Raw genomic sequence first — 277,644 nt, forward strand, 5'->3', positions numbered from 1 at the left:
GAGTGTCATGCCAGGGATTCCTTCCATTCCTGTCTGTTCTGAGCTCAGTGCTTCTGGCTATTGCCAACTTTGACCAAACCCTTTAATGCTAATGATCCAATGGAGAAAGCCAATTGCACAATTAATGTCACACAGCTTCTGCTGTCTTCAAATAAGCACTTTGCACTGAGGCTTATCTTTCAAAATGATGCTAGCTGCACCAAGAGCCACTTTATCTCATTCCACCTTGCTACCAGTGTCACAGGCAGGAAATGAAAGGATGGCTACATGCTGTACATTCATGCTTCTACACAACAAATTTATTTTACTGACAAACATTGTTTGGTTTACAAAACTAGGTCAATGAAATGTTTTTAAATTAAGAAAATCTGATAGCACAGTGGCAACAAACATTTCTACTCTACTGACTTGTCCCTACTATTGTGCTTTGATCTCGGGTATGTGAGTTGCGCTTTTCAACAGTGCTGAAATGATTTGAGTTCAAGTCCCATTAAAAAGTCAGTGGGGACTTGCACTCCACAGGTGCATTTGAAATCCTCATTCAAGGTGACAGTTGTGAGAACTTTTTGAAGCCTATGAAGGGAATTCAGCTGGGTTGAGCTTAGTGGATCTCAGGTGAATAGAACATCAGGGACATATGGCACATGTATAACTTGTTGGTTTCATATTTGTCAAGATCAGTACAATAGGTGGGTCGTGGAAGTAAACATGTTTTATCAAAAAGCATTTTGTTAAAAACTATTAATGGGTAGTGCAATTTTAGCTATTCAAGCTCTATACACTTGGAGTATGGAACTAATGTGTCTAGATATTCTGTTCTATAGAGGTTCTTATACCATGCTTGTTACTGTAGTATCTGAACACTTTCATTACTGCATTAAGCAAGGTGACTACAAATCTGCAACATGTGATTTGTTCTCTCCTTGCAAGGAGAGAAATATGTATGCAGTACTGTGCTTGTGTTTGCTAGGGTTTTTTTAAATGTACATACTGTAAGTCAGAAGGTGCTGAGGTTCGTGATGGGCCTTAGTTCTGTGGGAATTTATTCCGCAGTCTTAGACCAGCCCTACTGCACAGATGAGCTTTACCCTTCTGGTAGAAAATTCTGTTGTACCAGAGGAGTAGAGCTCTTTACCACTGTCTTTATTGAAGAGCATTAACAATCTTCTAGGAGTGCTGGGCCCAGGCCACTGAGCACCTTGAAGAGAAGGACTGAGACCTTGAACTTAGTATTCTATGGGAAGTCAGTGTAGAGGATGGAGATTAGGTTTGATGTGATTGCAGTAGCCCGTGATGCTGAGGTGACATGCTGCAGAGCTCTGTACTAGCTGGAGTTTCCTAGAGCTGAGGGTTTCATGCTCTGGTGTATTGCATTGCTGCAGTGCAGATAGGCGGTGAAGATAGAGTGGATAACCAAGGGCCCTGCCACTGTCAGGTGGGATGAGCACGTCTCCTAGACAATTTATATGGTTCCTCTCATCTGCCAAGTAGTTAAAAATAGAAATAAAAATGAGTCTCCCATCTTGCCCAGCCTGTAAGAGAGCTTGGTTAGTTTATAAATTGGTGAGTGTTTCTCACTGAGAAGAATTTGGGTGAGGGGCAGGGTTTGCAGGATCTAAATGCAAAATCTTCCTCTGACTTAACATAGCTGATTTCTGTTGTCACTTCCATGGTCTAGGCGTAGCTCCTGAGAATCTTCTGCTTCCAGCACTCATGAGCCTATCATTTACCACTTTTTTTCAGTGAAATTTAGTAATTGGCGGGGGATGGGGGGGATTCTGGTTGCAGAGGGAGTAGCAACCTCTCAGGAAGCCAAGGCTGATACCATGGAGGATTTCAAGGACTGCTTGAACTGAAATCCCTTGCTATGGTGAAGGAGTGCAGAGAGCAGAGTGTAGGGGTGATGTGTTCGGTGACGTGTTGCTGAACAGATGGGCTCCTGTGTTTTGTATCAGTGGGAGCTTTTTTAGGCTCTGTGGCTGCATGTCTAGCCAAAAGTTTTTCTATCAAGCCTGGAGGTTATTGTGGCCAGATGTGTGCAAATGTAATGGGATATAAATCTTCTGGTTGGTCACAAATGGAAGTAGGCATGTTCTGCCCCCATGACTCTTGGAGCACCCAGTAGCATCCCAGGAGCTCTGAGGCGGTGAAATAATTTGAAGGCAGGTGCCCTTGAAAATGGGGGCTGTTAAAGTTTTTCAAAGTGTTTCCCTCCAGCATTGCTTTAGTCTTGCCTGAGTTCAGCTTTGGGCGTCTCCTCTTCGTCCTCATGGTGAGAAAGTTGAGAGGTGATGCAGAGCTGGGTGTTTGCAAGCTGCTTGGCACTTCATCCCAATTCGTCTCACCGATTCTTTCATGACAGGTGTTGAATAATAGGGACCAATGGAATCTTGGGGATTCTGCAGGTGACTGCTCTGGGGATGAAAAATCATATACCCCCTCAGCCTTCTTTTGGTTAGGCTAAACAGCCCAAGCTCTTTGAGTCTCCTTTCATATAACAATTTTTCCGTTCCTCGGATCATCCTAGTAGCCCTTCTCGGAACCTGTTCCAGTTTGAATTCATCCTTCTTAAACATGGGAGACCAGAACTGCACACAGTATTCCAGATGAGGTCTCACCAATGCCTTGTATAATGGTACTAACACCTCCTTATCTCTACTGGAAATACCTCGCCTGATGCATCCCAAGACGGCATTAGCTTTTTTCACCCATATCACATTGGCGGCTCATAGTCATCCTGTGATCAACCAATACTCCGAGGTCCTTCTCCTCTGTTACTTCCAACTGATGCCTCCCCAGCTTATAACAATAGTTCTTGTTGTTAATCCCTAAATGCATGACCTTGCACTTTTCACTATTAAATTTCATCCTATTACTATTACTCCAGTTTACAAGGCCATTCAGATCTTCCTGTATGATATCCTGGTCCTTCTCTGTATTGGCAATACCTCCCAGCTTTTTGTGTCATCTGCAAACTTTATTAGAAGCAGCAAAGAGTTCTGTGGCACCTTATAGACTAACAGACGTTTTGGAGCATGAGCTTTCGTGGGTGAATACCCACTTCGTCGGATGCAACCTCTCGTCGAATGCATCCGACGAAGTGGGTATTCACCTACGAAAGCTCATGCTCCAAAATGTCTGTTAGTCTATAAGGTGCCACAGAACTTAGTCTGGATCTGTAAAAGCAGCAAACACGGCTACCCCTCTGATACTAAACTTTATTAGCACATTCCCACTTTTTGTCAATAATTAATTTGCTTTGTCTCATACCATCTGTGGGGAAGAAAATGTCAAGGATTTATTGTGACTTTATACAGCATTTTGTTGCTTTGTACCTTTCGTTTGAATGTCTAGTTCTGTATATTAAACTTGTTTCGGTATTTTGGGCTTTGGTGTTACGTTTTTTATAAACGTTACTTAGTGTGATGTGTGTTTCATTCCAGTTGACTTTTATATCTCTCACCTCTTTGGCTCTGGTTTTCCTGACAGTACGTTAGCCTCCCCTGCTTGCTGAGAACTGCTTGAATCTAATTCTGGTTGTAACTCTTTGGCAGGAGCAGTGAAGGCAGGCACTCTCTAGAGTCTTCATTTGTTGAGTCAAAACTACAAAGACTCATTAAAATGTAGGTTGTTGCAGCATAGATTGGCATTGGTGGGTCAATAGGTGGTAGTGTCCTATTGAATCAGCGCAGTGCTTTGGCGCTATTGTGCTCCTGAAGGGGCTGTGGTATGAATGAAACATAAAACAGGTGGGTCATTAAAGAGCCCATGGCACTAGGCAAAAAGTAGAGGTGGATGTTAACCCTGGTGTCGTGCCTAACTTCCAGTTTGGATAGTTATTAATTTGTACTGTAGGCACGCCGGTCATGGACCAGACCCCATTCTTCTAGGCGCTGCACAGACGCAGCAAAGAGCAGGCTGCATCAACTTGTAGACTAAGGTCAGAAGGGACCATCATAATCATCTAGTCTGACCTGCACATTGCAAGCCACAGAACCTCACCCACCTACTCCTCTCATAGACCCCTAACCTCTGGCTGAGTTACTGAAGTCCTAAAATGATTTAAAGACTTCAAGTTACAGAGAATCCACCATTTACACTAATTTAAACATGCAAATTACCCATGCCTCATGCTGCAGAGAGAGGCAAAAAAGCCTCCAAGGTCTCTGCTAATCTGACCTGGGGGGGAATTCCTTCCTGACCCCAAATGATGATTAGTTAGACCCACCTGCGCAAGAATTCTCTGTAGTAACTCAGAGCCCTCCCCATCTAGTGTCCCATCACTGTCTGCTGTTGCTTTCCTTTTCAAAAGGGGTGGGCATACTTATCCCGATCTGCATCCCGTCCCCTTTATTGTTGTGGAAAATTGACCACATGGTTGATTTTGGATCAGACAGCCTGAGGCTCCTTCATTGATCAATCAAACATGCATGCATGGGGGAGTCAGCCAAGGCAGCTGAAAACTCCCCCCCCCCCCGTTAAAATGCGAGAGCTTATATAGGATAAAACCACAAAATTACATATACTTCCTTAAAATTTTACATCCATATAAGGAGCAAAGCAAGCCTTTTCTGTTTTGCCCTTTGCGGTTTCTTGCTCTGTCACCTGGCAGCTATTAATCATAAACCGTTACAAAAGGTTAATGCTACTTTTATAATGTCTACAGTTAGTTCTGCTGTTATAGTTTCTACAGTTCTGCTTTCATGATTTCTCTTTACCCTTCATTTTTCTATCTCCTCCCCCGCCCTTTCTGCCGTCAGGCCATACTATACAGACTGCTTAACCAAAGTTTGGGCCCTGACCATTTTCCCCCCCACATTGTCTGATAATGTCGCTAGTTGTCTGGTCATGTTATATTTTTGTGAGAAGACTGAAGCAACGTAGGCACTGAGCAGCTCTGTCTTCGATCATCTTCCATTACCAGCTCACTGCCTTCATTGAGCAGTGGACCCACCGTCCTTGATCTTTCTTTTTTTGTCTGACACATTTGAAGAACCCCTTCCTGTTGTTTGTAACACTTCTTACCAGCTGTAAGTCATTCTTTGAACAGATGAACCCTGAACAGATGTGTTCAGAGCACTATCCACAATTACTCCAAGATCTTTGAGTGATAACAGCCAATCTAGAATCCATCGTGTGTGTGTGTATAGTTGGGCTTATTTTTTACTTTGCACTTACCGATATTAGACTTAATTTTTTGTTTTCTTGTCCAGTCACCCTGTTCAGTGAGATCCCTTTGTAATTCTTTGCAGTCAGCTTTGGATTTTAATACAAAATTACTCAAGATAGTTGTCTGCAAATCTTGCCACCTCAACATTCACCCCCTTTTCCAGATCATATATGAATACGTTGAACACCACCCATCCCAATACAGATATTTGGGGGATGCTCTTTACCTCTCTCCATTCTGAAAACTGACAGTTTATTCCTACCTTTTTCTTTCCTGTCTTCCAACCAGTTACTGATCCATGAGAGGACCTTCCCTCTTATCCTATGGCTGTTTACAAGCCTTTGGTGTGGGATCTTGTCAAAGGCTTTCAGAAAGTCCACATACTATATCCATGGGATCACCGTTGTCCACATGCTTGTTGATACCCTCAAAGAATTCTAACAGAGTGGCGAGGCATGATTTCCCTTTACAAAAGCCATGTTGGCTCCTCCCCAACCCATCATATCCATGTATGTGTCAGATAATGCTGTTAACCAGTTTGCCTTTTGCTGAAGTTAGACTTACCAGCCTGTAATTGCCAGGATTACCTTTGGAGCCAATTTTTAAAATCATTATATTAGCTACACTCCAGTCACTTGGTAGAGAGGCTGATTTAAGTGATAAGTTACCATGCCCCAGTTGGTAGCTACAATTTCACATTTGGGTTCCTTCAGAACTCTTGGGTGAATACCATCTAGTCCTGGTGACGTATTACCATTTAATTTATCAATTTGTCCCCAAACCACCTCTACTGACACCTCAATTTGGGACTGTTCCTCAGATTTGTCACCTAAACCCACCTCCCCTATATCCTCTTAATTGAAGACTGATGCAAAGAATTAATTTAGCTTCTCTGCAACAGCCTTGTCTTCCTTGAATGCTCCTTTAGCCCCTCGGTCATCCAGCTGATTATTTGGCAGGCTTCCTACTTCTGATGTATTTAACTATTTTTTTCCCTTTGCTTGAAAACTGCATGTGCACCTGTTTCCAGATTGCCTCTGTAATTCGACAGCACCAATCCACTATGCTGCCATCAATTGTCATGTAAAAAAAAAATGGCACAGTAAGTGAGTATTTAACCACAAGCAGGGGCGGAGGGATAGCTCAGTGGTTTGAGCATTGGCCTGCTAAACCCAAGGTTGTGAGTTCAATCCTTGAGGGGGCCACCTAGAGATTTGGGGCAAAAATCAGTACTTGGTCCTGCTAGTGAAGGCAGGGGGCTGGACTCAATGACCTTTCAAACTCCCTTCCTGTTCTAGGAGATGGGTATATCTCCAATTATTATTTCTGGTTGTTCTCTCAGAGCTGCAGTGACTAACTGTCCGCTTAATTTGGAGATATAAAAACAACAATCTGCAGCCTACTGGCAATAGAACTTCAAAGTGTTTTCCTCCCCTGCCCTTTCATAAATATAACACAGGGGAGGGATGTTGGATTTATAGCAAGTCTGAAGTCTGTCTATTGCCAGATCAGGTATATGGGGCATAGGTGGTTATGGAGCAAACTCCCACACACAGGCCTACTAAGGCAACTCACCGTACAGCTGGGGCTGCACTTACAAGGCTGCACCAGTGCAGCTGTAGTGTTTTAATGAAGATGCTCTAAGCCAAGGGGAGAGCTACTCCCGCCAGCGTAGTTAATCCACTTTCCCGTGAGGCTATGTTGATGGGAGAAGCTCCCCCACCACCAGAGCACTGTCTACACCTGGGGCTAGGTCAGTATAAGTCCGTTATTCAAGGGGGTGTGGATTTTTCACACCCCTGAGCAATGGAGTTGTTCTGATGTAGCTCTGGAGCGTAGACCAGACCTAACTCTCTGTGATTCATTCAGTCCTTGGCCTCTTTGCTGAAAGTGCCATGGCGCGGCCTGACCAGAGTCAACAGTGGGGGTCGGGGGAGACAGAAGAGAGAGGCTGTTCATCCCATCACCAAACAGCCAGTAGACCTTCTCCCACGACTGTCTCCATAGAAGTTAGCTCTGCGATGCACTCACCTACCGTGACTAGCAACGAAGGAACTTGTCCAGAGTCACACAGCACCTCAGTGGCAGAGCGTACAATGCTGGACTTCCCACTGTCTAAACCCTGCTTTCCTTCCTCTAGACTGGCCCATCTTCTGTAGCCAGGCATATATATTTTAGGCCATCTTACTTCAGCTTTTCCTGGTATGCTGCCAAGCTGCACTAATTTACTTGGGGGAAATTTCCAAAATTGAGATGTTAAAATTGATCTCTTTGAAATGCTGCAACCTCCTTCACTACATGAAGATCATTTTAAAAATGCCCTGAAATAAATCCAAAATGAGGGATTCTCCCTCCAAAGAAATGAGATTTGGACAATCAGCAGTTTTTATTGTAAATTGCACTGCCAGCTTGACCCTTTACAAACCACTCAGGCTGTGCATTATAAGTTTCCTTTAAAAGAAAAAAATGTTGGTGATTCAATTAACTATGGTTTAATCCCTCCAGTCCTGTGATAACATAAGCCTTAAGGCAGAATTTGTCCTGTCACCTTTAATCTTATTGTATTCATTTGCCTATACATCCTTAATCTCCTAGCAATCCATACATGTTAAGATTTCCATAGTTATACATGGGAACAGACGCTCCCTTGTAAAAATCCAACTACATATAATTTTGCTACATCATCTTTAAGGCAAAGAGATTGTATAACTACTAGAGCCACATGAAGGTCAGGGAGACCCAATGCAATATTACACACCTGGAGCTTTACAGATGTAGTCTCACTATAGGGGAACCTCGGGAGTAAATAGCTGAAAAATATTTGACGTTAATATTAATTGAGCTTTACTGCCAATAATCTCAAAGCAAGTATTTATTTGAACAGATGAAATTAGTGAGCAATTTTAATCTTAAACATTTTTTCTTTTGAAGGTGTGTGTGCAAATGTGTTGCTGATGGAGGATGCTAAATTGGTAGCCCTAGAAATGGAAGTGCGCTCTCTACAGAAGTGATACAGCATGAGTAATATGTACAAGATTCCACATATTGCCTGGCTAGCAAAGATACTCAGTGATACCTAGACCTCAGTGGTTCAGGAGCCATTACTTGAAAGAGCCACCATAGTATGAATTCATGAATTCATTTACTAGATATGATTCTCACAGCAAAATGACTGACCAAGTAGTATTATTTTATCAAGTACAATTGGTTAATGACATGGTAAAAGCATTCTGATTGGTTAAGAACTTAGACTGGTTACTAATTAAATCACACTGCGTTTTAATATCGGGTTGCAAAGAACCGCAGGAGGCACAGGAAGGAGCCTCAGTCTGACTAGCGTTGCTGTCTAGCATCTGTGGCCCCATTGAGTCTTTGACCTCCCTTCTGAGTCATGGTGCCGTTTAGGTTGTTGGTTTTTGTGATGTAAACACCTGTCCACTAGGAACTGGACTAAAATATATCGACTTGTACCACAACCAGAGGTGAAACCGGTGCGCCGTACCGGGGTGGATTGGCTTCCCCTGGCGGCTGGAGCCCCGGGCCCTTTAAATGGCCGCCAGAGCCCTGCTGCCAGAGCCCTAGGGAAGCGGCGGCGGGGCTTGGCTGGCTATTTAAAGGGCCCAGGGCCCCTGCTGCAGCTACCGCCCGAGCTCCCGGCTGCCGCTGCTACCCCGGGGCTCCAGCAGTGCGGCTCGGGTGGTGATTTAAAGGGCTCAGGGCTCCCACCGCCATTACCCTCCGGGGCCCTTTAAATGGCCACCTGAGTCCTGCTGCTGGAGCCCTGGGGTAGCGGGAGCGGGGTCTGGCAGTGATTTAAAGGGCCAGGGGCTCCCGGCTGCCGCTACTGCAGCGGCGCCCCGGGCCCTTTAAAGCTCCGTCGGAGGCCGGGGCCCCCTCTGATGGTGATTTAAAGGGCCTGGGGCTGCGCTGCAGTAGCAGCAGCTGGATCCCCGGACCCGTTAAATCACCCCTGGGGCTCCCAGCCGCCTCTGCAGCTGGCAGCTGTGGGGGTGATTTAAAGGGCCCGGGGCTCCCAGCTGCTGCTACCACAGCCCCAGGCCCTTTAAATCCTGATTTAAAGTGCTTGGGGATTTAAAAGCCCCGCCTCTTCCAGTTGAGGCCCCGCCCCCTCCTAAGGACTCTGGAGTAGCAGTAAATCCTTTAAGTTACTTTCACCCCTGACCACAACCACCCAGTACATGGTAACGCTTGCTCTCCACTGACATGGGCTTTGTTTATCTTTCTCAATTAACACATTGGCATTAGTGTTTCTGTCCTGATGTTGCTATTTTTTTGTGGGGGTGGGGGGGTCCAGCTTACATATAGCAGCTTCAGGTACCCAACATAAAATATTTTGGGGTACAAATGCTACCTTAAATGCTATTCTATGCAAATAGATACTGTAGTCAGTGCAGTTTCTCTGGTGGTTTTAGCAAACGTATCACATCACACTACTACCTGTTACCCTGGTCAGATTCGGAATTAGGTAATGTATACAACAATGTACTTTCAAAATGAATCCGATTTTTGAAAGGTGTAAGCAGACAATTTACAATCCGACTCTATCCCTAGATTTCCATACTGGACTGCACCTGGATCCTGGTTTTATAGCACTTCTACTATCACTGGAGTTTGTACATGCAGATTTACACAGAGCCAGCAGCATTCCTTCGACGTCATGTTCTCACGCACCCATGCAGCTCCCTAAAAACACCACTAGAAAAGGACAGGGTCCAGCCAGCACACCAACTGCTGGGTGGAGCCATCGGTTCCGTTCCCAGGAGGGCTGACTCAGGTCTTCGTCGTTCTGGGTCAGAAAAAACGGAGCTCTTTGCAGCTTCCTGTCTCTCGCTTTAGGATGGGACCTAAAATTCAAGGTCTTCTCTGCTCTGTCGTGGCACTTTCCATAAAAGATTTGTTCCAGTGTCCCAGGATTTACCCTGTCCCTACTGCTGTGCAGCCCTGTGTGTGCTCATTGATTGCTGCCCAGCCCTCAGCGCGGGCAGGCAGATGCCTTTCAGGGGGGCTGCGTGGTTAAAAAAACCTGGAGACGCTTCAGGGTGAAGTGTGAAATGTTAATACTGCTAAACTGTCCTGCCCACCGCAGTTTACGTGTGGCTCTTTCCACAGTCATCTTCTTCTCCTGTCTTGTAACCAGAAGAGTTGATGGGTTCTTTCGTACGACTCTAGTAATGTTAAACTGCTGGGTCACAAGGACACTTGCAAGGTGAGGGAAAGAATTACGTTGGTCATGATACTGTACATGTACCTCGGACTGTCCTTTCTGCTCCCCAAAGCGAGCATATCCTAGCACCCCATAGACCTGGGAGGCCAGTGACCAATGTAGGGTTACCTAGAGAGGAAAGTTCTGTTAATACCACACGGCATTAATTCAGGGCTTTAGCCAGCCAGAGATTACAATGCACTTTTAAACGGTGGGTACGATCCCCTTTACAGCGAGGGAAGCTGAAGACTGGGTAAGTGGAGTGACTCAACAAGGCAGTGAGGCAGAATTGGAGTGGGAAATAATCCTACATCTCTCTCTGACTTGTGTGCAGTTGATTAGGCCTCAGCTGTAACAGCCTTTTTACAGCACCTGGCTCTTTTCGGAGGGGGAGACAGGCAGCAGGTGTGATGGGATAAGGATGTAGGAACTGGGAGGAGACTTCCTGAGACCATCTTGTCATTTTTAAAAGCTAGGTAGCATTTCAGCCCAGTCAACCTTGGCCGTGTCCCCTTTTAAGCCTTTCAGCAAATAACATCTATTGCCAAAAATGATCTTATCTGTTTTGTTCCATTATCAGCTGACTCATTGGGTAAGTGCATATTCAACTCCCTGCAATGACAAAAGCGATACTCTCAGAAGGTTGCCCTCAACAAGCAAATCCTATACAGCAACTTTAGCTGGAAATCCGTGAACTCAGCTCTTAAAACGTGACCTACAAAGGATTTTAAAAAACCAAAAAAACCGGTCACGTGTCCTTATTTTTGCATCTTCAGGAGGGAAAGAGAAGTGGAAAGGATTAGGAGTTTGTTTTGTGTTTAAAAATGTTTTTCCTCTGCTTGGTTCTAGAAATCCTAGATTATAACGTAGATAACATGTCAGACTTAGAATACAACTAGAGATATCAAGAATGCCCTCAAATCTTCCTGGGTTATGCTGACTCATTTGATCCCATGGCAGTTCATCCTGGGACCAGCTAGTTGGGCAAGGGCGTGCATGAGAAGTCTTTCCAAAATAATCCCATGCTTCAGAAAGAGAAGTTGGAAATGCAGTTGGTCAGTGGTTTTCAACCTGAGGTCCTCAGACCCCTAGGGGGCTGCAGACCATGTGTAAGGGGTCCATGAAAGGTTGTCATTACCATAAAACAGTGGTTTTCAACCTGTAGTCCACAGACCCCTGAGGGTCTGCAGACTGTCTAAGATTGCCAAAGGGATCCATGCCTCCATTCATAATTTTTCAGAGGTCCACAAATAAAAAAAGGTTGAAAACCACTGCTGTAGGTGTCCCTCCAAGTCACTAGTGACCCAAGGGCTGGTGAGGGAACAAGGAGATGAGATGTAAAAATTGAGCTTTTGGCCAGTGGAGGGAGACTGCAGTTTGGTTTATTCACATCCTACTGACCTAATTGTTCCCCCCCCTAGAGGTGACTGCACTGGTGGTAGATAAAATAATCTATACACACGGCCAAAATCTTCAGACCAATTGGAATGAATTCAAATCAGCAGGGCCGGATGCTGTTCACCTGAGGTACTGAAGGAAGTAACTGAAGAAATCTCAGAGCCACTGACGATAATATTTACAAACTCATGGTCACAGGAGAGGTCCTGGAAGACTGGAGAAGGGCTAACGTAGTGCCTGTCTTTGAAAAGGGGGAAAAGGAGGAGCTGAGGAACCACAGACAAGTCAGCCTGACTCCAATACCTGGGAAGCTATTAGAGCAATGGATAAAACATTCAATTTGCAATACCTGGAGGATGAAGGGGTGATCGCTAGCAGCCAGCATGGATTTACCAAGAACAAATCATGCCAAGCCAGCTTGTTTTCCTTCGTTGACAGGGTAACTGGTTTGGTGGATGGGGAATGCAGTAGGCATAATATACCTGGACTTCAGCAAGGCTTTTGACTCAGTCTCACACACTGGCGCCAACTTTCCTTGGTGCTGGTGGGTGCTTGCACCTCCCGGCCCTGTCCTGACTCCACCCCCTCCCCAAATCCCCGCTACCACTGGGAGGGATGGGGGAGAAGCGGGACTCGGCAGCGCGCTCAGGGGAGGAGGCAGAGGCAGGGTGGAGGTGAGCTGAGGCAGATCGGGGAGCTGATGGTGGATGCAAAGCACCCACCAATTTTTCCCCATGGGTGCTCCAGCCTATGGTCCCACATGACATTCTGATAAATAAGCTGGAGAAATGTGGTCTTGGCAGAACTACCATTGAGTGGACACATCATTGATTGAACAACTGCTAACAAAGAGTAACTATTAATGGAATGAGGTCAGACTGGGGGGAGGTCCCAAGTGGGATTCCCCAGGGATCTGTCCAGTGTTGTTTAACAGCTCTATTGATTACCTGGATGTAGGTATACAGAATACTGATCAAGTTTGCAGGCGACACAAAGCTAGGAGGGATTGCCAATACTTTGGAGGATAGAACTAAAACTCCGAGGGATCTTGATGTGGAGAACTGGGTTATAGACGACAAAATGAAATTCAGTAAAGACAAATGTGAGGTGTTATACTTAGGGAAGAAAAACCAAATACACACATGCAGAATGGGGGCTAACTGGCTGGGCAGCAGCACTGCTGAGAAGGAGCTGGGAGTTGTAGTGGATCCAGGGGCGGCTCCAGGGCCCAGCACGCCAAGCACATGCTTGGGGCGGCACGCCGCAGGGGGCGCTCTGCCAGTTGCTGGGAGGGCGGCAGGCGGCTCCGGTGAACCTCCCGCAGGCTGCGGGAGGTTCACTGGAGCCGCCTGCTGCCCTCCCGGTGACCGGCAGAGCGTCCCCCGCGGCATGCCGCCATGCTTGGGGCGGCAAAGTGTCCAGAGCCGCCCCTGGGTGGATCACAACCTCGACATGGGTCAGCAATGCAAGGCTGTTGCAAAAGAAGCCAATGCAATGTCAGGTTGCATTAACAGAGGCAGAGCCTGCAAGTCACGGGAGGTGATAGTACCGCTCTACTCGGCGCTGGTTAGGCCTCAGCTGGAGACCTGTGTCCGGTTTTGGTCACCAATGTAAAGAAGCTGGAAAGATCCAGAGGCGAGTGACCAAGATAATCACAGGGATGGAACACAAGCCCTGTGAGCAAAGGCTGAAGGAGCTGGGTCTGTTTAGTTTGGAAAAGAGGAGAGTAAAGGGGGATATTAGAGCGGTCTTCAAAGGCTGCCAGAAAAGAGATGGAGAAAAGTTGTTCTCTTGTTATAGAGATCAGGACAAAAGGCAACGGGCTCAAACTCCAGCAGAGCAGATTTAGATTAAATCAGAGGAAAATCTTCCCAACTGTAAGAGCAGTAGGAGAATGGAACAGACGCCTGTCCTGATTTTTCACACTTGCTCTCTGGGTGTGGAGAAAGTAAATAAGGAAGTGTCATTTACCCCCCTCACATAACACAAGAACCAGGAGTCACCCAATGAAATTGATAAGCAGCAGGTTTAAAACAAACAAAAGGAAGTATTTCTTCACCCAGCACACAGCCAATCTGTGGCACTCCTTGCCATCAAGGCTGAAAGTATAACAGAGTTCAAAAAAGAATTAGCTAAGTTCCTGGAGGTTAGGTCCCCCAGTGGCTATTGGCCAAGATGGTCAGAGACGCAGCCCCATGCTCTGGGTGTCCCTAAACCTCTGAGTGTCAGAAGCTGGGACTGGACGACAGGGGATGGGTCACTTGGAATTGCCCTGTTCTGTTCAGTCCCCCTGGGGCACGTGGCATTGGCCACGGTCAGAGACAGGACACTGGGCTGGATGGACCATTGCTCTGACCCAGTCTGGCCGTTCTTATGTTTGTGTGTAAAGTTTTGCTGGGGAAGGGGATGGGAATCTAAAGCAGAGGAAGGACAGTTCAGTAATGAAGACACTAGCTTGGTCCTGGGAGACCTGAGGTCAGTTGCCTGCTCTGCCACAGACGGCCTGTGTGACCTTGAGCAGGCCACTTAGTCTCTCTGTGCCTCAGCTCCCCGCCTGGGAAACGGGGATAAAAGCCCTGCCCTGTGTGGTGAAGAGGAACACATCAGCGAGTGGGAGGTGCTCGGATATGCTGCCCCCCATGGGAGGAATACAGGTAGAAAGCGAGATGAGGAGTTCTGCTGTTTTTAAAAACAATTTCTGTCCCTCTGACATGGCCAGTTTGACGCCAGCCATCATTTCCCTCACTTCACCTGGAGCAAGCGGCACAAGAGAAGAACGGGGAGTATAATGGAGGGGGAGAACGCAGAGGGCTTCCCATGTGATAAGTCAGTGCCAGAGTTTGGTTGCTGCTTTGGTCACCTGACAGAGACAACCCACTGCTTCCTTGAGTAAGGCTGAAGGTAAACTCCAGCAATTCCTAACACCTGCTAATCCCGTTCACCTGCGGTTCTCAATGTGCTTTGTACACACACCATTAATCCCCATGGGAAGTAAATAAGTCTCACAATTGCTGTTTCTGAGGCCACGGAGAGAGGTTTAAGGACACGCTCAGGGTCACACAGCAAATCAGTGGCGAAGCTGGGACTAGATGCCAGTGTTGTGTTCTGACCGCCATACCACAAACGCGCACACTTGTGACGGAAAGGCAGCCTGCATACTGCTCACAAGGCTGTTTCTCATCCAGCCAGCGATTTTAAAGTCTGGGGGAAAAGGCAACTGTCCTGATTTACCACAGCTTTGTGATTGCTCCTTTGTGTTTGTTAGGCGCTGGACAGACGTGGCAACTGGCAGTCTCTGACTGGAAGGACAATAAGGTGTTCTTTGCAAGGTGAACGATGGTGTCCTTGGCCTATCACGTGGCAGAGGTTGCTGCTTTTCATCCCGGTGCATCTGAAGGAGAGGGGAGAATTGAGATTTAGGGCCACTTAGGATTTCAGCATGGCAGCTGCACAGGATAAGGACAGGAGAGGACCCAGCCCTGTATATCTGTTTATAAAAGCAATCGCAACTCCCATTTCCTGCAGCAATGACACATCCTGAGCCAGGGAAGTTAGTCACATTGTAACGCAGGTCTAGGTAACGAATCAACCAAGCTCCCGATCCAAACTCTTGTCCTCCGTGAGCCCTGAGCTTAATTTACACGTGGGAAAAAATCATACACTGCCATGAATCACCCTCCTTTCTCCTGAGGAAATCCAGGCATCGCACTGCACGGCTGAGAGTCACATGGCAGGAGCCTGGGCTAATGATCAGCCTTAGGCAGAAAATCCCAATTTTCACCACCAAATGAGGCCAGCGGAGAAATACAGCATGTGCTCAGGAAGCTGGGGGAAAGTACTGCTGCTTTATGTAACTTCTACTGCTTTTACTGAGCATTAGGAGCTAGCAATGAGCCCCAGGTTCTAATTTGACCTCCCCTTGTCAGCTGGTTATAACTTTCTCCTACACACATTCCGTTGGAACTCAGATTTTCCCTGCCGGCTCCCAGACAAGCGATCCCGTTATTTTGAAAGTTAGCTTCAGCCTTTCCAATAAACCAAAACCAAACTCTTTCAGCCAGAAACGGTGCTTGGTTTGCTTTGTAGATCTCACTGAGATCTAAAAAAATAAGCCATGGTTGATGAAAATTGGTTCAGCAGCTTGAAAGTAATGAGCATTTCTATTGGGACCTTTTGCACATGTGCTTTATCATCTATCAGCTGGTTACATTTTATGAAATGTTCCATTGCTGACAAGCTTGGATCAACTGGCCACTGCACAGGAATAAAAGGTCTAACTCACTTGGCGTGAGCTGTGGTTCGTTACAGCAGATAATGCTGAAATCCCTGTAAACTATGTTGCCGTAAAGCCCTGGAAAAAGATTTGCAAAAACATTTAGGGGTTTTAGGTGCCTTGATTTTTGTGGTAGCCAACCTGAGACACCAGGACTCTCGCCTCGGTGTAGTGGGCAGGAATTAAACACAAGTGAGGGCATGTGCGCCAAGTGGCTCGCGTTGCCGGAAGGAGGGGAAGCTGCCTTGGGTCTGCTCTTGGCTGGAGGATGATGGTGGGGAGCAGGAAGGAAAATTCGGCTCACAGAGGCCAAGACCAGAAGGGACCATTGTGATCATCTCGTGTGGCACAGGCCAGAGAAGGGTCCCAAAGCAATTCCTAGAGCTGATCTCTTACACAAACAGCCCATCTCGATTTAAAAATGGTCAGCGATGGAGAATCCAGCATGGCCCTCCCCTGAAGCCCCGCCCTCCTCCCCCAAGGCCCCGCCCTTGCGCTGCCCTCATCCCCTCCCCCGAGGCCCCGCCCTCCTGCCCCAAGGCCCCGCCCTTGCGCTGCCCTCATCCCCTCCCCCAAGGCCCCGCCCTCCTGCCCCAAGGCCCCGCCCTTGCGCTGCCCTCATCCCCTCCCCCAAGGCCCCGCCCTCCTGCCCCAAGGCCCCGCCCTTGCGCTGCCCTCATCCCCTCCCCCAAGGCCCCGCCCTCCTGCCCCAAGGCCCCGCCCTTGCGCTGCCCTCATCCCCTCCCCCAAGGCCCCGCCCTCCTGCCCCAAGGCCCCGCCCTTGCGCTGCCCTCCTGCCCCAAAGCCCCCTCCCTCTGCCCTCCTCCCCTCCCCCAAGGCCCCGCCCTCCTCCCCCAAAGCCCCCCCTCGCTCTGCCCTCCTCCCCTCCCCCGAGGCCCCGCCCTCCTCCCCCAAGGCCCCGCCCTCCTCCCACAAAGCCCCCCCTCGCTCTGCCCTCCTCCCCCAAAGCCCCGCCCTCGCTCTGCCTTTTCTCTTCCCCTCCCCAGGCCCCCACCATCATTGCTCTCTGCCCTCCCCCAAGCCCCTCCCCCAGCCACCCAATCATCTAATCGGGGGCACCACCAAACAGCGGTGGCTGGTGGGTGCTGAGCACCCCCCTATTTTTTTTTCTGTGGGTGCTCCCAGGAGCCCCCATGGAGCTGGCGCCTGTGCCAGGGGCTGTTTGTGGGTTTGGGGCCAAGCCCAGAGCTGGTGTAGGGACGTAGGCTCCTTTATACCAACTGAGGCTCTGACTGGCGACGTTTCCCTCCTCGGGCAGTGCGGAGAGACGCTGCTGGCTCATCTGCCTAGACAAAGCCACGCCGCCTGCCAGAGCGCGCGGGCCGCTGACATGGCAACGGCCTTTGGAGAGACGTTCGCTCAGGGAGCGCGCGGCCCCGGAGCGTGGGAGCCTGGGGTTGGCACACAAGGGTCCGGGGCAGGGCTGAGTCAGCGCGGGGAACCGAGAGCGAAGGCTCGTCTCACCTGGGCGTGAAGAGCCCTTGGAAACGCAGGCGGGCTAATGACGCAGCACGAGCCTGGCCCTTCCTCCTGCACCGGGCAGCCAAACAATGGAGTTACTCACGCTGCCTCGATACCAGAGAACCTGCCTTTTGTGCTCATGTCATCCCACTTCTCCGGGGCTAAAAGCGCCTGGTTTGGCATTACCGGGGCAATCGCAGAGGTGGAAAGGCTTGTTTGACATCGTTCATTTGCACACATCATTGTCCTCAATGCACTTCCACCTGCCTGCTGATGTCTGACCTGTGGGAGGCCGGACTGCGATGGGGTGGGGGTGGGCACGTGCGATTTGCATGTGAGCTTTGCAGAAACCTTTCTCCACTTTTAACTCCCAGACCTTCGCCCCTGTAGTCACCGGACTGCGGCTGTGTTGAGGAGCGGGTGTTATTCGTTTATCTCTGGTCCGATCCTGCATTGCTTTGCACACTCAAAAATCTACTTAAGTCAATGGGAGTTTGAGGGGTGCAAGGAATGAGGACCTCATGCTTGGTAGCCACCCCGTAAAAACTCCAGGGCTGGAACTACAGCGGCCCAGAGCGTTGGATCTACCAGCCCCCACGCTCAGAGGACAGTGCTAGCTCTGCAGGCCAAGGTGACTCATTTCCAAGGGGCTGTTGGCTCTCGTGCATATTAGGGGTAGGAATTCAAGGGCTGCTCAGACCTGTGCCTGGTGACTCACTGTCCCAGGTGGAGCCTGCTCCCTTCTGCAGTAGGAACCCTGCAGGGTGGCTGCAGCTAGACACATGTCTTGGGCTGCCCCCCTCAGTCGCCCGTTCAAACAGAGACGCTGAATTTGATGACCTGGTTCAGCTCAGTAGCCTCTGCAGCAGCTGGAAATCCGGCCCCAGGGCACGGATGCTTCCGACAGCGTCCAAAAGAAGCAGTGACACTGGCACCATGGAGGAAATCCTGGTGCGCACTCGTCAGCGGCCCTGTCACTCAGGAAACACATTCGTCGCCTGCAAAGCCAAGGGGAAAAGTCAGATTTCCCCAGGATCAAATTCAGTGGGAGCAGGGAGCAAGGTGCCCCCCGAAGCTGATGGTGTGGGACTTCCCTTCCTCTGCAATCAGCCGGGGATGGGCAACCCCTGTGCGCTTTGGCATGGGGGGCTCTCTTTTAGCAAAGCAGGGTGGAGTGGGGTTTAATGGTGCAAAACCCAGCGTTGGTTCTGATGGAGCTGAGCTGCTGGGGAGCCCCTGGGGAGGAAAAGGGGACCCTGGTGTCAGTGCAAATTTCGGGGTCTCTGAAGTGGAGCCAACCTGCTGACACAGAAAAGGTAACAAAATTTTGGGGGAGATTTATATAAAGCCGGGTCTGGGGGAGGGGGAGGCCAGCAGCTTCTGCAGGGCTTTCCACTAGGACAAAGACATCTGCTAAGCAGGTCAGATCTCTGCCTCCAGAAAAGGACAGGACGGCCCTGGCCAATGAACTGGCGCAAGGACAGGGTGGAATCACCAAGAAAAATGATGGAAAAGTAACAAAATGTCCGAGAAGGAAGTTAATAAAACAGGAACGTGGCTAAATCTTATTTTGTTTCTCTCTCACACTCACGCTCCCAATACACGCGCCCCCCCCCGCACCCCTGTAGGGCAGTACTGGAGCCTGGGTTTTCGCTCATCATTATCTCTGCCTCTCCCCGGCAGGCTCTCAGCATCGGGCTGCCCTATCTCTGTGGCAGCTCTCGGAGGTGAATGAGACGTAGCATCTGTCTGGATGCCTTCGATAAATCCAAGCCACTCATTATGGTGGGGAATCCCCCAGTGCCCACCTGAGCAGAGCAGGAATCTGTCACTTCCTGGCTAACTGTCACTTCCCAGCACCGGCTGACGGGTTCGGCTCGGCGAATGTACGTGTCTATTTGCCTTCAGAGCGGTCCCCTGAAGGAGGTTATTAATTCGCTGAATGGAGACAGTGCTGAGGGCTAATCTCTCCCCTTTAATTAGATCATTGTGGAGGGGACTGAGGGCACGGGGCTGTCATCAGTAAGTCAATGTTGGGCATTTCAAGAGGACCGTCTACCCTGGCATCTCACAGCTACTTGACAAAGGATTGAATTAACCCTCCCGATCTCCCTGGGCGGCGCGGGCAGAGATTCTTGGCCTACCTCAATTGTATTGCCCCATCAGCCATGTTTCACAGTAGAGGGAAACTGAGGCACGGACTAGGGACATGACTCATCCAAGCTCACACAGCAGGTCAGGGGTAGAGATGGGAGTAGAACCTCAGTTTCCCAGCCCCGTGTCTTACCCACGACCCCGCAGGGGGTGGGTGTCTGGGATGAGTGCCCTGTGCAGGGTTTTAGCCCCAGCTCCCCGTGCTGATGACATGAATGTGAATAAGAATGTTCTGAGCACTTCTGACGGCTTGGACATTGTGTAATTATGCACCTGTCCTTGTACCATTGAGGCTGTCGGGGTTCCTTCCCCACTCTAAACTCTGGGGTACAGATGTGGGGATCCACATGAAAGACCCCCCTAAGCTTATGTTTACCAGCTTAAGTTAAAAACTTTTCCAAGGCACAAATTCCACCTTGTCCTTGAACAGTACGCTGCCACCACGGAGTGATTTAGACAAAGAATCAGGGAAAGGACCATTTAGAGTCCTATTCCCCCAAACTATTCCCCCAAGCCCTGCACTCCCTTTCCTGGGAAAGGCTTGAGAATAATATCCTCGCCAATTGGTACAGGAGAACACAGACCCAAACCCTTGGATTTTAAGAACAATGAAAAATCAATCAGGTTCTTAAAAGAAGAATTTATTTAAAGATAAAAGAATCATGTATGTAAAATCAGGATGGAAGATAACTTTACAGGGTGACAAAAGATTCAAAACACAGAAGATTTCCCCTCTAGGCAAAACTTTAAAGTTACCAAAAAAACCAACCAACCAACCAAACAAACAAACAAAATAACAACCCAAACCAGGAATAAACCTTCCTTTTAGCACAGGGAAAATTTACAAGCTAAAACAAAAGATACTCTAATGCATTTCCTTGCTATTACTTACTATTTATGTAATATTAGATGTATCATTTCAGTGGGAGCTGGATTACTTGCTTGGTCTCTCCCTTTGTCTCCAGAGAGAACACCCACACAGCACAAAACAAAGCCTCCCCGACCCCAGATCTGAAAGTATCTTCTTTCCCCATTGGTCCTTCTGGTCAGGTGCCAACCAGATTATCTGAGCTTCTTAACCCTTTACAGGCAAGGAGAGATTTTTATGCTACCCTTAGCTGTATGTTTATGACAGAGGGTACAAGCCCCAGGCAGATGGCTTAGGGGTGAGGCTGGGTGGATCGGGGAGTGGGTATCTGTAAAAACACATCTACCTCCTGTATGGCTTGAGAGCTGGGAGCCTTCCCCCTCTAAACCACTGGGTCAAATCCAGCCCAGCTCAGCAGCAGCTGCGCCACAGCTGAACAGCACCAGCTGAAGGCATCTCAGGAGCCTATGGGACCTGAGTAGGTGGGTCCCAGTTCAGATGGCAGTGGGACGGCACACCACCAGTCAGCATGTGTTACGTGTCCCTCTCTGTGCCTGATCCACCGAGGAGAGGGGTCTCGTACAGCTAGAGAGCCTGGCTCTTCGGCTTGAGCGGCAGAGACCTGGGCATAGGTGTCTGGAGGACTCCAATTCGGTCCTAGGTGTTGACCAAGATGGTGGCTGACTTGGAGCCACCTTGCAGAGGGCTCTAGATCGCAGCCTCAGTGGAGAGAGGCCAAGGAAACTGAGCTCACCTGTCCAAGCTCAGGCGCACCATGGGGCTGTGAGGTGGGTTGGTACATGGGAAACTTGCACCGGCTCTACCTGAACACTGGGGAGATAGGACCTCCAGAGACTGGCACTCTTTATGGTCCCTCAGCCGTGCGTGTATTGAGTCAGTTCCTCTGGGCTGCTTCCACGGCCTCCTTGGCGGAGCAGTGGGCATTGTCTGGGGCTCTCTAGGTGGTGTTCCCCCCTCGACACCTTGTTTGGGCCCTGTGTTGTACAACCTCCTCCCCGTTTTCCATCCGTTGTCCCCCATAACTTTCCTCATCAGAGAAGGGTGAGGCCTTTCGCTGTTCTGGTAGCCTCGGGATTTAAACAGGCCCCAATCTATTCTCAATCCCCTGGTGACCTCCCAGCTGGGACTGAATGTGCTGGGCACCATTCCCCATCCACCCCACACATACCCCAGCGTAGCACCATTGCACAGCAGCGTCCGTGACCTCTCAGGCTGACGTGGGTTTGCTGGCAGTTGACTCTGATGTCAATGGGTCTGTGGGTGGGTCGGGAGCTCAGATGGGCCGAGGGAGGCCACAAGTCTCATTCTGATTTGTTTCTTGGGGACAATTGACTTCTTGGGACCTCAGCTGTATTTCCCAGAGATGGTTTGGTTTCTCTCTTAGTAGCCATATAGCATGGCCCTAAATCCATTGTGCACAAAGGCCTTCACACACTTGCCTAGCCCTAGGGTTAGGGATAACTTTCCCCATCCACCCCCACAAACAAGTTTAGAGTCCTTTATATTTCCCTCAATAGGTTTTAATGTCCAGTTTTTAAAGGATTCTTTTGTCTCTGAATCTTTTACGCTGTTTAGCCATGGTGGCATTTTTTTGGTCCCCTTGCTGATTTTATTTGGGGTATACATTTAGTCTGAGCCTCTGTTATGGTGTTTTAAAAATGTTTCCATGCAGTTTGCAGGCATTTCACTCTGGTGACGGCTCCTTTTTTTTCTTCCATTTCACTAGCCTCCTCATTTTTGTGCAGTTCCCCGTTTTGAAGTTAAATGCTGCTGTGGTGGGTTCCTTTGATATCTTCCCTCATTTTCATTCAAAGTGGATGCAGGACTATGAAGGTTGCTGGCTTGACGGCCCTGAATTCCCTATCTAACCCTGCAGCATGTGTGGCTTCCCTCACCCATTGCCCCCATGTTTTCCACGCCTGACTTAGAGGGGCCAGCCACCTGTCCAGGCAAGTTCACTCTCCTTGGCCCGTCTCTGCTGAGACAATGCCAAAGGGACCAGTTAAAGCCACTTGCAATGATGGATTCTGTGACGTCTCTGGGAAACGGGTGGTTTCCCAGCCGCCCATTTCACCCAGACTGCTGCACAGCTGTTAGGTGGGGTTGGTCCCTGGGACAGGTGCAATCATTCATCTTCAAGCTCGTAGAATTGTCACGTGCTGTGCCTTCTAGTGCCAGTCTAGGCCGTTGGTGTGCAGGGGGCGGGGGGACACATCATTTCCTGCAACTTCCCTGGCTGTCTCCCCCGTCCAGGTAGTGATCAGGCCCATACCTGTGGGGTGTGTGTTGGTGTGTGAAATCTGAGGAGCTGTCCAGCCCCGACCGTCACTGCTCAGCTTAATTTTCCCCAGATGCGGCCATTCCAGCAGCAGCTCTCCCATCTGCTCTCCAGAGACGCCGCTCCCACTCCAGCCATGGGCACTGGAACGCGGAGCTCCCCATGGCTGCTTTTTGCATAACTACGCAAGTGGCTCTCTAATTACACGGCCAGCTTAGTTTCAATTGAATGCGGCTGGTTATTTGATCCCGCTAAGCCTCTTATTGTTTGTGTTTACACTGCTGCCACCTGCAATTAAAACTTCTTCCCATCTAAATAAATGGACCAGTTCCCACCTCTGGAATTGGGGCAGCAGGGCTGATCTCCGTGCTGCTGGAGAGGGCCTGGCACAGAAAGCTCGTGGGGCAGGGCATTGCTCTATACAGGAAACAATTATCTGACCTACTTCTCTGGCTCCCGCCACTGATGCCCCCGAGCAAAGCACAATCAGTAATGCATTTAACCCATGACACCTCTGTGAGCCAGGGCTGGGCTGTTGCGCCCATTGTACAGATGGGGAACTGAGGCAGAGAGGGTAAAACACAGAGCATCAGTGGTATTTAGGCTCCTAACTTCCTCTGGAATCAATGGGAGTTAGGAGCCTACGCTGGGCCCTGGGTCACCCAGGAAGGTTGGGGCAGAGCAGAGCAATAAAGCCAGGTGTCAGGACCATGGTCTCAAACCCAGGGCTGCTGGGTCCTCGGGAAGCAGCCTAGGCCACTGTGCCTTGCTGACTGATCCCATCACCAGGGGATTCACAGACATGGGTAGGCCAGCTTCCAGGGTTCTGCCACCTGCTTCCTGATTGGCCAGATGGGCTTGACCCTGATTGGCTGGTGACCACATATATATGTAAACGTCCCGCTTCCTATCTAGCCTTGTCTGAGCAACAAGTTGTTGCTTGCTAGTCGCTACCTGAACCCTGCCTCAGGCCCTGCTGGGCGGTACTTCCTGCGGTGCCCAGCTTCACAGGCTCCCCCAGTGGAAACCCAGCCTGAACTTCCCGCTGGCAATGCAGAAGTGTTGGCAGCCTAGAACCCCCATGGGCCCAGATTCTTACACCGGCTCACACCGCTTCTGTCTGCTTTGGGATTCCTGTCTCTCTCTCACAGCCGGCTGCGGCCAAATCGTCCTGGGAAGCAGCTAGGGAGGTTGTGATGCCTCCTGAGGGTACCCAGGGTTGGGAGGCACCTCACTACCCCCTGCCCTTCATGTGAGGAAGCTTTGTCAGTGGCCGCTATGCATCAGCTCCACTAGCCACTGGCAACACAAGCCCTCCCCTTCAGGCCCCAATGACACTCTAAGGTTAGCGATTTACACACCCCAACCTCCTTGCCCTCTGAGAATCTCCATGGAGTGTTTAGCCCTGGGATGCTGGCAGTATTCACCAATCCGTTGGTTCCAAAGAACCAGTGCACCCCAGCTTACCAATTCCCCCGCAGATCACCAGTCTACTGAACACACAGCACTGAGATATGCTGCTAGTGAAATCACGTACAAAGCATGGAGGTTCAAGTGAGATGCCAGGTAGAAGTATTGGAAGCACACAGTTACATATAGAATCAAATCATAACCCGCATCCTAGAGCCTAGAGTTAATTAACAGGATACTCATCTGTCTAACCAAGTATTGCTCACCCCAAATCCTTGCAGTGCTTTACAGCTGGGCCGGCTGGGACCCTTCTTTCATGAGACATGTGTTCTGTCAGTTTGCCTCTACGTGAAGGATTCAGTGTGCCCCATTGCACTCCAAGATATTCCAGAATAAGCTGATGTCTTTATTTATAGATAGGACACCCCCTGCTCTTTGTTTCTACCTATAGATTTATTCTCTTGTAGATTTTGAGTTGCTTAATTCACACCTGGGTCCATATGCAAATAGGCCTACAATACACAAGTATATACAATATACAAGGAGATAAGTCTTAGTTATTTCCTGCCTGAAAGGAACACTTCTGAGGTATGTCACTGCCTGGTGACCTGCCTTAACTCCAAGATCTTAAGAACATAATTTTTAGCGTAGAGACGTAATTCCTTAATGATTGTCGATACATACATTCCTCAGTGATTATGCTCATGGTGGAGACCTCACGTGCCACACTTGGGTGAACTATTGTGCAGATATTTGATCCAGGGGTCCCTATTAAACCGTACGCATGCCCTGTGACCCCTGCCAATTGGCACCAATGTGTCCCTGGGTCCCAGAGATGTTATACAAAATTATTATCCTGGCATCTGCTTCCCATCCACAGTAACTGCCGGGGGATAGATCGGGGTCTTTCTCGATGGTTGAATCTAAATTCACGATGAGGATCCATTTATTCTCAGAAGCTGCACAGCCAGGAGAGAAGGGTCCCTTTCGCGTATATATCACAACCAAACATAAACAACGGGCGAGCCAACCAATATGGCCAGATTGAATGTCTCCATTCTGATTGGCTGAGCTAGATTTGTTTGAATGGGCACACATAAAGAAATGTCCTGGTTTTAATGAAAAATTCATCCCCCTGCAGATTCCTTGCAATCAGAACCAATGTGTGCGCGTGCGCGTAACCCCGGCCTGCTGGGTGTGGTGCTCTGTCCCCCACTGGTGGCACCGAGACCACTTAGAGATTAATGAGTCGGTACGGGCTTAGCTAAGAGTCACGTGGCTTTTAGCTCATGCAGTAGAGGCTCATGCACTAAGCTTCGGCGATCCCAGGTTCAATCCTGCCTGCCGACGCCCAGGGTCTGTCTGTGTTACACACGCGTGTGCTAATGCCAACGAAAGGACCTCTGTTGCATTACAGCTTAACTAACAGACAGCTCCCTGCTTTCTGCATTTGGCCACGGTAACTCTAGAAAGGGAAAGGAGCCTGAAATGTGTGCGCCTTCGGCCGCCTGGTTCCTGTCGAGAATCATACCAGACTGAGGTAGCTTTGCCTGCTGGGTTTTACTTTTAATGAGCTTCTTTGTTTCTTTTTTTAAACCAACCTTGGCATCGTGTGGTCCCCCCGTGCAATGAACCCTGCTCAGGGCAAGGCCTGTCCCTGCTTTTGAAACAATGCCGAAGCGCATCCGTGCGCAGGCGAACATACGGCAAGGGCTGGAGCAATCAGTCAGTGTTCTTATTTATAGAAGAGCTGATACCATTTTAATCCCATTAATATTTCTCCGGCTGGCATCGCTAATTGCCTTGATAGAGCTTCGCTGCCTCTGCAGTTCGGAGCCGCAACAGTCTCACTGCGCCACCAAAGCGTGATAATTACACACTTCATCTGGCACGCCAGCCGGGGCGAAAACGCGTATCTTGTTGATTGAAATGTTTCAGTGGAGCTGAGTTTAACCTAGATTTCTGGGTGCCTGAAAGGCAAACCGGTCTCGTTCCGTGTGTAAATGGAACAGGAGTGCTTCGTTCTTCACACGTTGAATGACGATTTGCACTTGCTGAATGTTGCAGATTTCAGCAGAGGATCTCGGAGCCCCTCCCCTGCAGACAATCAAAGGCCTGATCCTGCGTGGGGCTGAGCACCCTCACTGCCCATCGCCTCCATTTGATGTTGGGCGTGTCCGAGGGCTGCCCTTTTGGCCGACACACCTGGGCTTGAACCAGGCACCTCCAGCGCTGTAAGCAGCAGCAGCTACAGCTTGAACTAAAGCTCTGTAGCGAGGATCTTACAGCAGGCTCCTCCCCATGTAGATCGGGCCCAGAGAGGGCGTCCCATAAAACACACTCCCCGGTGGTCACAAGTGCTCACTGCCTTACAGGGACAGGTGCAAGCTCCCCGACAGCCCAGTGGGGCAGCTGGGGCAAGGGTTACTTGGGGATTTTCTGTCCAGTGTGTACTGCATGGGACCCCAACCCCTGTCTGTTCTAGTCTATGTGGGGCTTATACCAGGCCTACCACTGTTGTATGTGTGGTTTGGGGCCCTGGGGGCTTTTCTACACAGGAAATTTATACCGGTGGAAGCTACAGGAGGAATTTAAGTCAGTACCTTCCAATGGGGATCACTCCCTGTGTGAACACTCTTATTCTGGTATAAGAATGGCCTTGTTTTAGGCCTGGTCTACACTAGAGAGGTGTTGATGAAAGATATGCAACTTCAGCTACGGGAATACCGTAGCTGAAGTCAATGTATCTTATTCCGACTTACCTCCCGTCCTCACGGCGCAGGATCGACGGCTGCGGCTCCCCCGTCGACTCCACTACTGCCGCTCGCTCCGGTGGAGTTCAGGAGTCGATGGGGAGCGCGTTCGGGGATCGATATATTGCGTCTCGACGAGACACGATATATCGATCCCCGATAAATTGACCAATACCCACCAAGCTGCTATGGCCTGAACTCAGTCTCCTTCCAATAGGCCACTGCATGAAGACACCACAACCACCATTCTTGAAGGATTTATCTGATGGGCCATCAGTGTGCACACAAATCTGTTTGTCTTGTGACCGATGCTGTTGGATGGGCTTTTCTACAATATTCCTTACTGTGGCCAAGTCTGCGTGTCCCTTGGAGCAAGGTACCAAAGGAGGAAGACATTTACTAAAGCAAATAGGTTAATGTGGAGGAATTACTGGGCATACAAATTTCTTCACACAATCTACCTTCCTAGTATCAGGGCCATCCTTTAGGCATGTGCAGTATATGCAGCTGCAAAAATTCAGGGCACCACTGGGACCATAGGCAATGACTTCTCCTCGTGCCGCGGGGGTGCTCAACACCCCCACTCCACTCCAGGCCCCACCCCCACTCCACCTCTTCCCCCAAGCCCCCGCCCCACTTCTTTCCGCCCCTGCTCACTCCTCTCCCTCCCCTCCCGTCACCCTGATAGCCGCTCACCCTTACAGCCACTAAAAAGCTGCAGGACATCGGCCTCCCACTTTTAAAAGTGATGGGGCCATGGCCCTTGGCCCCCCTGTTCCGGCACCCCTGATTGGACAAGCTGGATGGTGAGACTGATCCAATCTGGCAGTTCCTCTCTCCCGTTGTCCTTGACACTGGAGATGCTCTTTATTTCTCTGGGCTCGGACAATGACAATCATTTTTGTTGCTAAGTCCCTGTCAGGTTCTTGGCCCTGCAGTCTCAGTGTTTCAGCCCCTATGGGGGAGAGTGTGTTGTTATATAAATGACTGTTTTCACTGGAATGTTTTAAAAAAACATGTTGCTTTTGGCTTTTATAAAAATGTTTCTTTTCCGAAATGGTGGGAGCTGAATTTGAGTGGATGGTGTCTCTTTAAATTCTCTCCCTTGGACCAGTCTAAGTGGTTTTTAGTAAAAGAGGCTTTTCAACTATATAATCTCTCACCTGACAACGTCTCTTTAATTAAGACGCTCAATTTTTGGCTTGTGAATGTGCAGTGTTTAATGCACAAAGTTGTGATCTCGCTTCTCTTATGTGATAATTATTTCATTGCAAGGTATGTCGTTAATGAAGCTAAATCCATGAAGAGTCCAGTTTAAGCCAGAGGGGTAGCTGGCATGAGGAGTGTGGTATGAAGTAATACCAATTACTAAGTAAGGGCTGAACCTGCAGTTGACTGCACCTGCTCGGGGCCTGCGATTCCAGACCACACGCAGCCCATGTGGTCACAGCAGTGATCAGGTTATGCCGTGTGTGGTCCCCTTCTAACTGGCTAAGATCATTTCCATGGTAGCTGTAACATGCACTTTACCCTGATCGGTTTTAGAGAGCAAATTGATTTTTGCAGTGGAGGAAGGTTACGCAGATGGGCAGGCGATGAACAGCTGTGATTCCCTGCCCAGACCTCCTCCGGGCCTCATTCACTAGCACTGCCTGCAGCAAACAGGCATGTTCCTTCGCAGCCATGGCCAGGTAACGTCTGGGTTCCCCTGTTGCCCAGCCACGCCATAGTGTTTCTTAGGGCGAGAGTCAGCTGCAGGTGAGAGCGGGGGCTGGGTGTGTGTGTGCCCCCATGATACAGGCTGTTTCAGAGTTGGGGGAAAGGGTCTCTCTTGACGCTGCAAGAGAGGGGCCAGTCCTGCCAGGGCTGGTTGTGGTGATGTCAGCCCCTGTCCACAGAGAATTGGGCAGAGACCCACCAAACTCATCACACACAAGGCCAGCCATTCCATTGCCAGCTGAGCAGCGCCTGGGTCATTTCCATTTCCTCCCTCCCACCCCCGTTCCTCTGGGGTCTCTCCGAAGCACATGACACTGCAGCAAACCAAGAATGCTGCTTAATGTCTGCTTGGATGGGAACAGCGATACATAAAATGCCCTTCCCACGCAGGCCTTCTCCAGGAACAGCGAGGTGGCAAAGCAATCCGGTGAAAACAAACTTCCCAGGGATGAGAGCTAATTAGAGCAGCAGATGGCACACAGAGAGAGAGAGAGAGAGAGAGAGAGAGAGAGAGAAAGCAACCCCAGCAGGGGGGTGAGAAGGCAGCATCCAAGGGGTTTGTCTCAAAAGAACCAGGCCTGAAAAGGGTGACATTTTAAATTGATTTGTTCTAGGTAACATTATTAGAACGTGAGAGGCAGTGTGACCTAGTGGGTAGAGCACTGGCCTGGGGTGCAGGAGACCGGGCTCTGTTCCTGGCTTTGACACTTGGCTGCTGCGTGATTGTGGACACGTCACGTCATCTTTTGCCTCAGTTTTCCCCTCTGTAAAATAGGGCTAGTGATCCAGGCCCGTCTTTGTAAAGCGCTTTGAAATCGACTGACGAGAAGCGCCACAGAGCGGTTGCTACGGAACTCGCTCGTGGTGCTATTATACCCCAGCATGCGCCCTGCAGGAGGGATGGGACTGCAAAGCTCCAGGAGCATCCATAAATGATCACACACGGCTGCTAATCTCACCCCCTGCCCCATTTCTCCAAAGCTCGGGGTCAGCAACTCCTTCTTCAGGAGCTTCCTTCCCAAGGTGACTTCCCTCCGTCCGGGGCGCTGTCACAGGCACAGGTGCAGCAGGCATCCCGGGGCAATCTTTTACCCTCCATTCTGATGCACCCTTAGAGATTCTGGGGCAACCCTAAAATCTTTGGGCATTTATACTCCAGGCCCTAAGAGAAAGTTCTGCTCACAGATCTCAGAAGCACTCTCAGAATCATCAGCAATTCTAATGGAGGACAGGTGAGGTCCCAGAGGCCTGGAGAAGGGCAAACATAGTAGTTATCTTTTAAAAAGGGGAAAAAGAGGACCCAGGGAATTATAAATCAGTCAACCTAACTTTGATACCTGGAAAAGTACTGGAACCAATTATTAAACAATCAATTTGTAAGCACCTAGAGGACAATAGGATTATAAAAAATAGGTAACGTGGGTTTGTCAAGAACACGTCCTGTGAAACCAGCCTCATTTCCTCCTCCGACAGGGTTCCTGGGCTAGTGGATACCAGGGAAGCATAAGACGTGGCATTTCTTGATTTTTAATAAGGATTTTGGCACAGTCCCATGTGACATTCTCATAAGCTTGGTTTTGACGCCCTTTTTGTAGTGTCTCATTTTTGATTGGTTAATGTTTGTGTAATCCTGCCCGGCAACTGAGCAAAGGCAGGAAACTCAGACAAAAAGAGCGGGGAAGGGTCGCATGGTCCTAAGTAATCTGCCTGGTAACAGGACAGGATACAAGGGACTGACATAATGTGACAGGAGGCAGCCTGTGTTCCTGTGTTTGGGTTGAGCAGTTCTTCAGGAGAACATCAACCACCTGCCTGCAATCCGCCCGGTGATAGTGACCTGCTCCAGACATCTGCGGGTCCTGATCCCTTGGCGGTGTGGTCCTGGAGGTTCCCCAGACTCTGGTCTTCTAACTGTAACGTTAAGATTATCTGTTCAGTAGCCCATTTATTCTCGTTGGGGTCTAGCTTAATGCCCATTTGTTTGGTAAACCACCAAGCTGCTGTATGTATGTTTTATATCGGTTTATATCTGTATATCTTCTTTGTTAATAAATACTCTTAGTTCACCCTTTAAATATCTTTAAGTATCTTGTTTTACTGCAACTATAGGTGATAGACCCTAATTCAGGGAAATCGAACTTGCTTTGGAAGCAGGGATCCCTAAACTTCTCTCTTAAGTATTCTTCTGGTAACATCAGGATCCTGGAGCACAGTTGCCTATGGGGGTGAAGGAACAAATCCCACCAACAACAAAATAACCCTCTAACTTGTCCTCCTGACTCCATGTGCAGCAGAGATGGTGTGTCTGGGGGTTCAGTCCTTCCTAAGAATGGCCGCGCTGGTCCATCTAGTCCAGTAGCCTGTCTCTGACAGTGACCAGTACCAGAGCTTCAGGGGGAGTGTACAGAACTGGGCAGTTGGAGTCATCCACCCCTGGCTTCCCCTCCTAGCTTCTGGCAGTCAGAGGTTTAGCGTCACCCCACGCCTGATCATCTTGGCTAATAGCCATCCATGGACCTATCCTCTATGAACTCATCTTGTTCTCTTTTTAACCCAGTTATACTTTTGGCCATCACAACATCCCCATGGCAATGAGTTCCAAGGTTAACTGAGTGATGTGTGAAAAAGTACTTCCTCTTGTTTGTATTAACTCTGCTGCCTATTCATTTCATCAGGTGCCCCTTGGCTTTTTGTGTTGTGAGACTGGGTAAATAACACTTCTCTCTTCTTTCTCCACACCATCCATGACTTTATAGAACTCTACCAGATCCTCCGAAATCATCTCTTTTGTAAGCTGAAAAGCCCTAATCTTTCTAGCCTCTCTTTATATCAAAGCCATTCCACACCCATGATCATCTTTGTTGCCCTTCTTTGTACCTTTGCCGTTTGAGATGGGGTGACCAGAGCTGAACACAGTATTCAAGGGGTGGGTGAACCCTGGATTTATATAGTGGCATTAGGATATTTTCTGTCTTATGTTGTATCCTTTTCCTAATAGTTCTTAACATTCTGTTAGCCTTTCTGACTGCTGCTGTTCATTGAGCAGATGTTTTCAGAGAACTCTTCACCGTGACTCCAAGATCTTTTTCTTGAGTGGTAACAGCTAATTCTAAACCCATCATTATATACACGTAGCTGGGGTTATTTTTTCCAATGCGCATCACTTTGCACTTATCGATGTTGAATTTCATCTGCCCTTTTGTTGCCCAGTCACACAGTTTTGTGAGATCCCTCTGTAACTCTTGACAGTCAACTTTGGATTTAACTAGTTTGCATAATTTTGTATCTTCTGCAAACTTGGCCACATCTCTGTTCATTCCCTTTTCCAGATCATTAACGAATATGTTGAACAGCACAGACACTCTCTCTATATATATCTATTTAGTCAGCAAGCTTTGGAAACTTTGCCATCTAATTTCCAGCTAATATTTTTTTTCTTTAAGGGAGTTCAGTGGTTGTGCAGGGGGTGTGGCCAGCCTTGTGGACAGACATCTTCTAACTATCTCACAAAGCAGGTATGCTATACAAAGCTGTAGAACAAGCATTCCCCACCTCACTGCCCCTCCCCAGGTACTGGGCCATTGGCTTGGCCAGGAAAGACCAACCCTTGGAGTAAGAGGGGGGTTTATTCTCCATGGACCCCTTGGACATAGATTTTAAGGCTAGAAGGAACCATTATGACCATGTAATCTGACCTCCTGCATAACACAGGTCAGAGAACCCCACCCAATAATTCCTGCCTCTGTCTATACTTCCTGGCCTCCATCCCCATGGGACTCTTCCAGTCCCAGCTGAGCACGATGACAATTGCTGGTGGAGCTAGATCCTCTCTTGTAGGCAGACATCCAATCCCTGATTGAAAGGCTCCATGTGGTAGACAATCCATTGTCACGCTCTTGGGAATCTGTCAACAAGGGAACCAGCTCAAGTCTATTACGGGAGACATCTGCGCACTGTGAAATGGTCTTAAATCTATCCACCAAGAGAACACAGTAATCCCCTCTCCATCCCTATCTCCTTTGATCCCTGCAGAGAAGCTATAATGATTATTTTGAGACAGCCATTTCCATGGCAAAAAACAGATGCAGTAAATACAGATGTAGCTACAGGATGGAGAAGGAGGATCATCAGGGGGTGGGAAATTACACAGGAGATGAAGGGGAAAAGCCCTCCCCATGGTGCAGGATATTCTGAGCACCAGCGAGGTCAGCAGCAGCTGGAGCAGAGTTAGAAGAAGGCTGAGAACGGGGAGATGGCTGGTGAGCAATGGGAGACATGACATCTCCTTAAAGCAAATGACTGAGGTTAAAGCACCATTTTCAAATGCACTGGCTGGAATAAACTCTAGCCCTGCTGCATAACTGCAGTGCTGACAGGCTTAAACAAGCCCTGCAGTGTTGTCAGTGTCAAAGGAGCGATGGGAACGCTGGGGCAACAGGCTAAGGGAAATGGACACATTGTGGGAATTCAATTTACTGTCTCGTCCCCGAAGTATATTCATGCTATGTGACATTGGTGCCTAAACCTGGCATTAGGGGGCGCTGTTCTTCTGGAGGTGCTGTCATTTGGATGAAATGTACAAGGGAGCTTCTGGCCAGCTGTGGGCATTAAAGAACCTACCATGCATGTTTACAAGGGTGTTGGGTTGTTAGGCTGGGCATCCATGCCAAACTGCATGCTGGGTAATCACATCCCACCTCCCTCCATTCTCCCTGCAGTGGGAGGAGCTGCGGCTATTAAAGGTTGCACAACTGTTTTCATTCCACTCTCCTGCTGTTTTCAGTCGCTCCCAGCTTCTACCTTTTGGGCTGATGTTTTTCAGGCTCCATCTCTGCAGGAAAGTGGCTTGTATTTGGAAAGTTTGGGCAGACAGGGAGGGCTCAGCTCAGCCATCTGGGAACAGGAGGAATCAAATGTTCTAATAGTGCCTAGCTCAGCGGGATGAGGATGGCTGGAGTGTGCTCTGCATCCAGAGGTGTGCTAAGCATTAGACGCAGACAAGTCTTAACAGGGCCCTGCATCAGACACTTTGCTCTCTCGCCTGAGTTCAGACATCAAGCAGCTGAGTCCACATTCCTTTCCCCTCTTAGTGAAAGTGGCTCGGAAAGAACACTGCTCACTCATCCTGCTAAAAGCTACCGTCCCAGCAATTCAGGAGGCAGGAGTGCATTTCAATGGTTCTTATGTAACAGGTAGGATGACCAGACAGCAAATGTGAAAAACCAGGAAGGGGGTGAGGAGCCTATATAAAAAAAAGACCCCAAAATCGGGACCGTCCCTATAAAATCGTGACATCTGGTCACCCTAGTAACAGGTCGCCTATAGGCGTACATTCAGCTCGATCTTTGTAGGCTTCCTGAAGGCTTGCCACAATGTCAATGACTGGTCAATTTAGAACAAAAAGGGGTAATATTTTCTCACACAACCTGTGCAACTCACTGCTGCAGGAGGCATCGGCTCGAAAGTGGTGGCTGGGTTTTGTCAGGGGATGGATAGTCTCACGACCCATAATAACAAGCAGATTAAGAGCCAAATCCTTGCTCACGTGAGTTGTGGCACTGACTGAAAGCATTGGAGAAGGGCTTTTCCACTGTGCAGTCACAATTCCCCACCCCCTAGTCCTGCTGCCCCACCTCCCATCTGGAGTGACAGCCTCTAGGACCAATCTAGTCCAATCAGCGTCTCCCCTGAGTCTGTCACTTAGGGATCAAGTTAATGCCAGCATTCCCCAAATCCCTTCCAAAACAGCCTTTTGATTGCAGCCACTGCCAGGGTACAAAAGGTGTTTCAGGTGCCCAACTCCCATGGGAAGGCCGTGGAAGCTGTGCACCTCCCAATCCTATCTGTGCTTTTGGAAAACTTCCCCTCTGCCATTGTGCCCTGGCTCTGGGTTGGAGCCAGCAGCTTGGAGGCGGAAGGCTCTGTATCTCATTACCAAAGCCCTGGGCCAGCCGTGTGAACAGAGTTTCTCCTAATCCCCATTGTGTTTGCTTCCCTGTGAAGCTGGCTGCTTGATCTAACCTGTTGTTCCAAACAGCTGAAATCCTGTTTGAAGTTGTTCTGTTTCCCTTAAAACAGACCTTTCCCGCCCTCTGCCCCGCCTCCGCTGGCTCCCAAGAAGAAGGGTTTTGTTAGCCCAGGTGGATTTATGCATGTGATTTATTTCGGGGGAGCCGTCCCCCTTTGCCAGGCCCGCGTCTCAGTCTGCATTGTGGGATTGTGTGGGCTAGAACGGGAAATGTCCTTGGTGGAACATCAGGACCCAGCACGTTGTAATCCTGACCCCTTCAAGTCAAGGAGAGTTTTGCCATTGGCTCCAGTGGGCACCTTGAAGTTGGGAGGCTCTGGGACCAGTTACTGGTCAGGAATAGAGTGACTGGGAACCTCCAGCCCAACTCTGCCTTGACACCACACGTGCTTTGGGGCTGGAGGCCAGGCTTGAACCCATGCTGGTTCCGAGGTGAGCCCAAACACAGAAGGGGCCTGTTTTCTGCATCCAGCTCAAGATCGTGGTCGTCTCCCAGGAGCTGATCTCCTGGGATATCTGCTACTCAGGGTGGTGAGAAATCTTTGTGAGACCACAAAACTTGGCCTACCCCTTGATCTAAACATCCCTGGCTCGCTCCACCATCTGCAGTCAGAAGCTCCAGCAGTGGCACGTAGACTCCTAGTCTGGAAGGGAAGCAGGCTACAACTTCCCAGCGGACATGGCTGTCCAGGTAACGGGCTGGTTCGTTGGCCTTGGACTGAGGAGCCCTGAGCCATCAAGAGACATAACCAGGCCCCGTTCTGCCTTAATGAAGATGCGAAAGGCTCACGGTTGTGTGTATCGGAGAAGCAGCACTATACAGAGTGTTCCACAACACGCTCTCCCGAGGGCCAGGCACTCCAGCCTACGATGGCTCGGCTCCTCTCAGCTCAGCTGGTCCCCGGGTATCAGTGTTTTGATTCTTCCATCGGTAACGTGGACAACAGGCCGCTGTGGCAAAGGTCTGCGGAGCAGGACGGGTTCTGTTATGGGGCGAGGTTGAGGGGAGGGCATCTCTGGTGTGGAACTTTGCAAGCACCTGGGATATTTTGTCTGAGAACTTTGGGGATGGGGAAGCCAGTGTTGGCCCTCAACTGGGGGTTCTCATGCTGAGGGTTATGAACAGGCATTGGGGGTAACAATGACCCTGCCCTCTGCACATTGCTAAACGGACGGGCAATCCGAGCTCCATCCTGGCGAAATGTGAGGGAAATCCCAACCTGGAAATGTTGAGAATGAGCCACCTCCTTCCCCACCTGCATCCCACTGATCCACGAGTCCTGTGAATGCGCCACACTCTCCCAATAGCAAATCTTCGCTCTGGGTTGCTACCTATAGGCTGTAGCAATAGAAGACAAGGAGGGCTCCCAAAGTATTTAAAGGGACACTACCCAATTTCTGTACACTGAGCGTTGGCCCTAATTGACAAAGCCTTCAGCAGGCTCCCTTATCGCCCACACGCTTATCACCCACGACCACGGCGCTGCGCGGGGCTGATGGGCCTGGAAGCCTTGGCGTTAGGCTCTCTGGAGGCAGGACCTTCTCAGCAGCAGGGCGCCAGCGAGGGAAACCCTTCCTGGGAGAGACCAGATTGGCTGAGCACAGGCGAGGCCTAGAGTGACCAGATGTCCCGGTTTTATAGGAACAGTCCCAATTTGGGGGTCTTTTTCTTACATAGGCTCCTATTACCAAGGCTGGCTTTCAGCCGATTCCCCCGATTCCCCAGAATTGGGCCCCACGCCTGCACCTAAGAGGGCCCCACGCCTTTTAATTATTTTTTTTTTACTTACCCGGTGGCAGGGTGGGGAGTCCACTCTGGGGCTTTGGCAGCATTTTGGCGGCAGAGGGGGGTCCGCTCCAGGGCTTCGGCAGCATTTCGGTGGCGGGGGAGGGTCCGCTCCGGGGCTTCGGCGGCATTTCAGCAGCAGGGGGTCCTTCGGTGCCACGGAAGACCTGGAGCAGACCCCCTGCCGCCGAAGTGCTGCCGAAGCCCCGGACCGCCACCAGGTATTCAAATCGGGCCCCGCAGTTCATAAAACCGGCCCTGCCTATTACCCCCCACTCCCGTTTTTCACATTTGCTGTCGGGTCAGCCTAGCAAAGCCCTGCCTCGTCAGCAAAGCGTTCCCCCAAGGGGCGTGGAGCGCAGCAGGGTGATCTAATGGAGTGGGAGCTGGAGTGGGTATCAAGAGCCAAGTCTTTGTGCTGTGCCTCTGTTTCCCCTCCCACTCTTTATCTGTCTGAGCTCTCCAGGGCACGGGCTGTCTTGCTATGTGTTTGTACCGCGTTTAGCCCTGCGCTCAATGGGGGCTGCTGAAAGAACATTCTGGGTTGGGCCAACCACCACCCTTCATTTGGAATAAACGCAAGACGCAGCTCAACTCCTTTATGGAACTAGGGAGCTGAAACAGCAGCAGCCTCCACCAAGACAAAGGCACGTGTGGGCGGAGGGGTTTCGCTGGCCATTGTTTTGTGAAGGTTTGTGTGTCTGTAACAGAGGCAGAAAGACCGGAGAAGTAGAGAGAGGAGGAAGCACCAGACACAGCCACAGAAACACTGGTCGTGTGACCCTAAGGAAAAGCTGAAAGAGAGAGAGATTTTGGGTTGTGTGCTGGCTAGAAAGGGGCTTGGGATTGTGAGCAAGTAAACCGACTCCTGCTGTTTGATTCCTCCTGTGCTCAGAGAAACAGGAGTGCATCAAAGAATTACCTGATTCCACCATCAATTTTTCCTTCTAACCGAAATAGCCTGCAACACCCTGAATTTTGGCTAATTTCTTGGGTCAACAAAGAGTAATAACACACACTCATCTGCATCCACCGAGAGAAGAAACCCCTTTGTGACTTGTCATGGGCTTTTTCTGTACCGGTGCTCGGGCACTTAGATTTGGGGGTTGGTCCTGCTTTGAGCAGGGGGTTGGACTAGATACCTCCTGAGGTCCCTTCCAACCCTAATATTCTATGATTCTATATCAACATAATATGTGCCTCCTCTCCCCTCCCCTCCCCAGTGCCAGTCTGTGTTTGCAGGAGAAATCCCCGATTTTCCATCTGTCCTATTTTACTGTTAAAAAGCAGGGTCTGGTTTCACATCTAACAAGCAGGAAAGCTGCTTTCAGGCTCTGTCTGGTCTTCGTGTCTTGACAGGCCAGCAGGAACTTTTATTGCAGCAAACTCACGTCAGGGAGGATGTGGAGGCCGGTGCAGACTTGCCAGCCGAGCTAGGGGGCGCGGTCATGAGGCTTCTGGTGTGGACAGAGGAGATGAAGCTGTGGAGTGGGCAATGAAATAGCCTTGGCTGGTCAAAACTCCTGGTATTTGAACACAGAATGAAAGATGCAAACAGCCTGGCCTTTCAGTAGCTCTACCAACTCCATGGTTCTGCCCCTGCTGGCTACCGGATGGCTAGGTCCTTGCCCCACTGGGACTTCCACCGCCTGGGAGAGCTGAACGGGGAGTTAACCCTTTGTCTCTGGGAAGCACAGGGGTTGATTGACAGGGGGTGGGTCTGCCACTTCCATGTTTCCCCAGTGGAATCAGAACCTGCAGCCGGAGGAGGGTAGGAGTTAAGCAGCTCGGGCCCCGTCCTGCAGGACCCTCTGTGCATGCGTAAGCCTGTAGCCAAACACTTCAGAGTGGAAAGAGCTCCTGGCTCCCTCTGTTGGTGGAAAGGGAAAAGCATGGCTATAGAGCACCTCATTTACATATGTTACATACCCACAATCCACCCGTAGCACTTGGCTCTCACCCTAACAATACCAGACTTAGGTTATGTCTGCACTTACAATTGAACAACAAAAGTTTTGCCATGATAAGTGCCAGTGTAAACAGCATGTTGCCTGCAGGAGCACTCTGCAGCTGAGAATACAAGTGCTGCTCGTTGGGGGTGGAAGTTTTTTGTTGGCAGGAGAAGTAGGACTGGAAGGTACCTTGATGGAGACTGGATGATGATGAGTTCTCCAAGCAAAGGGGTTGGCTTTTGAAATATCCAGATGTCTGGCCCAGTTGGGACTGGGTTTTGTTTGTGTAGGTTTTTATTATTTTCATGTAACAAACTTTCTTCAGCAGTCTTTGCAATCCAAATACAACTGGTTAGTCTAAGGCAGGAGAACCAGAAAGTGAAACTGACCAGTCTAGTGTCACTGCCAGAGTGAGTCCAGGAGGATTTGCACATATCAGTGGCTCTATCTCCATCGCCAGGTGATGATGAATGATGCAGTGGAACAAAGAATTGCAGTCACCTCCTACAATATGGAAGAACAGTTTGGATGATGCATGAGCCTGGAAAAAATAACTGCTAAAGTGAGGGATAAATCCAGGGCTTTGACAGAGAGCAGGTTCTGCACATGGACAGGAGTTAACCATGCCCTCTGTTCTCCTGGGGACCTCCTTGGCACAATCATACTGGGTTGCTGAATTAACCTGCACTGCCTGTGCCCGCCACAGCAGAATGCCAACCTTGGAATATAACCATGAGTTAGTCACGTGATTTATTTTTTCTTTTTGCATGGTCTGACTACTGGCTGCATTGTGGGGGGGAAACTCTCTTATCAAATGAATGAAGATCCTGGCGGTTATGTGTAGACAAATAACAGGCTATAGCAGGGGTCGGCAACCTTTCAGAAGTGCTGTGCCGAGTCTTCATTTACTCACTCTAATTTAAGGTTTCGCGGGCCAGTAATACATTTTAACGTTTTTAGAAGGTCTCTTTCTATAAGTCTATAATATATAACTAAACTATTGTTGTATGTAAAGTAAATAAGGTTTTTAAAATGTTTAAGAAGCTTTATTTAAAATTAAATTAAAATGCAGAGCCCCCTGGACCAGTGGCCAGGACCCGGGCAGTGTGAGTGCCACTGAAAATCAGCTCGCATGCTGCCTTCGGCACCCGTGCCATAGGTTGCCTACCCCTGGGCTGTAGGATGATGAAGAGGCAGCACTGGACTGGGACGCAGGAGGTGTGGGTTTGATTCCTGGCTCTGGCAGGAATGGGAGGTCGAGGATCTGGGCCATAATGCACTGCAAACAGGTGAAAGCAAGGACAGTTGGGGTTAAAGCCTCACCTTGGATGGGGAATTAAAGGGTAAGCCACCATTCCTGGAGCTCAAACCTAGGAGTCTAGTGGGCTGAGGTGGGCCAACCCCCAGGCTCGGAGCAGTCAGCCCCGCTTTCCTGCTAAACGTTCGCAGATTATCTGTATCGAATCCTGCTTCTTGAGGCCTCAGTCCTGCCCTCACTGAAACAAAGGGCAAAACTCTCCTTGACTTGACTGGAGCAGGGTCAGGTCTAAGTGAGAGTGAAGAAACACTTGTTTAAATCCAGGGCTGAGATCTATGTGGCTTTAAACCCGACCTCCTGGAAGATGCTGCTGTTTCCATGGAGATCAACTGCCCTTGGCCTCTTCTGCAGAGCCTTTAAACAAAGGGGAGATTTGCAGAGGGGCTAAGGTTTGGCTTAGAGAGCAGGAGTCTGTAATTACCTCCCCCTGAGTCAAAGACAAACAGTGGGCTCCGGGGGAGAGCCTGGAGGCCCTGACTCTGAGAGTCAGAGGCTGACGACCGCAGGCAGTTGCCTAGAGAGTGGAATCTTGTGGTTTCTGGAGCAAGTGTTGATTTTCATCATTCTACTGACCTGTGGGGCTGGGGACAGAAGGCTGCAGAGCCCCTGCCATGCCATGCCACTGGGCTGCCTCAAGCAATCCATTGTTCTTGGCACTGGCATCTAGGAATCTCAGCTGAGACTGGGGACCTAGAGAGCTAGGCACTGGCCAGACTCCTGGGAAGAGTTAGGTCCTACCGTTAAGAGCTTACAGTCTACGTAAACAAGCCAGAGGCATCATGTCTTGGGGGGTGAGCTCTTCCTGGTGCTCAGAAATGCTGTACACACAAAACTGCGCAGTCTCAGCTGGCTGCTGAAGCAGTTTTGTAATGGACATTGAGTAGGTTCACCACTGCCCTCTACTGGCTAGATTCAGAACTGCTCATCTGTGTGTCACAAGCCCTAGACTGCAAACCCTTTGGCTTCAGAGGGCCTTTTGGAGAAGAGGAAAATGGCTCCAAAGGCTGGGGAACTTACAAAGCTGCTGATTAAACTCATGTGAACAGTTTATTTCAGTGGAATGGCATTGTTACAGCATAGCTTGTCTCCTGCCCTGCCTTTCCTACCTGGTCAGACCTGACCTGTGGTTCCTTTGCTGCACCACTCAGCACTCTGGGTACGAGCCCAACTACATCTTGGTCTCTTCTACAGTGTGACAGTTGGAAAAGTGGCCAGGGGACTAACCCAACAAGGGACTGAGTGCAATTGGCCTCCACTGATGTCACTGTGTGCTCGGCGCCTTGCGGGCTCTGGGATTGGCTCGCCCGTCACTATCTGTGTGGCAGTGTCTTATGAGAATGCTGTTTCCTTTGGAGTCTGTGTCCGAGAGAAGCCGTGGTTTTGTGGAACAAGGATCAAGCATCCTGTGTAACGAACCAGGATGCCCCAGCGCCTGTTATGCAATGTCTGCTGGGCCCCTGCTGTGATTGCAACACACGTTCCTTGAACTTTGCTCATCCAATAAGGTGATTCAGTGGGGGAGCTGAACACCACCTGTCTGACTTGGGAGGCTGCAATCTCTAGTGTGTTTACTTTTGACTTGAACTAGTCACGTGGCTGGGTCACTGTGTAATCTGCAAATGAGGGGGAGAGGTCAGCCACGTGGTAACAGAGGGGAGGAATTGCACAAAACTTCTTCCTCATTAAACTGAATAACCTTGGTGGAAAAGGCATAGCAGCTCCCCCACCTTGCTGGGGATGGGGTCTGCGACCAGCTGAATCGGCACAACTGGTGCAAAAACAAAGGAAATCTGCACACTCCAGGGAAATGACCCAAGTCGGGTTGGACTCCTGCCCCAGCCCTGGAGCCTTCGCCAGGGCTGTTCCCAATTGCCAGGCGGAGGTTCTAATGAGGCACTGTGAATCTGGGCCAAGTGCTAAGCTGCTGCAGTGCAGAAGATGCCTGGCACAGATACCCGTCCGGCTGGCATGAGCCAAGCTGCATCAGGCTACGTGGCGCAATGGGGTTCGAGCCATGGACTGGGAGCTGAGCTAAAGAGAACAGATGTGGAGCCAGAGGCAGAAGCTTCACAGATCAAGGAGAATCCCTGATGGGTCAAAAGGAGGGAGAGCTCAGTGGTTGGAGCATTAGCCTGCTAAACCCAGGGTTGTGAGTTCAATCCTTGAGGGTGCCATTTAGGCAACTGGGGTAAAAAACTGTCTGGGGATTGGTCCTGCATGGAGCAGGGGGTTAGACTAGATACCTCCTGCGGTCCCTTCCCTGAGAGTCTATGATTCTAATGGCCACTCCACACTGAGATCCCCTTCCAGATCCATACTGCCTGGAACGTCCTCCAAGAGCATCTGCTATCCCAAAGCACTGTACAAATTCGATAGGAATGGATTCTCCCATTACTAAAATGCAGCTGCTGCTGGGGTAGAAAATTGCACTCTGCTTTAAACAGCTGCCTAGAACAAATGATGATTACGGTAAAGTCCAAATTTCTGTGCTAACTTCCCCGCTAGCCAGACACAGGCATTCTTAGCCCAGAAAAGTGTCTCATATTGTCAAGATTTAAAAAAAAAAGAAGCATTTCTTATTTCACTGAAGGTGTCCTCGCCTGCGTCGCCTGGTGACATTGCAAATGCAGTGAAATGCAACACTGCTTCTGGTGACTGACATCCCGTCCTAGGATATTCACAGTGAGCCAAGAAACGCCAAGGGAGGATTTCACAGAGGGCAAGAGGAATTTTATAAAAGAAGGGCTACTGCAATTCTGCATCCGCTGCTTCTCCCTCCCCGTGGCCTGGCTAATGGGAATAATCAGCCCAGGAATCTATGCAGTGGCCAGACCTGGCTCGCTGCAATGCTATGTAGCAGGCAGTAAAGAGTATCCCAGCCATTGGAAACAAGAGCATTGATGGGTCAGACATGGAGCACGTTACACCAGCCAGATGGAGAGAAGATTTTATAGGCCAGAAGGGATCATTATGATAATCTATCCTGACCTACTGCATAGCACAGGCCAGAGACTCTCGCCCAGTGATTCCCGCATTGAGACTAACAGCCGTGACTTGGTCATTCCAGTTTGACCCTGTTCGGGTTTGATTCTTATCTGAATCTCTAAGGCCTTGCATCAGCCTGTAGTGTGTAGGTGTCGTACTTCCCGGCTTCCAGTGGAGTGGGAGGGAAGGCAGGTACACTCAGTCTAGCTCAACAGGAAATGCTAATCTGCCCTTGAAATGGAGGGGAATTTCAGGAGCCAGAATGCAGCCACCCAGGAGAATAGGACTAACATCCTCTGAGGCTAACATCCTTACTCTCCTGAAAATTGCTGCCGGCTCTCCAGTGAACACGTGGTTGGAGACCTCAGATCTAGGGCACCTCCAGCAGCAGGGGGTAACCTGGCACCGAGCTCGGGCACCGGCTCAAGAATCCATCTGGGGGACGCTAACCAGTTGCAAGAACCGGTGAAAGAGCAAATCTCGTTTGCGTGAGGCCAAAGGCGCCCGCGCCAGGATCTGAGAACTCGGCGTGATGGAGGCAATGCTGCTGGTTAGACTCGGGGGAATGGACCAGCCTTCCCACGAGGTGGCTGGCATAGAACAGTTGCTTTGCCGGGTCTGGAGGGCAGCAGGATGTGTGACGCCTTCCTGCAGTTGAACAGCCCCATAACAATTGAGCGTTGGTCGGTCTCCCTCACTCGAGGTGATGGCTGGATTCTAGCATCTTGAATACCACAGGTGTTTCCAGTGAAGTCAGCGAGAGCGGTCAGGACTCCATGTCTAGAACCGAACCAGAGAAATAACCAATCTGTCTAGAGTCCAGAAGATGTTTGCTGATTCTAATTGAAACTGCACCAGCAGGCTGGAGAGGCAGAACTGCAATTCTCCTGCATCCACAGCAGCTCCACCTGCAGAATTTTTAAATTTGGGCTTCGGCCAAGCGTGACATCACAAATGCCAACTCTGCCCATCCCCTGAGAGCAGGGCACTGCTGATAGCTGCCTGGTGCTTGCAGGAGATGCAGAAAGCTCCTGCTAAAGAACAGCTGCGGTTGCATTGTTTAGTGTTAGGAAGAGCCCCATGCTGAAGGGCCATCCCAGTGCTCCTGTAATGCACGCATAGTAAATACCCCACAGCAGGGCCGCTCCCAGAGATCTAACTCCCATCACCTGTAAACAATGGGGGACATATCGATAAGGGTCCAGAAAGGAACAGCAGGGTTTTATAAAAGAGAGCAGCCTTTATAGCAGTTGTCAGTTGCCAGCCAAACCTGGCCGTTCCTCCGATAGGATTCACAAGACTGCTAGCTGAGGGGGAAGCAGGCGATCTGAGGCTAGTTAAGCACTGGAACAGGGAGGTTGTGGAATTCCCATCCTTGGAGAACAGGTTCAACAAATGCCTGCAAGGATGGTTTAGGTCTAGGCCAGGCAGTAAGGGCTGGATTAGATGGTCTCTTGAGGGCCCCACATTTCTATGATCCCATGGCATACACTGGATCTGATCGTAGTAAAGCACTACGGGATCTCAGTCGTACAAGTGAGATTAATTCAACTGAACTTGGCTCCGAACATGGTAATCAAACAGAGTCTTTGTTTCTGATCTGTGAGTTGACTTCCAGTGCCTGGAACGAAGGGCGGGATCTAGGTGCAGCAGGGATCTGGGCTGGGTTGGATTTGATTAAATAATTGGGACAAGGAAGTAAACCTAGGAATGAAACTAGCAACTGATATTAAACTGGGAGGAGCTGCAAATGCCACTGAGGACAAAGATAGGCTACTAAGGGCTCCAGAGAGACTGGAAACACAGCCAGGTAATGAAAGCCAGGGCGGGTTCGGGCCCTGGTGAAAAAAATATTCGGGCCCCCCAGCAAGAGCGGACCAGCTAAACAGGGCCAACGAAGCTGGGGAAGCCGGGCCTTGGGCCCCCTTCCGGACTGCCGGGCCCCGGTAATTTGTACCGGCTTCCCCACTCTCTCATCGGCCCTGATGAAAGAAACAAGATTCCCTCTAGAACCATAGAGAAGTAGGACTGGAAGGTGCCTCCCAGGTCATCTCGTCCAACCCCTTTAGGGTAAATGCAAAATAATCTGACATTCAGCTATTTAGCAGGCAGGTAAAGTGGGAAGCAGAGATGCTGAACGAGACCTAGGGGTGGTAGCAGACAGCAAATCGGACACAGGTTTGCAACGTGATATGGCAGCAAGAAGGGACCGATACAACTGGGTCTGGGGGGGAGTCTATGCAGAGGCATTGCAGGATGGGGAATTAATAGACCCATCTCTATGGCTATGGCCACAAGCCCACGGCACCGAGGCGATGTCGACACTAGCATGGAGTGGCCACATGGGAGATCTTACAGCTGCAGCGGGTAAGCGCTCTAGGGTAGGCATGGCCCGAGTCTCGGAGCCCAGCTCAATTGACTCAGGCTTGCAGGGCCAAAAACAGCAGTGCAGAGGAACGTCTCCTCTGCTATTTTATAGCCCTGCAACCTGAGCCCTGCAAGCCCGAGTCAGGTGAGCCGAGCTAGCCGTGGCCATGCTGCAGGGCTTTTAGTGCTTAACCTATATGGCTCTGGTGCAACTGCATCTGGAGTAGGCTGGTCACGGCAGGCCCTCAGTTACCAGAAATGCACAGAGGGAATTCAGAGCAGAGGAACAAAAATGGCTCAGAGGGCTGCGGGACTGGTCTACAGGGGCTGATTGAGAGGGAACAGGAGGTGAATCAATTCAGCGCCTGGCTTTCTAGCTGGAAACTTCCTCTCTATAGTTGCAAGTGAGGACGGGACGGCCACTAAACCTGCAGAAACAGGCACAAATGTGTCAGCCTTGTTCACCAGGAGCTGGATGGGCCGTGCAGTCTGAACCCCCCCTTTCACCCCTCTGCCCAGACACACGCTGGCTGGGGCTTGCGCTGCCGGCACTGGGGGACGTTCTCGGCCTGTGTTATGCAGGAGGCTGGACTAAATGATCATGATGGTTCTTTCCGGCCTTCGATCTCTGGCCTGTACCTGCTCCAGGGATGAATGGAGGGTAGGACACTGTAGTGGGCTCCTTCTCCCCAAATAGTAGAGGAGGGTGAAATGTTTCACCCGAAACACCTTTCGGTGAAAAATGCAGATTCGGTAACACCAAAACGTTCGCCAAGTCAGTCCCTGGGAAGGGAAAATCCAAGTTTTGCTTTGCCAGCTTGAAATGACATTTTATCTTGAAATTCCCTTTACTTTTATTTTTTTTTAAAAATCCCCAAATGGTCATTAAAAAACGCTCTCCGTTTGGGCTGAACGGGTGAGGGGGGAATTCCTGCCACTGCAATAAACCCATTGGCCCAGTCTGGAGGGGAGGGGGTCCTTGGCATGGATGCATTGCACGCCCATGGCCTCATGGTCCTGCCCCATCATCAGCCTCCAGGCAGGGGCACAACCTTCATCCCCCTGGCCTGTCCCCATGGGGACCCCAGCTACTCCAGCGTCTGGGGGAATCCCAGCCCCCTGCGGTCAGAGCTCTGACTGCCCTCCTTGCCCACTCCAGCCCCACCAGGGAGCCCCATAGCCAGAAGAACCTCAGCTTCCCAGCATCAGGGGGCCCCCTCCTCAGTTCCCCAGGGCCAGATTCACGTGTGGGGGTCCCCCTGCCCCACAGCCAGGGGCCCCGGGGCCCAAGGACCCCCAACCTCAATAGCTAGGAACCCTTGGACTCCCAAGCTCCCCATATGTCCCCCACTCCTCCACTGCCAGGAGCCCCTGGGGTCCCACCCCATCAGCCCCCCTGCACCCCACAGCCAGCCCCCCATGGGGCCTCCACCCCCATTCCCAGGTGCCCCTCAGCCCCTCAGAGCCCCACAGCTAGCCCCCTATGGGGCCTCCACCCCCCCCACTGCCAGGAGCCCCTGGGGTCCCACCCCATCAGCCCCCCCGCACCCCACAGCCAGCCCCCCATGGGGCCTCCAGCCCCCCCATTCCCAGGAGCTCCTCAGCCCCGAGCCCCACAGCCAGCCCCCCATGGGGCCTCCCCCCCCCACTGCCTGGAGCCCCTGGGGTCCCACCCCATCAGCCACCCCGAGCCCCACAGCCAGCCCCCCATGGGGCCTCCACCCCCCCATTCCCAGGAGCCCCTCAGCCCCGAGCCCCACAGCCAGCCCCCCATGGCCGGGGGCCCCCGGGGATCCCGGCCGCAGCCCGTGCCCGGCAGCGGCCGCTAGGTGGCGCCGCGGTGCCCGGCTCCGCGGCGCTCGGCAGCGGCTGCTGCTCACTCGGCTCCGGCAGAAGGAACCTGCGCCGGCCCCGCCGCCCGGCCCCGGTGCGCAGCGAGCCCCCGCCAGCCCGAGCCGGGACCGCGGGCAGCGCCACAGGCAAGTGCGGCAGAGCCGGGCCGGGGCGGGGTGTGGGGGAGACTCGGGCGGGTTGGGGGGCAGGGGGTTGGATCTGGGGGTTGGGGACAGGGGGGTGTTGGGGGGCAGGATCGGGGGTGGGGTATGGCCCGGGATCCGGGGAGCTATGGGGGTTGGGGGGCAGGATTAGGGGGTGGGGTGTAGGGGGACCATCTGGAGAGCTATGGGGCCATGGGGGTTGGGGGGCAGGATCGGGGGTGGGGTATGGCCCGGGATCTGGGGAGCTATGGGGGTTGGGGGGCAGGATTAGGGGGTGGGGTGTAGGGGGACGAGCTACAGGGCCATGGGGGGTGGGGGGCAGGATTGAGGGCTGGGAGTATGGGCAAGGATCTGGGAGGCAGGAGTGGGGTATAGGGAAGATCTGTGGGGCTTTGGGCCATGGGGACTGGAGGGCAGCTCAATGGGCAGGGGAAAGATCTGGGGAGCTATGGAGGTCTGTGGGGCAGGATTAGGGGATGGGGTATAGGGGGAGGATCTGGAGGGCCACAGTGTCATGTGGGTTGGGGGGCAAGATCGGAGGTGGGATTATAGGGGGAGGATCCGGGGAGCAGGATTGGAGAGTGGGGGTGTGGGTGAGGATCTGAGAGGCTACAGGACCATGGGGGCTGGGAGACAGGATTGGGGGGCGGGATATAGGGAGAATCTGGGGAACTATGGGGCCACGGGGGTTGGGAGGGCAGGATCAGTGGCCAGGGGAATAGGGGAAGGATCTGGGGAGCTATGGGAGTCTGGGGGGCAGGATTGGAGCATGAGGGTATTCAGGGCAGATCTGTGGGGTTATGGGACAGAGGTAACATCCATCAGGGTCTGGGGGGTAGGATCCGGGAGGCAGAGATATAGGGGAAGGATGGAGGGTATGGGACAGGAATAGGATGGGGGCGGGTATAGCCAGAGGATCCAGGGGTGTACAGGGCAGAGGTAATATCCTGGGAGTGAGAGAGATAAGGGGGTGTCTGGGAGGAATTTGGTGGGCAGGGTTCTGGAAGAGTGGCAAGTTGGGGGCTGTGGGTGGGGCTGGATTAAGGGGAACAGGTGTAATGTGCTGGAGGCCAGGATCTTGGGGGTGCATGATGTGGGAGTGGGTTTAGAGGAGCAGGTTCTGGGGTGCAGGGGGAGTAGGAGACATACTGTAAAGTGTGAGACGCCAGTGTCTGGTCCTGGGGGCATGGTGGGGTGAGGTGCCTGGGGGGTGCTATGGGTCAGGGAGTGTGGTGGATGGGGATGGGCTGGGAAGTGCAGGGGGTATGTATGGGGATGGCCAGGTTTTGGTATCGGTAGCTCAGGAAACATTCAGCGCGTGGGTGAAATCCAATGGGATATTGATGCCTTCTTCGCCTCCCCACCCACATGAGTGTCCTCATGGACGGGGGAGGGGGGTGATTTGGGGAGTCACCTGGATTGAAGACTGGAGCCCCTTAGGGGGGGTGGCTGTGAGGCTCGGGGGGTTCAGATTCATGACAAATTGCAGGCCAGCGACACTTGGGCTGAGGGCTGGAGAGGGATGCGGCTGATGGGATTGTGATGCTGGAATGCAGTTGTTTTTCTCTGCCAGCTGGGCACTTTCCCTTCTCCCCCTTCCCTGAGTGCTGGGCTGCGTGTGATGCAGGGATCTTTCACGTGTGCAGGACAAATTTCCTTCGCTGGCCCCCTCCTCGTCCCCACTGCGCCCTGCGCCTCGGCGGGGCCTTTCCGAACGCGAGCTTGAAAGCAGGGTAACCAGGAGACGCCTCTTCTGCTGCCGACAAAAATAGTCTTGCAAGACAAAGAAACTGTCCAACAAGGATGAGGAGCGCAGGTTCCCCCAGAGGCAGGGAAATTATTATTAACAACGATGCCATTTCTCTGAGCTCGCTGGAAAGTGGCTGCCCTCCCAGACAGGGTCCTTAATGTTGCCCTGAATAAAGGCCCAACTCTTAGTGACTTCGGTAGGTCTTAAACTTGAACCTGGGCTGAAGTGCTTTGCTGAATCCGGGCTGTGGGGTTCTATTGTGGCCACACTTCCCTCTGGTGTGTTACGGCGCCATGTTTAACACAGTGGATCTCTGCTCAGCTTGGCATGGTTGCTCTGGGGATGGCAGAGAACCAGTGTTTGTTGTGGTCCTGAATTTCGGTTTAGTGACTTAGGGGCTTCTCCTGTCTGGAAAACGTGTTTCTAGCCCGTTGGAAATGAGGGATTTGTGTAGCATTGAGGGTTTTTTTTTTTAAAGTCCATTCGAATGGTTCCCTTCCCTTCCCTTCAGGAATGTAATGGGTTCTTGTAGCTGCGAGATTTATTCAGCGATTGTGACAGACTGAATGGTGGGAAAAACAACCAGGAGCCCTTGAAATAATTGCTGTCTAGTCTGTGCTCTGGAGGGGAATAGCTGCTTATAGGTGCATCACCTTACTTCCTATGCATGGAGCATCTGTATCAGCAGCGCAGGTAAGGATCCCAGCACGGGAGCTGGGGTTAAGGTCATTACAAAGCTGGATGGGCTGGGCTGTGTGAGGAGTCGGGAGGGAGAAGCTCTCCCCTGGGTTTCTGGAGTTTACCAGAGAGGCTGAAATTGACGGTTTGATGCAACTTGTGGTGTATCTGCTGTAGCTTAAGGTGCAGGGAAGAACAGTTTCTCACTAGTGCTTTGTAAAGCTGTGTGAGCTGATTGAGTGAAAGCTGCTGTAGAATTCAAACAGCAGTGCTCTGCTGAGAGTCCCCCCAAAGACTTGGTATCCGTTTAAACTATCAGAGAGTGTGTGTTTCTATCCAGCCACCGTGGATAAAATAGTCGAGGGAGAAAGCTGAGTTTGGCTTCCAATCTGCTTTGCTGCCCTTCCTCTTGTGTTGAAAACCCCGTGTAAAATATTAGGGGTGTGTGTGTGTGTGTTTGGCTTGAAGGTAGGGTGCAGCTCGCTGGCTCCTCGTTGCCCTGTTACTTGCTTTGGAAATCTGTGTGATTAGAATTTCTATTTTTGTTACTCTTGCTGCTTTGCGACCCCTCGTCATATTTTACCAGTGCTAGGACTCTGCTGTAACAAGGTCATGGCGAAATCGTCTGCATGTCAATTTTCTGAATACATTCTCTTTCCTCTCTTTTCCCCCCCGTGGACCTCCCAGTCCCAACCCTGCAGCTAACATGAAAATAAAACCTTCAAGCTGAGCATTCAGGCAGCCTTGTAATAAGATGATGCCCAGAACAGAAATCAGCTATTGGACTTAGGCTTTGCTCTAGTTTGTCTCTTAAAAAAGAAAGAGCGAGTGAGAGAAAGGACTTTAGCAGAATTAAAATACCTGATGTGCCTACTGGGACTTCTGGGAGCAAGCAAGACTGTGCTTTTAATGTAGGTCCTATACAAAGCTGTGTATGTGCAAATCACTTTGGATGGGACAAAGTGCTGTGCAGCGCTAGTACTCTTTTATCCAAGGTAGAAGTAATTTGCTTCTAATATTCATCTTGAAAGCTTAGTTAAAGGGGACATCAGCTGAAAGTTAAGCTATGGGGGAAAAATAAACAAGGTTTTAGTCAACTTGAAGCCAATAAAAATGCTTCTAACAACTGTTTTCATTGGCTTTTTTAAAGAAAATGTATCTTTGAATAAATAAAGGGGAGATGATTCAGTCTTGGGGTTAAAGCACTGGATTGAGACAGTTTGGTTCAATTCCCGGCCCTGCCACACACTTCCTGTGGGACCTTTAAAGAGTCACTTGGCCTTTCTGAGCCTCAGTTTCCCATCTGTAAAATGGAGCAAGTACATCCTACCTCACAGTGCTGTTGTGAGGATAAATCCACGCCTGTTTGTGAGGCGCTCTGGTACTGTGGTGATGGGGGGTCGACGTAAGTAGGTTGCCAGTAAGGGTTTTTGAAACCCAAACCTTGTGGCACAAAGAAACCAGAAGTAAAACTGGCATGAAACGCACACGAAACTGACTTGAATGGGCTTTCATTGTTCGAACCCAGTGAAATGCAGCCTGTCACAAAGAGCACGGCTGGGGACAAGCAGAATGGATCTATAAATAGTGGAAAACTCTTGAAGTCTGAGGTATTGCTAACAACTGCAGGGGAACTTGTCAATGTAAATAACTTGTAACGAGTCTCTTTACGTTTGGGGCGCCTTTTTCTTCTCAGGGTAACTCTAAAATTATGCTTCTGCTTCTAACCTGAAAATAAAGCCCTTGCACCACAAAGCCTTAACTGCAGGTCGCATCCAGCAGGTTATGATGCACTGCACGGCTTTGTTTGAAAGAGAAGACAAATGCACGCTGCCGGGAAACTTTGCCTGAACACGGTCAGCCTGGCGTTAGCTCCTGCGTAGATCGGCTGTGGCAATGATCATTTCCCAGCCCCACGCATGGTCTTTCCAAACCTACTTAACATTTGAGGGGTTGGTTGCTTCCTTTCCTTCTGAATTTTATCTCCAACCCCCCGGTGCTGACTTTAAAGGGAGAGCATGCCTCTCTGAGCAGGGTTTGGATGGGCTGCCTTGGTGTGCTGGAAACTGACTCAGTCTGGGGATATTTATGCCCTGTTCCTGGTCTCTAAGGTAATGGGGCCACAGATGAACTTGGTGCGAGTGGGAGCAAATCCGGCTAAGCTCAGTGGGAATTGTGCTCACTGAGGTCACAGCTGGATTGGTCTGTTGTGCTGCACTGCCGTTTGAGTTGGTTACTGGGATTCCCTCTCGCTTGGACAGATGGTCCAGGGTAGCAGAGACGTAGAGTTGCTTGGGGAAATGGACCTACCCCGATGGGTCTGTCTTCACTGCAGAGTTCGCTTGGGCTCTTTTTGGTTGTTGCCTCTCAGCCCTCTCCAGTCCACATGCAAAACTCTCCCCTGAGAGTGGTGATTTAAACCCTGGCTAGCTGCGGGAGCGGGGTTAGAGCCCGGGCTCCACTTTCAGTGGGGCTGGGTATCTGCCCACTTTGCAGCAAGCACACAGGCGAAACCATCCCTGGGCTGCCAGTCCGCCAGGGCCTGCCCACAGTTCCCGCCATGTGCCCAGGACTGGGAGGTCAGACAAGTTCTCCCACGATTTGGTGGGAAGGAATCGGAGCGGCTCATCTCACCGCAGCTCAGAGCACCCTGGGATGTGCCCCCAGCAGTCCTAGCGGTACACACAGGGGAGCGCAGCGCAAGTGGGGACACGGTCACGTGTGCTGGCGTTCTCACGTGGCTTCTTGCAGGCTCAGCTTGGCTGGTTGGCACCTGCGTCTAACTCTGTGCAGCGAAGACATCCCCTGTGTGTACATTGCAAGGGAAAAAACCAGCCAAAGCATTTGAGGGGAAAACTGGGGAGCAGTATGGGGAGAACATCTCTCCTGTGAACGAAAACTCTCATGATAAAAATTGCATTTCTCTGGGTTACCCAGAACCTTGGATTATGAAAACTGAGCTCTGAATCGCCTCTCACACAACGTCTTGAAGCTCGACGATTTCCCCGGGGGTGAGATCCGAATCAAGCCCTCTGCTTTGCCAGTTTCACTTTCAGGTTCTCATACGCCCTAGCACGTCTGTCCTTTTGTCCTTTCTGGTAAAAGGTCCTCCCCCCACCCCTGGCCGTCTGGCGTGTCACTGTGCAGACCTAAGGTAGGAAGGCTCCGCAGATCGCTGGTCGTCCTCAGACCACAGAACTAGCACAGGGCTGCTTTGTTTGGGTTTCTGATTAATAAATAAAAGAGAAGATTCGTGGAAATTGCTTGTACGTGTCCTTTCATGGGAGTGTCTTGCAAAGCTAAACAGCTTCCAGCAAACCCTCCATTGTGCAGCTAACTGATGCAAATTGTCCTGGTGAGGGATAGGGGTTTTTTACCCCAGAGTTGAGAGCCAGGAGCCAGGTAAACTTGGCGTTTGGCTTCCCCTGCTGAATGAATGCGAGCCTGCCTGTCTCTCCCCACAAGTTCTGAAAGAGGGACCACTGCCCACCCACATCCCTGAGTCCTTCAGGATGGCGCTGCTTTCCGGTTGTGTGGCAGGAAATCCCACATGCTCACCGCCTCCGTTCTGAGCTAGCTACCTGCTGCTGCTGCCTCCCAGGGAGAGACAGGGGCCAGTTACCCCGTGCAGGCTGGTGGAGAGACTCCTGGACAGAGGCCTGGTGTATCAATACTGGCTTCTTCCACAGCACCCGGCCCTCCTGCCTCTCCTTGTGCCCCTCTCTGTCAAGCCCAGAGCCCCCTTGAGGTTTGCCCTGAAGGAGTCAAAATCAAATCCCTAACACCAGAGAAGTGAGGGGGCAGAAGTCCAGGGGTGGGAGGAAGGATTTATGTCCCGTACCTGTTTTCTGGGAGCACCAACTGCGTCTCGCGTGTCCCCAGGCTTGTCATCACTTGGTGTGCATTTGCGTTCAAGCCCTGGGCTGAACATCTTCCTCTTTCTAGCGTGTCCCATCAGCTGTTGCTCTGAGGTGTGACTGGCTCTGGAGGGGGGCTACGTTTGCTGGCAGGAAGGAGTCTGTGGGCTCCGTTGTCTGGGGCCGTGGGATGTTGCAAGTTGGTTGTTAGTTATTGGAGTGATGGAGCGAGAGCTGCTGGAAACTGAAGACAGCTGAACAAACAGAACCAGCGGACCCATGCGGCTCTTCTTCCACTCTGTAGCAGTTGGAGAGGAGCTCCAGCCAGAGGGGTCTGAGCATGTCAAATCCTGAAGTGTGGGGGGGAAACAGGGATATACTAGAAGCCAGTTTATAGCCCGGAGTGCACAATATGCTGGCCCCAGCTCCCATTAATGTCCCTGGACAATTCTCAGCCATGGGACTAGGAATACTCCTGGAGCTGCTGAAGGCAGATAACGAGAAGCTCTGGAGATTGGGCTCTGAGTATGACTCTGGACATTTCACTTTCTGAGCCCGATGCATTGGCATGAGATGTTCTTCCTGATTCTAGCAATTCACTAATTTATTCCCTCTCCAGATTAGGGAGCTAACGAGCTAGATCAGCTTTTGGCCTTAAATCTAGCAGATACTTCCGCTCCCTTTTGCCAGACAAATAGCGTCTGTTTGACTAATCACCAGTTTTCCGTAGAGGAGTGGAGATGCTGATCTTTGGGTCTGTGTCACAGTGAGCTGGGTGCCCTTTATGAGCTGACTGACCATTTGGAAAGGAGTGTGTGGGTGTAGGGGAAATCTAACGACTGTCTGGGAGGGCTGAAAATCAGCTGGTGTGAACTGCCAAGACCATGGAGGGAACTGATCTAATGTGATCCCTTCTGACCTTAAACACTGTGAAACTGTAACGAGTGTGCAAGGCACAGATGTAATCAGTTATGATAACCTAATGTAGAGTAACCCTCCCCTTTTAACTTCTGTGACACATACCTAAAACCCAGGAAATTCACTTGAGAACCAAGCTGTCTCCACTACTGATTGATGGCCGGTGGCTAATGTAGTTACTGTCCATAAGCCAAAGACTGGTGCTCTGGGGAGAAAGTGCCAGCAGACCAAGTGTCTCTAAATGGATGAAGAATGCTTGTCTGAAGTTCACCGTTAGTCAGCATCCCATGCTGGAGAAGCCTTGAGACACTAAGGCATTGCCATTACGCAGCCGATGGAGAATGGTTCCTGTGTGGATTTCTACCCTCCAAGAGCTTGTTATTAAAACTGTCTAAAAGTGGAATGGACTTTGATCTAATTCTACTGTCCAAACTGAGTGAGATGCAAAAAGCAAGCAGGACGAAGAGTGGAGAGAGAACGTTACCAAAAACGCGGTTTTATCAGTAATCAGTTTTGCCAAGTGCACGTGTTTTGAAAAGCATGAGTCAGGGCCCAAAAATCAGGAGATTGTCTTGAAAATCATGAGATTTTCAAAGAGCAATCTGGGCTTTATTTGCTTCTGGGTTTTGAACCATTAAAGTTTCACACGTTCATGCTTTTCTCTGCAACTGTGAGGGCTAGAAAAAATATGTTTTTAAAATGAAAGCAGCGATTCTAATGGAATAATGCGACTCCAGCAGCTGGGGATTCAAAAAACATATTGTGAGATTGGTAATAAAACCACAAGAGTGGACAGTGCTGAGTAACAAAGGCAAGGAAGAGTTTTATTGGTCGACAGTGTCCCTTTGTTGTTACCATTTCTGAGTGTGATCCTTCAGCTAGAAATCATACGGATTTACTGCTCCCTTCCTTGGACGCAATACATATTAATCCATCCCTTGGTTCTTGTTGGCTTTTTTAAAATGGGAACGCTGAGAGATCTGTTTTGAAGTACTGAGTGCCTGTGCTGTCATCCATCACTTTGTTTTTCTGCTTCCCAGTAAGTTCACCTCCCTCCCCCTTCTTCTCTCCTGACGTGTGCAGGATCAGAACATGAGACGCTGTTTGCACTCCAGACGTGCCTGTTCTGAGGGGGCAGGTTAAAGGGACACTGCGCAAATACACAACCCAGATTAGATTTTGAATTTGTTCCCCATTCTTAACAATCAAAGAGGGTGTTACATGGGCAACTCCTGGTTTTAAGAACAGGAGCACTTGTGGCACCTTAGAGACTAACAAATTTATCTGAGCATAAGCTTTCGTGAGCTACAGCTCACTTCTTCAGATGCATAGAATGGAACATATAATACGAGTGTATATATACATACAGAGAAGATGCCATACCAGCTCTAAGAGGCTAATTAATTAAGATGACCTATTATCAGCAGGAAAAAAAACGTTTGTAGTGGTAATCAAGGTGGTCAATTACATACAGTTGACGAGAGGTGTAAGGATAGTTATCATAAGGAAATAGATTCGAGTAGTGTAAAGACTCAGCCATTCCCAGTCTCTATTCAAGCCAGAGTTAATGGTATCTAGTTTGCATATTAATTCAAGCTCAGCAGTTTCTCGTTGGACTCTGTTTTTGAAGTCTTTCTGTTGCAAAATTGCCACCTTCAGGTCTGTTACTGAGTGGCCAGAGAGGTTGAAGTGTTATTCCACTGGTTTTTGAGTGTTATGATTCCTGATGTCAGATTTGTGTCCGTTTATTCTTTTGCGTAGAGACTGTCTGGTTTGGCCAATGTACATGGCAGAGGGGCATTGCTGGCACATGATGGCATCTATCACTTGGGTAGATGTGCAGGTGAATGAGCCCCTGATGATGTGGCTGATGTGATTAGGTCCAGTGATGGTGTCACTTGAATAGATATGTGGACAGAGTTGGCAACAGGGTTTATTGCAGGGATAGGTTCCTGGGTTAGTGTTTTTGTTGTGTGGTGTGTGGTTGCTGGTGAATATTTGCTTCAGGTTGGGGGTCTGTCTGTAAGCGAGGACTGGTCTGTCTCCCAAGGTCTGTGACAGTGAGGGATCGTCCTTCAGGATAGGTTGTAGATCCTTGATGATGTGCTGGAGAAGTTTTAGTTGGGGGCTGTAGGTGACAGCTAGTGGCGTTCTGTTACTTTCTTTGTTGAGCCTGTCCTGTAGTAGGTGACTTCTGGGTACTCTTCTGGCTCTGTCAATCTGATTCTTCACTTCCGCAGGTGGGTATTGTAGTTGTAAGAACGCTTGATAGAGATCTTGTAGGTGTTTGTCTCTGTCTGCGGGGTTGGAGCAGATGCGGTTGTATCTTAGAGCTTGGCTGTAGACAATGGATTGAGTGGTGTGTCCTGATTTGAAAGCTTTCAAGCTCCCTGCAGCAGCCAGGTCTTGGCTTGGGTGCTGATTTTGCTCCGTTTGATGCAGTGGACCGCTCTGGCCTGTTCCTGTTGTACCATCTCCCTGATTAAGGAAGGGCTGATGTGTTCCTGGCTCTCTCAGGTCCCTTCTTCCAGGTTTTGTGCAGGGAAGTGGAGAGCAAGGGAGCTGTTTGGAAGGAGTGGGGCTCTGATTTATTGGAAGACGTTCTGCATGTCTCTGTATCTTCTCCTGTTTGGCCATCCCTTCCTGAGGTTTTTTTGCATGGCACATTCCGAGCCATTTTCCAGGTAAGAATGGGGGGAAAGTGTCTTCCCCTCAACCCCAGATGGCTCCTGTTGGTGCTTTAATACGTGATCCACCCGCTCCTCCCAGTCACCCGCTGCCCAGCAACGGTCGGTTGTGGGAGGGTGTGAGTGCACTCGCCTTTCCCTGCCTATCTGACTGCTGCAAGTTTAACACGAGGCTCTGATGGCTTCCAGAGAAAACCAGCACAGCAAAGCTCCCCCTGGCTCTGCACAAGGGAGGTGTCCTGGGCTCATTTAGTAGACTTACTCCCTGGGCGCCGTAGCGGTCCTGGCGTTAGAACTGGGCAGAAAACCATTTTCTTGTCCTGGGAAATTTTTCACTATTTTGAACACTTTTCCTGGCCCGAATTAGTCAAAATCTTGCACCTTTTCACAAACTGCAACACCCTCCCCCGCTCCCGAATATTTTGCATCGGGTCAATGAAAACGTTTTGATTTCGACCTTTTTTTTCTATAACTTATCTCACATTTCCAAACGAAAAGCCGCTTTGAACCGAAAAGGACGTTTCGTTTGGAGAAATGCCCAAACAGGATGCGCCAGCAATTTTGAAGCTCCCCTCCCTGCCCCCCGAACAGGGACGTCACCAGACCAGGCCCTCTCCCATAAAAAAAACCCTTTGTTTTTGACCAATCAGCATTTTCCCGTGAAAAAACATTTCATTGACGAATTCCCAGTGAGCTCACCTGACAGTGCTGGCTCCGTCTGTGCCCATCCCCCAGAGGCCGAGCAAGATCCCTGTACGCTCACTGGCCTAGGACGCTCCCTCCTCCATAGTCAGCAGCAGGCTTCCTTCTCCCTCCTCCCCCCCCTTCCTTAATATAGTTCCCCCAGCTCGTCTCTTAGGCTGGGATGTGCCATTGGATCCTGAAGCCACCATATTCCCCCTCTTTCCTTCCTGCTGCTCTCTCCCAAAAAACAGCCTTTGGGTACCTGCTACATGTTCACCCTGAGATGAGTGAGTTGTGGGCCACACGCTGTCTAGGAAGGCTGCAGTTGTAAGAGGCTAATTATGCAAGCCCCACGCCAGAGCCTGGCAGCTGCGCCACAACGCCGTCCAGGACTGCCTGGTGAAGGCCATCGCCCCGCACCTGGGAAAGATCGCCGTCAACCGCGCCATTCCCGGCACCGACAGCCCGCTGCGCCCGGACATCGTCGTCACGGACGAGGATCGGAAAAAGATCATCCTCGTCGACGTGACGATCCCATTCGAAAACAGGACCCCGGCCTTCCGCGAGGCCCGAGCCCGCAAGCTCGAGAAATACGCCCCCTTGGCGGACACCTTGCGGTCAAAGGGCTACGAGGTCTGCACTGAGGCCCTGATCGTGGGGGCCCTGGGCGCCTGGGACCCTTGCAACGAACGTGTGCTTCGGACCTGTGGGGTGGGCCGTCGCTACGCGCAGCTCATGAGACGCTTAATGGTCTCGGACACTATCCGCTGGTCTGTGACTGGGGCTTCTAGCCGCTAAGATAATGCAGATGACAATATAAGCATGTTACAGGTGTTGGTTTCTCTTACAGAGGTTTATAAGCCGCCTGGAGCAGATGATTAATAGAAGGCCTATAAATGGGTTAATTTTGTATAAACTACTCAGAAGACCGTTCAGGCTGCAATGTCAGGATGTGGCAGGTTTAAGATGGCCCCTATGCAACCCTAATTCAGCCCCCTCTTGGGCACATGCATTAGGTAGAATACTATTCCCTCTCCCCCTTTAGTGGGGATCTGCTCTGGGGACGAGTCAGGGCTGGGTAGCGAAGGAGGCCACCTGTGCAGGATCTGTGCCTCTTTTGCATAAGGCCCCGCGGGTCTAGAACCTGGGTCTGAAGAGCTGCTGGCCAGCTGGCAGCTCCATTGTGCCACCCAGCAGCAGCTATAATCTGCTTACGCTGCACCTTCCGGGATCCGCTGTGGACACAGACCATGGGACGTTCCACCTCAAGGATTTGACAGACAGCAGCCTCCTGGCTCCTGATTGGCTCCCTGCCCTAAGTAAACCCACGGGGCGTTCCATGAAGTGTCCCGCCACCGGCGTGGCTCTGCTGTTGGTGCCATGATTATTCCTGCTCCCAAACTCCTGGCTTTGACCTCAGTTTGATTTGGACTTTGCCTCCTGACCTGAACCCTGAAACCTAACTCAGAGTCTGACCCTTGGTATCTGCCCTGGCCTGGAACCTGACTACGAACTCCTCTGCTACTCCCAGACCCAGCTTTGCCCCTGGTCCTGACCGCCCGTGTTAGGATCCCGATGGTTTGTTGCAGAGGTTAGAAGGTGTGAAATGAATGAAGACGGTCTCTGGGGTAAGGCAGCTGAATGCTGCCCTGGCGAATTGGATTCTTTTCCTGCCTCTGCCACCGAGTTCTTATGTGGTGCCGGGCAAGTCGCAGAAACTCAGCTTTTCCCAGGTGGCCACTAACTGTGTGTTCCTCATTTTCTGGGTGCTCAGCACGAACCACGTGGGGCTGGATTTGCAGAAGTGCTGAGCACTCACAGCCGCAGCGGAGGCAGAAGGAGCTGTCCTTTGAACTCATGTGCTATGACCACGCTAGGGACTCTGGAAAACAATGGCCTTGTTGTCCCAGAGTGGGCACCCAAAATTAGTGGATGCTTGGCCTTAATCTCTGTGCTTCAGTTCCCCATCTTTAACAGAAGGGTAATGATCCCCCCTGCTCTCGGGTGTGGGATGAAGATGAATGCCTATTTGTAAAGCACTCGGATGCCATGGTGAGAGAGCATCAGAAAAACGCCCCAGGAGGAAGTTGTTAATCTTGTACTCAGTGCAGGGTTTAGAAGAGCTGGGCTTAAAACAGGCCTGGGGCCACACACGGAACGAGGAAGATGGAGAAAAAATAGCGACTAACTCTTCAGTTACTGAATGAGGCAGGGTCCTGTCAGGGGGTAATAGTCTGTGCTCATGTAATTAAAGACTGTGTCGTAACGCATGTGCCCAGGGGGCTGAATCAAGCTCAGAACTGGCGGTGTTGAGCTTTGGAATGCCGGAATGTTAAGACAGCGTCAATCTGTTAATTCAGGTTTCTTTGATGATTTTCTAAGTTTTATTTTTAAAAGCCCCAAATTCATCTGGAACCATATTGACCCCCAGCTTGGTCAAGAGCTTTTGATCCACAGCATAGACGTCTGCCGCTTGAGCTAATGGAATAATAATAGCAGTAGTAGGCTGTCATCCTCTCCGCAGAGTCGCTACTAGAGGGGAATGAGACACACACTTTGCCGGTGGGCTTCGCAAATGTTTGCTGACAGCAGAGGAATGGAGAGATTCAGGACTTTGGGTACAATTCTAGGTTTTGGAGGGGGAGTGTGCTCTAGTGGTTACACTTCCACCCCAAACCCTGTCTGTGTCCCCCAGCTCTCTCTCCTCCTACCCACTCTCACCCATCCTGGCTCCTGCTCCCCGTCTTCTAGCTCCTGCAAACCCTTCCTCCCACTTCTTCATCCTCTGCATTTGAATCAGGTGCTTCCTCTGTCTCCTCCTCGTTGCCTGGATGCCAGAAGGGGAAGCATGAGAGTAGACAGTCCCCCTGACCTCCGTTCTCGTGCCCAATGCCACGGTGGCCACCGGCAGCGAGAGGAGCAATTGCAGGGAAAGTCCTGCTCAGCCCCTGCGGCCCTGGGACGGAGCATGCTCAGTTGCTGTGTGGGGATGATGTATGTGCAGTCCAGTTGCACGTAGGAGCCGTGAGGGGCTAGAGCATGCTCAGTGCAGATGGCATCTTGGGAGAATTTAGCTGCCAAACTTTAACAAGTCTGTCCTAGTGTGTGTGAATCGAGAGTCCGCCTGTGGCTTCCCCCTCCCCGGGCTTATAATTTGGCCAGATTTGCATGAATTTTCACAGGGTTGGCAAAAGACACGTCCCTGGCACCAGGGTGACACCTCCCCCCCTGCCAAGTTTCAAGTCCTTGCTCCAAAGCAGAGGCACCAGAGCTTCTCAAGAAAACACGGGGAAGAATTATTTATTTTTTGCATGGGCAAAATATATTTAGCTGCAACTTTCAAAAAATAATTCTGCCTGAGTTGCGGACGTGGGACACAGCCTGGAAGCGACCTCTGGGGTCATCGAGACCCCGCCCATCACAGGGGCACGGGGCATATCAGCCTGAAGGATTTAAGTTTAGGAAAGTTACAAGCAACTGAAAACTGGGTCTTATAGTGCAAAGTGTTGGGCAGCTTTAACCAGAGGTGGCACTGCCAGCTCTGCGTATGATACCCTGAGTCTAAAGTGTGACCAAACTTACGTGAGTGATGCAATGAAAGAAGACGGGACTTTTTGTTTTAGCCGTATTAGCATGGAAGCGTTTTTGAGCACTTGTATGTTGCCGCCTTTGAATGTACTATCTTGTAGTCTCCTGCTATTCTGGTTTGTATTTTGTTAGCGCTTTCATGACTCTTAATACAGAAGAGATGTGTGCATAATTCCAATTTATTTGCTCGCATGTACTGGAGGATAAAGAGCATTCATCTGTTGACACAGGGAGAGCCGTGCGAGATAAGGCAGAAGGCACGGCAGCGTTTCAAGGGAGTATAATTGCATTTGATTAGTGCAGAGAGCTTGGCAGAGCGGATCTTCTGAGACTTCACCCCGGTGCTGATCTTTCAGAGTCAGAGATCAGGGACATGAGGGAACATCAGAGACCCGACTCTGCCAATCTTCACACAGTTCTACAATGTAAGTATAATTCCCTGAAATGCTGGGGCGACTCAGTAACTTGCAGCTCTCACTACAGCTGCTGAGTCTGGCATTCGTTGGGTATGTTAAGGAGGAGCTGAAGGCGCAGAGTGGCACCTCACTGTCCTTCCGCATCTTATGTACTTTTAAAAAAAACGTTTAGCCTGTTTTTCTTAACTTAGAAGATGTTGCTCATAGAAAGTCCCTGAAGAATGGCTTGAGCCGCTATGTAACACAGAGAATAGAAGATGGGACCTCTTTTTTTTTAAATTAATGCTAAAAAGGGGGAGCTGGCTCTGGTTTCAAATAAGCCTCCAAGCTGGGTTGGAGAAGCCCTTAAGCTAATTCTCGGGTGCACATTGGCTGACTTGATATCAGTGGGGATTGGTTGGGGTTGGTCCTGCTTTGAGCAGTGGGTGGGACTAGATGACCTCCTGAGGTCCCTTCCAAGCCTGAGATTCTGTGATTCTATGATTGATTGATTCAGTGCTTCTGGCCTCTGAACGTGGGCAGGTTTGGGTGTTGGAGTTCCACAGTCCAGTGCTGCCCTCCAAGTAAAAAACACTTTTACTGGAAAAATGAAGTGCGCTACGCAAGATAGATGTGAGGTGATTGGTCATCCCTGAACGAGAGCCACATGTGGTGATGTGCTAGGCTCTGGAGCCAATCTGCAAGCCAGGAGCAGATCTGGTGACTCTCAGGACAGGTATATAAGCCTTGCAGGAGACGTAGCAGCTGAGTCTGCCCCATGTCACTTCCTGGCATGGACCTGTCCCTTGCCTGATAGTGGTGACAGACTCCGCATGCCTTTGCCTGCTCCAGCCCTACCTGTGCCTTGTACCGCCTCCACTCTTGACTCCTGGCTCCGGCTCCAACCTCTGGTCCCTGGCCTAGCTGCCACCACACTGACCACTGAGCTGGACTGCTGCTGTAGGGTCGTCTCTAGTTAAGCAATACCACACATAGAATTACCCATGGTTCCAAGTAACTAGGGGTGTGGGGAAGGCCAATGAGTGCTAGATCTACTGGGAATCACCGCCTCTCCAAGGGTAGCCTGGTGATCAAGGCGCTGGAGTGGGATTTAGGAGATTGGGAGTCACTTTCACATGTCACTTAATCCTACACCCCCATTTCCCATCTGTAAATGAGATCATATTCCCGCCTCTGGCTGTTTGGACTGTAAGCAAGGACCATCTCTGAGGTATCTGGGTGCTACTAGAATATTAATTCTGGTCCCGGCGATATGGTGTAGGTCCTCAAATGTGAATCTAACCTAAACAGCAACTCCCAGGGAGGGCAATAACTCACGGACTCTAACATTAGACTGGCTTGCTAACGTAGAGGAATGTTCTACCAACTGCTGATCCCTGCGTTATAGATCTGCCATTTTAAAGTGATCTGTGACCGTTAGCATTTTAGTCCACAGTGATGGAGTTCTGGGGAATGGAAAAGCCGCTTGGGGCAAGTCTTGCTTGCTTTAGAGTTAATGGAAAAATAAGCTGGTTAGCCGTCAGAATGTAATTCACAGCCCCTCATAGGACATCTGTCTTCAGGTATGTATTTTTGTAGTGACTGTCGGAAAGAACAGTACCAAGAGTTCCCATTGTGGGCGGATGCTGTGCATGGGCGGGTTGTGTTTGATTTGAGTCAATGTCACATATGCTAATAACAGTGGTGTGGGAGGCTGTTTTCCAGTGGGGAGCATTCCCTCTGATTGTAGGAGCATGCGTATATACTTAATGAATGAAGCTGCGTAGCTGGCTGGCCTTGCGAGGCTTTACACTCGGCTTGATGGCATTTCTCTGCTTGTAATGCAATAACTTTTGAATGCCACATCCAGTTAATTCCAAAATTTAAGGGAATGTTCCAGGCATCAATGGCCAGAACTCTAATGACTTTTTTTGGAGGGCGGGGGAAGTGAAAGTAGAAAATGGGGGACAGCCGGAGGAGCCCCTGGCATTTGGCTAGCAGAGCTATTGGCTTCTGCCACCTCTGTAATTATTAGTTGATGGCAACCATTAGCACATTCCCACATAACAACCTCTCCTTTTAGCCTTGCCGATACTCCCAATAGAACCTAAAAGTGTTGACACCCTGGAAGAGAACGAAAGAAGAATAATATATAACAAATGGAATAAAGGGGAATTTGATAGTAAGGAATATAAATCAGAAGTTAGGAATTGTAGAACATTGATAAGGGAAGCAAAGGCACACAAGGAGAACTCTATGGCCAGCACAGTTAAGGACAATAAGGAGTTTTTTTGAATATATCAGGAGCAATAAGAATCCTGACAGTGGTATTTGTCCATTACTAGAGGGAAATGGTAGAATTAATAATAATAATGCAGAAAAGGCAGAAATGTTCAATAAATGTTTCTGTTCTGTATTTGGTGAAAAAACAGATGATATGGTCTCATCCTATGGTGATGATAACACTCTTTCCATTCCAATAGTATCTGTGGAGGATGTTAAACAGAAGCCACTAAAGTCAGACATTTTTAAAGCAACAGGTCCAGATAACTGGCATCCAAGAGTTTTTAAAGAGCTGTCAGAGGAGCTTGTTGGACCATTAATGTTGATTTTCAATAAGTCTTGGAGTACTGAGGAAGTTCCAGAAGACTGGGCGAAAGCCAATGTTGCGCTAGTTTTTACAAAGGGTAAACTGCATGACCCCAGGTAGTGCGTGACATGATAAAAAAGCTAGAATGCTGTCAAATCAACAGAATACACATTAAATGGATTTAAAACTGGCTGATTGATAGGTCTCAAAATGTAATTGTAAATGGGGAATTGTCTGCAAGCAGTGGGGTCTCGCAGGGATTGGTTCTTGGTACTACGCTATTTAACATTTTTGTCAATGACCTAGAAGAAAACATGACATCACTAATAAAGTTTGCAAATGACTCACAAATTGGGGGAGTGGTAAATAATGAAGCGGACAGGTCACTGATTCAGAGCGATCTGGATCGCTTGATAAACTGGGCGCAAGCAAACTGTGTATTTTAATCTGACTAAATGAATACATCTAGGAACAAAGAATCTCGGCCATACTTACAGTATGGGGGACTCTAACCTTGGAAGCAGTGACTCTGAAAAAGATATGGGGGTCGTGTTGGAGAATCAGCCGAACACGCGCTCCCAGTGCGACACTGTGGCCAAAAGAACTAACATGACCCTTGGATGCATAAACAGGGGGATCTTGAGTAGGAGTAAAACGGTCATTTTACCTTTATATTTGACACTGGTGCTATTGCTCCTGGAAGACTGTGTCCACTTCTGGTGCCCACAGTTCAAGAAGGGTGTTGAGCAATTGGAGAGGGTTCAGAGAAGAGTTATGAGAATGATTAAAGGATTGGAAAACCCGCCTTATAGTGATAGCTTTAAAGAGCTCAATCTATTTAGCATAACAAAGAGAAGGTTAAGGGTTGACTTGATTAGTCTGTAAGTATCTACATGGGGAACTAATATTTAATAATGGGTTCTTCAGTCCACCAGAGAAAGGTGTAGCACAATCCATTGGCTGGAAGTTGAAGCTAGACAAATTCAGACTGGAAATAAAAGGTACGTTTTTAACGGTGAAAGTGACTAACAATTTACCAAGGGTCGTGGTGGGTTCTCTGTCGCTGGATTTTGAAATAAAGACGGGATGTTTTTTAAAAGCTCTGCTCTAGGGATTATTTTGGGGCAGGTCTCTGGCCTGTGCCATACCGGGAGTCAGGCTAGATGCTCCCACTGGTCTCTTCTGGCCTTGGCATCTAGGAGAATAAGAATGGTGGTGGGAATGGGGCACACAGATCCCCTGGCATGGGACAGAGCGAGAGGGTTGCAGGGAGTCCCTAAAATAGACGGGGGGGGAATGGAGAGATGGTAGGAGCCCAGATGGGCTTCTAATGGAACAGGTGACAAATGTGGGTTCTCTTAAAACTTATTCCATTCCATAGCTCTTAGTGTTCTGAATAAGAAGGCTGGGTCTAGCGGTTTCTGGGCTATCCTTGTCTGGCCTGAGGCAATACTCTTATGATAGTCCCTCGAATCCTCAACCGGATTGGTCTCTGTTCAAGCCAAGGTACAAACATGGCAAATGGCCTTCCCTGTCCTAAAGCGCATACAATCCTAGAGTGACACAGAAAGCGAAGGTCGGTTAAAAACATTCCCATCCAGCTGGTTGTTCCAGCTTAAGTTGTGGTGTGGTGGGAACCAGTCCCAAAACTGAATGCAGGTTTGCTGGGCGAGGTGTAACGAAATACATGAGAAAAATGGAGGGCCCCCTCCCCTTTTGTTGTATAATCATGGAGCAATTTTTAGTTTGATTTCTGACGTCTAAGAACAAAGGAATAGGATTTGATTTCAATTTGGACTCTAAAAAAGCTGCGACATTTGCAATGTGTTGTGTCTCTGGCTTGATACCTTTAACTGCTGATATGGTGGCCTATAATGTGAGGAGAGAAATCTATTCACTGTAATTTGAATGTGTTTTTCTTAACCAGGGCTTGCAGGTTAGCAGGCAAAATATTTTCCGTAGAAGGCAAAATATGTATTCCTAACTATCTGAGAGCTTATGAATGAGAGAGCAGGATTGTGGGAATGTTCACAGTGAATTTCAGCCTACTGGATTTAAGGAAATAAATGTATACCCCAAAAACGGTGGCGTGGGGGATTTCTGTTGTCCTCCATGGCAGGAAGAGATCTCAGCTTTTGACAACAGGTGCTTTGTTTGACATGCTCAGTCGAAAACTCTTGGGAGCACTGAGTATATTGCTGGCACAAAGGCTTGTTTGGAAAAGCTTTTGATCTGTGTAAATGTCTTGGAACTCTTTCAAGCCACACAATTTAATAGCCAACAGCGAGCACAAGGGCAAAAACTAGGAGTGGGAGGAGGTGGGGCAGCCTAAGTGATAACTACAATGCAGTGGAAACGGGGGCTGTTTCTACCCTAAGCTGAAGTCTAGCTTTCAGAGAGCTAGGTAGTAGTTTCATTTAAGATGTTCCTACACCAGTGCAAGAACAGCCTTTCGCGTGCAGGCCCACTCGACGGGATCATAGGCTTTTCCCACATGCAGTCCGGTGATTGGGAGGACAGAAGGAACTCAAATGAGGCTTCCTGGCCCATTGAAATAGATTCTTTTGAGTGTAATAAGGCTTTGGACAGTTGGCAGGTGGGACTGTGGCTTCTTGCATAGAATACTGCTCTTTAAATGTAAAAGGCTCTGCATTGGGCACGGACGTTCCGCTTTGATGCCCACTGGTTTGAATGGACACTAAAAACTTAAAGCCCCAACACAACTTATTCTGATCTGGAGTGATGCAGGAGTGTCTTGACTGGTGGAATAGCACGCAGCCCATGCGGACTGAGGGCTGTGTTATGTCTGAGCCACTCTCTGCATTCCCTTCGTGTGCAAAGCTCAGGACTTTATGAGACGTATGTAGACGAGCTCAGAGTTACGAAACTGTGGTCTCATGGGGTAAACTCTGTTTATGAAAATCAGACACAGCAATGGCCAAAGTGCAGACCGACCTACGACTGTTAATTTTTAAGTGAAGTGAACTGAGATGAATACGAATTGTGTCCTCAACCTGCAGCTAATCTTCCTGATTCTCCCTTACAACTGAGTTCACACCACTCAGCTTCATGTTTTGCATGGCCCATGGGGACTGATTTTACTGTTTCCCCCCTAGGAACAGAGACATTGTCATGGCTGGAACAGATCAATGGCCAACTGTAGCCTTGTGTCTTTTCTATCCCTGTGATCCCTCCAAAAATATAGCCAGGCCGGAAAGGAGAGGGTGGTCTGAACAATGGTGGCAGGAGAACACAGTCAGACACATCTCATGCTTGGGGGCTGGGTGCACAGCCCTGTATCACACTGTACGGGAAACCTGAGCCGCTATCACTCGTTAATATCAATATTCACTGCTTGGATGATAGGGATAAGGGAACAAGATTTAAAAGTTAACGGATGCTTCGTTTTCCAGCAGAGCAGTTAAGCGAGGGTTACATCAGCGTAAGAATCAAGAACAACTCCACCGAAGTGAACAGACACTTGCATCAGCAAGATCAGAATCAGGCCCCAAGGAGCAGTCCAGGCACACTTCCTGCCTGCTGCCCGGGGGCTCTTTCACGCTGTGATTGGGAAACACCTCAAGTGAGCACTGAGAGGACAGCAGCGAAAAGGGTGGGGGGACCACAGCAGCCAACAGCCCAGGCTCTAAGACCTCGCGAGGTGGGACAGTCCCAGACCCCAGGCAGCAGCCCCTGCCGCAGTGTCTACACCACAGTTAAACAGCCCCTCAGCCGGAGTCCCTCGAGCCCTGGTCAGTTGGCATGGGTCAGCCCCGGGTCTCTACCGTAAGGGAATGTCTACACTGCTGCTAAAGTACTCGGTCACAGCTGGTATCCGCGTGCATTCCACAGCGGGGTTCTTGGGAACAGTCCTTTCCCTCTCAACTCCCAGAAGCCTGACACAGGGTTAAGAGCCCTCTGCGAAGACATCAAGAGACCCCACTGTGTGAGCGCCGGATCAGAAGTCAGATAGGATTTCAGCTCCTGTGTATTGTAAGTCTCTCCGGTTTTTTTAAAGGAAGCTTTTAAATTAGAAGTAGAAAAATGTAATTAAGACCAGAAACTAAGCAAGGAGCTTGCCCCAGGAAAAACAGGCTGACAAGAGGCATGAGCTTTGCTTTAGCCAGGAGTCCTATGCTGCCAGCTTAAAAATGTCAGCTTTAAAAAAAACATAGCCAAAACACATGCTGCTGCTGAGTGTGTTTTCAGACACTGAGCTATTGGTTATGGTGTAGCGGCAGCACATGGAAATGTAATCCCTCTGCATAGACCCTGGCCAGGAGATTTTCAAAAGTCTGTTCGACGCTAACTTATTTCCCTGCACTATTTTATCTGGAGAGGCCATAATAAGTAGAAAATTGCTATATTAACATAGCAATGCAATTACACCAGCTAGAGTAAAAGTTAAAGGGGTATCTATTGTCATGCTTCAGGGCACAACCTAGACTTGCAGAGTAGGGTCAGGAAGAAAGTCACCACATATACAGCCACATCATGGTATAGTCCAATTCAGCATTGACTTTTGCAGTGGAACCTTCCCACTTGATGATCCTGCTCTCTGTTGGCAGCAAACTTGGTGTGGCTTTGGCGAAGCTCATTTCACAGCAAAGCATTGCCCTGTTTCTCCAGGAATGCTACAAAACTCCCCCTAAAAAGGGCCCTGTCAAGATAAAAAATCAAATAGGTTCATGCCATTTGTGTATGGGACTTTGTTAACGCCCCTGCGTGTTGGAATGAGAGTTATAATGCCCTTGTTTATCTTGTGCTGGCTGTTGACATCTGGGCTCCCTGTGGTTAGCATGCTGGTTCTGGAGACTGGTTAGTTTTGCTCTCCAGTTCTCACATGTTAGAACAAGCCTCTCTGGGTTCCCAGCTTGGCAGGGGAATGCTGGAATGTAAATAAATTGTGTAGAATCTTTTTTTTTTTCATGCATTACCAGGGGCTTAGTCTCCTGAGAGCTGTGATACTTTGGTCTAATCGTGAACTCTGTGGAGAAAGTGAATCAGGAAGTGTTATTTACCCCTTCCCATAACACAAGAACCAGGAGTCACCCAATGAAATGAATAGGCAGCAGGTTTAAAACAAACAGAAGGCAGTATTTCTTCACACAACGTCCAGTCAGCTGTGGAACTCCTTGCCAGGGGATGATGCGAGGGCCAAAACTAAAATGGGGTTCAGAAAAGAACTAGATAAGTTCCTGGAGGGTAGGTCCATCAATGGCTAATAGCCAGGATGGGCAGGGATGTAACCCCATGCTTTGGGTGTCCCTAAATCTCTGACGGCTAGAAGCTAGGACTGGCCAACAGGGGATCAGACACTCCCCTGTTCATTCCCTCTGAAGCATCTGGTACCAGCTGCTGTTGGAAGACAGGATACTGGGCTAGATGGACCATTGGTCTGACCCCCGCTGGCCATTCTTATGTCTTAATTCTGGTCGTTCGCTTGGTGGCCTGTGATATGCAGGAGGGCAGATGAGATGTTCTGGCGAATCTTTCTGGCCTTAAATTCTGTGGCTCTGGAGAACCTGGGGCAGGCCAGGGAGTGCCCAGGTGGCTTTGGGACTCCCTAATTTTGACCTTCTCCAGGAACCAGCGCAGCCCCCCCAAGTGAATTGGATCCAGCTGCCTTCTGTCCTGACCCCTATGTCAGGTGGGCTGTGTTGGGCTGCTTACGTCGGCCTAGGCTGGGGAAAATCTCCAAGGGGCTGTTCCCCCCGCCGGGCGCCTCTTGGTGAACAGAATTGGATCGATGTTTGGGTGGCAAGGACTGTCTTGCAGGGCCACCCTGCTGCCTTGTCCGGCTTAGACCGTCTGCTTGGGGCTGCGCAGTGCACAATAGCTCGCATTGTTGTCGCATCCTGTAGCTTGTCCCCTCCCGAGCTGCGGCGTGCATGGACGTCGGTGTTAGGACGTAGACTGGCGTGTTCTGTGGCAGACACGTCCTGGCTGAGGCCTGAGAGTGACCCGCAGAGCCGAGATGCATCTGTCCGGTCAGATCATGCAGTTCTGTTTGTTTCTCTCTCCCATCATCCCTTTCTGGGCTGAAGGGGGATCAGTCCAGGTAGGAGCAGAGGTGGGGGCGTCATGCACAGGCTCCGGGAGGAAGTGCCAGGAGCCTGCCAGGGTATCAAACTTCCAAACCCAGGCGAGCTCTGAGGCTGGGACCGAATCTTGCCTTCCCTCCCCGTCGCTGATTTCCCCGGGGAAAGCCATGACCTGTAGAACCTGCAGAACAAACCCAGCTTCCTCTGGGTGTGAAATGCCAGCCAGCCAGTCCCCCCCAGTCCGTGTGGGCACTTCCTCCTCACTGCACTGCGAGACTTGTATTGCCCCGGCTTGAACTCTGCCATGTGACTCTCTGATCCTTTGCTGAGGAACAGGGTCGAGTTTCTCTCCGCCTTCCCCGTGCCAAGGGAAGGCCTCTGAGCACCCAGGTTTGCCAGTCGAACAAGGCCAGGGATGAGTTAATGTCCCCTGTTTGCAAAAAGAAAAGAAAAGAAAGAAATTAAAACTCCAGCAGTTCCTCCTTCTGTATCCACTGGGTAAAAAATTAACCAGCTTTTACAGTTAATTGGATGATTGTCCTTCAAGACAAAAAGCTCCCCATTGATCGCAGGCAAAGGAGTGCTGGGAAGGAGGTGTAATTACTGCTCTGCAAAAACACCGAAAAACTGACTCCATAACCCCTACGGTGGGAAGACGCGCACGCACAGGCCTCCGGGTCGGCCATTAGCTTTTGCTTTGCCCTATCTGGTTACATTTGAGACGGCTGTTTGAGCAGAGTTTGCTTTGTGATAAAGAAAGGCCCAGCAATCTTTGCTGAGGCCGGGCTTGGCCGGCGGTCTGCCAGCTTTCTAGAGGAAGAGATGGCAAGGAAACAAAGTTTAGGGCTTATTTATTTTTGGAAGACAAACTGCCTGCCTGTCTGTAGCCAGGCAAGTGGCATGATTTTTATTGATCTGTTTTTCATCTGGTGCACGGAAGAGAAGTAGCCCAACATTTACCAGCCCAGATGTACAATTTACTTGCATGCCTGTTTTGGGGCGGGCAGCGATCCGCTGGCTCCGGACAAATGATTTCATGTTCTCGCGTCTGCTCGATGCGGCCTGGTCCAAGCGGGGCGCAGGGCTCGCACGTAGGCGTCCCAGGGATCTGGTGCTTGGCAGCCCGAAGCCGGCTTGCATGAAAGCACTTTGGTGTCGCAGCCCCTGGCAGCCTGTGACACACCGTGCGCCCGCATATGCCAGTGCTTGCCACAGTGCTCAGATAAACGCCACCCTGGTGCTCGCCCTTGCTCTGTACGGAACTGGGTGCTGTGTCCTCCATTGCTGGTGCAGCGACTGCCCAGATAGGGGCTGTGCCTGTCCAGCTGGTCCCTCCGGTGAAATTCCCCGCATCCTGCCCACCCTTCAGGGACTGCTTGGAGCAGGGGCCAAGCCCCTCGCTGGCTAGCTGTACGCAGGCCAGAGAACAGTCCTGCTGCACACTTGGTTTGTCCATCGTCCAAAGCAACGAAGAGACACCAGTACAATGAAATGTCCACTGCATGAGCAGAAACTCTGTGCATCCCTCTAGGGTTCCTTGCAGCGTTGTTCTCCATTTGGATCCAGCCCAGCTTTAGCCCCTCCAGAGAAACTCGAGAGAAGGAAACTTAGCAAAGATCCAAACCCACATCTAAGGAAGGAAACTGTTAACGAAGATCCAAACCCAAATCCTAGAAACATAGATTCCAAGGCCCGCAGGGCCCATTGTGATCATGTAATCTGACTGCGTGTACGGCACAGGTCAGAGAACTGCCCCACAACAATTCCGAGAGCAGAGCTTTCAGAGAAACATCCCATCTTGGTTTTAAAAGGATCAGTGACGGAGAATCCACCATGACCCTTGGTAAATTGTTCCAGGGATGAATTATTCTCACCATTAAAAGTGTACGCCCAATTGCCAGTCTCCGGTTATGAGCCAGGGTGTACCAACTGCATGCAGATCTGGTTGCCCCGTCTCAAAAATGTCATATTAGATTTGGAAAAGTTACAGAGAAGGGCAACCAAAATGATCAGGGGGATGGAACAGCTTCCATAGGAGAGATTAAGAAGACGGACTGTTCATCTTAGAAAAAAGATGACAGGTGGCATATGATAGAGGTCTATAAAATCATGACTGGTGTGGAGAAAGTGAATACGGAAGTGTTATTTATTCCTTTCCCATAAAATAAGAACCAGGGATCAACCAATGACATTAATAGGCAGCAGGTTTAAAACAAACACAAGGCAGTATTTCTTCACACAACGCACAGTCAACCTGTCGAACTCCTTGCCACGAGATGTTGTGAAGGCCAAAACTATAACATGGTTAAAAAAAGAACCAGATAAATTCATGGAGGACAGGTCCATCAATGGCTATTAGCCAGGCTGGGCAGGGATGGTGTCCCTAGCCTCTGTTTGCCAGAAGCTGGGAATGGGCGACTGGGGATGGATCACTGGTTGATTCCCTGTTCTGTTCATTCCCTCTGGGGCACCTGGCATTGGCCACTGTCGGCAGACAGGACACTGGGCTGGATGGACCTTTGGTCTGACCCTGGATGGCCGTTCTTATGGAATAGCCCTGCAGGGGGCGCCGACTTACGTACTGGTTGATCGCCATGTATGCTGCTGGCTTTGGCTCAGTAGCCAGGTTCAGAGCTGTGGGTCTCTGGATCACCTTATTCTTGCAGTGATTTGTTTCCAGATGGAGGGTCTCTTACTCCAGCCCCAGGCCCACCTCTTGGTGGTGTATATAGAGCAGAGGGAAATAAGACTTAAATGGGCGTGAGCCGTTCTGAGAATCTGCACGGGAGTTGTGCTGCACAGGCTGCCATACAACAGTTGCCTGGCTTGGGCCAGTAATCAGCTGGGCTGATTTAAAATCAGTGACTTCGAGGGTGGAGGCTCTGTGTACTCGTTTATCGGTCTCCCGCGCCAGCCGGTTCTCCCTTTCCTGTGCTGCACCCAGAACTTGCACCGCTCTGGTGAGCTTTCACAGAATGAGCAAACTTACTGTTGTAAAACCGAAAGGCGGCCATGTCTGGGGGAGAATGCGTGTTTCAGGCAGGCTGGGAAGCGGACTGGGGTCTCTAAATAGATGTGAGAAAGTTACAAGCCATTAATAAGCGGAGCCGAGATGGGAACGGATCCCGCGGGGGCATCTAAGCAAGGCCACTTTCTGTGCATGCCTCGCACATGAAAAACAAGGTTACCCGTTTCTCGGTGGGCTGCGGCGGTTTTAGAAGTGCTTTGTGGGAAAAGGAATCCAGAGGGGAATATTCGGGGGACTTGTTGTTGCAGGAGGGGAACCTTGACAGCTGCATTCGATATCCGCACACAGAGCTAATGAGGAGCTTTTTAACGGCCGCTGGCGTCCAGAGGAATGGGAGGAAGTGGCAGGCCCGAATGTTCTGTCGGCAGCTGCTGCCATGTGGGAATGGATTGCTACGGGAGAGGAGGGCCAGCTCCCCCTTGATCCGCTCGAAGCCCTGACTGCCAGCATCAGAGCCCAGTGGGAGTAGCAAGAGCTCAGCACCTCTCGCAATCTCAGGCCAGAGGCTTTTGACCCCTGCTCCAGCAGAGCACTTTTAAGCACGTGAGTACTCCCGTTGGCTGCTCATCCAGCCATGGGACGTGAAACAAACCACGTGCTCTGCTGGGCTCGGGCTGCAGAGCTGACGAAAATGGCTCCGCTGATGTAATCGCCGTCCCGGCAGCGACACGGGACGGTGGTTTGGTTTTTCCCATATGGCCATGAAAATTAAAACGGCTCCCGCTGTTAGCTCCGCAGAGGAGGACAGTGCTGGGGACGGACGGGGGGCGAGCGGCCGTCTGGCTGGTGGGGGCTTCCTCCTGGGAAGCAGATTGGCCCGTGTGGCGGGGAAGAGACCATCCCATCAGGATGCCTGGGGAACCTGAGCTTGTCACATCTGTCAGCGCTAAACTCTGCTTTTTTGACTAGACTGGTGGAGTGGAGCGGAGCCCAGACGCCAGGCCGGGGGGAGGAAGGAATGCCTGGCCAGTTTTTGCTCTGATTACTGTTAAATAAACACTTGAGTCAACCAATAATTAAAAAATGTCTCGCCACTCTAGAGTAAACGGAGCAGTTAGATTCTTCAGTGTCTTACCCTGCCCTGTCGGGCTGTCGGCTACAACAGGGGCTTCTGGTTCAGTCCTTCATCTTGGTATTGTATTGGAGAACAGGTTCGTTTCCAGTGACCAGCTCTCCTCCTAACGCAGCTGCTGTAACCCCTTCCTGCTTTACGTGGGTGGTTCCCACCAGTGGCTTGATCCTGAGGATTTGTACCCATCACTCTTCTTGCAGGCTCCACTTGGGTGTCTCAAGGTCGTCCGATAAGTGCTAGTCCCAGTAGGGTGTTTGCAGACTCAGGCCGTTTACTCTCTATACCTAGCTCTCCTGAAGGGCTGCGTGCCTTGGGCCTGGGTCTCCATTGCCCCGGCAAAGTGGCCGTGTGGATGATGAGGTAGCGTTTGCCGCTCGCTCTGCGTGGGTGTTTCTGATGAGACAAGGCTCACGGCAGGGGACAGCCTGGCTCAGTACATCCTGCTGAACTGGAAGCCGGAGTCCAGCTTTCTGACAGCTGGGTAGTGAGGCGTGGGATGGTGGATGGGCCGTGTCTCCTGGAGAGACGGGAGGACAAGCTAAGGTGGAGGATAGCGTTAAACTGCTCTGGAGACGCTAAAGTGGCCGTCGCAAAAGAAGTGATGGAAGTTGGGAGTGAATCTACAAGAGAGCGGAGGTTAAAGGATGGTGGGGAGACAGCTACGGGCAGATGCTATGAATTGGGAGGACCAGCAAGGAGTCTCTGGTCGTGCTGGACTCTGCCCAGGGCTTCTGAGCTGGGGGCTGGGACGATGGCAAAGCACCTCTAATCTGGGTACCTCCCTGGCCCCCAACACTTGGTCCTGAGGCATTAGGGGCAGGAAGCACAAATGCCCCTTTCCACGGTCTCCTAGGTGGGAGGGTTGTAGGTATGTTCCCTTGGGAGTGATCAAAACACTTTCATTATAGGTAGGGCTGTGTGAGTTGGGGGTGGGCATTTAAATGAAAAGTGGCCCCCAACCCCCTCTTTTCCAGCTGGGATGGGGGAAGAGTGAAAAAGCGAGTGGGTTTTTTCCCCCAACAAAATCATATTGTCATTTTTTTTTTCCACCAACAAAATTGATTTGACACTTTCGTGGGCCGACAGAATTTCAAACAAAACAAAAACACCTTAGTTTCTTGCAAAATATTTTGTGAAATATTACCCCCCCTCCTTGACCCCCCCCCCAGCTCTGGTGTGCTTCCTCAGAAGCATATTGCATTGGACCCAGAAAGAGACCGGACTCGAGACGCTGAAATAGCTCAGTGATTGTCAGGTGGAGGAGCGCTGCCTGTGATGGAGAGCAGAGATCTCTCTTCTTTGTGTAAGTTTAAAACAAAAAAATCCACACAAAGATTTTGCTCCACACACTTAAAATCCAAACTGCCCCTTTTTGCTCCCAATTGCAGGGGGCAGCCGGTGGCCCAGCGACTCTGATCTCAGAGGCTCCAGTTACTGGAGTTAGGGATGAGCTCCCCCTTTGCACGCTGCGCCGTCATTTCCCTCCTTGCCTCGCATCTCGGTCAGCCAGGCCCCGGCGCGCCTCTCTGTAACGTGGGAGGGGGCTTGGGGGGAAGACGGGCGCTCTCTTCTGTGCTGGGAGGGAGGGGACGGAACAGGCTTCATTAGCAAAATGATGGTGCCACCCCCAAGAAGTGGCTTAATGCGACCCTTTTTGGGGGGGTGGGGGAGTAGCAAAACTGTATAGGAATGTTATACCGAGAGAGAGACTAATGGAGAGAATCCACTTAGTGCTCCCAGGGATTTAAACCACAGCTATGCACAGAGCAGATCCAGCAGAGGCAGGAGAGGGGCTAGCTCCTTCCTTCCTCTCCTATCTCCCCCTACCCCCATTCACACCTGCCCCAGCTCGCGTCTGGATAAACTGCACCTCGTGGGATAATTCAACAGCCTCCGTGGCTCTCGCGGGACTGCCAGGCAAAGGAGAGATGACCGTGGCAGCTCTAATGGCAGGTGTCACCGGGTGGCGCCGTCCTAGTCATCCACGTTCTTAGCATGTGAGCAAATTTTGACTCTCGGGGAGACATGCTGCCGGGTTGAGTTTTGGGAGGTTTCTGCGTAGAGGCAGCCTGGGAGGAGAGGTTGCTATGCAAGCAGGGGAGTTGGCTCTCTGCCTTGGTCTCCGATGCCTCAAGGAGGAACAGGGCGCTGCTGTTGGGCCGAGATTCCTGGAAGAAGGGATGGCTTTGCGTGCTCTTTTGAGCGCCTCTATTCCTGGACTGGTGTGTGTGTAAAACCAAGGAGTTCCCCTTGGAGTGTACCCGGATTCTTTGACTTTAATTTCTCCTCCGCTGGGAAGCTGACCAGCAAGACTCCTGACATCGGCGACTGCTCAGCAGAGATGTTGTAATGGGACGCTGGGCAACACAGCCGTCCTATGGGACTGGCTTTTGATCATGCCTGGAAAATTCATCCCTCCAGCTTCTCTCTCCAGGCCCGCAATCCTGTTTAGCCTTTTAGAATTTGTTTGTTCTCTGTTTCAGATCTGATGAAATATTTGCTCTCGGGAAACCATCTGCAGCAAGCGTGTTTGAACAGTGTTCTGGAGGGCTAGGTAGTTGGTGTGTGTATATATATATATATATAAACAATATGTATATAAACAAAATCTTAAGCAAACAAATCCACATTAGTTGCTTTATCAAGAGGTCGTCTATTCAGAGTTCTTGGCCCATCTCTCCGGTTCTCATTAGTTCCTTTTAAAATTAGCAGGCAGCTTCTGCTGGAATGGCTATTCCTGTGACGGGATTGGAACTAAACAGCTTAGAGGAGATGAGGATTTTGTTCATTAGGGCCCAAATGAGAGGCAGAAACGCAAAAGCGGGCAATAAAGAGACATCGGCTTTTAGGTTTGGTTAATGGTCTTTAAAACCCACCTCCCCAGAGTCTGGCCTGTGCTGTTTTAAAACAGGAACTAGCAGGCCCCCGGGCGATATCAGGGATTTTTGGGTAAATTACAAAGCTCTGGATACGGATCAGCTTTCTCCACTCCATATTCTGACTTCCCCTGCTTGAGACCAGCAAGCGCTTTGAGAAGTAGCTCAAAAGCTTATCCCAGGGCTGCTGCTGCTTCTGCGAACGCCTTCCTGTCCTCCCCTGAAACCGAAGAGAGGAACGAGGGGGGATGGGGGCAGTGGGAGACGCTCCGGGAGGGTGTTTAAAGCTGCTCGGTGCAAGTGCAGAAGCAATGGAATGAAACTGTGCAAAGAATGACTGACTCGTGACCCAGGTGGGCATAGGGAGGCCTTGCCATTGTTCACTGCTGATCAAAACTTGCTGCTGGAAATAGCTTCTTTGCTCATGACTCTTAATCAGGCGCCGCTCTAATGTTTTGGTTTTTGTGCGAGGGGGGGAGAGGGCTTGGTTCCCATTGCTGGGCCCTCCTGGCTTGGAAATGGGCTGGTGTTTGCTAGCACAGATGTGTCTGTAAAGGTGGCGGCGTGGAGCTGGAGGCAGAGCTGGAGCTGTCTGACGTTCGCCCTCTCCGATGCTTTTCCGGTTGTGCTTTACTTGAGCCTGTCTCGCCTCCCGCGTGGAAATGAGAGGCCAGTCCGGGGTCAGGACTTGGCTGAGCCCTGGTCTACACACAGCCCCGGGGTCGAACTAGGGTACGCGAATTCAGCTACGTGAATAACGGAGCTGAATTCGAACTACCCTAGTTCGAATGACTTACCCGTCCCGACGCCGCGGAAGCGAACGCCGCGGCTCCAAGGTCGACTCCGCCAACTCCTCCTGCCGCGGTGGAGTACCGGAGTCGACCGCGGCGCTTCCGGAGTTCGAACTATCGCGTCTAGATCAGACGCGATAGTTCGAACTCCGAGAAGTCTCATTCCCACCCCCACGGCCGAAGAACCATTGCAAATAGTTAATCCTAAATCTGTGCTCCCAATGCGCTGGCCCACGTGAGTGGATCTAAATAGTGGTGAGTTCACTAGGGTCGGGTATTTCCTCCTCCTCTGGCTGTTGAGAGAGATGCTGCATAAGGGCCACCTGACTGCTGGGACAGTCCTAGCCAGGGTCCCCCCTTCTCCAGTGCATGGGAGGCCTGATCCTGTGAAGCGAGCGTGCATGAGCCTGGGTGTTATGGGTACGTGCGGTCTGTCTCGCTGAGCGGCTGCTTCTCCAGCAGTAGCACTGCCAGCTCTGCTGCTCACGCCTGCACCCACACACTCAGTCCAAGGCCTCGCCCACCCTTCGCTTTGTGCTCTGGTATCGGCCAGCCTAGGGTGAGACAAGCTGGTGCGTCCTGGTCGGGTTTCTGCTGCAGCAGCTCGACTAGCACTCGGGACAGAGGGACCAGGGCTGGATGGGCACGAAGGGCGAGTCCGTGCAGGTGCTCTCGTAACAAGGTTGAGGTTGTTGGTGGGGTGAGGAGGGATAGGCCGGCCCCGGTGCTGGACCTGCCTTGGGATGGCTGGTCTCTGAACATGGCCCCGTGTGCATGGAGTCCAGGGCCAGGCGTCCACCCCCCTGGAGAATAGGAGCCCTGCATGAATCGTTCGGCACTGGCTAGTGCTGCCAGGGGTCTTACCCTGGGTGTTTCCACGAATGCCTCCTCCGCCGGCTTATGTCCGAGGCCCCGTGTGAGCAGGGAGCAATGTGCTGGCAGAGAATAGAAAAGGGCCTGGGAAACCCATTCACTCAGTCTTGCTTCCCCCCTGCTTCAAGTCTCCAAAGCCCAGCGGCAGTGGGAAGCCAGGCCAGCTGGCAACGTGCCGCTGTGAAATGCTCTTTGCTGGAAATGTCTCTGCTGCGTTCCCGAGAGCCGATGGCTCCAACCCAGTGCTGGGCTAGAGGCCGGGGCTGCAGGTAACTCCTCAGAGGCGACTGTCCAGGCCGTACCAGGGACTCGTGCCAGCACAGGGGGGTGAAAGACGTTCCTGAGAAAGCAGGGGCGACTAAGGGGCTGGGGATCACAGGGGGCTCTCCCAACCCTCTCTCCCTTTCTGGCCAGGTGGGGGCGCTCTGGGTGGCAGACGAAGGGTTGCACTGTGCGATGCCTGACACCGTGCAGTGCCTGTGAGCCTGGGGAGTAAAGCATGGGACAGTATCCGGTCAGAGCTACAGGGGGGGAACGTCAGGACGCTCCACGGCCCCTCGTCATGCAAAAAGTGCCCTGCAATCTTCCAGGACCACGAGTGTTTGGAGTCTGTTTTGCACCCCCAGCAGGATGGCCCAGCCCGGCGCGTTGATTCGTGGCTCCCTCTCAGAGGGGAGGAAAGCCACCAACTGACCCACCGTCCCCACTGCCTGCCGCGTTCTGGCTTCTCCTGGGAGGTGTCTCTCAAACGCTGCCCGGACCTGTCCCTGCGAAGCTTGGGAGAGCTGCTGAGGTCACAGCCTGTGGTGCTCATTCCGCCTCAGCCGGGCGTGGGGTTAGACTCACCCTCATTTCTCAGCAGCGTGGTGCTCGCAGTGTCTCTGAAGCCCTCGGTGTGGGGTTCTGGGGCCCTTCGGTTCCCCCTGCCCAGTGCCCTGCTGGGAAGAGCTGGCCCCCAGGCCCTGCAGCAGCCGTCGGCACAGCTTCCAGTTCACCCAGTGGGGTCAGTTCAGAGCAGGGTGTCGGGGGACAGCTCTGAGCCCGAACTCAAGCTCTGAGTGGAACAAACATGTTCCCGTGACTCGGCACGTGACGAGCCCACGTGTCTTTTCCGTAGCGCTGACGGGCGGAGCAGGGCTCATGGGCGTCCAGGCTTCCAAAGCTAACAGCGGCTACTGGGGCGGTAACGGGAGCTGATCCTCCAGGCACCTGGGGATGGCTGCGTTGGGCATATTAGCAAGAGTCTGATTTTCAGTCTCTCTCTAAACGGTGGGCACATCGCAGGAATTCTGCCAGAGAGGGAAACCCTGGGGAACAGCAGAGGCTGCAGAGATGACCTGAGAACGCAGGCAGGTGGCTTCCTTGGGAGTGCTTTGCTCGGAGGCATCTGAAATACTCCAGCTCCCTGAAAGGAGCAGTGCAGAGAGACAGTGCCCTGGCAAAGCCCGGGCTCTGCCCCTGGGAAGCCGGGCACTGCAGTGACAGCTCACCTCGCCGGCCATCTCTCGGAAGAGCTTCTTGCTCCTTCTGCATTGGGAGCAAAGGAAGTCAGCCAGGCCCACAGGCACAGGAAGGGAGTGCTGCTGAGTGGTTAGAGCCGGGCACTGAGCTGGGATGGCTGGGTCCATTCCTGGTTCTGGCAGACTCTCCATATAACCTTGTTCAAGGCACTCTAAACTGGGTTGGCCGGCCACCTCGCCGGTGAGTGATGCTTGTGCCATGTTTGTGACGCACCTCGGGCCCCCCGGCTGACGTGTGCTATACACTGGGGCTGCAAAGAAGCCATTAAAGCGAGGGGCCGTTTAAAAGGCTGGGGGCTCCCTGCCTGTGTGGTGCGGGGTCAGTGACAGGACTGGGCTGAGTCTCTCCTGTTTTCTCTCTGACGGTGTCTTTTCCCATCAGTCACGTTGGCCAGAATTTTCAGAAGTGCCCAACTGGGCTTCCAGACGCACCTGGCCGGCGGGGCTCTGAGCTCTCGAAGCTCCAGCCCGTTATGAGGTATTCCCTGGCGTTCTCTTCCTCACCGGCCATGCCCCGGCAGATATTTAAAGACATATTTATATAGTGGAGCCAATTTTCCACTTAACAGGCCCCAGGGGTGAAACCAGAAGCTATTGGTTTATGATGCAGCAGGGAAAACGTAGTGTCATTGCTAGGCACAATCCTAGCCATTCCGCCGATGGAACGAGCTGAGGTTCTGGGGGATCGTCTTGGCCAGAGATAATCAGGGTTAGACGTTGCACCTGTCTATGATGGGAGGGTCGGGAAGGTTGGAACTGGTTGTGTCACAGCTTGTGTGCGAGGACTAATGAGTCACTTAGAACATAACATAAGAGCAGCCACCCTGGGTCAGACCAAAGGTCCATCTAGCCCAGTGTCCTGTCTGCCGACTGGCCAATGCCAGGTGCCCCAGAGGGAATGAACAGAACAGGGAATCATCGTGTGATCCATCCCCTGTCGCCCATTCCCAGCTCCTGGCAAACAGAGGCCAGGGACACCATCCTTCACTCCACATGAGTCTCCGTTAGCACCTTGATCCCACAGTAACTTGCATCGTCCTGTCTTGGTGAAAGAACTTAATTGTCAGACTCTGGGTCAGACCCCAGACCTTGCCCTTTGCTCCTCAGCCAGGAAAGGAACTAACAGCTGGCACGACTGCCCGAGACAGCAAATAGAAGGATGGACGGAAGAGCCCCCTAATCTTCAGTCCCGTGTGGGGTTGGGGGGACCCTGTTATCTCACACTGAGCTTCCTAGAACCAGAGAAGAGTTGGGGACTCAATGAGGTTCATTGGGCACCTCAATATGGCAATTTAGTTTAAGCTGGGAAGTGATCAGACGCTGTGGGTGGGCAGCTGGTGTGCTGAGCCCACTGCCTGTTCTGCTGTGTGCTGACCACTGTCACCTGATTGTTTCCTTCTGCTTCCCCCTGTGGAGCAGGGACTGTCTTTGTACAGCGCCTAGCGCCTTGGCGCCCTGCTCCACAACCACAGTACATACACTGACCGTGGTGATGGCAGCTATTGCACTCCCCGTAAGGCAGCGGTCCCCAAATTGTGGGGCATGCCCCCCAGGGGGTGCTGAGGAACATTCAGGGGGACATGCAGCGAGGGCCGGGCTAGCCCCCATGGAGGGCGCAAGGGAGTGCCACATCCCCAGCCCCGCTCCTCCCCCAGCCCGGCTCCACCCCCAGCCTCGCTCCTCCCCCAACCCTGTTCAGCCGCAGTCCTGCTCGGCCCCAGGCTTGCAGATGGCAGCCCCACTAGGTTTGCTTAGCCTTGAAGAGTCCCAGAGGAATAATTATCTAGCTGGGAACCTCAAGGGCATGTCATATAGGTCAGGCCCTGCTTTATTGCCCTGACCTTTAGTGTGAAACAAGGGGTCGTGTGGTGAAACACCAGCATCGTGCACGTGGGTTGCACAACGTTATGGTGCTGCATCCCACCTCGACCCCTTTCCTTGCACGCTGGGCTGTGTTCCCCGCCCTGGCGGCCGGCTGTGTAAGTTCTTCCAGGCAAGCACGTGTGTTTGTAACGTATCTCGTGCCCTGATCACATCACCCTAGTTACCACTAAACCGGCTGGAGTTGGCTGCTGCAGAAGGTCAGCGAGTTCAGTCTTGTGTGGCTGGATTGTTTTCATCCTCCTGCCTTCGTCGTGCACAGCAGTTCCGGTTTCCCCTTCTCTTGGTGTGCTGGACTCCGGACTTCGGGAGTGTAAACCGATCTCCTGTGGGAGGCCAGGAAGTGGGCTTTTCCCTGCACACCGCACTGCTTAATTGGCTCCCTGCATTATGGTTTTACACCTTCCTCTGAAACACAGGGTGTCGGACACGGCCGGATTAGACGGGTTTGCTGGGCCGGATCAGGTCACTGGCACGTTACGTGCGGTTTGGGCCGGAATTTCCTCCCTATTGGAACGGAATCCAAGACGGATGCTGAATTTCCAGGCAGCGTATTAAGGAGAAGCTGAAATCGAGTGGAATAATGTTGGGAAACCCGCTCACCCTACAAACAGCCCGGCTAAGGTGCCAGGTTGCTCCCGTGTTCTCCCACCGCCCCTTTTTGTTTCTGGTTCTCTCGTTGTGCTCACTGCCTGAAATGTCTTCACCTGAAGGCCCCGTCCGCTCAAGTCTCCCCGCTGTGACTTGCAACTTCAGAGACGCCTTCGCCGGCCCGTCTCAGCACCCGTCTGTAATCTGAAGGCCTAGGACACAGCCGCGTCAAAGCTGAACAGATCTTGTTACGAGACTCCACGTGTTAATTGCAAAGAGGCCTGGCCGCCCCTTACCTTGTCTCTCTCAATTGCAAAAAGAGGCATGAATCCAGCTGTACAGGAAAGGGCTGCCTGTATGAACAGATGCTGCCTCACGAAAGGGGGATGTCGAGCTCCCTCGGGCTGCAGGAGGAGGTAGGGAAATTGAAAACATCTGGATCTTTTCAATCTCTTCCCCACATGGTCAGGTTTGTTCCTGGCTCGCTTTTCTCTGGCCCAGGCTTTGGTTTTGAAATGTACAGTGCAGGGAGCTACAGTCCTGTTGTCTTGGTTGTCCACTTGCATCACGACCAATAAAGCTTTCAGCTGAAGGGGAACGTGCCCTTCTGGTTTCGGGAACACTTGCTGTGTTCTTTGTCCCTGTCTGGAGAGGAGTCTTAGGGCAGGTCTACACTACAGAATTACTTCAGTGTAACTACGCCGCCCCAGGGTGTGAAAAATCCCCTCCCACCCCCCGAGTGACGTAGTTACACCGATCTAAGTGCCGATGTAGCCAGCGCGGACGTCGCTACCGCTTCTCAGTACGATTAATTACACCGACGGGAGCGCCCGTCGACGTAGAGCAGCTTCATTAAAGCGCTACGGCTGCGCCGGTATCAGCGTTTTATGTGTAGATCTGCCCTTCGAGTCTGTCTGCGCTGCAGTGGGGAGGTGCGATTGCGGCACATGTAGACATAATCGAGCTACCATTGAGCCCCGTAAGCTGGCGACTTGGAGAGCCTTCTGGCGGTTCAGAGAGATGCTATGACAGCGGAGCCCTAGCTCTGACTAGACAGAAGGAAAAGTTGCAGAATGAGCCGTGTGGGACGAGCGGCTTCCCCCTCCTGTCTCTCTCCACCGTACCCAGCTTCCTTTGCCACAGCCTGAGGGTTCTCTCTCCTTCTCCCGCACGCCATCTTCCATTCAGCAGGGACCGGCGCAGAGAGATGGGGCCTTCCTGGCCGGTGGGTGCTCTGCCTCTCAGTGGAAAGGGCTGAAGCGTTGTCCTGGGGAGGAGCGGGCGCAGCGCTGGCTGGCCCTTGGGGCTTCTGAGCCAGGCAGTGAGGGAGCTTGGGTCATGCAGCCCTGCAGCTAATTGTCCCCGCAGGAGCCCTAGGAGCTGCAGAGCAGGTGGAGGCGTCTCAGCTCTGCACCTGGCTGGCTTAGGAGCCCCAGCTATGGTCTGGTTCCTCCTGCCCCCGTCCACCTCCAAAGCCGCCATTAGCTGGCCAAACTGGCCGAAAAACTATCCTGCCACGGGTCCCCTTAGCCCCGATGGCCTGAGCTTCCTCTGCCACCAGCCAAATGGGCCCTGCCCGTGGATGCATTTTGTGGGGCATCGCTAGAGTTAGTTGGGTAACACGAAAAGCTCCCCCCACCCCCCGTTCTGTTACTGTGGCCCTCTGCCCTGCTCTGCTGCCGACGCCGAGCGTGCCACGCACTGCAGGGAAGTGCCTGGGCTGGGGGCTAGCACTAGGGTTGTGGATGTGATCTGGTGCGCATGAAGCACGTGTGCTATGTTGAACCAGGCCTGCTTGTTTTCCTAGTGCCGCTGGAAATTGATCCTCTGTGCCGTAAGGGACATGACTGTGGCTCTTCTCCCGTTCTAGAGCAGACAGGGAGCAGGGGAGGCCTCCTGCCTAAACGCACCTTCCATCAGGCTGAACAACCTTAATGCAGCTCTTGCCCGGAAAACCCTCCCCTCCGATCCAATCCAGCCACCTGCCTTCCCAGGCCCCGGCAGGATGCGAGAGCGGAGTGGAAAGTGACTAACCGAGCAGGCAGAGCTGCACCCAGATTAAAGCTCACATCTCTGTCCTCGATTAGTTCTGTGTGTGTGTCTGTCCGCAGCCCTCTCGCCTCTGGAAGTGCCGATCTCTGCATGCAGCGCTGGCGAGCAAATCAGCCGAAATCCAGACACCGCTAGGCCAGCCAACCATGGCGGACCCGTTCTCTGACTTGCTTCTTTCTTAGGCCAAATGCAGCAGGGAGCGATCTTTGCCGAGGTTCTCCAGGAACGGCCTGTTGGGTTTTTTTTTTATCTTTTCATTGGTTTCATTTTCAGAGCCAGCAATTCCCTCCTTTCCCCCTCCCGCTCTGCGGCGTGACTAAGATCAATTGTTTCTCCTACACAGTACTCCTCACGCAGATCAGCTGTGCAAAAAATGGCCTGAAGGCAAAGGAAGGAAAAGTTTAGGCCAGACCTTAACGAAGATAATTCTCAGCCCCCGGAGCCATCCGGCCAGAATGCCTAGGGAAGCTGGCAGAGGCACCGTTGCTGCAGATCAAAGCAATGAGGAACGATGTTGCAAAAGGCAGCTGATCCGAGGGCTGGCAAGCCCCTTCTGCCCTGGCGCACAGCCCGTCACCCCCTCAACTCCCACGGGGCGCTTGGGGTGCGCAGGGAATGTCGGCCCAGATGCGACGCTCCCTTGAGTCTGGAGGGAAAGAGAGCAGCCAGAGTTCCTCCAGCCACCCGGCCATGAAACAAGCTCCACTTTCCTGAAACGTTGCCAGGTGCAGCCTTGGGTCCTGGGTGATAACGAATTTGGTGGCTTCTCCCCACTTCTGTGCACATGCGCCACCTGTCTGATGCAGTGTTGCTGGGTCTGGACTAGCGGGGAGGGGCCGGCGGCTCTGAGTGGAAGTGAATTGTCCTCACCATGCGGGAGTCCCGGGACGGGAATAACACCAGGAATGCTCCGGACCAGGGCTGGGTGGGAAGGTCGCCCAGGACCTCCCTACCTGGCAGGTAACTCAAGCTCCCGTTATGTCTGGTACAACGTACTTAACTCCGCCCGTTGAAAACACAGCTCGCTGCTGGTTTAACTTCCACCGGAGCCAAGTGCGTGCTGCTCCGGCTGATCTCCTGTTAGATGCCTCAACGGAGAGCAGCCTCCCCATTACCCCAGGCACGGAGACGTTCTCGCTGTGAAAGTCAGGCCCCTGCGGCGCGGCCCGACGCTTGTTGTTGCATAAACACGGACGTTTGTGTTGGTACAGCCTGGCCGTAACGAGCAACAGTCTGCAAATATCCGCCCGCGAGCGCCGATGGCTGGGTGGTCTCCAGCACGCACTGGCAGCACGGGGGGCCCGCCAGCGAGCCCAGTGCCAAGTGGTGAGTAAGTGGTGGCAGCTGGCCTCCTCCAAAGGAAAGCCGCTCTGTGCGTGTGGGGGAGAGAGGGAGCCGAGCAGTTCCTGTTCCACGTCCCTCCCAGCAGCCCAGGCTCGAGGCAGTGTCACAGAACCATCCTCCATAGAGCCGTCGGGTCAGCTAGTCTAACCCTGCCAAGACGACGTGGTAGCCCGGCTTCGGGAAGCAGGGAAAAGCCTTCTCGCCTTCCCCGGGCTCCTTGGGGAGTCAGCGGTGGAACGGGGCGGGGGCCCCAGGCTTACAGGCTGGGGGGCAGAGCCCCAGGCTTGCTGCCCGCCATAGGGCTAAAGCCAGAATTCCCGGGTACGACGCGGCGGGTACGTCTGGCCCCTTGGAACAGCGTTGTTACCGTAACCCCCCCCCCGCGCAAAGGCCAAGTGCCTGTGCCCGCAACCACTGCCTGTGCCGACCGGTTGTTTCCCTGTGCTTCCCCTGGCTGTCACTTTTCTCGTACTCAGGTTGTAAGCTGTTTGCGGCAGGGTCAGGCGTTTCAGGGTGTGGCGGATGTGCAGCGCCTAGCACAGCAGGGCCTCGATCCAGGATTGGGTCCCTAGATGCTAGCGTAATAGAGATGATCACGTCACCTTCCCACAGCACAGGGGTTACCAAACGTTTTGCCGGCACAACCCCATTGTAATGAATCATTTCCTGCCCCAGGCAGCATGGAGGGCACCATCATGAAGAGCACCAAGGCGTGCGAGGTCACTCTAGGAGGAGCAAAATGGCATCCCCTGTGCACGAGGGATTGCAGTGATCCCAACAGCTGAGGGCGTGATGTCATTTGGGTCCATGGCCCACTGTCTGGGAACTGCTGCTGTAGCACCAGTCATTGGAGGTTCTTGCAAAGCAGTAAATCTCCCAGTGTGCTGGGCCGTGGGCATTGTCCCTGCTTTACCTCGGCTAATTGACATGCCCAAGGGCAGTTAGTGGCCAAGCTGAGGGTAGATCCCAGGAGTCCGACTCCAAATACCTCCCCTGCTCTGACCACTGAGCCACCCTTCCCAGGCAGGAGTGGCTCTGGTACAGTGACATCATGGCCTGCCATGAAAGGAACCAAGCCTCTCCTGCTTCCCATTCTGAAGCAGATGGATTCCCAGCCAGTAATGGGAACAAACCCCTCCTGTCCCATGAGCCTCCCCTCGAGAAATCTTTCTCCATAACACTTCTTGCAGGGGGTGAAGGTCTCTAACCTACGCCTAAAATCTCTAGAGACTGTGGGGTCTGGCCGTGCTGCCCTGGCGTGCAAGCAAAAGCAGGGTCCGACCGAGAGAGACCCAGGCTGCTGGCAGCGGGGGACAGTAGACGGGGACAGAAGACTGGATGGCTGAGCATTGTACTGGGAGCCAGGAGCACCTGCCCTGCCTCCCATGGCTTTGGGAGATTGCTGAATCTCTCTGCCACCGCTTTTCTAGCTGCGAAACAGGGACAGAACCTCCCACAGGCATGGAGGATTCAGGGCTGAACTGCTCTGAAAGGAGGAAAGCCCTGTGCCCGGGCCAGTGGTGTCCTGATGCCACGGGGCACTAGGCTGCAGGTGCCATCTGCTGGGCCAAACTTAAACCCAAGGTTCTAACCACGTGCAGCCAGGATATAGCTGAGTGGTTCTCAACCAGGGGTCCGAAGCCCCCTGGGGGCCATGAGCAGGTTTCAGGGGGTCCAGCAAGCAGGGCCAGCGTTAGACTCACTGGGCCCAGGGCAGAAAGCCGAAGCCCCCTGCATGGGGCTGAAGCCTGGGGCCCTGAGCCCTGCCACCCGGGGCTGAAGCCGAAGCCTGAGCAACTTAGCTTTGTGGGGGTCCCCGTGGTGTGGGGCCCCGGGCAATTGCCCTGCTTGCTACCCCCTAACACCGGCCCAGGCTTTTATAAACAGAAAACCAGTCATTGAGGCACAGGTGGGCCGTGGAGTTTTTATAGCATGTTGGGGGGAGGAGGGGCTCCGAAAGAAAAAGTTTGAGAACCCCTGTTATATCCCACATGGCTACCCAGGAGGCAGGAGTGGTCTGTCCTTGTGTCCTGCCCAAATTCCACCCGGCCAGTCACTTAGTCTCCTTCGAATTCCTTACCAGAGTCAGCTGGAGGTGGCACTTCTCACTTCCTGTCCTAAAGTCCTGTGCAGTTGACACAGCTGCTGCATTGTCAGTAGTAGGAGGTGTGAATCTCTCTCTCTCTCTCTCTCTCTCTCTCACACATACACACACACACACACACACACGTTTGGATTTTGAAAGGTGCTGGTGAGAGATTAACCTATATACGGCCAGTGCTTTCGAACCCAGTAAGCGGAGAGAAGAATTGCCTGGCCGCGAGCCAGCCTGCCAGGCCTGTGATGTTACAGGGGTAAGTCTAAGGTGCGCTTCCCTCGCTTTGAATCATTGCGTGACCGAGTCCCTGCTGTGGCGGAGGCTCGCAGAGAAGCTAAATGCTAGCTCTGTCTCTCCGGGATCCTTTGGGACGAGTCGGCGGTGCTCAGGGCTCCTACAGAGAAGCTGCCCCGATGAAAGCGTGGAGAGTCTCGCTAACTTACCCGCCGTGCTGGAGAGCACTGAAAAGCTGGCAGGGATCAGAGGCGACGGCTTTTATTGGAGTCTGAACAGCTCGGAAGCTGTGAAATAAAGAGACCGGAGTCTGGCTGCCCGCCTTGGCTGCTGCTCCTCTCCGTGCCCACCCCCCGGGTGTGAAAGAGAACCTGACATGTCTGCGATCGCTCTCTGCCTCGGGCAGTATCTCGGCCTCCCTCTGAGCTCTGCAGCTTCCCCTGAGCGGGTTCAGGGCTGGTCAGTGAGACCAGTAGATGGGAACACGGGGCAGCTGCCGGAGGTGCTAGTCAACAGGCCGCAGCCTTCCCTCGTATTCCTGCAGCGTGGCAGTAGGGGGCGCCGTCTTTCAGGTGAGACTTAACCCCCAGCCCTCCTATCATGGGATTGTCTTCCATGTGGGGCTCGCAGCTGCCACGTCCCCCACCGCCCTCTGCTCCCAATTTAGCTAGTTAGAAGCTTAAAGCCGGAGCAAACTGTCAGACCTGCCAAGTCTCTCTGCCCTCCTGCGTGTCTAAGTGGCTTTGCGCTCCCTTGGGACGGCCGGGTAAGTTTCTGGATGATAAGGAAACCGCAGTGCCGTATCCTTCCTTTCACGCGGCCGGAGCAATGTGGCTGTTCAAGCTGGAGACACTGGGCAGAGCTGACTCCCTTTGGTGTCGCTAGCTGTCTGCCGGCTCTTGCTCCCCGCATGCTTTCAGCCTGGGCAGGGGCACCGGAGGGCCCCGTTTCTTGCCACAATATTCTGAATTGGAAGAAGACCAGCTGCAGCAAAACTCCAAGGGATCGGGAAGCCGGCGCGCCATGCACGCCCTCTGCTTTGGTGTTAGCAGGAATTCACACCGTTCCCTAGACTCGCTAGAAAACGACACAGCACTTGGGGAGGGCGGGAAGATTTTTGCGGATGGTTTCCACCTCTGGCTTACGGTTTAGCAAGTTGCTGCAACTGGTTTGGCTTAACGATTGCAGCATGTTCAGTTAACGACGGCTGCTGTCTGGAAACGGCGCCCCATGTCATGAATCAGAGGCATTGCACCTTTAACTCCATGGTGTGGCTGTGATCACCACTTGCTGTCTTGGAAATGAGCTACAATTGTCAAAGGGGGTTTGCCCTGGTAACCTTGCCTCACCGTGCACAGACGCAGTCGGGCAGGAGCCTGGGACCACCTGGGTTCTCCTCCAGTGACCTCCCCAGAACCTTAGGCAGTAGCTCTGCCTCTAACGAGATATATACTGTAGATAGATAATAAGACAGAAAATGTCATATTGCCTCCATAAAAATCCATGGCGCGCCCAGATCTTGGATACTGTGTGCAGATCTGATCACCCCATCTCAAAAAGGATATATTGGAATTGGAAAAGTTACAGAGAAAGGCAACACATCTGATTAGGGGGATGGAACAGCTTCTGTATGAGGGGAGATTAAAAAGACTGGGACTGTTCAGCTTGGAAAAGAGACAGTTCTGGGGGGATATGATAGAGGTGTATACAATTATGACTGGTGTGGAGAAAGTGAATAAGGAAGTGTCATTTACTCCTTCCCATAACGCACAAAGCAGGCTCGCCCAATAAAACTAACAGGCAGCAGGTTTAAAACAAATAAAAGGAAGTATTTCTTCACACAAGGCACAGTCAACCTGTGGAACTCCCTGCCAGAGGATGTTGTGAAGGCCAAAAATATAATAGGGGTCAAAAAAGAAATAAGTTTCTGGAGGATAAGTCCATGAATGGCTATTAGCCAGGCTGGGCAGAGATGGTGTCCCTAGTCTCTGTTTGCCAGAAGCTGGGAATGGGTGACAGGGGATGGGTCACTTGATGATTCCCTGTTCTGTTCATTCCCTCTGGGGCACCTGGCACTGGGCACTTTTGGCAGACAGGATACTGGGCTAGATGGGCCTTTGGTCTGACCCTGGATGGCCGTTCTTATGGTCTTATGTAATTCTCTTTTGCCCTGTTTGTAATCGGTTATCAGTGTTACCCGTTACCCATCTCCGAGCAGTTAAAAATAGACATCACCCTAACTCTGTCTCTTCCTTCCCTGCCTGTAGAAGCAGTTTGGTTGGTTCCCAGGGTCAGCGGGTGGGTGGCGGATGGAAAACACTTTCAGGGACAGTTAACTCTAAGGGCTTGGCTACACTTACAAATTTGCAGCGCTGCAGCAGGGTGTGAAAACACACCCTCTCCAGCGCTGCAAATTGCGGCGCTGCAAAGCGCCAGTGTGGTCAAAGCCTTATTCCCCACAGGGAGGTGGAGTACGGACAGCGCTGGGAGAGCTTTGACTACACTTAGCGCTTCAAAGCGCTGCCGCGGCAGCGCTACCGCGGCAGCGCTTTGAAGTGCTAAGTGTAGCCACAGCCTAAGAAGCGGGTGAGGTTTTTAGTCAGGGAGATCTCTTGCAAGAGCGAATGAAAGCACTGAAATTGTGCAGTCCCTGGGACTGTTCTGCCTGCTGCCTCCCCACCCCCCCGGCATTGTCATTGTTCCTGTAGCTCAGACCTGTCCTAGGAGATTGTCATGGTAGAGGGTGTGCCGATCTCTCTGGGAACCGGCCCAAATGCATGGAGGGATAGCGAGACCTTGAGCTGGAATCTGTAGTGGGTGAACCTGGCAAATCGGTAAATGCAGTACACTGGAGGAGTGACTCCTCCTAGGTTGCTGTCTGAAGCATGAATCATCTTAGATCTTCTAAAAACCCAGACCCGGGAGCAGGCTTCATGACATCATGCAGCAGGGAGTTCCGCAGGCTACCCGCTCCCTCAAGTGTTTCCTCTTGGATTTTTTTTGGCTTTAATTTGGTCCTAGATTAGCTTGTTCTTTCAGGTGGGGCAGATTAGTACAGCAGGAAAACAAGAACTAGCCGAAACGAGGCTGAAATATTGGCCCTAAATGTTCAGTGCATTCCATAGGACTCTGTGTTGGATGCAGAATGCAAATAGAGACTCTGGTACCACAAGGATGGCTGGAAGTCCCACTTCTTCTTTTTAATTATGTTTATTACCTTGATTATCTAAACTGAAGTGCTCGGATTGCAAGGTACAATAAAACACAAAGGATCCCCTCATCCTAGAATTCATGGCATTGTTAAACGTGAAATGTTTGTGCATCTTGCATAAAAAGGTCTGGGGGAGCAGGGATACATCAGTTTATTCCCATGCCGCCTCTTCCGGAAATGGCTGCTCCCGAGCCTTTCAGACACTGTATTTATGATGCACATTGAATGAGTAACTGAGCTGTTACCCAGCTGCACGGCATCTTCCGATTTCTGTAATACGTGGGCCACCATTTGCCTATGGGAGAATGTAGCGATGTCGATCTTTGTGCGTTTGGATTTAACGAGGATAGCAGGCTTCTGGGGTTTGGTAAGGTGTGATTTCTATTTGAATGTTTTTCCCATAGGCTGTGCATGTTTATTAAATTTAGCAGATTAATACCGTTGAAAGAGGAGAACCTATCGGAACAGACTCCCTAGCCAGAGGGAGTGATGTGCAGTGGCTAGTGCAGGGGACGCTCAGAACTCCTGGGTTTCTATACTTACCCCTGCTACTGACTCATTCTGTGTCTTGGAGTAAATTGTGTCCCCTCTCTTTGCCTCAGTTTCCTCATCTATCAGAAGGGGATAATACGTCTCATAAACAAACTAGGGAAATGCAACCTAGATGGAGCTACTATAAGGTGGGTGCAGAACTGGTTGGAAAACCGCTCCCAGAGAGTAGTTATCAGTGGTTCACAGTCATGCTGGAAGGGCATAACGAGCGGGGTCCCGCAGGGATCAATTCTGGGTCTGGTTCTCTTCAGTGATTTAGATAATGGCATAGAGTACACTTACAAAGTTTGCAGACGATACCAAGCTGAGAGGGGTTGCAAGTGCTTTGGAGGAGAGGAATAAAATTCAAAATGATCTGGAGAAATGGTCTGAAGTAAATAGGATGAAATTCAATCAGGACAAATGCCAAGTGCTCCACTTAGGAAGGAACAATCCGTTGCACACATACAGAATGGGACATGACAGCCTAGGAAGGAGTCCTGCGGAAAGGGATCTGGATAGTGGATCACAAGCTAAATATGAGTCAACAGTGTAACACGTTGCAAAAAAAAGCGAACCTCATTTTGGGATGTATTAACAGGAGTGTTGTAAGCAAGACACAACTAATTCTTCTGCTCTACTCCGTGCTGATTAGGCCTCAGCTGGAGTATTGTGTCCAGTTCTGGGCGCCACATGTCAGGAAAGATGTGGACAAATTGGAGAGAACCCAGAGAAGAGAAACACAAATGATGAAAGGTCTAGAAAACATGACCCATGAGGGAAGATTGAAAGAATTGGGTTGGTTTAGCCTGGAGAAGAGAAGACTGAGAGGGGGCATGAGAACAGTTTTCAAGTACATAAAAGGTTGTTACAAGGAGGAGGGAGAAAAATTGTTCTTAACCTCTTAGTATAGGACAAGAAGCAATGGGCTTAAATTGCAGCAAGGGCGGTTTAGGTTGCACATTAGGAAAAACTTCCTAACTGTCAGGGTAGTTATGCACTGGAATAAATTGCCTAGGGGGGTTGTGGAATCTCCATCATTAGAGATTTTTAAGAGCAGGTTGGACAAACACCTGCCAGGGATGGTCTAGATAATACTTAGTTCTGCCGTGAGTGCAGGGACTGGACTAGATGACCTCTCGAGGTCCCTGCCAGTCCTGTGATTCTATGGTTCCCTGTCTCATGGGGGCTGCTGTGGAGTTCAATGTTTGGGGAAGGGCTTTGAGACCCTCAGATGAAAGGATCAGCATGTTCCGTTCCTCAGCTTCCGCTCTGTATTTCAGGAGCACGATCGTGGTTTGCCGTGAGACACGCAGGAGCCGGTGGGGCGATCTCCAGTGAGCAAAGAGTTTGTGTTGGCAGAGCAACGAGCTCGGTCACCTGGGAAGATGAGAAGACGTATGACCTGTTACCTGTTGGTCCTGTTGGCGACCGCGACAACGGGCTACCCCTCTCGACGATCCGCTGTCGACTTGGACGCGACACCAAGGATGACGATCGCCTATAATGGTAAGGAAGCTCGGTTTTACCCCTGCCCCGGAGAGTTGTAGGTCTTGTGAGAGCAGCCGGACATGATTGGGGCATGGCCGGGCGGATGTGAAGGCCGCCTGGCTATGGGGAGTGGAAGGTCCTGGCAGGGCTGGCGCCAGGGTTTTTGCCACCCCAAGCGGCAAAAAAAAACCCCAAGCCCCCGCGATCGGGATCGGCGGCAGCTCCACGGCACCACTTTTTCCTTCGGCGGCAATTCGGTGGCAGGTCCTTCCCTCCGAGAGGGACCGAGGGACCCGCTGCCGAAGAGCCAGACGTGCCGCCCCTTCCCCTTGGCCGCCCCAAGCACCTGCTTGCTCAGCTAGTGCCTGGAGCCGGCCCTGGGTCCTGGGCAGAGATCCTTAGATCTGTGCTTAGCTCCTGCAGCGAGCACTGTGCAAAGCCCCGGGGTGCACAAGAAATGGGGTCTGGTGAGCTCGCGGTGTGCCCCCTCCTCCTCTCTCCGATGGCTCCCTGGGGATGAGGCTGATGATTCCCCCTCCCCTCTGGTCCCCTTGTGTTTCGGCTGTGAAAGAGGGATGGGAGGGGGAACCGGCTGGGAGAGCCATCAGCCTGCCCTGCCTGCTGTCTGGGAGCTGCTGCCGATTGCTACATGCCAGATTGGAGCTGTCAGCACGACAGCATCTGCATGTCCGATGACATCAGCATCTCCGCTTTCCCAGGCTCCTGAGGCACAAGGACATACGGCCGCAGCTCCTCGAACACGAAGGCTCTTTGGCGAGGCCTGTTGTTCCTGGCTGCCTCCGCTCAGCCCCCGGATGCTAGAGCTTCCCAGAGCAATTGCATTAGACTGACATCCCTACCTGCTTCCTTCCCGGGGGCTGGAAGGGAGGATTTTGTCTCCTCTGCAGAGGGGGCCAGCCTGGGGTCCACACACCATCTCACGTAAACCCCAATTCAGCTCATAAGGTGGTGCGTGAGCCTTGTCCTGGCCCCTCTGCCTAGCGGTGAATTCCGCCTGTGGTGGGCTGGAGGGTGGTCAGATAGGTTGTTCCAGGCCTGCCATGGCATGGCTTTCTTGGCGGGACTGGTTTCTCCGGCCTCCTGCATCATCTTTCCCGGCCCATGGACTGACTCCTGGTTGCACTGTCGGAAAGGAGCGGGAGTCTTGCACTTGTCTTTGATAGACAGAAGGCGGCTTGGCCTTTGCCCTGCGGGCTGGCTTGGTGACATCTCACCTGAGATGCCGCTAAATACTTCTAGACAGTTTGGAAGTGAAGCCAAGGCAAGAGCCTCTACCTCACAGGGATGATGAGAGGGCCGATTAATTAACTAACGGTTGCACAGCATTCGCTTACAGGCTGATGGAGCAAGGAGAATTCAGTTCTCATGGAAAAATAAAACCTTCATGTAACTGCAGCAATTTCTTTGCAACGGCAAAAGTGTTGGTTGAAATATCCCTGCAGAATGCTCAGGAGAAGCCGAGAACTTGGTTAAAAGTTCACATTTGAGATGAGTAGATGTCCCATGAGCGTCATGTGGGCTAGTGGGTTTAGTTCAGGGCTTGGCACCAGGAGGCTGGTCCCAGCTTCTTCACACATCTACTGCTGAGGGCATGACTGCTTTGAAAACCAGAGAGCTCTTTATAAACCCTTAGCCACGAAGCAGTGCGGTGTCATTGTTCCATTTTACATAAGAATGGCTAGACTGGGTCAGACCAAAGGTCCATCCAGCCCAGCACCCTGTCCTCCGACCATGGCCAGTGCCACGTGCCCCAGAGGGAATGAACAGAACAGGGAATCATCACATGATCTATCCCCTGTCGCCCATTCCCAGCTTCTGGCAAACAGAGGCTAGGGACACCATCCCTGCCCAGCCTGGCTAATAGCCATTAATGGACCTGTCCTCCATAAATTTATCTAGTTCTTTTTTGAACCCAGTTATAGTTTTGGCCTCACCACATCCCCTGGCAAGGAGTTCCACAGGTTGACTGGACGTTGTGTGAAGAAATACTGCCTTGTGTTTGTTTTAAATTTGTTGCCTGTTAGTTTTATTGGGTGACCCCTGGTTTGTGTGTTATGTGAAGGGGTAAATAACACTTCCTTATTCACTTTCTCCACACCAGTCATGCTTTATAGACTTCTGTCATATCCTCCCTTAGTCTCTCTTCCAAGCTGAACAGTCACAGTCTTATTAATCTCTCCTAAGACAGAAGCTGTTCCATCCCCCAATTGTTTATGTTGCCCTTCTCTGCACCTTTTCCAATTCTCACATACCTTTGTTGAGAGTGGGCAACAACGTCTGCACGCAGTATCCAAGCTGTGGGCGCATCAGGGATTTATATAGTGGCAATTTGATATTTTCTGTTTTATTATCTATCCCTTTCCTAGTGGTTTCCAACAGTCTGGTCGCTTTTTTGACTGCGGCTGCACATTGAGTGGATGTTTTTATAGAACTATCCACAGTGACTCCACAATCTTTCTTGAGTGGTAACAGCTAATTTAGACCCCATCATCTTGTATGTCTAGTTAGGATTATGTTTTCCAATGTGCATTATTCTGCATTTATCAATGTTGAATTTCATCTGCCATTTTCTTGCTCAGTTTTGTGAGGTCCTTTTGTAACTCTTCCCAGTCAACTTTGGACTTAACTATTTTGAGTAATTTTGTATCGCCTGCAAACTTTGCCTCTCCACCGTTTACCGCTTTTTCCAGATCATGTATGAATATGTCGAACAGTACAGGTCCCAGGACAGATCCCTGTGGGACCCTGCTATTTACCTCTCTCCATTACCTTTGTCTCCTGTCTTTTAACCAGTTACTGATCCATGAGAGGACCTTCCCTGTTATCCCATCACTGCTTACGTTGCTTAAAAGCCTTTGGTGAGGGACCTTGTCAAAAGCGTTCTGAAAGTCCAAGCGCGCTATATCCACCGGATCCCCCTTGTCCACATGCTTGTCGACCCCCTCAAAGAATTCCAGTGAATTGGTGAGGTGTGAGTTCCCTTTACAAAAGCCACGTTGACTCGTCCCCTGCATAGTGTGTTCGTCTGTGTGAGTGAGAATTCTGTTCTTTACTGTAGTTTCAGCCAATGTGCCTGGTACTGAAGTTAGGCTCACTGGCCTGTCATTGCCAGGATCACCTCTGGAGCCTTTTTTAAAAATCGGTGTTACATTAGTTACCCTCCAGTTATCTGATACAGAGGCTGATTTAAGCAATAGGTTACGTACCCCCGTTAGTAGTTCTGCAGTTTCATAGCAGAGTTCCTTCAGAACTCGGGGGTGAATCCCATCTGGTCCCGGTGACAGAAATGTCACAGTAATACCAGTTTGTTCCAAAACCTCCTTTGTTGACACCTCAGTCTGGGACAGTTGTTCAGATTTGTCACCAAAAAAGAAGGGCTCAGGTACGGGAATCTCCCTCCTGTCCTCAGCCGTCAAGACCAATGCAGAGAATTCATTTAGCTTCTCTGCAACGGCTTTATCTTCCCTGAGTGCTTCTTGGGCAGCTGGATTATGCAGTGGGCCTAATGATTGTTTGGCCGGCTTCTTGCTTCAGATGTACTTTAAAAAATGTGCTCGTTGCTCTTCTGTTCTTTTTGGGCCTGCCTGGTTATACGTTTACACTTGACTTGCCAGAGTTTCGGGTCCTTTCTGTTTTCCTCAGTAGGACCTGACTTCCCGTTTTGAAAGGATGTCTTTTGGCCTCTCACCGCCTCTTTTCCTCTCTTTAGCTATGGGGGCGGGTTTTTGGCCCTCTCGCTGTTTTTTGTTTTTCTTCGGGGGAGCCTCTGTTACGGGGGTGGTTTAAAAGTTGCCAAAAGTTTATTGATGAGGAAAATGAGGCACAGAGAGGGGAAAGGAAGGAATAGCCCAAGATGGTATCAGAGCCTAAACCACTACAGACTAAAATCCTTCACCTCTTCCTGCAGGAGGGGAAGTTGCGGGTCGGGGGAGGGCTCCTTTCTGGTGCTGCTTTTAAGAAAAGAAAATCTGAATGCATTATTTCTTAGCAAGGCTTCAGCCAGAGTGGGCTGGGCTCCGCCCTGCAGGAGCACGTTGTTCGCTAGATGATGGCGGGGCGCGAGAACGTGCAGGGGTGAAGAATAATTTCGGTTCATGCTCAGAGGGTATCGGTGGAGCTTTTGAGCAGAGCCTGAACCAGCTCCCTGCCCCTTAGGACATCAGTGCGCTTTGCCTGCCTGGGTTGAACTGCTGCTGGGACAGCTGGCGTGGCTCGGTGGGGAGATAACACTTCACTGCTGCACGCAGAAGAGTCCTTCCTGGCCAAAGCCCAGCACATCCAGGAGAGCTGGTGAAAAGCCCGTGCACCCCAAAGAGTGAGAAACCTGGGGGCTACCTGCAGTCCTACCTTTGAAAAGAAATCCTAGGAAATGAAATGCCAAAAACTTTGCTAAGATGGCCCGGGTAGGGTTGCCGGGTGACTGGAAAGCCCGCTCGAAAAGGGGACCTGACAATGTCCAGTCAGATCCACTGACCAGGCACCCAAAGTCTGGTTACTGGGCAGGAGAGGTGCCCAGTCGTCACCTGCGCCATCCCCTACTCAGCTGGGGCTGCCTCTGACCTGCGTTAGTCAGCTGCAGCTCCCAGCCCCGGCTCTGCGGGCGAGTCCCTGGGGTGGGGGTGAGGGTGGAGGAAAAGCAGCAAGCGATGGGGGGAGGGGGAAGAGGAGTGAATGGGGGGTGGGGCCTTGGGGGAAGAGGTGGGGCAGGGATGGGGCCTCGGGAAAGCAGGGCCTCAGGGAAGAAGCGGGGGAGGGGAGGGGCCTATTGGGAAGGGGCGGGGCAGCCAGGTTCCATAGGTGCTGACTTCCCCTCTGTCCGGTGGGTGCTCGGCCCGCCCCCGCCCCTGTACGGCCCTTGCCCCACCCCATTGCACCCCCTTCCCCAAAGTCCCCGCCCCTCCCCGCCCCCATTCCACCCCCTTCCCCCAATCCCCGCCCCTGCCCTGCCTCTTCTCCGCCTCCTCCCCTGAGCGCATCGCCTCCCCGCTCCTCCCCCCGCATCCTGGAAAGTCCTGCGCGCCGCCAAACAGCTGTTAGGCGGCAGGACACGCTGGGAGGGAGGAGGAGGAGCGGGGACGCGGCGTGATGGGGGAGCTTAGCTGCCGGTGGGTGCAGAGCACCTGCTAATTTTTCCCCCTGGGTGCTGCAGCCCCGGATCACCCACGGAGTCGGCGCCTATGGCAGGTTCTGGCATTCCTGCCTGGAGCGTCCAGTTTTTCAATACTACAAAGTTGGCAACCCGAGGCCCAGGGTCCAACAGCATCCCCGACTCTGGCCCCGCTGCGCACGCTAGCAGGGTGCCTTTGTTCCTCCGCCCGCTGAGGGCACTTCCATGCTGCGACTCCCAGCCTGGGCAGACAGACTCGCACCAGCTCCGCTCCGCTCACAGCAGCCGGGGCGCCCTTGCAGCAGCGGGCGCCGGCTCAGGCTAGCTACCCGAGCTCGGGCTGATGGGAACGTGATTGGAACCCGCTGCCTGTGCCGCAATATCCACGCTGCTGCTTTTTAGCGTACTGGCTCGGGCAGAGCGCATGCGAGGAATCGCAGCATCCGGCTGCCGCGTAGGCATGTCCATAGAGGCCCTGAGCTGACGGGCCTGTGTCTCTTGCCCCTGGCAAGAGAGGCTCATGCTTCGACATGCGGAATCAGCTGGCGACGTTGGAGGAGTGGTAGATACGCTGGAGGGTAGGGATAGGATACAGAGGGACCTAGACAAATTAGAGGACTGGGCCAAAAGAAACCTGATGAGGTTCAACAAGGACAAGTGCAGAGTCCTGCTCTTAGGATGGAAGAATCCCATGCACTGCTACAGGCTGGGGACCGAGTGGCTAAGCAGCAGTTCTGCAGAAAAGGACCTGGGGGTTACAGTGGACGAGAAGCAGGATGAGAGTCAGCAGTGTGCCCTTGTTGCCAAGAAGGCCAACAGCATATTGGGCTGCATTATTAGGAGCATTGCCAGCAGATAGAGGGAAGTGATTATTCCCCTCTATTCGGCACTGGTGAGGCCACACCTGGAGTATTGCATCCAGTTTTGGGCCCCCCAGTACAGAAGGGATGTGGGCAAATTGGAGAGAGTCCAGCGGAGGGCAACGGAAATGATTAGGGAGCTGGGGCACATGACTTATGAGGAGAGGCTGAGGGAACTGGGATTGTTTAGTCTGCAGAAGAGAGTCGGGAGGGGGGATTTGATAGCTGCTTTCAACTATCTGAAGGGGAGTTCCAAAGAGGATGGATCTAGATGGTTCTCAGTGGTGGCAGATGACAGAACAAGGAGTAATGGTCTCAAGTTGCAGTGAGGGAGGTTTAGGTTGGATATTAGGAAAAACTTTTTCACTCAGAGAGTGGTGAAGCACTGGAATGGGTTCCCTAGGGAGGTGGTGGAATCTCCTTCCTTAGAGGTTTTTAAGGTCAGGCTTGACAAAGCCCTGGCTGGGATGATTTATTGAGGATTGGTCCTGCATTGAGCAGGGGGTGGGACTAGATGATCTCCTGAGGTCCCTTCCAACTCTGAGATTCTATGATTCTATGATAATAGTGGTGACCCAAGTTTGTCTGTGTGTTGTTTCTTTCCAGCTAGCTGAGTTTTAGTATGTTCCTCACTAATCTAGTCGAGTTGATTCTCCTCTCCCCTTCCACCCCGCACCCGCCCCACGAGGTTCAGGACCCGCTCCGTGAGCTGGGCTGCTGCTTAACTCTGCAGCCGTGATGTGCCCTGGATCGCCCAGCATGGGTTTGCAAAGGCAGATGGGAACCCGGGGTGGGAGGAGAGAAACGAGCCGGTTTTCCTTTTTCGCTGGAGGATGACTGTCAGCTTGTGCGGGTTCTGCCTGGCGGGTCCCAGACGAGGAAGCGAAGTGGCTGTGGGTGGTTTCTCTAGCGGCTGGGAGAGCGTCCCTCCATGGCACGGAGACAGTGCGGGCGCGTCACACGCATAGATTGGCAATTAATTGTGTTTAAATGGAGCTCTGGAGGCTTTTCAAATAAGCCCAGCACACCAGGTGATTAAAATCCACTTAGCGCAGGCCTGTCAGCCCAGCAGAGCCCGTGTCGTGCTTTCATGATCTGGGCGCAAGCTTGCAGCCGTGGGCAGTGCGTGGGATTCGCCGTGGCTCTTTGGAGCTGTGGGGGGGTGTTCCTGCCTGTGTGTGTTATGTTCACAGGTAGCAATGAGCAGTATAGCCTAGTGGGGAGGGCCCTGGGACTCAGGAGACCTGGGTACTATTCCTGGCTCTGCCATTGGCCTGCTGGGTAATCGCTGGCAAGTCACTGCACCGCTCTGTGCCTCGGTTTCCCCATCTGTGAAACGGGGATAATGCTCCCGACCTCCTTTGTAAAGCGCTTTGAGATCTGAAGAGGAACAGCGCTAGAAGAGCTCGGAATTCTTATTATTCGACAGTCACCTCCATCGCCTAGGCTTTGAGCAGACAGGTGGGTGTGGGCACGAATGGGCGAGCGGATTCTGGGGCGCTCGCCTCGCGTCTGAAAGATTATTCCAGGCGTCCCCGCTCTGTTTGGATCGTTCGTCTCTGTACGTGGTTCTCAATCCACCCCGCCCTCCCAGTGAGGTTTTCCTTTGCTGGGTCAGGCTGCCTTAGGGTGACCAGATGTTCTGATTTTCTAGGGATAGCCCAGATATTTGGGGCTTTTTCTTATATAGGTGCCTATTACCCCCACCCTCTGTCCCGATTTTTCACACTTTCTGTGCGGTCACCCTAGGCTTTCTAGAGATCTCTGTACTGGCCACGAGCCCAGAGCAATTGACAAGATATGGACATTTCCTTCCCAGGGAAGTGTGCGGAGGGCCTGTGTTTTGGGGTCACTTTTTAGTGCAGTCGAGGCCCCACCAGAGTGTACAGACCAGGATCCGGATATTCCTGGAGCCCCTTTGCCAGTTGGCTTTAAGACAAGGGGAGGGGATGTGACTTTCCCACTCAGGATCACACAGCAGCTCAGTAGCAAAGCTGGGATTGGAATGCAGGTCTCGGTCCAGTGGTCTAGCCACTAGGCTACGCTGCCTCTCACAGCACTAGCTTGGCTGGATTTGGCACTCTATGAAATGCAGAGCCCGTGTAGCTCTGGCCACACACCGCCGGCGCGATCAGAATTCCAGGGGGGTTGAACACGGCCCTTCTGCTTGCCCGGTTGGTTTGAATAGGCTTTGCCCTGGGCACAGGAGCCACGCAGGGGTGGGGGAGGAAAGTGATGGTTTGTTCCCACACCATGAGACTGCACCTAGATCTTCCTGCCCCGGCCACTCGCCTCCTCCCCTGCATGCTCTCCCCAGCAGCGAAACAGAGCCGGGAGACAAACGCCAGTAACACTGACACCTCGGTGCTGCGCGCTGACACCTCCTCTCGCTGCACCAGCCGGTGCTGCACGCTCCAGCTGCTTCCGTTCCCATTTTTGAAGGCTTTTTTGTGTGTGTGACCTGAGCGCTGGAGACAAGATGTTAACTTCTAAAATAAAGGACTGGCTTGGTGAACCGCTGAGAATGGAGCCGGTCCAGCCCCTAGATGTGTGTGCGTGTGTGTGTGTGTGTGATTCCTCCCACACACACCGTGTGCGCCTTGCATGCACACACTGGGGGGGGGAGAGAGACTACAGGAGGTGCTAAAATATTCTTCACACTTCTTCAGAACATTCAGCGTTTTAAGATGCAAATCTGCAAACCATGGGTGTGTGCCCCTGTGTCAATCGAAGGCCCGTGAATAGCGGTGCTTGTACAGAACATGTACCTGCAGGATCTAAACAGCTGGAGATCACACGCTCCCCGGAAACTGCTTGTGTTGGGGTGTTTTGATCTCCCTGTCTCTGCCCTCTCTTTCTGACAGCTGCAGGGGCTACACGGAGAGGGGAACAGGGCAGGGCAGGGCTGAAGCCACCTCATCTGACATGATTTGGTTCCATCCCTGGTGATCTTTGGAATCCTAGAACCACTCCCCGAATCAGAGCACAAAAGTGAAATGGCTCCACACAGGCTTGGTGGCGTTTCATGGTGGGATCCTGGCGGGCAGCTTTGTACCGGGGCGGCTCCTTACCCCCATACGGGGACCTGGCTAGATGTTGGAATAGCCCATTACTGTGGATTTGTGCGTTCATGGCCTCTTGGCCACCCAGGCATCTTCAGACCGTCTGGAATCTGCATAATCTCTCTTGAAGCAGAAATCCTGGGGATCGGGGACATGGTCACTGGGGAGGAGAGAAATCCAGACCCGTATTGGTCCCTGTCTGGGGTTTTTCTCCGTAGTGGGTGTGGAGTGAGTACTTCCTTCCACGCCCTCTGGGTGCGGGGAACCCGAGATCTGGGCAGAGGGGGTGGCTCCTGAAGGAGCTGGGTCGTCAGGCAGGAGCACGGGGACCATTCCAGGAGCACTGTGGGTGCGGCCCACGGCCCAGCGAGATGCACCATGCGTTACGAGGGAGCTGAACCTACGCTCTAGGCTTGGGAATGGTGTAACGAGGGCCTTGAAACAATAACAGGTCATCTTGGCGTGGTTCCTCTCATCTCACAACTCTCTCTTTTGGTGCTAGGGCTTCTCTGCTCCGTCTTGTTTGTTCTTCTAAGGTTCCCGGGCATAGGCGCCGACTTATATGGGGCTCTGGGGCTTTAGCCCCATGAATAAATCCCAAGCAGGGGCTCTGCCCCACCAATGTTTTTTCTCCCCTGCTTGGAGCGCCCCCCCGCCGCTGCCGCCGCCGCCGCCAGGGCTGCCCAGAGCCCTTTAAATCCCAGCCGCCGCCGGGAATCAGAGGGCTCTGGGCTGCCTGCTGCGGCGGGAAGCCCAGAGCCCTCTGTTTCCCAGCGGCGGCTGGGATTTAAAAGGCTCTGGGCTCCCCGCGGTTGCAGGCAGCCCAGAGCCCTTTAAATCCCAGCAGCGGCTGAGATTTAAAAGGCTCTGGGCTCCCCGCGGTTGCAGGCAGCCCAGAGCCCTCTGATTCCCGGCGGCGGCTGGGATTTAAAAGGCTCTGGGCTGCCCGCCGCAGCAGACAGCCCAGAGCCCTCTGATTCCCGGCCGCGGCTGGGATTTAAAGGGCTCTGGGCTGCCTGCAACCGCGGGGAGCGCAGAGCCTTTTAAATCCCAGCCGCGGCTGGGATTTAAAGGGCTCTGGGCTGCCTGCAAACGCGGGGAGCCCAGAGCCTTTTAAATCCCAGCCGCAGCCGGGAATCAGAGGGCTCTGGGCTTCCCGCTGCGGCGGGGAGCCCAGAGCCCTTTAAATCCCAGCCGCGGCCGGGAATCAGAGGGCTCTGGGCTGTCTGCTGCGGCGGGCAGCCCAGAGCCTTTTAAATCCCAGCCGCGGCCGGGAATCAGAGGGCTCTGGGCTGCCTGCAACCGCGGGGAGCACAGAGCTTTTAAAATCCCAGCCGCAGCCGGGAATCAGAGGGCTCTGGGCTGCCTGCAACCACGGGGAGCCCAGAGCCTTTTAAATCCGAGCCGCGGCCGGGAATCAGAGGGCTCTGGGCTCCCCGCCGCGGCGGGCAGCCCAGAGCCTTTTAAATCCCAGCCGCGGCCGGGAATCAGTGGGCTCTGGGCTTCCCGCTGCAGCAGGCAGCCCAGAGCCCTCTGATTCCCGGCCGCGGCTGGGATTTAAAGGGCTCTGGGCTGCCTGCAACCGCGGGGAGCGCAGAGCCTTTTAAATCCCAGCCGCGGCTGGGATTTAAAGGGCTCTGGGCTGCCTGCAAACGCGGGGAGCCCAGAGCCTTTTAAATCCCAGCCGCAGCCGGGAATCAGAGGGCTCTGGGCTTCCCGCTGCGGCGGGGAGCCCAGAGCCCTTTAAATCCCAGCCGCAGCCGGGAATCAGAGGGCTCTGGGCTGTCTGCTGCGGCGGGGAGCCCAGAGCCTTTTAAATCCCAGCCGCGGCCGGGAATCAGAGGGCTCTGGGCTGCCTGCAACCGCGGGGAGCACAGAGCTTTTAAAATCCGAGCCGCGGCCGGGAATCAGAGGGCTCTGGGCTGCCTGCAACCACGGGGAGCCCAGAGCCTTTTAAATCCGAGCCGCGGCCGGGAATCAGAGGGCTCTGGGCTCCCCGCCGCGGCGGGCAGCCCAGAGCCTTTTAAATCCCAGCCGCGGCCGGGAATCAGAGGGCTCTGGGCTTCCCGCTGCAGCAGGCAGCCCAGAGCCCTCGGATTCCCGGCCGCGGCTGGGATTTAAAGGGCTCTGGGCTGCCTGCAACCGCGGGGAGCGCAGAGCCTTTTAAATCCCAGCCGCAGCCGGGAATCAGAGGGCTCTGGGCTTCCCGCTGCGGCGGGGAGCCCAGAGCCCTTTAAATCCCAGCCGCAGCCGGGAATCAGAGGGCTCTGGGCTTCCCGCTGCGGTGGGGAGCCCAGAGCCCTTTAAATCCCAGCCGCGGCCGGGAATCAGAGGGCTCTGGGCTGTCTGCTGCGGCGGGCAGCCCAGAGCCTTTTAAATCCCAGCCGCGGCCGGGAATCAGAGGGCTCTGGGCTGCCTGCAACCGCGGGGAGCACAGAGCTTTTAAAATCCCAGCCGCCGCCGGGAATCAGAGGGCTCTGGGCTGCCTGCAACCACGGGGAGCCCAGAGCCTTTTAAATCCGAGCCGCGGCCGGGAATCAGAGGGCTCTGGGCTGCCTGCTGCGGTGGGGAGCCCAGAGCCCTCTGATTCCCGGCCGCAGCTGGGATTTTAAAAGCTCTGTGCTCCCCGCGGGTGCAGGCAGCCCAGAGCCCTTTAAATCCCAGCCGCGGCTGAGATTTAAAGGGCTCTGGGCTCCCCGCCGCAGCGGGCAGCGCAGAGCCCTCTGATTCCCGGCTGCGGCTGGGATTTAAAAGGGTCTCAGCTCCCCCCGGTTGCAGGCAGCCCAGAGCCCTTTAAATCCCTGCCGCGGCTGAGTTTTTAAGGGCTGCGGGCTCCCCGCGGTTGCAGGCAGCCCAGAGCCCTTTAAATCCCAGCAGCGGCTGAGATTTAAAGGGTTCTGGGCTCCCCGCCGCAGCGGGCAGCCCAGAGCCCTCTGATTCCCGGCCCCGGCTGGGATTTAAAAGGCTCTGGGCTCCCTGCGGTTGCAGGCAGCCCAGAGTCCTCTGACTCCCAGCCGGGGCTGGGATTCAAAGGGCTCTGGGATCCCCGCGGCTGCCAGCAGCCCAGAGCCCTTTGAATCCCAGCCTCTGTCCGCTGATTGCCCCTCCCCAGACCCCTGCCCCAACTGCCCCCCAGAACCTCCACCCCCTATCTAAGCACCACTGGTCCTTGTTCCCCAATTACCCCCTCCCGAGACCCCTGCCCCTAACTGCCCCTTGGGACCTCAGCCCCTATCTAAGCCTCCCTTCTCCTTGTCCCCAACTGCCCCCTCCTGAGACCCCACCCAACTTCCCCCCCCAGGACCGCACCCCCTACCTGTCCCCTGATAAACCTCTTAGACTCCCATGCCTATCCAATTGCTGCCTGTCCCCTGACTGCCCCTTCGAACCTCTGCCCCATCCAACTCCCCCTGCTCCTTGTCCCTTGACTGCCCCCCGGAACTCCCTACCTCTTCTCCAACCCCCAAACCGCTTACTGTGCCACTCAGACCAGCGTATCTGGCTCCATGCAGCTCCAGACAGTTGCTGCCATGCTCCCCCATGGAGCCCACAGCCCTCTCCCACCCCCAGCACCTGCCTTCCAGATTTGAACACCTCAAAATTCAGGAGTGCTCAAGCTCGGTTTGGGCAGCTTTTACTTCATTTCTCCCAAATCAGTTTCCCCTGCAAGGTGCCAACTGAAGGTGTTGGAGAACAGAGAGATCGGGTGGCCTCCTAATGCCTGGAAAAGAGACAAAGGCCAGAGGAGGGAGTGTCAGTGCCTGTGCGGACTTCTGGGAAGTGCACGGTGTGGAAGGGGATGCTGTGATGCTTTGGAACATCTCCATACAAAGCCAGTCAGGACTCTGGGGGAGCCTCCTCTCTCGGAGCATACTGTCTCCAGGGCAAGAAGCTTACACCTTCCTGGGTCTGACCTCGGAGCATTCAGCATGCCCTTCCACGTCATGCACTTTCCAAAGTGAGTCTGCCCAGGCTGGTCCTGGGGCAACCAGAGGTCCCTGCACCCCAACTCTGCAGTCAGATGTGACTCTCAGCCAGACAGTAAAACAGAAGGTTTATTAGATGACGGGAACACAGTTTAAACAGAGCTTGTTGGTACAGAAAACAGAACCCCTCTGTCAGGTCCATCTTGGGGGGTGGGGAGCCCAGAACCAAGTTCTGGGTCTCTCCCCATTTCCCCAGCCAGCTCCAAACTGACACTCCCTCCTCTGGCCTCTGTGTCTCTTCCGGACAGGGAGGCCACCTGATCTCTTTGTCCCCAACACCTTCAGTTGGCATCTTGCAGGGGAAACTGAGGCACCCACACAGTATTCAGAGAAAATATTAAGAACATTCCCACTTCATCACAACAGATGCAACAAAATATAATACCGTATATTGAAGTAGGCAAGTGCTGCTTCTGACTTTCCACTTTTAATTGACCCTTGTAATCTTGTGGCGCTGACGCGTTGTAGCTTCATTTTATATCGGCTTACAGGGCGGGAGCGGGGGGGCACCACCATTTTGGGCCCCACCAAAAATTATACAAACCTGCCGCCTATGTTCCCGGGAATCCACCTCTTCTGCCAGGAGGGATCCCCCGGGACTAGTCAGATCTCTGCTCTCCCTGCTTTTCAGTGTCCTTCTCCTTGCAGCTTCCGGATGCTCGTGTGACAGCCACGCGCGCCCGTTGGGAATCTTCCACCGCAGGCCCATGCATGCCCCAGTGCAGTGTCGCTGCTGGACGGGGCCAGCTCTCCCCCGGCACCGCCGACGTTCCTGATGCTTCACTGTTGAAGTGAATTCTGTAACCACACACAGAGCATAGCGCCTCCCCCCAACGGATCCGTGGCTCACACGCGCTGAGTTGAGCAGCAGTGTCCCATCGGGGAGACGGGTGAAGGGAGGCACAGAGATGGGGCGTGACTCGAAGTTCACCAGCGAGTCTGTAAGAGCTGGGACTAGCGCTCCGCTCTGATTCTTAGCCCTGCCTCCCAAGGAGCTGTGTGATAAGCGCATGGCGCCCCCACCTGCCCTCCAGGATCTCCCCACCAAGGCGAGTAGCCCCAGGCAGCTCCCCCCCTCGCTCCTGGCTGGGAGCAGGAAGGCACGAAGCCCCAGAGGGCAGCTGGGCTCCCAGCAGGGAGCCATGCAGAGCAGAGCTCCGGCTCTCAGCCGCCCGCACTGCCCCTCTTCAGTGGGTGGAAGCGCTCCTGGTGTGGACAGAAGGAGGGTAGTGTGGACATGAGCCAGTGAAAGAATTACTGCGGCGTCTGCTAATCGACCTAACATAGCTTGTAGTGTAGACGTGCCCTGGACGCATGAGGAGTTGCAAGAGACGATTCAGAGAGAAGTGGGCGGATAACCCTTCTGCCGCCACGGGAGAAAGGAGAGTTAGTGAGTTACGGGTTGTTGTGATGAGCCAGGAAACCAGGGTCTCCACTGAGTCCCCGGCTTTTGGGACCTGGCAGAGTTATGAATTTAAGGGCTGGTCTGCCCTAGAAAATTCCATCGACCCAGCCGCAGCGCTCAGGGGTGTGAAAATCCACCCCCCTGAGCGAAGCAGTTAAGCCGACCTAAGTCCCCGTGTGGACAGCACTAGGCCAACAGAAGAATTGTTCCGTCGCCCCGGCTCCCTCCTCTCGGGGCGGTGGGTGACCTAGGCTGCTGGGAGAGACCCCCCCCCAACCCCGTTGGCGTAGGGAGCGTTTCTACTCAGCACCGCAGCTGGGCCGCTGTCGCGTTTGAAATGTGGAAGAGGCCTGAGCTCCCCGGCTGGTCTTTAGAAGGTGCTGCGCGGGTTTCCTTTGAGGAGGAGGATGGAGAGGTTGGAGAGAGGGTATGAAAAGTTACAGTCGCCCTCGTTCAGGACTATAAAATCGGGACATCTGGTCACCCTAGCTGAAGCCCCTGTGCTGAGGGTTGACCGTAGCAGTCTCTAAAAACAGCCCCTTGCAGCCCCACAGCTCCCCACCTGGGCTGGCCCCCGTCACCTCTGCTCTCTAGGTTTGCTGGATGGCTCGTTTCAGGCGCGAAGCCCAAGGGGAGGTTGGCAGCTGCAGTCGGAGGGGAAGTGGCTTTCCAGCCCTGTGTTCGGCCAGGAGTCCCCTTGTGACGCAGCTCAGTGTGTTAACAAGCCGTGACCCCATCAGGCAGCCTCCCCTGGGGACCAGGTCTAGATGAACATCTGGACGCCGCGGCTTGTGCTGCAGATGTGACCCACTTTACGTAACGTATCCCGTGTTAAATGCAGAGGGGGTCGATTCATAAATTCTGGTCCGGGAGACGCTGGGATAAATCCAGAGTAAATGAATTGAAGTCAGAATTGAGCGACGCTGCGGTAAATTTGTACCAGATCAGAATCTGGGTTATGGGCGGGAGGGGGCTGCGTGCGCCTCAGGCACTGGAAATACAGCTGCCCTAGCACGGATTCAAGGAAGACTGAGCGAGAGAATGCAACACATGAGGAATAATATTCCTGGACTTCCCTGTAGGGTAGGTCTATACGTGCTTCCCTGGCACAGGCCTCACAGCTGCTTCTGACTTTTCCCATGGCGTTCAGCTGTTCTGCGCAGAAGGCTGGATGGAAAGCAGGGCCCTTTCTATCAATCAGGGACTAGCGCAATCGGAGGTTCTGTAAACAAGAGGCATTGGACCTGCAAGGGATGGCTAGATGGCCAGCAAGGTAGGGCCGGGACAAAGATGAGGGCAGTATGAGGAAAGGTTAAAAAGACGGGGACTGTTCACCTTGGAAAAGAGACAACTAAGGGGGGATATGATAGAGGTCTATATATATCATGACTGGTGTGGAGGAAATGAATAGGGAAGTGTTATTTACCCCTTCCCATAACACAAGAGCCAGGGGTCACCCAATGTATAGGCAGCAGGTTTAAAACAAACAGAAGTACTTTTTCACACAATGCACCGTTAACCTGTGGAACTCATTGCCAGGGGATGTTATGAAGGCCTAAAATGTAGCTTGGTTCAAAAAAGAATTAGAAAGTTCATGGAGGCTAGGTCGGTCCATGGCTATTAGCCACGATGGTCAGGGATGGAATCTTGTGCTCTGGGTGTTCCTACACCTCTGACTGCCAGATGCTGGGATGGGATGAGAGGAGCTAGATCACTCGATAATTTCCGTGCTCTGGTCATTCCTTCTGAAGCGTCTGGCATGGGCCACCATTGGAAGGCAGGATCCTGGGCTAGACGGGCGATTGGTCTGACCCAGGATGGCTGTTCTTGTGAAGATCATAGGGAACAGGGGCCAGATCCTCCGCTGGTGGACATGGTCCCAGCTCCATTGCAGCTGGGCCCTCTTCACCCGCTGTGGTGTCTGAGCCCCTGGGCACTGACTTGGCGCAGGGTCACCACACAGCCCCGCTGTGGTGGTCTGTCCTGCATCTCTGGCTTGTGGGACCAGCAAAGCCGCCCATGATGTATGTTTTGGAGACCCTGCGCCGTCATGGCAGTGCGTTGCCCAGCACTGTAGCCCGTCTGCCACGCCACCCCCAAGTGCATTGCAGCCGTGGTCTGGCCAGGCCAGCTCTGCCTCTCCTCCCCCCCAAGCATCCGTTCACCCGACACTTCGCCCCTCTCTAAGGACCTTGAGGAGGCCATTTAGGGATTTGGGGGTTGGTCCTGCTTTGAGCAGGGGGTGGGACTAGAACCTCCTGAGGTCCCTTCCAACCCTGATATTCTATGATTCTTCCTGATCCGTCTCCCATCTCTAAGGATCGGAGTCTTTCTGACACGTCTCCCCTCTCTAAAGACCTTGGTCTTCCGTACGCCTCTCCCGTCGCTAAGGCCTGACTCTGGAAGAGCCCCCACCTCCCCGAACCCCATGTCAGGCTGCTGCTAGAAGTGCTTTTCTGCTGGCATAATTACGTCTCCATTGGGGATTTTGCCAGCATAGTTATGGGTTGTCACACTCCTGGCCAGCAGAGCTATGCCAGCCTATGCGTGAGTGACCAGCTGCCCGCTGTCCCGTGCAGGGCGGGGCACTGCTCGGCCGTTTGCCAGGACAGTAACGCTCCAAGGCCCCGGTAACCCTTTGGAGGAAGGCTCAGGAAACCTGTCGGCTGGGCCAGGCCAGCTGGGTCTCTTGCCCTTGCAGTGATGAGTGTATTGCCCACCATTGAGGGGAGCGAGCGTCCCTGGGGCTTGGGACATCGCTGTCTGTTTGAGGCCGGGTCAGTCGCTTTCGTGGGGGATCAGAGAGCTGGCTCTAGAGACGGGAACGCTCCCTCTCTGCGAGCGTGGTGGTGAGCCCAGGCCGGGATCCGCTCGCAGCAGCCTGGGTTTCTCTTCCTCCAAAGTGACTGTGCAGGGCAGTACCACCCAGCGCACCTGCGCCCTGGGAGTGGCACAGAGCCCTCCCTTCCCCTGATCAGCCGAGCTCTCTCCTCGGCTGGCTGCAGCAGGGCAGAGATGGGGGGGCAGAGGTGGAACGAGCAGTGAGCCGCCCAGCCGGGGAACGGGGACCCAGCGACAGCCCCTGCACGTGGGAGCCGTGCTTCTCCGCTCACTCGTTTGACTCCATCGGCAACTGCGTCAGAATCAGAGTGTGCCTAGTCCTGCGGGAGCTGCTGCCCCACTGCGCCAGCTCTCTGCGCTGGCATGCAGCCATTACCGAGACCTCGTTTCACTGCAGAAGGCAAAACTGGGTTAGGCTGGAAGCTGCTGGGAAAAGGGTCCTGGCAGATTCCTCCCTCTTCTCCAGTGCTGGAGTGAAAACCTGCCCCGCTTCCCTCCCCTGGGACCAGCACAGCACAGACACACACACCCCGGGCAAGCTTTCCTCCTCCCCCATGTCCTGGCACTGTGCTTTACCCAGCCCCAGGGGACAGGCTGTTGCAGGTAAGAGGGGACGGGAGGCTCCAGGCCTTCTTAGCCATGGCCTCTCTGGGGATCCGTCATGATGGAGCCTTTTGTGCTATGGTCACCCATGGATTAACGGCCGGCTTGCTGAGAGGTCTCCAAATGGCATTATCAGTGGGGCAGCAGCACCCAACAGGGGTGTCCCCAGGGGGGTCCTGTTCTTGGCCCCCCATTACTTAACATTGGTGTTAACGACCTGGAAGGAATCATGAAATCATCACTGGTAACATTTGCAGACGACACAAGAATTGGGAGGCGAAGGTGTGATGAGGAGCACAGGTCCCTGATCCGGCGATCTGGATCTCTTGGGAAACGGGGCACAAGCGGCCAACGTGTTTTGATCTGGCTACAGGTAGACGTATCCGGCGAGGAAGGAAGAACGCCGCCGTGCGCACAGGGCGGGTGGGGCTATCTTGGCAAGCAGCAACTCCTCGATTTGGAGGTCGAGGTGGAGACTCGGGGGAACCTGAGCTCTCAGTGCTGTGGCCGAACATGCACAAACAGGGGGGATCTCGCGCAGGAGCAGAGAGGTTATTTTACCTCTGGATTTGGCCCTGGTGCAACTGCTGCCGGGATCCTGTGTCCAGGTCTGGTGCTCACCGTTCAAGGAAGATGTCGATGAATTGGAGGGGTCAGAGAAAAGCCACAAGACAGATTAAAGGGTTAGAAAACCTGCCTTGTAGCAAGGAGCTCCATCCATGTAGCTTAACAAAGAAAAGTTTAAGAGATGACTTGCTCAGAGTCTGCACGTGGGGAATCAATCTTGAATAACGGGCTCCTCAGCCCAGCAGAGGAAGGCCTAACACCATCCGATGGCTGGAAGCTGCAGCTGGACAAATTCAGACTGGAAATAAGGTGTCAGAGTAATTAACCATTGGAGCAATTTACCAAGAGCCAGGCGGGTTCTCCATGGCTGGCGATTTTCAGATCAGGCCTGGCTGTTTTTAGAACAGGAGAGAGTTTCTAAGAGATCTGCCCTAGGGATTATTCTGGGGTAGGTCTCTGGCCTGGGCTAGACAGGAGGTCAGACGAGATGATCACACTGGTCCCTTCTGTGAATCTGTGGCAGGAGGAAGGGGGGGTGCTGCTGTTGGGGTGGCCCATGGCCAGATGAGCCCGTGGCTTTGGCTCCGTGAGCTCTCTGGCTGCTGGGGTGGTGGCAGGCTGGCTCCTTGCCATCTGCGTGGCTCTCTTCTGTCTCGCTGCCCCGCTCCTGGTCCCCAGCTGGTGCTGCGGGGAGGGGGGGGCTCGGGTGCAAGCCACACGGCTTCCTGCATCGGCACCTGAATTGCACCGGCTGTGTGGATGCTGCCCACGCCGGCCTCCACACGGAGATCCTGCAGTATCCGGTCCTGACCCTACAGCCTGGTAGCTTGTCTCGGTCCTTAGGAGGGGTCTCGGCACATCCCAGGGCACCAAAGTAACCAGCAGGGCTGCAGCTGGGAGGCAGGCAGTGGAGCACAGAAAGGGGCCGTGGTCGGGTTTAGATGGCTCTGGGATATTACCCGGACTGAGCTCCACCCCCAGACCTGTACTTCCCCCAGGCAGCACCTGTCCACTCCCCTCCCTCCGTGTCCATCTTCCCAGCTCCCAAGGCTGTGGGGGTGCGGGAGGAGGTGAAAAACGTTTCAAAAGCTTCCGCTTAAGAAATGAAACTTGGAGGGTCTCACAAAACCTGGGCTCCAGGCAGCTGGCGCCCCAGCACAGGGACGGCCGCTGGGGAATTTATGATACGAGCGATTTCTGCTCTCCACCCCCACGTGCAAACGGCATCTCTCCCGCCCGTTCCCAGGCCTTTGGGCCAGCACATGTATCCTGCTGTCTGATCCCAGAATCTGACACTGCAGGGCCCCGGGCAGGAGGGGCTCGTCCAGCTCGGAGTCCTTGGAGCAGAGCTGGCTGGGCTGTGAGACTGAAGTAACACAAAACGGGCGGGTGTCACAGCTTGGGCGCGGGGTGGGGCGAGAAACCGGTGGTTGGGAGTTCTGGGCTCTGGCCCCCCATGGGCCTGGGCCCCCTTAGCTTGGGGAGAGGGGAGGTCAGTGACGATGGGTCTGGCCAGCGCCCCCTCCTAGCTCGCTTTCATACTGAAAGTCCCCAAATGGGGGGAAGGGGAACCCCCCCGACTCCCACTGCTCTGTCTCCCCCCTCCCCTGTTGCTGAGCAGTAGATCCAGGCAGACACCTGCATGTTGGGACCTGGAAGGAGAGAACCCCCCGCCCTGGTTGGTTTCACACCGGGATAAGTCTTCATCCTCCTCCAGCTCCCCCCCGTCCCTGAGCCCATAACTAGCTGAGAGACGATCTGCGTGGTCCCAGCTTCCAGGCAAATCCAGCCAACCCAACCCAGGCTGCGAGCGCAGGAAGCACGTGCGAAGGTCTCGATCCGGAGCGGCCCCATGGTGCCAGCAGCTGGCGTCCTTCCATCAGGCTGGAGCCTGGATGGTGTCAGGCTGGCCTGGGACGCTCCGCGTTAGAAGAGAATAATCGCTCCAGGTGGACACGGTAATGTGACAGTTTCTAAGGCATCGGCAGCAGGTCCTCCTGCCCTGTTCCTCTGGCCGTAGTCCGGCAGAACTCCTGGAGCTTTAACTGGGAGGCTGCCGAAGAGGAGACTTCTGGCTTTGGGCCGTTGTCACGATCCACTGGGTGGGAAGCTACGTAGAACTGGGTTCCCTCCCCAATCATCCCCTCGGAGCAGAAGCACACTCCGGAGTGCCTTGGCAAGGCAATCAAAAGATGCCCCCAAAAGCAGGGTGAGTGGCTGCCATGTGGGCCTTTGGGTCTCTTCCCTGTGCCACGTAAGCCTGACCTCAGATCCGGCCAGGAACAGTCAGACGCCAGCTTTCCAGGGAAGCAGTGGGGTTTGCAATGTACAGCGCTCCAGGGACCTTTGGGGAGAGAATGCGGTTGCCTGGTGCCGCGTGAGGTCACTGGCTCCGAACACCAGCACAGAACGCACATGCGGCGACTGCTTGCAAGTGCCTGATTTCCCACGTTGCAGCAGATGGCAGCCGGGGTCCTGTCGGTTGGGACGTCACCTGCTTAATTGCAGCTCTTGGCCTAAGTTACCTTCCCTCCCCACGGCCGGAGCCTAGAACGTCTCGTTTGTTTCCTGACCGCTTTGGAGAGTCGCTCTGCTGTTGTGCATTACTGAAGCAGTAACAGCATTTCAAAGGCAGGTGCCTGCCATCTGTTCCCACTCCCCTTGGCTAGGGTTCCAGCACCCTGGAGGTCAAGATCAGATGGTTTGTGCTTTGCTTGGGGTGGGGGGGGGGAGGGTTTCCTTTATTTACTCTGCACAGGCCGGTTTGTTCATAAAAGTTTAACGATGCAAATACCTTGCCTGTGTGGGTTCCAGGTCGTTTGGGCGGGCGATCGTGCACCTCAGTTGTACACACTGTCACAGTGATTGTGTGCGCAGTCGGTCAGGCCAGTCATTTCGGGGACTGGAAGCTCTTTGGGGAAGGGACCGTGTCTACCTCAACGTATGTACAGCATCGTGCACAGTGGGCCCCCGATCCTGAGTGGGGCAGCTGGGCAGGACTGTACGATCGATCTTACGTGTGCAAAATAGTAATACCGGGTGTTCCTAGCAATCTGCAGCAGCAGAGCTCAGCATGCTTTGCAAAGGAGGGTGGTATTATTATCCCGATTTTACAGATGGGGACACTGAGGCAAGGTCACCCAGCAGCCTAGGGACAGCTGAAGAATCCCAAACCCCCTCACAACCATTGCTGGCTTTTCCTGTAGGACGGGGACACACACACGTCTCTGTCTAGCATTATCTGCATTGACACACAGAGAGGTTAAGTGACCCGTCCAAAGCCACACAGTGAGTCCGAGGCAGCGCTGGGGATGGATCCTTGTTCCTTGCTCTGCCGTTTGTTTAGTGTGTGGTTATTAGGGAGCGGGACCCCGTGGTGCTCGGGCGGCCCAGGGCTTTTGGGTAGTTACCTTCTTTCTGCAGGCCCCTCGGGATCGGGCCCAGACGCTGTTCCCACGCGATGGCTCCTCGGGGGCCTGTGTGAGATGAGCGTGGCCCAGTCACCGTGCAGGGAGCGCCCCCGCCCTCGCTGTTGGGCTCGATTGTGCCCCCGGCGAGCAGCCGCAGAGGCTGAGCCCTGCTTTCGCCCCTAGCAACTTACTAACCCCTTGGAAAGCTGCTCCTGGTGTGGGCCTGGGCCCCGGGAGCCCCTCGTCCTTTGTCCCTTCAGTTTCGAATCGCAGCTCCTGTGTGCGGGAGCCCCAGGAACAAGACACAAACCGCTGGGTGCCTGCGGGGAGATGGCGCTGCCGGTGCTTTAAGGAGTGGCTGGAAAGGTTTGGCTCTTTTCCCTACAGCCGCAGTCAGGTTTCCGTGCGTCCTTCCTTTTGTGTCTGGCTCTCTAACTCCTAGACAACGCTATTCCTTGGTGAATTCCAGCCGTGCTCTGTACACAGCCCTCAGGCGGGCTCTCCGGGGACTTATTTCTTCTCCTTCCAGCAGTGGAAGGACACCGGTGTCATAAACGGTGTGATTTGTTGTAGCAGGACCCAGACACTAATGGCTCCTGAATCTAAAGAGGGATTTTAATTAGTGGAGAAAACTTTCCAGCAGGAGACTGAAAGCAATTAGGGCCTTTCGCTTTCCGCAAGACCTTCCCCCTCATTCATTTCTTTTGTCCTCTTGGCTTGTTAGCCGGGCTGTTTAAATAACAATACTTGGTGTGCACATTCAAAGTGCTTTACAAACACTGGCTAATCTTCACCCCTGGGGCTGCTTTCAGGTTCTTCAAATGAAAAGGGGCTTTTTTTGGGTGGAAAAAAAATCCACCTTTTTAAAAACAAAATTGGCAAAAAAAAAAAAATAATAAATGGTGTCACATGTGTATGGCAGTGTTTTGTTTCCCCCAAACCGGGGCTTTGGTCAATGGAAATGGAATGTTTGGGAGAATGTTTTCAGTAATTTGGGGGGCGGGAAGTGGATAAATGTCACCCACAAAACTTAAAATTGGCTCATTCAAACACTTGCAAATGGAGGCAGTTTTTAAGTTGTTCACTGAACGGGTTTCCAGCGGGCTCAGGCCCAGCCCCTTTCCTGGGCTGGGTAAGGACCCCACGGTTCCTCTTCTTAAACCAGGGCAAAGAGAAGGTGACTTGGCAAAGCCCGCAGAGGGAAGCTGTGGCAGAGCCAAGATAAGGAACTGGGCGTTCTCGGCAGTTAGTCCGTCACCACTACACTAAATCCCTTCCTAGGCTATTGGCTTTTGTTTTAATTTTTCCCGCCATGCTGTGAACCTAGTGACCGCACACGTGTGAAATGTCACAGGAAAACATTCACTGCTTTGCCAAGCGGCACGTTCTTCCTGCGTCTCGCTCTGCTGTGAAATGGAACAGATCGGCCCGGCTCGCCACAGCAGGGCGTAGGGATTCCCGAGCCACCGTCTGACTGGAAACGGGCCCCTTTTCGGGCCCACCAGGCCCAATCTCCTGGCTTAAAACCCGCACGATGTTGCAGACTCTAGCTGGATCTGTCTCCAGCTCGTGAGTGGGGAGGTGTCGGGAAAGCCCTGGAAATCGCACTGAGGCCTTGTCCCTGGACCGACGAGGCACCAGTTTAACTAAGAGACACAAACACTCATATTGCTAGCCCAGTGCGACCGCCTGTGTGGCGACCGTTTCAGGCAGGTCAGAGGGGCTTAGCCGAACTCAATCGCCTCCATTGCATCGGGCTGGCTGCCGCGGGACTAATCAGCTTTAAAGTTTGTTAAACCAGTGCCTCATACGGGCCTAGCTTATCCCCTCTCCTGCATAGGAACAGCGATAGCGCTGCCGTTAAAGCACTCCGGGTGTAGTTACACCGGCGGTGACAGCCGTACTGCTCCTGTGGCTGTACACCCGGCCGGCGGTGCAGAGCTCCGTCTCCCTGCGGTGTTTGAGTCACAGCCGCTTCCCCCGCCACGACCCGGCAGCCGGAGGAGGCTTTCCCACTTCTGCTTACGAAATCCCAGCTGGCCTTGGCCCCCCCAAGGGAATCAGCAAGCCGCCAGCCAGCCCCCACTTCCCATCCATCTGCCTGTCTCTCCCTGCCCCTGGGCATGAGCCAGGCTGGCAGCCCTAAGGGGAACTGAACGTACCACAGCCATGGTCATGGGCAGCCCTGCCAGCTGGTGCCTGGATCCCCTCCCCCATGTGGGCACTTGGTGCAAACCAATGTAGGGAGGTCCTGTAATGCACTAAAGCCAGGGGGCAAGGGAGACGCTCTGAGCAGGGACTCACTTGGGCTGGCTGTGGGCCCATCTGCTGCCTCAGTTTCCCTCAAGGCTCCAAAGTCTCCCTAGTCATTTTTCAGGGCTTCCCCTGGCTTACAGCCTGGCCTGCAGCCTGCCGTGCCTTCCCTCCAGCCACACGACTCCTCAGTGGTCCTCCAAGCGGGGGCTTTTTACCCAGCAGGCGCCTGCTCCCTGCATGGCTCTCCCTCTCTCTCTGACCTCAGGCTGTCACTGCATACTGGGACCCACCTCTCCACCGACCCCCACCTCCGGGACAGCCAAGTGCCTGGTACATGCAGCGCTTAGAGAGAGGTGAGAGAGCGGGGTTCCCTGGAGCTGGGGGACCTCATACAGCAGCCTTACAAAGAGCAAGTGCTGAATCAAAGGGACCAGCATGGACAGCTGGTGTGCGGCTTGCGGCCTCCAGAGCTGGCTCCGGGGAAGCAGCCTTGTCCTTCAGCTCCTAATAAATGCAGCCCAGCAGCAGCAATCACATCTGCCTGCGTGTGCCCCGGCGCGGCTGCAGAAGGGCATCGGTTCCTCTGCCCGGACTTCTCCAGACGCTTGGTTTCCTTTTCCCACCCTGTCCGTGGAGATCGGCTGGGGGATCTCTCAGGGTCCCTTCCAGCCCTGCCTTTGTGTGAGTCTGGGAAATGGCTCCCAAAGCCATGCTGCCGCCTGCGCCTCCCGGCGCTAAGCGCTGTCCACAGCTCCTGGTCCGCTTTGCCTGTCTACGGGAGTGACAATTCCGATGCAGTTTAGTTCTGTGCGGCCACCAGACCCCCAGCTCCGTCCGCTTCTGGAGGTGCAAAGGGTTTCCCCGTTGTGCACGGCCAGATCCTGAATCCTTCTCTCCCCTTTGAGATCTCGCAGTAGCACCCAGGAACCTCCGGCACGGGCCTGGGGAAACGTCCGCTCGTCTAGATCTGCGGATGCGAGAAGTGGATTTCCCTGCTAATGCCAGTGAAGTTATCCCCACTCCCGTCTCATGCAGGTGCATTGGAGGTGCAGTTCACCCCTTTGGGGGCTAGTCCCAGAGACCTAGATCCTTCTGGGCTGGAGTGGGACCTAGGCCTTCTTGTAGGGGCACATTTCACCCTAGATGAGCTGAGCCAACTCCCCAGGTGTCCTGTTCTAACACTGCCCTGTGCTTCTCCGCCCACAGAGTTATCCGACGTCCGGCGCTTCCGCGGCCGCGCCCTGAACTACACCACCCTGCTGCTGGAGGACGAGAAGGGGATCCTCTACGTGGGAGCGCGAGGGGCCATATTCTCCTTAAACTCCAGCAACATCGCCGACGGCTCCCAGAGGGAGGTGAGCAGCACCCCGCCCGGGCTTGGCTCCCTTTGCAGAGTTCTGGCTGAGGCTCCTGAATGGCCAGTTTATCGCTTTGGGTGCTGAGCGTCAGGCGTCTGCAGCTGGGCAAAACCGAGCCACTGGTCACTTGAAATCTTGGCCTTGGCTCCTACCTGCTTTTTTTTTTAAATGACAGATAGGGGTCAGATTGGTGTGGGGGGAGGGCAAGGTGGTGGTATTCTTTTAAGCTCCACCCACAAAAATAAACCCCACCCACAAAATAGGCTCCGCCCACGTGTCCCCCCAAAACGAAGCCTGGCTCCCAGGAGAATGTGCGGATCGGTGACCTCCCCTCTGCTTTCTCCCACAAGCAGTGACAGATTTAACCAGGCTGATGTTTGAATTGGAGTCCTGGGTGTCTGAGCTAACCCCTGGCAGAGCTGAAGGAGGCAGTTTTCACCTCTGCCTCAGTGACACTTGTCGTGTTTTCGAGGTTGTCTTCCTAAGGAGGACAGCGAACGAGTTGTGAGTGTGTAATACAAGCTGAGATTCTGGAGGGCAATTAACAGCTCCAGCTGGATGCTCGTTAGGGCTGGGTGAGAGACGGTTTTCTAATCCCAGGAGGATTTTCAACGGTGTGAAAAATGCTCCTGTCCCAAATTGTGGAAAAAAGTCAAAAAATGTTCAAGAACCAAAGATCCACTGTCCGGGTCAGTCCAAACGTAACGTTTTGACCCTTTTCACCTCCCCCGCTCCCCTTTTTAGTGTAAATTTACAGACATTTCTGAACTCAAAGTAATTTTGACCACAATCGGAAACGTTCCGGTTCGCCAGTGTCCGGCCTCTTTGACCAAGGGGGTTCCAAGTCTGGTGTTTCGTTGCTCCTGACCTAGTTTCGTAAACAGTTTCGGTTTCGATAAATGGCTTTTTTTGAGGGGGGGAAAACAGCTGTTCGTCAGAGAGTTCCCAGCCTGGCGGCGCAGGGAACCGGGCGCATACTGGCTGTTTCTGAAGCCTGGACTTAAAGGGCAGAAATGGGCCTGGTTCCCAAACGCCCTGTGTCGCTGCCCAGTTGATTGGGGTGACGATCGTTGCTCACAGCACCTGCCCTCTCTCTGGGGCAGGAACAAGAGCTTTGCATGCTAGTGGACGGCTCGAGGCTGACAGCCCCAGAGGGACGCCCTCTACAGGCGCAGCGGCAGCAGTGGACGCTGCTCCACTCCCACCCACAGGGCCAGGCGGCCGAAGCGGGGGCGTTCCGTGGCAGAGCAGGCAAAATTGACTCTCAGGTCCAAGAGAGAGGGAGGGTGGACGGGGATGCAGCTAAAGCACAGGACTGGGACCCAGGAGATCGAGGTTCGTTTCCCAGCTGTGCCTCAGGATCCCCACGTGACCTCGGGCAAGTCACTTCTGTGCCTCAGTTTCCCATCTGCAAAATGGGGCTAGTAATCCTTCCCTTGTTTGCCGGGCTGTGTCTATGGTAAGCTCTTCAGGACAGGGCAGGGACCTTCTCTTGTTATGTACAGCACCTAGCACCCGGGGGCCCGGATCTCAGCTGGCGCTGCTGTGATTCCAGTCATTAGTGTCAACGACCAGGCTCCGTCATCTCTCAGTTGTCTGCCTTAGCCGAGCTAGTTCTTCGTACCAAGTGAGTTTGCCCCCAGCATCCCCCTCTGCCTGAGCAGGATGCAGTTTGCTGCTCCTGTCCCCACGTGGGGCCGGTCCATCACCTCTCGGCGTATAGGGCCATTTCAGGTACCAGTAGCTGCACTGGAGCCGTGACTTGCAGCCGCTCCTGTGTACTGGGGTTGGTCCATCTGTCCTCCCAGCTGACGCCCCCAAGTGCTGCTCCCTCAGAGTCTCAGCTGCTTTACCTCCTTCCTTCGGGGTGCATGCCAGGCCCCCCGGCAATGCCGGCTGCTGGCCGCTGAGCAAGCCGGGCTGGGGAGAACACCCTTCCCGCAAATTCCTCCCTGGGCCCTGGCACCCAGCACCAAACCCATGGTGTAAAGCCCAGCACGGTCTGGGGTCCCAGGCATTAAGGCGAGAAGGGGCCCCCCGGTAACCTGCTGCAGAGCACAGGCCGTTCTCCCGCACCCAGCAGGGAGCCTAGGAAGGTGGAGTAGGCCAAAGACCAGGCTGTTTGCCCCAGGCAGAGAGTAGGGGGGGATCAGGGGCGGGGTCTCCTCAGCCGTCAGCCCTCCCTTGTGGACTCTGCTGTTCCCCAACCCAAGCGCGGCCGCGTGGAGGAAGCGCTGCAAGTCGCACTGCCTTGCCAGGCTCTCCGCTAGCCCCATTGCCGGCTGGTCATCCTCCCCTGGCGGCTTCTTACGGCTGAGGCGGACGGGGATCGTGGAGCACTGGTTCCCTGTGCAGCGGAAGAGCCCTTTGCCTTCATCTGAGCCGCGCGCGGGCAATGCCTCCAGCCAGCAGCATCCGTGCCCGTCTCGCACAACCCCTTACCCCAAACCCCACGTGGTCAAACACATCTGGCACCCAGCTCCTCCCCAGATGTGACCTTTAACCCCCAGGCCCACTGCCCCCCCATGCCATGCTCCTCGGCTGCCATTGCAAACAGGCTCCATTGAAGTCCATGCAGCCTCCAGCTGCTAGCTCCCCTGCGCTGTCCTACAGCCAGTTCAGTGTCTCCCCAAAGCTGGAGGCCTCACCCCGTCCCTGCTTCTTCTCCGCCCGTCTGTCTCACGCCCTTCGGTCCAGTGTCCCCTTCCTCGCTGCCCCATACGCCAGCACCCTCCCCCAAGCCGTGACCTCTGTAACCCACTCGCGGGTGCTCCTGCTTCTCCCCTCCCCTGCCAGCCCATCCCAAATGCTGCCGCTAAAGTCCTTCCCCCCCCCCCAACGCTGGGACACCCCCCTCCCCGGATCCCCCGGCCACCCCCTCCTGCAGGAACTGGACACCTGCCGAGCGCCCCTGTCTCCCTTCCCTCCAACTCCGCAGCCGCTGCTGGGTGCCTGGGACAACTGGAACCCCCCAGGGTGCTGGCTCGGTGGGATGAACTGGGCTGGCACATCCTATCCCAGCACTCTCTGCCCAGGGTCTCCTGCAGTGCCAGCCCAGACGCTGTCAGAATGGGCATGCAGGACAGGCAGTAGCCGGCAGCTAAGGATACGTGCCCACAGGCAGTTGGGAGATCAGACCGTTGCAGGGTAGAATTAAGGTTTTCCAGCCATGAAGTCCTTCCAGATCCTGTTGTCCTGGGGACACACACGGTCTTTTGTGTCCCGATTTTAAGATCCCCCCGGCTGACGGGCGCGGCGGATGCGATTTCGCAGCCTGACAAATAGGCTGGTGATGAATGTTGTCTCTGTGCCAGCCTCCGCGGAGCTGTTCTCCCCCGCGAGGGGCCAGTCCATCCGGAGGTCTCACTGACAGCAATGCCGTCTCTCTGCCACCCCCGCTGCATGGGCAGGACGGTGTCGCCGGGCGGTGGAGGGGCATTTTTGCTTCCCGTCTCTGTCTCTCTGAGCCTTTCCCATGAGGGACCCCTGGGCTTTTGTCACGACGGCAGCAGCGTCCCAGTTGCACAATGGTTTTATTATGTGTATTACGGTGGCACTGTGTGCCGGGCGCTGCACAGGCAGAGGGACTGTCCCCTGCCTCGGAGAGCTTTGAAGTAGGTAGGACGGAGCCCAGGCAGCAGACAAGAAGGATTGTGACCCCGATTGCATGGAGAGATTAAGTGGGTCTCCCGGGGCAGTGGAGAGAGGGTCTAATGGTGCCAATCGCAGCCCCCCCAGGCCCTACGTCACTCAAAGCTTGAGGGCGGGGGAGAGCAGCTTCAGGCGTTGACGCAAGGATCCTTTGCCAGTGGAGAATTCGGCACAGCGGAGCCCTGCCCTCCCTGTCCCTGTCTGGCCCAGGAGGTGGTGGGTTTGGGTACTACAGCTGCACGTTGGTGGGCAGTGCCCCCTCGTGGGGTGGATTCTCCAGGGCATAAGCTGGTGGTTTAAGCTCCTTCCGGTTCTGTTCAATATCTTCATCATTGATTTAGATAACGGCACAGAGTGTCCATTCGTGCAGTGTGTGGACGATGCCAAGCTGGGAGGGTTGCAAGCGCCTTGGAGGGTAGGATTAAAATTCAAACTGATCTGGACAAACTGGAGAAATGGTCTGAAGTAAATAGGATGGAATTCATTCAGGACAAATGCAAAGTGCTCCACTTAGGACGGAACAATCCGTTGCACACCTACAAAATGGGAAACGACGGCTAGGAAGCAGCACTGCGGAAAGGGATCTGGGGGTCATACTGGATCACAAGCTAAATATGAGTCAACAGTGTAACTGTTGCAAAGGCAAACATCGATCTGGGCTGTGTTAGCAGGAGCGTAAGCAAGACACGAGAAGTAATTGTTCCGCTCAACCCCGCGCTGATTGGGCCTCAGCTGGAGCGTTGTGTCCAGTTCTGGGCACCACATTTCAGGAAGGATGTGGACAAATGGGAGAAAGTTCAGAGAAGAGCAACACAAATGATGAAAGGTCTAGAAAATATGACCCATGAGGGAAGATTGAAAAAACTGGGTTTGTTTAGTCTGGAGAAGAGACGACTGAGAGGGGACATGAGAACAGTTTTTGGGTACATAAAAGGTTGTTATAAGGAGGAGGGAGAAAAATTGTTCTCGTTAACCTCTGAGGACAGGACAAGAAGCAATGGGCTTAAATTGCATCAAGGGCGGTTTAGGTTGGATTTTAAGAAAAGCTTCTCAACTCTCAGGGTGGTTAAGCACTGGAATAAATTGCCTAGGGAGGTTGTGGAATCTCCATCATTGGGGATTTTTAAGAGCAGGTTGAACAAACACCTGCCAGGGATGGTCTAGCTCAGGGGTCAGCAACCTTTCAGCAGTGCTGTGCCAAGTCTTCATTTATTCACTCTCATTTAAGGTTTCGCATGCCAGTCATACATTTTAACGTTTTTAGAAGGTCTCTTTCTATAAGTCTATAATATATAACTAAACTATAGTTGTATGTAAAGTAAATAAAGTTTTTAAAATGTTTAAGAAGCTTCATTTAAAATTAAAATAAAACACAGAGCCCCCCCGGACCAATGGCCAGGACCCAGGCAGCGTGAGTGGCACTGAAAATCAGCTCACGTGCCACCTTTGGCATGCGTGCCATAGGTTGCCTACCCCTGGTCTAGCTAATACGTAGTCCTGTCTCAGGGCAAGGGCCTGGACTAGATGGTCCCTCGAGATCCCGTCCAGTCCTGCGATTCTCTAAGTGGGACCAAGTGAACTTGTCAGTCCGGACTGTCTGCCCCTTTGCTTTGGGCGGGGAACTCAAAGCACTAAATCCCAGTGTGTGAGGGGCATTGTCCAGCTGAGTTGGGTGCTGCTGCGGCTCAGCAGGCCTCTGCCTGGGATTAATAGCAGCCAGTCCAGAAGCGTGGAAAGCAAATGGACCCAGGCGTGGGGCTGTTCCTGTGCCATTAGCGTTTACCAGCCGAGCCGGCTCTTTAGGGGCTTCGGTGACATCTCTCCGGGGCGTCGCGGGGCAGCTGTCGTCTCCACAGCCGGGAGGCGCCGGTGAGTAACGACCCCTTTTCCCTTCGCAGATCCGGTGGGAGGCGTCTCTGGAGAAGCAGATCGACTGCCTCCAGAAGGGCAAGAACAACAAGGTATTTGCGGCCGGGTCTCTGCACCCCACGTGCGGGGTGGGGGGTGGCCTGCGGGCGCGGGAGTCAGGCCCCCGCGTGATGCTCTTTCTTCCTCTCTGCAGACCGAGTGCTTCAACCACGTCCGGCTCGTGCAGAGGCTGAACGACACCCACCTGTACGCCTGCGGCACCTACGCCTTCCACCCGCTGTGCGCGGCCATCGTGAGTGCGGGCACGGGGGCAGGGGGGCAGAATCCACGAGGAGGGAGACCCCGGGCTGGGTGTTGGATGCTCACTCCGTGCTTCCGGCCCCATCACAGGCTTCTGTCGCTCCTCGCTGCTCTCCCTCCTGGCTGGCAGTATCTTCCTGGCAACAGATTGCCACCAGGAGCAGACAGCCCGCATGGTTGATCCATGGACCATTCAGCGGGGGAAGCGGGGCATTGCTAGCCGGCAGGGAGCTTTCCACCCAGCCCTTGTTTGGAAGGGTTACGGGCCTGTCATTTTGTGGCTGGTTGAGTTTTTCTTCTCGGGGGAGCTGGTTGGATTGGTTCAAGGCCCCGACTCGTGGCTATTTTAGAAACGGGAAGATGAGCGGAACCGTTTTCAGGAAACGTAAGGGGGAAAAAAGAAATCCGGGGACATCATTGTCTTTGTTTGAGTGTCTGCAACCCAAATCCCCCAGCCCAGGCCCCGCCGCGTGACAGTCACGAATTAAACGTGGCTTGCAAGGAACGTGGCTGGATCTTGGCCTCCGCCTCAGGCTGCCCCGCCCAGGGTAGGGAGTGAAAAAGTCCATTCTGGGCTTTCTGTTCTTCACTGTAGTCACCTCCGGTCTTTGATACCCAGGAGAGGGCACATTTTAAACCAGTGTGTGGGGTTTCAGCTGCAGATCCCTTCGCTGATGTCAGACGTTGTGGCCACGGGCGTGATAGGGCTCTCAAATATATCAAAATAGGCAGGGCTGGGGGAGGGTTGCCTGACACTTCCCATTATAAGACCCTGTTTTCAGTTGCTTCTGACCGTGCCTGTCCGGTGGCCGCTTGGTCCGTTAGTTAGCTAGTCTACCCGTCTGGTTGGAAGAGCCGAGCCCCGGGAACCTCCAGATTCCACCGTGTTCCCCAGACTGCCGGTAACGATGGCACGTCCTGGTGGGCTGGCTTCCAGCAGTGACAGCACGGCACGCCCTGCGACTTGCAGGGTGGATCTAGCGCGTGGCCTGGGGGATGAGCTAATGGGCGCTGGAGCTCTGCATCCCCAGGCTGCCAGCTCCTGCCCAGCCCGGGTTGGGCAGCGGCTGACGGCCGTAGCCGTTTGGGGGCTCTGTGATTTGCATGGGGGCGGCGGTCTCTGCCCACTTCCCTGGTCGGGCAGTGCCCACATCCCAGGACATTGCTCTGATTGTCTGCCCCTGGAGGGGGGTGCTGCCAGCTCATGGCCTGGGGAACCTCACCCAGCAGCTGCCACTGCTGTCCCTGGTCTGTGGCCCCTGGAGCTGTGGGTGCTGGTTTCATGCCGTCCTGCCCAGCCCAGCAGCTCCTCACCCCCTCGCTCCCCTCTCTCTGCAGGATGCCGACAGGTTCGCGCTGCCGCCCCACTTGGAGGAGGGCAAGGAGAAGTGTCCGTACGACCCCGCCCGCGGCTACACCGGCCTCATCATAGGTAGGTGGGTCCGGAGGCCGCCGGGGCCGCTCGCCTGCAGTTCCCCGCGGCTTGATCTGGCTCTGGGCTGTCGCTGGGCCGGTTGGAGCAGCCCAGGAAGGTTTTCCCCCTGCCCCCACCCCTCAGGGGCTAGAGCCAGCCTCCCCCACCTCTCCTTTCCCAGCCAGTCACCTCCCCGCAGCACCCACCTGCCCCACGGTGGGCCAGTTCCCTTCCATCCCGAACACTTCCCGAGCCCTACGCTGCCTGGCGTGGGGGAGCCGCACGAAGGAGAAATCCCCCCCCCACCTCCCGACAGGGTCTCTGCGATCAGGGCTGGGGAGCAGTGTCCCGGGCTGCTCAGCACAGCCCCACGTTACACACGAGTCCCCGAAGTGGGTCCAGCCTGGCCACGTGGCTCCCCCTTGCCCCCCGCTCCGGCCCTGGGACTAAGTGAGTGGGATGCGGGTTGGGCCACAGGTGGCGAAACAACGGGGGGACCCTGACCCGTCCTTCCCCCCCCCGATCTCAGATGGCGGGTTGTACACAGCCACGCGGTACGAGTTCCGCAGCCTGCCGGACATCCGGCGCAACCTGCACCAGCGGCCCCTGAAGACGGAAGAGTCCCCCATGCACTGGCTAAACGGTAAGATCCAGCAGCCCCAGGAGAGACCTGACCCTCCCCCTCCTTTGCCGGCTCTGAGTGCAGCTTCACCCTCTCTGGTGAATAACGCCCAGGGGACATTTAAACGGGCGGAACAGACTCTTCTGAGTTGACACCCGGGGTCTGAAGGGCGTCCTGGGGTCTGAATCTTGGCTGAACGTTTCATCCGCAGCCCGGCACCCCCTCGCTGCCCATCTGGCGTGTGGCACAATGCAGTGTGCTCGGGGGGCGGGTGCCTTGCCCACCTCCAGACCGGCAGGCGGGCGGCCCTTGGCGGGCCTGGCAGTGGGGCAGAGATGCACATGGCTCGGTGGGGCTGCAAAGTATTTGCATGAACGTGGCTGGCCAAAGGCAGCCGAAAGGGCAGCTCTGCTCCTTATGCTGCACCTTCCCCAGAGCGACAAACAGGCCTGTGCCATGGAGGGGGCGGAAGCCGGGGCCTTCTCCGTTAGCGGAGAGCAGGGCGTAGGAGGCACCCGTCACATGATGCGCCTAGGGCCATCCTCGGAGCCTTGGCACTGATCCTAGCAACCCGCCTCCGTGCCCCTTCCCCGGGAGAGCATGGCGCTGGCCACGGAGCGGGCGGCTCTCCTTTGTTCATACGGCTGAGTTCCTTCCTCCTTCTCTTGCTTGTCCCTTCAGTCTTTGCTCCCCGCCTCTTTCTGGGGGTGTCCTGGCGGTGATCACTCTCCGAACCTTTTCACACCCTGGCCCCATGTTGAGTGTCAGCCCGTCCTGCTGCCCACCCTGGCGAGAACCTACCGCTGGGAATCTGGGTCACTCCTGTGACGGGGCACCCTGAACGTCTTGCCATGTCTGGGCGGGCGGGGTGCCCCACATCACTAAGAGCTGGGGGTTCGCTAACCAGACCAGCAGTGGGCACAGATGCCAGCTGGAGTGCTCGGGGCTGGGCAGTGGGGGGATGAGACACAGCACGGATCTCAAAGCTCCTGTCAGGCCCTGCAGTAACCCTGCAGGCAGAGGGGTGGGCGGTATCATCCATCCTTATTTCGAGTGAAGGAAGCTGGGGCATCCAGAGGGAAAGGGACTCAGCCAGCGGCAGAGCTGGGTACCGATCAGATCCACCACCCGCCCGGCGGCGGGGCATGTCTTGACGTCGCTCCTGTTCGCAGATGCGGAGTTCGTGGCCTCTGTGCTGGTCCGGGAGAGTGTGCGCAGCCCAGTGGGGGACGATGACAAGATCTACTACTTCTTCATGGAGCGGGCGGCGGAGGAGAGCGCCTCCTTCGACAAGAGCCAGGTGGCCAGGGTGGCCAGGGTGGCGCGGGTGTGCAAGGTAAAGAGGCGCTGCCGGAGCTGGGTCACGCAGCTGGGCAAAGCTTCCCAGGGAAGCCTGGAGGCTGGTGGAATGATGGGCCCTGGGCACGGCCGTTAGGCCAGGAGGGATTTCCCCCTCCCAAGGGGGAGCACCCTGAGTGCTGGTGAATTCGCAGCCGCCCTTGGCACCTTGGCTGGACCAGCGTTGGACCCGGGCACCCCCTCCCCAGGCGCATGCAGGCTGGGCTGCCCCTCGCTGCTGTTATCACTGAGGGCGGCTTTTATGGCCCTCCCTCCTCCCCGTCCACCAACCTCCCTCTGCGTCTATTTCACGCCATGCCCCTTGCAAGCGGTCGTCCCAGGGCTCCTGCTGCCGTCTCTGCAGGGCCCACATCTCTGGAGAGGAGACCTCCAGCGACAGCTACAAGCGGGCAGCCCGAGATCAGTTAGTTACGCGCCGGTGTGGGCGCAAGGACAAATGGCTGTAAACTGGCTTGACATTAGGTGAAGGTTTGTAACCAGCAGAGGAGTGAAGTTCTGGAACAGCCTCCCAAGGGGAGCAGAGGGGGCAAAAAACCCAACTGGCTTCCCGACTGACCTTGCTAAGTTTATGAACGGGATGTTATGTTGAGACGGCCTATGGTGGCATGTGACCCATCTGCGACTGCTAGCAGCAGATATCTCCAGTGGCCGGTGAGGGGACACAAGATGGGGAGGGCTCTGAGTTGTGACTGAGAATTCTTTCCCATGTGTCTGGCTGGTGGCTCTTGTCCACACGTTCAGGGTCTATCTGATTGTCGTATTTGGGATTGGGAAGGAATTTCCCCCCAGGTCAGATTGGCAGAGACTTTGGGTTATTTTTGCTGTCCTCTGTAGCGTGGGGCAGGGGTCATAAACTAGAGTAAATGGTGGATTCTCTGTCACTTGACGTCTTTAAACCATGACTTGAGGACTTCAGTAGCTGAGCCAGAGCTCAGGGGTCTAGTACAGGAGTGGGTGGGTGAGGTTCTGTGGCCTGCGACGTGCAGGAGGTCAGACTAGATGATCACGATGGTCCCTTCTGGCCTTGAAGTCTATGAGCTCCCAGCCCTCGATGTCGGCGTCCCGCTCCCACCACCAGACTGGCACGAACCGGGCCTGGGGCGTGGCTGCCTCTGGGGGATGCAAGGGGGTTTAGCCTCCCTCAGCTGCATCTGGCACAAAGGCCGATGTGACGTGAGGGTGGGAGCTGGCCCAGTCCTCTCTGGTCAGCGCAGGCATGACGCTGTGGTTTGAAACAGAAGGAAGCGGCTGGTGTGCTGGACACTTCAGACAGGAGCTAAATACACCAGGGTGAGGCAGGTTGAGGGGACGACACGGCCTGTCCTCAGTCCCGAGGGCGCAGAAGGGGCTCCTGAGAGAGCCTCCCGGGTCTGCTGCAGGATGGTGCGAACGTGAGCCGGATTCAGCTCACAGCCAGCCCCGAGCCAAATCGGGCGGCTGGCCAGCCGGCAATGCAGAGTAGCCCCGCCCATGCACATGCACATGCATGTGAGGATTGGTTTTGTGGCTATCCTGGGAGCCTGAGGCCCGGGCCAGGACCCCGAGGTGCTAGGAGCTGTACAGACACTGAACAGAAGGACAAGCCCTGCCCCAGCAGCTTGCAATCGAAAGGCCAGCTGCAGTGGGGTTTACATCTGGGGACCCCCCCTTCCCTGGCCCGTCTGGGGCCCTGAGCAGCTGCAGGGGTGGGGGGTTGGAAACACCCCAGTCCTGGGGGGCTCAGAGGCTGTGACGGGGCAGCCCAGGCGACAGCCTCGCCCTCTTCCCTTCGCAGAGCGACCTGGGAGGGAAGAAGATCCTGCAGCGGAAATGGACGTCGTTCATGAAGGCCCGGCTGGTCTGCTACATCCCCTACTACGAGGTGCTCAAGGCCGTGCACAGCGTGGACGGGGGCAGCTGGGCCAGCACCGTCTTCTACGCCACGTTCACCTTGTCGGCTCAGTGGTGAGTAGGGTCCTGCCTGCCCCGCGGGGCCCACAGGCTCCTCCCCAGAGCAGGGGGGCCGTGGGCTGGAGCAGTTCAGCTGGGTCGCCTGGTCCCCTGCGGGCTCCTGCCCCTGGTCGGAACAGCTGGTTCTGGCCATTCCCCTAATGGACATGTCACAGCTCCTCCCCCTTTGCGTCCCGCCAGCCGTCCCCAAACCGGTCCTCTCCAACCGCAGGTTCTTCCAGAAACTCACCCTCAGCAGTGGGCTCTGGGCTTTGTCCACTGCCGGCGTCTGACCCGTTCCCCCGTCACAACCCTGCTTGGCCAGCCAGGCTGCCGGGCCGGGTCCATGTGCTTTCAGCTCCCTGATCTGTGCCAAGCCAGGCCCTGCCTCTGGCTCTCTGGGCGGGCAGATCCTCCTCCTAGCACCCGCTTCTGAGAGCTGAGACCCCGCAGTCCAGCTGCCTCTGCCCTGGCACCCCCTTCCTGGAGCTCGAGCCTTCGGGCTCTCTGGGCTGCGCTGCATCCCAGCAGGGAAACGTGAGAGCCGCCGCGCCCAGCCACAGGCTGTGCAAACAGCATTCCCAGACCAGCCCCTCTCTCCTATAGACCGCACAGGATATACGCCGCTCCAGACAACCCACTAAACCACCCGTATCCATCTCCTGCCTCAGTTTCCCCCCCACGCTGCAGAATTTGGATCAGCATCGTTTCAAGGGTCACGGACCGCCCTTCCCCTCTCCGTCACTCTGTGTGGGTCTAAAGATTTGTATTGATTCCGGGCCTGCGTTTCCCCTTCCTGGGGAAATTCCACTTCTGCAAATCCTCCTCCTGGCCAGCCGCCTGGGGAGCTCTGGTTCCCCCAGCTCAGGCAGCCTCTTCAGCATAACCATTCTCCTGTCACAGCGCAGACAGTAAGGTTAACAACCTCCTCCGTTCATTCAGCCGCTTCTTCCGGAGCTGGGGGCGGTGATAGAGACGGGGGCCCCCGACGGGTGAGGCATTCACTGATACAGCAGTTTCACCCAGTGAACCAGACTGCATGAGCTGTACATAGCCAGGTCCCCCAAAGCGTGTCACCCCCCCACTCCCCACAAGTGACGATCTACCTTAGCGTGCGCAGGTCTGGGCACGCTCCGCAGCACGGGAACGGGACGTGTAGGGACCGTGAGAAAAGCCGAGAGCATCGTGTGGTTTTAAATGAGCTCTTCGTCGCGGAGCGACGTGCGTCCACGCCGTCGCCTGGGGTGGCTCGGGGCTGTTGATGGTCCTAGTGTCACAGCTGACTTGTTCCTGGGAATGGTGCAAACAAGACGCAGTGTATAAACGTGGCACTGGGAAAACCCAGTGCCCGGAGCTCAGGAGGAAGGCACAACGCCCAGGTTACTGGGACCGCAGGGAGAGAGGTGGTGGTTTTCCTAATTTGCTGGATTATTTCCCAACCTCGGCACTCCTGCTCCACGGGGAGCTTTCTGTATTCGCCGTCCATTCCAAACGCGTCGGGCGTTACGAACGTTTGGGTCCCTGTTTGCAATGCTTCATTTGTGTGCAGAGGGCAAACCTGGAGAGCAGGGGATCGATGGGGCATGGAATCAGAATCTCAGGGTTGGAAGAGACCTCAGGAGGTATCTAGTCCCACCCCCTGCCCAAAGCAGGACCAATTCCCCAACTAAATCATCCCAGCCAGGGCTTTGTCAAGCCTGACCTTAAAAACCTCTAAGGAAGGAGATTCCACCACCTCCCTAGGGAACCCATTCCAGTGCTTCACCACCCTCCTCGTGAAAAAGTTTTTCCTAATATCCAACCTAAACCTCCCCCACTGCAACTGGAGACCATTGCTCCTTGTTCTGTCATCTGCCACCACTGAGAACAGCCGAGCTCCATCCTCTTTGGAACACCCCCTTCAGGTAGTTGAAAGCAGCTATCAAATCCCCCCTCCCGATTCTCTTCTGCAGACTAAACAAGCCCAGTTCCCTCAGCTGCTCCTCATAAGTCATGTGCCCCAGCCCCCTAATCATTTTCGTTGCCCTCCTCTGGACTCTCTCCAATTTGTCCACATCCCTTCTGTAGTGGGGGGCCCAAAACTGGACGCAGTACTCCAGGTGTGGCCTCACCAGTGCTGAATAGAGGGGAATGATCACTTCCCTCGATCTGCTGGCAGTGCCCCTACTAATACAGCCCAATATGCCATTGGCCTTAGCAACAAGGGCACACTGCTGACTCATATCCAGCTTCTCGTCCACTGTAACCCCCAGGTCCTTTTCTGCAGAACTGCTGCTTAGCCCGTCGGTCCCCAGCCTGTAGCAGTGCCTGGGATTCTTCCGTCCTAAGAGCAGGACTCTGCACTTGTGCTTGTTGAAGCTCATCAGGTTTCTTTTGGCCCAGTCCTCCAATTTGTCTAGGTCCCTCTGGACCCTATCCCTCCCCTCCAGCGTATCTACCTCTCCCCCCAGCTTAGTGTCATCAGAGAAGCCCGAAGGCTCCCCGCAGAACGGTTCATTGTCGCTGCGTGTGTTACGTCACAGGTGGCAAGGAGGGAGTGGACCAGTTCTGGCAGGCTTCCTATCTCCACCTTATCTGGTGGAGACGCAGCCCAGTTACACAGGAGGAGGTTTAGCAGGAACCAGAGCTATCAAGGAGCCGGGGCGTATTTCACTTGGGCACATCTGGGCCAAGCGCCAGTGGCCGTTTCCTGTTGGTTATTGACATCGATGTGAATTCTAATGAATCGCTGCCTGGCTAATTAGCCGGGTCTGTCTCTAGAAGCCTGACACTGACCGTGGCTATTTATAGCACAGTGGCACAGTTAGAAGGACTGGGCTTGAATGGTTTCTATAGAGAAATTAATTAATGATCACTCAGGGGGCTTGTTAACCCCCCAGGAGTGGATCAGCCTGGGGAGTGTGCAGGCAGCCGGGAAGAATCCAGGTGTGAGAGGGTTAAATTAAAGGGAAAGCGGCGATGGCACCATAGCCTAGTAGTTAGTGCACTCCCAGGCAGGGGTCCTGATCCGCTCTCCAGGGCGGCAGCCTTCCTCGCCAGGCCGGTAAGGGGGAGGGTGAAGATGAGCGGGGAGGGGAGGGAGCCTCTCCAGGTGGCAGCAGTAAGCAGTAATCCATCCCGCTCCTGACGACCAGGAAACTGGAAACCACCTCCTGAGCCGGGTCTCCCCCAGGCCCGCCCCCCGCCCTGTGCCAGCTTCTCGCATTGAGCGCACCGGGCGAGGAAGGGGCAGCGGCCCAGGGCAAGTGTCTCCGGGGATCACAGGGCCACCACGCTACTAAGCACGGAGCTGGGCGTTTACCCTCCCACCTCCCAGCTGTACCGTAAGCTGGGCAGAGGGTGCCGGGCCGGGGCTTAGACCTCCTCTGTGACCTTGGGGAGGTCAGCGACTGGGAGGTGGGACTAGGGCCGGGCCAGCCCTCTCGCTCCACCTCCCAGTGGGGGCTGGATGCCAGGCTGTCGGGGGTTGGGAAGGAATCTCCTCTGGGGTAGGGCACAGGGGTTGTAGGAGCCAGCGGGGCCGTGAGAGCCAGCAGGGGTCCCCCGAGCCACGTGCTGAGAGCTGACCATCGCCGGGGGCTGCCCTTCCTCGGCTCTGTGTGATGTTGGGGGTCAGAGGGGTACGTTTAACAGAGTGGGGAAACTGAGGCACTCGGGGCTGGGGCTCGTTGTGCACTGGGTCAGTGGCAGAGACAGGAATAGAGCCCTGGAGTCCTGACTCCCGGAGTCCTCGAATGGCGGCTTCTGTCCACCTCCTGTCCTGCTGATGTGCCATCGTGCCAGGCCCGGCTGGGCAGCGTTCCCCTCTGGTGAGAGCATGCCCTGCGGGCTGCGGGGATGCCACTCTCAGCAGCTCCAGCAGGCCTGGCCTGGGGCACCCTTGGGATCTCCCCAGAGAGCCCTGGGCTTGGGAAATCGCCAGGCTCCCAAACTTGGGGGCTCTTCCCCGACCTGTGGGGCCTCCGCCTGGCACTCCCCCGCCCCCCGCCGAGGCAGGAGACGTGCAGCGGGTGACCCTGGCATCGCGATGGACCTGTTAGCGTCTCCGTTCCCTGCCAGCTCATCTCCAGTGCCTTTGGGGCTGATCTGCCCACGCTGCTGCGGGCAGGGGGCTGGCAGACAGCGCGGAGACGCAGCGACCTCGCTGCCGGAGCGAGGCAGCCGCTGGGAGCAGAACCAGAACCGCCTGGGCTTGTGCTGGTTCCTCTTGCGGAGCAGCCTACCTGGGAGACCCGGACCGGAACAGCAAGGGGGTTGCGGGTCGGGATTGAGGGGCGTTGGCAGAGCTGTGTGCTGCCCGGGTTGCCGAGGTCGCCCATCTGCTCTCTATGCTGGGCTTGGGCAGTGGCTCTGTGTCATATGTGGACGCACTGTCCATCCCCCCGTCCCTCCTAGGGCCTGCTGCTCCCACGTCCCATCCTGCCACAGCTCTGCCAATGCCAGCTGCCGCTCTGGCGTTTGCCAGCCGGTGCCTGATGGAGCAAAGGGGGGTTCTCTATTTCCCATTCCCTTTCCCTGGAGAGACACGTCTGGGCCTCAGGAGGCTGGGGTTCTCTGCCACTGCCTTGCCGTGTGACTCTGGGCAAGCCCCTTCCCCCTCTGGGCCTCGGGTTCCCGTCTGTAAAATGGGCATCATGCGACAGATCCACCTTGCCTCCTGCTTTGAGGTCTCCGGCTGCCGGTCCATGGGACGGTCCTGTCGTTATTTCAGAGAGGGCAGCAGCTCCTTGTCCTCCTCCAGGAAAGCCTGGGTGTTTGGGGCTGTTTCTGTAGGATCCAGCTCTCAGTGAGGGACAGGGCGGCATGGCCAGTGGCTGGGGCGTCTGGCGGACGGAGCGGGGAGGTGCGTGTAGCCCTTGTGGGGGGCTGCGGGGCTCTGATCCTGTCGCTGTCTCTCCTAGGAGGAGCATGGAGGCATCCGCCGTCTGCCAGTACAGCATCTCTGAGCTGCAGCGGGCTTTCGAGGGCCCCTACATGCAATACCAGGACACCACCCGCAAATGGACCCTCTACGACGGGGAGGTGCCGTCCCCACGGCCGGGCTCTGTAAGTGACCTGGCGACGCCAGCGCCCCCTGCTGGCCTGCAAACATGCCCTCGGGCTTCATCCCCAGGAGGGTTGGGCGAGGGGCAGCAGGGGTGGGGCTGGGACCCACGAAGGCCTGGATGCTGGTCCCAGCTCTGCTGCTCACTCACGGCCAGACCCACCGGTTCCAGCATTCATGGCTCGCTCCTCGGGGTCTGGGGGGCAGGGGGTGGCTCACACCCCAGCTGCCAGCCACTTCCCGAGTTTTGGAGGGAGGAATCAGTGTCAGCCCCTAGGTGGGGAACAAATCTTGGGTAATGGGCGCCTCAGTCTGGCGGAGGAAGGTCTAACACCATCTGAAGCTAGAGAACTTCCGACCGGAACTAAGGGGTAAACGTTAACGGAGCGAGTAACTAACCGCTGGAGCAACGTACCAAGCGCCCGGTGGATTCCCCGTCACTGGCGGGTTGGAAATCCAGACTGGGCGCTTGTCTGAACTCTGCTCTAGGAGGGATTTGGGGGCAGGTCTCTGGCCTTTGCTATGCAGGGGGGCAGGCTAGTTGGTCACAGTGGTCCCTTCTGGCCCCGGCGTCCAGGAAAGCCCTGGAGGCCGAAGGAATCATTTAGTTTGCTCTCCCGTGTAACACAGAGCAGGATGTGTCACCCCGTGCTGAGGCCAGGTGCAGCCAGACCACAGCACGTCAGTCGTCAGGACTGGAAGGAACAGCAGCGCCCAGGCACCGAGCCCCATGCAATGGCTGGGCCCTGGTTAGGGGAGACATGCCCAGGTGACCCCAGCAGAAGCCCCTGCATCCTCCCGGCCTGGCCTAGCCTTCCAGGTGCTGTTCACCAGCTGCCGTGTTCCGCCCCAGCGGTGGCCGCATCGCCCCAGCGGGCAGGCTGCATACCCGTCCCTAGCCACCTCTCCTCCCCCCTGCAGTGCATCACCAACCGCTCCCGCCAGGACGGCTACCGCTCCTCCCAGGACCTGCCCAACGACGTGCTGGAGTTCGTCAAGCTGCACCCGCTGATGTTCGAGGAGGTGAAGCCGGCGCGGGGGGAGCCCCTGCTGGTGAAGAAGAACGTGCTCTACACGGCTCTGGCGGTGGACAGGGCGCCGGCCCTGGATGGCCAGCAGTACGACGTGCTCTTCATGGGGACGGGTGCGTCGGCGCCGCCCTCCCCCACGGGAAGGGTTGGGGGGGCAGTGTTGTCTGGGGGCCCTGAGTCGCTCGCCCAGGCTGAGCGGGACGAGGGACCCCAGCGCGGCTGGGGGGCCTGGGCGGAAGCTGCCACCGGACAGGGGACCCCCAGAAGGAGGGGGGGTAGCACAGAGTCCCACACCCCCGTCGGGGCAGCAGCCGTGCCCAGGCCGGGGGGGAGCTTAGCTGTGCAGTGGCCTGTGGGCACAGCGCTCTCCCGCCTGGCGCTGCCCTGACGGTGCCCCTCTGCCTTTGCCCAGGTGACGGCTGGCTGCACAAGGGGGTGGTGGTCGGCCCCGCCGTACACATCGTGGAGGAGCTGCAGGTCTTCGGGGCCCCCCAGCCCGTGGAAAGCCTGGTGATCTCCAAAGGCCAGGTGAGACGCCGCTCCGGGCTGCACCCCGACTCCGCCGGGGGGGACAGAATGGAGCCGGCCCCCGAGGGGGAGGCACTGCGGACTCTCGCTTGTAGATGGCAGAACAAAGTGGGCGCGTTGAAGCCCTGGGCTGCCGCAGCCCGCAGCCAGGCCCACTGAAATCTAGTGGCGCATCGGGGCGCCCCCCTGAGGGGGATCGGGGCCAGGGAGACGGGCGAGGAAGGAGAGGCAGGGACTCCTGCCGGCTGGAGCAGGGGGCCGGGCGTCAGGGCGCCTGGGTTCTATTCCAGAGTCTGCCACCGACTCCCGCCCATCCGCGGCCCCTCTGTACAGGGGCAGGAGGCACAGCCGCCTTTGTGTCGTTAGCTGGGCTGCAGGGCAGCGGCGAATGGGGCCCCCGCAGCCTTTCCCGGGGCCTGTCTCCCACCCAGCCACGCTTTAAACTCCTTCCTGGGCAGCTGGCTGAGCAGAGGGGCCTGGCGGTGGGTGCCTGGCGCTCCCTGGGGCCCGTCTTGCCCAGAGAGCTGGCAGCACTGCAGGGCGGCTCTGATTAGCCAGCCTGGCCCCCTGCCCGCGGCGGAGGCTGTCCCCAGCTCGGAATGCCAGAGCTTATCGGAGCCTGGGCGCCCTCGGCTGCCTGCCCGCCCCAGGGCGGGGACTCAGAGCTGTGCCGTGGGGCAGGGCGCGCTGCTGAATGAGAGGGGCGTTCCTGGGGCCCCTCCCTGCCCTCGGGGTCTCAACCCCCCTCTCTCCAGCCTGCTGCCCTTATCCAAAGCCCTGGGGAGGCCCCCTCCCCCGTGCACCCCCGTTGGCTTTCCAAGCACAGGCCTCAGCAAGCCAGAGGAGGCAGCAGCCGCAGAGCCAGGCTCTGCCCCCAGCCCAGTGGGGCAGGGCCTGGGGCTGTTCCCCCATGGCCATTGTTACTGGGGACTCTGCATGGGGGAAGGGAAACCCCCCTCTTTGTAGCGCCCCCATCCCGGCCCCTCAGACACGGGGGGGTGCAGCCCAGAGCCTAGGAACCAGGCAGCCAGGAACCGGGCCCCCATCGCTTCCCCAACACCACGGGAGTGAGTCGATTGGGAGGTGAGCCCTGTCCCATGGGGGGACTGAGGCAGTGACCTGCCCAAGGACACATATAGGTCAGTGACACAGCTGGGAGGAGAACCCAGGAGTCCAGGCCTCCAGCCTCCCGCTCTAACCACTAGACATGCTGCCTCCCAGAGCTGGGAATAGAACCCAGGAGTCTGGGCCCCCAACGTCCTGCTCTAACCACTAGTCCTGCTCTAATCACTAGACACGCTGCCTCCCAGAGCTGGGAATAGAACCCAGGAGTCCTGATCCCCAATGTCCTGCTCTGTGCCCAGCAGAGCCGCTGCCTGTCTGGGGCTAGTTTCTGGGGGGCAGATTCTCTTAGGCCTTGGTTTAGGCGTGTGTCTGACGATGCCCTAAGGGAAGGCACGTTCCCACCTCAGTGTGATTGAGTTTCGCCTCAGCCCGGACCAAGGTTTCAGCCGGCTCGTAACACCGGGGTCTCTGCTCTTTGTCTTGCAGAGAAGCGTGTACGTGGGGGCTGCCAGCGGAGTCCTGCAGCTCCCCCTGTCCAGCTGCAGCAGGTACGGCTCCTGCTACGACTGCATCCTGGCCCGGGACCCCTACTGCGCCTGGGACGGCGAGGGCTGCAGGGAGGTGGCCGGCGCTGCGGACAGGTACGGAACCGCTGAGCTCCTGCCCCAGGCCTCTGAGCGGCCTGCTGCCCGGGTGACGTGCAGCCGGGCTGGAGGGATGCCGGACTCAGCCAGCCAGAACGCCGTCTGGGAACTGGAGCGCTGCTGGGTGTGGGTGGGGGCACCGCAGCCTCCCCCAACGCTGCCTGGCGGGATGGCTCGCCCTGTGCAGGTGAACCCACCTCCTGGTGTCTCCTGCTGGGGACGGGCGCCAGGACACTGGGACTTCCCTACGTCCCGACCCACCAAGCAAACCTCCCCCCTGCCAGCTCCACCGCCGGAGGTGCTGCGGTGCCATCTTAGCCCCTCGTTGGCACTGGTGGCCCCTTCCCAGAGCTGGCCTGGTGCTCAGGGAGCCCCGACTTCTGACCCCGGCTCCCACACTGCCCCCCGGTGCTTCCTTCACCCAGAATGGCACCGTTAACCGGGCTCTGATCAGAGCTGGGATGCTGGGGACCAGCTGGCTCTGGGTGCATGTGCGTCGGCAGGCGGAGCTGTGCGCATGTGTACCTGTCTGTAGGTGGGGTAGGGTGTGCACACGTGTGTGCGTGTCTGTGGGTGGGGCTGCGTGTGCGTGTCTGCGGGCAGGGTTGCATGTGTGTGTGTGTATGTCTGCGGGCGGGGCTGCGTGTGTGTGTCGGCAGGTGTGGCTGTGTGTGTGTGTGCGTGTCTGCGGGCGGGGTTGCGTGTGTGTGTCTGCGGGTGGGGCTGCGTGTGCGTGTCTGCGGGCAGGGTTGCATGTGTGTGTGTGTGTCTGCGGGCAGGGCTGCGTGTGTGTGTCTGCAGGTGTGGCTGTGTGTGTGTGTGTGTGTCTGCGGGCGGGGCTGCGTGTGTGTGTCTGCAGGTGTGGCTGTGTGTGTGCGCGTGTCTGCAGGCGGGGTTGCGTGTGCGTGTCTGCAGGCGGGGTTGCGTGTGCGTGTCTGCGGGTGGGGCTGCATGTGCGTGTCTGCGGGTGGGGCTGCGTGTGCGTGTGTGTGTCTGCGGGCGGGGCTGCGTGTGTGTGTCTGCAGGTGTGGCTGTGTGTGTGTGCGCGTGTCTGCGGGCGGGGTTGCGTGTGCGTGTCTGCGGGCGGGGTTATGTGTGTGTCTGCGGGCGGGGATTTAGGTGTGTGGCTGCAGCTGTGGCTGCATGTGCATGTCTGCAGGTGGGGCTGCGTGTTGTGGAAGTAGAGAAAGAACTGACCCAGATTTGAAGGGGATTTCATAGTTAAATAGTCCCCTTATGGGAGGCGGTAACAACCCCTCAGCACCGGTGCATTAACCTTATTGGGGGCGGCCAAACTATAGTCCCCAGTACCGCACACAACTACCTTACTGAGGGTGGCAAACTAAGTCCTCAAACTACCACTTCAAACTAACCTTATTGGGGCGGCGAAACAGCTCCCCAGCACCGCTCTGCATCTCATCTTGCTGCACAGTCAATACGTTCGGATGGCTTAAGCCCAACAGGGACAGACGGCCCCACGGACAGTCCTCCTCCGATACCCCAAGAGAGATTTCCAAAGGTCTCTTACCTCTCTTGTGGCGCCATGGGGTTCGAAGGGGAACGATCCGCAGCAGCTGCCGGTGTCTCAGCAGGCGTTGCCATCCCGGACGAGCCCCCAAAATTGTCGGAGAAAAACCGAGTTCTCCCTCTCTGAGTGGGTGCAGCAAGTCAGATACTTTATTCTCTCTAGCGATTGCGTGGAGGGAGCGCGCTAAACAGGCTCTCCCAGGTAAACAATCACAGTGCCGTTTACACCTTTGTTACCTACAATAATGAGCAACAGCTGCATTTTGTTTATACCTCGGTCATCCTGAGATCTGATTTTTCTAGTCTACGTTCCATACTTATCTCACACAAGGTCGCAACGACTTCTCCCACAGTTCTTCCCCACTCCCCTCGCACACTCCTCGCTTCTGCGAGTCTCGCGTTAGTAGGGTTCCAGCTGGCCCAACTCTTGCTCACATAAGGGGACTATTTAACTGTGAAATCCCCTTCAAATCCCTCAGTTCTTTCTCTCCTTCCACGCCGTGCATGTCTCTTAGGGCCGTCGGCCACCGGCCCCCTGCTGACACGGCCCATCTTGCTCCTCACAGGACTCAGCTGACCCAGGACGTGCAGCACGGCAGGGAGGGCTGCAGGAACGGCTCCGCCCAGGGTGAGGCTTCGCCCCGCACCGGTGAACTCATGCCGGGATCATCCAGCCTCTGCCCCACGGAGCCACAGGGGCTGGGCCCTGGCGCCTTGGGCTGTCGGCAGCACCAGCTGCTCTGGCGCTGCCCGGGGGGAGAAGGGGAAGCGTCTCGCTGGCCCCCTCACAGCCCCCACCTTCACCCCCAGTTCCCCGGGAGGGAGATGTCGCCCTGCCCTGCCCAGTCATTGCGCTGGGGGGCTCCAGTCCCAAAGCATTCTGGGAACTCTAATGGCTCAGACATTGCCTTACCATGGCAGTCCCGGGTGGGGGGGGGGACAGTCCCAAGGCATTCTGGGAACTCTAATGGCTCAGACATTGCCTTACCATGGCAGTCCCGGGAGGGGGGGGGGGACAGTCCCAAGGCATTCTGGGAACTCTAATGGCTCAGACATTGCCTTACCGTGGCAGGCCCGGGAGTGGGGACAGTCCCAAGGCATTCTGGGAACTCTAATGGCTCAGACATTGCCTTACCATGGCAGTCCCGGGAGTGGGGACAGTCCCAAGGCATTCTGGGAACTCTAATGGCTCAGACATTGCCTTACCATGGCAGTCCCGGGAGGGGGACAGTCCCAAGGCATTCTGGGAACTCTAATGGCTCAGACATTGCCTTACCATGGCAGTCCCGGGAGGGGGACAGTCCCAAGGCATTCTGGGAACTCTAATGGCTCAGACATTGCCTTACCATGGCAGTCCCGGGAGGGGGACAGTCCCAAGGCATTCTGGGAGTGTGCTCTGGGCTCAGCACGGGGCGCAGGTCATGGGGCGCTGGCTGACCTCCCCCTCTCCCGTCTCTCCCCCAGCGCCCCCTGTGCAGAAGAACCGGACGGTGCTGCGGGGCGACGACGTGCTGCTGCCGTGCGAGCAGCGCTCCAACCTGGCACGGGCCGCGTGGCTGGTGAACGGCACGGTGGGGCTGGCGGCCGGGCGGGGCCACTTCCGAGTGGGGGTGGACGGGCTGCTGGTGACAGACACCCTGCCGGAGCACAGCGGGGACTATGGCTGCTACGGGGAGGAAAACGGCCTGCGCTCCCCGCTGGCCGCCTATGCCCTGACGGTGCTGCTGGAGCCGCCCAAGGAGCGGGCGGCGCCCACGGCCCCGCCACCCCCCAGCCCCGACCGCCAGGCCTCCCCCGACATGAAGTTCGTCTACATCGCGGTGATCGCCATGCTGGGCGGGCTGTGCCTGGTGCTGAGCGCTGCGCTGCTCCACGTCTCCTGCCTTCAGCGCCGCAAGGGCCGGTACGTGCTGGGCGACCCCCGCGCCCCCTCCGTGGAGCTGCAGACGGTCTCGGCCAACTGCCTGGGCGGAGGCCGGGAGGAGGACGAGCTGAGCCGGGAGGACGGCTGCCTGCAGATCATCCCGGGCGAGGCCCCCACGGCGGCGTCCCCGGCCAGGGAGACGCCCCTGGCGCCCCCCCCGCCGCCCCCGCCACTCCCGGCCGAGTTCACCAACGGCATCGCCGCCCTGCCCAGCATGCTGCGCAAGATGAACGGCAACAGCTACATGCTGCTGCAGCAGCAGGAGGAGCCCAGCCCCTCGCCCCTCTACAACACCTCCTTCGCCGAGGAGCTGAGCAAGATCCTGGAGAAGCGGAAACACACGCAGCTGGTGGACAAGCTGGACGAGAGCTCCGTGTAGGGGCCCCCGGACGCCGGTCGGATTCGATCCCCTGCCCCCGTCCCCCCCCCACCAACCAGTGTTACACAAACCCACGGGAAAACTACCTCTGGAACCGAACCGCCGGGCTGGGCCTCGGAGCGCCGGGATCCCTCTTGCCGGGACCGCTTGGGCTCAGAGCCTGTTGTAAAGAGACATTGATTGAAATGGGACGTCTATTTATGTATAAAAGATGACAATCCGGAATCAGGAGCCAGACATACGGCTGGGGCGGGGTGGGGCGGGAGGAGACGCCTGCCCGGACGCTGGCCTCGGACCACGGCATCGGACCGCTCCGGCGAGGTCTCTCCCCAGCCCTGGGAGCGGCAGCCGGGCCGTGGAGAGGTGGGAGCTGGCCCCTGCGCGCTGAGAAGAGGTAGGTGACAATGGCGGCAGGTGTTAAAGCCCTGCCTGCGAGCTGCTTTCTGGTGAACGCTCTCCCGTAGCGTCCCAGCGCCAGGTCGGGGCCGAACGCTGTGGCCGTTGCTCGCCAGGGGCTCGCCCAGCGCTCGGGCACTTCATCGCTGCCGGTGGTGGGGTTGGGTCTGGCAGAGCAGCGTCCAGCAGCCCCAGCTGAGATCGGGGCCCCGTCGTGCTGAGGCTGGGCAGAGACCGTCAGGCGGTCCCTACCTGCTAAGCAGACGAGACAGAGAGCACCAGCCATCCCCACCGTGCAGAGCGACTCACCCAGGGAGTTGAACCCTGAGCTTCTGGGGTGCAGCTTAGTGCTTGAACCACTAGGCCAGCCTGCCTGATGGCAGCTGTGCCCTACTGCGTGGTTTTGTTTAATAATAATAATTGGAGATATACCCATCTCCTAGAACTGGAAGGGACCTTGGAAGGTCATCAAGTCCAGCCCCCTGCCTTCACTAGCAGGACCAATTTTTGCCCCAGATCTCTAAGTGGCCCCCTCAAGGATTGAACTCACCACCCTGGGTTTAGCAGGCCAACACTCAAACCACTGAGCTATCCCTCCTCTTTCTGGCCCTGTTACCTTCCAGTGAAATATTATAGTACACTCACAAGTTCACAGGGTGTCTAGCAGGGCGGTCCAGTGGTTTGACCAGCAGGCATGGGGTGGCTGCGTTGCACACACAGGGTGACCCAGCCCCACTCCCATGAGGGGGGGGCCCTCCTCCCCCGCCCATCATGTGGGCGGTACTTTAGGGACAGTTCTCAGAGTCTGAACAAATTACAGTGGGATTATTTTCTGTCTCCCTCCACCTGTCCCGCCAGGGGCTGTAGTTTCCTGGCTTCCAATGCCCAGGGGGAGGAAGTCCCCCCCCACCCCCCAACATGGGGCAGGGATCCCCATCCCAGCAGGCAGTGGGCCCGTGGTGAGGGGTCGACCTGCAGAGCCCTGGCGTCTACTGGCAGAGAAGCGCTTCGTGGCCTTGGGCAGCGTGACGCCCATCCTGGCCCTCGGGGTGATTTGGGGGGTGGATTCCCCATGGCGGGAGGGGGTTCCCCATCTGGGGGCTCTTTGAGCTGCTCCGACGTGGGGTGCTGGGCTCAGCCCTGGGGGTGACAGGCGAGGGGCAGCAATGCGCTCCACGGTGCACGGCTCTTTCCTCCCTCCACGTGTGTCACGGGGCCCTGCAATTCATCACGTGCTGCAGATGGGGTGAGACACAGAAACACCCCCCCCCCCCAGCTCTGTGCTGCCTCGTCCTAGCCTGGCTCAGCCCTGAGCTGGTGGCAAGCAGCTGCTTCCAGCCTGGCCTGAGTCTGTTTGACGTCCCCGGGGCCCTGGGCAGAGCGCGTGGTCCCAGCCAGCCCCAGGCAGGGGAACTAGCCCAGGTTCACTCCTCCGAGAGCGTTGGCGATGCCGGCAGATGGGGCGATGGGAGAGTTGAGTTGGCGCCGGCCTGCAAGGATCTTGCCCAGCTCCTGAGGCGTGTGCAGCTCGCTCCTCTATACCTCTAACGCGCCTGGCGGCTCGGCTCCTAGGGGTCCCGCTCGGCTGCTTAGCTGGGTTCAACACCCGTCTCGGCCCTCGCAGGCTCCCGCCCTGCTCCCCTGAAGCCCATCAGACCCCAGATGGGCCCACCCTCCCCCTGGCTTGGCGAGAGAGACCTGCCCTGGACCCATGAGAACTGCTGCTCTTTGGGGTCAATGGACCATGCAAACACAGAAAAGTATCCAGGGAAAAAACAGCCCATCTGGCCCCTGACTGCCCCCCAGCCTGGGGTCTGGAGGAGAGATGCCCTGGAGGATCTGGGCCCTGTCTCTGAGGCCTGGAAGCTGTTGGCTGGCTTAAGGGCATCTTTGTGTTTGGTCTGCAGAGGTGCCAAGCTAGTGGGATCATCACAGACATCGGGCGCCCGTGCTCCGCGGGGAGCCAGGCAGCAAAGGAACAGGCCAGCAAGGCAGGTTGAAGGATGCGATCGACCTGGGGTGTTAGCTAGAGAAATGCCCCTCACACCCGCGCTCTGAGTAGCCACCTGGCTCTTTGAGCCGGCCCAGCTTTGCCCCTGACACCGGGCTGTGTGTGTACTGCCGAGGTATCCTGGCTTCTGCGGGGCTTTAGTCAGTATGTGAATTTCGGTAGGGCCTGGGAAACCCCAGGCGAGGATCAGGGCTCATAAACACGGCCAAGCTGGGTCATCTATCTAGCCCGGTGTCCCATCTTCTGACGGTGGCCAACGCCAGGTATTTCAGAGGGAGTGACCAGAACTGGGCAATTTATCGAGTTATCCATCTGCTGCTGTCCATTCCCAGCTTCTGGCAGCCAGAGATTTAGGGATATCCAGAGCATGGGGTTGCATCCCTGCCCAGCCTGGCTAATAGCCATTGATGGACCTGTCCTCCAGGAACTGATCTAGTTCGTTTTTTGAACCTTGTTATAGTCTTGGCCTTCACAACATCCCGTGGCAATGAATTCCCCAGGTTGACTGCGCGTTGTGTGAAACAATACTTCCTTTTGTTTGTTTTAACCCTGCTGCCTAGTAATGTCTTTGGGTGAGCCTTGGTTCTTGTGCTGTGAGAAGGAGTAAATGACACTTCCTGATTTACTTTCTCCACGCCAGTCATGATTTTACAGACCTCTCTCATATCCCGCCTTAGTGGTCTCTTTTCCAAGCTGAACAGTCCCAGACTTTTTAATCTCTCCTCATACGGAAGCAGTTCCATACCCCTAATTATTTTTGTTACCCTTCTCTGTACCTTTCCCCATTCTCAGATACCTTTTTTGAGATGGGGCGACCAGGTCTGAATGCAGTATCCAAGATGAGCACATTGAGGTCCGTGCATGCAAAGATCTTTCCCCAGCACAGCAGAACCACTTTAATTGGGCATAGGGCCCAATTTGGGGGCTGGGGTGGGAGAACCTTCATGCACTGAAGTGTCTCAAACACATTGATGCCTGTGTGTATTCCCAGAGCCCAGCCTCCAGCACCCACTGCCTGCTTACTGGGCGTTCACAGGGGCATGCTGGGTATGAGCATATGCAAAGTAGTCACCGCAAACCCCTCCACCCCCAACTTGCTTGAGAATTTCACCCCCTCTCTTCACAAGCTGTGATTTGCTCAGCAATCAAATGGGGGGGCTGCCTCTGCAGCGCCCCCCATTTCCTGTGCCACAGACACGGCCCCCGGGATCCACCCGACCGAGAGACAGACGGGGAACCCGGCGTGGGAGAGATCTGGGAGGCGGCGGGGTGAGGAGCGGGCAGTGGCTCAGCGCGGGACGGCGTCTCAGCTCCAGCGCTGGGCACGCGGCCCCAGGTAGGATCCGTGTGGGCACCGCAGGGGGTCTCAGCAGGTTGGTCCCTGCCTGGAGAGCTGAGGGTGTGGGAAGGGGAGCCCGTCTGCAGGGAATCAGGGGTGGGCAGCTTGGGGTGGCATGGGTAGAGGGCGGGCAAGGGCGAAGGGCACCAGTACAGGCACCAGACAGGAGTGGGTCAGGAGCTGTTGGGAAGTGGGGACAAGGCGAGGGGTGGAGGGGGAGACGGGAGCAGCGGGGCCCATCAGTGCCAGGCTCGGTTGTCGCCCAGCTCCTGCCGATGGGGTCGAGCCCGCGTCCCACCTGGCTGCACTGAGCCATTCCAGGGCAGTGCCCCCCTGCCTCGAGCCAGGCAGCAGGGCTGGTTCCAGCCCCCTCCTGGAGATGGGTCTGGGCACGCCGGGTTTGCAGACCCCCAGCCTCCCCCAGGGGCCCGTGCCGAACAAGGCCCTTTTCCTCCAGCCCATTAACGAATCACTGACCCGGGGCAGCTGGGCTCCCCCTTCCCCAGGCCAGAACGGCTTGGCTAGACCGAGCGGATCAGGGGACAGGAGCCAGACCCACGGCCCCCTCCTCAGCTGCTCCCCATAGCACCCTGCCTCCGCCCTGCCCCGGAAGGATGCCCTCTGGAGGCAAGAGCGGAGACCTGCCCACAGAAGCCTGTGACGAAGCCAGGGGGCCGTCAGTGCCCACCTCTCCAGGAGCCACCCCCAAAGCACTCAGCAAGGCCCTGGGTCCTGGCCTCCGTTAGCAGCGGGGCCGCGCCGCTCGGCGTTCGGGACAGGCCGGGCAGCCCCATTGCAGATTCCAGTTATGAGATCCCGGGACGGGGGATGTACTCACCCCTGCTGGCATTCAGCCGGGGCGCCAGGGCAGAGTGCCCCCTGCCAACCAGCCATGGCCACTGCTCGCAGCAAGGCAGCATGCTAGAGGGGTCTCCCCTCCGCTTCCTGACACCCCCGTGGGCATGGCTATCGGCTTCTCTCCCACCTACCCCTGCCGGCTCCCCAAGCCCAGCTCCCACTGCCAGCCTCCTGGCGCACCGCGGTGCCCACCCCACGGGCAGGGGGAGGGACCGGTTTGGAGGCCGTGTCCGGAGTCACAGGGGGCTGCAGAAATAACGGAGAGGGAAAGGCACCGTGCGGCACTGGCAGGACGTGCCCAGCCAGCCCAGGAGCCAGGAGCTGACCTGGGGTGGGGGGACGGGTGCAGTGCCACAGCCCAAACCCGGCTCCTGAGGAGAGGGGCTGGAGCCAGACCGGGCCCTGGAGCTGGAACTGGATTTTCCGGGCGGAACTGAATGGCAGGGGGTGTCCTGCTCCGCTTAGGGGGTGCCAGGGGGCGTCCCTGTTCTGCAGGGAATGTCTCCGCTCAGGAGGTGCAGGGGGGTGTTGCTGGGGCTGGGGACTCTGCTGCACATTCTGTGCAAACGCCTTGACAGAAGCCCTTGTCTGTGTCTCTCGGCAGGAGCCCGTTAGTCTGTGCAGAACGAAGAGTCGTCGCAGTGGCCCTGAAGGGGCTGGCTCTGATGCAGGGCCCTGAGCTGCAGCGCCGGGGGGACGCCGGCTTTCAACACAGCCTGACCTGGTGGGGAGAGAGCTGTGCCTGGCCCCTCCGTCTGCTGGAGACCCTAGCGATGCCAGGCTGCAGCCAGGTCGCGGGGCAGGGGGTGGGGAGACAGTCACGGCGGAGTGAGTGCGTACGGGGGTCCCTGCAGCGTGGGGGTGGAGCGGTGCGTGTGGGGGTCACTGCAGCGTGGGGGGGCGGAGCGGTGCGTGTGGGGGTCACTGCAGCGTGGGGGGGTGGAGCGGTGCGTGTGGGGGTCCCTGCAGCGTGGGGGTGGAGCGGTGCGTGTGGGGGTCACTGCAGCGGGGGGGGGTGGAGCGGTGCGTGTGGGGGTCACTGCAGCGTGGGGGCGGAGCGGTGCGTGGGGGGGTCCCTGCAGCGTGGGGGCGGAGCGGTGCAGGTGGGGGTCCCTGCAGCGTGGGGGTGGTGCGGTGCGTGTGGGGATCCCTGCAGCGTGGGGGGGCGGAGCGGTGCGTGTGGGGGTCACTGCAGCGTAGGGGCGGAGCGGTGCGTGGGGGGGGTCCCTGCAGCGTGGGGGTGGAGCGGTGCGGGTGGGGGTCACTGCAGCGTGGGGGGGTGGAGAGGTGCGTGTGGGGGTCCCTGCAGCGTGGGGGGGGGGGTGGAGAGGTGCGTGTGGGGGTCCCTGCAGCGTGGGGGCGGAGCGGTGCGTGGGGGGGTCCCTGCAGCGTGGGGGCGGAGCGGTACGTGGGGGGGTCCCTGCAGCGTGGGGGGGGGGTGGAGAGGTGCGTGTGGGGGTCCCTGCAGCGGGGGGGGGGGGTGGAGAGGTGCGTGTGGGGGTCCCTGCAGCGTGGGGGGGGGTGCCAGGGTTCACACCCAGCCACAGCTGCACAGGATCTCCTCAGTACCCAGCTTCTGCCCAGATGCCCTGAGCTGCATCTGACCCCGGGCGATCTCGGTGGGTCCTGCCCCCCCCCCCTCCGGCTGTCACTCCCCAGCGCTGGCGCCCAACCTGCGAGACCAACCACTGCCGGGGGCAGCTGTCGACACGGGCAGACCCCGGCTCTCTGCTTGTGGCCCGGCTTCTGCCTTGGTCTGCCCCCCGGGCACGTACCCTGCGGTACTGGAACAAGCTGGGTTCATGATGGGGGAGCCGCCTGGCCCGGGGTCCAGCTTAAAGCCCTCCCTGCGCCCAGCCTGTGCTGGCCCAACCCGGAGCCCCGAGCTTGGCCCGCTCTGGCCTGGGGCTGCCCGGCTCTTCGCCATGGGGCTGCCCGGCTCTTCGCCATGGGGCTGCCCTGTGCCCTGCTGCCCTGTAGCCGGCCTGCCCTGTGGCTGAAGAGGACGTGTTGTCACGGATGCACCCACCCCAGCCCCTCGGTTTTCACCCCTTCCCCATGGCAGGGCCCTCCCTTTGCCAGGCCCCACCAGCCGTTGGGGACCAAGATCCCAGGAGCCAGGCTCAGCCAGAGGGGACGGGGTGGCTGAGGGGGCAGGGGGATGCGGGCCTCAAGCAAACACCCACCTCCATCCTCACATCCAGGGGAGGGCCCCATCCTGTGCCCTGTCCCAGTGCAGGGCTCGGGTTACACTGGTGTAGCTGGGCGCTGGCGCTGGTCCCAGGTTCCAGCTCCTCTTGGCTGCTGCTGTCTGTCTCCTGGGTCTTTCCTGCCCCGGCGCCACCTTCCTGCCCATGCGGCCCCAACGCCCCCTGCCTGTGTAAGGCCAGAACGGAGCTGGGCAGGGGAGGGCGTTGTGCCAGGCCCTGCTGTGTGTGTGCGTGTGCGTGTGTGCACTCAGCTCCGTGGGCTAGACTGGCAGACACACGCCGTGCGACCGTGCCCGCTCACTAGCACGCCGGAGTGCAGCTCCGGGGGGGGTTCCCCTTCAGCTCCAGCAGCAGGCGCTGTTTTGGGAGCACGAGCTCCGGAGTTCTGGCCCCCGCCGTGCGCACACCCTGGGTTTAGTCCAGCCACTGACCCCGGGAGCGGGCGGGTGTGCGACGCACGCCAGAGACCGGCCCTCTGCTCAGCTTGTTCTTACGGCGCCTGGGACTGCGCTCGGCTGTCCCGAGAGAGGCCAGCTCCCAGCTGAGCTCCACAGCCTCGTCCGTCCGTCCGTCCCCGCTCGCAGAGCCGCCGCCCGGTGCAAAATGACTGATTCATTAACAAGAGCACTCGGCGCCCGGGCCTCCAGCGCGGCTTGGGAACGGCCGGCGACGACCGGCGCTTCAAACGCAGGGACAGTCGGCTCCAGAACGGCCACAGGCAGATGTCCCCGAGCATCCTGGCGAGAGCGAGCGAGAGAGACGGCGTGGCTAAGGCAACGCACACACACACCTGGCTCCAGTGGTACCTGGCTGCCCTCTAGGCAGTGCGAGTTACTGCGTCGTCTCCTAACCATCACCGCCACTGAGAGAGAGACAAGGCCTGTCACGCCATCCCCCCTGCCCAGCCAGCGTGGTCTGCCGGTGCGGCTGGAAGGGGCCCGAGACATGGGACTGGTGCTGAGTCCCTCGGGGCAACGTTCCCGCAGCCTGGCAGAGCCCCGGCCTGCTCTCCTCCTCGGGAGGCTTCGTAGGCTCTCACGCCATGAGAGTTCGGCGCCAGCTCTCCCTGGTAATTGACTTTGGCCTTCGCTCCGTTACCAGGCTGCCCTGGTATTCGGGGCGGGGTGGGGGGGAACCACCCATGAAGCTGCCTCAAAACCCTGCTGTGGCTGGGAGCAGGGGGGTTTGCCCAGCAGACCTGCCTGCATAGCCCCCACTGCTCTCGTTACAAGCTGATGGGCGGGGTGGAGGCGGGGGAAATGCTTGTTCTCCCTCCCTGCGGTGGGGGGGGCTCTGGCATGGGGACAGCGTGGTAGAAATGCAGCGCGCGCCGGCTGATGATCCGACAGCAGTGGCCCCAGGCGCTGCTGTAGCCGTCCGGGGCCGTTGCTGTGGGGTCGGTTGCCCTGCACCCCAGCGTTGCGGGAACTCGCCCACTCCCCAGCCGTGCCAGGGAGAGCCCCCGGTCAGCATGGCTCAGGGAGCGCAGCGCAGACCCAGGGCGGTGTGTGTGCACCAAGGGCTGGTCTGTGGGGACTTGTGTCCTTGAGCCCTGCTCCTGCACAGATCATCGCCCAGCCTCGGTGCCTGCTTCCTGGGATGGGAATCGGCGTGGCCGGGGCTGAGTCTGTGGCTGATCCCCTGGGAAGGGGCAGGGCTGGAGCCCTGCAAAACGGAAGCACCTCAGCTCCAAGACAGCTTGATCTAAACCCTATGTACCAACCCGGCTGCCCAGCGGCCTGCCTCGTCCTCAGTGACGTTCCACCATGGACAGTCATAGCGGCAGCGTACAGCACCGTGCACCTGGTTGCCTGTGCCCCTTGCTGCTCAATAAACCTGGATCTGTCTGAATGAGCTGGTGTGGTGTGAGTCTGGTCTCAGGGGTCCATTCTCTGCTAGTGTGTGGCACTGCTGGGGTGGGGTGAAGAGCTGCAAGCTTAAAGGGGCACCATTCATTAGGGCACTACAAACCCTCCGGATTCAAACCAGGGAACCCATTTGGCCTCGAGAGCTCTCTCTGGCCATTGTACTGGGACAGCCCCGGGGTCACCCCACGAGGGTCCATTGGACCATCTCTGCTACAGTATAAGAGGCAGTATGTGGCTATTAGCTACTGGTGTGAGCCCCTGGCACTGTAATTTCTAAGTGCCCTCAGTAGGTTCAAGGGTTAACGGCGGCAGTGAACTCCGCTGGTGGAGACTGGCCCAGCTATGTTGTCCTCACTGGAATTGTGCTGATTAGCAACAGCTGAGGATCTGGCCACCGGCTGGCACCTCCCTGCTATTCAGATTCTGAGACTGTGCCTGTCACTGTGGCATCTGGCCTCTTTGACCTCACAGGCTGAACCCAGCCCAAGGTGTATGGTTCTGCTCTGATGCTGAGGGAGGTTCCAGGTGTGAGGGTTTGGGGCAGGAGAGGCACAGGCCCAGCCAGAGAAGGGTTAAGGGGCTGGCTGCTCAAGCCCTGTGAGTGGCCGGGTATTGGGGGCAGGGGACCCATGTGTGCTGGGAGGAGACGGCTCAGAGCATGGGGCCCTGCACTGGTAAGGCTGGTTTGCCCCAAGCGGGCAGGTGAGGATTAGCTAGTGGCTGAGCCCTGGTGTCCGGGCCACGCGCTGACTCGGGCCATTGCACCCCCGCCCCCGGGGCAGGACTTCCTGGCCTAAACTGCGTAGCGCTGCTAAAAGTGGCAGCCCCGGCCTGCCCCAGAAGTGGTCGCATTTCAGCAGTGGGTGGTGTGTTCGTGCTCTGGGGCCCTTGGGGCGCCTGCAGGATGAAAGACGCTGGAGATGTTTGTTAGCAGGGAGGGGGGTGCTTCAGCGCTCACTGCCCCCCCCATCTCTGTGTGTCCCCCGCTCGCTAGCAGGGCTCTCTGCAGCTCCCCACATCTCCCCCTTCCACAAGGGATTCTGTGCCCCCCTCCATGCCAGGTCCCCCATTCCCCACCCCCATGGCAGGAGCTCTGTGTGCACCCACAGCCCATCCCCAGCAGCGTTTAGCTGGGAGAGTCTCCCTCGGGAGGCTCAGCCGGGGGCGTTAATTGGGGCCATGCCCCAGCTGTTTGGGTGACCCCCTTGCAGGGGTGCTTGAAGCTGTGCCTGTACTACAGAGCTGACAGGGGCATCCCGCCTGCCCCATCCCCGGGGCCTGGAAACCTGGCAGGGCTGCAACCCCCTCGCCCCACGGGCTGGCCGCGCCCAGGGCTGTTGTGCCATGCTGGATGCAGCCAGGGCAAGGGGGCGTGGGCCCCCCTGGAGAGAGGAGGAGCCGGGTGCCCCTTTAGCCAGGGAGGGTGGAGCAGGCCTGGGTGGGCCGGTGCTGCAAGGCGGGGTGGCAGGAGACAGGCGCTGCCAGGGAAGGCCTGGATGTGCCAACCTCGGCCAGGCGGGAGGCTCAGTCCCAACACCTGCCCTGCAAGGAGGGGGCTGGGTTGGTGCTGCCCAGGCCCCCCAACCCGGGGGGGGGGCGGCATGGGACTGCCCGGTGCCATGCTCAGGCCCTGCGGGTGCCTCCTGCTGGTGATGGGGCATGATCACTGTCTGACCCAGTGCAGCAGGGCATGGCCACCCCCTGGGCCCCGGGCTGGCTGGGGGGGCAGGAGGTGGCTGGGCTGCTGGGTGGCACAGCCCTGGGCTGGGGGGGCGAGAATCATGCTCAGGGCATAGGGGGGTAGCAGGCCCCTAGCACCTGGTCAGTGGCCTGCCCCTGGCTCCTGTCTGGTCTGCCCCCTTCTGCCCCCCCCACACCCGCAGGAGGGGGCCAGGCACCTGGCTACACAGGCTGGGGAAGGGGGGGGCAGGAGCGGTCCAGCCAGGCCTCCCCACCCCACCCTGCAGCCCACAAGCCCCCTCCTCCCTAGCACTGTCCAGGGGCAGCAGGGGAGGGGGCCCAGCACCCCCTGGGGGGGGAGGGAAGGGCTGCTGGGCCACACAGCCCACGGGGGTGCCCCTGCCCTGGCTGGAGATGGGCCCATCCTCCCCCCGAGACAGCAGCCAGGTTCCAGGTGCCTCAGCAGTGCCTGGGGGGTGGGCTGCACCCCACCCACCACTTTCAGGGGAGCGTGGTACAGCCTGCCTGGGTGCTGCCCCCGCCCAGGAGGGGCCTTGGGGTCGATGTCCCAGGCGCTGCTCAGGGCTGGTGGGTGGGTGGTGGTCCCTGCCCCCTCCATGTGGCAGAACCCCCGACTGGCCAAGGCCTCCATGGGCCACGGAGCCCGCATGGTGCTGGGCCAGCGTGGGGAGGAACCGGCTGCTGCAGCTCCTCTGCCAGTGACTCAACGCTCCTGTCCCTGCTCTGCTGAGCCCAGGAGGCCCCTCGCTGGCACGAAATCCCTCCAAGGTGCGTACACCCCCCACCCCTGCGGCCAATCGCAGGGGGCTCCCAGCAGCCAGCCCAGCTTCCCCGGGACAGAGCCCCCTCCTCAATCCCCCTTCCAGTCAGCGAGGGCTGAGGGAGCCCTGGTGAGCAACTGGCCATCTACCACCTGACTGCGTCCGCCTCTGGGGCCGTGCAGTCCCTCCCTCCCCCCATTCCACGGCCTGAAGATCTGGGGGGTTCTCCAGAGTCGCAGCAGGACCTGATTTCTGCGCCTCGTCTGGCTGTGTTTTGGGGGTGGGGGGGGAAGCCGTCGCTCTGAAGGCCTGGCCTGTCTCGCCGTCACAGCGAGAAACGCTGCTCATGGCTTCCTGCCGTAGGAAATCGGCAGCGGCCCCCCCGGAGCAGCGTGAAGAATCAGGCGGAACGGCCTGGCTGTGGAATTCCCCCAGGGCAAGCGAGGGGGGGAAACCACATCTGTCGGGAACTTGAAAATGCTTCATTTAGCCCCCCGAACAGCCCACCTGGGCCCAGGCCCGGGAGGTGACGCTGCAAGGCCCGAAAGCTGGGATGGGAGAGAAGTTGGGGACTTTGCGAAGGTGAGGGTGGGGGCTGGGACTGAAAGAACAGCTGCCTCCACAGCTCCCTGATCCCCGGGTGCTTTACAGGCTCTTGGGATAGAGATCTCGCCCCCCTGAAATGCAGCTGTCTCTGGGATGGAACAGGGCAGCTGACTACTAGGCACAACAGGAATTAGGACTCCTGGTTCTATTTGCTGCTGAGTGACCATGGGCACGACTCCTCCCTTCTCTGTGCCTCTGTTTCCCCATGTGCAAGGTGGGATAAAGGGTCTTTGCATCCCGTGGGGGTGTAAGTGCTTGGAGAGGTTCAGTTGCAAGGCCCCTGTAGTTCCAAGCGTTACTATTAACGATGGGCTGGGCGGACACTTCTCAGAAGTATTTAACCTATGGATCCCTGGGTCTGAACCCGAGAGATGTGTCACCCCCCCCCCCCAAACACACACACAAAACACGCCTGGTCACACTCTCTTTCCAGCAGGTCACACTTTATTAGGCTGCGGCTCCAGCCTGCGGAGGCTCTGCAAGGGGAGGGCGCTCGGCTTGTTGGTGAACGGGTGCCACTGGCCCTGGATGCTGGGGTTGTCCGTGTGGAAGGGCTTGCGGATGCGAATGATCTCCAGCCCCGACTGGCTGGCCAGCTTCTGGACCAACTGCGTTATCTCAGCCACTGTCTTGTCGGCGATGATCTCTTCCCTCACTGCTCCGTTCACTGGAAGGAAAGAAGAGCCCAGGGAGTTGGCCCAGACCCGCTCTGATCGCCGGACACGCAGGCTACGCAAGGCTCGTAATAAAGCACATCTGCAGCGCCTCATTTAAAGGGATCCCAATGTGAGCTACATGGACTCCCCCGCCCCACCCCAACCGCAGAAATGCAGCCACCTCTGGGGTGGAATGTGGCAGCTGTTTGACCGCACACAATAACACTGCACAACACTGAGGATGGGATGCAAAGGAGAAACCATTTAAACTGCAGGGGGCTTGGGGCGGTAGATCACCCTCCCCATTTGGAATTTGGACACTGAAATATCACCCTGGTCCGCGCCTGCTTAGCTGTAGGTCTGGGCACCCGGCTGCAAGCCAGACCCCTCTGTCATTCCCACCCAGCTACCCCTCGGAGGCGGATGCAGGAGAGACTCCTACACTTCTGCTAGCTTTGGGCTGAGGGGGCGTCTGCCCGCTCTGCCCCCAGCGGGGGGCACAAGGATCTGCATCTTGTCGGCTGCCTGAGTCATCCACTCCCCCCCCTGCCAGGAATAACAGGGCCCGTGCCCCTGTGGGCTCCGCAGGAAGGCCCCTATCTCGGCACTGTCAGTGTGTCTGTGTGCTGGCACAGCACAGCGAGGGGGCCGTCTTCACCTCCCTGTTGCCTCCCACCATTTGCGTGCCCGGCCCTCCCAGGAATCAACGCGGCCCTGGCCCAGGCAAGCCCCCTTCCTGCCAGACCCCGGGGCGATTCCTGTGCAAGCCGGGGAGACGGGCAGCTGCTATTCTTAGCCCGGCGTGATGCGATCTGCAGCGGCAGGTCCCATTCCACGAGCCTGCGCTAGAGCCGCCTGTGGTTCTTCATGGCCTGGTTTCTAAAAACCCTCCGCAGCCCCCCTGCTCAGCCAGTGCTGTCTGCTGAGCTCCCTAGCCATGCTGCTGAAAGGGGCTGGGCCGGCCGGGGGAGCCGAACAGGAGAGCTCCAGCTAGCGGCAGGGCCGGCTCTCCCTGCTCCAAGGGGCCTGCCTCTGCTGAGCGGCGGAGAGCGGTTCTAAAGGGCTCCGGCGTGGGTTCGGCCGTCTTAGGGAGCACTGCGATGGCGCTGGGGGCGATGCAGGCAGCTGGCCCCCAGCTGAGACCCCGCCAGCTCACTGCCCCCAGGGTGCAGGCCTCAATACCCCTGCCAGCTGCATTCAGAGGGGTCAGTCAGGAGGGGCTGACGGGCAGCCGCGGCCTGTGCACTGCCCAGGCACCTTTCAAAGAGCCAGACAGGAAACACCACTGGCCTTTTGGCTTAAAGGCCAGCAAAGGACTCCTGCTTCCCCGTAACACCACCCACGTCCCTGCGGTGAACCCAACAGCCCCTCCAGCCTGACCAAGGGGAGAACCCGCATGGGCCTCGCTGCACGAGATCCAGGGCCATGAGTCTTTCCCGAGAGCCTCCCACCGGCTATGGAGAGTCAATGGCACTTGTGGCCATTAACCCCTTTGCTGCGGGGGGAAGAGGCTTTGGCTTTCTCCAGGATGGGAGCGATCTTAACGAGCGCTCAGCGAATGGAACACAGCCGGGTAACGCGCTCCCCTGAGGACATGTCTCAGATCAATGCCTTTCCACACGTGCTCCCATGTCGATACCTCTCCAGCCTTTCCAGCCACAGCAAAATGCTGAGTGCTTTGCATTTTCTTCTCCAGATACAGTTCTTTACTCTGCTTTTTGTCTTATTTGTGCATCTGAGAAATCTATTCTAGGGAGACGGCACCACCTACCCTTCAGAACGTGTACTGCGATGCCAAGATAGTACTTCCCTGGCAAGATGTTAAAAGCCCATTGAAACTGCCTAGATTTCAAATTAGCAGTGTTGCTGTAACCACACACCTGCCAGGAAATGAGACAGACAAGGTGGGCGAGGTAATAACTTTTATTGGACCAACTTCTGTTGGTGGAAGAGACAAAGACAAAGTTTTGTGCTACGCAGAGCTGTTCCTCCGGGCTGAGCTCTGTGCAGGCTGCAAGCCTGTTTTTGTCTCTTCCACCTACAGAAATTAGGCCAATAAAAAATTATCTCACTCGTCTTGTCTCTCATGGATTTCAAGCTGACAAACAATGACTTAAGTATAGTTGCAGGTCCTACAGCTGGTTCTGACCAACTGCTGCGGTCTTACAATCACGTTTTTTCTCTTCTTTGCTGCTGCAAGAGACCCAAACCAGGGGAGTTGGAGTACATGAGGCATATGTGCTGTCAAAAGCAAGATCACACAAACTTCCTTCTAGTTTCTTGTTAGTTCTCTTTGTTGCTTTAATAACAGATGCATAATTTTCAGACTATGACTAAATTGGGTGTTCATTTAACAAAAGCCATCATTTTCTTGGGCACTCTGACAGCACAATATGAACTGCACTGTACTTCCAAAAGCTTATTCCCTGAATCCAGCCATCAGTCTGGTGTGGGTATAGTTTTACTTGGTGGAGTTTGATTCTCTCCATCCACAAAAGACTCACAGCTCTACTGCCAGAGAAGTCCGTTGTCATAAGTCTAGAAGCTGGGGCTTGTCTGTGATCGAAAATTAATTCAGATTAAGATAGCATGTAAATGTAAAGCACTATAGCTAGGCCTGAATAATTCCATGTGTGGACACACTTATTCTGGAGTAAGAATGCCTAGTTCTATTTTAACTTAATCCACTTTAGAAGTGGGTTTATCTTTTACCTTCATACAGCTCTTCCCTTTAATTCAAGCCTCTTTGATCTGGGAGGAAGTACCTGCCAGTGTGATGCTTTAAACTCCATTTTCTGGGATGACTGTTAAATAGCAGGGGAGTTCTCAACAAGTCTCCCCTTCAGTTAAGGTGGAAGCAGCATTTTTCATACTCACAATATTCTGCGACCACTGTGGGACTTCGGCATTTCTGTGGGGTCACGTACACCACAACGCCAGGATTCTGCTTGGCAAAGTCCAACACCTTCTCTTCTATGTAGCCTCTACAACAAAAAGCAGGGAGAAATCAGAGGTGAGGGGTCAGTACTGTAACGCCTACGTGTGAGCTCTGCGACCCACCTTACAGAAGAAGTCAGGGTGCAGGTGTGCTCCCCCCGCCTGGCACCTAGCAGCTCGCCGAGTGAGACACGGGAGCCAGGAGGGAAGGTCTGAGTGCAGGGAGCAGGAGCTTAGTGCCCAGATCTTAACGGGTCCTTCGTGAGTGGTCAGAGCGCCTGGTGGTCAGGGGTTGGCTGTACACACCTATTCCCGCCCCCGCGGGTAGAGGTCAGAGTGTGGGGGTCAGGGGTCACAGCACCTGGCTGCCCCGGTCAGAGGTCAGAGTGCGGGGGTCAGGGGTCACAGCACCTGGCTGCCCCGGTCAGAGGTCAGAGTGCAGGGGTCAGAGCACCTGCCCGCCCCGTTAGAGGTCAGAGTGCAGGGGTCAGGGGTCACAGCACCTGGCCCCGCGCGAGGTCTGCCCGCCGGGGCTGAAGGCCAGGCTCAGGCGCTGCAGCTGACACACGTAGCGGCCCAGCCCGTTGCGCAGGACGCTGCTCAGGTAGCGGCTCGGCGTCCCCCGCGCGGTCATGGCGCCGGGCGGCTCTTCCGGCTCCGGCTCCGGCCCCGCCCCGGAAGTGACGCGAGGCTGTTGTGGTTCCGGGGTCGGGGTGGGATGGCGCCTTCCTTGCGGCACGTGGGGGGCCCGAGCGCGGGCGGGGGCGCGCGGGGGGCGCCGGCCTGAGGGGCGGGACCGGGCTCAGCGCCGCGCCAGGCAGGAGCCGGGGGGTTAGGAGCCGGGGGCAGCGGGAGGCGGGGGCTGCGGGCGGCAGGGAGTTGCGGGAGGGCAGGAGGGGGTTGTGGCGGGAGGGGGTCTCCAGGGAGTAGGCGGGAGCTGGCGGCTGCAGGGGGAGCCAGGTGACCTTGCGGCGCCCTGTGCGGGAAGCTGGCACCGGTGGGGTGATGGGGGCCCCCCCCTGCAGAGCCCCCCTGCGCCTGCTGCCTGCGCTCGCCTGCTGGGCAAGGGGCCGGGGAGCCCCGCTGGGCCCGGGGACCCTGGCTGGCCCCTCCCGGCGGCACTACAAGAAGGAGACGCTCCCTGCCTCCGAGGGCCCCATCCCGCCCGTGACCGTCACCGAGATCCGCCAGTACCTGCGAGCCCAGGGCATCCCCTTCCACGACGGCTACAGCTGCCTGCACGCGCCCAGCCTCTTCGTGGAGGGGCCGGGGGAGCAGCAGCCCCCCGCCGGCAGCGCCCGCTACAGCCTCTTCATCGACAAGACCACGGGCAGCTTTGTGTGCACAGCCACCCTGGCCGAGGGCACTTGGCAGGACTTCCAGGCTAGCGTGGAGCTGAAGCACAAAGGAGTCCCTCATGCTGGCCTGGAGCAGCTTGACGGGGTGGACCAGGCAGGGGAGGACGCCCGCCATATCTGGGACCGGGCGCTGCCACTCGGGGAGCTGCTGGACGAGGAGGAGACTCGGACGGCCAAGGCCATGTTCGGCATCTCCAAGGTGTCGGACGCCACCCTGAAACGCTTCGGGGTGCGCTACCTGCGGACTGCCCGCACCCTGGTCTTCCCCTGGTTCAGCCCCCGCGGCACCGGCCTGAAGGGCCTGAAGCTGCTGGGGGCCGAGTGCCAGGGGCAGGCGGTGCTTTACGTGGAGAACACTCTCCCCCGGCCCAGCGCCTATCACAACCTCTTCGGGCTGCCCCTGATCGGCCGCAGAGACACAGAGGTGGTGCTGACAGGCCGGGAGCTGGACACCCTGGCCCTGTACCAGGCTACTGGCTTGCCCAGCTTGGCCCTACCCCGTGGGGCTACCTGCCTGCCCCCGGCCCTGCTTCCCTATCTAGAGCAGTTCAAGCGCATCACCTTGTGGCTGGGTGAAGACCTCCGCTCCTGGGAGGCCGCCAAGCTCTTTGCCCGCAAACTGAACCCCAAACGCTGCTCCCTGGTGCGACCCGGCGACCAGCAGCCCCGGCCCCTGGAGGCTTTCACCCGCGGTATGAACCTCTCCAAGATCCTCCGCTCCGCCCTGCCTGCTGGGCACAAGTCCATCATCTCCTTCCGCCAGCTGCGGGACGAGGTCTTCGGGGAGCTGTCCAACGTGGAGCAGGTGGCCGGGGTCAAGTGGGCCCGCTTCCCTGAGCTGAACAAACTCCTCAAGGGCCACCGGAAAGGGGAGCTCACCGTCTTCACAGGTGACTGGCTACCGGTGTGAGGGAGGGGGCTGGGAGAATGGGACTCCACTGGCAGCTTCAGCCTCTGTGTTTGAGCACTTCATCCCTCTGTCTTTCATTGGCCTAGTTGGTGGGGGAGCAGAGGGTGTTCTCTGCGGAGGAGCTCTTGTCACTGCCCTTGTCATTGATCGTACTCCTATAGCCAGGACTCAATCGAGGTGGCTGCTGCAGACTGGTGGGTTCCTGTTTAATCCTCTCTTCCCCGCCTGGAGTTGCTGGTAATGTCATGTCCTGCACCGTAAAGCTGACTGTGGTGTTACCAGTCTGATTTCCAGTGAGGAATGAGCAGCAGGAGCTGCCAGACATTGAAGAGATAAAGAGCCTGTTTTCATACCATTGGCCTTAGAAATAATATTCCCCCTTGTTCCCGCCCCCACTGGAAAATGTAAGATACCGGCATGAGTTTCTCAAGGACTCCTGGGTGCAGTTGATCCTGTTGAAGTGCATCCAGGTTAACGTGGTCCAGTTTCTTTTTTCCAAGCCCCTTTAAGTGATGTGTAAATGCCCTGTGCGTCTGGCCTGCCTGTTACCGCAGGCATGGGCACGAGAGGTCGCGTGCTAGTTCCGCAGCACGGTTCTCATGTGGAGAACCCTCTTGTGAGGGTGTCCAGCAGCGTAACTCAGCACAGAGTCTGGCCCTTCCGCATTAGAGACAGAAAAGACCTGTTGGGTCTCACTGAGTCCTTGACCGGAGGAGGGCTGGGCCCTATCATATATTCCCCAGTGATTTCCCCACCCCAGAGAAGTGGCTCCCAACTAGGGAGGTTCTTCCCTAGTCTCTGTTAGGAAGAGTTTCCTGCTGTTCAGCCTCCTGCAACATTCTCTGGCTGGCGAGGCAGGCGAGCCCGGGGGCTCTAGCTCTCATTTAACCCTCTTGCCATTGAAACAGGCCCCACGGGCAGTGGGAAGACGACCTTTATCAGCGAGTATGCCCTGGACCTCTGCATGCAGGGGGTGAACACCCTGTGGGGAAGCTTTGAGATTAACAACGTGCGCCTGGCCAAGATCATGCTGACCCAGTTTGCGGTGAGGCGGCTGGAGGAGCAGCTGGACCAGTTCGACGAGTGGGCAGACAAGTTCGAGGACCTGCCGCTCTACTTCATGACCTTCCACGGGCACCAGAGCATCAAGTAACGTATCTGCCAGCAGCCCCGTTTTTGCACATCCACCCTTGTGAGAACTTTGCACCATGTTCACCTTGGAGGCAGTGATCTGCCCCCAGAATATTTCATATTGATATAACACGCTGTGGGGCAGCCGGGGGCGCAGGGACTTCCCCAGGGTCACACAAGACCTGCCGGTAGTGTCGGGATTAGAACTAGGCATTAGAACTTGTGCCCAGTCCACTGGACCACAGCTCCGAGAGGGATCTAGGGGGTCCTGTGTTGCTATGCAGACTGTGATCTGGGGCGCTTACATGGGCTGGATGGAATCACCAGAGCCATTTGGTACCTAATGCCAAGTGTTTGCCTGGGGCTCAAAACAGGTCGATGACCCTGGCCGCAAATGCCTGCCGTCTGCTGCGGGACACTAGAGGGAACACACCCTGGCCTCTGGGGGAAGAGAGCAGCAGCAGCTTTACAGACAGGGAAGGGTCAGGCCTTTGGTTTGGCCTCTTACAGCCAAAAGTGTGTCTGTGATGCCTTCTGCCCAAAGCACCTTGTGAGTGTCGATGTAATTAACCACACAGCCCAGCCTATAGATCGGGGGCCAACCCCTTGTGTAGCCGCTAGGCTGAGGTGGGAACTTGCCCAAGACCTTGCAATGAGTCAGTGGCAAGCTGGGAATGGCTCTTCAGCGTCCCCGTCCCAGGCTTCCACCACAAGCCCCTCATTCCTCCTCTCACCTTCATAGGAACCAGCTTCTCTGGTGCCTCATTTGCCTGGGCTGAATGCATGTGACTGAGGCAGCTTCTTCTCCTTTCCCCCGCAGGACGGTGATTGAGACCATGCTGCACGCGGTGTACATGTATGATATCAGCCACGTGGTCATTGACAATCTCCAGTTCATGATGGGGCAGGAGCAGCTCACTGTGGACAGGTGACCCTCTCCCCTCGTACTTGGTGTGTTCCACTCACGCTTCCTCTCCCCGGCCTGGAACCTCTTCATGCAGTCCTCTCCGGTGTAACCGGTGAACCTGGCTCCTTAGGGCTCCAGCTCACTCGTTCCCCTTCTTACCTGGACCCACGTGTCCCAGGGAGCCTTTCCTCATCTAGAGGCACTGCCTGTATAATGTATTTCGGGAATCTGGTTTTCTTACCGTCTGCATTGTGGCAGCACCTAAGTCGTAGACCAGGCCTCGCTGTGCCAGGCATTTTACAAACACAGGACATAAAGACAGTGCCTGCCCCAAAGAGTTTCCAATCTAAATAATTTATTTTTCGGTATCAATCGATAAAATACCTTTGAAGAGAACATCGCGTTAGTCAGTATCTGCAAAGTGAGCTCTGGAGTTTACACCGTTTTCAGGGGTTTGATTTTTTGGTGCGAAGTGTTTTCTCGGCTGGGAATTTTACGTGACGGGAAGATCAGGGCAAAAGGGCGGGGGGAATTGCTTCAGGTGGGTTTGTAATAGGAGATGCATTAAAAGCTGTTTTATCTGGCATGTATGGGGAATAGGGGGTGCTGGTAAGTGAAAAATGCCGGGTAACTAAGAGGGAGGGAGTTTGGGTGCGGGAGGGGGTGGGGGCACAGGGGGCGCTCGTCTCAGGCAGCTCCCCGCAAGCGGTGACCTGTCCTGGCTGCTGCTAAGAGGAGGCGTGGCAAGCAGCTCTGCACGCCGCCCCTGCCCCGCCCCCAGCGCTGCCTGGCCAATGGGAGCTGTACTTTATTTACTAGAACGATTTTGTGCTTCTCCAGCCCCTGCAGAATCTCAAGTTGCTTTGCAAATGGAGCAACCTGCTATACAGACAGTGCACAGGGCTCACTTCAGCCACTGCTGAAATGCGGTCTCTTCTGGGGAGTGAGGGGGAGCTGTCTGACAGTGCGCAGCAACACCAGGTAGCATTTCGGTGCTGGAAGGGCGCTTACTGGACTCAAGCGGCAGGGGGTTATATGTACCTGAGTTTTGGCATTTGGCCTGGAGCCCAGGATTGTGGGGTCTTTGTGATGCACAAGAGATGAGCACTTTGGTTTCTATGTAGCAGCCTTTCCTTTTAAAGAGGCACCACTTGCAGCTTGCTGCAGCCTTGGGAAGCTGCAGTCTTGACCCCGTTGTGCCGGGCACCGTAAAAACACAGCGAGAGACAGACCCTGCTCTGAAGAGCTTAGTCCAAAACTAGATTGCCATTGAGATTTCTCGAGCGCTCGGGTCCCCAGTAACCAGTCTCAATGGGGATGACGCAGGACCAGGTCCTTCATCTCAGTGCCTCAAAGTGCTTCCCAAACAACAGTGGCCAGAGCCTCTGCTGATGCGAATGGGTGCAGCTCCACTGAAGTCAACCCACCGGCACCTCTCTCAATCCCCACGTGGGGCAGGGAAGCCTTAGTAGAGGGGTACATTGAAATGCAAAGAGATTAAGCCACTTGACTATGGTCGTGCTGGATGTGTGTGCCAGAGCTGGGAATAGAACCCAGGAGTCCTGACTCTGCCTGCTGCGCTCACCGCTGCATGGTGCTCTAGCTGCTAGCAGGAAGGATGACTTAGTGGATAGGGGACAGCCTGGGACTTGGGTGCTGTGGGTTCAGTTGCCTGCTCTGCCAAAGACTTCCTGGGTGGCCTTGAGCAAGTCACTCAGTCTCTGTGCCTCAGTTTCCCATCTGAGCAATGGGGACAGTAGCTCTGCCCTGCCTCCCAGGGGCATCGGCTCCATCAGTGAGCCTGAGGTGCTCAGGTACTGCGGCGATGGGAGTCAGACAGTCCCTAGAGAGATGGATAATCACCGGGAAATGAAAGACGTAGAATAACAGTGTATCAGGGAGGGCTCATTTCATTTCCTAATGTTTCCCCTCTCTCCTCAGAACTGCATCTTACCCTCACTTCATGCCCCACTGCTGTTGGGAACCAGAGCTGAGGAACCCCCCTCTCTGGCCAGCTGGTGACTGGCTGGTAGCCTGCTGCCGTTTACCATCCCCCAGCCCCATGTGAAGTGGCCCCCTCTGCTCGCTAGCTGGATGGAGAGCGGCATGTCTGATGCCACGCTTCCAGCTCTTGGGCAGGCCCGGTAGCCTGCAGGAGCAGAACTTGTGACTCCCCAATGTTAGGCTGTCCCCCTGGGTGCCGTCAGTGCCTGTAAACTGGAATCGCCTGACTGCTCCTGTGAGAAGGGCTGAAGACAGGCTCCAGGGCTCTCCGCATTGCAGGAAGGCGGGTCTCTTTATTCTGCTCTCAGATTTCAGCCTGTCCAAAACCCCAGTTTATTGCTGAGATGGAACAGTGGGGGCTTTATCTTGTAAAGAGCTCTGCTTTTTAAAACCGGAGACAGCGTGGCCATGCCTGTAAGAGGCATTTTTTTGTTCAAAGTTGGTAACAAGTGTTATAGGCTAATTAGGGTGTGCTAAATCCAGATACGGTTATTCCTAAGCTGTACGTTGGGAACAAAGCCTCTACAGAGAGGACATGGAAATCACTGATGGTTCAATCTTTATTACCTTTGCGGTTAGGATTAACAAACTTCAGTTGGATTTTACTGAGCTGCAGGATGTAATAAAAGTGAGCAAACAATATGCACAATCTTTTTATCATGCTATTGAATTTCAATTTTTATTTGGCAACAGGTACTGGGAATATTTGAATGTAATACCACCAGGAAAGAGCGTGTTTACGCGGCTCTTATATATTGAGCATTAACACCTTGAAACAAAAGTGTGCAAGCTGATTTAACTATTAGAAACACATCTAATCCCAAAACACCTGCTTTGAAAACAAGTGAGAGAACTTTCTTGACTGAACATTAAGAGGACATTTGAATGCACGCGTGTTAATGTTGTACTAGATCAAGAAACTTTGAGTCTTGACGGCGGCAGATTGAATCAACTTCTGATTAGGTCTCTTGTTATGACACACCTGCTTATTTAATGCAACCATCCTAAGCGTCAGAGACATTGACACAACCTTGTTCCAGTTCTCTATGTTTCCATGCTCCTGCACAAACACGCCATGCTGTCCTGTGCCTACACTACTAACTTTTGCACCCTCTTGTGCAGTCACAGAATATGGTGGTATTGGTGGCAGTGACATGAGCAGTGGCACCGGACTCTGTCCTCCTGTTTCCAACCCATTGTATTTGGCAGAGGAAATATTGGATTCGGGCAGTGGACCTGTTTCCAAACTAATGCATGGTAATGAACCTGCTGTACGTGGAAGAAAAGAGCATGACTCGTTGGGGGTAGAGCTTCTGATGACCGCAAGTGTGTGAACTAAGTGGTACATGTGTTGTCAGTTCTGTGAGCTTCTGGCGCACCAGACACTTCACAAACGAACTCTTCTGCACCTCAGTCCAGCTCACCCTGCCCAAGGTGTGTGAGAAGCTGATGGTGTCACATCTTCTTACTGTGGTCAGCAGTAAAGGAGGTAGAACCCCAACCAGGCAGGGCATGAAATGGGGGCAGAGATTCCAGAACAGTGGGTCTGTAGTGTCGTTTCTCACGTGACAGGAATGGGAAAGCACTTCGGTTCCTTGGCTATGCCAGCGTTCGTCCGGAGCTCCCTACGTGTCGTCATGCTATAGTGAGCCAGCGAAAGGCTCTGCGTTCCTGCCTGTCACCATTGCAGTAGACAGCGTAAAACCATTCTTGTGTCGTCTTCTTCCTGATGTGCACACAGCCGACTGGTGTCGAGCGCAGTGCTTCAGCCTCACCCGGAAAGCCACCAACCAGAATGACGGTTTTATCACGTGGTGCTTGTGTCATTAGTGGCTCAGATAAAAATGTGGCAAAGTCCTTCTTATTTCTGGAAGTGCAATGAGATTTCACCCAGTTACTTGGAAGCAGCATGTATCTGCCTTCCACCACTCTTCAGATGGGTCTTGTACCTCTTGACTATTTTTGCCTTGTACCACCCTTAATAGATTCTTGTCCTCCCCCTGTAGAAGTCTGCTGCAAGGTCTCCAAATATTTTGACCCAGACAGCTTTCCTATGGCTTGTACATCTATCCCAAGACATCTTCTCCCAGTTGGTGGGAACTGGACATCAGCCGTCAGTACGACACCCAGTGATGCGTCTGTGCCTGTTCTGAGACAGCCATGTGCCTGCTAATGCCAGAAGGAAAGGCATTAACTTACGTTTCAAAATCTGTGGCAATTCATGGTCCTGCTGGCTTCATAGGCTGTGCTGAGTTGCTGATGGGTATTTCAGTCTGCCTCCATGATTAAGGCCTTTGACTTCTTTCCCTACCTCATATAGCATAGAAAAAGTTGGAGCTTCTTTCTGGGCAGTGGATCATGACTGTGTTCCATGTCCAGGCTCCCGTTCTTGTGCCGTAAGCAGGGGCGGCTCTAGGCATTTCGCCGCCCCAAGCACGGCAGGCAGGCTGCATTCGGCGGCTTGCCTGCGGGAGGTCCGCTGGTCCCGCGGCTTCGGCAGACCTCCCGCAGCCGTGCCTGCAGGAGGTCCATCGAAGCCATGGGACCAGCGGACCTCCCACAGGCAAGCCGCTGAAGGCACCCTGCCTGCCGCCCCCGCGGCACCGGCAGAGCGTCCCCCGCAGCTTGCCGCCCCAAGCACACGCTTGGTGTGCTGGGGCCTGGAGCCACCCCTGGCCATAAGCCGTTACACCCCAGTGTTGTGCAGCTGCACTCATGCTAAGTCTTTGCATTCAACGGTGTGTCTTGTGTGGCTTCAGGAGCCAGATCTTTTTGTTGCAATATTTTGCAATGAAGTGGGTGGTTCCTCCCCAGAGAAGGGTCTTGATGCTTTGAAGCATTTGTAGGAGTGCATCCTCCTCTTCACTGTCACATTACTTCTTTGCCTTGACTCGTTGTGAAGACGCTGGACATCCAGACCAATGTGGAACGTGGATCTGGTGTCTGCTGCGATATGGGCTCCTGGGTTGTAAGACCAGGCTCATCTGCCGAGGGCTGAGTGAGTCCTGGTGATGCCTTCCCTTCCGCCTTCCCATTAAGCCATGCTTGGCTCTGACCGGGGGGCCACTTGGTTGAACTTCTGACGTGATCTCTTGAGGATGACAGGAGAACCCCTTGAGCACTTCAGCTGGTAGCTGATGCATTTCTGTGAGGTACGTGGCACCCCACCGTCCATAGTTTGTGTAGTCAAGATCTCACGAAGAATGGTATGATGTGTCAGGTCTCGAACTCAGGCCTCCCCAGACAGCTGCCGTGTCCTGGCCTCCATCCACTACTGAAACCAAGTGGACTGAGAAGCTACTCTGCCTATAGCCCCAGCCAAGGCACCACCCACGGGAGCTCTGATTGGAGGATCACCCGGCTCCACCGATTGGATCAGTTACACTATTTAAGCCCGGAGAAGGCACAGGAAGTTTGTCCGAGCAACGAAGTGGTTTCCTATTGTGGTTACGCTGAACCCTGCTTGTGCCTGCCTCCTGCACCCTACCCTGCTCCTGGCTCCTGCCCTGCTCCTGGCTCCTGCCTTACTCCCACCTTCGCTGCTGTTCCCACCATGCTTGGTCCTTGCCTCTCCTCCTGCCCTAGGCCTCGCCTCCAACCCTTAGTGACCAGTCCCGGCTCTGACCCCGGCTTCCGACCCTGACTCCAGCTCTGGCATTTGGTATCTCACCTTGGCTCTGACCCTCTGCTTTGATTCCTGGTTCTGACTCTGGCTTGGCCTCTGGCTCTGGGAACTGGCAGTTGATTCTGGTGCTGCCCCTTGGTTTTGTTCCCAAACCTGGATGCCTGCTCCGCCCACTAGTCCTGCTCTGACTACTAGGCCTGACTGCCTACGTTCCGGTCCATAACAAATGTCATCGTACATTTGAAGGTGAAGAGATGCGGCTCCCAATTTCCTTCTCCCTAGGCATAGTTGAGCATGATCAGTGGGGCCACCATTTCCATGGACTGCCACCAAAACCTGAAGTTCACACGACCTTGACCGTGGCTCGTCACAGAGGTGGAGGTGAGATCGTGCGAAGTACAAGCTGACGTGAGCTCACCATAAAAAATGTGACCCGTCACCTCTGTGCTTGAAATGTCAGATTGTGAGCCTGCGTCGCCCTGGCATGTGGCTTGGCATTCGGAGCTTTGTTCTGTTTGGTCCAAGAACTCCACTTCCCATCCAGGCATCTGCTGGCCCTGAAGCCAGTGTGTGCCGACCTGTGTGTTTTTGAAAGTTTATTGAGAAGTGGAGGCCTCCTGATCCTGATGCAAATTGCTCTCTGTACTCTGGTGTGGTCCATTTTAGTTCCATCAGTTTACAGTACAGAGCTCGACAGAACCACATTCTGCTGCCCAAGCACTGACGACACGTTTGCATCTCTCCAGTAGTCGTTATTTCTGGGTCTGTTGTCATGTGCAGTTGGTTGAAATGTGTCCACCTGGAGTTCTCATTTGGATGTTTAACGTTAATGTTAAAGCTCTTTCCTCCATTGCAGGTTTGCAGTTTTCTTCAGAGTCAGAGCACCACGCTTTGCAAACACAGCCCTTGGATGGACTGGTTTTGCTTTCCCATTTCGTACATTGGCTCATGCGATTGTGTCGATGACGTCAGGAACGTGGAGTGTGCTGCAGTTTGTAGGCTTTGGGTCAGTCAGTATCGGATCAGGGGCAGGTTCTCTCTGCCAAGCGGCGACTTGCATTGCGTGGAAGGAGTGTTTGCCATCCAGAGAAGATCATTTGTGTCAATTTTGCCGGCTGTGTAGCGAACAGACTTCCTGGGAATCGGGTTGGGAGAAGTAGCAGCACCATTCTCAGCATCCGTAGTTCATAGGGTTTTCTCTGCTAAGGCTGTGTCCACCTTTCAGATTCCTTGGTAACTAATGCAGTGGCTGGCCTTATGGCCTACAACTCCTCCCACTGATGTAGGAGTGTGGAATTTCAGGACCAGCTTCCTATTAAAAATTGCTGTAATGATTCCCAACCTCAGATGGCTCCAAAACGTGGCCTTGATTGGCTACAGGCTGAAGCTCATTTTGAAACCAAAACGTTGCTGTGTCGGTAATTTTGCTACCTTCACTCTTGTCATCACAGACCCCGCAAACGGGATGTAACCAGTCAAGTTGGTCTTCGTTTAGCTGCCGTAAAGGTAACACTCGTTTTGTGGCCAGACACAGCCTCCTTCGTCTGTTCATTTATCTTGAAAGTAGTTTACAGAGATGAGCCTCTGTTTAAGGGGCACTTCTTGACAAAAGATGCAGCATCTCCTGTCCATAGGTTTCACAGAACTAGACTGGCTTGTATTACAGCCACTGGTGTCTTTATTGGGAGCACTACAATTTGCCACATATCAGTTGCAGATCCTCTTGCTTTGCGTAACCTCTGGATTTTGCCTTTGTCAGCGTATTGGGCACGGCAGTTTCTGTGCCCTGGGACTGATACTGTCTGATGTGAATGAAAGATGGACTCCATTCTGTCAATGGCCGCTCTGTGTTTCACATCTTGCGTCTTCCCTTTACTGGCTGTTGCCTCCCTTATTCTAGGCAATCCTTGTTCACCTGCTTTACGCACATCTTCTCTACGTGATTCCTGGCAAATAATCCAGAGACTAGGAAACTCAGGTGGCTCTATTGAGATTTTCAGTTCCCTGTTTTACAACTGTGACCAAAAGGAGTGTCATAAACCACCGCCCCATCTAACTACTGTTCTCTGTTTGTAAAATATATCATCCCCACCACTTCTGTGTTAATTCTTCCCTAACCACAAAGCATGATGGGCTATGGAACCAAGGCCAATCATCTGAGAAAATGATTTCACATATTACAGGAAAAATAACGTCTGAGTTATGATTAACTTATTGCTAATATTAAGGTCTGTGGATGACTGGATATTGTAAAGAGTTGAATACTAGGGAGCAAAAGGTGTTAAAGCCATGATGTGTGTCTTTTCCGTTATGGTTTTAAGAGACTGAAAGGGAATTATGCCAGACAGTGTGACAAGTTCAAGCACACCCCGTTGGTATATCAAACCTTTTTGGGGAATTTTAGCAGCAGTGTTTGTTCGAGGGTCTAAACCTCAGAATTCAGCTTGGTGACAATCATTTTCAAAGTCAGCAGGTTCCAGTTATGGTAGAAGAAGTTGGTACCAGCTTTTACCAAAGAGTGCGACTAGACCCCTTCTAGAGGATGGACTGAGATTTCTGTCTAGTCGAATGGTCCGTTTGTTGAAGCAGGAATCTGGCAATCAGGACTCCTGGGTACTAGTCCTGCCTCTGCCTGGCTGTGTGAACGTTGAGGAGTCACTCCCCTTCTCCCTGCCTCCATTTGCTCATCTGTTAAGTGGGGATAATGGTCCTCTTAATCCGCCACCTCCATGGAGCTGTAGATGTGCAGTGTGTCTGAGCACTTCATAATCATTAGCATATTTATCTGCACAGCACCCCGTGAGGCAGGGCAGGGTTGTTACCCCATTTCGCAGATGGGGAACTGAGGCACAGAGAGGCTAAGTACTCCAACCATTAGACCATCCTCCTTAATTGCCCTGTCACTGTTTGTAAGAGGTTCATTGTCTGCATGTTGGAAGCACTTCCCAGAGCCATGCCGCGAGCAATGTCTCTTCCTCATCACCCCCTTGCCATCTTGCTGTTCCAGGCTTGCCGTCCAAGACTACATTGTGGGCGCCTTCCGGAAGTTTGCAACGGACAACAGTTGTCATGTGAGCCTGGTCATCCACCCTCGGAAGGAGGACGAAGAGCGAGAGCTTCAGACGGCCTCTATATTTGGGTCTGCGAAGGTGAGTGGCTATTGGGAATAACCTCAGGCTTGGATCTGCTCAGGCTGTGTCAGCAGCTGGCCAGCAGTCGTGTGTCGAATGGAGCAATTTACAATGGCCTGTCTTAAAAGAGTTGGTGGCCCATGCGGACTCCATCTCCCAGAATGCAGTGCTCTGTTGTGATGAGTCTTCCTGGCTGCAGGGGCCCTGTGTATGGCTTTGCATGTGATAGAAACGAGCCCGTGCCCATGTGGGGCTGTTCCCTACAGCACAGTCCTGGTGGGCACCGGTAGCGGTTCCTGCACCTGAGTCACTGATAACTTCTGGTCTCAACCCAGAGAGGAGCGGGTGGCTTGTAAATTGTGAGTAAAACTGGTTTAGGCAGTTCTGGGTCTGGCACCTTCCCCTAGTATTGAGAACCCGCTTCCATAGCTCAGGCACCGTGTGTGAAACTTCCAGTGGGTTTGTTCTGCAGTCCTGGTGGTAGCGCTTTATCCCTTCGGGATCAGGGCCACTTGGGAGCCCTCTTCAGGGAATAAAATAAAGAGGTAACGGCGGGATGTCAGCTGGGGGCATGCTGTGGTGAAGGAGAGACCTGCAGACCCTGCAGCGAGGGAGCCAAGCGCCTGGGAAGGGGACACAGTCTGGAGGTTTGAGGAGTGAGCCCGATTCTTCATTTGTCTTTCTCGTTGATGCTGAACTGGTGTTTGCTGTTACACCCTGAGCACTGTAGCTCTGCTGGCTTAAACCCCAGTGTAGACGCAGCTAGGGCGACAGAAGAATTCTCCCATCGACCTAGCTCCTGCTACTCGGAGAGGTGGGTTAACTACGCCGGCGGAAAATCAGGAAGCTACAGCGCCAGAGCTGTGCCAGCGTAGTGCCCGTAGTGTAGACGTACTCTTAGGGCTGGTCTACACTGGGGGGGTGTCGATCTAAGATACACAACTTCAGCTACGTGAATAGCGTAGCTGAAGTCGAAGTATCTTAGATCGATTTACCTCAGGTCCTCACGGCGTGGGATCGATGGGGAGCGCGTTCGGGGATCGATATATCGCGTCTAGATGAGACGCGATATATCGATCCCCGATAAATCGATAGTCTGGACGTACCCTTAGTGGGGAGACCGGGGGGATGTGCATGAACAACCCTGCCTGAGCTGTGTGGGGCTCTCTGGGTGAGCTGGGAGCACACAGTCTCTTAAGTGGGTGGGTGTGTGTGCATGCGTGCGTCCGTCCCCCCTGACACACAGCGGGGTGTGGGGGCCACAACGGGCTCCTGCAAGCCACAGTCATACATCTCTGTTCAGTGGGTTTGTCCTCATGTGGCTTTAAACGGAGAGCCCTTGAGTGCGGCTCAGAGCCAGTGGTTAGACCCGTCTCCGTCTGCCTTCATTAAATGCTCTCTGATGTGCCAGCCGCCCTCGAGGAAGTGGGGCTGTAAGTTCCCTCTCGAGGATCCAGGCCGGTTTTATCTCCTCCCGTGTGGTGGCGTGTGGAGTGCACAGGAGGCTCTGTCTTTCGGGGACACTTGTGTCTCGCCGTCCCTGGGGCTAGTGGCCCTAATGCTGTAGCAGTCCCAAGGGCTGGAGGGTCCCAGAACAGTGAATAGCCGTGAGCCGGTGTCTCAGAAGGGTGCCAGAGGTCCTGACTATCGCAGCCTGGCCCAGTCCCCCTCCTGGCCGGCCCTGGTCTCTTGGGAATGGCCCTAGCTGCTGGGTCCCAGCCACCGGGGGTGGGCAGAGCCTGGTCGCTGTTCTGGTGCTGGCTCTGTAGGGTTCGCTCCCTGTCTCTGCACCCTTCTGTGGGACAGGAGACTCTGCTGTCCTGCTGCCCCTGGGACCAGGGCCTCCGATGAACTCCTGAGCCCCCCTAGTCCCAGGGCTTGTGCTTGCCCCCGCCCAGGCTGTGGCCACTCTGGGCTCCTAGTTTAACCCCTTCAGGGACAGCCTGGCAGAAGAGCAAGGAGCACAGGGGCTTTCCCAGCCACTGGAGAGTGACAGCTCATTGCAAAACAGCAACATTCCTGAGACATCCCTCCCACCCCCACACACACTCCTCTGAGGGGAGTCTTGTCAGCGTGTCAGGCCAAGCAGAGCCCCTCCTGCCTCCTCTCTCTCCAGCCTGGGCTTGCTTGTGGCCACGGCCTCTCCCCAGGCTGGCCCCTCCCCCCCTCCCGTGGTCTCTGCCCCCTTTTGCCAGGTGCCCAGGGTGAGAAACTCCAGCCCTTTCCCCCAGCCAGGCTCCTGCCTAGAGAGAGTTCATTGTTCCTGGGGTCGGGCCAGCAAATCAAAGCTGATGGGCCGAGGTTGCTCTGGGACGGCTTCCCAATCCTACTCATTCAGCCCTTTCCCAGCCCGGCACCTGTCGGGAATGCAGCACACAGGCTGCCCTTGGCGAGGGCTGGCAGCTTTCAGCGCAGAACCAACTGGGAGACAGGGTACAAACAGAATCTGACACCAGCATGTCCCGCTCTGTCCCACTCACAGTTCGGTCATTGCCGACCCACTGCGCTTTCCCCAAGTGCCAGGGGCTAAATTCCAATTGAGCAGGTCAGCTCCGCCTACTGTCTCCTGTTTTACTTGGCTGTGGAATTCTTCACTTCCTATCCCCGTGTGTTGCTGGGTGCTGTTAGATGTGCGTTCCACCCCAGAGGTGGCTGCATTTCCGAGGTGCACGAGGCATTTATGTTTGTATAAACGCATAGGCGCTGTCTGAAGTGCTCTGAACCCCTCAGTCTGACAGGCGTGAGTCCAGGTACCTCTCTCCCCATGGCCTTCTCCTTTCTGTCTCTCGCACCCAGGCCAGCCAGGAGGCCGACAACGTGCTGATCCTCCAGGACAGGAAGCTGGTGACGGGGCCAGGGAAGCGGTACCTGCAGGTGTCAAAGAACCGCTTTGATGGGGACGTGGGGGTCTTCCCGCTGGAGTTCAGCAAAGCCTCCCTCACCTTCTCCACCCCCGTCAAGGGGAAGGCCCGGCTGAAGAAAGTGAAAGATGACAATGGAGCGCCGCCGAAGCAGGCTCCAGCTGGAGGCAGCGGGGCCGCTAAGAAGCAGTGACCCAGCCCATGGCATGGGCTGCTCTGGTGCAATCCCTTCCCCGGGGCACTCCTCAGCCAGTGTTCATACCAGCCCTGAGGAGAAGGGGGCTGGTGCCAGGTGCTGGGGCAGGGGAGATGGGGACACAGCACTGCCAGTCTCAATTGGAAACTCTCACAGCCAAGGGGTGTTCCCTGTGCGGCTGCCAAGCGGGCCTGGCCAGGCCTGGGTTAGCTGCAGGCTCCTTGCCCCTCGGGGTGGGAACCTCGGTCAGGTTGCGTTGGGGGAGGAGGAACCGCACACCTACCTCTGCGTTACAGTCAGACGATAAGCTATAAACGGGCTCTTGTTTTAGAGCCTGCCAGGGGCCCACGACACCCCGGCTGACGGATACAGGCTGGCGCACAGGGGGAGTCCTGTGGGTTATGCCCCCGTCCGTTCACTTAGCACAGGTCCCGTCGGTTTGTCCTGGGGAGCCGTATGTCCGGACGCTGGGGTGCTGAGTCGGTGGAGCCTTCGGGCTGGATGTCCGGTTGCCAGACCCTCTCTCCTTGCTCTCGTCGCTGGAGTATTTCAGCCAATGGGGGTAAATCCTGACCCCAGACCCTGGAACCGAGCAGGACACGGTGCGGGTCACAAGCCAGTGTGAGTTTGCCAGGGGCTTCTCCACTCAGTCCCTACTGCACGTCTGGTCTGTGTCGTAGAACTGCTGCTGAATTAGCTCCGCTTGTCTCAGGAGACCTCCCTCCCTTCACTCCAGGGCCGGGCTGGTGGGTTCTGCAGGCCAGTCTGGAAGGGCACCAGCAGAACTGGGCAAGTCCTGGGGCTGGGAGAGCAGTGACTGCAGATCAGGAGTGAGGGACACCGGTAGAGCTGTGCAGGGCAGGTCCCAGGGCTGAGATAGCAGGGGGCTGCGGGTCGGGATTGAGGGGCACCGGCAGAGCTCTGCAGGGCTGGGCTAGCAGGGGGCTGCGGGTCGGGATTGAGGGGCACCGGCAGAGCTGGGAGGGGCTGTATGTGATGAGTGAGGTGCACAGCCAGAGCTGTGGGTTGAGGGATACACAGCTCCAGCCTGCACTGTCCCCCTCACTTCCACACGCCCTGGGAGAAGGCAGGAGGGGAAGGCGAGTGCAGGGGGGAAGCAGAGTGGCTCATGGCAGTGAAGCAGAAGTGACACAGTTGATGGCACTTGTTCCTGCCTGGCGGGTAATCACCAGCCCTGTTCGGTAGCGTCTGAGTGGAGATTGTGAAGTCCCTGCATGGCAGGTCAGGAGCCGGGGCGCCCCACCACCATGACACCAGCGTCATACAGTTGTCACCGCTGGAGCCTGCGGGCTGCACCTGCTTTGCGTACACAATTATTTTAAAATAGCGGGAGGCCCAAGCCAGCAATGTGCCGAGAGCTCTTCGTTGCCATCGACGGTGTCTGAGCTCACGGGGCCAGGACCCCTTGTTACGATTCCCTCAGCTTTGAATTGCCCCACAACCTGGGGGAGAACAGGCCTGTGTGAATGCACCAGCAATAAACTCCCAGCTGTTCAGCTCTGCCCTGGCCCTGCAGCAGAGCACGCTGTGGTGACCTCTGCTCCGCTCAGCTGGCTCGGGGATTCCAGCCCTCGCTGCCCCAGCAGCGCTGGGTTTCTTTGAAGGTCAAATAATGCTGCTTGTGTCTGAGGTGGATCCCAGAGTGGGGCAGTGTGAGGGAAATGGAGCCCCCCAGTGCATGGGATGGGGGGGTTTCTGAGAGAGTTTTATAAACCATGGTCCCAAAAGACTTTTCAGAGGGCAGTCTGGATTTATTCCCTCCTTCCCCAGGATTGGGAACCCTTGTGCTGGTGCGTGGGAACCGGACCCTGAATCTAACGTCACTCTCAGCTGACTGAAGCTCAGAAGGCAAAGGGAATCCATCATGCAAAATAAATTAGGGTTTTATAAATCCCTCTGGCTAGGCCTGGCCGTGCTGGCTGGATTCTAATGTGACGGTGATTATGAAATGGTTTGCAGAGTTCTCCCTGTATGGCCGTCTGCAATCCCACGGCTGCGTAGGAAGGCAGACTCCGGGGGGGAGTCGTTTTCAGTGTCGAATGCTGAATACTGTGATTTGGGGTCCCATTGCACTGGGAGGGGAAAACCTCCACAGTGCTGGCTCTCTGCAATAATTTTGTACACACGAGGGTGTGAAAAAGATCATGTTGATCAGATATTTTGTCTACAGCTTGTAATATGATTAAAAACAAAGGTGGGTTTTTCAGTGCTGCTTTGTCCACAAGGTGTCAATCTGCGTTCGACTTGAATCTTCTCCTTCTTTTCGAAAGGAAAACTTGATGGAACTTTCCTCAAATTCCCAGGCTCGCGGGCAGTTCCTCTGTGTAGCACTAAGCGCTTTGATTTTACGCTGAGCTCAGAAATCTCCATTCCTCAGGCTCTGGCTGCTGGCTGAGCCAGCGCTTTGAGAGCGTGGGTTTGCTTTACCTTTGAATGACCCTTTGAAATTCACGCAGAGCCAGATTGAGAGAGCCCCCTACTCCCGGTGGGTCGTGCGTGACTCCACGTCCATGGAACAGCGAATATGCAGCAAGAGTGAAGGTGCGGGAGAGGGAGCGAAATCCAAACGCATCCCTGGAATACCCCTGCTGGAAGGGTGTCAAGGGGGGAGGGATAGCTCAGTGGTTTGAGCATTGGCCTGCTAAACCCAGGGTTGTGAGTTCAATCCTTGAGGGGGCCACTTAGGGAACTGGGGCAAAAATTGGTTCTGCTAGTGAAGGCAGGGGGCTGGACTCGATGACCTTTCAAGGTCCTTTCCAGTTCTAGGAGATTGGTATATCTCCAATTATTACCTTTTTTATATCGACATCTGCCGAGTGCAGTGTTAGTCGACTGCTCCTGCAGGTGCAGTCCATGGGCATACGCAATCCAGCCACCTGCCGTCAGCGAAAGGATGACAAACCCTCCGATCTCCGTTACTTAAGGAGGGCGAGGGGCGTGCATCGCGTGCCGTAACACCGCCCGCCTGGGAATTGGAGAGGTGTACAGCCCGAAATCCCTAGTCGGGCTCCAGAGGGAGGAGGAGAGACCTCTCCCCAGGGCGCCTGGGCTGTCTTGGTGCACGTGCTGGGGTAGGCGCTGAACCGGAGAGCTTTGTGCAGACAGGTACAGGGATACGCCCGTGCCCAGGTCTGGGGTCGGCGCCGATCAGGGTCAGTGATGACGCCAGGAGCAGGCCCAGGCAGGAGGCGGCCAGGTGCCTGGAACAGGAGGGTTGCCATGGTATTTCCTAAACATTGCCCTGAAGAGCCCATATGGCTCGGCCTGGCTGCAGGAGCTCCTGGAACGCAGAGGCTCCCAACGGTGCCTCCCCAAACAACCAGGCCTGGCCTGGCCCCCACCCCTATCCGACCCCCCCCCCCGCTGGCCCCCTGGGACCTCTGCCCCATCCACCCTCCTGCTCCTTGTCCCCTGACCACCCCTGAGACTCCCGCCCCTGACTGCCCCCTGCCATCCCATCCACCCCCCCCTCCTTCCTGACTGTCCCCCGGGACTCCTGCCCCATGCAACCCCCCTTCTCCCTGTACCCTGACTGCCCCCCACCATCCCATCCACCCCCCCCTCCTTCCTGACTGCCCCCCGGGACCCCTGCCCCATGCAACCCCCCTTCTCCCTGTACCCTGACTGCCCCCAGGCCCTCCTTCCCTGACTGCCCCCCGCCATCACATACACCCCCCCTCCTTCCTGACTACCCCCCTGGACTCCTGCCCCATGCAACCCCCCTTCTCCCTGTACCCTGACTGCCCCCCCCCCCGCCATCCCATACACCCCCTCCTCTCATTCCTGACTGCCCCCCGGGACTCCTGCCCCATCCCAAACCCCCCTTCTCCCTGTACCCTGACTGCCCCCGGGCCCTCCTTCCCTGACTGCCCCCTGCCATCCCATCCACCCCCCCTCCTTCCTGACTGTCCCCCTGGGACCCCTGCCCCCATTCAACCCCCCTGTTCCCCGCCCTCTGACTGCCCCGACCCCTATCCACGCACCCCCGAAGTCCCCTGCCCTCTATCCAACCCCCCCCCCCACTCCCTGCCCCCTCACCGCACTGCCTGGCGCACCGTGGCCTGGCGGCGCTGTGGCCGTGCCACCGTGCAGCACAGAGCACCGGGTCAGGCCGGGCTCTGCAGCTGCGCTGCCCCAGGAGCCCACAGCCCCACCGCCCGGAGCCTTGCACCCGCGGCAGAGCGAGCTGAGGCTGTGGAGTGGGGGAACAGCAGAGGAGGGGCTGGGGCAGCCTCCTGGGCCAGGAGCTCAGGGGCCGGGCGGGAGGGTCCCATGGGCCAGATGTGGCCCCCGGGCCGTAGTTTGCCCCGCTCTGGTTGAAAGGGACATTCCTCCTGTTTCACCGCCTAGACGCCCGCCTCACAGGGCCGGCGGGGAGCTCTGTCACCGCCCAGTACAGTCTGAAAGGCTCGGATGCTCTGCTCTGCCGGCCCGGCCAGGCTTGAGTCGGTCCCGGGGCCAGGAGCCTGCTGAAAGAGCTGGCGCTGGGGAGGGAAGGAGGCCCAGGACGGCCCCAGGTGCCCGGCACAGACTGGGGACGGGCCAAAGGGAGTGTTTGGCAACCAGTCCCTCTCTGTGCCCTGTTGGGACTCGCCAGCCAGCTCCCAGCCTGTGTCCCTGGGCTCCAAGCATCCCGTTGCGAATGGTGGCCACAGCTCCGACCTCCTGGCCAGGCACTTGCCCCAGGTCGGCAGCCTACGTCTTCCTCGGCTCGTGTTCCCTCACGCTGCTCCCATAGCTCCCCTGGGACAATCCCTGCCTGCCCTGGGCTCCCCCGGCTCCCCCCCCTACCATCCCCAAGTTCTCCCCCCCTCGCTATGCGTTCCCACCTGCCCCGCTGCACCCCGGGGGCTCGCTGGCGCCCCCTGGGGGCCATGCCGGGGATGAGAGCCAGCTGGTGGGCAGGGCTGCGGGGGAAGCTTGGTTTTCCCATGAGACCCTTAGCTCCAGGTTGGACGCTCCCCTCTCTTCGCTCTCCGGGACAGAGAGGGGTGGGAGGGCCGGGAACACCTTTTATTAATTCGCACAGCCACTGCCTGCTGGGAAGCGGAGCCAGCCGCGGGCTGGAGGGGAACAGGAATGGGGGAGCGCCCTGGCCGCTAGCTGGCTCGGGAACATCCAGTCCCAGCTCTGTGGCTGATTGGGCCCGTCTCTAGGACGGGCTGAACCAGAGCGCTGGAGCCAACGTCCTTGAGCTTAGGGGTGGGGGAGGGGCACTCCTAAACCGGACTCGGATTGGATTGTGTAACGAGCAGCACCAGAATCGAACGCTCCCCTGCACCCTCAAACTTCAGGCATGTCCCCGGCCAGGAGCGGGGTCGGGCTCCGTCTCTGGTGGGATGAGGTTTGTAACCCTGGCAGAAGCAGAGGGGGCCACAACCTGAAGTGTGCCTGAAAGCGATTTTCAAACACCCTTACGAGCCGCTACTGCCCGGTTCTCCAGCACAGTTCACCCCCAAGTGCTTCACGCTGCTCTAGCGTGTGTCGCTAAGGGAAGAAACCACTGCCGCCCCTACTGAAATGCAGCCACCTCTGGGGTGGAGCCTGGCAGCTGTTTAACAGTGCACAGCGTTTTAGGACACATCCCACATGTGACTGAAACTGCCGGGGGAATGCAGGGAGGGAGACTGCACTGCCCCCAGCTGAGATCTGACCGATACCCGCAGATACCAGCTGCTCTTTAACAGCCCCGAGCAGGCAGGGCCTGCAAACTTAGACAACCAGCGGCTCCCTTTGCACTTCACGTCCTCTGCCGTTAAGGGCAAGCCGGTTTTTCATGCACTCAGTTACTCCTACCCCCCCTGCCAGCCACAGACTTCAAGGGCCTCCTCTCAAGCATCTCTGGAGCTGCTGCTGCTCAGAGGAGACTTGGAAGGAGCGAGGGCCGTGCTGGGGCCCCGGCTGCCGGTGGGCTGGAAGAATAAACTTCCCCTGGGTGGGCACACTCTGCTGCCTGCCTGCCTGCCTGCCAGATTTCTGTTGCTCTAGTCCAAACAGCAGCCTGGCCGTGTCCCCTTCTGTACCCAGTGGGTGGAGCTCGCTGTGTCTGCCCTGCCCTCTGCCCCGGGCTGAGCCCGGTCAGCAGCATGCTCTCAAGCTATGAGCTGGGCCGGGCCAGAATGAAATGCCAGCGGGGAGGTGTATGCAGTGTTGTGGCAGCCGCGTTGGTCCCGGGCTATCAGAGAGACAAGGTGGGGGAGGTGATATCTCGCATCGGGACAGTTTCTGGTGGTGAGCGAGACGAGTTTTCACGCTACACTGAGCTCTTCTTCGCGGCCAGGAAACTTACTCAGCATAACAGCTAAACACAAGGTGGAACAGGTTGGTTAGCAGAAGTAGTTAACGCACATTTCAAGGGAGCATTTAAGGTGAAGGGGCCCATTAACCTCCCCCAAGCCCAGTCAGAGGGAGGAAGAAAAAAACTGGGGGCAGGGATTGAATTTGGATTAAAGATTGTTGTAATAAGCCATAAATCCAGAGTCTCTGCCAAGTGCGTGGCGTTGGGGGTCTAGCAGAGGTCTGAATTTAAGCTCCCAGGCTCGTCTTTTGAAGGTGTCGTGCGGGTTTCCGCTGAGGATGAGGCCCGAGAGGTCAGAGACAGAGCGATCGCTTTGTGAAAAGTGTTCGCCCACAGGTAATGTGGTGGTTTTGTGTTTGATCGTTTTCCTGCGTGAGTTCATTTGAGAGCGTCGAGATTGTCTGCTTCCACCCACAAAGTTGTTGCTGATCATTGTATCAGTGGAGTCTGCAGGTTTGGCATCTCTTGTTCTGGCAGGGTCAGGTGCCGCTTTGAGTTGGTGTGTCCTGGTCTCTGGGGAGCTTGTTTCTGATGAGCTTGGCAAGGTTCAGGGGTTGTTTGAAGGCCAGAAGGGGGGGTCCCCATCGAGTGTGGGTTGTAGTTTGATGATGAGCTCCAGTGTGGGGTGGTAGGTGACAACCTGTGGAACTCCTTGCCAGAGGATGCTGTGAAGGCCAAGACTATAACAGGGTTCAAAAAAGAACGAGGTAAGTTCATGGAGGACAGGTCCATCAATGGCTGTTAGGGATGGTGTCCCTAGCCTCTGTTTGCCAGAAGCTGGGAATGAGCAAAAGGGGAGGGATCACTTAATCATTACCTGTTCTGTTCATTCCCTCTGGGGCACCTGGCATTGGCCACTGTTGGCAGAAAGGATACTGGGCTAGATGGACCCTTGGTCTGACCCACTATAGCCATTCTTATGTTCTTAACCAAAGGGTGCATTAACTAGTGGTGTGATGTGGATGGGGATTTTATTTCTATACTGAAGCAGATTTTCTCAGGGTATTTGGGTCGTCCATTCCATGATACGATCTACTTTTCCGGTAGAGTGTCTTTGTCTGATGAAGGCAGTTTTAACTGTGTTATGGTGTGTATCCTCAACTTTCTCCTCAGAGCATTTTCTGTTGTGTGTGAGTGCCTGGCCGTAGATACCGATTTCTTGGTGTGTTTGGGGTGGTTACTGGATCGGTGAAGATAGATGTGGGAATCTGTGGGCTTCTTGTATGTAGTTGACTGTAGGGTTCCATTGTTAAGAACAAAAGAACGGTCATACTGGTATCATCTGCAAATTTTGCCACCTCACTGTTTACCCCTTTTTCCAGATCATTTATGAATATGTTGAACAGTGCTGGTCCCAGTACAGACCCCTGGGGGACACCACTATTTATCTCTCTCCATTCTGAAAACTGACCATTTATTCCTGTCCTTTGTTTCCTATCTTTTAACCAGTTATCAATCCATGAGAGAACCTTCCCTCTTATCCCATGACAGCTTGAAGCAGATTGTGGTGTCCAGGAAATTGGTGCTGGTGTGGGAGTATTTCAGACAGAGTTTAATGGATGGGTGATGGTGGTTGAAGATGTGGTGGAAATCTGTCACGGAGTTTAGGTCGTCTGTCCAGAGGATGAAAATATCATTGATGTTTCTCAGATGTATCATTGGTTTCATGGTGCATCTGTCCAGAAATTCTGACTCAAGGTGGCCCATGAAGAGGTTGGCATACTGGGGAGACGTCCTAGTACCCCTGGCCGTTCCCATGGTTTGGACAAAGGGTTGGTTGTTGTCAAATGTAAAACTGCTATGGGTGAGGATGAAATGGATGAGTTTGGGGTGGAGATCTGAGGGTTGTCCAGTGTCTTATAAATATTGGAGGCAGGCAGCGATGCTGTCATGGTGAGGGATGTTGGTGTATAGAGAAGTGACACCCATGGTGGGAAGGATGGCTTCCTGAAGGCGGTTGTTAATGGTGCAGAGTTTCTGGAGGAAGTCAGCTGTCCTGGAGGAAGCTGGTCCTTTGTGCGGTGAGTGGTTTGAGGCTGGTTTCTGTGAGTCCCAATACTCCTTCATGTCAGAGTGCTGTGGCCAGATACGATGGGTCTGCTGGTTCCCTTGTTCGTGTCGCTTGGGGAGCACATAGAAGGTCCCTGGGGTGGGTTCGAGGAGGGGATGAGATTGCAGAGTGTCTCTTGGAGTTGCTGGGGAAGAGTTTGATGATGTCCTTTAATTCCGGGGTGACCTGCGGTGCGGGGTCATCTTTGTGCCCTGTACAGTAGCTGGTGTCAGAGAGTTGTCAGTTGGCTCGTTAACGTAGTCGTCAGGGTTGAGGACTATGTTGCATTCTCCTGCCTTGGTCTGCTGGCGTGGTCACTATCGACGGGATGGATTTCAGGGACTGTCTAGCTGTCCTCTTGGTGGTGGAGAGATTGTGGTGGATGCGATGCTGAGGATTTCATGGGAGAGGCGGGTAGCTATCCCAGAATGCCCTGCTCAAGGCCAGCTGTGTGTTGTTGCACCAAGAGGGGCAAGATGCCTCAGGGCTCTTCTGATGTCCTTGCAGCACGATGTCCTTGCAGCTCTTCTGATGTCTCCACCCAGCACGAACGCACCGACCACTTCCCACCCGCCACGCTCGAGTGGCCTTGGCGAAGGCTGTGCTCATGCTCAAGCCAGGCCATCTGCCTGGCAACATCTTGTCTGGGGAAGAGGTTTGGAGCCCAGAGGATCCTGGGTCCTTGTGACGGGTTGGGTCACAGAAACCCCCTTGGGAACTGCCACCTGATGTGCTGGGACTACCCCTGAACCCATTTGCCCTGGTGGCTTGGGACTTCACTACCCTGCCTGGTTGTGCCAGACACGCCAGCCTGCTACAAACACAGACCCAGGACTGAACCACCTCCCCCAAAAGCTGCAGGCTTAACTGAAAACAGCTGAAGAAGTGCCCCCAGCATCAGATACCCAGCTTCTAATGGGACCCAAACCCCAAATCAATGCGTTTTACTCTGTATAAAGCTTACACCGGGTAAACTCATCAATTGTTTGTCCTCTATAACACTGATAGAGAGAGATGCACAGCTGTTTGCTCCCCCAGGTATTAATACTTACTCTGGGTTCATTAATAAGTAAAAAGTGATTTTCTTAGATATAAAAAGTAGGATTTAAGTGGTTCCAAGTAACGACAGACAGAACAAAGTGAATTACCAAGCAAAATAAAATAAAACACACAAGTCTAAGTCTAATACAGTAAGAAACTAAACGTAGGTAAATCTCACCCTCAGAGATGTTCCAATAAGCTTCTTTGACAGACTAGACTTCTCCCTAGTCTGGGTCCAGCAATCACTCACCCCCCTGTAGTTACTGTCCTTTCTTCCAGTTTCTTTCAGGCATCTCTTTGGGGTGGAGGAACTATCTTCTGAGCCAACTGAAGACATAATGGGGCAGATATGCCTTGTAACTCAGCAAAGTATGCAGGGACTTGCCCATGTGACTCCAGACTCCATGTTGCTGTCATTTTCCACAGTAAGAACAAAGAGGTTCTTACACCTGGAAAAGCCTATAAAAGGCTGATGCCTCATCTCCATCTTGTCTTCAATCCTGCTTCGTACCTCTGGAGGGACTTTGCTACAAGCTGAAGCTCTGCACAAAGGACTGATGACCCATCCCAGCGGGGGATGTTCCAGAGACTTGATTTGAACCTGCAGTTTACTCCATCACCGCTACAAGCCTGAACTAAGAACTTTGCCATTCCTGCATGTAATTGATTCCATTTAACTCATTCTAGCTCTCATCTCTACCTTTTTCCTTTTATGAATAAACCTTTAGATTCTAGAGGATTGGCAACAGCGTGATTTGTGGGTAAGATCTGATGTGTATATTGACCTGGGTCTGGGGCTTGGTCCTTTGGGATCAATAGAACTGTTTTCTTTTATTGGGGTGTTGGTTTTCATAACCATTCATCCCCAGGACGAGTGCACTGGGGGTGATACTGGGAGACTGGAGTGTCTAAGGAACTTGCTTGTGTGACTTGTGGTTAGCCAGTGGGGTGAAACCGAAGTCCTTTTTGTCCGGCTGGTTTGGTGCCTTAGAGGTGGAAAACCCCAGCCTAGGGCTGTGACTGCCCTGTTTGAGCAATTGGTCCTGAATTGGCACTCGCAGTTGGGTCCCGCCAGAACAACATCGTCACAGTGGCGTAGTCGTGCTAGGATCCACAGAACCAGGTCAGTTAAGCCTTGGGTCAGAACCCCACGCTATCCAAATTTGAAATTTTGGTATTGAGAGATTTGTTGGTTAAAGATCAGTGACCATGAGCCAGAAAGCATCAGCAATAGCAATGAAACGGCAAGCTCTGATGGACAGCCTGCAGTTTGAACATGAGCAAAAACTGGCAGAAATTCGAATGGAAGAGAAGCAAGCCTTGGCCCAGCTGGAGAAAGAGGCTGCTGAGAGAAAGAAAGAAAGAAAGAAAGAAAGAGGCTGAGGAGAGAGAGAGAGAGAAAGAAGCTGCTAAGAGAGAAGAAAAAGCTTGTAAGGGGCGTCTGGAGCTGCCGAGGAAAAAGCTCGACAGAGGCTACAGGAGCTGGAACAGGAGACTCAGAAGATGCAACAAGAAACTGCCAGACTTCAGCTGCAAGTCAAAAAAGCAAGGGAAGAACAGCAGAAACTGTGTCCTCTTGAAAATCCAGTTTATAACAATGTTGATATGTGGTATTACTTGGGCTGTTTTCTGTGTTTAACCAGTTTTGCTATGGCCATGGAGAGGGGGAGTCTAACTCGGTGGGTAATCGCTGTTTGTCTGTGCCAGAAAGCAGCGTGGCTGTGAATGGAGTTTCTGAATGTCTGTCTGATGTCTCAGAAGGGAATCTGGAGTTCGATCAAGAGCAGAAAGATCTCATTGGTGAGGAAAATGTTTCTCAGGAGCAGATTAAAGTAGACGGTCAGGTGAAAGCCCTAGCTGAGGAAGGAAAGGGGAGATGGGTGATGGATTGTAAAAGTGAACCTGAAATGGGTAACTGTGGGTTGCTGGAAGTAGCTCAGTGTAGTGAAAAAAGCAGCAGCTTATCCATTGGGAGTGGCAATGTGCCTGGTAGGGGAAGTTGGGAGGAGCCTAGGCAGCCGTGTGAGCTGATGGCTTTGCCTAGTCAGCAGTTTGGGAAGACATGGATAGTGGAAGATGAGTGTCCCTGTCCCTTACCTGTGTCCTGGGTGGAGAAATGTGACAGTGGAGGGAATGTGCCTGTGTCTGTTGGGGGTATTGACTTGCCTATGGAGGGAGCTACCCCAATCTCCAAGCAGTTGTCTGTGAACAGCCCGGGACAAGGGAAATGAGCTCCCAAGCTGGGTGTCTGGGGAAGGAGAATGTGTCTCCGGCTCGTCTGTGTCTGTGGAGCAGACAGAAGGGGCCTTTCAGCCTGGGAGGGTTGAGAATAGTGCAGTTGTCGCAGAGTTGGTTGTGAATGCAGCTAAAGCCCAGGAAGGGAATGGTCCTAAGTTTGTGTCTGCTGGGGAGAATGGCCCTGTGACTAGGTTGCAACCAGTTAGTGTCTTAGCAAAATCCCAGAGACCAGACAATTCTGGTGCTTGTAGTTTGCCAGTTGCTAATGTGTGGTTGGAAAAGGGTGTTGCAGCTCTGTCTGCTCAGGGTGATACCCTAGCCAGGGCACAAGGGGAGCAGGAAGGTGATTTAATTGTGACAGTTTGACAACTTGTAGCAAGAAGGAAAAGATTCCTGAACTTGTTCCAGGCCAAGGGAAGAATGCTTCTAACCTGTTATCTAGAAAGTCTATGAGTTTGCCTGAAAGGGGATTGTGTAGGAATCAGCCTGATGGGCCTGAGGTGATTCTGAATGTGAGAGCCAGAAAGAGTCTGTGGTGGCTCAGGGACGTGTTCCTTTAGAGCAAGCCCTGGGTGAAGCGGGGAAGGGCAGGAGTTCTGAGAGGGGTGAACTGCTGCTTAGAAAAACTCATAGGGAAAGAACAGGGGTACTTGTGGCACCTTAGAGACTAACACATTTATTTCAGCATGAGCTTTCGTGAGCTACAGCTCACTTCTTCAGATGCACTTTTTGCGGATACAGACTAACACGGCTGCTACTCTGAAACTTGTCATAGGGAAAGGAATCCTCATGATAATCTGTGCAAGCAGTTTACTGCAACTGAAGGGTGTAAAAGTGATTTAATCAAGGAAGTTTCAGTTCCTAACAGCCAGAAATTTTCTGTTGTAAACAGATCCATTGACTTTCCTTTTGAAAGATCCAGTGTGGGCAGCTTTGAAAAGGTCTCAGATGGAGTAGAAGCTGTTAAGAAAGTTGAGCAGCCCTATAACCACGTGGCTGTGTGGGGCCAGCGTGTTGGGAAGACAATGGTGTTGGGACAGGAATGTCTCCATGCTGATTCTGTGAGGGAGCAGTCTGTGCTTCAGGGTCTGAGGACAGATTGGGTTACTGGCGTTTCAGAGCAAAACAGTTTTATGGCTCAACGCTTGAGGATGCAGAGGAGAGCAAGCCAGCTCTCACTCTTTGGATTGGTGTGGTATCTCTGTAAGACAGAGTCCAGCCTTGAAATTGGTAGCAGCGAAGAAGTTAAAAGCTAGTGTTTGTGTTAATGCAAATTACCTGCCTGGCTGGGAAAAGAAAGACTTGCTAATAGCTGTTAGGACAGAGAGCTCACCCCATCAGCCAGTGACTTCTGTTAGGCAGAAGCAGATCCAATCCACTGTTGTTCTAACCAAGTTTTACCTTGAGTTTGTAAAGAGATTCAATCATGTTATTGAACATGACTTTGATAAACCATTTCTGTTATACACTGGTACGGCCTCTAGCCCAACACTAGCTGTAGTGAGACAGACCCAAGAATGGACAGCTCTTGGGATGCAGTCAGTGATGTTTGTGTCATCCCTTCCTGCATCAATTTTGCATTGGGGGTGTGACGTTATTGATATATTCTGGGACCATATAGAACATGGTTGCAACCAAGGTCCTGTAGTGGCACCAAATCTTATGTAAAGGGTGTCATATAAGCTGTCAAGGTTCCTCCCCAACTCTGAACTTTAGGGTACAGATGTGGGGAATTGCATGGACACTTCTAAGCTTAATTACCAGCTTAGATCTAGCCACCATCCAGAATTTGTGAGTATCTGGATCACTCCCTTTCCCCCCAAAAACCTTCCCCTCCCTGGGTAGCCTTGAGAGACTCCACCAATTCCCTGGTGGACACTGATCCAAATCCCTTGGATCTTAAAACAAGGAGAATTTAACCATCCCCCTCCTCTCCCCCCACCAACTCCTGGTGGATCCAGATCCAACCCCCTTGGGTCTAAAAACAAGGAAAAATCAATCAGGTATTAAGAAAAAAGGCTTTTAATGAAAGAAAAGAAAGGTAAAAGAAAACCCTCTGGGAGAGATTAGCAAACCAGCCACTCTCACAGACGACAGATTCCAAACACAGAGGATGTTCCCCTGGGCACAAATTTAGTTACACAAAAAATACCCCAAATGATAATTCCCTTAATGATACCAAGACAAGTTACAAAGAAAATAAACATAAACCTATTTATCCCTTTCTAAACTTACTACTCTGATAAGAGGCTGGTTCCTTGATCTTTTTCACTCCGACTGAAACTGAAACTCTAAACAAAGGAAAACTTCCCTCCTTCCTTCTGAAAGATCTTGTTCCCCCATTGGTTCCTCTGGTCAGGTGTCAGCTAGGCTGGGTGAACTCCTTAACCCTTTACAGGTAAAAGAGGCATTAACCCTTAATTATCTGTTTATGACACGCCCCCCCCCAATCTCAGACAGTGGGGGAACCACACTGGCAGTGATTTCTTCCTAGAACTTTAGAATAAACAGATTAATAAAACACATGCACCTTTACATATACTACTAATTATGTAAAACTACAAGACTTTTCACATTTTAAGGACAATTTTAACCAGTTAACTCTGGGAAACTTTCACGGGAGAGTGCATCAGCTACTTTGTTAGAAGCTCCTGAAATGTGTTGAATTTCAAAATCAAAATCTTGGAGAGCTAAACTCCATCGAAGAAGTTTTTTGTTGTTTCCCTTGGCAGTATGAAGCCACTTTAGCGCAGCATGGTTGGTTTGTAGCTGGAAACGCCGTCCCCAAACATAGGGGCGTAGCTTTTCCAGGGCATACACAATGGCGTAGCATTCTTTTTCACTGATGGACCAGTGGCTTTCCCTCTCAGACAGTTTCTTGCTGAGAAACACGACAGGATGGAATTCTTGATCCGGTCCTTCCTGCATTAAAACCGCTCCTACACCATGCTCAGATGCATCAGTGGTTACTAGGAAGGGTTTGTCAAAGTCTGGGGCCCTCAGCACAGGGTCAGACATGAGTGTCGCCTTAAGCTGGTTAAAGGCCTTCTGACACTCATCAGTCCACTGAACTGCATTTGGCTGTGTCTTTCTGGTCAGGTCTGTTAGTGGGGCAGCGATTTGGCTGTAGTGTGGTACAAATTGCCTGTAATATCCGGCCAAGCCTAAGAAGGATTGGACCTGTTTCTTTGACTTTGGGACAGGCCACTTTTGGATAGCGTCCACTTTGGCCAGTAGGGGATTTATCGTTCCTTGACCCACCTGGTGTCCAAGGTAAGTCACTCTGTTTTGGCCTATTTGACACTTTTTAGCCTTAACAGTTAGTTCTGCCTGCCTGATGCGCTCGAAGACTTTTTCCAGGTGCTCCAGGTGTTCTGCCCATGAATCAGAAAAAATGGCCACATCATCGAGGTAGGCAACTGCAGACTCTCCCAATCCTGCTAGGAGACCATCTACACGTCTTTGGAAGGTGGCGGGTGCATTACGCAGCCCGAAGGGAAGTACATTAAATTCATACACCCCTGCATGGGTGATGAAGGCGGACCTTTCCTTGGCGGGTTCATCTAGCGGTACTTGCCAGTACCCCTTGGTTAAGTCTAATGTAGAGATGTACTGGGCACGTCCCAATTTCTCCAATAGCTCGTCGGCGCGTGGCATTGGGTAGTTGTCGGGACGAGTTACAGCATTTAGCTTATGGTAGTCCACGCAAAAGCGTATTTCCCCATCTGGTTTGGGAACTAGAACCACTGGAGATGCCCATGCACTGGTAGAGGGGCGGATTATACCCATCTGTAGCATGTTTTGGATCTCCCGTTCTATAGCAGCTTGGGCATGAGGTGACACCCGGTAGGGTGGGGTTCTAATGGGGTGAGCATTACCTGTGTCAATGGAGTGGTATGTTTGTTCAGTCCGTCCTGGGGTGGCTGAGAACACTGGGGCGAAGCGAGTGCACGGCTCCTTGATCTGCTGTTGCTGCAGACGTCCAAGGGTCGCGGAGAGGTTCACCTCTTCCACGCCACCGTCACTTTTTCCTTCGTAGTAGACACCTTCAGGCCACTCAGCGTCATCTCCTCCCTGGGCTGTAAACTGACAAACCTGTAATTCTCTGGAATAAAAGGGCTTTAGAGAATTAACATGGTACACTTTAGGCTTTAGGGTTGAGGTGGGGAATGCTATGAGATAGTTGACAGCTCCCAGGCACTCTTGGACCGTGAATGGCCCTTCCCATGACGCTTCCATCTTATGGGCCTGTAGCGCCTTTAAGACCATAACCTGGTCCCCTACTTTGAAGGAACGCTCTCTGGTATGTCTATCATACCAGGCCTTTTGCTCCTTCTGAGCATCCTTTAGGTTTTCTCTAGCAAGGGCTAAAGAGTGTCGGAGGGTGCTTTGTAGGTTGCTTACAAAGTCCAGAATGTTAGTTCCTGGAGAAGGCGTAAACCCCTCCCATTGCTGCTTCACCAACTGTAATGGCCCCTTAACCTCATGGCCATACACAAGCTCGAATGGTGAGAACCCTAAACTGGGATGTGGTACAGCCCTGTAGGCAAACAGCAACTGCTGCAACACTAGGTCCCAATCATTGGGGTGTTCATTCACGAATTTACGTATCATGGCCCCCAAAGTTCCATTAAACCTCTCCACCGGGCCATTGGTTTGATGGTGGTAAGGGGTGGCAACCAAGTGATTCACCCCATGAGCTTCCCACAGGTTTTTCATGGTCCCTGACAGGAAATTAGTTTCCGAATCTGTAAGGATGTCGGAGGGCCAACCTACCCTCGCAAAAATGTCAGTTAAGGCCTGGCACACAGTTTTAGCCCTGGTGTTGCTTAGAGCTACTGCTTCCGGCCATCGGGTGGCAAAATCCACGAAAATCAGTATGTACTGCTTTCCTCTGGGGGTCTTCTTTGGGAAAGGACCCAGAATATCCACAGCTACATGCTGAAATGGGACCTCAATTATGGGGAGCGGCTGGAGAGGGGCTTTGACCTGGTCTTGGGGCTTCCCCACTCTTTGGCACACCTCACAAGACCGGACATAATTGCCAACGTCCTTGCCCATCCCCTCCCAGTGGAAGGACTTCCCCAACCTGTCCTTGGCTCTGTTCACCCCAGAATGGCCACTGGGATGATCATGAGCTAAGCTCAAGAGCTTTACCCGGTACTTAGTTGGAACTACCAACTGTTTTTGAGGATGCCAGCCTTCCTGGTGCCCACCAGAAAGAGTCTCCTTATATAAAAGTCCTTGTTCTACAACAAACCGGGATCGGTTAGAAGAGCTGAGAGGCGGTGGGTTGCTCCATGCCGCCACCCAAGCTTTCTTGAGGCTGTCATCTGCTTCCTGCTCAGCCTGGAACTGTTCCCTTGATGCTGGAGACACCAGTTCCTCCTTAGACTGTGGACTTGGTCCCTCTGGAAGCGATGTAGGTGATGGGGTTGTTTTCATTGATTGTGATCCGCTCTCCGCTGGTGCACTAGGTGATATTTCAGGCTCTGGTTGAGCCTCTTGGGTAGGGTTGTCTGCTGCTTCGGCCAGTTCAGGCCCGCTGGTGCCCTCTGGCATTGGAGTTGTAGATGGGTTTGCAAGCGCTGGCGTCAGTGCAGGCAACGGTTCTGGGGCTGGTTGCTTTGCCACTTCCGGTTCTGGGACTGGATTCACTACGGCTGTAGCATTCATGGGTAGAAGATCCGGTTCCACCACCTCTGTCTGGGTCTCTGGTAACACCAACGGGGCCCTGGTGGACAGCTCAGGAACAGAGATGGGTGTGGAAGCTTGCTTGGCCTGGCTGCATGTGACCATTCCTACCCTCTTGGTTAGCTTCACATGGTTGGCCAAGTCTTCCCCCACTAGCATCGGGATGGGATAATTGTCATAGACGGCAAAAGTCCACATTCCTGACCAGCCCTTGTACTGGACAGGCAACTCAGCTGTAGGCAAGTTTAAAGATTTTGACATGAATGGCTGAATTGTCACTTGGGCCTCTGGATTGATGAATTTGGGGTCCACTAAGGACTGGTGGATAGCTGACACTTGTGCCCCAGTGACTCTCCACGCGGTAACCTTCTCTCCACCCACTCTCAAGTTTTCCCTGCACTCCGGGGGTATTTGAGAGGCATCTGGGCCTGGGGATCTTTGGCGTGATTGTAGTATAATTAACTGTACTCGGTTGGGGTTCTTGGGGCATTTGGCCTTTATATGTCCCAGTTCATTACATTTAAAACATCGCCCAGCTGACTGTTCACGGGGCCGAGGTGGGTCGCTGGAGACTGGTGAGGTGGGACAATAAGGTGTCTGGGGCTTTCCTTGGGTTGTAGGTGGGGCCTTGGGTTTCCCTCGGTGATAGGGTTTGGTTTCGGTTTGCCCCCTCTGATATTCGCTCCAATTGCTTGTAGTTTTTTTCCTTTCTGCCACTTCCATCCATCTGCCTCCAATCTCCCCCGCCTCGCTTACAGTTTTGGGCTCCCTAAGTAGGATGTACCTTTGTATTTCCTCAGGAACACCCTCTAAGAACTGCTCCATTTGCATTAGGAAGGCCACCTCTTCCAGAGATTCAGCACTTGCTCTTGATATCCATGCATTCCAAGTTTTGTCAATGTAGTAGGCGTGTTGGGTAAATGACACATCTGGTTTCCACCTTTGGGCTCTGAACCGCCGACGGGCACGCTCAGGTGTTAGCCCCATTATGCTTCTAGCCTTGGTTTGAAAAAGTTTATAATCGTTCATGCGTTCCTTAGGCATTTGAGCCGCCACCTCTGCTAAGAGTCCACTGAGCTGTGGCCTCAGCTCTATCATGTACTGGTCTGCAGAGATGCCGTACCCATGGCAGGTCCTTTCGAAATTTTCTAAGAAGGCCTCAGTATCATCACCTGCCTCGTAGGTGGGGAATTTTCTGGGATAGGAAACAGTCCCTGGAGAAGGGTTGTTAGGGTTGGCTGGTAACTCCTGCTTAGCCCTTGCTAACTCCAGGGCCTGCTTGTGGGGCTCCCTCTGGAGCTCCATAGCCCTCTGGTAGTCGGCCTCCTTGGCTTTCTCTTCTCTTTCTTTCTCCTCCATAGCTCTTTTGTGGGCAGCTCTGGCCATCTGTCTGTCAGGCTCCTTTTGGCTTTCCTCAGCCCGGAATTTGGCTAATTCCAGCTCTTGTTGCAGGGTTTTTTTTTCTTGGCTTGACATGTTTCCCTGCTCTGCCTGAGCTATCTTGGTTTGCGAGGTAAAAAAAACCCCCACAGCTTTTAACTGGACTTCTCTGAATGAGAGGAGACCAGAAAAACTGGTTTGTAACTTGTCTTTTGCAAACTGTTAATTAGGCTCCAGCTAAGCCCAGCTGGAAATCCTTTCTAACAAAGCCTTGTTAGAAAAACCTTTATCTGTTTGCCTTCAGGGGATCTCTCCTTCACTGCTTCCCCAGCATCTCAAAGGAGGAAAAAAAAAATCTGGCTTTTGGTTCCTAAAAATCCCTCACTGCTGCTCACCATGTCAAGGTCCCCCCACCCACTCTGAACTTTAGGGTACAGATGTGGGGACCTGCATAGACACTTCTAAGCTTAATTACCAGCTTAGCTCTGGTATTGCTGCCACTATCCAGAATTTGTGAGTATCTGGATCACTCCCTTTCCCCCAAAAAACTTTCCCCTCCCTGGGTAGCCTTGAGACTCCACCAATCCCTTGGATCTTAAAACAAGGAGAATTTAACCATCCCCCCTCCTTTCCCCCCACCAACTCCTGGTGGATCCAGATCCAACCCCCTTGGGTCTAAAAACAAGGAAAAATCAATCAGGTATTAAGAAAAAAGGCTTTTAATGAAAGAAAAGAAAGGTAAAAGAAAACCCTCTGGGAGAGATTAGCAAACCAGCTCCTCCAAACACAGAGGATGTTCCCCTGGGCACAAATTTAGTTACACAAAAAATACCCCAAATGATAATTCCCTTAATGGTACCAAGACAAGTTACAAAGAAAATAAACAGAAACCTATTTATCCCTTTCTAAACTTACTACTCTGATAAGAGGCTGGTTCCTTGATCTTTTTCACTCCGGCTGAACTGAAACGCTCAACAAAGGAAAACTTCCCTCCTTCCTTTTGAAACATCTTGTTCCCCCATTGGTTCCTCTGGTCAGGTGTCAGCTAGGCTGGGTGAACTCCTTAACCCTTTACAGGTAAAAGAGGCATTAACCCTTAACTATCTGTTTATGACATAAGGTGTCTAAGACCAGGTTATGGGTTGCTGGTTATAATTATGCTGTCTATATGTATGTATCATTTTGTAGTTGAAGTTATGAGTATTGCCACTAACTATACTGTCTGTATTTCAAACTTATGCTCTGCTTCTGGGAGACATCCCATTAAGGACCATCAGCTACACAACTGACCCATTGAGAGAAGGCAGATACGCCTTGTAACTCAGCAAAGTATGCAGGGACTTGCCCATGTGACTCCAGACTCCATTTTGTCTTCAATCCTGCTTCGTACCTCTGGAAGGACTTTGCTACAAACTGAAGCTCTGAACAAAGGACTGAATGACCCATCCCAGCGGGGGATGTTCTCCAGAGACTTGATTTGAACCTGCAGTTTACTCCATCTCTGCTACAAGCCTGAACTAAGAACTTTGCCATTACTGTATGTAATTGATTCCATTTAACCAATTCTAGCTCTCATCTCTATCTTTTTCCTTTTATGAATAAACCTTTAGATTTTAGATTCTAAAAGGATTGGCAACAGCGTGATTTGTGGGTAAGATCTGATGTGTATCTTGACCTGGGTCTGGGGCTTGATTCTTTGGGATTGAGAGAACCGTTTTCTTTTACTGGGGTGTTGGTTTTCATAACCATTCATCCCCAGGACGAGTGACACTGGTGGTGATACTGGGAGACTGGAGTGTCTAAGGAACTTGCTTGTGTGACTTGTGGTTAGCCAGTGGGGTGAAACCGAAGTCCTTTTTGTCCGGCTGGTTTGGTTTGCCTTAGAGGTGGAAAAACCCCAGCCTAGGGCTGTGACTGCCCTGTTTGAGCAATTGGTCCTGATTTGGCACTCTCAGTTGGGTCCCGCCAGAACCGCATCGTCACAGCTGGGTCACTACAAAAAGTAACTTTCCCTCTGCTGCTACGCACACCTTCTTGTCAGCTGTTGGAAACGGGTGACGTCCACCTTAACTGCATTCGCCTCGTCAGCACTACAAAAGTAATTTCCCCTCTCTTGATATTCACCCCTTCTTGTCAACTGTTGAGAATCTGCCACTTCCACCTTAATTGAATTGGCCTCATTAGCACTGACCCCCCCACTCGGTAAGGCGACTCCCATCTTTCCATGTGCTGTAATGTATAGACACTGCTTACTGTACGTTCCACTCCAGGCAGCTGATGAACTGGGCTGTAGCCCACGAAAGCTTTTGCCCAGATAAATGTGTTAGTCTGGAAGGTGCCACAAGGACTCCTCGTTGGCTCTTTGATGGCTGTGAGCGCTGCACTGGAGTGGGCTGGAGCGAAGGCCCCTTTCTTGCTGTCTTTTTTGGCTCCTGGGGCCTGAATTTCCATGGGATAAAGGGGCCCAATGAGTCAAAGGGGTAACATAACCCAGGCACCGTCCAGCATTAAACAGTGTTAACCGAGGGTCAGGCGTGGGCATCCAGAGACCTTAGGGTGACCAGACAGCAAATGTGAAAAATCAGGACAGGGGTGAGGAGTAATAGGAGCCTATGTAAGAAAAAGACCCAAAAATAGGGACTGTCCCTATAAAATCGGGACATCTGGTCACCCTAAGAGACCTGCTTAGCACCCCTGCAAATGCTCCCTTGAAAATCCTTCCAGCTGTAGCCCTCTCTATGAATCGGATGTTCAGAATGCCCAGTTCTCTCTGAGCATTGCCGGGTGCTTGTCCCCAGATCAGGCCTAGAGTTAGTAAAAGTGTTGTTCAGTTGGGACCCCCATGTGCACTGGGGCAGCACCCCCCCCCCAGGACCCCTTCTGTATTTGCAGCAGTTGGTGTGTGACTGCCCAAGGTGTGAATCCTCTCACCCAGCCCGGGAGAGATGCAAAGAGCTCAATAAGGTTTCACAGGAACAGCCTCCGGTGGCTTTAGCTGGGGAGAGTTTTTAGAAGCAGCCCCCCAGCCCAGCGATGGTTAATCCCTGTCCGGGGGGGGGGGCAGGGGGAGATGGGAGCTGAGCTGGGGGGAGCTGTCATCTGTTCCATCCCGTTTCCTAAAAGACAGATGAGCCAAGGCAGAAAACGCAGCTTCTTTCTCTGGTTCTACCTGTAGAGAACACTTCAACCTCCCTGGCCACACCATAGCAGATCTTAAGGTGGCCATCCTACAGCAAAAAAACGTCAGGACCGGACTTCAGAGAGAAACTGCTGAGCTTCAAGCAGCAAAGAGTCCTGTGGCACCTTATAGACTAACTGACGTTTTGCAGCATGAGCTTTCGTGGGTGAATACCCACTTCTTCAGATGCAAGTAGTGGAAATTTCCAGGGGCAGGTTTATATATGCAAGCAAGAAGCAATCTAGAGATAACGAGGTTAGTTCAATCAGGGAGGATGAGGCCCTGTTCTAGCAGCTGAGTGAAAACCAAGGGAGGAGAAACTGGTTCTGTAATTGGCAAACCATTCACAGTCTTTGTTTAATCCTGAGCTGATGGTGTCAAATTTGCAGATGTACTGGAGCTCAGCAGTTTCTCTTTGAAGTCTGGTCCTAAAGTTTTTTTGCTGCAGGATGGCCACCTTAAGATCTGCTATTGTGTGGCCCGGGAGGTTGAAGTGTTCTCCTACAGGTTTTTGTATATTGCCATTCCTAATGTCTGATTTGTGTCCATTTATCCTTTTCCGTAGAGACTGTCCAGTTTGGCCGATGTACATAGGAGAGGGGCATTGCTGGCATATGATGGCATATATTACATTGGTGGACGTGCAGGTGAATGAACTGGTGATGGTGTTGAGTCTGAACTTTTTATGAGTTTAAACTTAATTCAGACTTGATGTCTTTATCTGAAACTTTTAATTAAAGCTCTGACCTGCGAACTACTTATGACACCTCCCCCTCCCAATAAGTAGCCATTTTCTCCTTTGTTTTTTTTAATTTACATTTTAACCTGTTTTATTCTGTAGAATCTTGATTAATTATGCATAACCATTATGATCTGTTAATTACTTTGTTTACTTCTGTGTATAAACATTGATGCTTACCCCTAATAAACTTGCCACACTTACTCCGAAGCTTTTTTGTAAGCTAAGGATGGTGTGAGCCCGTTGATTAACAAATTGTTGTCTGGTCTCTGACAGATTTCTGAGCCCCATACCAACTCCGCACAAACTCGGGTGCTGAAGAGGTAAGTAAGGACTTGCTTTTTACCTAACAATTTGGGGGCTTGTCCGGGATTTCCTTCTGGTGCGGTGCCTCTGTCCAGTGGCCAGACCACTCACATACGAATTGGCAGGCGCCACGGGAGATTTCTCCCAGCCAATTCAATATTGAGGGGTCGTGTACTGGACAGCAGGATAAACGCCAGTTGGAGGGCTCCTGTCAGACACCATGGGTCAAGGGACTAGCGTGCCTCTTGAGAGTCCGCTGGGGATTGTAAATAAGTTATGGAATGAAGGGAAACTCCCAGTACAGACAGGAATGTCTAGGAGGAAGTTGTACACACTGTGTGTAAGGAATTGGACTGGGTATACCGCGGTATTGGCCGACCCGGAGATGAGGTGGCCTTCGTATGGCTCTTTCGAACAGTCTGCCTTAAGAGGAGTAAGGAGCCAGATCGAAAAAGACCATCCGGGACAGTTATGTTACTGGTTTTGTTGGGACACAGCAGCAGAGCTGTGGAAATCTTTAAAAATTATGGCAGTCAGGTATTCTCCCGAGAGTGAACCCCCTCCATGTTATTTCGATGAAGGGTGTAAACCACGGCGTGTTTTAACTCGTCAGTTGGTCCCCACTGCACCTGCCCCTATTCCTCCATTTATAACCGCCTGCCAGTTTCTCTCCCTACAGGCTCGCCTCCGTACCCTTTGGAAAGCGATCCACCCGTTCCAACCAGGGGACTTCGTCTGGGCCAAAAAGTTCGTTCGTGGCGACACCCTCCAGCCGAGGTTTACTGGACCCCACCAGGTTCTTTTAACAACCCAGACTGCAGTGTTCCTGGAAGGACGCAAATCCTGGATCCACCACTCCCACGTCAAGCCAGCCGTAGTGGACCACAGTGACGGACCAGCAGCTCTTGCCACCACTGAGGATACTGCCTCTGACCAGTGGACCAGCTTACCTCTTTCAGACATCAGACTTAAATTGACTCGAAAAAATTAGAGGACCTTTTATTCTGACAACTGTATGTTTTTTATTATGCCTTTTTAGTTTATTTTCTGCTTATGAAGATAATGCTTTTATTAAATATTCCCACGAGGTTAAAACTCGTATTTTAGAAAATAGAAGTAATTGCTGGGTATGTACTCAATTTCCAGTAAATGCAGAACAGGGACTCCCCTTCACACCCATTCCCCTGACCACTGCTAATATGACTTGGATGCCACCGGCTAAAGTAAAAGATCCAGTCCAACACAATCTTACATGGGACAAAACAGGAGTGCCAATTAACAGATATCTCAGGGTAACCAATCAAACAGGATCACTGTGTTTTGTTAAAGAAAAGGGGTCAACTTTTGTGGGAACCAGTAAATGCAACATGTATTTTAATGGCACTGCCTTTAGTAAAAATCTTGGCTTCAAGCCTTGCGCATCCCACTTATCCCATATGTGGATCCCTCACCCCGATACAACTTTTTCATGGGTGGGCAAGCCTTCAGAGTCAGCTTTTAAGAAGCCCTGCTCAAATCACAAGGGTGTCCAACTAATTGTTAAGGGATATACGATTGCCTTCTACAACTGCTCAAGCAGTACTACACTGCACTTTGAAAACACCACTACCAAATTGTGCCTCTGCGGTTCGCACAACGACCCCTCTGCGTTACCAGGGGAACAGTGGTCCAACGGGTGGTGGGTTACCTCCTACTTTGAGAAATGGAATACCCGAAACGCAATGTATGAAACATACTGGGTGTGCGGGCCCAAAGCTTATTACTTTCTCTCCTCTGATTGGGCAGGGTCATGTTATTTAGCGTGGCTCACACCGCCTTCTCGCATCTCCCTCACCCCCCCCCATTTCCCCCACGTTCGTAACATCCGTGAAACCTTCAGAGATATTAATATCCGTGATGGTTTGTCGTGGCAGCGGTGGGCTGGTCTTATTAGCTTGAGGGGTGGTGTCATCCGTCTACAGGGACTACTAGAATCTTTAACCAATGAAACTGCGACCCTATTTGAAAATCAGGCCGGGGAAATGTCCCAGCTGCGCCAGTTAGCTTTGCAAAACCGAATGGCTTTAAACATAATGTTAGCAGCCCAAGGAGGAACTTGCGCCCTCATAAATGAAGAATGCTGTGTTTTTGTAAACGACACCTACCCTGACACTTTTCAACGTACCAAACATCTAAGGGAAATGGCTAAGAACTACTCCTCTGGCCAGCCACCTTATGATTGGTGGGGAGCCTTATGGAATTGGCTGCCTGGATTTGGGTGGGTTAAAAAACTCTTGGTGGGTATTGTTGGGGCCATAGTAATCCTTATAATACTGTGTTGCTGTATTCAGTGTGTCCCCTCCCTCATAAACTCATGTGGGTCAGTTTATTCTTTTCCTACTTCAGCCAAAGGCCTTACTCTCTTCGAGTTGGCCCAGGCTAAAATTGCCAAGCGGCCCTTGGCTCCTTAAAATGGGGTGTAGCTTTTGGTAAATAGTTATCCCAAAGCTACAAATGGAGGAATGTTGAGTCTGAACTTTTTATGAGTTTAAACTTAATCCAGACTTGATGTCTCTATCTGAAACTTTTAATCAAAGCTCTGACCTGCGAACTACTCATGACACCTCCCCCTCCCAATAAGTAGCCATCTCCTCCTTTGTCTTTTCTAATTTACATTTTAACCTGTTTTATCCTGTAGAATCTTGATTAATTATGCATAACCATTATGATCTGTTAATCACTTTGTTTACTTCTGTGTATAAACATTGATGCTCACCCCTAATAAACTTGCCACACTTACTCCGAAGCTTTTTTGTAAGCTAAGGATGGTGTGAGCCCGTTGATCAACAAATTGTTGTCTGGTCTCTGACAGATTTCTGAGCCCCATACCAACTCCGCACAAACTCGGGTGCTGAAGAGGTAAGTAAGGACTTGCTTTTTACCTAACAATGGTGTGGCTGATCTGGTTAGGTCCTGTGATGGTGTCGCTGGTGTAGATATGTGGGCAGAGTTGGCATCGAGGTTTGTTGCATGGATTGGTTCCTGAGCTGATTAGCATGCAACAAACCTCCAGCCCATCTCCCTGCTGTCAGTCCCTGTTCTGGTGGGATATAAAAATATTGGCCTTTTTTGACATTTTTTCCCCCAAGTAAATGCTTTGATTTCCCCACAAACTTTCCAGACTTTTTTATGAACATCCCCATTGGTCAGTTGTCAGTTTTAGGGTTCATCGTCCCCCCACAAACCCCCAATCACCAGTTTGGTCGGCTGAGTCACATGGTGGAATCTTCCAAAACCAGAAAGGAAATGGGAATTTTCAGGGCTGCAAACCATTTGTCAGAGTCCAGGAGCCTTCAATGCCCCATCAGCAGCAGAGCTCCCCTGGCTCAGGCGCTGCCAATGCAGAGGGTCCTGAGTTCTAATTCTGCCTGCGTGCGAGAGTCCGTCAAGCTGCAAACTCCGGAGGAATTTCCTTTCCTAGGACGTTTTTATTTATTTTCCAGCCATCCCTATCTTAGGGGATGGTAAAATATTTACCAGCCCCCACAGTCTCAGTTGCTTTGCAGCACCAGGGGCAACTAAAATGCAATCTTGTTAGCCAAGGGAGAGTTTTACATTATAGACTACAGATCCCAGCATGCAATGCGCGCTGCTCATCAGAGCAGTGCATCCTGGGACCTGTAGTCTCTGAGTGCTGGCCGGGAGCTGCCCTGGGTTTCATGCTGGGAAGATGCTGTGGGTGAACGTCCAGGGTCCGATGGTGCTTGCTGATGTCTCCCCTAGCTAGGTACATGCATGCGCCAGGCACTGTGTAAAGCTCTGCCACGAGGGGCGAATGGTGACTGTTGTCCCGCCCCGGTTCCCGCGGGGCACCACGGTCCCTGCCCTGCAGAGAGCCCAGGGCAAGAGGGCTCATGTTGTTTTAAATGAGAGCCGAGCGTCTCCCGGGCTCCCCTGACTCCAGGAGCTGGGGCTTAGCGAGAAGAGGGAACGTCCCGAGACCTGCAAGAGCCAGTGCCACTGCTCCAGGCGCCGGCCGAGAGTGCAGGAAGGCAGCCGGGGGGAGATGGAGCGGGGAGCAGGGAGGGGAGCGTTGCAGGGTGGGCGGGGGGAGCTTGCCCTTGTCCTCTCCCAACTGCAGTGCGGCCCCAGGGTGCTTCCCCCACATCTCTTCCCGCTCTCGGTGAGTAACAGCCCCCTGCCCTCCCACAGCCCCGACCCCAGGGCACATAGCACTGAGCAAAGGAGAGCAGCGCGGCCCTGCAGCACCTCCCCCAGCTGTGGCATCACGGGCAACAGAGTGATGGGCACCGTGCCGCCATCCCTGAGACCAATGTCTCCCAGAGAGCGCCAGGCAGATCGCGCACACGTGTGTATTTGTGTGTGTGGGGGTGGCAGAGGCTGGCACAGAGATGCACCCAGCACCACACAGACTCTCTCCCCCCGTAACGCTGCCCGGGGCCGTGCAGAGAGGTTCTCTCTGGCTCCTGCGCTCCCCTCAGCTGGGTTTTAGGCCTATCAGACAGGCTGGAGCCGGCCGGCGCTCTAATCCAGCTTTAATCATTTCCAGCAGGAGATTGCACTGAACCCGGCTCGGCCCTCCGAAGCGAGCCCCTGCCTGCACCACATGGTGCCCCAGCCGGCAGGACGGAGCGGCGTGGGTCAGGGACCGCCTGGCGCTGGGGGGCCACGGATGCTGCTTGGATTCAGGAGCTGCCGGCCCCCGAACCTGCCCCTTCCCCAGCTCATCCCGCCCGTCTGGGCCCTTCTCAAGCAGGTCAGTTACTTCGGGTGCCCCCTTTATTCCACTTGCCCCTGCCCCTAAATCCAGCCGCACCCGCTCCGAGGACCCTCTGCGCAGTTTGGGGTCCAGCTCCTGCCCCCCACACTGAACTTTAGTGACCCCCAGGGCCTGCCCCACCTCACCCTACTGCCATAGACTCGGGGGTGGGGGGCAAGGGGTCCCTCTTGCTGGAGCCGGTGATTTCAGGTCGTGCATCCCTGTCTCCCTCTGGCCACCCCTGCTCAGGCTGGCACGAGGCCTGCGTGAGCTGCCAGGGCAGGTTTCTTCCTGCTGCTGGAGATGGTGCCCAGATGCCATGGTGATGGGCAGCTGCATAAAACCCTAAGCCAGACAGGCCTGGCTGTGGTCTGATCCAGCAGCCTGGAATTCCCTGTAGTGGATGTGACAGTCCATTCAGCTCCATCCCGAACTCCCCCCTGAGAAACACCCCCCCACACACATCCCCCGCCAGTTCTCTCTTGCAAGATGCTTCTGACAGGAAGTCCCGGTGCAGCCATTCCCCGCCCAGCTCCGTGTTCCTGTCCTCGGACCCTGGCCGGAGCAGCGAGTGCACCCCAAGTTTCATAGGGGCACAGACCGAGATGCTGCTCCCTGGGGATTTCATTTCTCTCCCCGAGGGGCAGACAGGTGCCGTCACGCGCGTGCTGACCCGAGCCGGTTCCCCAGCCGCCTGGCCTGGCCTCCGTGGAGGGCTGGAAATGGCGGGGGAGCTGTTTTTGCTAAGGGCTCGTTTCAGGGCTGAGCAGCCCAAGGCACCAGGTCTGTAGCAGGAGTCGGGCACCACCAGCGCTCAGGGATGGTCAGGGCCTGGTGCCCACTCCCTGCTGGTTTGGTGCGTGGTGCCCGGGCATTCTGGGCCCGTTGCCTGTGGCGTCAGGGCTGTGATCCCGCAGGGCAGCAGGCTGAGGGCCTGGCGAAAGGCTGGATGGGGGGCCAGACTACTGGGTGTCTGTCTCCCCCGGCCCCACCTTCGAGCGCTGGCCGTAGCTGTCTGCGATGACCGCGGTGTCACAATTCGGGGTACGACGCCGTCACCCCCGGGGCGGGCTCTGAAGTGAGGCTCGTGGGCGTGTGACGTGCTGGATTCGAACTGCGGAGCCAGGCGGTTCCTGGGGGCTCCCATCTCTGCGTGTGCCCCCAAAACAGCAGCCAGGCAGAAGAGACGGCGGTGGATGGGGATGAGGAAAAACCTGCCCCAGTCAATGCCCCTCCCCTTAGTGAAGTGGGGTCTGTGTCCATTCCAATTCCTGCGTCCAGGCCCCTTGGCTGCAGGGGTTACCAGCTGTCCCGGGGATCAGACTCCAGTGCTTTGGGGGTTGGAGGGGTTGAAGAGAACCCAGGAGTCCTGGCTCGCTGCCCCATGCTTCCACCCATTGGGTCGCACTCCCTCCTCCAGCTGAGCAACTGCCTCCTCCAGGTGTCCTGCTGTCGGGCTCCTGCTTCCACCACCGGATCCCTGGTGAGCAGCCTGGTGCGTCTGCCAGGTATGTCTCGGTGCCAGCCGGAGCCCCCCCTGAGTGCACAGCACCGGAACGCCTGAGCCCTACGGCCCTCAGCCTCGCCCTGTTCCCACAGCCTGGCCCCCCTCGTCTGACCGCCTGGTGTGTCCGACTGGGCGTCTGCTGGTTTGCGGGTCAGCGCCCTCCCCTGCCAGCCTGCAACTGCCCGAACGAGGGCCCGGCAGCAAAGGCCCGTGAGCCTAGAGTGATGGGCACAGAGCGGGAGCTTCCGGGCTGGATCCCGCCCTCCCTGGGGTGCTGGGGGATGCTTCCCCCGTTGCACAGGCACGGAGCAAACTGCAGGGCTTTGCCTGCAACTCCCCAGCCGAGGGGCTGTTTGGCCCTGGGGGCGATTCGAGCTCTTCTCGCCTGTAGTGCTCCACACGCTGTATGAAGGAGGTCAGGCTCATTAGCCCACATCCAGATGGGGAAACTGAGGCACGGAGCCTTGCCCTGGGTCACCCTGCTGCAGAGCCAGGCAGGCCCCAGCCAGTGCTTTGCAGTCACGCCGTGAGGCACAGGGCGGCTCCTGGCCCTTGGAGGCTGTGACCTGGGGAGCCCTTTATCCCCAGGCGTGGGGCAAGGGGGAGGTTTGGCCTTGGGGCCTGTGACACCAAAGTGACCCGTTAGATTCAGCGAAACCCTCAGACCCGTTCGCTCCTGGCACTGGGGGTCTGTGGCATCGTCTGCCAGTGCCGGGCGCCCGGTTACGTGGGGCGCTGAAAACGGGCCTGGCGCCCGGGGCTGGCCACGGCTCTGTGGGAGAGGCCTGCTCAGGCCCCTGCGGACGGGCTGGCTGGTCTAACAGGCCGGAGCCAGCCCCACTGGGCTGAGTCACTCAGGATCGTGTGATCAAATGTGAACCCCAGTGGCCTGGTCACATTCCAAGTGGCTACAACCTGAATAGGCCTCCTGACTCAACAGGATGCATTACTCATCTCAGCCGTGGGATGAGCTCTTAGGGGGTGTTGCCAGGCAGCTGATGTGTCACACCCCAGAGGAAGTTGCATTTCATTGATGGATCAAGAGATTCCTTTGTATAGGAAGTTCATAAAGACACTTGGATTCTTTCAGAATGAAAGTAGCTATGTATCCATCCCCCATAAACTGCCCACCCACCAACCAATCATCTATCTATCCATCCCCATCCCCACCCAGCATCTATCTATCCATCCCCATCCTCCCATCCTCACCCACCCAGCATCTATCTATCCATCCCCCATACCCACCCACCCACCAATCATCTGTCTATCCATCCCCACCCAGCATCTATCTATCCATCCCCCATACCCACCCACCCACCAATCATCTGTCTATCCATCCCCACCCAGCATCTATCTATCCATCCCCCATACCCACCCACCCACCAATCATCTGTCTATCCATCCCCACCCAGCATCTATCTATCCATCCCCATGTCCACCCACCCATCATCTATCTATCTCCACCTACCCACCATCTATCTATCCATCCCCATCCTCCCATCCCCCCCAAAACTATCTATCCATCCCATCCCCACCCACCCACCCTCTATCTGTCCATCTCCATCCCCACCCACCCAGCATCTATCTATCCATCCCCATCCATCCACCCACCCACCATCTATCTATCCATCCCCATCCTCATCCCCATCCCCACCCACCCTCTATCTATCCATCCCCATACTCCCATCCCCACCCATCCACCCTCTATCTATCCAGCCCCAGGTCCATCCAACCATCATCTATCTATCCCCATCCCCCCCCCATCTAGCTATCTACCCACCCCACTCTCAGGTTTCCCTGAGATGCCTGTCACTGCTATGTCACACATGACCGTTGTTCAGATTCTCGGCTGTGCCACATCACCTAGGCCCTGGCTTTTCCCAGAGATGTCCGGGTGGTGGACCGGGCACTGCCCCCATGATTCCCAGCCAATGGGAGTGGCAGAGCCGGCGCTCGGGGCAGGAGCAGTGTGGGGAGCCTCCTGGCTGCCCCTACACATAGGAGCTGGAGAGGGGACATGCCGCTGCTTCCGGGAGCCGCAGGGAGCCTGCCTTAGCCACGCTGCGCCGCCGACCGGACCTTTAACGGCCCAGTCAGTGGTGCTGACCGGAGCCGCCAGGGTCCATTTCGACTGGCCGTTCCCGTGGAAAACCAGACACTTGGCCACCCTAGGCACACGGCCGGCGTGGTCAGGCCTGGAGGTGTCAGACGAGTGTGTTGCTCCGTCCGTCCCTGGGCTCTCTCAGCTCAAGCGGTTGCGGGGGGGAGTGGTGCTTAGACTGCGCTGGGCGCACAGGATTGGGTGGGGGAGCAGCTGCCTCCCCGTGGGGTCTCCTCTCCTGCCTCCTGTGCCCCATGCCCAGGGTGGGAGCTGTGCTGAGCGGGCCCCTGGGGGAGCAGGCCGGGCTGAGCCTGGAGCTGGGTGCCAGGCCGAGCAGACCCCACTGGGTTCCTTGTGTCTCTCCCCTGGGCTGGCTGGAGCCCTGAGGCCTCAGTGAGGGACGAGCAGCCCCAGCAGAGCAGTGGGCCCTGGTTCCCTATGCGGGCATTGCCCCAGGCACCCTGCGGTGGCGTGTCGGGTGGGTCATCCTCAAGCCCTTGTGTGTGACGCCAGCCGAGATCTCGTCCCTCGAGGAGCCCTCAGGCACTCGCCAACCCTCCTGCCCCCAGGAATCGCCCCCCGGTGCCCAGCATGGACACCCGCGTCTTCTCACCACCCAGCGGGTCAGCAGCCCGCCCGACACCCCTCACGGAGCCTGCCTCCCAAAACAGCTGCAGTGTCACCAGCTGGACTTCCTCTGGCTGGGGCCCGGCTGTCTGAGCTCTGCCTCCCCCTGGTCCTGCTGCCCGGAGTCCAGGATCACCCACGTCGGTGGCGTCTCCTGCCCAGAGCAGCTGGGCGCCGGCGGAGTGCCAGGGCTCACAGAGCGAGGAGGAGTGGAGCACTCTGTTCACCCACCCCCGCCGGGCAGGGAAAAGTTGGCGCTCTCTGGGGAAAGAGACACAGCCCCAGCGTGGCCTTGGGGGATTGCACCCCGCTCCCAGGGCTGGCACGAGGCCGAGGCACCAGCTGCGACTCCCTGACCCTGAGCTGCCCAGCCCTGGCAGAAAGGAGCAGCTCTGATTTACACCAGTGGCAGACAGGGTATAGCGGAGCTCTGCCCCTCTCCTGCCCTCTCTGGATGCGAAGGGTAGATGGCAGGTGCAGGAGGTGCCAGCTTCCCAGTGGTGGGGAGTTCCCCTGCCCCCCGAGAGGGAGTTTTCCACTGGCCATCTCCAGCTGCTTGAATGCCACTCTGTGCTGCGGGACTTGGCTGCCTGGATATTTGGGTTCGTTATTTTTGCCGAGCCCCGATGAGCCCCGTGGCTGGCGTGGTGGGCAGGGCTAATCAATGAGCAGACTGAAGGCGAAGCGAGGAAGGCTGGCCTTGAGGACAAGGCACTGAGCTGGGACCCAGGAGATCTGCCTCCAGTTCCTGCCTCTGACACAGATACTCTGTGTGATCTTGGGCAAGTCATTTAAGCTCAGTGCCTCAGTTTCCCCATCTGTAATTTGGGGATAACAAGCTGAACTGTCTGCTTAAACTACCAGCCCAGCAGGGACTGTGCCTTGCTCTGCCTGTCCAGCCCCTAGCGCGATGGAGCCCGGCTGTAATACAAACGTTAAGTAACACTCCGAGGGTGCGGTAGAAGCAGGAAACTGTAGTTTCTCCCAAAGATTTAAAGCTACACAAACCTGTTGCTGCCCCGGGTCTGGAGCCCGTGGTGTCTTTCTAACCGCCCTGGAGGGCTGGGCATCTCCTTAATAACAGCCCTGTGCTGGGAGCGGCTGTGGCTTCACCCCGGCACGTGGGGTTCCTATTAACCTCTGGCTGCTTCATAGTTTGAGGGTGAGCCCTAATGAGGGAGCCGGGCCAATAACAGGGTGAACAGAGCTAATTGCTGCTTCCCGGGTGCATTCGGTGCTGGCGCCGCACAGCCGAGGGGAGCAGAGCGTAGCGCCGGCCTGGCCTTGCCCTGAGAAGTCCTCAGATAAGGCAGAGGAGGACGACAGAGACTGTGGCTGAGGCGCTCTAGGGAGGGAGAGGAAGAGGAACGGGGGGCCCTGCCGGATCAGCAGCGGAGCCTGGGGAAATAAAGGTATTTGCCATCGGCTGATGGACGGTGTGCTGGGGAGAGGGCAGGGGATGGGATGCTCCCAGCCTGCAGGCAGCCGGATTGGGGCCTGAGCTCTGCTTTCTGGGTTACTTGGCTGCCTCCTGGGCTGGGAGCACTGGGGTGAATCCGTGGCTCTGGGGAACACGGCCCCCCCCGTGGCTTGTCACGGCTGGACATTTCCACTGTCATTCTCCTACCTCCAGCCACTTGCAGGACCAGAGGTACCTTCATGGGTGGGAGGCAGGGCTTAAGCTGTGCCAGGTCAGAGCCCCGGCACCTCCGGGCCTGGCGGTTCATGGCCCCAGCACCTCCGGGCCTGGCGATTCAGAGCCCCAGCACCTCCGGGCCTGGCGGTTCAGAGCCCCGGCGCCTCCGGCCCTGGCGGTTCAGAGCCCCGGCGCCTCCGGGCCTGGCGGTTCAGAGCCCCGGCGCCTCTGGCCCTGGTGGTTCAGAGCCCCGGCACCTCCGGGCCTGGTGGTTCAGAGCCCCGGCACCTCCGGGCCTGGCAGTTCACAGCTCCGGCGCCTCTGGCCCTGGCGGTTCAGAGCCCCGGCGCCTCTGGCCCTGGCGGTTCAGAGCCCCGGCACCTCTGGGCTTCCTGCGTCAGATATGAATGTAAAGAAAATTGCTTGAGCCCCGGCACGTCTTTCATTGCAAATTAAGCCCTGGCAGGAGGGGGTGTCCTTGACAAGACCTCATTTGAGAGCTGGTTTTACTGATCCGCTCCTGGGCTGGGGGGTGGCTAGTTGCTGTGAGGGTCCAGGGGCTGCGGCTTGGGGAATCACAAAGCACAATCGCACTTTGCTGCGTCGCTGTCTCGCTTGTGTTCCTTCCAGAAGCACCCAGGCAGGCAGGGGTGAACTCCTGACTGAGACTCGCCCCCGGGCACAGAGAGCAGGGTGAGGGCGGGGGCTGGCAGGGTGCCAGGCCTCGCTGTTTGGATTGTTGTTATTTACTGGGTGTGTTGTGGTTGGTGCCCTCGTCCCGGGCCAGGACCCCGCTGTGCAAGGTGCTGTACAAACGTGGCGCAAAGAGACAGTCCCTGCCCCTGAGCTGCCCCAAGCCCCAGGCTCCTCCAGCTTTAGCTCTTGCTAGCTGGCTCGTTATGTGAAACGACTGCGCAGCCTCTGGCTTCCAACAGCCAATCGCGGATGTGTGCACTGGGTGATTGTCATCTCAGTCACATGGTGTGATTTCTTCTGCCTGATTGGGTGATTCATGGGGGAATTTCAAGATGGCAGTGGGCAAGGGGCTGAGACTCGGGAGATCGGATTCAATGCCTGGCTCTGCTGCAGACACCTTGGGTGACCAACTTCAACTGTCTGTGCCTCAGTTTCCCCATCTATAAAGTGGGGGCAATGATCCCTCCCAGCCTTCCAGGGATGTTGTGAGGGGAAGCCATGGACTCCCCAGACTCGACAGCAATGGAGGCCATGTAAGGACCCAGACAGACAGACGTTCTTGCTTCTCCAGTGGTACCCAGGGCTCTCCAAACACCCCAAAGACTGAAGGGCTCTTGTGGCTTTGTTGTTTCCTGTTGCTGACCCAGCTGATCCACCATTGGTGCCCGCAGTGGGATTCAACATGGCGCCTGAGACCCTCCTGATTGAAGCAGCAGCAATTTATGTGGCAACAGCAACCCCCCCTGCAGCAGTTTACACTACAGCAGCAGGGGGCGTTCATTCTCTCTGTTTCATGTACCACGGGCCGCTAATCACAGAGATCTGCTGCAGCTGGCATGCTAGCCATGTGCACACAGACTGACTGCCTGGTCCCGCCTCCAAATGCCTCCCTCCTGCAACCCACGCTTCTCCCTCCGAGTTCCAGGCAGGTTTCTCCACTGCCAGGCCAGGGTCTGTCAGGAAAGCAAGGACCGTGGGGCTGCCCAACTCTAGAAGCCGGAGCAATGGGCCCCACTCAGGCCCTTTGTTTGCCTTGGGCGGGGGGAGCTGGTAGTGCCAGGGGATGCCATTAGATATTAGTGAAAGAAAGTGGTTAGCCTTGCCCACCCAGTGCCCCAAGGCCACCCCTATTGTGGGACAGATTGGCACAACTAGGGGGTAATGAGTTACTTGCCGCGCCCAGGTGGGCATCCCCGAAGGAACGCCAAACCACCAAGGAACTTATGTCTTAAGCGCGACTTGTTTCCTTCAGCACGCTGGAGGTTAACTTAACTCCTTCCTTGGGCCCCTGAGGTGGGAACAGAGAAACAGCCCCAGTTACCTGGGCATATGGAGGGGGAAGGTCTGTGGAGTGGCATCGCCTGGCATTTTCCAGGGCTGGGCTAGAACCCAGGCTGAGTTTTCCGGTTGGTTTGCTCTTTAATGGATGCGTTGCAGCCGGGGCCTGCAAAGCCGGGTTTCTCCCACTGCTGTCGCTTAAACCGCTCCAGGAATAAAACCTCGCAGGGGAAACTCGCTGACTAACGGGTGGGTTCTTGGCTGCTGAGCCAGCTCCAAACACCTTCCGCTCCCCGCAGGGTTCCAAACTCCCCCCCCCCTCTTATTTTTACCCACCCGTTATTTACATTCTCCTGTCTCTCCTTTCCAGCCTGTTATATCCTTGGGGGGGAGCCGGTTTAGGAAGAAATCAGTTGAGGCCAGAGAGCTGACAGCTAACAAAACCACCATTTTATTTACAGAGAGAGAGAGCTCACTCAGCCGGCTGAAGCTGGCTGAGCTAACCCATAATAATCTAACTCAGTTGCCATAGCAACAAAAACCATGACAACCAAATACACAACACAGCCCCTACCCACAGATCAGCTGGGAGGCTCTTGCTGTTAGTCCCACAGCTCAACTTTCCCAGGGTGGGGCCTGCTTCCAGGGGGAGCTATGGATCTGCCTCCTGGGGGCGCTCCCCCAAATCCTGGCTCTGATGGCCCTGCATTGGCTGCAGCGGCTACCTTGTTCTTGGGATAGTTCTACCTATGATTGTCTGTGTTCTTTAGCAGCTGCACATAGTGTCTGGATATGAAGGTGATGGAGGCTTTTAAAACGACTTTCAATAAACCCTGAATCTGTATTTGTTTCTTTCTAAGTAGCTGAACCCCTGCTAGTGTCTTCATTCTTGGCTGGTGCGAAGCCAGCGCTGCGGATTTATACCAGCTGAGGATCTGGCCCTCTAATTAATTCAGACTTGAGAGTGTGCGGCTAATTTGAAGCAAATCATTTGTTCAATTAATTTCACCTTTGGTTCCCCTATTAGTGGACTGTGTGTGAAGAGACTGTGAAATTCGTTAATTTATTTATTGTTCAAAATTATTCAAATGTCTCCGGCCGATAATTTTGGCAGACTGGTCCCAAATTGCCAATTGCAGAGGTTTGTTAATTGCATCGTGTGAGTTAATTACGAGATAACAAATCGCAGCGTTTTACGCTCTTTCTGCCTGGAGCTCAAAGTACCGGATAGAAAAGGGTAGATCCCATTACCCCCATTTCACAGATGGAGGAAACTGAGACACAAAGAGGCAAAAGGATTTGCTGAAGGCCAGGCTTTGAGTCAACAGCAGAGTCCTGTTTGTGTTGGCTTGTGTAATCCGCCACCCCCATGTGAAATGCAGATTGCAAATATGACAACTGCACATACCATTTGACATTCCCATTGGGCGGACTGGGTGATGCGCAGCGCTAATCTCTGAGACAAACAATCCCGTGTGGTTTAGGTAACTCACCACAGCAGCCGGCATGTCCAATTACAGCCTTGATTGTAATATTCACAAATTTGTATTTCACGCTGCGTCGGTTAGTTACATAAGGCCTCCCGCCAGCGAATGCAAACAAGGACACGTGATTTGTGAAACCCAGTGGGAATGTGACAACTGAATGTCGACTTGGAAATTCACCTTCTGAGAATAGTCAAGATTAAAAATGGCTCAGTGGAAGCAGAGCTCAAGTGTTCGCTCTTTCCAGGGAGTGAACGCAGCAGCATCGCACAGACGATTGAAACAAGATTCACTTCTGAACTCAAATGGATATTTGAGGAGTCGAAAATGGTCACTGGTTATAGGGCTGTGCACAGCATGGCTACTGGTAGGTAACAGACATCCAAAAAAGCAGCTCTCTACCACTCCAGATAGTGGAGGCTCTCCATTCGCTGTGTGCAGTGTAGGGCTTGTGCCACCCAGGTGAGCAGTTCTGATTCTGTCCCGCAGAGGGCAGTAGGACTAATACATGCAGGTCAGTCCGTATCTATTTCACAGGTGTGGGGTGTGGATTGGAGTTTTCCTCTGGTGTTGGCAAAGTGTGGAATAAATTCTGAATATTATTAGTGTTCAAGGTTCAGACCATCACATGCAATGCTAGACTGGGACAGGGGCTTCTTTGCTGCCCAGAGACACGATCTCTGCCCCAAAGCACTCACAGCTCATTACATTCATGTCACCAGTGAGCAGTGGTGCAAGCAGATTTGAATTCTTACTGGTACGCATAGGTGACTTATGGGAGGGACACAAGGGGGCGCACCAGCTAAAGGGGGGGCACATGGCCTCCCCGCATGACCCCCCCCCATGGGACTCCTCCCTGCCCGGGGCCCCCACGCTCTCCCCGTCCCTTCCCCATCCCATGCTACTGGGCGGGAGGGGGAGGCTCTGTTCTCCCGCTGCACCGGATACCGATTTCTGAACCACAGGGCTCTCCCGGGAACCGCAGAGGTGAAAGGAGCAGAACACGGGGCCGCCGGCCCTGTCCTGCGGCGGAGCTGTACAGACCCCAGACAGGAGACGCAGCCGCGTGGAAGGGCTGGCAGCGGGGCTGGGGGTGGTACAAGTGCATCGGAGGAGCTGCCGGCGGCCCCACGTTCTGCTCCTTTCGCCTCTGTGGTTCCTGGGAGAGCCCTGTGGTTCTGAAAATGTGGCTCTCTGGTACAGCGTACCGGCAATAAATATCCTAATGGCAGGCACGGCGTACCTGGCCACACCGGCTTCCTTGGCCCACAGCCCGCGAGAGTCACAGCCAGCAGGGGCTTCCTATCCCATCTCCTTCAGCAGCAGCCACGCGTCTCGCTGGGCCCAGCAATCGGTTCCGATAGCTTGTAAGCTCGTACTGTTCTTGCCCTGCTTCCCAGAGGCCGCCCTCAGAATCTGGGCCCAATTGTGCTGAACTCTGCACATGCAAAGACCTGGGGCCTGAGTCAGCAGCGTTACGAGGCGGCAAAACTTCTGTAGCACCCGCCCTCCCTGCCCCAGAGCCATACGCAATCTTGCAACGTGCAATGGAGAAGAAATCAGCAGCGTTAGCTGCAACGTTCGGAAGCGCCCAATGCCAATTCCATTGGAAACCCAGTTAATTAATGACCCGCCCAGCCTCACGCTCCGGTTAACCTGGCCTGCTCCAGGAGCCGCAGTCAGGGAGGACACCGTGGTGCACCCCGCAGCCGGTCAAGTTAGCTTTGCTTCCTCACCCCCCGGAAATTGATGTGGCTCTGGCCTTGGGCTGATTGGCAGCAGTCACTGACAAGCCATTGTTTTTCTACTGGGAACCATGCTGCTATAGCGTGCCCTGGTGCTCCCTTGTGCTGGGAGGCTGTCAGCACTCATAAGCTAAGCAGGGTCAGACTGGGTTACTCTTAGATGGGAGATAGGTCAGGCCTTGATGATAATTTGAGAGTGGGTGCTGACCTAGGGTATTTGGGGGGTGGGTGACTCAGTAGAGGGCCCTGTTCCAGTGGGGTGCTTTGCCCTCCTAGTAACACACCCCATGCCTAGGGGGAGCTGTGCTGCAGGGGTGAGTCAGTAGGGGGCACTCTGCCCTCTAGTGAGTACTGACCCCTGATGTATAGGGGGCTGCTGCCTTTTGAACAAGGCAAAGATCCAGTGGCATTTTGCCTGAGACCCACATGCTGACCCTGCTCCTAAATGCTCCCTGCCCGGGGCAGCTTCCACTGGGTCTGGGACTCCGCTTCCCTTCTTCTGCCCCCTGGTTTGCTCCCGAGGGGTGCAGCTCAGCCCCACCCGATGGGGTTTCCAGGCCAGGCCCTGGTCCCTATGTGGCAAAGCAGGGCCGCCCAGATGCCGTGGGGCTGTGACACCCGCCTTGGTGGGGAAAGGCCACTGGGGCAGCAGGGCAGCTTTGTACAGCACCTGGCACAATGGGTTCAGCCTGGTACATGACCGGGGGGGGGGGGCGGGGGCTAAATGCTACCATAATATATACAATAAAGGGTACTGACAAAATCCTGCCCCCCACCATCCTATGGTCTCCTGCCCGTAAGGGCCCCCAGGGGAGGGCTGATCTGGGGGGTTGGGGTCCCCATCCCCATAGCAGGATCCTAGGGTCTCCTGCCCGTAAGGGCCCCCAGGGGAGGGCTGATCTGGGGGGTCCAGGGTCCCCATCTCCATAGCAGGATCCTAGGGTCTCCTGCCCCTAAAGGGCCCCCAGGGGAGGGCTAGTCTGGGGGTGGGGCGGGGCTGTCGCTGGGGCCGGGCTCCGTCTGTAGGGACCCCCCCGAGTCGGGCCCCTCCCCAGCTGCGGCTCCTTGTCGGTGCCCTCCCCGCTGGGGGGGCTCTAGGGGGGTGGAGGCGGCCGGGCGGAGCCAGGCGCTGGGGGCTCCGGCGGGGGTAGGAGCCGCCGTGCGGGGGAGCGCGGGGCGGGCGATGGGAGCGAGCGGAGCCGCCCTGGCCCGGGACGGGAGCGGAGCGCGGAGCCGCGGGGCGCCGGTGAGTGGCCGGGAGGGTCCCGGGGGCAGCGGGAGGAGTTTGGGGGAGTTGGGGGGCAGCGGGGGGAGGAGTTTGGAGGGAGTTGTGGAGGGGATGCGGGGGGAAGTGGCGGGGAGGAGTTTGGGGGATGCTGGGGAGTATGTTGGGGGTGGGGAAAGGACTTTGGGGGAGTTGTGGGGAGATGTTGGGGGCGGTGGGGCGAGGAGTTTGGGGGGATGAGGGGAGTTGTGGAGAGTTGTTGGGGGATGGCCGGACGAAGGACTTTGGGGGAGTTGTGGGGGGAGCAGTTTTGGGGGGATGCAGGGGGCGGCGGGGGGAGGACTTTGGGGGAGATGTGGGGGAGGAGTTTGGGGGATGCTGGGGGTGGGGGAAGGACTTTGGGGGAGTTGTGGGGAGATGTTGGGGTGGTGGGGAAGGACTTTGGGGGAGATGTGGGGGGAGGAGTTTGGGGGATGCAGGGGGCGGCGGGGGGAGGAGTTTGGGGAATGTTGGGGGAGTATGTTGGGGGTGGGGGAAGGACTTTGGAGGAGTTGTGGGGAGATGGGGTGGTGTGAGGAGGAGTTTGGGGGGAATTGTGGGGGGATGTTGGGGCAGCGGGGTGATGAGTTTGGGGGGGTTGTGGCTGTAGGAGGCTGGGGCATGTTGGGGTGGTGGGGTTGGGGGGCTGGTGGAGTGAATGGGGGATATAGAGGTCCAGTGTGTCAGGGGTGAATGGGGCAGGTTGTTGGGGGCAATGGGGTGAGGGGTTGGGGGATGCATTGTGGGGGATGGGGAGTGGTGGGGTTTGGGGCCATGGAAGGGTGGGGTGAGGAGGTGGGAGGTGAGTTGTGGGAGGCTGGGGCATGTTGGGGGGCAGTGGGGTTGGAGGCTGGGATGTTGGGGTGAGGGCTGGGGACTGCGGTGAGTGGGGTGTTTATGGGGTTACTGGGCAGTGTGGGGACACTTGAGAGAAGTGGAGGGTTGTTGGGTGTTTGGGGGAGGCGGCAGTGGGGGGCAGTGGGGTTGGAGGCTGGGATGTTGGGATGAGGGCTGGGGACTGCGGTGAGTGGGGTGTTTATGGGGTTACTGGGCAGTGGGGGGACACTTGGGAGAAGTGGAGGGTTGTTGGGTGTTTGGGGGAGGCGGCAGTGGGGGGCAGTGGGGACGGTTCACACCAGGCCCGGCAGGCCACAGCTGGGACACTGCCCTGCTGCCCTGATTGCGCCGTGTCCCCGATCCCCAGTGGGGAGGCCCCGTCCCCAGGGTGCTGGGAAAGTGTCTCGCTCCCTCTGGCCCCTCGCTCGGCCGGGCTCAGGAGGGTGATTTACAGCGGAAGCAGCCCCTGCCTGCTCTCCCTTTGGGTTAGAAGCCGCAAGGGACCGACCCCTTCTGTGTGACCCGGGCCAGCCAGGCCTCTCTTCGCCCAGCCCCGGCCTGCCCTTCTAGCCTGGCCAGGGGCTGGCCAGGCTGGCGGCTGCTGTGGCATATGGATCTCCGTCCTGTTTGGCAAAGCGCAGGTGTGCGGGTTAGGGGAGATGTCCTCTGTCTCTGCCCCCTTCCCATAGGGCTGCCTCTCCTGTCACCTTTGCTGCCCTATGCAAACTCCTGCGGTGTAGCGTGACAGGCGGTTCTGTGGTTAAGACCCTGGATTTGGACTGCGGAGAATCTGGCCTCAGCTCCTGGTTCTCGGGCGAGTTGTTTAAGGCCGGACTGGAGTCCTTCCATTTGCTCGGGTAGGGGTTGGATCCTCCCCTTAGCCTCTCGCTCCTCGTACCTCGGTGGAATGTAACGGCCGGGATGGAAAGTGAGTCCTCTAGAGCAGAGAGTCTCATTCCAGGGAGCATCGTCCGGAAGCTTCGTCTGAGGAGTCACGATGGGAGAACGCCAGGAGGGGGGCTGGCAGGGTGCCCGGAGAAGGCTGGGAAAAGCGAGTGTAGGGGGATGCGTCAAATACACCCTGATCTGGTTTTGGAGGACCTGGCTTTCACCTCTGCTGGATGGGAGGGCGAGCACTCCCCTCTCCTCTCCGGCTAGCTTTGGCTGCCGCGAGAACGCGTGGTTATTGCAGCCAGCCCCGGATTTCAAGCCGACGCCAGCTGCGCCATGAGCTGTTCCTTGAGCCCAGCATAATATGCCTGTTTGCGGCCGGAGCTGGAAGGTCTGAAGGGAGCTGTAATGTGATTCTTGGATTGGGAAGGCTGGCGGGGGAGGGGGGGGAGCTGTGACCTGCTCCTGATGATGCCAGCTGGAAGGAGGGAAATCTCACAGTCCTTCCTCTGGCTTCATGCTTTGCTGCCCAGCAAGGAAACAAGCACCCTCTTCCCCACCCAGTTGCTGCCTTAGGGCCTGATCCAGAGCCCGCTGAGGCCACCGGAATGGTGGCCATGAAGTTCGGTGCGGCCCGTGGGGCGGGCAGTGTGGGAGGGGGTAAACGTGACCGGAAGGTGCACATGGGATCCAAGTCAGGAGCACGAGAGAGACATGCAGCGAGAGGCAGCCCCCCGCCCCCCTCCCCGGTGCGTTCTGATTAGCTGGGGAGGATGTTTTGGTGTGACGTTGGAGCCATCTGCGTCGACTTGAAATGGCAAATGGTTTGTTATTGCAGGGCCTGTGAGCTGATCTCATCTGACTTTCTCCTGTGCAGACAAGCTTCTCCAGCGGGGTGTCATTCCTTTCTGAAGGCTGGCTGCTTTCCCCTTTTAATTTCTCCTGTGTGTGTCTTTCTTTCCCCCACCACCTCCCTTCCCTCCAGCGGGGTCACGTCGCTGAGGCATGCACAGCAGCACCCCGGGCTGGATGTGGGCATGCAGCTCGGCCAGCTTTCGGCTTTGTTGGCAGGAGCGTGTGACGATGCCTAGAGGAAACCTCGGCCCTGCCCTGCTCCCAGCAGCATAAATTTCACTAGGGAAAACGACACCCACTGTTTGGCGGCTGTTACATTAATTGCTTGTGTTGTACTTTGGACTCCAAGTCTGACAGCTCGGGTGGGGAATTCAAACTCGGAACAGCGGGAGGTGTAGTGAGGATCAGTGCTGTGTGGGAGAACTGGCATCTCATCAGCTGTGTGGAAAACCTGAAGGTAGAAAATAGTGTGTGTGTGTGGGGGGGAGCGTATGTACACGTGTGTGTGTGCATTGCTCCTATGCTTGGGTTGTCAATTCTAGTATCAGCAGGGTTATGAACATTGACCAGGCACCTCTGAGCCTGAGGAATAAACCTAGTAGCCCTGGGCAGAGAAGAAAAACCAGCAGGAAAAAGCTTTCCCAAGCAGTTTCAGAGTGAAATTGACATGATTCTTGTCAGTTTCCCTTCTGCCCTGGCCTTCTGAATAGCTGTTGTGATACTGACCAGAGTCTTGTGAGTTTCATACTGTTGCTGCTTCAGAAACTTCTGAGCAGCTGCAGAGGAGAGCTGTCTGTCTGCAGACTCAGGGTTCACTGGGATGCTTGGAAGGCTTCCTTTGCAGCCAAAAGGGTTAGAAACACATGTTCCAAATTAATTCACACAGCACACATTAAAAACTGACTAACTGATAGGTCTCAAAATGCAACAGGGAATTGTCATTGACTGGGTCCGTTTCCACTGGGGTCCTGCAGGGGTCAGTTCTTGGTCCTATGCTATTTAACATCTTTATCAATGAGTTGAGAGAGAACTTACAATCATCACTGATAAAGTTTGCAGATGACACAAAACTTGGGAGAGTGGTAAATAATGAAGTGGACAGGTCACTGATTCAGAGCGTGTGATCTGGATCACTTGGGAAACTGGGCGCAAGGAAACAGTATGCATTTTAATGCAGCTAAATGTAAATGTAGCCATCTGGGGACAAAGAATGCTGACCATACTTATGGGGTGGGAGATTCTATCTTGGGAAGCAGTGACTCTGAAAAAGATTTTGGGCTGTGGTGAATAATCAGCGGAATGAACGCGATCCTGGGATGCACAAACAGGTAGGGCGACCAGATGTCCTGATTTTATAGGGACAGTCCCAATATTTGGGGCTTTTTCTTATATAGGCTCCTATAACCCCCCACCCCCTGTCCCGATTTTTCACACTTGCTGTCTGGTCACCCTACAAACAGGAGTAGCTCAAGAAAGAGCAGAGAGGTTATTTTACCTCCGTACTTGCCACGGGTGCGACCGCTGCTGGGATCCTGTGGCCAGTTCTGGTGCCCGCAGTTCAAGAAGGATGTTGATCAGTTGGAGAGGGGTCAGAGCAGAGTCATGGGAAGGGTTAGAAACCCTGCCTGGTAATGACAGACTCAAGGAGCTCAGTCTATGTCATTTAACAAAGAGGAGGCGAAGGGGTGGTTTGATTACAGTCTATAAAGTACCAAACGGGGAAGAAATCTCGAATATGGCTGTGCAATCCAGCAGAGAAAGGTATAAAACCATCCAGCGGCTGAGCGTTGCAGCTAGACAAATTCCAACTGGAAATAAGATGGACGTTTTGAATGGTGAGCGTGAGTAACCATTGGAGCAATTTCCCAAGGGTAGACGTGGGTTCTCTCTCACTACCCGGTTTTAAACCAAGAGTGGATGTTTTCCAAAAAGCTCTGCTGTAGGAGTTCACTGGGGGCAGATCTCTGGCCTCTGCTACACAGAGGCTCAGACTAGTTGCTTCTGGCCTTGGAATCTATACGATTCTACCGAGATTGATGGTTTCTTTGCTCCCGCCCAACCGCTCCCCACCCCATTCTAACTCTCAAGATGTCCCGTGACACTGATGTACTTGTGTACACTGAGGAAAGATGGAAACTATAATCACCCTTCACCATCTCACGGCCCCATTAGGCGGGCGCTTAGGAGGGAGGACATCTGTTGTGATTCCCCGAGGGGGAATGACTGTGGAGCAAGTTACAAAACAGCATTTCTGCGGAGGCCAAGGAAGCGCTGGGACAGAGGCTCCAGTGAAACTAGATGACCTTCTAATCCATTTACCCACATGCTGGCAGTTCCCGCTTCCAGGCAGAGGAAGTAAGGATGAATGCAGAGCAATGAAAGTTAATCTGCGTGCAGCGGGGAAGGAAGATCCGGACGGCCACGGGTCTGGCATCTTCTCCTGGGTGTCTGGCAGTGTCTGCAGATTGCTGCTCTCCTGAGCATCGCCGTGGTATAACTGCATGCTGGCAGGTGCCGGGCATCTCAGGCTAAGCAGGGTGGGTCTGCTCAGTACCTGGATGGCAAATCACCAAACAAAACCCAAGTTCAGTAGGAAGTGAAGTTGCTTATTTCCTGGGAGGCACCCTCCCCTCTCTCTCTCCATCCCCCACAACCGTGCTGTGCTGCTGGAGAGACCATCTTTCAAAAGAAATGTAATTCCAAGGACCCAGTCAATAAAGATCTCCTGTCCCTTTCCCCAAGAGCAATTACAGGCTTCTAACCTAAAATTCCCCATGGAATTTCAACTGGACCAGGGGGTCCCTTTTCACTTCCTCATCTAAACAGTCCCCTCGCGTTGCTGTGTGACATTACACAACCCAGAGGTGGCTGCATTTTGGTGGCGGGCGCAATAATTCCTGCCTACATTGTTCCTGTCTAGCGAGCTGTGAAGCTTTGGGATGCTCTGGTTTTGGTTAAAGATGAGGCCAGAGAGGCGTACTTGGGAAGGGCTTTGCTGGTCGGGTTCCCCCATGTGCCCATTTCAGGCAGTGGCCCAGCTCAGTGGCCCTAACCACCTGCTGGCCCCATTGGCAACTTCTCAGGAGCCAGAGGGCGACTCCAGAGTACTGCCCCAGTCATAGCCCCCCTCTGCATGAATGCAGCTATTGTTATGTGTCTGGTGGCGGTGCCGGGAGCAGGACCCTTCTGCGCTAGATGCTGCACAAAGAGCACAAAAGACAATCCCTGCCCCCCAAAAGCTCAGCTCGGACGTCCCGCCTCCGGACCCCGGGGGAGACTGGTCACATCGCGATGGAGAAGCGCTCGGGGTTTTACAGCCGGGGGTGAGCCCGTAACAAAGAGGAGGGCAGCTCCGGGCCGCGGGCCGGCAGAACTCCCGTAGGCTGTCCCCGGCAGCGCGAAGCAAACCTTGACTCGGGCACGTTGGTTTCTAACTGACCCGTGCCCGAGCGGTGCCCGTGCCTAGGACGGTGGCAAATGAAGCGATCGCTTTCCCCTGGCAGCGGAGGGCTTCCTGCGGGCCTCTCGCAGAGGCTGGGGGGTGGATTGGGGAGGACACACGGGGCAGGAATTGGAAGTGGTTTCCAGGGGAACTAGCTTGAAATAGTTACGCTTTCTGGTGGGAAACCCAGCTCTCCCCTGCTTTGCTAGAGTCCTGCGTCCCCCCAAGGCCAGCAGGGAGTAGCCTGGTTCCGCTGTCCAGCCCTCCCGGCCTCGGTGAGCACAGTCGTGCTTGTGATTTATTCACAATAGGATGAAACTGTCCCTTCTGCCCAGGCCTGTATGTCCCCCACCCTCCATGCGATGGGGCTCGTTAACCTGGCCCAGGGGGTGTCTCTCCGAGGTGGTGGAGTGGAGCAGCCGTTCCCCGGAGCTTTCGTTCCCCTCGGCGGTTAGTCATTTAGCGGCTCCATGAATCCTCCCATTGCAGCGGTTCAGCTTGGGGGGGCCCCACTGTGGCTTGGGGGGGGGCTGTGGGCGGAGCCTCTCTGCAGAAGGGGGTGTGGCTTTTCAGAGGGCGGAGCCTGGCTGCTGAAAGTGCCGCTCAGCCAAGCGGGTGATGGATCAGCTCAGCTGCTTTTCTTTTGGGGTTTTCTCCTGAATGTAAATAGCTGCTCGGCAGACGTGCCCAGAGCTCCTGCGGGGGGAGAGGCGCCGTGGGGCTGAGCTCACCGCCACCAGGGCTTGGTTGTGGGTCTGAGCAAGGGGAACAGGCGCCAAGAGACTTGAATGAGCTACTGGCCCCTCCACATTTGCCTTCTCCTGCTGATGTCTCTGGACGCTGTTTGATCCCCTGGCTCATGGAGCAGCATTTAGCACCAGGTGCTTGGCACGCCGGGCAGTGCCAGCGCCGCTCAGCGGGTGCCCAGGTGGCCGGCGGGTGGGCCAGAGATAGGGTAGATTGAGGCATAACCTTGTGAAATGGATTGGGGCTGATTGGGTCCTGCTGGTTTGAATGAGTTTCCCGGCGGTAACGTGCTGGATAGTTAGTGTCCGGCTCCCGTGTCGTAGGCTGGCTGGGCTGTTCTGTGCAGGGCCCGGGGGAAGGACTGAAAACACGTCTGGGGGGAAGGGGCGTGAGGCCCAGCGGGGCTGGTGCAGCAGTGGCCCCCCTGGAGCCGTGGGTGCCAGTCACACAGGAAATGAGTTTGCTGGCTCTCAGCAGCGGTGCAGCCCCCTGCCATGCGCCCTGCGCTGGGAGCCTGGGCGGACGAGGGGCCGTGCTCCAGAGGCGCAGCCGGGGCCATCGAGCTCTCTGTCCTGTGTGGGGAGGAGCGGGAAGAGCGGAGGGGGGTTTGCAGCACACCCCGTCCCCTCAGGCCTGGAGCTCGGGGCTGTTCGAGGGAGGAGGAACGGGGCGGCTGGTGGCTTCGCGCTCTGAACAGGAGGCAGCATCGCTGGCGGTGGGAACTCTTTGGGCCTTCAGGGAAGGGGCAGGACGGTGTTAATGAGCCTCTCCTAGGCTGCCCCAGGGGCTGTGCGAGCCAGGCCATGTGGCCAGGTTGGAGGGGACTCAGAGGGGGGGCAGCTGGACACGGCCTGGGGAGCCGTGGGGCCGGAGCAGCTGGAGGCGGGTAGCCTGCCAGGCCCAGGGGTCGTCCTTCACCTGGAAGGAGCTGGGGGCTGGGGGGGGGCTGGGGGGTTTTCTGCTGGCGTTGGGTGACTTGGTGGGACCCTGGGGTGACTGGCGGCTTGTCTCATTTCTGGGTGTGTTTCTGGCCCGCCGGGTGCTGGGCCTGGGGCCTGGCGTGTGCCCAGCCAGTGACTGAGGTGCTGGAGGGGAACCCCAGGGGCCCGTGAGACGGGGTTTGAAATCAATCCTGCCTCACGGGGGGGAGGGGCAGGACCAGTCCCCGAGGGGCTGCACTCAGGGCTCCCTGGCTCCGCAGGGGGCTGGGACTGGGTGCCGAGGCTGGGTCCCCCCCTGGCTGTGGCAAGGGCAGAGCCGCAGCGTCCCAGCCCTGAACGGGGACGGTCCCCGTGCGCAACCCGCTGCGTGTGGAGAACCCCGGGGGGGCCCTTCCCTCCAGCCCCACCCCGGGGCCCTGCTGCCAGGGAGGGAGATCCGCCACCTGGGGAGCTGCTGGGAGACGGGCGCAGGGGACCCACCGGCTCCTGGCACCCGAGGCCCTTCCCTGCGGGTCCCTGTGCGCAGGCTGCGCAGCGAGGCCATTCTGTCCCTTGGTCCGTCCGAGAGCCGGGCCTGGGAGCCGAGAGGGGGAGCAGCCCCCCAGCAGGCCGGCGGCAGAGCTGGGTGAAGAGCCCCCGAGCTGCACCCTGGTCTCCGAGGCCACGGTGCCCGGCACCCTTCTGTCGGGGCCCCCACGCTGAGGGGGCCCCGGCCGGGCCAACCGGAGCCGCGCTCACATTCTGGGCTGTTGATTGCACAGGGCCAGGCCAGGCCCCCAGCCAGCCTGGGCCGTTCCCTGATGCCAGACCAACCCGGAGGCCGCTCATGTCCCTGGCCGGTCCGGGCCATGCCCTGCTGCCAGACCAACCCAGAGGCTGCCTGCGTCCCCGGCTGGCCTGGGCAATGCCCTGCTGCCACACCAACCCAGAGGCTGCCCGTGTCCCCGGCCAGCCTGGGCAATGCCCTGCTGCCACACCAACCCAGAGGCTGCCCGTGTCCCCGGCCAGCCTGGGCCGTTCCCTGCTGCCAGACCAACCCAGAGGCTGCCCGTGTCCCCGGCTGGCCTGGGCAATGCCCTGCTGCCAGACCAACCCAGAGGCCGCCTGCATCCCCGGCCGGCCTGGGCAATGCCCTGATGCCTGCCCAACCCAGAGGCTGCCCGTGTCCCCGGCTGGCCTGGGCCATGCCCTGCTGCCAGCCCAACCCGGAGGCTGCCCGTGTCCCCGGCCAGCCTGGGCCGTGCCCTGCTGCCAGACCAACCCAGAGGCCGCTCATGTCCCTGGCCGGTCCGGGCCATGCCCTGCTGCCAGACCAACCCAGAGGCCGCTCATGTCCCTGGCCGGTCCGGGCCATGCCCTGCTGCCAGACCAACCCAGAGGCTGCCCGTGTCCCCGGCCGGCCTGGGCAGTGCCCTGCTGCCAGACCAACCCGGAGGCCGCTCATGTCCCTGGCCGGTCCGGGCAATGCCCTGCTGCCTGCCCAACCCGGAGGCTGCCCGTGTCCCCGGCTGGCCTGGGCAGTGCCCTGCTGCCAGACCAACCCAGAGGCTGCCCGTGTCCCCGGCAGTTCCCTGCTGCCTGCCCCTTTAAGGAAAGTTTGTTTTTCTCCACGCCCGGCAGCTATTTTAGTGCCAGACCAGCTGAGCAAGCGTGCGGGCTCCGGGGCTCCACCCGCGGCAGGAACTGGATGGGCGGCTTGCCCAGCCTTGGCTACCAGGTACCGGAGCGCCGGCAAAGCACCTTTCTCTGCCTCAGGCCTGCCTCTGCCGTCCTCGCTCTGGCAGGGCCTGGGCGCCTTCGGCCGAGGGCAGAGCAGCACCCGCGGGCACGGGGCGTCCGGCGGAGAAGCCAGCCACACGCCAGCTGAGCGACTTGGAAGGCTGATTGTGGGGGGCCGGGCACAGCCCTGTGCCCACTCCCTGGGCACGGGAATGGCGGGACGCTACCTTCCCCCGCGGGGAGCGGCCTGCGGCATCTGTGCCAGGTGGCTCCTGCTTTTGCCGCCTGTGCTGCCCCCTCTGCTGGTGCCCCTCTGAAATGCCACGAGTGGCCGCCCCGCAGCCGCGGGGTCCCTGTGCCACCCGGCAGCCTCCGGTCCTCACCTGCAGGCCGGGATGTGGAGGAATTGCATCCGGTCCCGAGGTGCCAGCTCTCTGCTGAGTCCTCCCAACCCACTGCAGGCCTGGCCGCTGGGGTGGGGGGGATGTTTGGGGGGCAGAAGGGTCCCGTGGGTCGGGACACTGGCTCAGGACTCGGGAAACTGGGTTCTGTTCCTGGCCCTGCTGCGTGACCTTGGGCAAGTCGCGGCACTGCTCCGTGCCTCGGTTTCCCCAGCTGTAAAATGCAGATCACCCTCCCGACCTCATCTGGAAACTGCTCTGAGCTTGGCTGATCAGGGGCCGTTCGGCGAGGATGTAGGGTTATGAGACCTCGTCTCTGCCCTGCAGGGTCTGGGCTCGTGACCCCTTTGCAGCCCTCTGTCAATGCGGATCGCCATTACCCCTCTCTGGGGGGGATTAGCCTGCGCCCCAATTTACAGATGGGGAAACCGAGGCTCAGAGCAGGGTCCCAGCATGTTGAGGTCATGCTGCCCTTCACTGCAGCTCTGCCATGTCAGCCCTGCCTGGTGCCCGGCCCGGAGGGGAAGCTGGCACTCACCCTGCCTCTTGTGCCAGGCAGCATTTCCCTGGGGCGTGGTGCCACCGTGCCCTGGGCAACCCATGAGGTATTCGCCCGATGCCACCCGGGTGGGGAGAGCACCGCCAGCCGAACAGCTGGGGCCTGGGTCCCCCCTCCACGCGCTGCCCACGCCCTGCCCTGCTTGGCGGTCGCGGCCTGCGTGGGTGGGGGCTGCTGGCACTTGCAGCCCCTCCCCCAGCCTGGGGCCTTGGTTGCTGAAGGTTTTGCTTGAGGAGCTCCTGGGTGGGGTGGAAAATGGGGGTGGGCGGGGACAGAACGAGCAGCCCTTTGTCCCAGGGCTTCCTCCCCCGGCGCCTGGCCTCGGCGGCCATTCAACCCACGTAATCCTCCTCGGGAAACAAACGCGCGCGCTGGGCCCGGCTGCCCGGCCGGGGTGGCGGAGGGAGCGGGCGTCTCTCCTGGGCAGGGGCCCTGCACCCGCGGGTCACAGCGACCGGCTGAACTGGGGGAGCAACGGTCTCCTCGGGCCCGATCCCCTGCCCCACGTGGGCTCCTGGTGCCGGCACTGGGCAGGCCTGGGGCTCGGCGCGTGGCAGGTGGGGAGACGGGGACCCCGTTCTAATGAGTGCGGCTGGCGACTGACCGGGCACAGCTGGGCTGGGGCTCCTGTGAGATGTTCTACATCTTCCTCCTCCTTCCTTCCTCCTCCTCCTCACCCGCCTGCCACCAGGGCTCGCCCCACGGCTAATCCCCAGCTGCCAGTGAGAGGAACGTGCTTCCCACGGGTACCCCAGACTCCTGGCCTGCCCCAAGCCCCCTGCCCCCTAGACGGGCCCTCCAGCGGGCGCTGCTCCAAATGGCTCCGTCAGCTGGTGCCCAGGTGCCCGGCTGGGTGGGCATGGGGCGCGGTGGCTGGGTGGGGCCAGCCTGAGGTGGTTTCCTTGGCACGGCACAGCTGGGAGCACTGGCCGGCAGGACATTCAGTGACCCCCTTGCGGCTGGCTGGGGACACTCTGGGGTTGTTGTCTCAAGCTGGGGATCGGGGTGGAAAGGCACAACAGGGGGAACCCCTGCCCCAGAGCTGTCTGGGGGCCCTCAGGATTCCAATCCGGCTCTGCCATTGCCTCCCTCTGGGGCACCGCCCAGCTCTGTGCCTCAGTTTCCCCATCTGTAGCCTGGAGGGGGTTGGGAGGATGGGGAGGTTAGTGCTTGTGTGGCGATGGGGCTGCTGAGCCCTGTGTGCATGGAGCAAGGGGAGATGCCGAACCGTCCCAGAAATGGGCTGGAAATGCGGGCGCTCAGTGCCGGGTGCCCTGTGAGTGTGATTCAGCAGGGGGTGCTCTTCCCTCCAAGGGTGTGAGCCTGGGTGGCCCTGTTCCCACGGCAGCTCTGAGCTCCCCCCATCCAGTACCGAATGCCTGGGGCAGGGACTTTGCGTCCTCTCCCGCTCTGTTAAGCAACATTGCGGTGGGCTGTTAAACAGCTGCCGTGCTCCGCTCCAGAGGTGGCTGCATTCCAGTGGTGGGTGCCGTAGTCACTTGCAAAGGGGTCTCTGGGGCGGAAGGAGGCCAGGGAAACGCCAGGCCAGTCGGGGTTTGATGAGGTGTGTCGGGAGGTTTGCTCGGGCCGGAACGGCGCAGGGCCTGTAGGACGCAGCGCGGGTTTGTCAGCCGGCGCCAGCGAGGTGCCGCCCCGGGCTCGGGGCTGCCGGGTAAAGAAGCAAAGAGCAAATGAAGGCTCGAGCGGCGCTCCCTGGGCACGTGATGGGGGGGCGGGGGCTTGGCACAGTGGATAGATCCCCCCCTCCCGGAGCCAGAGTGTGGCCAGGAGCCCCCGTCGCTCCCACGGGGGTCGGGAGCCAATGTCAGGGCCAGTGAACTGGTGAAATAGGGTAGGGTGGTGGGGGCTGGGCACCTCCCCACACAGCTCTGCTGGGGCCCCTCACTCCTGACCCGCAGCCCCCTGCTAGCCCAGCCCTGGGCTGCCCTCCCCACGACAGCTCTGCCGGTGCCCCTCACTCCCGACCCGCAGCCCCTGCTAGCCCAGCCCTGGGCTCCCCCCTCAGCTCTGCCGGTGCCCCTCACTCCTGACCTGCAGCCCCCTGCTAGCCCAGCCCTGGGCTCTGACACCTCACTCCCCCCAATGCAGCTCCTTGTCCCTTGTGATCCTACCCAGGATTTGCACCAGGTCTGTGCTGGGTAGAACAAGGTTCTGGGCTGGATGGGCGAGTGGTCACCTCCAGGGCCAGTCTCCCCCCATCCTCATGGCCCTTCCTGTCCCCCCCATTGTAGTGTGGTGGGGCTTCTGGGGGTGTGTGTGCCCAGGGCAGGGGCGAGCGTTTGGCTGGAGGAGAGGAACCCTCCAGCTCTGCATTGGGCCGACTGACGGAGTGCCGAGGTGCTGGGGGTGCCAGGGCTGTTGGGCTGCGGAAGCAGGGGTGTCAGGGTGTGAATAGAGCGTGTGCGGGGCCCTGCGTGCTGCAGGCCTCTCGCCCGTGGCCCTGGGGTGGGGCTGCACCAGGGGAGTGTTTGAGGCTGGCTCTTGGGGGGGAGCCGTTGCAAGCAGCGGAGAGGTCGCTGGAGCCTCCATCTCTGGGCCTGGGGCAGTTCTCCCAGCATGCCCTGACTGAATCCCTGTTCTACAGAGGGGAAACTGAGGCACATGTAGGGCAGGGTCACAAGGAGTGTGGCAGAACTGGGGATTGAACCTAACCTGCTGCCTTGGCTCAAGCTAATTCTTCCCGAGTGCAGCGAGTGCGACAGGTCTCAGCCCTGGTCCTCACGGGCTGGCGGTCACCGGACCCAGCCGTGGCTGCCTCTGTCTGGCAGCTTGGTGGCAAGGCCCAGGGATAGCTGGGGTGGGGCTAGAGGGGGCTGTTTAGGGAGCAGCCCCTCCAGGACCTAATGCCCCCTGGTTGGGTGCCAGGTGTGCCAGGGGAGCTCTGCCACGGGGGACAGGAGGAAGAGCAGGGGCTCTGGCCCCACCTGAGCTGGGCATGACAGGGTGAGTCATGGGGCTGCGGGTCGGGAGTGAGGGGCACCGGCAGAGCTGTGGGGCAGCAGGGTGAGGGGTCTCTCACGAGCTCCCAGTTCCCCCCTGGACGAAGCTCCCTGCCCTGAGCAGCGCAGTGACCAGGGTGAGCTGATCTCGTGGGTGGGCTGATGGACAAGGGGGATCCCCACACACCCACCTTCACCCCCCTGCCGTGTGCTGGGCTCGGGCCCCCTCCCCACGTTGCTGCCCCGGGGCCAGGATCCCTGGGTTGCCCCCTCCCTGGGTGATTTTCTGCCCTCCCCCCTTGCAGGAGGCCGTTGAGCTGCACTGGGGTGACCTGGATCTGAGCTGGCCGGGGCGGATGGGCAGCCAGCGCTGTTGGTGAGTCGGGGCTGCAGCCCCCCGGGACCCTCGGCTGTGGGGGTGGGGGAGTCCCACGGGTCTGGGGCTGCAGCCTGGCCCCAGGCTGTCCCACTGCAGAGCAGCCGTTGGCCCCAGCGATCCCCTGACCCGGTTCCCCTGAGGTTCCCCCGCCTCTTGGCCAGGCTCTTTGGGATGCATAGGGCCATCCACCCTCCCCCTCCCGGTGCCCGGTTCCCATGTGGCTCCCGGGGCGTCTGGGCCCGGCCCACGCGGGGTTAACGCTGGCGGGAGCAATTCTGTGGGTGGGGGTGGATGAGCAGCGCTGCCCCCTGCTGGATGGTGCCGCAGCGCCATGCGCAGCCCTGGGAGCCGAGCAGCTGGGGCTGACTGGGAATCCCAGGGGCACAGGGAGGGGAGACGGTGGGGTCCCTGCTGGGAGGCACTGGGGGGCTGGCAGGGTGGTGGGCGCAGAGGACCTGGTGGAGGGATACTGGGGGTACTGGCAGGGTGGCAGGGGTTTGGGGGTGCTGGCAGGGGGCACTGGGGGGGCTGGGGTCCCTGATGGGGGGGCACTGGGGTGCTGGTGGGGTGGTTGGGGCTGGCGGTCCTGGTGGGGGGGCACTGGGGGCCCTGGCGGGGGGACACTGAGCATGCTGCCGGGGTGGTGGGCACAGAGGACCTGGTGGTGGGGTACTGGAGGTACTGGCAGGGTGGCCGGGGTTTGCGGGTGCTGGCAGGGTGGTGGGGTCTGGGGACTCTGGCAGGGGGGTATTGGGGATGCTGGCAGGGGCTTGGAGCCCTGATGGGGGGTCCCTCGGGTCCCTGGCGGGGGGGCACTGAGGGTGCTGGTGGGGGGAGGGGGCTGGGGGCCCTGCATGTCCCATGTGCCTCTGGCCAGTGTCGCTCCTCTCCCTGCACGTGGGTGGATTGATTGGAGGTGGCAGCGAGGCGCTGGGCTCTGTGCTGCCAGGCCCGTGCCAGCTGCAGCCCTGGCTGCCGTGCGGTGTGAGAGCAGGCAGCCGAGTGTATGTGTGTGTGGGGGGTGGTCTGACCCCTCAGCTGGCGCACGTCACACGCCGGGCTCCTGGCGTGGGCTGAGGGGTGGGGGATGGGTGTGCCCAGTTAGGAATGTGTTCAGGGGTCGTGGGGGGGTTGTGAAATCCCCCCCCCCCAGTCCCAGCCTACGCCCCCCCTTCACTCCTGCACTGGAGCATCCATCCCCCATTGACCCACCACTGGTCGTCCCGCCCCATTAACACCCCCACTCCTCTCCTGCACCCTTAGGCTCCCTGGCCAGGCCTGGCGGCTCTCAGGGAAGGGGCTGTGGCTGGCGGGGGGTGAGCCGGGTCCCCAGCCCTGCCTGTGAGTGAGGCCGGCCGGGTGGGAGCTGGCCACGCTGTCAGGGCTGCTCCCTTCTCCCCTCTGCTGTGTGTCGGGGCAGCTGGGTCATGGGGCATCTCCTGGGGGCAGGAGGCACAGGTCACTACCCCCCGGAGCCCCAGTGCGGGGGCTGGGGTGCTGCACACACACCTGATCAAAGCAAAAGAGAGCTAGTGCTCCTCACTCCCGACCCGCAGCCCCTGCTAGCCCAGCCCTGGGTTCCTGCAGGCCACAGCTACCTACCGGCTGAAGGGGGCCTGTCTGGCCAGGCCGTTGGTCTGGGACTGTTGTCCAGGGTCTGGGCTCTGGAGAACTGCTGAGTCCTGGGAGGGTCCCTTGCCATGCAGGGGGTAGGGCTCTGGCAGGCAGGCGAAGGGCAGCAGGAATAACATTATAATCTCCCTGTGCTGGGCATCACGACCAGGGATAGAGCTGGCATCCTGCTGATCCATTCGAGCTAAAGGAGAATCCCCCTGAGGTGCCAGCAGTACAGGGCCTATGACACACTGGATCAGTTCCGATTCCATCCAGGAGAGGGCGGCTTTGCTCAGACACCCCAGCCAGCTCCCTCCTGCCTGAAGTAGTCCAAATTTGCGAATCTGCGGCGCGCGCAGCAAGGTGCCTCGGCGGAGGAGGGCGTTGGAGAAGCGAGTGGTTGGGGCGGGCAGAGGACAATGGGGAATTTGGAGGGTTTGGGGCTGCCTGGTTTCTCGGATTCTCCCGCGCTGGGAGCTGCTCTCGGCTCCGGCGATCGTTTTGCAGCGTGTGGGCAGGGAATGCCGGGGGAGGCGCCTCTTGGCTGTTATGACTCTACGGAATAAATAGAGCGACTGGAGAAAGAACAACTGTTCTCTTTGTGCCTCGCTCAGCCGTGTTCGAAGCCGAGGAGGAGTCTGGTCTTGTCCGCGGAGCTGCCCGGGTTTGACTTTAAATCGAGGTGGAACGTCGACAAGAGACCCCAGTTTCGCTGATTTCAGTGGGGCTGGGGCTAGATCCCTCTCCTGAGCTTTAACGAGTTCAGCCCCCTGCTGGTCAGTTTCCTCTGTCCCAGGAGAGCTGTTGGGGTGGGGGAGCTCTGCGCTCTCGGGTGACCCTCCCCAGACCTGAAGAAGGGCTCTGTGGCGCTCGAAAGCGTGTCCCCTCCACCACCAGCTGTGGAGCCAATAAAAGACGTTGCTCCTGACCCAAAGCCGGCTCGCCCCTTTGGCGCCAATGGGGACCTCCTCGCCTGTGTCAAGCTTGGCACGTTTCCAGACACAAAGGGTGAGGGCTTCCCCCAGCCAGGGCATGGAAGCGTCTCCGTGTGCAGCGTGCTCGAGTGGGTGTGTCTCCTTCATGCTCCCTTTGCTTTCCCGTGAAGCTGCTGTGGCTGAGGATGGGTTTGGCAGTGTGTTTTGGGTGGATTTCTGAGCGTTGTGCGTTATCTTTTAGATACTTGAGGCAGGCGGCGATGCCATCCTGGTGAGGGATGTTGGAGTATAGAGAGGTGACACCCATGGTGGTGAGGATGGGTTCTGAGGGCAGTTGTTAATGGTGCGAAGTTTCTGGAGGACGTCAGCTGTCCTGGAGGAAGCTGGCCCTTTGTGCGGTGAGTGGTTTGAGGCTGGTTTCCGTGAGTCCCGATACTCCTTCAGTCAGAGTGCTGCGACCAGATATGATTGGTCTGCTGGGTTCCCTTGTTTGTGTATCTTGGGAAGCACGTAGACGGTCCCTTTGATGTGGGCTTGTGACAGAAGCATGGAACCTGCACAACTCTGCATTATTGTCATGGGCATTGCAAGCACAGGACACACAATCCTCTGGTATTTGCAGAGCTGCAAGAAGAACCGAATCAGCGCGGAACATGATGATTGCTTAGAGGACAGATTGCTGGGGGACAGACCAAGATCCTATTCAAGGTTGTTGATGGCATTCACAGATCAGCAGCACACGGTGGACCACCACTTCTAGGCCTGAGAAATGAGCACTGACCAGGATTGCACCGTAATGTAGGCTTGGGACGATGAACGGTGGCTGCAGAACTTTTGGCAGTGGGAGGCCACGTTCCTGGATCTGTGTCCCAAGTTCACTTCAGCCCTCCAGCACAGGGGCATCAGAATGAGAGCTGTACTGACAGTGGAGAAGCAAGGGGCAGTCGTACTGTGGAAACTTACAACGTTGGATTGCTACCGGTCAGTGGGAATCATTTTGGAGTTGGAAAATCCACTATGGGGGCCATTGTCATGCAAGCACATGGGGCCATTAATCACCACCTGTTATGCCAGACTGAGAGTCTCAGCAACGTGTCGGACATAGTGGATGGATTTGCAGCAATGGGGGTTCCTGAACTGCTGTGGAGCAATAGATGGCATTCACATGCCTATTTTAGAACTAGTCCACCTTGCACAGAGTATGTCAACAGAAAGGGCTACTTTTCCATGGTTGTGCAGGCGCTGGTGGATCACCAGGGATGCTTCACTGACACGAACATTGGCTGATCAGGGAGGGTGCATGACACTTGCATCTTTAAGAACACAGGACTGTTCAGAATGCTACAAGCCGAGACCTTCCGTCCCGACCGGCGGATCACCATTGGCGATGTTGAACTGCCAATAATGGTCCTGGGGGCCAACCCCTTTCTCCCCTGGCTCATGGAACTGCATACTGGCCACCTCAACAGCATCAAGGAAAGATTCAGCTCCCAGCAGCTGAATGTGCTTTTGGTAGATTGAAGGGACGCTGGCGTTGTATACTCACAAGATTGGATCTCTGTGGGAAAAAAATCCCAGTGGTTATAGCTGCTTGCTGTGTCCTGCATAATATCTGTGAAGCAAAGGGGGAAAACTTGCCCCTAGGGAATAGGGAAGGGGAGAGTGGCTATCAGCTGAGTTTGAACAGTCAGATGTAAGTTCAGGGAGGCTTTGCAAGAGCACTTTAACAGTGAGCCACAGTAATACATTGTGATGGACTCTGCTCTACCTGGGGCTACCTGGGGGAGGGATAGCTCAGTGGTTTGAGCATTGGCCTGCTAAACCCAGGGTTGTGAGTTCAATCCTTGAGGAGGCCACTTAGGGATCTGGGGCAAAAATTGGTCCTGCTAGTGAAGGCAGGGGGCTGGACTCAATGACCTTTCAAGGTCCCTTCCAGTTCTAGGAGATTGGTATATCTCCTATTATTACCTATGTTTTGGGGCGTGTTAAGAATTGTGTGGTGCTTGGTGTACATGTATGAATATAATGCTGTCAATGCATCACATAATTTTGTTGTTCTTGCTGTACATTTATGATTATTACTGTCACTAATACTCTGAGTTGTCACACTGCACAGTAACAAGTACTGAAGTGGGTCTTTCATTGCTCTTTGCAGCATATGCTGGGAACGAAAAAAGAATTATTATTTTCCAAACAATAGAATTTTGGGTAACAAAACCAGGGCAAAGAAAAATCGGTGCAATTTACGAACAAATACATAAAAAAGTAATAAAGTAAGGAAATGGGGAAAGAACATTCATGTCCATTTAATCTACACATACAGCACCCATGGCTGTCACAGGTCAGTGTATGTCAAGCTGTGGCTGTCTGTGCTTTCTCCTGGTGTAGGTTGGTAGGGGTAGGTGTGTGGGCCCTGAGGCCATATGGAATGCTAAGCGGGGAGAGGGGTGTAGGGACTGCAATAGGAGTCGAGCCCAGGATTGTTGAATCTGGAGATCCCAAGAGTCTGAAGCATCTGCGCTTGCTGGCGGAGAAGCCCCGTTGTGTCCTGGTGCATTTCCCTCTCCTTGTCCTGCTGGGCGTTTCTTCTGTCCACTAATTCCTTCTCCAGGCTGTCTGCAATATTCACCCTCCTGCTCTTTGTTCATGCTCTGATGCAGCACCGGCTTGTAGGATCTCACTTAATGTGTCACCTCAACTCCTCTTCTTTCTTCTCATCATCTGGCTCAGGTGTTCCATGGGTGTGGAGAAGGAACCACTCAAGGCTGCAACGGCAGCAGCTATAGATAAAACACCCAGAGGTACCATTGTCACTATAGTCACAAGGGAAAGGGAAAGTTAGGGTTCAGAACTGCTTTCTCTTACTCCCCTTAAGTTTTAAACAAGACCTGCTTATTGACGCTTCTGCTTCAGAGGGCTTGTGCACGGCACCACTCGCGGTACTGGCCATGGTGAGTATGGGCCACCAGAGGCGAGGGGAATGAGGGGGGAATTTCACGTCTTGCAAGTCGTGAAGCGTGTCAGGCAATGGCACTGGATACTGGCCCTGTTTTCCACAGGTGATGGTGATTTTAGCCGATATAGCACTCCAGGGGAACGAGGGCACAGAGAGCACCTCTGCTGCTGGAGACCTGGAGCTGTCCAGGCCCGTATGCCGTTAACTTGTTTACTGCAATGGTGCCTGCTGAAGTTCTCACCGGTTGGCATGGGAAAGTGTCCTACCGTGGAGGAAGAAATAAAGCTGCCAGCCCTAGAAACCTTTGGGAGAGGATTGCAGAGAACCTCCCTGAAAGTTTCCTCAAGATCTCTCAGGAGGATTAAAAGGACATCCCTGTGTATATAAACAAACTGCTCCTCCACCCCCATTTAACTGTATAGGGGAACGAAAAGCAGATAACTCTACCTCTGTTTGTTGTAGCACTGCCTCTTCTAGTGCGACTCAATAAATGTGATGGGAAATACATTTGCACACTTGCCCATGGTTCCTTCCCCTTATCGGGCTCACACCTGCTCGGCTGCCAGGGCTGACTCGATTGTGGTGGAATCTCAGAGGTCCTGGCTCGTGTCATAGCTGGATCCCCTGGGCTCATGTCATCTATTTTCGTCCTCGCTGTTCATGCCAGGGGTCTGGGACTCATTCTCCTTGGAGGTATCTCCGATGCTCTGCGGGATGTGATGAGGTCTCCACCAAGTATGACACGCAGCTCTTTGTAAAAGCAGCAGGTCGGTGGCTCTGCTGTGGATCGAGTATTGGCCTTCTGATCTCCAGTAGCTCCTGTCTGCTCCGTGCCAGAGTGTGACCGGAGCGTACAGCCGGCCCGGTAGGGCAGTTGCACACAGTGGAGAGCGCGCTGGGCAACCAGGAAAAGGGATTTAAAATATGTGTGGGGTTTTAAAGAAGGGAGGGGGCCCTTCCGGTCTCTGTGACCCTTGAGCAGTGGAGTTCCCAACTGTGACCAGAGCGGTCAGTGTCCGGCATTGTGGGACAGCTGCTGGAGGACTTTGAGGGTTGACACAGGTAACCAGATCCAGGCAAGGCTGCTGATGTCCGTCTAACTTTGCAACGTAGCCCAGGCCGTAGCGGGGGCCGTGATGTCTGTTACGGATTTCACAGTGGAGGTTTTTCCCCCCTGAAGCAATTGAGGTAACGATCCAGTGTGCGGTTTCGCCTGCTGGGGGCGTCCAGTCGGCTGATGACTGTGAGCAGGGAAGTGAAGGAATTCTTGGAGGTGGTGGAAGAATTCTTCTGGCTCTCCGCACGTGAGGATGGTATCAGGTTGGTTCAGTCCTTTGAAGAGTGCAGATAGTTCCAGTCAGGGGCTGCCTGCAAGGGATGATTTCTGCTTTGAGATGGTCCCTTCTGGAGCACGTGGGGTGCAGGAGATGGTTCCCAGTGTCTCTGAAGTCTGTCTGCAGAGCTGTTCACCGTATCTGGAGTTGTGCGCAGTGGTCAGAGGGTGGTAATTGGCGAGTCCTCTGGGCATGATGTTTTGTTTCTTGCTTTTGCTCAGGAAGTCGATATCGCTGTTTAGCCTGGCTTCCTCCTTCTTCATCTTGTGACGTTTCCATTTTCAACAGCAAAATTCAATCTCTTCCCTAGTGGTTTTTAGGGTCGTGGTAGCTGGGTTGTTCACACGTCCAGCCTCGGGGGGTTTCCCAGCTGTTTTCAAGCTCCTGGGGAGAAAAGTCCATCTTAAACCGCACAGCCATTGTCTAATCGTCCTCTTGCTTGTCATTATCATGTACTGTGTGTATTATCACAGTGCGTAGCTGCTTGGATCGGGTCCCAGTGTGCTAGGGGCTGTACAGACACAGATCAAAAAGACAGTCTCTGCTCCACCTTACATCGAAGTGGTGCACAATCTCTAGTAACTCACAAACCTGTACAGGGATTTCCCTTGGACTTCCCACCCAGCAGCCCAGGATCAGCCATGGAACTATTCAGATTTCCTGGGGAATGAGATTCCAGCGACTGCCTCCTCCGACACGACCCTGCCACGAGGCCCCAGGCTCAGACTGAGCTCCCCAGGGGGTGCTGGGCCCTTTGCTCCTAGCGCACAGACAGAGACCAGAAGCACAAAGAGTCTAAGGCCAAAATTTTCAGTAGTGCCTCTGATTTCTGGGTGCCTGACTGGCACCTGTAGCTCCCACTGATTCCAGCTGGCAGGGGAGGTGCTCAGCACCCCGGAAAATCCAGCTCTAGGTGGGTCTTGTGACAGGCACAAATAAAACCCTGACGTCCCATCCCATAACTCTAACTTCTAGGCTATGGTGCCTCTCCTCCCCTGGGGGGGGCAGGCTCAGCCCATGGGTGCCTGACAGCACCCGCCTCGCCTGGCGCTGGGTGTTCCTGGGGTGGCAGTGACTCCCCCTTTCCCTCAAACCCGTGCTGTGCGTTCCAGGCGCCTGCTGTGAGAGGGGTGCTGTGTGACATGCGCTGGGGTTTCCCCTCTGATGCAGGGCAGCACCCCGTGGGGTGACACGAGTGTGGTCGTTCTCAGCCAGAGGGCATGGCAGTGGGCTCGGGATGGGGAGGCTCCCAGTGGAGTTCCAGGTGTGTGAGGTGCTTTGTGCATGTCCTTGGGCAAGTCGCTTAGCCTCTCCGTGCCTCGGTTTCCCTATCTGTACCATGGGGACAATAGCCCTGCCCTGCCCTGCCTGCTAGAGGGTGTTGCTCCCTGGGGGGGAGCAGGAAGAGGGTGTTGCTCTGTGGGGGGGCCGCAGTGGAGTTCATGGGGCAGTGGGGGGGGGTAGGGCAGCGTGGTGTGGGGGGCAGGGGGCGTGGCCGAGCGGGGCTGGGGGAGGGGCCGGTCCGAGCAGGGGGCGGTGCCTAGCAGGACGGGGGCGTGGCCGAGCGCGGCTGGGGCTGGTCCGGGGGCGGGGCCTAGGCGAGCTGGGGGCGGGGCCGATTCCAGCCGGCGGACGGGCCGGGCCGGGCCGAGCCAGGGGAGCCGAGCGGGCGGGGCTGCGGGGCCGCCCGGCGTCGCGACATGGAGGCGGCCGGCGAAGGTGGGTGCGGGGGGGACCCGCCGGGGCGCGGGGAGCAGCAGGTGGGGCGGCCTGAGCGCCAAGGGGCCGGGAGCCAGGCCCTGCCCCCCCGCGTCCTCTGGATCCCCCCCGCCTGCCCCCCCCCCGCGTCCTCTGCCCCCCCGCCTGTCCCCCCCGTCCCCTGCCCCCCCCGCGAACTCTGCCCCCCCGCCTGCCCCCCTGCCCCCCCGCCCCGCCCCGCGTCCTCTGCCCCCCGCCTGCCCCCCCCGTCCCCTGCCCCCCCGCGAACTCTGCTCCCCCTCCTGCCCCCCCCGGCGTCCTCTGCCCTCCCGCCTGCCACCCCCCCCGCGTCCTCTGCTCCCCCTCCTGCCCCCAGTCCCCCCATGTCCTTTGCCCCCCCCCGCCCCAAGCCCCCCCGCGTCCTCAGCCCCCATTTCCCCCTCCCCCGGGGCCGGCTGCCCCATTGCACCCGCGCGGGGGTGCTGGGCTGCGGGAGTCCCGCCTTAATGCCGGGCTGGGGCTGGGGCTGGGAGGCCCCGTGGGACCGCGAGCCGCCGGGGCTGGACAGTGGGGGGCGAGGGGGCTGGAGGTGCTGGTCTGGTCTGTGCATGGTGGGGGTCCCTGGGGTGACGGGGTGGAGGTGCGAGGCTGGTCCATGTGGGGGGCACAGAAGGGCTGGAGGTGCGAGGCTGGTCCGTGCGAGGCGGGGGGCGCACGTGGGGCTGGAGGCGCGAGGCTGGTCCGTGCGAGGCGGGGGGCGCGGGGGGCTGGAGGTGCGAGGCTGGTCCGTGCGAGGCGGGGGGCGCGGGGGGCTGGAGGCGCGAGGCTGGTCCGTGCGCCCCACCGCGCACGTGGGGCTGGAGGTGCGAGGCTGGTCCGTGCGCGGGGGGGGGCGCGGGGGACTGGAGGTGCGAGGCTGGTCCGTGCGAGGCGGGGGGCGCGGGGGGCTGGAGGTGCGAGGCTGGTCCGTGCGCGGTGGGGGGCGCGGGGGGCTGGAGGTGCGAGGCTGGTCCGTGCGAGGCGGGGGGCGCGGGGGGCTGGAGGTGCGAGGCTGGTCCGTGCGCGGTGGGGGGCGCGGGGGACTGGAGGTGCGAGGCTGGTCCGTGCGAGGCGGGGGGCGCGGGGGACTGTAGGTGCAAGGCTGGTCCGTGCGCCCCACCGCGCACGGGGGGCTGGAGGTGCTGGTCTGGTCCGTGCGCGGTGGGGGGCGCGGGGGGCTGGAGGCGCGAGGCTGGTCCGTGCGTGGTGGGGGGCGCGGGGGGCTGGAGGCGCGAGGCTGGTCCGTGCGCGGTGGGGGCACCGGATTGCCCCGGGATGCCCGGGCTGGCAATGTGCTGTTAGATGCTGTTTATCTGTGGAGTTGGTGCCAGGTGGCCGTGGGGAGCCCGGCTCAGGGGCAGGCCCGTGTGCCTGTCTCTGTCCTGGGGGCTGCGGCCAGCCATGCTCTGCGAGGCTCCCAGTGGGGCTGGGGCATCCCCCCGGCATGGCGCAGCCCCCCGGAGCCGCCCGCGTGGTTCCCCTGACGCAGCCTGGCCTCGCGCCACGTGCCAGGCCTGGGAAAGCTGCCGGCACCGAGCGGCAAGTGGGGGCTCCGTGCCAGAGGCTCCTCCGAGCCCCCTGGGGCCGGCCGGCCGCAGAGCCCCCCACGCCTGCAGGGGGAGGGTGCTGGTCGGGGTGGAGCCGATGGGTCCCAATGGGAAGGGCCCATAGTCTCTCGCTGTCCACCCCCGGCCGGCGCAGCCTGGGCCCCTTGGCACCCGAGGGTGGCACGGGGCCGGGCGGCTCCGAGTGGAGCAGGGGCCTGGGAGCTGGGGGAGGCTCCAGGTGCTGGGATCGGGCTGGGCCGGGGGCCGACCCCAGCGACGGGCAGGGCCTGAGCCCGGCGTGGCCCCGGAGCACGGGAGGAGCCCTGTCAGCTGGGCCCCAGAGCCCCAGGCTGAGCAAAGCCCTGGCAAGGGGGCAGCGCGGGAGAGGCTGGGTTTGGGAGGTGGGGCTGGGCCAGACCCCCCAGCTCCCGTTACTGATGTCGGGGGGTCAGGCTGCGGGGGGTGAAGTCGCCATCGGTAGCTCTGGCTGGGCTGTGGGGGGCCCTGTGATGGGCACCGGTAGGTCTGGCTGGGCTGTGGGGGGCCCTGTGATGGGCACTGGAAGGTCTGGCTGGGCTGTGGGGGGCCCTGTGATGGGCACTGGAAGGTCTGGCTGGGCTGTGGGGGGCCCTGTGATGGGCACTGGAAGGTCTGGCTGGGCTGTGGGGGGCCCTGTGATGGGCACTGGTAGGTCTGGCTGGGTCTGGCTGGGCTGTGGGGGGCCCTGTGATGGGCACTGGAAGGTCTGGCTGGGCTGTGGGGGGCCCTGTGATGGGCACTGGAAGGTCTGGCTGGGCTGTGGGGGGCCCTGTGATGGGCACTGGAAGGTCTGGCTGGGCTGTGGGGGGCCCTGTGATGGGCACTGGAAGGTCTGGCTGGGCTGTGGGGGGCCCTGTGATGGGCACTGGAAGGTCTGGCTGGGCTGTGGGGGGCCCTGTGATGGGCACTGGTAGGTCTGGCTGGGCTGTGGGGGGCCCTGTGATGGGCACTGGAAGGTCTGGCTGGGCTGTGGGGGGCCCTGTGATGGGCACTGGGAGGTCTGGCTGGGCTGTGGGGGGCCCTGTGATGGGCACCGGTAGGTCTGGCTGTTGGGGACATGGTTCCTGGGCCATCCCCTGGGCAGCTGGCCGGGCCGGGCCGGACTGTCCGCCTGCCCTGCAGAGTGGGGTGCCCACGGTGTGTTGGGGGGCAGTGACTGGAGCACTGGTGCCAGGCCCCCTCCCCACTGACGGGCCCCATGGGGGGGCAGCTCTGCAGGGTTCCCTTGGTGCAGACGGGCAGTGGTTGGGGGTCGGATATGTTGGGGACCCAGGGACTGGCCCTGCTGGGCCCTGCTCTCCCCGTTCCCCCCCCTCCTCCCCCGTGCTTGGGCTCAGCGCCCTTGTGACTTTCTTCCCAGGCCTCGACCCCCCGCGGGGTAGGAGAAGGGACGCTGGGGGAGAGGTTCCTGAGGAGCCTGGCCTGACTAACCCCCCCCCCCACGTGGACCCCCGGGGACTCCTCGTGCAGAGACGCAGCAGCCGAGCCTGCGCCTGGAACGCACTGGGCTTTGTCCTCCCAGCCTGGGGAAATAGGCCGCGCAGGGGAGGGGCACGTGGGCTGGTCGGGGGGACAGGCTGCTCCGTGGCTGGATGCAGCCTCCCACCAGCCCACGTGCTCCTGGGGGAGGCTCACGGCCTGGGGGCCCAGGGTGTCTGCACGGTTCGGAGCCTGGCTTGGGAAGCTCTGGGCCGGATCCCGGCCCAGCCCGCAGAGCAGAGAACCCAGCGGGCGGCTCTGCACTCGGCCCCTCAGCCCCAGACCCCGGCAAGCTCACACGTGCAATGAGCTCGGTGGGTCTCTGCTAGTAACTCACCTGCCGACTGTGCCCTTCCCGGCTACCGCCTGGCAGGCACCATGGTCACCTCTGCGCAAGAGAGGCCCAGGGGGCTGCGGGTCGGGACTGAGGGGCACCGACAGAACTCAGGGGAGGGGAGCCCAGGGCTGGGCTAGCAGGGGCTGCGGGTCGGGAGTGAGGGGCACCGGCAGAGCTGGGGGTGGGGGGCGGGGCTGGGCCATTAGGGGGCTGCGGGTCGGGAGTGAGGGGCACCGGCAGAGCTGGGGGTGGGACCCCAGGGCTGGGCTAGCAGGGGGCTGCGGGTCGGGAGTGAGGGGCACCGGCAGAGCTGGGGTGGGGGGTGGGGCTGGGCCATTAGGGGGCTGCGGGTCGGAAGTGAGGGGCACTGGCAGGCCTGGGCTAGCAAGGGGCTGTGAGTTGGGAGTGAGGGGCACCGGCAGAGCTGGGGGTGGGGGGCGGGGCTGGGCCATTAGGGGGCTGCGGGTCGGGAGTGAGGGGCACCGGCAGAGCTGGGGGTGGGACCCCAGGGCTGGGCTAGCAGGGGGCTGCGGGTCGGGAGTGAGGGGCACCGGCAGAGCTGGGGTGGGGGGCGGGGCTGGGCCATTAGGGGGCTGCGGGTCGGGAGTGAGGGGCACCGGCAGAGCTGGGGGTGGGACCCCAGGGCTGGGCCATCAGGGGGCTGCGGGTCGGGAGTGAGGGGCACCGGCAGAGCTGGTGGGGGGAGGGGGCGGGCCTGGGCTAGCAGGGGCTGCGGGTCGGGAGTGAGGGGCACCGTCGGAGCTGGGGGTGGGACTCCTGGGCTGGGCCATCAGGGGGCTGCGGGTCGGGAGTGAGGGGCACCGGCGGAGCTGGGGGTGGGACCCCAGGGCTGGGCTAGCAGGGGCTGCGGGTCGGGAGTGAGGGGCACCGGCGGAGCTGGGGGTGGGACTCCTGGGCTGGGCCATCAGGGGGCTGCGGGTCAGGAGTGAGGGGCACCGGCAGAGCTGGTGGGGGGGAGGGGGCGGGCCTGGGCTAGCAGGGACTGCGGGTCGGGAGTGAGGGGCACCGGCGGAGCTCAAGGGAGGGGACCCCAGGGCTGGGCCATCAGGGGGCTGCGGGTCGGGAGTGAGGGGCACCGGCGGAGCTGGGGGTGGGACCCCCGGGCTGGGCCATCAGGGGGCTGCGGGTCGGGAGTGAGGGGCACCGGCGGAGCTGGGGGTGGGACCCCAGGGCTGGGCCATCAGGGGGCTGCGGGTCGGGAGTGAGGGGCACCGGCAGAGCTGGTGGGGGGGAGGGGGCGGGCCTGGGCTAGCAGGGGCTGCGGGTCGGGAGTGAGGGGCACCGGCAGAACTCAGGGGAGGGGAGCCCAGGGCTGGGCCATCAGGGGGCTGCGGGTCGGGAGTGAGGGGCACCGGCAGAACTCAGGGGAGGGGAGCCCAGGGCTGGGCCATCAGGGGGCTGCGGGTGGGGAGTGATGGGCCATCAGGGGGCTGCGGGTCGGGAGTGAGGGGCACCGGCGGAGCTCAGGGGAGGGGACCCCAGGGCTGGGCCATCAGGGGGCTGCGGGTTGGGAGTGAGGGGCACCGGCGGAGCTGGGGGCGAGAGGTGACGCAGGCTCCCACGCCTGCCGGGGCAGCTGGGGGTTGTCTCTTGGCAGGCGTCTCTGGCTCTGCTCCACAGGCTGGTGAAATGGGAACGGGCCCAGCTGCTCGCGTCGTGTCAGCGTCACTGAGTCTGTTCCAGGCCGATGGGCTTCTACCTTGATAGCTTCAGCCGATGCCTCCCCTGCCCTGGAGGGAGATGAGACGGGTGGGGGAGGGGAGGTCTCACCCATCCCCCTCCCTTGCTGGAGGGGACCCTGGCTGGGCTGGGGGTCAGGGGAGCCGTTGGCCCGGAGCTAATGCAGGAGACCCCAACTGCCAGACAAACGCAGCCGGGAGCAAAGCACGCTGGGCCGGGGTGAGATTGATAGGGGCCGGGGGGGCCATGGGAGATGCAGGCCGGGGTATGGGGGTTGTGAGCCTGAGGGATGGTCTCCCGGGGGACGGGTGGGGAGCCCAGCGCAGGGACTGACCGGCCCGGGCCGAGGGGGGGGGCGTGTTCAGTCTCCCAGCGCTGGGCCTGGCAGCCCCTTTTACAGGTGGGGAAACTGAGGCACGGAGCGTGGGAGGGTCCTAAGCCATGTGCTCAGACCACCAGCCCCTCCCCGCCTGGGATGGCTGCGTCCTGCCGGTACAGTGACCCTAACTGAATGATGCCAGTGGGCAGGGCCCCACGGCATTGACTCTGGGTGCAGCACCCCTGGGTCTCCTGGCAGGGCTGGGGGGCTCCCTAACTCTGCCAAGCGGCATCGTGGGGCCCCCTCGTGGGGCATGGCGGGGGCCATTCTACGGCATGGCCGGTCAGTGTGTGTGTGGGGGTTACGACAGAGCGCAGGCCCTGCAGGGGGGAGGGACAGGCAGGTGCGGCGGGGGGCAGCGGGTTGGGATTGGGGGGTACTCGCAGAGCTGGGGGGGGGAGGGGGACCCTTGTCCTGCACTTGGCATCTGTCTCAATCCCTTGCTTCCCTGCTGAGCCAGCACCTGCTATAGGAGTGGGGGGGGCGGGGGTCGCTCTGGGTCCATGATCATCCCTGGTAACTCTGTGTGTCCCTCATGGGCCCTAGTGCTTGGGGAGGCAGGAATGGCTCTTAAAGGGACAGGCCCTGCCCAGCTGGGCCACTGGCTGGTCTCCAGGGATTCCTCAAACTCATTTCTCGGGCCTTGTAGTTTCCTGATTGGCCTTTTCGTCTGTCTAGCTCCTTGTAGGGCCCGGATTTACCCTCCCACCCACCCACACCCCTGTTGCGAGGGAGGGAGTGGTGATCCCCATTTTGCAGGTGGGGAAACCGAGGCACAGAATGATTCAGTGACACACCCGAGGTCACACGATGAGTCAGTGGCAGAGACGGGACTTGACCCAAAGTCTCCTGAGTCCCAGCTCGCTGATTTGTAAATGGCCGGCTGGACTCCGGGGCGCATCCTGCCCCACGTGGTCCCTGGGTGACGGTGTCCTGTCTCCTCGCCCTCCCTGGGGCTTTGACACACAGAAGGCTGGAGGGGGGGGGGTTATAAATGTGACTGAAGAGATTCACGAGCAGCTGCTGCCCCCTGTGCGCTTGGCTGTGGGGGGGGGGGGGGGATCAGCTCACGGGTTCCCTTAACTCCCCACCCCCCCGATGAAAACCCTTCCTGCTGAGACTGTCCTCCCCCGGGGCCGGTCTCGGGCTGGGCCTGTGGGTGGAGGTTCTGGGGCGCTCGGTTCGGCTCAGCCGGCCCAGCCGTGAGTTGGGATCCGGGCGCCCCCCAGTTTCTGGGCTGTTGGTTCAAGCGTGGCTCTGCCAGGGGCATTTCCAGGAAAACCGGCTCTTTTGTCTCCTCCGAGTTGACTGGCTGCGGCTGGATTCTTGCTCCCTAATCCGCGCCCGGCCCAGGCCGGTTGCCGGGCGATGCTGGTTATGCCGGGAACAGGAGGACCCTGACATCAGAGGGGGAATGCGGCAGCAGGAGCCGGGCCAGGGCCGAAGATCCGGCTTCCGTGCAAACGCCCGTGGCAGTGGGGGAGGGCGTGGGGCTGGTTTAAAGAGCTGCTCTGTGCCCGGTGGCTGGGCTGGGCGAGGAGGAGTCGGGCTCCGCTCCGGATGTGTCCAGGCCTCAGACCCGTCGCTGGTGCAGGGAGCCAGTCCCAGCATGGTGGGGTCCCCGCTCAGCGACCCTCGCCCATGGCTGGCGGGGTGGGGAGAGCAGACTGCGGCGGGGGCCGCCTCAATTCACCAGGCAGGGAGGCTGGCTTGTGCCACTGGCATATGGGAGCCCCTGGGGCGTGGGGCAGAAGCTGAGCTCTGCAGAGAGCTGGTGGGAGGCGGGGGGTGCGAGTGGGGGCCATGCAGGGGGGGGGGTGGAGCAGTGCAGGACGGGGCTATGCAGAGGCGGGGGGGGAGGGCGCTGGGGTGGAGCGGTCGCCTCGGGGGCACGGGGAGGAGCTCCCCCCACCCAGCAGGCACGTGTGGCACCGCGGCTGGTGGGGACCCGGCTGGAGCGGGAGGAGGTTGTGCCAAGCGCGTCCCGACTCTCTCCTGGCGCCGGCGCTTGGCGAGCCCAGGGCACAGAGTGGGGTTCGGGGGCACCCACCTGCGATGCCCCATGTCAGCTCCGCGCCGCGCGTCACAGGAGAGCGGCTCGGCGGGGCCGGGCCTGCCCTGGGGGGCCCCAGTGGGAAGGGAAATCTGCTCGCGGGGGCGGGGGAGCTGCCATGGTCCTTGCCTGTTAGATCGGCCAGGCCAGGCCAAAATTGGTCCCATGAGCTGCCCCCCCCCCCATCTAGCCCATCCCCCGCCCCCCCGGTCAGGGCTGGATTGTTTGCCCCCAGGGGCTCGGTCTCATCCAGGACTAGATACCCGAGCAAAGGCCCCTGCCCCCCTTTCCCTGGGGGATCCCCCCACCCGGGAGCTTCTCCGGGAGAGTCTGTTGTGTTTCCCCTTTCTCAGTGTAACCCCGTTTCGCTCAGCTCTGCCGGTGCCCCTCACTCCCGACCCGCAGCCCCTGCTAGCCCAGCCTGGGCTTCCCCCCAGCTCTTCCAGTGATGGGGCAGTGATGGGGCAGTTTCCCTGGCAGTTGGGCAGTGGGGGGCTGGCGATATTGGGGGTGGGGAGTAAGTGCCAGTGGTGGTGTCCCCACAGGTGAGGGTATGGGAACAGTGCCCCCCCAGGCAGATGGTGGGATGGAGTCCCTAGCAGGTGGGCGATAGGGGGGTGGGGAGCGGTGCCCCTGCAGGAGGGCGGTGGGTGAGGGGGGGACAGTGCCCCTGCAGGTGGGTGGGGAGCGGTGCCCCTGTGAGAGGGCGGTGGGTGAGGGGGGCAGCGGTGCCTGCGGTCTCCATCCCAGAGGGGCTCAGTGCTGGTTTCCCTCTCTCCCTGCAGGCTGCCTGCGTGGTCGCCCCCGTCTGAGCCCCTCACACCATGGCCATAGTGCAGACCCGGCCCATCTCCATCGAGCCTGCTTCTGAGGCGGCCACCCAGCTCCGCGCCGGCGCCCGCTCGCCCGCCTCTGCCCGCGGCGCCATGGGGAGCGTTAGCAGCCTCATCTCCGGCCGCCCCTGCCACGAGCGGCCGTGCAAGGCCGCGCCCGGCCCCTTCCGCCAGCAGGACGGGCTGCTCCAGGCCGGCCCCCTCCAGGGGCTGCCCCCCGCCAAGCCCTGCTCCGGCCCGGCGCCCGGGGGCGGCGCCTACGCCAGCGAGGACTTCTGGGCTGAGGCCGTGTCCCCCGTCAGCCCCTGCAGCGATGCCGAGGAGCCGCGGGACGATCGGGCTCGGAGCAGCAACATCCAGGGGCCGCCCCCGAGGCTGGTCCCCGTCTCCGGGCAGCTGGAGAAGGTGAAGATTGGGGGGAGAGGGGGGTACATGTGGCTGGGCTGAGTTCATCCCCTTCCGGGCCAGGCCGTTGGGGCATCTGGGTTGGGCGTCCCGCCTCCAGCAGTCACCATGGCTCTGGAGAAATGGCCCCTCTCCCCAGCGATACACCTGACCTGTTCAATCGGCCATGGGGCGGGGAGGGCTAGTTACTTCCTGACCCCCGGCCGTGGGCTTCCACCCTGGCGCACCACGGTGCTTTCCCCTCCTTACTTGGTATTTGTGGTGCCAGCAGGTAGCCCCACGGTCTCTGCTCTGTGCCTTTCAGAACGTCGAGAAGACCCTGATCCGCCCGACGGCTTTCAAGCCGGTCGTGCCCAAGGGCAGGAACTCCTCGCTGCCGGGCTCCGTGGTGCTGCGGCCCGGGGCGTCGGCGCTCCCCGAGAGCCAGGCCAGCCTCGCCCACCTGCTAGGTGGCACCGCCGCGGCCAGCGCCGAGAAGCACCACTCCCTGAGCTGCCGTCACAGCGCCCACTCGGGCACCCTGTCGGACTCGGGGCGCAATTCCCTCTCCAGCCTGCCCACCTACAGCACGGGCTGCAGCCAGCCGCCGGAGCCGGGCAGCATCTCCATGGGCCACCTCAGCCTGGACAGTCACGGCGGGTACCCGGAGCGGGGCTCCCGGGGCCTGGCTGGCCCCTCCAACTCGGACAGCGGGCGCTCCTCCTCCAGCAAGAGCACGGGGTCCCTCAGCGGGCGGGGCCCCCCCTCCTCCGACGGCGGCTCCTGCGCCCGCTCGCCCGTCGAGGGCGACGAGGCGCTGCTCGTCCGCGAGCTGGAGGAGAAGCTGCGGGAGCGGGAGGCGGAGCTGCAGCACCTGCGCCAGAGCCTAGACGAGAACGAGGTGGCCATCTGCCAGGTACCCGGCACGGTGGGCCGGCGGGAGAGCCCGGCGACTCCCAGTCCTGCCGCCGCGGGCAGCCGGAGGCGCTGGGTGTGTCTGCGGGGGGCTGGGCACGTGGGTGGCAATTGGACACTAGGAGGTGTCTGCTGTGGGGGGGTGTGTGCATGTGGGGGCGATTGGGAAGGATGGACGGGCCAGTTGGGGGGCGAAGAGAAGGGGACATGAGGCTGGAGCGGAGGTGGGGCTGGGGTGCATGAGGGGCTGGGGGAGAGGTGCCCAATAACCGGGGGAGGGGCGTTGGTGTTTGAAGGGCTGAGGTGGGGGCTGGGCAGGTGGCAGGCTGGTGTATTTGGCGCCCGATCGCTGTGAGCGCCCCCTAGGGGTGCAGGCAGTAAATGCCTTCCCCGCTCTGGAGCTCCCCCTGCTGGAGCTGCTGTAACCTGGGCAGAGCTGTGCTGGCTTCCCGGCCGCGCTGGGGTGCAGGTGGGCAGGGGCACCGCAGGCCTGGCCTGAGAGTGCCAGTGCTGAGTGTGGGCTCCTCGGGGGGCAAAGGCAGGCACGACGCAGGTCTCAGGGTTGTCTGTGGGGCCCCATGTTCTCAGTGTGAACAGGCAGCCCGTGAAGCCTACAACACCCAGCATGCCCAGCGCAACCTCCTGCGGCGTAGCCATGGCACTGCAGTGCATGCTGGGAGCTGTAGTCTTGGTGAGCCACAGCTCCACGTGTGCTCAGGCCCTGGGGGGTGTAATGCATGCTGGGAGCTGTAGTCTTGGTGGGCTATGTCTCTGCATGTGATCAGGCCTGGGAGATGCAATGCATGCTGGGAGCTGTAGTCTCTGTGAATTGCACTTTTGCATGTGCACCGGCCCAGGAGATGCAATGCATGCTGGAAATTGTAGTTTTGATGAGCTATGTCTCTACATGCACAGGCCTGGGCGACACAATGCTTGATGGGAGCTGTAGTCTCTGAATCACATCTTAACATATGCTCAGGCCTGGGAGATGCAATGCATGATGGGAGCTGTAGTCTTGATGTGCCATCTCTACATGCCCTCAGGCCTTGGTGGTGCAATGTATGCTGGGAGCTGTAGTCTCCTGAACCACATGTCCTCAGGCCTGTGTGACGCAATGCATGATGGGAGCTGTAGTCTATGTGAACTGCATCTCCACATGTGCTCAGGCCTGTGTGACGCAATGCATGATGGGAGCTGTAGTCTATGTGAACTGCATCTCCACATGTGCTCAGGCCTGAGCAATGCAATGCATGCTGGGAGTTGTAGTGGGTGCAGTGTTAGCGGAGGACGGTTGCGATCAGGTGCAGCCCATGGGCTGCGCTGGGTCTGCGGGGCAGAACTTGGAGCCTGTGGCCACGCGGGGCCCCCCGGGTGACGCTCCTCCCCCGCCCCAGGTGTACGAGGAGAAGCAGAAGCGCTGTGAGCAGGAGATGGAGGAGCTGCGGCAGGGCTACGCCTCCCAGGTCAAGCAGGCGGCGCAGAAGGCCCAGCGCACGCAGCAGGTGCTGCAGCTGCAGATCTTCCAGCTGCAGCAGGAGAAGAAGAAGCTGCAGGAGGACTTTGCCCAGCTGCTGCAGGAGCGCGAGCTGCTGGAGAAGAGGTGCGCCTCCTTCGAGCGCGAGCAGACCGAGCTGGGGCCGCGGCTGGAGGAGACCAAGTGGGAGGTGAGCCGGGACCAGGTGGGACGGGGCCCCTGGCTCCAATCGCAGCTGGCCGGGGCCCTTGGAGCCCTGATTGTGAGACTCGCGGGGCTCCGCCAAGAGAAGGTCGAGGGGGGACTCGATCTCAGTCTCGAAACCCCCACCTGGGGAACAGATACCCGATAGTGGCCCGTCGGGGCGTGACACCCTTCGACGGCTGGCAGGTGATGCTAGCCAGCCAAGGCGGACGTTTGCACGGGGAGGGGAGTTCACCGTCGGAGCCGTTCCCCCAGGGCTGTGCCGGATTCTCCACCCCGGCAGTTTTGAATGATTGTCTCTGACTGTGAGATCTGCCCTAGGAGTGACCTCAGGGCTGGGGGACCCTCCAGGCATGGCAGGGGCCAGGCCAGACCTGTTGGCATCCGGCTGGGACCCCGCCCCGGGGAGCTCAGACTCGAGGGCTCTCCAAGCAGGTGCCCGGCTGCTCTGGTTCTGCGGCTCGGCCTCGCCCGTCGGGGTGGAGTGGGGCTGGTCCGGTGGGGCTTGGTTCCGAAGGCCGCCTCATGGTCCCCCTTCCCGGTGGAGGGGGAGAGACCTACTCGCCTCCCCCGCCTGGGAAGGCTGTCGCGGGGGGGTGGGGGACGACTCTGGTTCAGTGGGGGTGGGGGGCTTCGGGTTCAGCGGCTGCCCCGTCTAGTGCCCGTTCCAAAAGCCAGGCCGCCCCCTAAGGCAGCTCCGGTTCTGGGGGTTGCCGTCTTGGAGGGCGGTGGGGTGGGAAGGCTTGCTTAGGCCACGTGCCATTGGCGAACGTAGCTTAGGGGCAGGATCCTGGTTCTGGGGGCCACCCTATGGGGGGAAGGGGCGGTGCCTGGCTCTGGCAGCCCCATTGGCAATGGGGAGGTGGGGGCGGAGTTCAGGGGGCCACCCCATGGGGGGAAGGGGCGGGGCCTGGCTCGGGCAGCCCCACTGGTGGCTGGGTGGGTGGGAGGGTCAGGAGGCTGCCCAATGGCTCGGGGGTCTAACCCCGCCCTGCCCCGCCCCCCAGGTGTGCCAGAAGTCGGGCGAGATCTCCCTGCTGAAGCAGCAGCTGAAGGAGTCGCAGGCGGAGCTGGCGCAGCGGGGCACCGAGATGCTGCTGCTCCGGGCCCAGCTGCGGGAGGCGCGGGCGGAGCGGCAGGCGGGCGAGGAGCAGGCGCTGGGGCTGCAGGAGGCGGCGCGCACCCGGGCGCTGGAGCTGGAGGTGTGCGAGAACGAGCTGCAGCGCCGCAAGAGCGAGGCCGAGCTGCTGCGGGAGAAGCTGGGCCGGCTGGAGCAGGAGGTGGCGGGGCTGCGGGGGGCGCGGCTCCAGCCCCGCTGCCCGGAGCCGCCCGAGCCCAGCCTGCTGTGGGCCAGCGACGAGGCCAAGGCCCAGCGGCAGGCGGCCGAGACGCTGCAGGGCCTGCGGGCCGAGCTGCTCCAGGAGCGCCGGCGCGGCCAGGAGCAGCGGGCCGCCTTCGAGGCCGAGCGGCTCACCTGGCAGGGCGAGAAGGACCAGGTGATCGGCTACCAGAAGCAGCTGCAGCACAACTACATCCAGATGTACCGGCGCAACCGGGAGCTGGAGCACCACCTGCACCGGCTCAGCCTGGAGCTGCAGGGCCACCGGCTGGACGAGTGCGGCCTGCACGGGGCCGAGATCTGCTTCGAAGAGATCACCGCCACCGAGATCTGAGCCGGGGCAGTGCCGGCTGCCCCCCGAGCCAGATGGGGGCAGCTGGCAGAGGGGCCCATGGCTGGTTCATGGGGGAAGGGGAGCTGCCTGAGCGTGGGAAGAGCCGATTAACAGCTGATCCCTTTAGCACTCGGGAGGGGATTAGCGGCACCTGCTTGTAGCCGGCTGGGGGGGTGCCAGGATCAGCCCTCTGCCGTATGGGCCCTGTCACCCCTGCCCCAGAGCCTCCATCGAGCTGTGGGAATGGGGCTGGGCTGGGGGAGGGAGGCCCCCCTGTGCCGGGGAGAGCAGGTCCCTTCGTGCCTGCCAGGCTCGCTGGCTGAGCCAGGCTGGCGCGAGCTCGGTGGCACAGCCCCACAGCCTGCCAGCCTGCTGTCGGGGGGGCTCCCCCAGGGGTGGTCTGCGGTGCCAGCTGTGAGAGCAGCGCCCTGCCCCTGGGCTGCCCCCCCCGGGGCTTGCAGGCTGGCGATTTGCCCAGTCAGTGCAGGGTCCAGCCCAGGGCTTGGGATCTCCACGTTTCCTCCTTTTGTGGCTTGCTCCCTGCAGAGGCTGTATCAGTGGGCCGGGCACAGGGTAGAAACCCGAGCGGGGGACGTGCCCTGCACCTGGCCTCACCTGGCAGGGGCTACCCAGCAAGGAGCGAGCAGGGCTGCTCTGCTCTCTGTGTGCCGTCCCCGTGCCTGGCATCCTCTGCCCACAGCCCGTCGGGCTCGGTGTTCCCTGCGCCCAGCCCTCTGCTCGGGGGGATCCCGCCCGGGCAGGCTGCCCCTCCGCGAGCCGAACACCTGGCTTTGCAGGGTTTCCTTTCTGTGCCATGCAAATGGACTCCATTTTTGTAGGCCCTACAGAGAGGGCTCTGGGCTCCCCGGGAGCAGGAGCAGTTCATTAGCTGCGTGATTCCGCTCCCCATCCCTCGGCCGGGAGGTCAGTGCACCCCCCCCCCCGCCCTGTGCCTCCCGTTCCCCTGTGCTGAGCTCTGCCCCCCGCCCCCCTGCACTGTTCTGCCAGCCAGCCCCAGCCTGGCTTTGCTGTTTGCTTCCGGCCCAGCCTCTGCCTGGCACGTGCCCCCCACCCCCCCAACCCTGCTGGGAGCACCTCTGCATGGGGTGCTGCTCGCTGTGGGGAGGCAGGGGCAGCTGTGCTGGGGGTGGGGGCGGGGCTGCATGATGCCCAGCGGGCAGAGGGCCAGGGATCAGCTGCCCCTTTCCCCCTGGCATGTCCCAGGCTGCTCGGGGAATGGGCCCCATGGGCGCTATGGGGCCAGGCCCTGGACACCAGCTCCCTTGGGGGGAGGGGGGGATGCCCCAGCCCGTCCTGCAGGAGTTTCACATGGAGGGGGCCATGCAGCAGTGGGAGGCACCCCTCCCCCACTCGTGTGTGTGTGAGGCCCCTGTGCTGGGAGAGGCAGGGTGGGGGGGGGATGGTGAGTGGGGCAGCGCTGGGCCAGACGCCCGCCAGCCCTTGGCTGAGTCACGTCGCCCGCGGGTGCCAGCCCTCAAGGCCGGGCTCCTCCTGGGGCCTGCTCGTACCGTGGTGATACCAAGGCGGGGGCAGCTGGGGGGCACCAGCCTGCCTTGCTGGAGTGTAGCCGAGGGGCTGGGGCAGCTGCTGTGCCCAGCCTGTGTCCCCCTCCGGGATCTGCTGTGCCCGGTCTGGCAGCTGCCATCCCGCTGGCAGCGTCCCCAGCCTGACCCCCCCCCAGCTCTCCAGCTGCAGCCCCTGAGGGGGTGCCTGTGCCTGGGGGAGGGGGGTGCCCTACAATACAGGATTAGATCAAATGATTTAAAAACAGCCCCCCCCCACCCCGGTCTGCCCCGTGGGGCCTGGCTGCCCTGGCACGAAGGGCAGGGTTGGCACCAGACCAAAGGGACATCTGGGCTGTGTCCATCCCGTTACCCATCCCCCCTGCCCGGGCAGCGCCAGCCAGCGTGGGGTCGGGGTGTTTTACTTTATTTCTGACCTTGTCTGGTTCTCAGGCTGTGTAAATTTCTTGTACAAACCGAGAGGAAAGTGCTAATAAAACCCACCCCTCTGTTTTTAAGAGACGTGTGTGTGTGTGTGTGTGTCGGGGGGTGGGGGTGGGGGTGAGCACCACCCACGAGCCATGGCCCTGCTGCCCCTCGCCCTCTGCTGTGGGATGCCAGGGGCTGGCTGAGCCCGGGTACCTGTAAAGTGCATGGGGTGCCCCACCCAGGTTAACAACCTACAGTGGGAGCCGGCTAGTGGAGCACTCCCCGGGGGGCGGGGCCATTGCACAAGCAGCCTGCTAGAAGCAATGTGCCCCCCAAGCCAGGCTGTGCCGGGGGAGTGGAACCGCCCCCCAGCAGCAGTAGTAGGGCTTTGAGCCTCTCCCGGGCCCCCCAGCTCCGAGAGGGATCGTGGGGCTGTGGCTGGGAGCTGCCCTGGCCTGCGGGCTATGAGGTGCCAGCTGGACTGTGGCACAGGGGGGCCTCGGGCGCTGCCCTCCCAGGGCTGCTGGAGCCAGGCCAGTCCCAGCCCCGGGCCTGCTCCTGCGGGAGCTGAGCAGCCACCCTGCGGCCTCGCTGGTGCCACATGGTCGCCCTGGGGGCCGGCCTGGCCCCCTCACTGGCCCAGCAGGGGCAGGCAGAGAGGGCCAGGAAAACATGGTGACCCGTCACCTGCAGGAGGCGACACGTGGGGGCCGCCTGGCTCAGCTGGGGCAGGTGCGGGGCAGGCTGGGGTTGCAGCCCCATGGCGTGGCAGCCCCCTGCTGCTCCCCCCTGCCCCCGGGGCTGAGTCTCGCCCATGCACCCAAGACCAGCATGTGCCAGGGCCTCGTCCCAGGCCTGGCTGAGGCCACCTGGTGCTCTCGGGCAGCGCACGGAGCCGGGGGGCTCATCCCCCACTCCTGCCAGGCTGCAGTCGGGCTTGTGGGGCTGGATGCCCGTCCCCCTTGAGGCTCTGTTTGTCCTGCCGTGGGCCTGGAAGACGTCTGTTCGCTCAGCCCGTCGCTGCCGGCCTGGCGCCGTCCCTGGCTGGGCTGCGTCCCGCCTTGGGCACCTTCACCACCAGCTCCATGGGCACCTCCCGGTTGGTCCTGTAGGCCTGGCGGATGAGCTCCACCGCCCGCTGGTGGGTGACGTTCTGCAGGCTCGCCCCGTCCACCGACACCAGCTCGGCCCCAGCCTGGCAACGCCGAGAGACAGGGTTGGGAGCCTACAGGGATCGGTCGCCAGCCATTGGCATGCAGCCTCCTCTGGGGTGGGACACGGCAGCTGTGGCAACAGCACGTAGCAACCCTACACAATGATGGGGGGCCGCTAGCGGGGGGACAGTGACCCTGGGCAGCAGGGAGAATGGCTGGGACTGCTTTAAATCCGGGACTGCAGGGGCCAAGCCTGCCAGCTGCTTCCCTAGGTCTGGAAGCCATCAAGCTCCAGCCTTGCGCTTACAAAGAACCCTTCCAAATGTGCCCCGAAGGGTACCTGACACCGGGGGCGCCTGCCTGTGGCTGTAGCCAGCCTGAACCAATGGCTCTGAGTGGCCTGAACTGCCTCTTCTCATTCCAACTGACTGTTAACTCTGAACCCTACTGATGGCAAAAGGCACCTGAGCAAAGCACACAAGGGAGCGCGCTGCTCCTGCTATGCAGAGCTGTGCCACCAGCCATGCGCTTCGCCATCTCATGAGGAGGGGTGTGGAGGGGGGCACGGGCCGAGCTGGTGGCTGAGTCTAGCGCAGGAGAGCAGCTGGGAGTCAGTCCTTCACGGTGCATGTCCGACTCAGCCCTGGCCAGCACCGCGGTTGTGCGTCCCTCCCCGGGCAGCCCCAGGACCCTGTCTCTGCCCCGTGTCTGATCACATACCTGGTCCGTCCTGCAGAGAGACCAGATAACCGCCCCGGGGGTTAACCCCAGCCGCAGCAGGGTACCCCCCCCCCTTACCTGCAGGCTCCCGCTCAGGAACGCCGCCCCTCCGGGAAAGATCGTCTCGATCCTCACCATGGGCTGCACCTTGCACTCGAGCCCGCCCGAGATACTGAGCCCTGGAAAGCAACGAGGCAGCGGTGGACCAGCCTCAGCCTGCCCCATCCGCCCGGGCCCTGGCACCTGTGGGCAGCCCCCCAACGCCTGACCCGCTTCAGGCACCCCCGGCCCTATAGCTGGGATGGGTAGGGTGGGGGGGCGGAGGGCTAGTGACCCGAGCCGGACACGGTGGCAGGCACCGGTACTCACACCCGCTTCTAGCACCGGAGACTCAGGGGAGTTGGGGGGGGGGGGGGGGCTGGGTGGTGTATTTAAGGGAGCGCCCCCCCCCCCAAGCAGATCAGGCTCCCCAGTGACCCCTCCCGGGCTTGGGCCAGGCTGGTTTTCCAGCTCCCACGTGACGGGCTCCCGCGTCCCTAAGACTCGGCTCCATGGCCGGCCCCGGCGCTGGGGGTCTGTGAGCCCGGCCCTGGGGGGGACTCGGCCGCCCCGTGACCGCGCCCGTCTCCAGCCCCTGCGCGGTGCCCACCCTGCCCCAACCCACCTGGAGCCTCCCTGCCACAGCCCCGGATTTCAGCTGCCACCTGGGAAAAGCCTGGCCCGGGAGCAGGAGCAGCGGGGCGGCCTGGGCTGATGGGGGCAGGGTGCAGGGGGGGGGGACTCCGGGGGTGCACGGGGGGCAGAAGCGAGCCCAGTCATGGGGGGCCCAGGGGGTGCACAGGGGGCAGGGAGGCGCTGCAGGGAGCCCAGTGGTGGGGGGCTCCGGGGGTGCATGGGGGGGGGAGGGGCAGAAGCGAGCCCAGCCATGGGGGGCCCAGGGGGTACACGGGGGGCAGGGAGCCCAGCGCTGGGGGGCTGGGCGGGATGCCACTCACCCAAGGACTGCCTGAGCTTGGAGAGGCGGACGCTCAGCAGCTCGTGCTCCTCCTGGGCCGGGCCGTTGTGGGCCAGCCCCTCTGCCCCCTGGGTTCCCGGAGCGAAGAGCTGGCAGAGCCGGGGCCGGGCCCGCCGGGGCTTGCTGAGCCCCACGCAGAGCCCGTCCCCCCCCGGCTCGGCCTCCCCCTGCCCAGCGCGGGAGCCGGGGGCTCGCGGCCGCTCGGCGCCCGGCCCTGCCGGCTGTGCCAACGCCTCTGCGGAGGGGTCGGGACATGGCACGAGTCCCGGGCTCTGGGCAGCCTCCGCCAGCAGCCAGCTGGGCCCACTGGCAGCCGGAGCGGCAGGGGGGCTGGGGGCGGCAGCGCAGGCGTCCACGGGCACGTCGGGCAGGGGCGTGAAGCCGCACGGCTGAGTCCGTCTGGGGGAGCCCTTCAGCCGCTCCGGCCCTGCCCTCGGCGCCGGCCCCACCTCCTCCTCGGCGCCCCCCGGCTCCGGGGCCTGGAGCGGCCGCAGCAGGAACCCTCCCCGGCGGTCTGCACGGGAGAGACGGGCCGTTAGCAACGCGCCGGGGAGCCCCCCGCCCTATCCCCCACCCACCTGGCCTCCCAGACCCCCCGGCCCTCGGCCTGTCCCCGGCCTCCGAGACCCCCCTCCTCCCAGCCCTACCCTGTCCCCGCCTCAGAGACCCCCCGGCCCTCGGCCTGTCCCCGGCCGCCGAGACCCCCCAATCCCAGCCTCTGAGACCCCCTCCTCCCAGCCCTACCCTGTCCCCGGCCTCCGAGACCCCCCGGCCCTCGGCCCGTCCCCGGCCGCCGAGACCCCCCAATCCCAGCCTCTGAGACCCCCTCCTCCCAGCCCTACCCTGTCCCCGGCCTCAGAGACCCACTGGCCTCCGAGACCCCTCGGCCTGTCCCCGGCCGCCGAGACCCCCCAATCCCAGCCTCTGAGACCCCCTCCTCCCAGCCCTACCCTGTCCCCGGCCTCCGAGACCCCCCGCAATTCTAGCCTCTGAGACCCCCTCCTCCCAGCCCTACCCTGTCCCCGGCCTCAGAGACCCACTGGCCTCCGAGAACCCTCGGCCCTCGGCCTGTCCCCGGCCGCCGAGACCCCCTAATCCCAGCCTCCGAGACCCCCTCCTCCCAGCCCTACCCTGTCCCCGGCCTCCGAGACACCCCCCCAATTCTAGCCTCTGAGACCCCCTCCTCCTAGCCCTGCCTGTCCCCGGCCTCAGAGACCCACTGGCCTCTGAGAACCCTCGGCCCCAGCCCGGCCCTGTCCCCGAGAGGCCCCAGCCCCTTCCTGCCCCATGGCCTCCGAGCCCCCGTGACCTCAGTCCTCCCCCCGCCCCCCCATGCTCCGAGCCCCCCGTGGGCGGAGAATCAGAGCATGCAGCGACTGCCTCTCGGCTCCCGGCCCCAGGGCTCCAGCCACCCTCCCTGCCAGCCCCTGCCAGCCCAGAGCCCTGCCCTGCCGGGACCCACAATCCCGTGGGCGCTTGGGGCCGGCTGGGGTGCGGGAACCGCCCGACTCAGCCGGCGGCCAGCGACGGTGTCGCGCTCTAGTGGACAGAGCCACAGTGCAGCGGTGCCAGCCCAACGTGCAGCCAAGGGGTGGGGGTGCGACAGGGGGGGCAAGCAGTGCGGGGGCTGGGCAGGGGGCAGTGGGGGGAGCTGGTGGGGGGAGGGGGCCAGTACTGACCAGGCACCGGTGTGATGAGGTGTCTCCGGGGAGGCATTTTCTGCTGCGCCGGGCGCAGCGCGGGCGATTTCCCTGCAGGCGGGCGGAGAAGCGCATGAGAGACAGGCCGGGTCCTTCGCTCCGGTTCCTGGTGCCCGAGGCTCTGGCTGCTGGCACGGCGCCTCCCCCCAACCAGCCCGGCTGCCCACGCGGCGCCAGGCTGCCACCTCCTTCCAGACCGAGCCTCGCTGGAAAGTTTGGGCCTTCTGCCACCAGCCCAGTGCTGACTGCAGCTGTGCCCCCCCCCAGCTCTGCCAGCAGCGCCCTGCCCGGCTGGCACCCGCCCCCGCTAGGCTGCGGCCTGGCCCGTGGAGCGCACGTGCTGAGTGTCCAGCCCTGTGCCCGGCTTCAGTGGGGGCTGCTCCGAGCCGATCGCAGGCCTGCTGCCGGGGTGATGGGCTGAGCCCACCCCCGTGGGACACAGCGATGGGGGCGAGGTTGCAAGGTTCCCACCTAGGCTTGGGGAGGCTGGCGGGGTTGGGTCCTCACCCGCTGGACCCAGGGTTTCCTGGTCCCCAGGATAAAGGGGGTTTGTGCCAGGACCCAGGGGCTCGAGGAAGGGGCAGGGCCTCGTTCATCACCAGGGGAAAGGCAAGACTGGCAGCCCAGGATCCCCGAAGCCGGCCCCCCAAGAGGAGAGGAGTTGGGAGCCAGCTGGGCCTGGCCCTCGCGGGGGCTCCCCCTACCTGCTCTGCTCTTCAGGGTGTCGTACGCCTCCAGCTCCAGCGGCACGACCATGCTGTCGAAGCGGCCCAGGTCGGTGGAGCTGACCAGGCTCCTGCAAGGGGCAAGCTGTTAGTGCAGCCAAGTGAACACCACTGAAATGCAGCCACCTCTGGGGCGGAACGCGGCAGCTGCCTAACAGCGCACAGCAACATGAGGTGACAGCTGAGGGCAGAAGCACCCCACATTCAATTGCAATAGTGGGGGTGATTCTAGGGAGCCCAATGTACTTACCGGCCAGGATCTGCCCAGGGCATCACCTCTATGCTCACTGTGAAAACTGCCACGAATGGAGGGGCACGAGGGGTCAGCGGCTTGGACCCAGCCCAGAGCAGCACAGCGCCCCCTAGCACCTTGTGCGGGCAATGCCTCAGTACCTCTTCAGAGGCAAGAGCGCCCCCTAGGGACCTGCCCGCATCATGGCCTCGAGCCCCCTGGAAACGCATGGACCCCGAGCTGGGGCCATGGGGCCACGGGGCTGAGTGGGGAAACCAGCAGCCCTGGCTGTGCAGGCCAGACTGGGGAGGCAGGGCACGGTGTGAGGCAGAGTGAGGAGCCAGGCCGAGCTGGACCTGAGAGCCTAGGGAGGCCAGGAGCGCAGAGCAAGCGTTGGGGGCCGTTCACCGTCCCCGGGCACAGAGAGAAGAGGAGCTAAGGGCCGGGATCATGAGCCAAATCCTGCTCCCGAGGCTGGGGGAACCTGCAGGGACCCCGGGGAGTTGAAGGAGCTGCCGGCCGCTCAGGGCCAAGTTCAGAATCTGGGCCATGCAGACTCCCTGTCCCGTCTTGCAACCTGCCGCAAGAGCCTTCTCCCTCGCAGCACGTGTGGTGCTGTCTGATTGCAGAATAAACGCCCCGGCTGAGACAGCACCCAGATGGCACCGCGGGCAACCACTGGACCTGGGACCCCAGCGCTCCCTATCACCAGCCTCATGCTTCTTGACATATTACTTGACCCCTTAAATGGCTGCTTCTTGGAGCAGCTAGTCCTGGAACCCAGCAGAGGAGAAACAATTCTTGAGTAGTCCTAAGTGGAGCACAGGATCCGGTCCAAGAGATGAATGTAGCTGGACCCTTATGTTCTTATGACTGCTTGGTAATATTGACCATAATATAATTAAATGTAACATCCCTGTGGTGGAAAACCCACCACAACAGCCCAACACGGCAGCATTTAATTGCAGAAAGGGGAACTACACAGAAATGAGGAGGTTAGTGGAACAGAAATTAAAGGGTACAGCAGCAACAGTGAAATCCCTGCAAGCTGCATGGAAACTTTTCAAAGACACCGTAATAGAGGCTCAACTTAAATGTGTCCCCCAAATTGAAAACCAGTAAGAGAACCCAAAAAGTGCCCCCGTGGCTAAACAACGAAGTAAAAGAAGCAGTGAGAGGCGAAAAGGTGTCCATTAAAAAGTGGAAGTTAAATCTCAGTGAGGAAAACAGAAAGGAGCATGAACTCTGGCAAGTGAAGTGTACACACAGAATTAGGAAGGACAAAAAAGAATTTGAGGAACAGCCAGCCAAAGACTCACAAAGCAATAGCAATTTTTTTTTTTTGAAGCACATCAGAAGCAGGAAGCTGCTAAACAACCAGTGGGGCCACTGGACAATCGAGATGCTAAGGGAGCAGTCAAGGACGATAAGGCCGTTGCGGAGAAACTAAATGAATTCTTTGCAACGGTCTTCACAGCTGAGGATGTGAGGGAGATTCCCAAACCTGAGCCATTCTTCTTAGGTGACAAATCTGAGGAACTGTCCCAGACTGAGATGTCATTAGAAGAGGTTTTGGAACAACTTGAAAAACGAAACAGCAATAAGTCACCAAGACCAGACGGTATCACCCAAGAGTTCTGAAGGAACCCAGCTGTGAAATTGCAGAACTACTAACTGTCGTCTGTTATTTAAACCAGCTTCTGTGCCAGATGATTGGTGATCGCTAATGTGATGCCAATTTTTAAAAAGGGCTCCAGAGGTGACCCCGGCAATTACAGGCCGGCGAGCCTGACTTCAGTACTGGGCAAACTGGTTGAAATTATAGTAAAGAACAAAACTGTCAGATACAGAGATGAACATGATTTGTTGGGGACGAGTCAACGTGGCTTTTGTAAAGGGAACTCAGGCCTCCCCAATCTACTAGAATTCTTTGAGGGGTCACCAAGCATGTGGACAAGGGGGATCCAGTGGATATAGTGCACTTGGACTTTCAGAAAGCCTCTGACTAGGTCCCTCACCAAAGGCTCTTACGCAAAGTGAGCTGTCCTGGGATCAGAGGGGAGGTTCTCTCATGGGTCAGTGACTGGTTAAAAGACAGGAAACAAAGGGTAGGAATCCATGGTCAGTTCTCAGAATGGAGAGAGGTCAATAGTGGTGTCCCCCAGGGGTCTGTACTGGGCCCAGCCCTAGTCAACATATTCATAAATGATCTGGAAAAAGGGGTAAACAGTGAGGTGGCAAAATGTGCAGATGACACAAAACTACTCCAGATAGTTAAGTCCCAGGCAGACTGCGAAGAGCTATGAAAGGATCTCACAGAACTGGGTGACTGGGCAACAAACTGGCAGATGAAATTCAATGTTGATAAATGCAAAGTGATGCACATTGGAAAACATAATCCCAACTATACATATAAAATGATGGGGTCTAAATTAGCTGTTACCACTCAAGAGAGATCTTGGAGTCATTGTGGGTAGTTCTCTGAAATCATCCACTCAATGTGCAGCCGCAGTCAAAGCGACCAGAATGTTGGGAATCATCAGGAAAGGGACAGATAATGAGACAGAAAATATCGTGTTGCCTCTATATAAATTCACATCTTGAGTACTGTGTGCAGATGTGGTCTCCCCATCTCAAAACAGATCTATTGGATTTGGAAAAGGTTCAGAAAAAGGCAAACAGAAATGATGAGGGGGATGGATCGGCTGCCGTATGAGGAGAGATTAAAAAGACTGGGACTTTTCAGCTTGGAAAAGAGACGACTAAGGGGGGATATGACAGAGCAGGGATCGGCAACCTCTGGCACGTGGCTCGCTGGGGTAAGCACCCTCGTGGGACGGGACGGTTTGTTTACCTGCCGCGTCCACAGGTTCGATCGCGACTCCCACTGGCCGCGGTTCGCTGCTCCAGGGATGTGTTGGCCGCCACTTCCCGCCGCCCCCATTGGCCTGGAACGGCAAACCGCGGCCAGTGGGAGCCGTGATTGGCAGAACCTGCGGACGCGGCAGGAAAACAAACCGGCCCGGCCCACCAGAGTGCTTACCCCGGCGAGCCGCGTGCCAGAGGTTGCCGATCCCTGGGATAGAGGTCTATAAAATCATGACTGGTGTGGAGGAAGTAAATCAGGAAGTGTCATTTACTCCTTCTCATAACATAAGAACTAGGGGTCACAAAATGAAATTACTAGGCAGTAGGTTTAAAAGAAACACAAGGCAGTATTTCTCCACACAACGCACAGTCAACCTGTGGAACTCCTTGCCAGAGGATGTTGTGAAAGCCAAGACTATAATGGTTCAGAAAGAACTAGATCAGTTCCTGGAGGACAGGTCCCTCAATGGCTATTAGCCAGGCTGGGCAGGGACGGTGTCCCTGGCCTCTGCTTGCCAGAAGCTGGGAATGGGCGACAGGGGATGGGTCACTTGATGATTCCCTGTTCTGTTCATCCCCTCTGGGGCACCTGGCATTGGCCACTGTCGGCAGACAGGACACTGGGCTAGATGGACCTTTGGTCTGACCCAGTCTGGCCGTTCTTATGTTCTTATGCCCCCAGGCACAGGAGCCTGTTTGTCTGTCCCCTGGGACATGCCCCATGGAAAGCTGCACAGAGGGAACCCTCCACCCCAGCATCGTTCACCCACCTGACATCCCTCAGAAGCAGGAGTTTCTCAGGCCGGTCCAGGATGGCCAGGAGCGGCCTCACCAAGTCCTCCACCCCCCCTTCATGGACATACTGCGGGCAAAGGACAGGCAGTGTCAGACAGGCCCCTTTGCTGGCCAGAGCCCGGAGCACCAGGCAGCACTTAGCCAGCGCCAAAATGCAGCCACCTCTGGGGTGGGACGCAGGCAGGGTTTCACAGCACCCAGCAACAAGCCGGAACAGCTCTGAAGAGGGAATCATGATTTCTCCTGGGGGTGGGAGGGAGGCAGAACCCGATCACCCCCCGCTGGCATTTGCCCAGGACCCTCGGGCTTTCGTGTGGGGCAACGAGTTACTCCCTCCACTTTAAATCCCTGCCCTGCCCTCAATCCAGATTGACACCAGCGTCAGTGAGAACAGGATCCGGCCCCAGGTCGAGCAGTGAGCACAAGGGGCGGCGCCTGCTGGCGCTGCGGTTCGGGACTGACGCGGGGGGGGGGGCAGCGCCGCTGGCTGGGTCACTGGCTTAGCCCGGGAGACCCCAGGGCCGGGGCGTGGGGCAGACTGGGGGCTGGGCAGCGAGGGGCCTGGGGAGGAGATGGCAGCTCCAGTGCAACGGGCTGGTTCTACCCATCCCAGCTGGGGAGGCTGCCAGGACTCCCCCCCCCACATCACCCCATTGCCCAGGGGTCAGGATTAGGCCTGGCTGAGCCGGAGGCTGGCCTCACTTTTACGCTCTCCCGGCCAGCTGGCGGGTGACCCTGCGGAAAAGGGGGGTCTCTGCCCATGGCACAAGAGCCCCCCTCCTGGGAGGCCTAGTGGAGATGCCCAGGAGTGGGGGTTGCGAGGGGTTAATCTGGATTCTGTCTGGGTCCAGCCCTTGTCCTGACTGTGGGGAGGGGGGGGGGGGGTGAACGCTCAAGGACACACAAATCAGCCACAGGAGGGTCCAACGGGCAGGCTCCGAGCGCCACCTAGTGTTCACTGGAGACACCCGCAGCTGGCAGGCCCCGGGGTCAGGGCTGGGTCTATGGGGGGCTCCGGGGGGAAGGCTGCCCGGGCACGGAGGGAGAAGGCTGCTCTGCTCTAGCATGTTCGCCCCTGCATGCAGCCATGAGCAAAGCCAGGCCCCGTCCCCAGGAGAGACCCAGGTGGGGAAACTGAGGCACAGAGGGGGGTGACACATGAACGCCGAGGCAGGGACGGATCTGGGAGAACTCAGCTCTCCTGCCGCATGGTGGGCCATGGGCGGGGGGAGCACAGGGTGGTGAGCCGAGGAAACAGGCCCCGCAACAGAGTCCCGAGCCCCCGCCAGGCCGGGAGAAGCACGGGCCGAAGGAACCAGCTGGCCAGGCCGGGGAGCCCTTCCCGAGATCCCATAGGACAGGGCAGCCTGGCTCTGCCCCCTCATTGCTCTCTGCTTTGGGCACCGGTCACACCCCCTGGGCTCCTGGCTGCGGGGCCCGCGCTCCTTACCCGGGTGCAGTGGCGCAGCACGGCCGTCACCTCGTCCTCCGTCAGCAGCTTCCCGGCCATGTCCCGGAGGAGCGGGAGGCAGCTCTCAGCGGCTGGGCTGGGCTCGCGGCCGGCGCGCCCCGGGGAGCCCAGGAAGCTGACAGGGCGGCCTTTGTCTGGGGAGCGGCAAAGCGGGGTGAGTGTGGGGCCGCTGGTGCAGAGACTGGAGCTCCAGAGAGGAGGCTCCCACCTGAGCCAGGGCTGCAGCCCGCTGGCGTGTCGGTCCCCTCCCCGCCCAGGGCTGAGAAGCAGGGCTGGGACCAGCCCCTCCCACCGCACAGCCAGGAGAGACTCCCCTGGCCGGGAGCAGTAGTAGGCTGTTCTCCTGCGGGGAGGGGGCTGCGGCACACTCAGCGAGGGGCTTCTCCAGGTCGCTGCGCCCGCGTACAGCTCCCGGGTCGGACCCTGGCCAGCCGCGGGGGCCCCCTTTGCACACACAGTTGTGCACACGCTTTTCGACCCCTGCTCCTGATTCGTCAGCCAATCCCCCCCGAACTCCCCCATTCTCCTCCCCGCCCCCAGGGGCCTGGCCGGGGCAGACTCCAAACAGGTGCAGCGCTGGGAATGGAGAGACTGCAGACCCGGGGGGGCTCCCTCCAAATGCCCAGGGGGGGCTGGGTCGCAAGGGGGCTCGGAACCAGGCCCCCGGAGCCCAGCCCACATGGCGATGGCCCAAGATGGCTAAAGCCAGAGCCAAAGAGCAGCGGCTTCGCGCAGTGTCCGGCGAGGGCCCCACAGGATAATCAGCCACCGTGCCCCACGGCCCCAGTGCCGGGGCGGGGATCTACAGGGAGCAGCCCAGCGCGGCGTCCCCGGACTGGCCACGGTACAGCTGAGATGCCCCCACCTTCAAATCAGGGGTGCCTAACGGCCCCTCCCCCAAATCCCCTTGGGGCTCCAATCTCCTCCCGCCACCGGCACCAGGGAAAGAAAGGAGCCGGGTCTCTCCGGGACAGCAAGTAGGGAGGCAAATGGCACACGCACCAGTACATGCGTGCACATGCCAGCACACACCAGCACACACATGCACATGCACACACATCAGCACACACATGTACACGTGCACCATCACACACATGCACACATGTGCACCGCAGTTACCCCGCTTCAGGCTCCGGCTGACAAATTTCTGCAGGGCGCTGGCTGCAGGCGGAAAGCAGAGAGCAAATCCAGCACACCAGGTGATTCGCCAGCAGCCCCAGGCAGCCAGGGGTTAATGCCCCGCGGGCGGGGGCTGGGCCGTCTCCCCTGGGGCCCAGTGGGTGAGCTGGCGCCAGGGGCCTGGAGGCTGCGACTGGCTCCCCAGCTCGGCGGGCGGGCGGGCAGGCGGGCAGCGTGCCAAGCAGGGCAGCGCTTTGCGGTTAAGGGGCTGGGAATCAGGAGACCCGGAGTCGACCCCTGACTCCGCCAAAGGCCACCAGCAACCCTGGGCAAGTCACTTCACCTTTCTGGGCCTCGACAATCCCAGCTGCACAGGCTGGCAGCTCTGGGGGCAGGGCCCACTGGGTGTGTGGGGGAGCAGGGGCCCTTTCTCCCTGGGCATGGGCGGGGGCAGGGCCATCTCTCCCTGGGCAACCCCAAGCAATCAAAATTCATGGGATTTAAAATAACAAATTCCCTGGGGGAATCACCATGGGGCCAGACCACCCCCTCGAGGAGCAGGGAATCCCCCTGCCCACCCCCACCCCAGGAGCGGAGCTGGACACGTCCCTCCCACACGGCCCCGGGGCCATTCCAGCCCCCCGCCCCCCAGACACAGCCTCGCCCCCCCATGTGTCCCGGCGCCCGTTACCTTTCTCCCGCTCTGGGCTGGCCGGGGCCCGGGCCCGTCTCCTGTGCCCCTCGCCGCCCGGCGCCCAGCTCTGCTTCGCCCGGCTGCCTCGGAAGAAGAGGTTGACGAGGGTCTTGGAGCGCCGCAGTCCGGCCTTGTCCCCGGCGGGCGCTGGCGGCTCCTGCCTCTTCTCCTCTGGCGCCGGGAAGAGAGTCACCGCTCGGCCCCGGGGCCAGGTGGGAGCAGCGGCTCGGAGCCAAGCACGTCTCACCCGGCCCCCTCGGGCACCGCTGGGCATCGGCCCCGGGCCCCGATCCCAGCCTGGGTTTGCCAGGCGAGCACCAGAGAGCGCAGCCAGCACCACTGTGCTGACCCCCTGCCTCCCCAGCACCCTCCATCCTCGTCCTCTCCTGGCCGGGCCCAGCCCCATCTCCCACCCACCTCTAACCGTGCTCTCCACCTCCGAGCTTCCTTCTCCCCCCTGCCCTGGGCGGCTGCAGGAGCAGGGCCGCCTGGGGGCTGGGGGGGGCCCTGAATCCTCTGAGTGGCCCTGGGCAGGAGTCGGGGGTCAAACACCCTGATACACATTCTCCTCCGCGCCTGGACACAGGGGACAGTGCCAGGTCAGACCCCCAGACTGCTCGAGGCCCCCCTGGCTGGGGGCAGGGGAAGCGGCAGCTCAGTTCAGACTCCTGGGATGTCACCATCTGAAAGTGGGGAGCCGGGACCAGCTAATGCCTCCCCCCGCCCCGGGGGCAGGGCCGCTGGAAAGTAGAGGAACCTGCCTGGGACACACGGCAGGGAGGATGCTGCTCTCGCGCCAGGCAGGCAGCAGGCATCTGCTCCCCTGGCTGGGCTGATTCCCCCGGGTCTGGCTAAGTCCGAGTCCCCCTCTGAGGCGGAGTCGCACCTCCGGACACAGGGTGCTGGCGGCTCCCCTGGCAGAGTCGAGGCTCCAGCACTGGACGAGGAGCTGGGAGCGGGGGGAGAGCAGGAGAGGAGAGCCCAGCGTGGGGGCATTTAAGGTGCATTTAAGGTTGGGCATCAGTAGAGCTCTGGGTGTGTGTGTGTGGGTGGATCACAGGGCTGGGCTGGCAGGGGGCTGCAGGTTGGGAGTGAGGGGCACTGGCAGAGCTGGGGGAGAGCCCAGGGCTGGAATAACAGGGGGCTGCAGGTCGGGAGTGAGGGGCACTGGCAGACCTGGGGAATGGGGGTCCCAGGGCTGGGATAACAGGGGGCTGCAGGTTGGGAGTGAGGGGCACTGGCAGAGCTGCGGTGGAGCCCAGGGCTGGGATAACAGGGGGCTGCGGGTCGGGAGTGAGGGGCAATGGCAGACCTGGGGAATGGGGGGCCCAGGGCTGGGATAACAGGGGGCTGCGGGTCGGGAGTGAGGGGCACCAGGATGTGCACCCAGGGGGAGCCCATTCAGCTCATGCTCGGCCTGTCCTGGCGCCAGCACCTACCGCCCACGGTGAGGTAGCTCTGGGATCTCGTGAGGGGCTGCCGGGGCCGGCTCAGCGCCAGGAGCAGGGCCGTCCGGGGCGAGCCGGAGAAGGGCCTGTGCTTCTTGCTGGGGAGCGGGTCCCGGGGGCTCTCGGCCCGGATGGCCGAGTCCCTCAGGATCTCCGGCGGGTGCACGGTGCGCCGGGTCTCGGGGGGCAGGTCCGTCTGCATGGCCGTCTCCACTCGCTCCAGGGAGCGGCTGCGCGCCGGAGGGTCCTCTGTGGAGCTGGAGACGGCGGGGCTGGAGAGCAGGGCCGGGGGCCCGTCCAAGGTCCCCGAGGAGTAGGAGGAGACGGAGGAGCTGGTCTCCGAGGCCTGCGAGAGCTGCTGCAGTTGGCCATTGGTCACTGGGAAGAGATGGAGGGGTGAGAATCCGTGGGGAGGGCAGGAGCCACCCCCAGCCTCGGCCCCTGGGATCTCACAGCGTCACTGTCCGGGTCCCGGGGAACTTCATGGCCCGGTGGGCGTGGAACCCAGGCCCTGCACTGGGAGCTGCAGGAGAACCGCCAGAGACGCTAGCTGTGTACGTGTCTGTGCGCACCTACTACCCAGCTATGTGTCAGAGGCCCTGTACTGCTGGTAGTTAATGGAGATTCCCCTTGAGCTCTCATGGCCAGGAGCTCATGCTCTTGGGAGCAGCCAGGTCTGGGTGGCCGTGGAGTGCAGCACAGCGACCCCTGGGAAGTGACAGCTGGCCAAAGATTAGTGGCACCCCCTGGCACCAACACTGCGCCTGTGCCCGTGAATCTCAAGGCCCGTTCCAGGAGCGACCGGATGCTGCTGTCGTCTGAAGGCAGCTGGGTCACGGAGCCCTCAGCAGGCAGCTCCCAAGGCCATGTGGCGAGGCAGGATCAGACACCGGAACAGGAGCCCTACGCTCGCTCAGCGAGAGAGTACAGCGCTGGCGTCTCATTATGATTCCCAGTGGCGGACGGTCCCCCGGGGAACTTGCCCCCAGCCCCCAGCCGACCCGCTCTAGGCAGGGATGTCCCGGGGGGAGGGGGGCGAGGGGGGCTCTCTTACACCGACTGAGCCAGCAGTACTCGGCCACCATCTCCTTGTAGGCGGGGAAGCGGCCCGTCTCCTAGACGCCGAGGGAAGGACGAGGGTTAGTGTGTAACCGGCTGCCCCCGGCAGCGTCGTCGACATGAACCCGATCTGCGCGCCGGAGCCTGCCATGAATAATGCAGCCGCCTGCCTGCGCCCAGCTGGGCTGAAACTGGATCTGCCCGAGAGCGAGGCCCGTGCCCCGGCCTGGGCACCAGCCAGGAGCTCCCCAGAGCTGCCTACGTCAGGGGAACGCCGCCGCGGCACTCAGGGCATTTCAGCCACCAGCGCCAGGGCGGGGGAGAGGCAGAGAGCGACTGCTCCATGCCCCAGGAAGGGCCCTCGGGCGGGGAGTCCCCGGAGTCCCTCTCACAGCAACGCGCCAAGTGCCCAGGCCACGATGGGCTTCTCCAGCCTTTCCCAGGATGGCACGGTCCCGCCTCCCCCTCCCTGGGCCGATCCTGGCCTGAGGCGTGAGCCCAGCCCAGCGTCCCGGGCGGCGGGTCCTACCCGGATGGTCAGCATGATGTGCGTCTGCCCCTTTAGCACTTCCACTGCCTTGCTATGGCTGATGGCGTCGAACTTGACTCCGTTGGCTGCAAGGACTTGATCTCCCACTCTGATCCCGTTCTGCTCCGCCAGCCCGCCGGGGTCGACGCTGGAACGACAGCCCACGGCAGGCGGCCAGTGGCTCTCAGTCCCCGGGACGGGGAGCCCCCCGAGGCCAGTTCCTCTCCCGAAGGGACGCACGACCCACCACTTGAAACCGGCCTGGGGCAATCAACTCAAGGGCCTGATCCCAGCCTGGACGGGCTGCCCAGCCTGCTAGATCCAGGGCCAGGAGAAAGCCTGCTCTCGTCAAGCAGTGCCCCCAGACAAGGCCACGTGACACCCCGATCCCCACACCTGAACCGACTCAGCCAGGTGCGGGTCCAGCTGTTTCTTGCCAGCAGCTGGGGGATGCTCTGGCTGAGCTGCTGGGCACTAGCTGGGTGCCTGGCTCCGGCTGCTCCTTGCCCCATGCTCCTCGGCTCGGATGGGGCTGTCTGCCCTTGGATGGAGGAGCGGGGCGGTCTCTGACCCTGGCTGGAGGGGGTCTCTGGCACAGCAGGAACAAACCTCCACGGGGGTCTCCATTCACCCCCTAGAGCTTTGCCCACCATCCTTCGGACACGGGCGATTTTTGCCAAGCTCAGAGAGAAGCCGGGCGCGCACCCCCCCGGCGTGGGAACCGTCGCCTGGCATTTCAGAGGCCGCTGCTGGGAATCTGGCCCCGGGCAGCGCTTTGCCGGGGAAGGGACAGAGGGACTGTAAACATTTGACATATCGCCTGGACAGAAGGAGCCCTGGAGATCCCACGTGTCCCTTCGTTCTTTGCTTTGGAAAGGCGGAGACGTTTGAGCGAGGAACCTGCTGAATTATTCTTAGGGACGGGGCAGGGCAAACCCGGCTGAGAACTGCAGGTGAAAATGAATCCCCAGGGGGATCCACGCTAGGGGTGGTAGCAGGACCCAGAAAATCCTGCAGGCTCCTACATAAGAGCTTGTTCCCCCAAACACATGGGATGGGGCTTCTCGCATGCTGGGCAGAGCTGTCCTGGGATCCATCCCCAGCCTTAACTCCACCCCCTTCATAGGGATATGCACCATCCAGTGATCTGATTGGTGGAGCATTCTTAGGCCTGGATCCAGCAGTCCCAGTGGTCAGCTGGCTCCTTGCTATCACGTAGTCTGGAGACTACAATTCCCAGCAAACCTTGGTCTTAAAGGGCCACCCACCCCACACACGCCCTGGCTGTACCGACCCTAAGCTGCTTTGTAATGGAGTGAATTAGATTTCCAGCTGCCCCCCACTCCCAGGGCTCTGTAAGCAGTAAGTGGCTTCTCTCTCAGACACGGAAGCCCGGGGAGGCCCCAGAGGACGCTCCGCCGGGTGCCCAGGACACGGTGTGGCTAGCGGGTGCCGGGCGAAGCTGCTGGGAGCCAACGTACCTGGAGACGTAGATGCCGAGGCCGAACTCCTTCCCGCCGCGGATGTTGAAGCCCAGGCAGTAGTCGTCGGAGGTGGTGTAGAGGTGGACCATGCGTCTCACGCCGCCCTCGGAGCTGCTGTCCGACGGGGTCGACCCGCCCTTCTCCACGATCAGGCGCCTGTTCACGACATCCACCCTGCGACCGCGGCAGGATTCAAACAGGGGGCCGAAATCCTGGGCCTGGCTCTGGCACGACTCAGGCCCCAGGCTGCGTCTACATGGAGAACCCTACAGCAGCCCAGCTGCAGCAGACGCTACAGACGGGACGGGTTCTCCGCTCACCAATGCGAATCCTTCCGCCTGAGTTGCTGGGTTGACAGAAGAATTCTTCCCTTTACCTAGCGCTGTCTACACAGGGACGTACGTTGGCTTAACTACGTCTCTCGGGGGGTGGATTTTCCGCACGTGGCTGGGTCAATCTCCAGTGCAGCCCAGCCCAGCCCCCTCAGTCTCACGGAGCTGCTCCCCCGGGGCCGCAATCTCATGCCATCAGACAACCTGCTGGAACTTCCACCGTGGGAACGGCAGAAATCTCATGAGATTGGCTCTTTCTCCAGCCACTTTTGGGCCCCTGCCGAGGTTCTGGCTGCATCCGAACTGGAAAACGGTCATTTGGAGACAGACCCAAAGCCGGGATGGTCAAAAGTGCCCAACTCCAAATGAACGCCTGTGGGGCCTGGCTGCCAGCTTTGAAAATCTCCCCCCAGACCCACAGAGGCAGGCTGGGAGCTGGTGGTTCAAATCAGACTCCCCCTGGGATTTGCAGGGGGCATGGATCTGTGGGTCTAGGTCCAGTTTTGACCTCTCTCTAGCTTTGATGCTACGTATAGAGGGAAATCTCACCTGCCCGGAGCCTGAACTGCAAATATTGGGAGGTTTGGAAAAGGGGGAAGAACTTTTCAATCCCACGGTGGGACCCCATCCCCCTTCTGGCCAGTAGACGGGACACCATGAGAGAGGCTGTCCTGGAGGTTTGACCAGACGCCTCTCCCGGGGGAGCCTGACCAGGAGTTTCCAGGCCAGGGGACTCTGCTAGATCAGGGAAGTTTAGGATCAGAATCCAAACTTCCAGGAGCAAATCCCCCCCCAGTCTCCAACCCGCCTAAGATTCTGCCCTCGCACAGCTCCTGAAGCCTGCCCTGCTTCCCAACAGCTCACCGGGCAGCTGGGGCAGAGTCACCCGCAGCTCCTGAGACGGGCCCAGCAGAGGAATCTGGCAGGAATCCAGCATTCCTCTGCTCACAACGCCCCCGCGGGGATCAAACCACGACCTCGAGATCAAGAAACAGGCGCCTTTACAGCATGAGCTGAGGCAGCCAGGCTGATTCCGCCTTAGAACTGGGGGTTCGTTGGGGGTGAGCTCTGAAAAAACCCCCAATAATGGACAAACCAACCTCTCAACCCTTTAGCCCTCGTGTCTCGCTGCCCCTGAACGCCAGCCTGGGGCTCTTACACCGAGTCGGACTGAAGCCCACCTCAGGCCCAGCCCACCACGACGCTCTGCTAACCCAGTCTGGGCTGTCCCTGCACGTCTCTGCCGCCGGCACCCCTCAGTCCCAGCTCACAGCCTCCCTCTATCTCCCCCGGCCCCTGCCAGCGTTCCTCAACCCTTCCCCCACCGGCAGATCTGTGTGATGCGCACAAACCCCGGTGCAACCAGCCCGACACGTGTTCAAGGCCAGAGGGGACCGCGAGATCTAGCACGTGACCCTGGGACGCCCGGTTCCCTGCGGCCCAATGCAGGATTCGAACCCGCCCTCCGGAGGGGACCGCTCAGCGCACTAACCCCAGGGGGCACCGAGTCCCGGGTTCACTCCAATGCGCTCGCCCGGCTCCTGGGGAACCCGAGAGCTCCCTCTCTGCTCAGGACTCTGGCTTTGGCCCACCCGCATCAGACACTGTCGGACACCTGGGCCGGGCCGAGGACAGCGGCAAGGTGGAGGTAGTGAGCGCGCCACTGCTTACCACGTGGTCTTTTCTCGGGAGAATTTAATCCCGGGCACCTTTCCCATGCGCCTCACCATCATCCGCAGCCGGTTGTTCCCAGTCAAGACCTTGACGGCACTGCCCATGGTGATGCTCTCCAAGCTCACGCCGTTCACCTCCGTGATTTTGTCCCCGATGCACAGGCCGGCCAGGTCTGCAACGTTAAAGGCAGACCCCTGAGATCAGGCTGGGCTGCGCGGGACGGGGAAGCTAAAAGCTGGGGGACGGCTGCCTGGTCCAGCCAGATGTTCCCCGAGACGGGAAGTTCTCAGCTCAGCAGCAGCCGGATCTCGCCTGGTGTGTTGTAGCAAACCCCTCGACCTGGAACGATCAGGTGGGAACTCGCCCTCCAACCCTGGGAGTGGACGGTCACGGCCGTGTGGCTTGGGGGAGAGCAGTTTCCTTGATGTCGCGCTCCCCGCTTCCCTCACGTGCAGCTGCGCACCGAATTTCCACCAGTAATGACCACGGCCACGGGTCTCGGGTACTTACCTGCAGTATCACCACCTCTAATGCGTTTAGCCTCCCTACGGGCCAGCGAGGTAGAAAGCACCCCCGCCGTCACTGGCCAGACAGAGGCGAAGTGACTTGGCCAAGGCCATGCAGCTAGCCTGTGGCAGACACCAGGAAACTGAACCCGCAGCATCTATCTCCCAGGCTGGCACTCTGACCATTGGGCCAGGCTTCCTCCAGGGTCCCAGGAAAAGGCTCTGGCCATAAGGAGCTGGCCTGGCCCTGGCCCATTGCTGAGACCGGACACACAAGCTCCTCCAGGCTATTTGAACGTCACGTTTTGACTAAGATTTTCATCACCTTTCCTCAAGCTAATTCCCACTACGCGCTAATTCCCATTAACGAGCACCAAACCCGCCAGGACCTGGAACAGAGCTCGCCCGGGTGTTGTTATTTCTGACGAGAGCGTGTTATTCGGACAGCCTCTGCCCGCGCTGAATTGCTCCAGTGCTTGCACAATTGCAGGGGATGGCCAAATAAATCCCGCCCCTCCCGTAAAGGGTTAACAGAGGAGGCTCCTCACGCCCCACAGCGACACCTAGACCCCCTCACTTCCCACCCCAGTGCAACCAACCCGACACGCGTTCAAGGCCAGAGGGGACCGGGAGATCTGCACAGCACAGACCACAGACCCCCCCCAGCTGCCCCGGATTGAGGCCAATCACTTGTGTTTGACTTAAGCCGAGGTCCCCAGACTGTGGGGCAAGGAAGAACATTGTGGGGGATGGCGGGGCACGGCTGGGGGCTGGGCCAGCCTTCACGGGGGGCGGGGCAGGAGCTCTGCTCTTGGGCCTGCCCCCAGCTGTGGGCCCCTTGGCCCTGTCCACACGCCCCACTCCCGGCTCGGGGATGTGTGTGTGCAGACAGGGGAAAGGGGATGCACAAGGTAAAAAGTTTGGATGTTGGGTCCACGCTCCGTCCCCTCCCCCAAAACTCCTCGGGGGAGGGGTTCTGGGGAGCCATTTGCTTCCTCCTGCTGCAGCCCGGGCTGGGGGCTCTTCCCCTGGAGGCAGGGGGTGGGGCAGGCAGCCGATCGGAGGTGGGGTTCCCCATGGCAGCTCCTATGGCATCATGGCAAAACTGGCTCCATCATGGGCCAGCGCCAGGGTCTGCTGGGGGCTCTCGGCGCTAGGCAGGGCAGCCGCAGGGGAAGCCAGGGCTTGGTAGCCTTGCGAGCAGCCAGGCAGGGACGCTCTGCCATCGCTCCAGCTGCGCCTCCCACACGTTCCGCGCCTGGCAGAGCGCGGCCCCTCTCTCCTCGCGCCAGGCCAGGGTCTCCTCCGAAGGCCCCGGCACCCGTGCCCGCGGGCCCCTCAATCTGCTTCCCCCCACCTGCTCTGCCAGCCCCAGGACCCCACTCCCCACCCCCGGGCTCTAGATCCAGAAGAGAACTCAGCACTTTGGAAATGTGGGGTCTGTCCGGATCCAGCCGGGCACGACCTCTGACCTTTGTGGAACCCCCGATTCCCCCGGCAGTCCTGGAAGCTGGGCCCGGGAACCCCCCTGGGCACCGACTCCCACTGCAGGGCTAATTGCAGCGAGGGAGGAAACCTCGCACGAATCCCAGCCCGGGCAGCCTTCCAGAGGTGTCACGGAGCCCACGACCCTCCCAGCCCTCCAGTAAACAAACTGGTGGGGCAGCACCCAGCCTGGGAAGCTGAGCCGGGCGGGGGGCAGCTGTATGGCACGGGGCCAGGCCACACAGGCTTCTTCTGCCTCCTTGCCTGAAACAGCCTCCTGTGCCCCGACGCGTCCCTGCCCAGACCTGCATGTGCACCTGCCCCGGCTCACCCCTGCTCCTTCCCCACCTGCCCACCGGCCCCTGCCGTGCAAGGAGAGCCCACAGGCCGGGACTCGGAGTCAGCGCTCCCTGCACGGCCTCCTGCTCTCCACCCGGACACGGGAGCTGCACAGTTTCTCCTCCCAGGAGGTGCAGCCCCTTGGAGACTACAAATCCCAGCATGCCTCGTTCGGCGCCTCCCTGAGCAGCCCTGCGCTTGGCCCCAAGATGGAGCGCCGCCTCTTGGGAGCGTTGACAGTCCCCAGGGCAGTTGCAGAACCACGGGGGCAAGGCTCCATCTTTAGCCAAGCCGAAGGCTGCCCGGGTCAAGGTGGAGCATTGCATGCTGGGACTTGTGGTCTCCCCATGACGGCCGGCAGAGGCGGCAGGCGGCCCCTCGGGCGCGGCCCTGGCACGGTGCCCCTCGACGAGCTCCGCTCACCGGCGCTGCTGCCTTCCTCCACTTTGCTGACGAAGATGCCCAGCCCGTGCTCCGAGCCGCCCCGCACGCTGAAGCCCAGCTTCCCGTCCGCGCTCTTCTCCACCGTGATGGCGTTGATCACGTCGCTCTCGTCGCCGGTGGCTGTGGGGACAGGGCCCGAACACGTGGGAGAGAACGGGGTGGTTTCCGCAGCCGCCCGGCCCCGCACCGCAGGCCGCTTCCCCAGGAGCCGCGCCAGGCCTAGCTAGGCACGTGAACATGCCAGGCTGTGTTACGGGCACAGCGCTGCTTTCTGGTGGCCGCTGGAGCGCCGCTGGAGGGCTCACACAGCATTTACAGGGCTACTGCCCTGCTCCCATACGCCACACGTGCCCAGAGTCAAGTCCTCACCAAGCCCGTTAGGAGCGTTAACAGCCAGGGATCGCAAAGAGCTTTCCAAAGATCAACTAACTGCGCCACACCCTGCTCCCCTCCCCCACAGCAGCAGGTGGGATTATCACTCCCATTTCACAGTAGGGAAACTGAGGCATGAGGGAGCGGGGGAGTGGCTCGCCCAGTGATAGAACCCAGGTGTCCTGGCACTCAGGCCAGTGCTTCGGCCACAAAACCATCCTTCCTTGTTAGGTAAAGTATCCAGGTGTCCTGGCTCCCCGTCTCCGGCTCCTACCCTGCTTGGATTTGAATGCAAAGGGCCACATTCTTCCCTGGTGTAACTGCCTGGGCCCAAGCGCTTAGAGTGGCAGGAGCAGAGCGAACGCTCGGGGTGACGTGCGTCGCGTGGGGAGTTCCCTCCGCTGCAGAATTCCTGCTCATTGATAATCAACGAAAAACAAAACTGCGCCCAATCCCTGCGGCCGGGAGGCTGGGGCTGGCCTCCGGGCCACGCTGCAGCCAACGGCGGCGTTACCCCGGAGATGAATTTACTGCTAAGAGTTTTGCTCCTGCTCAGACCAATGGAGCACGTGCAAGGAACGAAGACAAGTTCCCTGCAGTGGATCTCAGCTTTTTCCAGACTGGTACCTCCCCACCCCCCGACCTCCCTTGCATCCAGACAGGATGGGGAGACTCAGGGGACCAGGTCAAATAAAAAGGGGGGCCTGGGTCGACCAGATGGGGAGACACAGGAGCCAACTTCAGGGGCTCTCTCCTGCTTTCGTCAGGGCCAAAGTTGTCCCTTGCGGCCCTGCCTTGCCCGAGCCACGGCTTGAGACGGGGGCTGGGAATCGGTATCTGGGTGATGAAGGGTGACCCCAAAAGAACCCCCACCCCCGGCAATGGAAGCAGAGAGAGGCCCCGGCTGCCGTACCTTCGATGGGCGAGTTGATGAGAATGACGCGTCCCATGGGCGACGAGGTGCGGATGCCCCGTGGGTGCCCGTTCACCAGCCGGTTCTGCTTCCTCAGCAGGTAGCGGGTGGCTGCGCTGGCGTCGCTGCCCGAGCTGCGGGAGTGGGTGGGGCAGGCCGCGTCCCTCAGCACGGAGTCTGAACCGTGTGCCATGGCGGGGCGGGGCGGCCGCTAGTCATGGAGGGACCCCGGCGTCCGGGGGACGTCTTCAGCGGGGGAGCAGGGAGGGACCCTGCCCCCTGCCCTGGGGAAGCCGGATTCCGTCGGGCGGGCGGGGCGGATTGTTACATTTTGGCTGCTCAGGTTTCGTCCCGCCAATGGAAGTGGGCGCCTGACGCAGCCCAGGGACATGTTCCTACGGGTGCGCGTGAAAAGGGGCCGGGGCCACGTTTCCCGTCGGGTCTCAGCTCCGGCCGGGGGCCTCACGTGACGGCGCCGTTCCTGTGCCTGCAGCGTCAAATCCAAACGGACCCGCGTCAGCCCCACAGCTCTCCCCACCGCCAGGCTCCAGGGCTCCACCAGTGAACGACAACGAGCATTAGGAACAGCCCGCCAGCGCCTGACACCCCCATGCCCAGGAGAAGCTCCCAGGCCAAGTCCGGAGAGGAGCTCTCCGATCCAGTCATTTACACTGGCCTCCAGTGGAGTGACTCCGGATTTCCACCAGCGCAGGAGGGAGTTGGAATCAGTGCTGGCACCTCAGTTACATCCCCGGGGGGCACTCAGACCCAGGGCAAGCGGGCCGGGGCCAGCGGGAGGAACAGCTCTGCAGCCAGAGAGCCACAGACTTTTAGACCATATGGGCCCATGTCGATCGACTGCCTGGCCTGAGCTACATAACACAAGACACCAACATTCACCTGCTAACTCCTAGCAGGCTAGTAAGCAAGGGACAGAGCTCAGGGGTTTGCACATTGACCTGCTCAACCCAGGGTGGTGAGTTCAATCCTTGAGCAGGCTGCTTAGGGGGACCTCAGGCAAAATCGGTCCTGCTAGTGAAGGCAGGGGGCTGGACTCAATGACCTTCCAGCACTGTGAGATAAATAGGACAGTTAGACCAAAATAGGGTGACCAGACAGCAAGTGTGGGGGGGAAAATTGGGGTGGGGTGATAGGAGCCTATATAAGAAAAAGACCCCAAAAAGGGGACTGTCCCTATAAAATTGGGACATTTGGTCACCCTAGACCAAAAGGGGCTCAGTCACATTGGAAACAGCTCTGTTTACATATGGGGAGTTACTCCAGATTTACACCCAGCAGGGATCAGAATCTGGCCCCGGCGCCATTCACTACACCGGAGTTAATCCGGATTTACACTGGAGGGTGTGAGATCAGCTTCCGGCCCCCACCTGGCTGATTTAAAAGGAATCCCTGTGGGGAGGGAGATCACAGTCCCGTTGGTTTCGCTGGAGCGCCTCTCGGTTCGCCCCTGCGCCGGGGAGACCGGGCTCCGGCTGGTTTACAAACAACCCGGCACCTTTCCCGCCCGGGGGCCTGGGTCCAGGCCAAGCTCCCCGAGGGGAGGGAGCGGAGCGGGGCCGGGCCGGGCGCAAGGCAGAGCCCCGAGCGGCCCGGCCCGGGAGGCACCGGGCGCGGGGGAAGGGACGGAGCCGGCCGGGGAAACACGCGTGGGCCGGGGCAGGACGCGTCCCCCCTCCCCGCGCGCAACTTTCCTCCACCCGGCGCCCCCCGTGGATCGGAGGGGGGGGGAGGGGCTCTGCACCCAGGACAGACCCAGCCCCCCGATCCCGGGGGGGGGTCTTGGACCCCAGGCTCCCCCCCCGCCCCCCCCCCAGGTGTCTGCAGGTGACCCCCGGCTGGGTCCCTCCCCGCTCCCCTTGCGCCAGAGGGGGCAGCAGCAGCGGGGGCCCAGGTAAAGGACCGAAGGGGTTGATGGGGGGGGAGAGTCTGACACCCCTCCCCCCTCGCCCACCCCCTCACCTGTCTCCATGTTGCTCTGCAGCCCCCTCACCTGGCAGAGCCACCGGGCTGAGGCTGCCCCGCCCATAGGCCGGCCTGGCCGTCAGTCAGTGCCAGCCCCTCCCTGGTGGGCAGCGGAGCGAGGGCGGCTCTGCCCCGGGTCCCGCAGCCCGGGCTGGCTCTGACAGTCACACTCCATCGCTCACCTGGGGCTGGGGGCCGAAGGCAGCAGGTGCTGGGGCGCCCCCTGGGGCACAGAGCTGCCCCCATCCCCCAAACCCTCCCGGCCCCCCTTTGGGAACCCCCGCCGGCTCCTCCTTCCGCTGTCCCCAGGGCGGCAGAACGTGGCTGCGTTTTGTCGCAGGGCGTCCGGCACACTTTGGCGAGCTCGGCCGTATAAATCCGATCCCGCTGTTCTCAATAAGGAGGCCGAGCGCTCCTGCGAGCTCGCAACCTGCTTTCCAAAGGGCACGCGGGGGTGTGAGCCCCGTTGGACAAGTGGGGAAACTGAGGCGGCACGGCACGGCAGTGAAACACGTGTGGCACTGTAAGCCCATCTGGGCTTGCGTGTTCAAAGGGACACGTGCCCAAGTGCCTTGCTGAACTGGGCAGGTGACTCGCCCCAAATCACACAGCACCTCAGTGGCAGAGTTGGGGACACAACCCACGGGTCCTGGTTCCCAGTCCCCACTCTTCCAACCACTGGACACCGCTCCCCTTCCAGAGCTGGGAAAAAGAACACAGGAGTCCTGATTCCCCCCTTGCCCTGCTCTCACCCACCAGCCCCCACTCCAGAGCCAGGAAGAGAACCCACGAGTCCTGGTTCCCACTCCTGCTGCTCCTAATTGTGACTGGGCTAAAGCCTGAGGTCCTAGTGGAAGGAGCACAGAACTGGGCCAAGGACTCTCTCCCAGCGATTCCCTCCTCCCCGCTCGCCCTAGGCCATGGTCTGGCGAAGTCAAGAGGAGACTGTTTGAACTCAGTGGTTCGGTTCTACCCCCTCTCTCAAGGAAACAGCGCAGAGGAGGGAGCTGGGGCTGGGTCCCTCCCATGCAGAGAACTGGGCATATTCCACCCCCTCCCCCCAAGGTGC

At 57.0% G+C, this 277,644-nt stretch overlaps 5 protein-coding genes and 1 long non-coding RNA gene across 21 annotated transcripts; 3 read left to right on the plus strand and 3 right to left on the minus strand.

Annotated features, from left to right (window-relative positions):
• Positions 1 to 37,827: 37,827 nt before the first annotated feature.
• On the minus strand, positions 37,828 to 40,360 carry LOC123375090. 2 transcript variants are annotated; one of them, XR_006581314.1, is made up of 3 exons: positions 40,256 to 40,360; positions 38,562 to 39,020; positions 37,828 to 38,434 (listed from the first exon to the last, which is right to left on the minus strand). It is a non-coding gene; the product is annotated as an uncharacterized LOC123375090 (long non-coding RNA). The 2 variants fall into 2 exon arrangements; XR_006581313.1 differs by having other exon boundaries at positions 39,840 to 40,331.
• Positions 40,361 to 47,053: 6,693 nt separating this feature from the next.
• Positions 47,054 to 148,181, plus strand: SEMA4G (semaphorin 4G). Of its 9 annotated transcripts, none has more exons than XR_006581007.1 (17): positions 73,666 to 73,945; positions 93,760 to 93,985; positions 119,292 to 119,440; positions 124,993 to 125,055; positions 125,157 to 125,255; positions 126,602 to 126,695; positions 127,207 to 127,320; positions 128,472 to 128,635; positions 130,433 to 130,602; positions 135,489 to 135,633; positions 136,553 to 136,775; positions 137,075 to 137,190; positions 138,742 to 138,896; positions 140,993 to 141,054; positions 141,891 to 143,123; positions 146,307 to 146,472; positions 147,938 to 148,181. XR_006581007.1 is itself a non-coding variant. In XM_045023651.1 (15 exons), exons 2-15 carry the CDS (start codon positions 93,865 to 93,867, stop codon positions 142,727 to 142,729), a joined length of 2,514 nt encoding a protein of 837 aa, XP_044879586.1. In that variant the 5' UTR covers positions 47,054 to 47,165; positions 93,839 to 93,864; the 3' UTR covers positions 142,730 to 145,757. The 9 variants fall into 9 exon arrangements, 6 of the variants coding, with proteins under 6 accessions (XP_044879586.1, XP_044879582.1, XP_044879581.1 ...); XR_006581005.1 differs by having other exon boundaries at positions 146,331 to 146,472; XR_006581006.1 differs by lacking the exons at positions 146,307 to 146,472; positions 147,938 to 148,181 and adding an exon at positions 145,033 to 145,757.
• Positions 148,182 to 154,901: 6,720 nt separating this feature from the next.
• Positions 154,902 to 158,751, minus strand: MRPL43 (mitochondrial ribosomal protein L43). Its single transcript, XM_045024847.1, has 3 exons — positions 158,576 to 158,751; positions 158,013 to 158,119; positions 154,902 to 155,146 (listed from the first exon to the last, which is right to left on the minus strand). The coding sequence occupies exons 1-3, from the start codon at positions 158,704 to 158,706 to the stop codon at positions 154,917 to 154,919; spliced, it is 468 nt and encodes a 155-aa protein (XP_044880782.1). The 5' UTR covers positions 158,707 to 158,751; the 3' UTR covers positions 154,902 to 154,916.
• Positions 158,752 to 159,009: 258 nt separating this feature from the next.
• On the plus strand, positions 159,010 to 176,671 carry TWNK (twinkle mtDNA helicase). Of its 2 annotated transcripts, XM_045024845.1 has the most exons (5): positions 159,011 to 160,320; positions 161,249 to 161,489; positions 162,292 to 162,399; positions 171,015 to 171,156; positions 173,935 to 176,671. In XM_045024845.1, the coding sequence occupies exons 1-5, from the start codon at positions 159,078 to 159,080 to the stop codon at positions 174,190 to 174,192; spliced, it is 1,992 nt and encodes a 663-aa protein (XP_044880780.1). In that variant the 5' UTR covers positions 159,011 to 159,077; the 3' UTR covers positions 174,193 to 176,671. The 2 variants fall into 2 exon arrangements, with proteins under 2 accessions (XP_044880781.1, XP_044880780.1); XM_045024846.1 differs by lacking the exons at positions 171,015 to 171,156; positions 173,935 to 176,671 and adding an exon at positions 165,076 to 165,190 and having other exon boundaries at positions 159,010 to 160,320.
• A 37,449-nt stretch (positions 176,672 to 214,120) lies between these two features.
• Positions 214,121 to 251,603, plus strand: LZTS2 (leucine zipper tumor suppressor 2). Of its 6 annotated transcripts, none has more exons than XM_045024114.1 (6): positions 214,159 to 214,219; positions 227,895 to 227,965; positions 244,865 to 245,317; positions 245,622 to 246,212; positions 247,606 to 247,875; positions 248,897 to 251,603. In XM_045024114.1, the coding sequence occupies exons 3-6, from the start codon at positions 244,904 to 244,906 to the stop codon at positions 249,560 to 249,562; spliced, it is 1,941 nt and encodes a 646-aa protein (XP_044880049.1). In that variant the 5' UTR covers positions 214,159 to 214,219; positions 227,895 to 227,965; positions 244,865 to 244,903; the 3' UTR covers positions 249,563 to 251,603. The 6 variants fall into 6 exon arrangements, with proteins under 6 accessions (XP_044880053.1, XP_044880049.1, XP_044880051.1 ...); XM_045024116.1 differs by lacking the exon at positions 214,159 to 214,219 and adding an exon at positions 215,368 to 216,356; XM_045024118.1 differs by lacking the exon at positions 227,895 to 227,965 and having other exon boundaries at positions 214,121 to 214,219.
• A 282-nt stretch (positions 251,604 to 251,885) lies between these two features.
• On the minus strand, positions 251,886 to 276,637 carry PDZD7 (PDZ domain containing 7). The gene is made up of 16 exons (XM_045024113.1): positions 276,573 to 276,637; positions 274,593 to 275,079; positions 273,287 to 273,427; positions 270,531 to 270,705; positions 268,525 to 268,701; positions 267,044 to 267,191; positions 266,510 to 266,570; positions 265,447 to 265,833; positions 264,005 to 264,178; positions 262,174 to 262,328; positions 260,699 to 260,790; positions 256,808 to 256,899; positions 256,083 to 256,154; positions 254,384 to 254,917; positions 253,467 to 253,567; positions 251,886 to 252,709 (listed from the first exon to the last, which is right to left on the minus strand). The coding sequence occupies exons 2-16, from the start codon at positions 274,783 to 274,785 to the stop codon at positions 252,524 to 252,526; spliced, it is 2,688 nt and encodes an 895-aa protein (XP_044880048.1). The 5' UTR covers positions 274,786 to 275,079; positions 276,573 to 276,637; the 3' UTR covers positions 251,886 to 252,523.
• Between the last annotated feature and the right edge of the window lie 1,007 nt (positions 276,638 to 277,644).

The sequence above is a fragment of the Mauremys mutica genome, chromosome 7 (assembly GCF_020497125.1).
Source record: "Mauremys mutica isolate MM-2020 ecotype Southern chromosome 7, ASM2049712v1, whole genome shotgun sequence".
NCBI classification, from domain to species: Eukaryota; Metazoa; Chordata; order Testudines; family Geoemydidae; genus Mauremys; species Mauremys mutica.

Bases quoted from the DNA above. Each gene is read 5' to 3' on its own strand.
- SEMA4G (XM_045023651.1), top strand. From the start codon at position 93,865: ATGAGAAGACGTATGACCTGTTACCTGTTGGTCCTGTTGGCGACCGCG. The intron at 125,056-125,156 runs GTATTTGCGGCC...TCCTCTCTGCAG, and splicing joins AGAAGGGCAAGAACAACAAG to ACCGAGTGCTTCAACCACGT. The intron at 130,603-135,488 runs GTGAGTAGGGTC...TGTCTCTCCTAG, and splicing joins TTCACCTTGTCGGCTCAGTG to GAGGAGCATGGAGGCATCCG.
- MRPL43 (XM_045024847.1), bottom strand. From the start codon at position 158,706: ATGACCGCGCGGGGGACGCCGAGCCGCTACCTGAGCAGCGTCCTGCGC. The intron at 158,120-158,575 runs GTGCTGTGACCC...TTTTTGTTGTAG, and splicing joins CAGACCTCGCGCGGGGCCAG to AGGCTACATAGAAGAGAAGG. The intron at 155,147-158,012 runs GTGAGTATGAAA...CTTTCCTTCCAG, and splicing joins CACAGTGGTCGCAGAATATT to TGAACGGAGCAGTGAGGGAA.
- TWNK (XM_045024845.1), top strand. From the start codon at position 159,078: ATGGGGGCCCCCCCCTGCAGAGCCCCCCTGCGCCTGCTGCCTGCGCTC. The intron at 161,490-162,291 runs GTAACGTATCTG...TTTCCCCCGCAG, and splicing joins CACGGGCACCAGAGCATCAA to GACGGTGATTGAGACCATGC. The intron at 162,400-171,014 runs GTGACCCTCTCC...TTGCTGTTCCAG, and splicing joins GAGCAGCTCACTGTGGACAG to GCTTGCCGTCCAAGACTACA.
- LZTS2 (XM_045024118.1), top strand. From the start codon at position 244,904: ATGGCCATAGTGCAGACCCGGCCCATCTCCATCGAGCCTGCTTCTGAG. The intron at 245,318-245,621 runs GTGAAGATTGGG...TGTGCCTTTCAG, and splicing joins TCTCCGGGCAGCTGGAGAAG to AACGTCGAGAAGACCCTGAT. The intron at 247,876-248,896 runs GTGAGCCGGGAC...CCCGCCCCCCAG, and splicing joins TGGAGGAGACCAAGTGGGAG to GTGTGCCAGAAGTCGGGCGA.
- PDZD7 (XM_045024113.1), bottom strand. From the start codon at position 274,785: ATGGCACACGGTTCAGACTCCGTGCTGAGGGACGCGGCCTGCCCCACC. The intron at 266,571-267,043 runs GTAGGACCCGCC...CTCGGCGTCTAG, and splicing joins ACATCATGCTGACCATCCGG to GAGACGGGCCGCTTCCCCGC. The intron at 262,329-264,004 runs GTAACGGGCGCC...GCCGCTCCCCAG, and splicing joins CAGCCCAGAGCGGGAGAAAG to ACAAAGGCCGCCCTGTCAGC.